The sequence below is a fragment of the Prionailurus bengalensis genome, chromosome B4, assembly GCF_016509475.1.
Source record: "Prionailurus bengalensis isolate Pbe53 chromosome B4, Fcat_Pben_1.1_paternal_pri, whole genome shotgun sequence".
Classification (NCBI taxonomy): Eukaryota; Metazoa; Chordata; class Mammalia; order Carnivora; family Felidae; genus Prionailurus; species Prionailurus bengalensis.
In genome coordinates this window covers 98,706,621-98,955,871 of record NC_057358.1, presented here as the reverse complement: position 1 = coordinate 98,955,871, position 249,251 = coordinate 98,706,621, and the positions used below count along the sequence as shown (strand labels likewise).

Sequence of the window (249,251 nt, the reverse complement as noted above, 5' to 3'; positions counted from 1 at the left end):
AGGGAAACTTACTATAGATCAATAATTTTTTGGTAAGAATTATGGCTGATTTCTTGTCAGACCTATGCAGGCAAGAGTGATATATATTAAGAGGGCCAAAGAAGACATACTTTACTCATATCTACCTCCCTCCACCGACAATAATTTGGCATCCATCCATAGACAAAAGAGCCTTTGTGGGAGCTTTGAGAATCCAGTTAAGGTGTGAAACCTTGCTGCCATCTAAAACCAGGAGGAGCTGTTTTGAGAATGAAGGCTCACAGCTAGGCGGCTGACTCACCGAGAGTCCCAAACACAGATCGGAAGCAGCTCCATAAACCCTGAGGATGCGACTACTGTCCCACTTGGCTCTGGTTCTATTACCCGCACCACATGTCAAGGGACCTTGGAGGAATCACACTCACTTGTATGTTGTGCAACAGGCATACAGAACTCAGTGCTGACTGTGGACCCTGAGGTGGTCTGTAAACCAGCTCCAGCCTCTTTTGGCCACACCTGGAAGGCTATAAATTCTAAAAGGGTTCTGTAACTGGGCTCTGGCCTATCCCAGCCACAGTCCACAAATAGTCATGCTGACACCAGGGACCCAACAAGATATATATTTGTACCTCTGAGTATCCTGAAAGGGCCTTATATAGGGCTCCAGTTCCTCATAGTCACAGTCTTCCTGCAGACCTAAAATGGTAGGATCTCAGCAGGAGATATGTCCATCTGCACCACCAGGGATCCTGAAAGTGCCCTTTATTGGACTCCAGTCTCCTCCCACAATCGATGAGTAGGTCTGCTGGCAAAGGGAGTGGGCAGGGGAAATTCCCAGGAGATCTACAATTTGCCTGACAAGGAATTCTAAATAATTACCTTAAAGAAGCTCAATGAAATATAAGACAGATAAACGATGAAAAAAATTATGGATAACAATGCATTAACAAAATGAGAGTTTTAATTATAAAATAGAAACCATAAAAAAGAACCAGACAGAAATCCAAGAGCTAAAGAATACAATGATAAAACTGAAAAAAAAAAATTCAGTAGAGAGCTTCAACAACAGACTTGATCATGTGGAAGAAACAATCAGTGAACTCAAAGACAGATCATTAGACATTAGCCAGTTAGAGGAACAAAAAGCAAAAAGAGCAAAGAAGAATGAAAAAAGTGTACATGAATTATGGGAACATTATAAACATTATAAACATGGCAATCCCAAAGAGAGAAAAGAGGCAGAAAGATTATTTAAAGAAATAACAGCTGAAAACTTGCCAAATTAAGGGAGAAATATGGACATCCAAGTACAGAAGTTCAAAGGATCCTAAACAAGATCCACCCAAAGAGGATCACTCTGAAACACACATAATCAAAGTATTAAAAGTCAAAGACGGGGCGCCTGGGTGGCGCAGTCGGTTAAGCATCCGACTTCAGCCAGGTCACAATCTCGCGGTCCGTGAGTTCAAGCCCCGCGTCGGGCTCTGGGCTGATGGCTCAGAGCCTGGAGCCTATTTCCGATTCTGTGTCTCCCTCTCTCTCTGCCCCTCCCCCGTTCATGCTCTGTCTCTCTCTGTCCCAAAAATAAAAATAAACGTTGAAAAAAAAAATTTAAAAGTCAAAGACAAGGAAAAGATTTTGAAAGTAGCAAGAGAAAAAGAGCAATCATATACAAGGGAACCCCTAGAAAGCTATCTTTCTGCATTGATTTCTCTACAGAAACTTTGTAGGTCAAGAGATGGAGGAATCCTAGAATGGAATGCAGAATGTGAAAAAGATCTGTCTGTGCTACCAGTGTATGAAACAATCTCATTGAAGAGGGTGGAGGCAAACCTTTTGACCTAAGTAGATGAGTGGAATCTATAGCACCAAAGGAAAGCAAACTTTAAGTAAGCATTGTGCTCTGTTCCAGTGGTAACACTGTTTCCCACGTGTATGAGTTAACAATTCTGAAACTACTGTAGGTGTATACTGGATTAAGCAATTGAGTAAGTAAATAAGACAATGGGAGCCAGGCTTCTCAGTGATGGATTTGGAGGCTGCAGACAATCAAAGCTAAAATAATTCATGTGGTAATAATGGATTAGACTCGGAGACTTCAGTGTGAACTCGTGTCTAGCTTAATATAGTACCGATGTTCACATATAGAAATGTTTATAGATATGTGCATATATATAGGTTAATATATATACATGTATTCCCTTATTCTGTCAGATGAGGAAGCCTAGAAGCAATGACCCCCAGGTAGCAATGAACACCTAGATCTCGGTTTCAAATAGTATTTTCCGTTCAAAGAAAAAGGCCTTTTTTGGGGAAATGGCTGGTCCCAGCATTAGGTCAGGGAATATTAAAAATGAGCTCAGAATATCTTATAGTATCAGAAAGTACCACAAAAAGTAAGGAAGCAAGGAAGTGTTCAAAAGCAAGGCAAAACAAAACAAAACAAACTTCCAAATCCCAATGATCAATACTGGTTCATTAATTGTGACGAGTGTACCATAATAAGGTATGATGTTATTAACAATGGAAGCTGGGTGTGGGTGAATGGAAACTCTTTACCACCTTCTCATTTTTTCTGTATATCTAAAACTATTCTAAACTAAAATGTTTATTTAAAAAGTCTGTGCTGGGAGTAAATTTTTTTTTCTTTTCTTCCCTCACAGTAAAATGTTTTCTTTGATTTGTAATTCTATCGTGCATGTCATTTATACAGTAGCCTAAAATAGAAAAGCCACCAAGATAGACTCTTACTAATGTAGTTTGTTACTGAATATACCCAAGAGAAAAAGATCAATGGGAGACAGAATGTCCTTGCGATACTCCAGTCAGAGACCCTGAAGAAAACCACAAAATTCTTGGAAAAATTTCCTATAGGGAGAGTACAGAGAACCTCAGGAACCAGCTGGGAGTGGGGCTGTGAGTTTGCCCTTTTAGGCAAGTACAAAGGTGATTCTTCTTCATACTAAAGATAATGGATCACTGTTTTATCATGTGATGTGCTACTGGACACATAATATATACTGTTTCTCTAGACACTCTTTAATCTCTATCCCTGGGAAATAGTCATTTAATCCAAGATTGGTATTCAATCTAACTGAACCATGACCAGCTCATATTTCTCCAATTTTCTTAGAGATTTCTATAAAAGACCTTGCCTATACCCACAAACAGCCTTACAAAGAACTTACGACCAATAAATATCCCTGACCTGAACACTTGGGGTGTAGAGATGAACAAAATAAACCTGCTCCTCATCCTGATAGAGATTACAGTCTGGTGAGAAAGACAAATATTAAGTAAATAATTATCCAGACAATGAATCAATTGTAAAGTGAAAAATGCTATGAAAGACTAAGGATATAACAGGAGAATCTGTCCAATATTTGTGTTTCTAGGTGGAGAGGGGTCAGGAAAAGAATCCATAATGAAATGGTGTTGAACCTGAGACATGAGGGATGAATTGGGTTGGCCGGATCAAAGCTGGGGAGATGAAGGAAGTGTCGATCAAGAGAATGAGAGGTTTACAGGCGGAGGGAATAGCATGTACAGTAGGTCTCTGTGGGAAAATCCATTGCATGATACCGCTATAGAGACATCGAGATTTGAGAGTTAGATTATCCATTCAACCAAAGTTGATCAGATTTTTATTATGTGCCAGGTGTTTGCATGAAAGGGGGCCCTCTGTGGTTGGAACACACATAGCATGGAGAGAAGGAAAAATACACTAGTATTAAGTCTCTTAAAACTTCATTTCACAAAATTCAAAAATTATACCACTATAATCTTTGTAGAAGTGTTCTTCAGACAAGATAGTCCCTTGGATTTTTCACTCTATTTTCTGCCTTTTTGAATATTAGGACATTAGGTTCTCTCCAGACTTGTAGTAGCTCATGTATTCACTAGAATTTCTCAAAAATTAATCCATCGTATATCCTTCAGCCAACTCACTGGCAAGTTATTTTACCATTTTTGCAATAATTCACCTGCAAATACATTATTTGCAATTATTGCAAATAATTATTTGCAATAATTCAACTGGCCTCATTTTGAGATGTAACTGTGTCTCTTTAAATATAATATGTTCTGGCTTTCAACGCCCTCTTTTTGGTGTGTTCACTCTACTCTCTATAGTTATTCGTCCTGCAGGAGAATACAAATACAAAATAGTTCAGTGTCATTTTCTTCCTCATAATACATCAACATTTCCTCAAGCTGCCCCATTGCCGGTTTCTGCTCCAAAAAGTGGTCTTTTAATATCTTTATAACTTTAAATGCACTGTGTACAAGAATTCCTCAGAAAATTCTTTTTTAGAAAAATGTTTATTTATTTTTGGGAGAGTGCAAGCAGAGGAGGGGCAGAGAGAGGGGGGCAGAAGATCCGAAGCAGGCTCAGTGCTGACAGGCCGACAGCAGAAAACCCGATGTGGGACTCAAACTCAGGAACTGTGAAATCATGACCTGAGCCGAAGTAGGGCACTCAACGGACTGAGCCACCCAGGTGCCCCTCCTGAAAACATTCTTAAGTACAACTATTTTGTCAGTTTCACAAATTTGTCTCTTTAAATCAAGTGTACCAGAAAGCTTCCTTTGTGGAAATATCAATTTTATTGTTTCTGCCCCCATATTCTTCCTCATCAGAATCTCTTCCATAATGATGTCAGCAGAATTACATTTTTGGGAGCATTTTGAAAACTTTTGAGGTCTTTCTTCTTAGGTTCCGACTGCCTAAATCCATTTTCACTTTGTTCTCAAAGTAATAAAAAAATACTTCCATCTAAAAACATGAAGAATGTTGGTTGAATGTCCTGGAATTTTCTTTTGTTGTTATTTTAAAGGTAGCATTGTTTCCTGTCTTCAAGGTTCTTGTCACTTTTACTTTACTAACCAGTCTTTCCTTCTTGGTCATTATTAAGTTCAGAGTAGCAATTTCCCATGTTGCTCCCACAACAGTTTAAGAGGTAAAACTGTCAGTAGAAACAATCTAGTCACTAACTATATTGATAGTCCAGGCTCTCCTCTTAGTTTAGTAGCCTGAGAGCATTTTCTTTTTGTAGCCACTTGGGTAGAAGTATTATGGCTGTTAACTTAGCTATAGTTCAGCACCATAACTCATATTGTATTCTATGAAAAAAAGTTCTGGAACAAAAATGAGTTGTTTATACTACAGTCCACAAGGTTCTACATGATTCTGTTTTCCTCTTCAACTTCAACTCATATTGATACCCTGCTCACACACCTTCAGACATGATCTAATAACACAGCAAGATTTTTTTTTCCTTGGGATGTTTGTTTATTTACTTCCCTCCGCCTGTGCACTGTTTTCCCAATACTCTGCACAAGGATTTCCTTCTGAATCTTTTAAGTTTCAGCTTACCATTTTCATTTCTATAACAATCTATTGTTTATTTCCTCACACCTTTTATTATAACCTAAAATTGTAACACTTATTTATGTGTGTTTACTGTATTATACCAGTGAAAAAGTAAATGCTAAGAGGTAGGAAACTTTTGTGTCTTTTCATTATGATATACTCATGTATACATATGTATACATATGTATAAATCCTCAATAAGTAATTGTTAGAAAAGGCAAATAAAAGATATCCTGAAATGTTAAGTTCTTTGCAAAAATGAATTAGATAAAATTGTTGAGCAGTTCTTTGTTGTACTTAATTACTGAATCAGAACAAGCAATTCATACTTCTTTTGAATAATTTTTAGCAAAAGGTCATAGAGAAGTGATTTCGGTAATGGCAGGCAAAGTAACAGAGACCACCTAGATCATCTAGAAAAGCAGACAAAATTGCTAGAAGAAACAGGAAATTAACAAGGTGGTGAAGAATTATGAAGCAAAGATTCAGGAATAAAGAGAAACTCAGAGAAGTGAGCCTGACATTTGGGCAACAGTTCACAGTGGGGAAACATCTGCCAGTTCTAAGACAAGGGTCTCAAAGAGGGAGAGCTGAACAAGGCTTTAGTCTTGTAGGACTATAGGAAAATTTGGTATCAGAATTTAATGGAAGGAATAGCACTGGCAAATCTCCTACCTTTAGGTTAGAATTTGAAAGGCTACATCCTAGAATAAGGTTGAACCAGAAGTAGAAAAGCCCTTCAAGAAATCAACTTTTTAAAATTCCTACCAAGGGATCTAAGTAATCCATGATAATTAGCTTTTCTGACTGCATAGGTCTCACAATAATTTATTTAACAATACGTAACTGTTTAATAGATGCATTAAGAGTATTGTAAAATATTTGCTTTTGTTTTCAAAATGAGCTAAATAAAATAGCTGAACATTTCTTTGTAAAATTTTTAAGTTACTCAAAAATATGTGTAAACTTAGCAAAAGATCAAAGAGCAGTAACAGAAAAGGTAGCAAAAATAATTCCACTCTTGGGGAAGTTAATGTCACCATAGGCTTCAGATTATTTCCATAACATTTCATATATGATGTTTACATATATGATTCCAGTAAAAAATGGAGTAGTTCATGAAAGCAATCACCAGGATGTAAAACCAAGAAGAACAGAAGCACCTGGATGGCTCAGTCAGTTAAGTGTCCAGGGCTCAAATTCACAAACCATGAGATCATGACCTGCTTGGAATTCTCTCTCTCTCCCCTTCTCTTCCTGCCCTCCCCCACCTCTCAAAATAAATAAATAAACTTAAAAAAATATTTTTCGTATTTTTCCTTCTATTAACTTCTAGTTAAAAAATCACTTTACTGTTATTTAGTGGTTACCTAGGAGATTATAATATACATCTTTGATGTGTTTAAGTATAATGTAAATTAGTAACTTTTTAACCATAAAGCAAACAACATTAAAAGACATTAGAACATGTAAATTCTATATATTTCTATGTTTTATGGTATTTTTATTTTGTTTTAAATTTTATATGCAGTTTAGACAGCACATGATATTATTAGCTTATAAAGTCAATATTCACTTGGGTTTCGTCACATATTTATCTTTCTCATTGCTCTGTATTTACTTCCCTCTTCTCATGTTTCCATCTGGGATCAATTTACTTTCACCCAAATGACTTTCTTTATTATTTCTTTCAGGTGAATCTGCTATTGACAAATTCTCTCACGTGTGTATGTATCTATGTGTGAAAATATAGTTGTTTCATTTTTGAGAATATTTTTGCTATAGAATGCTAGGTTGGAAGTAATTTTCTTTCAATACTCTGAAATTGTTATATTTTATTTTTATAATATTCATTGTTTCTATTTATAACTCAGGTTTTGGTCTTATTGTGACTCATTTGATGATATCGTGCCTCTTTTTGGCTACAACTAAATATTTTCTTTGTCTCTACTCTTTCGCAGTTTTACTCTGATGTGCCAAGGTGTGTGTGTGTGTGTGTGTGTGTGTGTGTAGTGCATGTGTATATGTATAAATGAAATTAAATAATTATTTAATTAGTGAGTTAAATTCATCAATAATAAAATGAATATAAGGTAATACAACAATAATAAAGTATTTTACTTCTATCTTCATAGAGAGGATAAATTATGCTTCTTACATACCACATTCTAAGGCTAAAAATGTGAAATACATTCTAGACAGCCTTTCATAAAATATTGAAAAATAAATATTTGAAAAATAAAAAAATGACTGCTCCATATCTTGAAAATGTGGAACATACACCAGCTCTCCTAGATATTAGAAAAAATCTTAATGTTCTTATATGCTAAATGAGAGTTGCTTCTTTTTTCTAGAAGTAAAATGTTCAACCTTTGAGGTCTCTTATCTCTTGTAGGGTAGCAAATGGGTAGTGGACATGTTATGGTATCATTCAGCAAATTGTATTTCCAGTTGTCCTTTATGGCCAGAGTTTCTTTATTCTACTTTCATTACAAGTATTTTTGCTCCAATATAGTAATTTTATCTTCACAGGAAGAGATTCAAGATTTTTATTTTGCTAGCCTGAGAATGGAGCTTCTGGGTACTCTTTCTTAATGGGTTATGCAAGTTACCAGCCTTGTCTATGCTTTTTTAGTTCAGCAATGGCACAAAGATATTTCTGTATTGCTTTTTTTCACGGTGTAATAGATTCTAGTAAGATTCCCATGAGTTAGATTCTGTGGAAACATTTTCCTTACTAAGAAAAAATGCATGTGAAATTAACTTGCTTCTAAATCCTACTGGAAGTGATGAAACTTGATGTTTAATGATGTTCCCTTGCGATTTGGACTGCACATTTCTAAGACTGGGACAAGACTACAATTAAGTTCCTAGTTTCCCTTACTGCCCAGAGGGAGAGTTCATCCGAGCCAATCCAGGCATTGCTTTCTAATAATTTCTTTTGCATCCACTATGACAACACAACACATTTTACTCTCATTGAAGTCAGAACTTTCATCCTATGTCTAACAAAAATTCCCAAGTTTACAATTTCATTTGGTATTCTGTTGTTCAGATGAGAAATGAGAGCTTAGGATATTTTTTGAATGAATAAAAAATGCAGAAGCTTTTGTTTTTACTGGACATTTTTCCTCTGTCCTCCATCTATTGCTACTGTTACTCAGGGCATGGAAGTAAAACATAAGATGATGGCTTGGTGATGATTGACACGGTTCGTAGAAGGGTTGAGGGTATTTTAAGGCTGGCAATTCTGCTTTCTGGTCTTAACTTTTTAAAGCCTGGATTCTAACTTATTTCTTCTGTTTAAAACTATACATTCTCTAGACTCCTAGGTGAGAAACAAGAAAAAAGATACATAAAAATAAGATTGTGAATAACTTCGCTTTCCATAGAATTCTAAGATTTAGGAGAGAGAAAATATCCGGAAAAAAAAATGAGCCATAAGTAGTTGCAGTATCTTAGCATATGTAAAGGAGAGTTCTTTGCTTCCTTTTGATGTCTCCACTGCAACCCCCCCCCCCCCCCATTTCATTAAGAAAAGTGGCATGCCTCCTGGATTCTGGTGACTGATGCAGGAAATAACCAAGTCAGGACAGTCACTATGCAATGATGAGTCAGCAGAGACTTGAATGACATAAAGAGCAATCCAGGAAAAGATCCATGAGAATAGCAACTCAGGCAAAGGAAACAGTAAGTGCAATGGTTCCAAGGCAGGAACTAGCTTAATACATTAGGGACTAGAAATAAAACTGCTCATTGGAGCTTAGGGTAATATTTGCAGCATCACAGGATTCCTTGTGGTTTCTACCAAGATCTATGGGATCTATTGGTTTTGAAGAAGCACTGAGCTTCAAGAAGCAAGTGTCTAACTCCCCTGGCCTGCTGTAATGAGGAAACTAAGAGGAGATATCCCATAGAAAGATCCTAAAACTATGTAAGTGGCAAATTCTCAGTCAGCCTCAGCTGATCCAGCCCATAGACATTTGAGTCTTTCCATCTGATGCCACAGATATGATGGAACTAAGGATGAGCCATCTTTGCCATACTCTGCCTAAATACCTGACCGACAGAACTGTTAAGAGATAGTAATAATAATAATACGGCTCTGGTTTTAAGCCACAAAGTTTTGGAACAGTTTATGAGACAGCAATGATTAGAACAGAATTTGGTTCTAGAAGTAGAGGGCCGCTATAATAAAAACCCAGAGTATCTGCCATTGGCTTTGGGACACAGCGGTAGACTAGAGCTGAAAGAATCTCAAATAGACTGTTAGTAAGAAGCTGGAAATACCTTGGGGGAACTGTTGGCAAGTGCTTGGAGGAAAGTGAGGAAACTATTATTGCAGGAAAAAAAGAGAATCTTGTTATGCAGTGGCAGAAAGTTTGACAATATTGTTGTCTATTGTTGCATGAAAAATACAAAGGGAACCCAATGAAGTCATGAATCTGGCAGAGGAGATTTTAGGCAGAATGTACAAAGTAACAACTAGCTTCTTTTTGCTGCCTGTAATAAAATATGAGAAGACGAGATGCACCAAACAAGAAATCTCTGAGTTTTTTTAGCATAGTTTAGGGAAATTTTATAAATTTGAAAATAAAACTCTCTTTTCTCAATCCCTCCTAGCAAAAGAATATCAAAGTAAGAAATCAAATTCAGATGGGCCTATAAGATTCTTTGTTAAAATCTCAAAAAGGTATAGTTGGTGTGCCTTACAGACACTTTCACGTGGATAAAAGGCATCTAACAAGTGTAAGGGCATGCCTCATAGACCTTCTCTGTTAAAACAAGGAAACTCTGAAGTCTTCTGTGGGTTTTGTATCACAGCAGCCTTACAGAGGACCCACGGTTTAGATGGACTCTGAGAAAAGATTTCGGAATTTATCTTTTGTTTAATGGAGTATATCATTTGATACACGAAGAAACTAAAGGAATAAAATTATCTTGGACTGAAAGGGGCAGAGAAGGTTCAAAATGAAGCAAGGCTTTTGGACTCTAACCTACTTCAGATAAGAACCAGGCTGAGAAGATTCCTTCTATTTAGGAAGACTTTTTCTTCTTATTTTTAAACTATAGATGACTAATATTAGAACAGGGTATTAACTGAAAAATATTTCACTAAGTTAATTTAGAAATTAAGAGGACATTGATCTATAAACCCCCTAATACCCATCAAAAACCTTTTAGCTTTGCAAACTTATTGGACATCACGGGTTTTGTAATTATCCAAGGAAATACCACCTTTAGAATTCTTAAGAAAAGGAAGCAGAGATGAAAGCATTAGAATTACATTGTGAATGAATGAGATTGAAACCTCTGGAATCCAATAAAATAAGAATCCAATACCTAAAATTCTAGTTATAGGAACTTGGAGTCATAAAGAACAATTTCTTCCACATTGCCCGTAATATTCAACAAAATTCAACACAAATATTATTGAAAAAGACAATTTTTGCGGGCAACACACCTTGTTTCAATATTACTCCAATAACTAGGAGCATGATTTCAGGCAATTAAAGTAACTTCTCTCTATGTGCATGCCCTTATCTATAAAATGCAAATGATCATAGTACATATACTAAAGCACTGTTGTGAGAATTAAATGGAAGAATACAGGGAAATCATTTAGCACAGAACCTGGAAGATGGTAGGTACAAATAATGATAACCAGGATCACCAGTTGCAGTATAATCTCCACTGCAATTATTTTATCATCATCACCATCTTCTTCATTATTATCGTCATTGAGCATTGGAAGCCAGACACTAAATTGGACATTGGGGGATAAAACTATGGCCAAAACAGACTTGATTCCAATTCTTATGGTCTAGAATGGGAGAAAAACAGTTGAACAAGTGATTATAATTCTGGTTTCTTAGTGTTCTGATGGTGGAAATAAAGAGCGCTATGTGCACACACAGAATACTGAGTGCATACAGTACCATGTATCCTAGTGCATCAAGGAAACCCTTGAGAAAGTAATCATGTTTAAACTGAGATTTGAAGGTTGAGTAGCAGTTAACATGTAAGGAGGGCTCAGAGGGTTCCAGAAAACAAAACAAACAAAACAAAACAAAACAAACAAAACAAAACAAAACAACAAAAACAGCATGTGGGAATGTCCCCAGCCAGTTTAAGGAAGAGAAAGCATTGGGAAGAAAAGCCCCAGGTGAGATGAACAGGGACATTTGAAGGAATTTGGATTCACTGTAAGGGCAAGAGATAGCCATTGAGAGGTAATCAATCAAAACAGCACGGACATCTTAAATATCTTTATTCTCCGGAAGACCATTTGGACTGCAGCATGCAGAATAGATTTTGTGACATCATACTGACGACAGGGAGCTCTGTTACAGAGCTGTGGATACCTTGCAGGGTAAGAGACGTTGACTGCTTGGACAATTAAGAATGGAAGAAGGTGAACAAACTTGAAAGATGCTTAGGAGAAGAAACTTTCTGAACTTGGTAACAGAGTTGACTTTGGATATGAGATAGAAAAAGGAGTGAGTCACAAATGTTTTCCAAATGTTTAGCTTGCGCATATTGTTGTCACTCAAAGATTTCAGGAAGAGTTGGAGAAGGCTCAATTGGGGATTGAAGTGGTGGGTGATGAGTTTAGTTCTAGGCATTCTGTTTGCTCTGCCTTTGGAACAGTTTAGTTAAGAGTCTTCACATACGCTGTTAACTTGCTTCTACTACCCAATATATACATTTGGTCTTTGCCTAAAAGGGGTTAAAACAACCTATTGAAATGATTAGTAGTAAAAGCAGGGAGTATTGTGTTTAGGATTAGGGAGGAATGTGTATTGTGAGTTTTCCTTTGGCTTACATTTCATTAATAAATTGTATCACCCATCAGAGTAATGAAATGAAATCAACCAATGCTGCTCTTAAATCAATTTAGCTAAATGTTCAAATTTAATTCTGGCAATAAAAGGGTTCAAGACACTCAGAGGATACTGGATTTTTAAAAGAGATTATGTATTTAAATATAGCATTGAAATAGACGTTTTCTCCTAACAGAAATTCAAAAAGTGTTTTATATCTCTTGAAAACAATTAATTGTGTGTTTTGGTGTGTGGTTTAACATTTTAAGAGGTTGATTTTATCAAGGTAATCCATATTGTAGTTTTATATTATTTTTTTATTTCTGTCCCCCCATTTGCATGATATTCTGTGCCATCCCATAGCTCTATTTCTTTAAGAAGTAAATAAAAATAAAATTGAAAAGTAGGTTTCCGTGGTCTGGTTAAAGGAGATGAATTTCAATAATGTTTTCCTCTGTCTGTATCCTCTTTAGAACTGCTCCTTTGCCCTGACTGTTATTTTTACTTCCCTCAATTCCGTTTGAAACCTGCATACAGTAGCTTTTCAGAAGCCTGCTCTTCTACCTGTCTAGATGTTTTCCTAATAATGAAGCTAAACTGTGGTGTGCCTATACCAGCTTTAGTTTTATTGCTAGTCTCTTTCAGCTTAATTTATTTCCTGGGGAGATCAACCTGATTATTTCCAATCTTTCACAGTACAATATTTGTGACTCCTGGTTTCCATTCTTCTCCTTTTGTATCAAAGAAATACAAACAGAGTCCTCTTCAAATATCTACTGTTTTGATTACGTTTTTATCATACACTGTTTATTTAACAGAAGGAGGAGATACCGCTCTGCGATCTTTTGATAATGAGTTTTCAATTCACTAAACAATTGGTATCTTTCAAGTTTATTTATTTTTTTGGTCATGTCTAAATTCTATTTCCTATTCAAATCATGGTTCTACATATATTCAAATCATGGCTCTGCCATTTACTCTCTGGGACACAGCCATTGGAATTAAACACCTGTGGGTTTGAATGTTACCAGCTGTCTCTTATTAGCTGTGTGATATTGGGCAAGTTATTGTAAAATTTCAGAGTCTTAGTCTCATTAGTATAATTCTGGTAAAATCAGAGGCTGAGGATCAAATGAGTTATATCTAAAACTGTTGGCATTTTATTTTGTACTTGGGTACTTAAGAAAGTTTTGACTATTGCAATTACTAATAATTCTTTTTCCCGAATCACTCTAACAATCTCTTGCCTGATATGAAGAACATGAGTATTTCAACACTTGCTTGTTAAACTTACTGTAATGAATAATAAAATAATATGTATCTATAGCTTATCTTTTAATAAATGTTAGCTCTCTTCCTGTCCCGTCCCTCCTTGATATATTCTGCAGATGCAATGTTCAGCTAATGTCTTGTCATATTTTTTATAAACATTCACTTCAATATAGCTTCCCATGGACATTTCCTGAAGCATAGAATGCTTTTAAAAAACATAGATTTCCAATTGCAGAAATTGGTGCAGAACAAATGAACTGAATCAGAATCTCAGGGTGGAGACTTTTGCATTTTAAAAAGCTTCTCAGGGGAGTCTGATGCACTTCAAAGCATAGAGCTCTCCTAAGGCTGGGGAGTTACAAAGAAAATTTAGAGAGTGAATCTATAAATGTATATAATGTTGTAGAGTAAGTCATACAAGTAAGAAATAATTAGCAATAGAAGGCAGGAAAGTACTAAAAATACAGATTATAAAATTTTAATGAAATGTCTTATCTAGCATCCGTGACTTATTGAGGAATAGGAACATTAGAAAGTAAAGTGCACTTTATTGATATCTGCCAAAAATTTAACACTTAGTGGTAGAGCAGTCATCCTAGGAAAAAACTACTGCATCTTACCCCCTATGTAAGTTACAATGACTTCAAGTAGTGTGGTGTGAATAATGGGCTGCTCCATTTACTAAGGTTATCTATCTATATCTATCTATCTATCTATCTATCTATCTATCTATCTATTATCATTTATCTGTCCATCTACCTATCTATCATTTATCTATCTAACCTATCATTATCATCTATCTATTATCATAATCTATTAAAATTAATGGCTGGTGAAGAGGACTATGGCCCAGAATTTTTTGCAACAAGAAGGCTATTTTCAACTCTTGCTTTTAATGTTCATCAGTCAACATCATCCTATATTCGTGGAAAAATTTTCCCTTCCTTCAATGTAAAATGCCTTTTCTCAGCACTCTTGCACATTAATTTTCTAAGTATACAGTAAGCCCAAATTGGCTAACTGTCTATGTTGTTATGCTGGTTATTTATGCAAAGATTCTGGCTCTTGACAAGCAATGCAAAAATATATAAATATTTCTTGCAAATCAAATGACCAAGTTGTAAAATTAGTAATCCATGAATTCTTCAAATGTACATCCATCTTATCATAATTGTCACAAATAACTATTTTGGATATTTAAAAAAAATTGTGTGTTGCATAAAATAGGTCATTAAAAGGTGGTCTATATATATTTTTTTGTTTATTTATTTATTTTGCGAGAGAGAGCAAAAGCAGGGGAGCGACAGAGAGAAAGGGAGACAAAGAATCCCAAGCAGGTTCCATGCTGTCAGCACAGAGCCTGACCTGGGGCTTGAACTCACGAACTGTGAGATCATGACTGGAGCCAAAATCAAGAGTCAGATGCTTAACTGACTGAGCCTCCCAGGCACTCCAGTACATATATTTTTAAGTTAAAATAATTTGAGGAGGATGCAGACTTATTGCAAAAATTCTAGCATTTGGTTTCATTACATCTCTATGGAATTATCTGGTATTTGAGCTAGTTTTGACTTCGGTACAAAGCAGGATGGTACAACATATAGGGGTTAGGATTGCCGTCAGAGAATTTGGTTATTGTCCTGCTTCTGTCAGTCATTAACTATGCTATTTGGTGTGAAATTTCTTTATTTGGCAATAAAAGTTACTATACATAGATGCCTAAAATGTGCAACTTTCTTAAGTATTTATTGGCCTTATATCATTTAATCCTCATATTAACTATAGTGTCATCCTCCCCATTCTATAGAAGAACAAATTGAGGTTCAAGGAGCTGTGCGATTTTATCTAGTGAGTAACACTCAGAAGATGAACTCCATTTTACCTGCCTCCATGGCTTGTGGAATTAACCACTGCGAAATACTGCCTCCCAAAAATGTATGAAATGAGGAAAATATATATCATATATTGATTTTCTTTTAGAATTCACAATATATGATATAAATGTTATTGTTAAGAGGGCAGGTAAGTAAGCTCATATATATATATATTTTACTTTTCAGATAAAAGGAGCTTAGAGGAGGATGAATCAGTTTGGTAAATAAACAATGCCAAAACCTAATAGCCTAGCAACAGTGTTTTTGAAGCTCATAAGTTTGTGGGTCAGTGCCTTTGGGCTAAGTTCAGCTGGACAGTTCTTCTGGACACATGCATAAGAGCAAGGCAGTTCTGCTTCTAGGAATTAGCTGTGAATCATCTAGGGGCAGAGATAAGGAGTTTTAGCTGTCGAGGGCATTTTATTTCTTTTAGGTATTCGTTTCTTTTAAATCCTTCCTCTATTATATCTTCTGACTTGTTTCCTAATGGTGGTTCTCTTTGTATCAAAGGTGTGTGCTCGCGTGCTCACGTGTGTGTGTGTGTGTGTGAGAGAGAGAGAGAGAGAGAGAGAGAGAGAGAGACAGACAGAGAGAGAAACAGAGAGACAGAGAGAGAGACTGGTATTTATGCCTCTCATCATCAAGCAGGCCAGCTAAGGTTTATTCTCATAGCACTAGGGTCAGGTTCCAAAAAGAGAGAGGGCAGAAGTATGCAAGACCTTTTGAAACCAAGGGTTTAAACTGGTACATCACTCCCACTTCATTCTGTTGGCCAAGGCAAGCTACAAAGCCAGTACAGATTCAGGGGCTGGAGAAACAGACTTGATGGGAGCAGATGCAAAGCCACATTACAAGGGGGCATATCTACAGGGCGGGGTGGGAAATTGTGGCCGTTTCTTAATCTGCAGAGGCATTTTGCTCATGAATATACTGCTTTTTGAAGGTGACTAATATTTTTAAAATTCTTACAGTGAACTTTATAAGAGTTAATTTGTTCAAGAGTTAAACTTTTACAAGTATGTCATTGTGACAGTCACAGTGTGGCTTAATGAGATCAAGCCACATTTCTGGTGGTGATGCAGTGCTCAGTTTCCATAGCCTTCTGTGATGCTGACTCAAGGATATAAAGAAAGCAGCATTTCAGTTGCTTCTCCGCCAGGGGTAATGTCCATATGGTCTTTTAAATCCTTGCTCCACACAGACCAACAAAGGAAACCACAACTGTTTTTTCCACCTCAGTTTTCCATTGCCATCTTTCAAAGATTTGCTTTCTTTTCACTTTTATCTGTCTTTTACAGAAGCATCAGGGAGTTAGTTAGCTGGAGGGGTTTTCTGTTCTCTCCTGTCTTACATAATAAAGATGGAATATTTGTTTTAGGATCTTTGCCTCTTATATTGACCAGAAAAAAAAAAATAAAAGAGACTGTATTTCATTCACTGCTTTTTCTATCAATTCTTCATTGATATGCATATCTCATCCTTTTATCTTTCCGTATTTCTTATTTTCAAACTTATCTGAACTGTTCTTGAATTTCACATCTAATCCTTTATGAATCACAAGAAAAGTGTGAATTCTTCTAAAAGATGATCTTCTTGTCAATGTGATTATTTCTAGATAGCTTATATAAACTTAGACTCAAATTGATTCATTAGACCTTTGTTTTCTCATTTCCCCTCCACGATTCCTTTGCATCATCCCCCCCCCCTTTCCTTTGGTTTCTCTATAGATCCCTCAAAAGACAAATTTAATATTATCAAGCTGAAGGTTTTCATTATTGATTTCTGCCATCTATATGAGTTACTTTCTGGAAGTCTTGTAATTTAATGTGAATATTTCCTCCATTTTAATTAGAAGGAGTAATTTTTGTAAAACATTTTGCACATAGTAAGATCTCAGTAAATGTTATCTATTATAAATGCTTCTGCTACTACACTTACTATTGCTAATTTATTTTAAAGCAAACCATATGCCTTTTTCTCCCTATTGAATTTACATTAAACTATATAAGGAACCATCTAGACAATATGAGAACACATGTTATAATTAGAATATAATTTTTCTTTGGAAATTTCCTGGCAACTGAAATTTACTATCACTGTTATTTTAAGAAATGCCTCAATCATTGATAATGGTGCTAAACTACAATCACTTCTTCAGCATTTAAGCTTTATACTTTTGAGTGTGAGTGTGTGTTAGTAAAGCAAATTTAAGTTGTCACAAGGCTGGGTCCATATAGCTATTCCTTAGGTTATTACTACACTTTTACTGTCATACTGTTAGTAAATTTCTTACAAATGTATCCATGCCATATTTTCTTATATTAGTTTAGACATTGATGACCTTTCAGACTTCTTTTAATTCTTTACTTTGTTTAGTCATCTACTATCATAAAAGATAGGTGTTTTCTTAAGGAACTATTTATATTTAACTTCCTATCTTGCAGTCCTGTATATTGTGAAAACTTTTTTATTAGTAACTCGTAACTCTTATACTTTCCAAATCACAGTGTCAATATCAGTATCTGTTTTTTGAGAGAGACTTCCTCCTACGTACAACCCAGTGTTTTACCTACTCCATGGCCTTCAATACTTTTAAGCTATACCTGTGGAATAGAGTCTCTCTCTCTTAATATACACACCGACACAGAAACACACACTCTGGTGGTATGAACTGATATGTGTTGAATTGTATCCCAGCACTACCCCTTCAGAAAGAAAGAAAGAAAGAAAGAAAGAAAGAAAGAAAGAAAGAAAGAAAGAAAAAGAAAGAAGGAAGGAAAGAAAGAAAAAGGGAAAGAAAGAAAGATAGATGTTGGAGTCCTAGTTTCCAGTACTTGAGAATGTGATCTTATTTTAGAGATAGGTCTTTAATGATGAAGCCATTAAGGTGGGCCCTATTGCATTATGACAAGTGTTATTATATACAAGGGATATTTGGACAGACTCAGACTTGCATAAAAGGGAGAATGATGTGAAGAGACACAGGGATAAGATGGCCATCTGCAAACCAAAGAGAGAGGCCTGGAATAAGTCCAATCTTCAGAGCCCTCAGAAAGAACCAACCTAGGCCACACCTTAATTTCTACCTTCTACCTCCAGCGCTTGGAGGTAATATTTCTACTGTTTAAACAGTCCAGTTTGTGGTACTTTGTTATGGCAGCCCTAGCAAACTATACAAGGCCCAATAAAATTTGAGAGAGGAATTGAGCAATTAGATAATTCCTTTGGTACTTGGATATCTGTAGCTCGCCTCTGTAGCTTCTGATAGAGAACCCTGAATTTTCACTTGCTAGAGCATTATGTTCCTGGAATAAACTTTTTAAACTTGTTTTGTTTTATGTAACCATGATGTGGTGACTGGAGACCTACATTTGACTGGAAAGAGCAAGCCAGAGCCATGTGTAAGACTCGAGAAACAAGACTCACTTGTCACCTGTAAGTAGACCTCTCTCTCCTCTCAGCTGTCATTAAGGAAAAAAAAAAATGGAATTGGTCTTAGAGATGCTCTGTCACTTGTTGGGAGGGGTGGGGCAGTGGGAAGAGAAAGGGTGTGGAGCGTGGGGTGTAAATAAGGCAGGCAGAAGCTCCAGAGAGGGTGGGGATAGAGCTTCACGGAAGAAAAATATATGAACCTGGTTGGTACAAGAGAGCTTCCCCAGACCCACCCACCCACCCACCCACCCACCCACCCTTTCCCGAGCTCTGTGCTCTGGCGCTGGTGGTTGACGGCGAGTGGTGCGGAAGGGACCGCTCTGGCGGCGGCTGCTTGCGGGGGAGAAACAAAACCTGCAGGTCCAGGTCGGAGCCGGGGGACTTCCCCAGCAAGTGGGCGAGCTCTCCCGACCTGCGGTCAGCTCCGCCGCGGCCACGGCCAGCCGCGGTGCCCGCTCCCGGCGGGGTCGCGGAGCGCCGGCTGGACCCGCCCCGAGCTCCATGGTTTGCCCAGCCCTGCGCGATGGTGACTCTGGGCGCCGAGGCTGGCGCGGGGCGAGCCCGCAGCTCGCAGAATGAAGGCGGGGAGCGCGCCCGGCGGCCGGCGGGGGCTGGCTCCGCGACCCCAGCGCCCGGAGGAGCGGCCCAACCACCTGAACCCGGAAAACGCCAACAAGTAGTTTCTCGTTGGAGCAGGGCTGCTCGGCTGGGTGTCAGGACTCAGTCCGGCTGCCCGGAGAAGCTCGTCCACTCGGAAACCAAAGCAGAACCACTTTTCTGTCGGTCTCGTTAAGGTATCTGGGGGCGGGAGGGGAAGGGGGTGATCTGCCGGGAAGGGCATGCTGACCCTGCAGGCAGGCATCCCCCCACATTCCGCAATAGGAATGTGGAGGTGAAGCCCTGGGGAGAGGTGGCTGGGAGACTGGAAACCGGGACGCTATCAGCTCAGGGATCCAGGGGGTGTGCCTCCAGCGGCTTTTCCCAGGGCCTCGCCCCTCCTAGAAAGCAAGCCCCCACCCTCCATCCCCCAGGCGTTTGTTTTTCTTGGGAAGGGGGGATGGGGTGGGATGCGTTGATCACTCGTATTCTCAAAAAATGTATCCTAGTTAGTGGTTTCCTTTCCCAAGTAATAATAATATTAACAACAACAACAACAACAACAACAACAATAATGTGAAAAGGAAATTGGATCAGGAAATTAGTCACAGGTCTCCTTGGTGAAAGGCAACAGCAGGGAGATTTTTGTGCTTTGACTTCTGCGTTCAGTCTTTGTGCCTGGTCCGTGAGGGAGAGTGGAGGTGAACCGGGAACAGGGCACGCAAAGGGTGCCCTGAGTGCCGGGGCGCTGCGAGCCGTCCAGAGTCCCGAGGGTACGCGCGCAGTGGGGGGCTCCCCGCCCCGTCCGGGGGCTCTCACCCAGCACCACCAAGTTGTCTCCGTGGAGGAAACTCGTTTCCTAAGAGAACTGCCTCCAGGCCAGGGGGGGCGCAGAGAGGGTCTAGGAAAGCGGAAGAGAGGGGCCAGGGCAGGGGGAGAGAAAGGGGGCAAGGGAGGAGGGGTCTGGAGAGAGAGGAGGGGTGGGGGTTAGGACCTAGGAGCCGGTTATTTGTGAGAGGGGAGGGAAGTGAAGGGTGAAAAGACGAAGTAGGAGAGATCAGAGCAAGGGGAGAAAGGTGGGAGGCCAGGAAGAAGGTGTCCTGGAAGGTCAGGGAAGCTTAGACCACCTCAGTTTTCTGGAAGCCCGGGGAACGTGTGCTGCTAGAGGCGGGGACAGAGCTGGGCGCGCGTTTCCTCCTGGGAGGGTCCTTTGCCCCTCGCCCGTCTCCAGCCCTGCCTCCTGGGACTCGCTCTGGGAGTGGGGGTGGGGGTCACGGCGCGGCTCTGACGGCCGAGATCTTTAACTTGGCGCTGTGTTCGCCTCCCCCCCAGTCATGTCTGAGCCACAGAGATGGGCAAGATCGAGAACAACGAGAGGGTGATCCTCAATGTCGGGGGCACCCGACACGAGACCTACCGCAGCACCCTCAAGACCCTGCCTGGGACGCGCCTGGCCCTGCTCGCCGCCTCCGAGCCCCCGGGCGACTGCCTGACGGCGGCGGGCGACAAGCTGCAGCCGTCGCCCCCTTCGCTGTCGCCGCCGCCGCGACCGCCCCCACTGTCTCCCGGGCCGGGCGGCTGCTTTGAGGGCGGCGCGGGCAACTGCAGCCCCCGCGGCGGCGGCCGCGAGTTCTTCTTCGACCGGCACCCGGGCGTCTTTGCCTACGTGCTCAACTACTACCGCACGGGCAAGCTGCACTGCCCCGCCGACGTGTGCGGGCCGCTCTTCGAGGAGGAGCTGGCCTTCTGGGGCATCGACGAGACGGACGTGGAGCCCTGCTGCTGGATGACCTACCGGCAGCACCGCGACGCCGAGGAGGCGCTCGACATCTTCGAGACCCCCGACCTCATCGGCGGCGACCCCGGCGACGACGAAGACCTGGCGGCCAAGAGGCTGGGCATCGAGGACGCCGCGGGCCTGGGGGGCCCCGACGGCAAGTCTGGCCGCTGGAGGAGGCTGCAGCCCCGCATGTGGGCCCTTTTCGAGGACCCCTACTCGTCCAGAGCCGCCAGGGTAAGGCCAGAACCGCCCCCTTCCCTCTGCTCCAGCTCCTTCCCAACTCTCGGTTCTCTTCCACCAAGGGCCTCTGGGGTGCGGGAGGGGGTGGGAGGGAGAAGGGAACCTGGGCTCCCTAAGGATGAGATTAGCAGCCCGTCTGGTGCAAGGTAAACTCCGGGACCCTGCCCGCCATCCTCCCCGCCCCCTCCATCCTCCACCTGTCCTCAACTCAAACAAATTTACTCTAGCAGATGGGAACTGAAGGGCAAAGGTCGACCTCTCGGTGCAAGTCTGTCCGGAACCTTGTCCTGAAACCGGTGTCGCGCTTCACCTTGAGGGTTTTTTTGTTTTGTTTTGTTTTGTTTTTCCTGACTCTTTTGCTCCAACTTTTTCGTTAGTTTGGATGTTTCTTTAGGCCTTCTGGTCATCACGATTTGACATTTTCAGTAAGGAAGGCCTGACACTCCACATCTGACCCCTCAGAGCAGTGGCTCCAATTAGGGATCTAATCTGAAGACAGAGAAGGGAAAATGGAATATACCCGTGTGGCTGGGTGGGGAGAGGGTGGGCCAGCGGGGTCACTTTGTGAAGAGACTCTCCTGAGTGCTATTTGGGCCTGTCTCCTTCCAAGGGGGAAGAAAGCTGAATTGTTTGTCCCAGTGAGTTGAGCAGGGACCCCACCTGCACGTTGAAATTGGGAGCTGGTCGTTTTCCCCTTGGGCTGTATCTGTGTTTCTTACAGGTTGACTCTGAATTGGTCACTTGGTGAAGCTAGGTTAGTCCGATGGTCTAAATCTGGGTAATTTAGATTGTGGCAAACTTTATTTTACTCTTCAGATTGTGAGTCCATCCTCAATTTTTTTCTTTTCAGTTTCTAGCTTGAATGACAGTTTAAATTTAGTCCTTGAGACTCCCAATTAATTTTTCAGAATCCCATGAAGGGACTATAAAAGTAACCAATACTGGTTTCTCCAGTTTAAAGGGAATAAAAGAAATATAAATAACCAAAAAATTATACAGTATGTGAATGTTTTTTAATTATACATGAGCACAGAGTACTGTATTTAGTTAAATCTTTGCAATTGTGTGTGTCTGGTTTGCTTCTGACACTGGGAAAAAATACCCCCAAGGCAGCTTCACTATGGCTCCATCCTCATTATTGTCTTTTTCTGTATGTCAGAAGTCTCTGCATCTGAGATATTGTGCAGCTGTCTATCTGATAACTTGTCAGAAGATGTGCTTCTGATACCACTGTAGAAGTCTGAGGATATGTTTTGTTTTCAGTTTGAAATAGAATATGAATGAGACAATTTTAAGCATTGCTCCTCTGTTGGATCTGGCATTTAAATGCATACATAAATTTTAGTGTTTGAATATGGAATTAATAACGTCAACTCTGAGCTCTTCCTGTTAAGACCATTCTATAAATTCAACAAGAGTTGGATTTCAAAACAAAAACAAAAACAAGTGCATATTTACTTAAATTAAATCAAAGACTCATGACCATTACATCTGTGGTTGGGTTTTTTTGTTGTTGTTTTTTTTTTGTTTTTTTTGTTTTTTATTCCAGCTGAGTGCCACAGTACTCTTTCCACTTGGTGGCTAAAAAGATAATCTGAATTTGTTTTCAGGCTCATCATGTGATTTTTTTTTTTCCAGATTGCACGCTATAAAAAAAGACAGAATGTCTTATTATCTTTCCTCATGATAATATAATAGATTTCATTGTGGCCTAGATTACATAGCAAAAACTTTAAGATGGTGTTTCATTTTTATTATTGCTATGGAAATTGATTTTATTGATTATTGATCAAAGGGTAGACTATTAACTTGAAAATAGTTTTAAAAAAATGTTCCTAAGATTTCATTTTAACAGTAGTAGGGTTTGACATGTAGCCATTTTAGGTGAGGAAAGAACACAGATGTATTAGAGATTAACACAAGGTCAAAGAGCCATTAGAAGTAGAATCAGGTGAGAATCACAGATCTGGAAAGTTTCCTTGAGGTCACTTCATGAAGACCCTTTATTTTATAGATGAGGAAAATGAAGACTGGAGATGCTAAGTGATGGCCAAGGTCATACAGCAAGTTAATAGCAGATCCAAAATTATGCTGGAGGTCTCATGACGTCTTCCCCAGGCCCTTTTTACCATAACCACTGATTATAACTGACTGGTTAATGAAATCTGCAGATCATGTTGCTCTTGAGATTTAATGCAGGATAAGACGCTTACTAGAATTCTAACTTTGAAAGGTCATCTATGACCTTCGGTAGAGGTCTTTGGTAGAGGTTTTACCCTGCACCACCCACCATTAGAGTCAAAATACAGGATTTGAATTAACTTCTTGAACCTGTTTGAACTTCGCATTTTTATTGACCATTTGATATGTGATGTTTTGCTATCTTTCAGATTGGCTAACATTTGTGGGGCTTGTCTTCAGGGAAATCCCTTTTCAAGTTATTGGGGGTTGCCTAAAAAGAGTAATCAGAAGTCACCATTTTACTGAAATGTGATTTAATATTTTTATATGAACATTTTTAGTTCAGATTATGGCCTGACTTAATGTTATCTGACTAGTTTGATAAATAATATTACATTGGGAGGTCAACAGGATGAAATTAATATTTTGCATGGACATGATTCTAGGAGACATAAGTCAATTATCAAGTGGATTGCTTCAGCTGTGGTCTTACTTCCACAAGTCTCATTCTTAGTAGAAGTTAAGTATTTAACTTTTATAAACCCTCTTTACTTTTTTTACATTAGTTCATCTTTTATTGATATACTTGAGATGAACAATTTTAACTGGCTGAATTCCTATTTCAATTTGTTATACCTGTCATCAATGTCTTTATCTTTTCCCAATATTGAGGAGATTGGCTCAATTATATAACAGATATGTTTTATTTCTAACTTTTATGAACTAAAGTGCCAGAATGAAACCACAGTGATAGGAACTGGATAGATAATTAGCTGAATTTTGTAACATTGTATTCTTGCTTTTTGTTTTGGTTGGCATTTCTCCCTCCTCTATTGCTTTAAATTTATGATGTAAATACATATTCAAAAGGTCAAAATTGTTCAGGTTAACTTGGTAAAAAAGTTTATATTTTATACTTAAATGAATTTGTAAGAATAGTATTCCAAATAGAAATTTATAAGAAATCAAATATAAGTGGTCATGGAAACCTGTTCTGAAAAAAAATGAGATCAGGAAATAAAAGGAGAAATTATTCTGTTGATGCCATTGGGTGAAATTTACAAATAGCAAAAATCAAGGATGCATAGATGTATTTGTGAAAATGTTTTGCATTGTATATTTCCCAATTTAATATCTAAGTTTAAGAGAAATGAAGGTTGTATGTGCTTTCTTCTGAAAACATTATATCGTAGGTAAGTGGACAGGTGCCAGGCCGAAATTCTTTGATTGAACTTCTGGATTTTTTAGAAGTGAAAAAAAAATAAGATAAGGTCAACATACCAGAATCAAAATATTTTAAGTAATTTGTTCCCAATATTAAGGAGCTGAAAGCAGTTATGTTTCTCCTCGCTCTTCCTTGGTCACTTGTTTATCTTTGGTTAGGTGATAGGGCATTTTGTTTTTCTTTTACCTTTAAAGAGCATAGAAAGAATAACTGCCATGGAACCACATTTAAGATATTGGCTTTTTGGTCTTTGGGTCCAGATCATTTTATGTGTGTTCTCCAGCCTCTATCATTATGTGCAGATCATCCTGAATCATCCATGGGCTATGATAGGGAATCAATCATTTGTTAGATTTTGAAAATACTCATTTTATTAGTAATTTTAAATTAGTTTATTTCCACAGAATTATTAAAATATACTCCTTGAAACTATTAAAATTTAAATTTCAATATGTAGAATTGGATTCAGAATTGTACATATTTAATTTACTTTTTGTGGATTATTTTTTCCTCTTCCTCAAACCACAGATAAAATAGGAAAGAAGTGATCTAAATAACTGTGTGCCAGATTTGAGTGTAACGCTTAAGTTAAAAAATTATAATAAGGAATGGACTATTTGAGTCACATATTAAGATTAAAGAAAAAAGTATTAATATTTCTTTTGTAAGTATTGCTGAAGTTTAAAGTATTATTGGCCAAATATAGCTTTGTTCATAAAAAATTATTGTCTATTATTAGAATTTTTAGAATATTTAATCAGTGAGTATTGGTTATGCAGTCACTCAACTATGTCAGTTATCAGAATACATGGAGAAGATATAGTCTTTTGCCCTCAATAAGCTCACCACTCTATTTATAATAAAACATTTTCTAAAAACATTATCTATTAAATTAAGAAATGCAAAAAAAATTCCAGGGATATTATAGATAAATTTTCTTCAAAAAAAAATGGAAATATTGCCTGACACATTCAGGAAGACATTCTATTTAGAAATGGTGGTGTTAAGGTATTGTTAGTCTTTATTTTATGATGAAAGTGTTATCTTGGTTTTTCTGTTTTTACAATGATTTATAGGCTCTGTCTTTGTAATATTATTGGACAGTGTGATGAAGGCTGTACTTATACAAAACAACCAAATTATTTAGGGTCCTCATCTCCTTTCCATTTTAATTAAAAGTCATGGCCAACTATATGACAATACTAATCCAAACTTCAGACCCCTGAAAAAAGTGTGCTGTAATGTCTGGTGTTTTTGCATTTGCCCATATAAACATGTAAGTGTCCTTTGACTCTTTCCAGGCCGCTAACTGTAGAGTTCACAAAGTAATTAACTTTATACTTCTATTCTGAGTATTGGATAGGTTCAGAGAGTAACTAATTCAATACATCATTAAAACAATCGAATAAGTTCTTCCTTCTTGAAATCATTGTTGCACTATATGCTAACTAACCTGGATGTGAATTAAAAAAAAAGAATCAAGTAAGTTCAATAGAAAATTATATATTCAGTTGTGTATTTGATCACAAACTAGGTGATTTAATTCACTGCTGAGTATTAGGCATGCCAAAGGTGAATGTAGTTGGAAAGATTAGGTATGACTTTATTCTGTGATATTTTGCTAAAAGCTCATTTGTAGACTTGAGTTGACAAAACTAATGCAAGTCAAAGAAATTCTTCTTCTCTATTGAGAGCCTTATTTTCAAAGCAGCTGAACACAAGGAATGTGTAGCCTTATATAGAAACATGCAGGTCAACCTTTCCCATTTGACAATGTATATCATTATCATTTATTTTTACTACTACAAAAAATGCACTTTCAGGCCTCATATTTTTTGAACTTCCGGGTCATATCCTTTTATTATGGCAACCTTTAAAAACATGTCTAAATGAAATAGTAAAGGGCACTAAAGGACTGATGAAAGAGAAGCACAGATCTCCAGAAGGAAATATGTAGCGGCAACGTAGTGTAAACAATAACCATCAATATATTATACAAACTTAATCCACTTCTTTTTGAAATATGAAGGACTCTTTTTCAGTATGAAGGACATAATTTCAGACTCTTTTTCAAAAAGCAATCTCTCTCATATAAATATATATGAATAGATAGCACTGCTTTTACTTATAGGTTGAAGGGTGGTCATTAATTTTAATATCATATAGTCAATGTTTTCACAGAAAGTGACTAAAATGTGGGTATTTAGGTGGAGGAGAGAGCAGGAGGAGAGAATATATGGAAGCAATATTGGAAAACTGCCTGGGTGGGATATATGAGACCCACACACTAAACTAGATTTCACAACCAGTGGTGTGACCTTGGAGAATTTACTTCATCTTCTTGAGTCTTGCTTTCCTTTGACTTATTCTGGAAAAAAGAAAATGACACATTGGGCTAGCTAGTGTCCAAACTTCTTTCCAGCTTTTAGATTTTGAGGTTTGGAGGAAAAATAAGGTACTGATTGCTAAAAACCCTGGGGAGAGGGTGGGGGAGAAACAAAATGTCTGCCCTCATTGTGATTGTACTCTAAGGACCATTACACTAATGAGGTAAACCAGTATTGATTTTTTTCTTGTTTGTTTTTTTCACACTTATAACTTTCTGCCCTTTTTTTTTCCCTACAGCTGTTGGGTAGCTGCTGCTCTGGTTACCATAGAAACAGGTTAGCTCTTAGCTTCCTGTTCCCATTGAAAACAGCTTTCCCTCAACCACATATTGATCTCAGGAAATCATTTTGCTGTGGCTCAGTCATGAAACCCATAAAGATGATTGGCTCCGTCATTTCCTAAATCTGAGATTCAGTGCAGGTGTATATCCATCCACCACAAGGATAACTGATTAGATAATCTCCGTTTTATTTCCATTTGAAAAGTGTCTTGTCAAAGACACCATCCTTTTCCCTTTCCTGTATCTTATACAGAAGGAAAAGTCTTATTCACTTGAGGATTTACAGATATGCCTAACACACATTTAAGTGTTTACAAAATAATGTCAAATTATTGAGTTCTAATATCTTTCATAACTCCTTTTATTAGAATAAACAGAGAATAGAATGCTGTCTAACATACTTAAAATAAATTTATATTTTAATGTACCCACTAATGAAGAATATTTAAAGGTAAATATATATGTATTATATCGTGTTCTATATTTCTCTTTTGGGGAAATAGTTTTTCTATTTCAAGATATACATGTTGGGGCGCCTGGGTGGTGCAGTCGGTTAAGCGTCCGACTTCAGCCAGGTCACCATCTCGCGGTCCGTGAGTTCGAGTCCTGCGTCAGGCTCTGGGCTGATGGCTCAGAGCCTGGAGCCTGTTTCGGATTCTGTGTCTCCCTCTCTCTCTGCCCCTCCCCCGTTCATGCTCTGTCTCTCTCTGTCCCAAAAATAAATAAACGTTGAAAAAAAAATTTAATAAAAAAAAAAAGATATACATGTTTACATAAAAAGAGGATACATTCATTGTCGTTAACATAGATGCGTACTCAGGGGATAGGTTTATAAAATTTTTATATGTTTAAACAATGAAAGAATTTTGTAGGAATATGGCTTGAAGTTTTGATTTGAGAATATTAGTGTGTGTGTGCGTGTGTGTATGTATTATACGTACATATATCCAAAATATATGCTTTTTAAGTGAGATTGATTACTGTTATATATGACAGACTTCTGGTGTTCATTAGACATAGAATTGGAAGGACACTGGTGATCACTTGGCACAATTGCCTCAATTCATGGAAGAGGGAGCTCACTTGTTCATAGCTATGGCTAGCTTGTGACAGTAGCAAGGCTAGAATTTAGACCTTCTGATTTATCCCATTCAATCTCAGTTGCTTAGTCTGCACTGTGTTTAACATTAGATGTGCAATCTTTAGCTCTTAGGAAGCAGCAAGCATGTTAAGAATAGCATGGGTAGGGTCTGCCCTTTCCCTATTCTGTTGCTTAGTCATGGGAAATTGTTACTATTTTATGTATTCACTTTATTTCCAGACTCCCCTCCAGGTACAGCCTTCCATTGCTGCCTTCTCTACCAGTTCTACATCTTACTGCTCTACTACCTTTAAGGCCTCAAAACTAACCTGCTTATGCATTTACCTCCTATTATTTCCCTTTATCCCATTGTGTGTGTGTGCCTTTTATAATATGTTTCTCTACTCTTACTTGATTTATTGCCTTGGGAATCTATCAGTGTGAACCTAGTTCACTCTGTTAGTAATGGTTAATATATTTTATAGAGCATTGTGTTCTCACATGTAATTAACCAGATTATAGTGGTTTTACACAAGATAACGGGTGAGTCAGTGGAGTGAAAGTGAAAGGTTTGGAGCTCTTGTTAAGATCTGCAAATGAGATTGGATGTTGTTGTCAGGTCAGTAAATAGGGGCAGAAAAACTTTTCCTTTAGCCTTTCTTCAGTGGACAGTTTGTCAAAGGTGGTGCTTACCAGACTGTGATGAAATGTATAACAGCATTAAAATTTGGGGGTGTTTGAGAGAATGAATTTTACAGGAACCAAAACAGAAGAAGTTGGGCCAAAGTGTCGCTGGTGGTATTGGGAAAAAGACACTCTAAATAATTTATGCACTCACTTGACTGACCTTTTCCTTTGAAAGTTCATAATACTAAGGACATCTTTGTAATCTGACATTTCCTTAGCGTTCCATGTATCAAGAAAATTCTATGTAGACGCCTCAATAATGTCTTCTTTACTTTCTGTTTGAAGACCCTGGTGATTTGCTATCAGATCCTAGAGTTTTGCTATTCTTTACATATCTTACAACATTGCTGACATCTTTGAAAATTGAAGCAAAGGTCAATATAGCCTTTCTTGGCTGGTGTTCTGTGATTTCGCCTCAGCAATGGAAGGTGTTCTCTCGTTTGAGATGTCTCTATGGAGAGTTCCAGAGATGAAAATAAGCCACCTTTTGGTCTTACTTTACACCAGTACTTTGTCCAGAATTGTTAAGTTGTTCACTAAATGATAAAATACAAATACATTTTTAAAATAGTGATTATAAGTAATTTTGTCGATATATCCAAATAATATTGTTAATTCTAAATTTAAGACAACATGTTTAAGCAAAAACTGTTTGAACCAGAATAAAGTTATTTGTTGAGTGGTTTGTCAGATTGGGTTCAATGAAAACAGCAGAAATTATTCAGAATTTATGTAAAATTTGTGTCTGTGTTTGCAAATTATACAACAGAAATTCAAATATAGGGTTACTTAATTTGATATTTTTATGTTTATTGACTTACGGTAAAATGCTATTTGCTAAAAGTGAATATTGTGTAATAATTGTATTGGAAACAATAACAAAGTAATCATAGCAAGAATAAACTTCCTTACTATTATAGTTTGATTTATCATCTGAATTGCCTTGCTTCTCTCTTGAGGTAAGCAATGAGAAGGCCATTATGAAGGTTTCTAAAATATCTTTAATAAAATTTGTCTTTCATATAAATTGAGTAGGAAGTGGAGAGAATAGAGCCTTAGCTGGCCCTTTTTTTGTGCAAACAGAATGTAAGCTGCAAGTATTTTTTTTAAGCTATTGGAATTTTATGATTGGGCCTGGTGAACCTATCACAGTCATATAGAAGTTGAAGGACTATTATATCTTTATCATGATTGAGAAATATTTTGAGCTTATGCTTAATTTCCGGGTTCATAAGGTGTTGATGGTGCTTTGATATTTAGAGTACACTGCCAGAGGTATAAAATTCAAGAAAGTTAATGAAATCAAGCATATTTTAATTCACTAATAGTCTTCAACGACATTCAAAATTGATTAGTTTCAATGCAAAAACAGGGTTGTTTAACTGAGTGACTGAGTGTGCTGTTCAATTCAATTTGTAATGTGCAGTCTGAGTTCTTTAGTTTTTTTTTTTTTTTTTACTGTACTGAGTATTGGTTTTCAAAATCTGTTCATTCTTCTATTTATTTATCAATCATTGATTTAATTCATCTGACTTCTCTATCTTAGTTTCTTGGTAACATTATTTCTGAGTAGTTGACTTTCAGTTCAGCGTTTGGTTTCTTTACCAACAACCTTTTGTGTTTCCTGTCCCTTTGCTTGTATGGATTGGCTTATGAAATAACGTGTTGTCATCGGGTGTTATTACATTTCTCTCTAGCTAAACAAACTGGACAAGAACCAAGCACCAAAGACAAAAGCTTTAACATGCTTTCGAATCTCTTAGCTGACAATTATTGAGCTTCAACTATTGGCCAGGACTAGTTTGTATTGAGTAAGCAAGAAGGGCTAAAGTTTGACATTTCCTTTTAAGACACTCGTATTCTGTTGAAAAAGAAGACTTGTACATCCATAGTTACGATACAATACATTAAACGCCACAATAGAGACATTAGTATAGTATGAACACACAGACTGAGGAGGGACCCACTTTACAGAGGAGATGACATTTTAGTTAACTTCCAAAAGATAAGTGTTTTCCAGCAATCAAGAGGAAGGTCAACTGAGTAGTGTGCAAACATGGAGGAATGCCATGCCATGGTACTAGAAAGACCAGAGGGCCAGAGAAGAGGCTTGAGAGGTAAGAAAGATTGAAACTGGAAGTGAAAGGATCTGGAAGTGAAAGGCTTAGAAAGGAGATTTCCTGATAAGGTGTGAGATACCCAGTCCAGGGCAAGACTGAACACTATTATTTGGAAAACACAGTGTATTCCAGAACAGTGGTTCTGAATCTTAGATGTGCCTAGAAATAATGTAAGATGATGACTGAATTTTGTTCCTTGGGTTTCACTCCAGAGATTCAAATTCAGTAGTCAGATTTGGATAAGATTCAGATCAAGTGAGCATCTTTGGGGCTGCAGTTGGCTCCTAGCCCAGTACATGCCAGTACTTTGATGTGACCGTTGCAAGAGCAAACGCAATTTAACAGTGAATTAGGACAATAATCATGCTTAGACCATTATTTCCCAAAGTGCATTTTATAGATCTGCAGTTCTCTAGGATATTAACAAGGGTTGTTCCTCAAAAGAGTGTCATTGACAGATGAATTTGGAAGCCAGTTTAAAACAAATTTCACTAGATTTTTATTTTTTAATTGTATTTATTATTATTATTATTATTATTATTATTATTATTTTATTACAGATCTTTTTAAGGCCAAAGAGTTGAAAGACGGGCTCTCCGACATTTGGTTTTGAGGTGGGAGTGAATTAATGCTAAGGGCTAGACTCAGTTGGCTGAGTTTGAATCCTGACTCCACCATTTGCTTGCTGTGTAACTTTCATAAATTTGCTTCTCTAACCCTTTTACTTTTCATCTGGACTGGAAATAATAGTATCTGGCTTAAAGAATTGTTATGAAAGTAGACTGAGTATATTCACGTTAAGAATCCTTTGGGCAGCTGGGTGGTTCAGTTGGTTGAGATCTGACTTCGGCTCAGTTCATGATCTCATAGTTCATGAATTCGAGCCCAGCATCAGGCTCTCTGCTGTCAGCTGGAGCCCACTTCAGATCCTCTGTCCCCCTCTCTTTCTGCACCTACCCCGCTCACACTCTGTCTCAAAAAAAAAAAAAAAAAAACCAACATAAAAAAAAAAGAATTCAGCATAGTGCCTGTTTCCGTAAATGTCAGTTCTATCATCATCATCATCATCATCATCATCATCATCATCATTTATTATGGTGTGGTTGCAATAGCACAATTTGAGGAAGCTTTCTGGAATTTAGAAAGTTCATGAAAATATAAGTTGTTTGTTCCTGAGATTTCTCATGTGGATACTGGATAACTGTCTGGGAAATTGTAGGTACTCAATTTTATCCCCCAAGAATAAGTAGTGATTAATTAGGACAATATCTAACATGTATGTATTATATGCCAGGCATTTTGCAACTGGCAAGGTGAAGGCATATTTCCTGCCTTTAAGAAGTTCGTGGTCTCCTGGAAGAGAAAAACAAAAGGGAAGTGACAGTGCAATGACATGAGATCTCCAGGAGAAGCAGGCGTAGCGTATTTTGGAAGTTAACATAGTCTTGGTAAGTTTGGAAAAAACCTCCTGGAGGAAATGTCTCTCTTGGTACCAGAGGATGGAGAGGAGGTAGCTGGACTTTTCAGATGGAGAGAAAGCCTGCACGAAATTCTAAAAGGGAAAGAAGGCATGGTCTGTGCATGATACTGTAAGTAACTCAGGACAGCTGCAGCACTGTGTAAGGGATCGTGAGATGTAGCAGGAGACAGAAGCTGAGATTGGATCAAAATTTTGGTAAGCTCTGTTGAGAGGGTCTGGTCTTCCTCTGGTGGTAATGGGGGAGCTCTTGAAGAATTTTTAATGGAGCAATGGCATACAGATTTGTAATTGGGAATATCGTTCTGAAACCTTTGTACCTGAAGAGGGGATTGGGCTGGTGCCGAGGAGTGCAAATTTGTCAGGAGGATTGTAGTTTAGCATGTTATTGCAGTAGTAATCCAGGTAAGAAATACTGGTGACATGAATTAAGACAGTGGCCAGACGGATGAAGTAAAATGAACATAGTTAAAGTGGAATTGTTGATTGATTAGGTGCAGTGAATGAGGCAGAGAGAAATCAAGAATGTCTTTCTAGTTTTTGTCGCACAGTGAGACAAGCAAAACCTTCTGACTTTTTTCTAATCCAAGATTCTGTGATTACATGATTTAAGAGTCTGGTTTATCAGTAGTTCTTCTTTCAAGGGATTTAACACTATAATATTTTGTATTATGTTTTGTAAGTTTTATTTTATATTTCAATACCAATTACCCAATTATAGACAGCCATTTCATAGATTTTATGGTGGTGAAATTAGATGCAAGTATGTCCCTTAAAATTTTTGGTTACAATAATTCCCCACCATAAAAAGGTGGTGAGGACTAAGAAGTCCTCTCTAGAAGAAATGTTAGCTTTGCATTGTTATTATTTTGGTTTGAGGCCCAAGAAAATATTAACTTTTGCATAATTTCTAAATTGACTATCTAATGTAGACTCCAAAGCTAGAAGCTTACACTGAACTGAGGATCCAAAAACTTCTAATGAGATTCTGTGGCTCTAAATTCTCCTTAGAAACTTACTTCAAATAAATATTTCCTTTAGAAAAACGTCCAGGAAGGAGCAATTGTAGTGAGGAAGCAAAACAAAATGAAAGCAAGGAAGAAGATGGTGACCTCAGGTCCAAGACAGAGTAATTCCTTCTAAAGCATAAATATACCATGCCATTTTCTTGTTTAAAATCCCTTTATGGCTGGCATATTGAGGTATACTCTGTTTTGCCTGACTCTTCAGAATCTGTCCACTACCTATGTTTCTAATAATACGTCTCATAATCCACCAGTAAAATACTGACTGAAGTCAGACCACATGTTTTGCCATTTCTGAATTTCAGGTATGTGTTCACATTGTTCTGCATTTGCATACAGTTTTCTACTGCTTGGAATACTTTCTCCTCCTGGCTGTAATAGGTTTACTCAATCATCTTTTAGTATCCTGTGTAATTATCAAGTCTTACTTGATACCTTCTAAACTCTCTCAAAAGTAGTTAGTTTCTTCCTGAATGTCCATATCACTTTGCAAACGCAGTATTATAGCGCTTAACTGACTAGATTATTTTCCCAAAGCTACGGTAGCAAATTACTACAAGCTTGATGTCTTGAAGCAACAGAAATTTATTCTCTCACAGTTCTGGAGGGTAGAAATCTGAAATTCAGGTTTCAGCAGGATTGGTTTCTCCTGGAGGTTCTGAGGGAAATACTGTTCCATGGCTCTCTCCTAGCTTCTGGTGGTTGCTGGTAATTTGGGAGTTCCTAGGCTTGTAGATGCATCACTCCAATCTCTGTTTCTGTTTTCACATGCTGGTCTTCCCTTTGCATTTCTGTGTTTCATTTAGTTCTTATAAAGATGCCAATTATTGTATTATAGCCCATAATAATCCAATATTACCACATCTTAGCTTAGCTAATTATCTCTACAAAGATGGTAATTCAAAATAAGGTCATGTTTTGAGGTTTGAGGTGCACATGAATTTTGGGGAGATACTGTTCAAACTGGTACATGAACTTCACTATTTTGACAACACATTTGTTTTGTTCAATACATCTTTTATTTTCTGATTTCTCCTTTTCCATATCAGTGTGCTCTCATTTAATGGATACTATATATAGAATATCTTTATGAATCTTTCTGAAGATACTAGTTAGACAGTTTTTTAAAGTTCTCTTACATTTCTGGTATTAACTCTGATTCTTCTATGGATATTTTTTTCTATTATTTAATTTGTTTTCTTTTTTATGCCACTGATTTTCTTCACATATCTTTCCCTTTGAAAGAGGGTAGGGGTTGATTATAGTGTTATGTGGGTATATAGGCAGGATCAGGTAGAAACCTAGGATTCCCTTCTTCAGAGTGGGTGGCCAAACTAGGAACCCTCTCAAGGTCTAAGAAAGGATGCTCTATTTGGAGACAGGACTTTACTGTATTTCAGTTAATGTGGAGTGACCTTTCCTTCTGTTTTTCTCCATGCACTTTGAGGAAATCTGAGGCATTTAGAAATTTGCTTCACTTTCCTCTATCAAATCAACACACCTAATCAGGATCTGTCTTCCCCTCAGTTGATTCTCGACTTAATTTAGAGAGCTGTTCTTGTGGACTATATTTTGAGGGAAAAATCTGTAGTCAGCCACTAAAGGAAGTGGGGGACCTCCAGGTTGCTCCACAGCCAGTTTCTTGTCCTAGTACCTCTTGTCTTTGAGTTTGGGTTTCCTCTGGATTTCCTTGTCAAGGATTGGACCAATCCCAGGAAATGCTCTCTCTTGCATTTATATTGAATTCCATTCTGCTTTTCTCCTCAACCTGCATTTCCATTATTCCAGTGCTGTTTGCTCTATGTCATAGTATTTCTGGTTCAAGAATAGCAATGTTTCCTGCTTTCCATCTCTGTGATTTTTTTTCATCATTTTAAATGAGAACTTAGCCAAGGAGATGAAGTTTACTATCTTGCACTAGAATTTAATGATATGTGTATAAGCTTCTGGTCCATACTTGTTATGAACTTGTGCCATTTGTTCTTCTTGTTGGTGTCATTGTCCTGAGTTATAAACGGCATCTGGTAGTTTTCTCAGTGAGTTTTTACCACCATTTAAATAATTCATAAGTTTCTACAAGGATCACTTCTCTCTGATTCTTCCCTACAAAGTCATTGTTTCTTCTTATTTTCTTTGAGCCCACTTACTATATCTACTTTTATCTCTTGTGGAACCTAAATATTTAATCTAATGAAGGAATTCAAAGCCTAACAGTGGTGTATGACTTTAGCATTGCTGTAAAGGAGATTATTAGACTACCATTATTACAAAATCCTAGAAAATTCTCACTTGGAGAACAGTGAAACTTTAATTTGTCATCTGCCCCTTGAGAATACATTCGTAAGAATGTGAACTTTGGTAGTTTAACAGATGTTTTTTGGTACTTAAAGTCCCCAAATAAAGTAATAGCATTAAGCTGAAATAATGTTTACATATTGGGGCACTTTAATTTTTCACACAGAACCGTTGCCAGTGGGACCAAATGCCTAGTCCCTATTATGTAGAGAAGCATCTGACTGATGATAATAGATGGCACTGATTGTCTCACTAATTACATGGAAATCGGGCCTTCACTGAAGGATGCTGTGTCCTAAGAAAAGATACTAAAGAATGGATGTTGTGGCAGCAAAGAAATTAGCCAAGGAGAGCAGAAAAAAAGATTCCTATTCTTCACAGTACTGTTATCTCATTTCATTTAATAAAATAGAAATATCCAAAGGTGAATTTTCCCCATTGTATCTAGAATACACTTTATCAAACTAATGCAGTAATGAAGACCATTATATTAAAACCTAATTTTGTCTGGATATTTCCTCTGAGCTGTGGCAAATAAAAGGACTGAGAAAGACATTTGAAGAAACATATGTGCACACTAATGGTTATGCAAATGGATAGAAAAGCCTTCATTTATACAAATATACTCTCTACATTATAGAGATAAGGTAAAACTGTATTGTTTTTAGGAAAAACCATTGAGAGATAATAAAGTAAAACTTATACATTGATAATATTCAAAACACAGCAATATTAAATCAAATTTATGTTTTTAAGATTAAGGGTCATTACAGTTTGTTTACTACTATTTTTCCCTTTCTTTTCCTTTCAAGTTTTTATTTAAATTCCAGTTAGTTAGCATACAGTTAACTAATTTTAAACTAGTTAGTCAATGTTAAACTAATTTTAATTTCATGTATAGAATTTAGTGTTTCAACACTTAGTACAACACCCAGTGCTCATCACAATAAGTGCCCTGCTTAATCCCCATCACCTATTTAACCCATCCCCATGCACCTCCTCTCTGGTAACCATTAGTTTGTTCTCTATAGCTAAGAGTCTGTTTCTTGCTTTGCCTCTCTCTCTTTTTTGCCCCCTGTGCTCATTTGTTCTGTTTCTTAAATTCCATATATAAGTGAAATCATATGGTATTTGTCTTTCTTGGACTAATTTTGCTTAGCATAATACTCTCTAGCTCTATCCATGTCATTGCAAATGGCAAGACTTCATTCTTTTTTATGGCTAGTAATATTCCATTGTCTATCTATCTATCTATGTATATATTATATATGTGATATATATATACATATATATGTGTATATATATATATATATATATATACACATACATACATACACACACACACACACATCTTCTTTATGCATTCATCAAAGACCCTTGGGCTCTTTCCATAATTTGCCTATTGTTTATAATGCTGCTATAAACATTGTAGTGCATGTATCCCTTTGAATCAGTATTCTTGTATCCTTTGGGAAAATATCTAGTCATGCAGTTGCTGGATCATAGGGCATTTTTTTTTAACTTTTTGAGGAACATCCATATTGTTTTCTAGAGTGGCTGCACCAGTGTTTTTATTTATTTTTTAATTTAAATCCAAGTTAGTTAACATATAGTGTAATAATGATTTCAGGAATAGAATTTAGTGATTCATCACTTAAATATAACACCCTGTGCTCATCGCAACAAGTGTCCTCCTTAATAACCATCACTCATTTAGCCCATCCCTCCACCCAATACCCCTCCAGTGACCCTCAGTTTGTTCTTTCTATTCAAGAGTCTCTTATGGTTTGTCTCCCTCTTTGTTTTTAACTTATTTTTCCTTCCCGTCTCCTATGTTCTTCTGTTTTGTTTCTTAAATTCCACATATGAGTGAGATGATATGGTATTTGTCTTTCTCTGACTGACTAATTTCACTTAGCATAGTACCCTCTAGTTCCATCCACAGTGTTGCAAATGGCAAGATCTCAAAAAGTAAGTTATATTCCATTGTATATATATACATTCATCATTTGATGGACATTTGGGCTCTTTCTATAATTTGGCTATTGTCCCTAGTGCTGCTATAAACATTGGGGTGTATGTGCCCCTTCAAATCAGCATTTTTGTTTCTTTTGGATAAATAGCTAGTAGTGCAATTTCTGGGTTATAGAGTAGCTCTATTTTTAATTTTTTGAGGAACCTCCATACTATTTCCAGAGTGGCTGTACCAGTTTGCATTCCTACCAACAGTGCAAAAGGGCTCCCCTTTCTCCACATCGTCGCCAACATCTGTTGTTTCCTGAGTTGTTAATTTTAGCTATTCTGACAGGTGTGAGGTGGTATCTCATTGTGGTTTTGATTTGTATTTCCCTGATGATGAATGATGTGCAAGTAATGTGTTCTTATTATAGACAGTTGGGGAAGTATAGAATATACTGAAGAAGCAAATAGCCCTCTTATCCACTAAAGACTATTATAGATTTAGTATAATTATTTTATTTTTATTTTCTAACCATTGGGGTATAGAGAGTTTAATCTTATAGAGAGTTTAACCTTTGTTATCTGGAACACAGTACCTTTTTAATTTTATTCAAATCTGGTTTTAGATCTCAAAAAAAGATTGTCATTGATTATTTCATATATGTCTTATAAGTTTGTTTCAATGTTATTACTATATATTTTATGTTTAGTTGGTATTGTGAATGATATTGCTCCCCATTACATTTTAACTAGTTATTGATGTCATGTAAGTAAGCTACTACTTTTAGTATATTAATCATGGGTATATGTCTTTTACTGAGTCCTTATTGATTGAAATAGTATTTCAGTTCATTGCTTTTGATTTTAAATATGTGCCACGTATGTAAGTGATAATTTATTTTAAGAGTTTTAATAGTTATAACTTATACTTTATCTCTTTTTATTATTGTTATAGGTATAAAATTTGTAACTATATATTTTCAGCCATAATTTTCAGACATATTTGTAAGTGTTTAACAAATTACCACTTCTGCTTTCTTCTCATTATTTCCTCCTTTTTGAGTCAATTTGAAAATACTTCTTGTGATATCGCCGCCGTATACTTTCAAATTTATTTTTCAGGGATGACTTGCATTCACATACAAAAGTGACCTTGACCTTGACTAAATAGAGAAGTTTTGGATTCCGTTTCCTTAAGTCTGTAGGTTCTGTCTGAGATTTAGAAACAATAAAGTGTACACAAAAGAGAGGACAGGGAAGTTCCCACACGTTGTCAACACAGGCAGGAACCCTAAACAAACCTTGGCCCCAAACAGGACATGAGCTAAAACATCAAGTGGGACTTAGGAAGGAACAAAGTGTTTAATAAATGGGAGCTAACGGGATAGAAGGCCTAGACATAAGGGGGTGGGGTGGGATGGAAGAACTGAAAGGAGGTGGGTGTGACTAGGGGGTCAGGAGCCAAGGGGAAAGAAAGGCAGAGGACAATCACGGAGGCCTCATGAGCCATATGAAGCTCCCTTGTTTTCACATCATTTTTAAAAACAAATCTACCTATTTGTATATGTTCACGCTTCTTTTTTCTATTTTCTTTGTCACCTTTTATCACTGTTGTGTTTTTCCTTCTTGTTGTGCGTTCTTGCAAAAATTACTAAATAGTCTTCTACATTTCTAATTATCTCATTCTTTTTTGCAATATCAGGTTTCTTCTTTTCTGTAATCAACAGAAACTGTAATTTTCTAACACATTTCTCATTCTTGGTACATTCTTTTTATTGGATTGCTTGGTTCTTTTCTCATTTAGATCAGTTCTCATTTTTTCATTTTTCTTTTTCAATCTCCTTGCTTTTGTTTTTGTTGAATCAATAACTGTGTCTCACAGTGAACTTGGAGCAGATAGTTTTACAGGGACAACTTCACTTTCCAATATCAAGATGCTTTTCATTTATCTCTCGCTGCAGATTGCACTTCTAGTACTTGTACACTTATCCTGCAGTTCTCTTGGTATTTTCACACACACCACACCACACCACCCGGCCCCACCCCTCAGTTTCTCCATCCCACCTATAGAGATGGTTCTATACCTACCATTGGAATGCATCCAAGACTCAGAATTGTCCTGAATTTCCTCATAGTCCACTTATGTTCTAGCACAGTCTCCCTTTCCTTATAATCCATGTATGTTCTAGTGTGTTGTGATGGCTAAGAGCATAGATCTTGGCATCAGGCAGGCCTGGATTTAGATATGGTTGTATGACACATTAGTTGCATGACCTTGGATAAAGTAATTAACTTCTTTAAATTTCTGTTTCATTATTTGTGAAAGAACCTAGTCATGAAGTGGGTATATGGGGATTAAATGATATGAGAACTAAATAAGATAATGCATTTAATAAGTATAGCAGAATGTCTAATATAATATAAGCCTTCTATAAATGGTAATTACTATTATATGAAGCTTAAGGGCAGGCTGATGTGCAAATCTTTAGTCTAATGATTGGTGGTATCTCTCAAGTGCTTGTTGTGTATCTAGATCAGGGGACAGGAGAGCTTTTTTTCCATTGGATCACAGGTAGAAAATCCCAGAGGCTGTGGTAGAGAGTTTTGAAGAATATTTGCATTTTTGTTAATAGATTGTGGGGAGCAAAGCTGACAACTTTCCATCATTGCCTTGAGTATAATTGCACTAGGTTTGGACTGTGAAATAAAGTAAGATAGTATTCCAAATACCATTGCCTGCTTCTTTGAATGAGGCACAAGGAGTGAATGATCAAGAGGCACAGGGGAGACTGAGATCACTTTTGTTTAATGAATTATCAATGCCTAGGATATACTGGTACATAGTAGGTACTCAAAGAAGTGTTTCCTGACAGGCTGGTTGACTGATTATTTCACAAGTGGATTATTTAATATATATATCGCCGCATGCAGCACTCCAAAGGCAACCTGCAAATGTATCTCTGAGGGAAACAATTGTAAGCCTCTTTCTTCCTTCAGCTCTGTGGCTCCCTGAAATGGTTTTTAGACAATAAGGAACAAGGAGCAGGAGTTCCCATGGCTCATTGTTACACTGCTGATATCGGAGAACATGACTACACTGGCAACTCTCTCCACTTGTTGGGCAATCAAAAGAGTAACAACTAAGGAAAAATATTGTTGCAGAAGTAGAGTTCTTCCTTCTTATTAAGTACTTCCCATTCTTTGAAAGATTATTCTTGGAATGATTCTTGTATGATGTGGTTTTCCTAGTCAGGCATAAGAACTGCACCAACTATAACTTTTAAGTTCAAGGGGTTTTTTAGATTTCCCTAATCCCGGTCAACATTTACTCCTTCTCAACACCCACTTCAAAAGTTTGCACAATATTGCTATGAACATTAATTCTTAACTATTCTCATCAATAGGTATTTTATTAGTGTAAACTCTTCCTGGATTCTGGCATGTTGTTAATTTTTGTTCTTAACCTTCTGGGCTATAGTATGTCTTTATGGATATAGTGTTGCCATAAAATACAACATTTAGCTAGCTTTGAACTACACATAAACAATAAATAAGTGTTTTTAGTATAAATATGTGTACCAAATTATGGGTCATTCTTATACTAAAAATATTTGTTTCTTATCTGACATGTAAAGGTAGTTGATTTGCTACCTTACAGTGGCAACCCTACACTGTGGCTTCTTTTCTTTTGTTTTCTTTTGTTTTCCTTTCCTTTCCTTTCCTTTCCTTTCCTTTCCTTTCCTTTCCTTTCCTTTCCTTTCCTTTTCAAGAAATAGAGAGAGAGACAGAGAGAGACAGAGAGAAAGAGAGAGAGAGAGGCAGAGGGAGAGGGAGAAGAGAATCTTAAGCAGGCTCCATGCCCAGTGCGGAGCCCAACATGGGGCTCTGTCTCACAAACTGTGAGATCTTGACCTGAGCCGAAGTCAAGAGTTGGACAGTTAACCAATTGAGACACTCAGGCACCTCACTCCCATGGTGTTTTAAAGAGAATTTAGAATGAAATTTTTGGTTCTCTCATTTTTTTTTTTTAACGTTTATTTATTTTTGAGACAGAGAGAGACAGAGCATGAACGGGGGAGGGTCAGAGAGAGAGGGAGACACGGAATCTGAAACAGGCTCCAGGCTCTGAGCGGTCAGCACAGAGCCCAACGCGGGACTCATGGTTCTCTCATTTTGAGGTGTTTCTCACTATTTTAGCATTAGTCTCTACCCAAATTTTCTGACTCTACATCTTCATGGTGCTGTACAGGGCCTGCTGTATCTCTAGCTCTAATTTTTGAAGCAGTCAGTGCTCAAATAGAGATAACTTCTCAAGCCATCCAGTGACACTACTGCCAGAACAACAGCAGAGATGGTTGAGTCCTTGCCAGAGGTGGTATCTGTCCCAGAACTGGAGGAAGGGTAAAATTTAATGTCAACTTTCATTCAGATGGTATTGAACCAACATACTTTAAGTGACTCTGTATTTTTTACGTATTGTTGACTTTTATATGACTTCCATTTGCCTGTTGATGGCCTCTTCCCATACATTTTACTCAAAAGAGGTCTGACTATTGAATAAATAGGGATTTTAATCATTACTAAAGAATTGCACACAAAGGGGGAACTGTTAATGTTAATGTGCTATATAGAGATCCATGTTTTTACTATAGGCATGTTTTTAAATATATGGGTATATGAATTCTTACCTTCTGATAATGTGATTTCTCATAATTTTCATTTATATTCCTTAGACTGTTATATTTATGTTATTGCTTGTGGCATTTTCAGACAGGTAACAGTCAGTGCATAATTAAACTTAAATTAAGCAGTCTGCTCCGTGATATACTCTGAGCAAGACTGTTTCTTGTCTCTGCCTTCAATTTGGTTCCACAGTCATTCCCTTTGGCCTTCACTGTGTCTCTTCTGCAAATAGCTGTATCGTAAGCCGTGCCAGCATGCCCCACTGTGAGCTCCCTATGATTCAGTAACCGAGGAACAAACAGGTGAAGGAAAGCAGCTAAGAAAATAAGGACAAAGAAGGAGGTTGGAACAAAAGAGCATATCCTATAACTATTATTCAGTAAGACTGATTTTCTAGTGTTGGTAAATTGTCTCTTGAGTCAGTTCCAACAGAGGACTTCTAAAAATGTTTTAAACAATGTCAATGTCATACTAAGGGCATAATCTTTCCAAACAGAAGTGTGTTCTTCAATACACAAGTCCTTTGAGATGCTGCATCATAAAAAACAAATTCTGTTTGAGAAATGACTTGCACTCTACCTTCACTTGTTGGTTCCCATCATTTATCTTTTCATCCTAAAATACTATTTATTTCTAATTTTGTTTCCATTGGTCATTTATGAATTTCATAAAAAATATGAATGTAACAGCTTTAAAAAAGCATGTTCCTAAGATGCAGCAGTGTGTGCAAATGGAGCTCCTGGCGCTGAAAATGTAACATGTTGAGAATTCCATAGTCTTTCTTCTTTAAAGGATTTAGTGAACTTACAAAAAATATCACCTCTAATATCAACTCTAATGCACACCACAGAGAGAAATTATCAGAAAAATTAAGTACCCAAATCAATTTTCATTATTCACGGATTAGATATTTATTGAGTTTCATGCCTACTAAGTGCTATTGGTGCTGAACTTGCCTCTAGCCTGAAGAACATACAGTGTAACTGGGGTTTGGGGGTGCAGCAGACGGGTAGGCAGGCAATTACACAGTTTGATAAATTCATGGGAGGCATACACAGAATGTCTTAAGAACCCTTGGAGCGAGCAACTGACCCAGACCACACCTAGGAATCAGGATAGATTTCCTTGAGGAGGGCAACAGCTGAGCTGAGTCTTAAATGACAGAACCAACGTAGGCAGAGGACTAAGAAAAACTATGTTGCCAGTAAAGGGAGCAACACTGCGAATGCTTCGAGTTTGAGGGCACCCCACAAGTTAATCATTTTGGCTCGAGTAGTGTGCAGAGGCACAGAAGGAATGGTGAGGGAGAGTGCAATGTTTTTCTTCAAAATGCACTATGCACTAGAGTGTTCTAGAACTCAAAGAAACCTAAAGAAAATTTCCGAAAATGCAGGATTTGTAGACTCCTTTGTTCTGTGAGACTCCACTGAAAGTATACCTCTATTTTCTTTACTGGAATTACAATGACATTGGGATCAATAACCAAAGTAGCATTTATAGGTGACTGTGATAATACTTATATTTAGTAGACTACAGATTTCACACTATTCTCTTTTCAGAAGTATATAGAAATTGAGTAAGTGTGTGAACTAATAAATTGCATGTAATTGCAAATGTTACCATTGTGCCCAAGGATGTCTTTCATAATTCTATCCCTTAGTATCTGATCGAATATGTTATCTGTTACCATTCCTTTAATGCTTATTATTATTATTATTTATTTATTTTTGAGACATAGAGCATGAGCAGGGGAGGGGCAGAGAGAGAGGGAGACACAGAATCCGAAGCAGGCTCCAAGCTCTGAGCTGTCAGCACGGAGCCTGACGCCGGGCTCGAACTTGCAGAGTGTGAGATCATGACCTGAGCTGAAGTCAGACGCCCAACTGACTGAGCCACCCAGGCACCCCTGTTACCATTCCTTTAAAGAATTAAATATAAAGTCCTTCTTGAAACTCTTGATTCTATAACTCCTGTGAGAAAATTCAAAAGATTTTAAATCATTTCAGATGTGGAATCTATTCTCACCTCTCCACATTTGTTCTCTGCATCTTTCGAGCTCTACACCTCTGCTCCCTTCACTGCATTCACTTGTCCATTTATGAATGCCTACATACTAAAAATTTCCCATAAGGATATCATCGGTCTCAACCATTGCTCAGCCGTGGTTCTAAATAGTGAGAACTGAGCATGTAACCACCACAAGCATTTCAACTCTGTTCTATCTCTGTGGATTCACAGATCATTTCACAAGCAAGCACTTAGGTGCATGAGTGGCTCTTCAATCAATGCATCATACAGGACTTGATGAATATTTTGAATATAATCTTTCCCATGTGCTATAGATAATTAAAAGAGATCATTGTGCCTGGTGACCCTTACATTTCCTTAATTCAAGAAAGAAATACTGTGATACTGTGTGGCAGCACATAATATCAAACAATGTAAGGTAGTGAAAAGAAGTGCCTGGTGGAATTTGACTGGGGCTCACATTCCAGCTCTGCCAATTCAGTTATTCACTTCCAGGAAATTACCTCCCTTTCTTTGCTGAATATTAAGATGTAGTAAGAGTTAAGTGAGAAAAATATGTAAATTGCCTTCATGAAGAAGGTACTCATCCAATGGTGGATGTTATTATTAATGATTAAATTCAGTGCTATTAATCCAGGTTTCCTTAGCTTAGCCAATCAACATCTATGAAGACTCTACATAATAGGTATATGTTCTTGAATAGAACAACAAATGTCCAGATCCTACAAGACATATGTATTTTTAAAAATTATTCATTCTTTGTGTGTCTACAAAAGTGAAATACTCTGTTAATGAGTATTAATGAAATAACACACAAATCTTTATAGAATTTGTGCCTGGAAAACCAGAACCAATCATTACAATCAAATATGATAAGTGTTTTAATAGGGGATATATAGGAAACATCTAGAAAGTGGATCTAACCAAGCCAAGGTGATCAGAGAAAGCCTATAGGGATTGAAGTTTATATAGAATCTTGAACGAAATTGTGGATTAGAAGTGGGTATGAACAAGGATGTGTGTGAACTGTGGCATGAAGAGTATCAGGTGCACCAGTGATGAGGAAGAGAATGAAGTTGAGTAAGATTGGAACTCTGAGCATCTGAGGGAGAGATGGACAGAGATGCAGAGGCAGATGGGGACTTTGGAGAGCCTGGTAAGCCATGTAAAGGATATTGGGCTTTATCCTAAGAGCGATGAGAATTTAGTGAGGGATTAATTGATCGGAAGATGAGTGGCGAAATCCATTTTAAATTTTAGAAATATCATTGTTACCATTTGGAGAATGGATAGGAGAAGATCAAGAATGGAAGGAGAGCTACCGGTTAAAGAAGCATTACACTAATCTAGGCAAGATTTTTCTGTTTGAACATCTTATTGTCATACACCTGATTGTCAGTTTTTGCCTGCATACAAATGTATACAAACTCGAATAATTACAGGTTCCTTAAAAAAAAACCAAACAAGTATTTACATTTTTACTGGACAATCTAGATTTTTTTTTTTTAACTGGGAAAAATCGTAACAGCTTCACTTTTCTTTGATCAATCAAATATTTTAAGACAAAAATGTTATTTAATTTAGTTTCTAATTCCAGGGTAAAACAGATTTCTGTTATTAAAGTTGTGAAGCTTCCCTAAGGGGAGCTGACAGACATTCCATTTTCTTACATCCCCATTATGGTGAAAAGACAGATCTCATTCAGTTGGACTTGAAAAGTAGCATAGTGATTATGTTAAAATTCCTAACATATGTAGATGATATTTCAAAGCACATCAAAGCTTTACAGAAATTCAAATGTATTTTGCTCTTATCTCTGGGGTCTTGTTATTTCCAGGTCTTTCCAGTAACTGATTATTTTATTTCGGAATATGTCTGATAATTTTGATGCATTAGGCACAGCGGTTTTTGTATTTTTCATTTTTTGGATTGGACATTGAGAAAGCTTAATATTTTTATTCTGGTGAGTATCTCCTGTAATAGACTAGAATTTGTTTTAGAAATGATCATAGTTATGGAAGCTTCTACTTGTTTAGCACAAAGGATTTGTCAAATTGAGGCTTGAGGTCTCTGTAGGTAGTCTGTTAGTGGACGATTTTGAGTTGAGGGACACCAAACTCTTTGTACCATGTTACTTTATATAATGTAAAAAAACTTCCAGTAGTAGGGTCAGTCCTTTTAATTCATGCCCTGTGATTTTTGAATGACTCTGTTAACATGTAAATATGTTTCCTGAGAGGGGTAACCCTTGGGCTCTTCTCAGCCACAAACAGTAACATGAATTAACAATCAGATTGCTCACGATGCCATCATTAGGAGTCTAGAAGTAGAGATCACAGAACAATATATTTTGGGATAGAAGGTTGGGATGATAATATATTAATTCTGTCTCTACTGCTGTGCTGTTACACATCTCGAGTCCCTAGCATACAGTAGAGTGCCAAGCATAAAATAGCCAACAATTTCTTGCCCTCAATTCTCAACTCCCCAATCTCTGGAAACAGAACATTTTTTAGTACCTGATTTGCAGTAAAACTTGTCCTGAAGTGGGGTGACACTATTTATAGTTTTCTTTATTTATCCCACTTAGTGTGAATGTTCTGATTGCTGCAGAAATATTAATGTGCTTGATTATGGGGCGCTGCCCCAGACTCTGCTGAAAGTTTCACATAACATGTGTTAAAGGTACCATATTGTCTTTCTAAAACCTAAAAAATTTGGAATTCTGAAAAAGATCCAGCCTTCAGGGTTTGGAGTAAGGGACTGAAGATCTTAGAAAATTTCACACATTCAGTACTTCTCAGAAGTCAGGCAGGCATTGTGCATTTACACACACCACGTTGTTAACATGTGCCTTACAAACACACTGGAAAGAGCAGGAATTTGAAAGCAGGCTGCCTGAGTTATAATTCCAAGTCTGTCACTTACCCACCTGTATGACTTTGGGTATGGTCCTGTTCCTCCTTTTACCTCCATTTTCTTATCTGAAAATCCAGATAATAACATTTCCTTAATAGACTTGTAATGGGGATTAAATGATTTAAGAGACTTCAGCTATGTTTTCACAGAATTATTATTGTTAATCATTTTGATAAAACTGTGATATCACGCAATGATCTCCATTTGATAGATGAAGAAATTGAGATCTGATGAGGTCAAATAACTTGTCCGTGTTCACATAGCTGGAAAGTCATTGAGAAGGGTTTGAATCTGTATATGAGGTCACCAAATATACACTTATTGGATCGAGCCTCCCATTGGGCTCTGTGCTGACAGTGCAGAGCTTGCTTGCAATTCTCTCTCCCCCCTCATGCTCTCTCTCTCAAAATAAATAAAGATTAAAAACATTTTTTGTCCTCTGAATGTTTATAGACAAGTAAAATACTGTATCATTTCCAACAGAAATCCTAATTTTTAATTGTACTGTGATTCAACCTCAGAATCAGACTCTTTAATTATGTAGTAGTATATACATCACACATTATTGGAACATATGGATGAAACTTTTTAGAATGATAAGATTTAATTCTTATTCCTTCATTGTCTTCTTTAGTATATTTCTGTTTTTCGTACTTAATTGTGAAGTGAGATTTCTGTCTGGTTTGTTTGATTTCTATAGAGATGAAACATTCACACCCTGAGATAGAATAGCAATGTACTGGGTAGCCATTGCCTGATCTACAAGCTCATTGCTCATAGAAGTTTTCTATGCATGATTTGTTTTTTTTTTCTCTTATCTGAATAAAGAGGGCTGAAATGCTTGTACCGTTATGAAATGACAGTCTTTTTATTTTTATTTAATTAAAATTTTTTTTAACGTTTATTTATTTTTGAGAGAGAGAAAGAGACAGAGAGCAGGGGAGGGACAGAGAGAGAGGGAGACACAGAATCTGAAGCAGACCCCAGGCTCCATGTTGGCAACACATATCCCGATGTGGGGCTCGAAATTATGAACCGTAAGATCATGACCTGAGCTGAAGTTGGATGCTTAACCGACTGAGCCAGCCAGGTGTCCCGAAATGGCAGTCTTAATGTGTATTCCTTGCTTCATGCTGGCTGTTTGGATCCTTCTGTGTCAAAGGCAGAAGTGTCTTCTTTGTGCAAAGCTGTATTCTGCATGCTTTCATATATATTATCTCACTTTACTTCACTGCAGTTCTGCGATGTTTTTTTGAGGGTGGTGTATTTGTGTTATTGTTATTGTTTTTGTTTTACTTGATTAAATTCCCATTTGAGGTTACAGGGCTGTAAATAATTCCATGTTTGCAAAGTTTGTAGGCTGCAAAACTAATTCCAAACTTGGGATTTTTTTACTCTAAATCTAGGATGCTTTTTACTCTGCAATGAGGTCTTTGAAAATATTTTTGGTAGTCAACAAAACATAATTTCAAGAAGGAAACTTTTCACACTGCCTTCACCAACAGTGACTGCTGAAAAATTTGATGTCCATTACATTAAGAACTTCAAGAATCATTTTGCCATCTCTGTAGATCAATATTCTGGTAATTCTTACCTACCATTTGATTTCTTTTTGAAAAGGCCTAGTTTCTACAGGCATGTAGTAGGCCTATGTATGCATCTGTGCTAATTCATGTGGTTCATAGAACTACATCATTATGCATAGATATAGATTGTGATGAAAGTGGAAGAGTCCATTTGGTAGTTCGTGTTTGAGCCATGCCTTCGATGTGTTCTTGGGGATAAGTTATATTACAAAAGTGAGAGGAATACCAGTGTTCTCACTGGATACTCCATTTTCAAAAAGACATGAGCACCAAGGGTAGGGCTCATCACTCAATTCTTGGACAAGGTATTTAATCTGTCTGCTTTTCACCTTTAGAGTGTTAATATATACGACAATGACATTATTATTTACCTCTGTCTCTCACATCCTTTCCTCATAAGAGAATCCCAATTTTGTTCAGTCAGCCACCATTCTCTGTGGATAGCTGTATGTCTCTGATGATACTGACCCCAACCTAGGTACAATGGTGGGACTGACTGGTCTGAGAACAATGTTACTCATTTTATAAGTAAATAATTCACCAAAGCAGTGAAATTTTAGGTCACATTCCCAAGGAAACATTTGCAGAGAGCACCCTCCTTCCAAACAGTGCATTTCAAGATGAGAACTAAGTTTTCTCTCTTTGTATGACATTATATCTGGATGTGATGACTAAAACTTTTGTTTGACGAAGGATACAATGACAAAGGATGTTAGAGCAGACCATTTGAATGAACCTGACCACTTGATGACCTAGCTGAGCTGGTGAGACAGCCAAACTTGAAGCCTCTCCTTTTTCTGGTTTTCATAAATTTGAGATCTAAGTTCCCTGTATTTTTAGTCAGCTTGATTCCTTGATGGTTGCAACTGAAAGCATCTTTTTTTTAAAAATTAAAAAAAAATTTTTTTTTCAAAGTTTATTTATTTTTGGGACAGAGAGAGACAGAGCATGAACGGGGGAGGGGCAGAGAGAGAGGGAGACACAGAATCGGAAGCAGGCTCCAGGCTCTGAGCCATCAGCCCAGAGCCCGACGCGGGGCTCGAACTCACGGACCGCGAGATCGTGACCTGGTTGAAGTCGGACGCTTAACTGACTGCGCCACCCAGGCGCCCCTGAAAGCATCTTAATTTATATAATTCTCAAATTTCCTTTCAATTCAACAATTCTTTAAAAATATGTATTATATAATGTAATTATATTATGTATTATATATATATGTGTATATATATATATATATATATATATATATATATATAGAATATTTGAGATTTCAACAATAAGGTTATAGGGCTCTAGGCACATTTCCTGAACCCTGTGTCTATTCATGGAATAGCATTACCTCTTCATGATGTTTCTTCACTTTTCTTTTTGCCAGGAAGTGGGGGGATGGATCAGACTTTATTCACTTTCTTAATGTAAGTTTATTAAATCTTCCCTTTAATTCTCACTTCATTTTATAGCAACTTTGCTTGGAAAGTAGCTCTTATTTTTTTTTAATTTTCATGTTAAAGCTCTATTATAATATTAATAAGACTTGATAAAATGATAAAAAAAAGTTTCACTTATAATTGTTATCCTATGCTATAAGTTGAATTGTATCATCCCTAAATTAATATATTGAAGCCCTAGGCCCAGCACCTCAGAATGTGATTGTATTGGAGATAGGACCAGTGAAGAGTTAATTAAGTTAAAATAGGATCATTAGGGTGGGTCTTCACCAACCAACATTTGGTGTCCTTATATGAAGAGATTAGGACACAGACAACACAGAATGAGGGGTGACCATGTGAAAATAGGGAGAAGACAGCCATCTACAAGCCAAGGAGAGAGGCTTTAGGAAAAACTAAATCTGCTGTAATCTTGATCTTGGACTTCTAGCCTCCAGAACTGAGACAATAAATTTCTGTTTAAATCGTCCAGTCTTGGACATTTTGTTGTGGCAGCCCTAGCAAACTAATACACTCTAAAACAATTGCTTTCATTTCTTTCTATTTTCTAATATACAAAGTTGAAGCACAGTGTATAATAATTTGGAGCATTGTCTTAACTTCTTAACACAGTCATGTTGCTACAGTCTTCCTCTTCACACTTTTTAATGAGACACAATGTTCAATCAATATATTTCTTTATTTGCTATTATAAATTATTATTGAGGTCTTAGTGACAAGAATATATTTGCAAGTACACATTTTTTCTTTTGAACTTTTTTGTTGGACACAGTCTCAGGACTTGGATTGCTGTTTCATAGGTCACAAATGTTAAAATGGCCTTTAATAAGAATTGCTAAATTTATCTTCAAAGAGATTGTATAAATTTACTGTATCATTTGAAATGAACCATTCTGTTTCTAAAGTTGAAGTATTAAGGATTCATTGTTAACTGAAGGCATAGTTCAATCAGATAGATCATACCTACTCTAGCAAGGAGAATGGGTTTATATAAATTTGGGCACGAATAGCAGTCGGGAGTCTTAGGAAGCTCCGCCAGTGATTTATGGGGCTATGATGATTTCAATTAAGGCAATGCTAGTAAATATGGAAAAGGCACTCTTCTGTATTTGAAATGTGTTTGGGATGTAATTGCAACATAGTGTTGAAGTAATTATATGTAGAAAGCGAGAGAGTCAAATGATTCCTAGGTTTTGGTGAGTGACTAGTGTCATTAACTGAGATTAAGGTTATAAGACAAAGATGATAAATACAATGTAGGAATGTTGGGGTGTTTGTGGGACATTCAGATGCATGCATTTGTCAGTCATTTGACTATATGCCTGAAGCTTAGATCAGAGGAAGGGCTGGAGTGGATTAAAAAACCTAAATGCAAGTATGTAGAGTAATGAGACTAATACCCCAAGTATAGAACCCTCTGACATGGCAAAATATAAAGAGTGTGCAGAAGAGGATTCACAAAGTATCTTGAGAAATAATGGCCATGGAGAAAAGGTATGGTCAGACAAGATATGGCCAATCATCAACCTATGGGTATAAAACATTTATAAAGGATCCAAGCAAAGGCCAACATGCCATAGATAGTCTGGAAATCCAATAATATAAGGCCTGAAAAGTACTTATTCAATTTATCAACATAGTGATCAATAACTTTTGGATGTGCAGTTTCTATGTGGGAAGATTCCATATTTCTGTGAACGGAAGTATCAGTGTGAAGAGAGAAAAATAGAAAATTTTAGTCTAAAATACTCTTTCAAGGCAATTGCCTAAGGGAAAGTGAAAGGGTTTTAGTAAGAAAGACTTGCAGATTCAAAGAACTGTCCATTTGGATTCAAGAGAGGATATTGTTTGAGTTTGGATATGACTTGAATGTACTCAGAGCCGGGAGAAATCAAGAAATAGAAAAAAAGGAAAATAAATAATTTTTGAAATGACTTATAGAAAAGGTAGACAATGAAATGATTCATAGCAGATGCTCAGTTAATATTTCCTAAATGAATGAATAAATGGATATGGGTGAAAGGATTAATGGATGGCTCAAGAATCATATATTTTCTGAGAATAAAGATAATTAAATAGTATTAAGTTTAATGTAGATAAAATTCTAAATGGGCCAGGAGATGAACTGGTTCATGTCTGAGGCCTTGATTTTTATGATAAAGTAGGAGGCGAGAAGTGGCAGAGGACATTTGAGAGGATAGTAAAAGCTTGTAACATATTAAATTAACTTATATTTAACCTAAATTATTAAATTATATCATATTAAATTATATTTACTAATATTAAATTACCGAGAAAAAGAGAACTTATCAGGAAGAAAAATTGTCAGACAATTATTATAATACTGTCTGGGCTTGGTGAGGTTTCTCAATGAACAGACATGTGTGGGCAGGGGTGGAGGGGGAGAGTTGGACAAATATCTTGATTCTCATCTTTCTCACCAGAATCAGAACTATTGCACAGTGCCATGGAACATGATATGTTGTATTCTTTTTCTTCATTGTTCTTTTTATGAAGGGATTTTAATTGGAAGCTGCAAGAATGTGAATCAATTTATCTTTTTTTTTTTTTTTTGGTGGTAAAATATACATACTATAGAATTTGCTATCTTAATAATTTTTAAATGTAAAGTCAATGGCATCAACTACATTCATATTGTTGTGCAACCATCACAACCATCCATCTCCAGAGCATTTTAATCTTTCCCAGTTGGAAATTTGTACCCATTAAATACTAACCCCCTTTCCCCTCTTTCTCCAGCCCCTGGAAACCACCATTCTACTTTCTGTCTCTGTGAATTTGGCTATTCTAGAAATCTCAATATATGCCCTTTTATGAATGGCTTATTTCATTTAGCATAATATCCTGAAATTTCATTCATGTTATAGCATATGTAAAAGTTTTCTTCCCTTTTTAAAAAAGGCAATATAATAGTTCATTGCATGTATGTACCACATTTTGTTTATCAATTCATCTGGCTTTTTTTTTTTTAACTTTATTTACTTATTTTGAGAAAGACAGAGAGTGTAAGTGGGGGAGGGGCAAAGAGAGAGGGAGAAAAACTTTGAGATCATGACCTGAGCAGAAATCAAGTGTTGGATGCTCAACCTACTGAGCCACCCAGGTGCCCCATGTTTATCCATTCATTGGTTGATGGGACCTTGGATTACTTCTATAATTGGCCACTGTGAATAATGCTGCTATGAATGTGTGTATACAAGTATCTGTTCAAGTCCTTGCTTTCTTTCTTTCTTTTTTTTTTGGATCTGTACCTGGATGTAGAAGTTCTGGATCATACGGTAATTCTATGTTTAAGTTTTTGAGGAATCATCTTAACATTTTTCCACAGTGGCTGTATCATTTTACATTCCCACCAGCAATGTACAGGATTTCCATTTTCTCCACATTTTTGCCAAAACTTGTTAATTTCTTTTTTTTTTATAATAACAATTTAAAATGAGTATGAAGTAGTATCTCATTGTGGTTCTGATTTGCATTTTTCTAATGACTAGTGATGTTGAACATCTTTCCATGTGCTTCTTGGTCATTGTATATCTTCTTTGGAGAAATGTCTGTTCAAGTCCCTTGCTGATTTTTTTGTCAGGTTGTGTGTGTTTTTTGTCATTCACTTGTAAAAATTCTTTATATATTCTTGATATCATGTCCATATCAGATATATGACTTGAAAATACTTTATTTCATTCTGTATGCTGCTTTTCTACTCTGTGGACAGTGTCCTTTGAGGCATAGGGGTTTTCTGTTTTGATGAAGTCCAACCTATCTATGTTTTCTTTTGTTTTCTGTGCTTTTGGTATCATATCCAAGAAACGATTGCCATATCCAACATCATGAAGCTTTTCTCCTATATTTTCTTCTAAGACTTTCATTGTATTTTTATCTGTTTTAATGATAAACTATCACATGGGTTCCTTTTTAATACTATGGGTAAGAAAATGTAGTGCCTAAAATGAACCTATAATAACTAGCTATTGAAAAATTAAACTATTAAAAAATGAAAATCTATTTCATGAAAGAGCTTTATTAGTTATTAAAATTTAAGATAAACTACAACTGCTCTTATATTCTTGAAAGAATGCAAATAGTTTGCTAAACATTGATATGGGATAGGGATGAGCAAAGCTGATGGAAACATGGTGTGCTAACAGAGAGTAGATAAAATAATTTAAAAGGTGATTAAAATAATATAGGAATAACCCATAAGGATTAAATTCCAAGTCTCTGTAAAATGTTTTGTTGCTATTTACAGCACTATCACATGGGTCTTGAACTCCAGAGATATCTTGAAAAAATTTCTACATTTTTCCTTATCCAATTGATTGTATAACTCTAAAATTGTCATACTATATTATCTCTCACATACATATTTTTCCCATTCGCCCAACTATTGCTCTTTTATTGTTGTAGAAATAGCTTCCTCAATGAACTCTTATCTCTCCTGTGTTATTTATGGGATTATTCATGAGAAGATTATGGCATTGGAAAATAGGAGCATATATTTTCTTAAAAAGTTTGGTATTAGATATTCAAAAATACATGGAGACATTTTAGAAAAAAATCATAACTTTATTGGGCTTCCCTACATTGATGTTTTGGTTTAGCTTTTTTTTTTTTTTTTTTTTTTAATTAAGAGTATCACAATTCCTTTTACACTTGGTTGCTAAAGTAATCTTGCTAAAGTAGAACTCAGATGGGGCTCCTGAGTGGCTCAGTTAGTTTGGTGTCTGATTTTGGCTTGGGTCATGATCTCACAGCTGGTGAGTTTGAGCCCTGCGTTGGGCTCTGTGCTAACAGCTCAGAGCCTGGAGCCTGCTTCGGATTCTGTGTCTCCCTCTCTCTCTGCCCCTTCCCCACTCGCACTCTGTCTCTTGAAAATAAATATTAAAAAAAAAAAAGAAGAACTCTTGTCTTCTACAATATTTATGCATCAATTCATTTAAAAATATTCATTGAAAACCTTCTATGTGCATGTTGCTCTTTTAGGCACTAGAGACGCAACAATGAATAAAACAAAAGCCTTTATCCTTGTGGTGTTTATATCTCATTGGGGGAGCAGACAGTATAAATGGTTAAATACATTGTGTATTACATGGTGATGAAAGAAAATATCTGATAAGAGATGAGGATTGCAATGTCCTAGCCATAAGGAAAGGCTTCATTGGAAAGGTAATATTAGAGCGGAGACCTGAAGGAAGGAAGATAGCAAGCTGTGCCAAAGAATAAGGGAAAAGTGTTTTCCAGTAGAGTCAAGAGGGAGTGCAAAGGTTCCATGCTGAGAGTGTGCCTGCTGCTTCTGAGCTACATCGAGGAGGCCATTTGGCTGGTGTGGGGCAAGATAAGAACAATAGTAAATGAAGTCAGAGAGTTTGCAGAGCACAAGATCTTATAGGGCCTGTAGGCCAATTGTAAGGACTTCAACTTTTACTCTGAGTCAAATGGAAGCCATTGAAACATTTTGAGTAGAAGAGTGACATGATCTGGCTTCTGTTTTAAAATGATTACTGTGGTCACTATATTGAAACATATAGGAGTGGGAGCAAGGGCTGAATGAGGGTTAGGTGGCTATTGTAAGAATCTAGGCAAGAGATGGTGGCTGTCACCAGGGGGAGGTTATAGAAGTGAGTTATAGCCCAGACTGCCTATCTAGTCCACTTCCAGCTCATGAGAGGAAGGACTGGAGTGGATGATACTGCTTAGGACAAACATAGAATAATGAGAGTAGGGTCATGGATGAAATCCTAGGAAATAACAACATGTAAGGATGTCTTCCATTCCAAGTACACGGTGTTTCAGTTAAATTAAACTTCCTGATCTTGGAACATTCTGTACTTTTGGCCTTTGGACCCTTGCCTGAGCATTTGCTTATCTTTTCTATATGTCAAAAATCTATTAATTATTTAAAGTCCATCTCAGGTACTACTGCCTTCATAAATAAGGTTGTCAGATTGAGCAAGTAAAAATATGGAAGGTCCAATTATATTTGAATTTCAGATTAACAATGAATAATTTTTTTAGTACAAGTATGTCCCAAACAATGCATGGAACATAGTTATACTATTTTTTTCCATTGTTTATTGAAATTCAAATTCAGCTGGGCACCCTGAATTTTATCTGGCAAACCTATTCATAAACTGTTCTTGAACACTGAGGTTAGATGTCATTTTGATGAGGATAGGTTGTGTTATTCCACAGTAAAATGGAACTCCAAAGTCTTAGAGACTTTAGACAGCAAAGTCTTTTTTTCCTGCTCATGCTACATGTACTTTATGGGGCAGCATGGAAATCCTACTAATTGTAGCTCTTCAGAGACTACCATTTCAAAGTTGTTCCTTACAATGCCAGAAGGGAAAAAAAAAGAACTCTGCAGAGCCTTACATTAGCAATTAAATGCTCTGGGCTGGGAGTAACCAACACCACTGCCACTTGCAACTCATTGGCCAGAAATAGTCCCTTAGGCCTTTCAACCAAAGAGGAAACTACTACGTCCTGGGAAAGGAGCAGGGATGGAGTTATGTAGAGCATAGCGCCCATGATGTAATTCCTAGATACAATTGCCCATAGGTGTAAGCTACCTTTTGTTGAACCTGATGGGAATTTATTTGTAATTCTCTAATGATACTTATTTTAACTTACAGCTTACCCATCTTTGACTTATTTAATTCTTTTGAGCTAAGATATTTTATGAAAGGCAGATCCCAGAATTATATTGGTAGAGAGTAGAACTTTAATACACGTATGTTAAATTGATCTTAGTGTTTTGTGCTCAAGGTCTGTGCCTCATTTACCTTACTCTTGTCCCAGCCCTGTGTGAAGGTATGATTTCATCTTAAGCTGAGACGTCCATTGTTGTGTTCATCATTGGTACACAGGTTCTTCTCTTCTCATTGGTCTGACTGTTTCCTCTTGCTGTTTTCCTGGAAGTTCTGCATGGCAAGCAAAAAGTAAATTCCTCTGCCCCTGGACAGAATAACTTCTTTGCTTTTTGCACCTCTTTATCACCGCTAGCTGAGAAGAGTTAATCTGGCATTAATTTCTTTTTCTTAAACTTCTTCTTCTCTGCTATCCTTCCAACCAGACCAGAAAAATAAATGTTCATACAGATAAGTGTACAAAACTGTAGATAATTTATACAGGGAAATATATTGACTACTCAAATGAAAACTTCTTTTTGAATCTATTTGAAATAAATAACCAAATTTTGGTGGGTTTCTGCCAGGAATAGGCTTCATTTTTCAACAACCAAGAAGGCACATTCTAAGAACTGCCAAGAAGTGGGGAATGGAAGGAATTTGAGGGATTCAAGCTTCAGTTGAAGGCTGGATTTGAATGACCACCTTTATATGGTAAAAGGAATGGATTAGGACCACTGATCTGTACTATGTCAACGAAAATCTATTTGTGTCAATTTTAGACTGTACAGCAGTGTTGCAAAGTTTCCATCTCTCTTTTGGTGAGAATGAGGCAAGAAAAGATATGTTTTTGCCATTTTCTATTTACTAGGGAATCCATGCATAGCATCGAAAGTGTTTATGATTATTATTCTGTAATTATTATATTCTGCAACATTTGAAAAATTCGCCATGTATTAATAATATTTAAGAATCCTGATCAAGTTTAATTAATGATCTAGAATATTTAAGTTTGCTATTGTTTCAATAACTTGATTAAATTAAAGGACCAGTTTGGAAAAATGTTAGAACTATGAGGAAGAAGAGTATTCAATCCAAACTCAATCAAAATTTTTATTAAAGAAATTACTGTCTGTAAAATGATTTTGGGGGCACCTGGGTGGCTGAGTCGATTAAGCCTCTGACTCTTGATTTTGGCTCAGGTCATGATCTTGTGGTTTGTGAGATTGAGCCTCTCGTTGGGCTCTGTGGTAGGTATGGAGCCTTTTGAAGATTGTCTCTTTCTTTCCCTTTGCCCTTTCCCTGATTGCATTCTCTCTAAAAAAACAAATAAAAAATAAAAAATAAAAATGACTTTGCTATTGTTATCATCAGGAAGGAAATAAATATATACTAATGATTGAAGAAATGAAACTCAGCAAATGAAGAAATGAAGGTACTCTGAAGTTGATTATATTGGTTAAAATTACTTCCAAACTTTTTTTGCCTTAATGCTCAGTGAAGAGAAAGTACAAATGAAGTTTGGTTAGTTAAGAAAATTATATATCTGTATCTTTTGATTTTATAAATTAAAAAAAAAATTTTTTGTCAATGTTTATTTATTTTTGGGACAGAGAGAGACAGAGCATGAACGGGGGAGGGGCAGAGAGAGAGGGAGACACAGAATCGGAAACAGGCTCCAGGTTCTGAGCCATCAGACCAGAGCCCGTTGATTTTATAAATTTTAAAAGAGAATTTTTATTTTGCATTCTTTTAAAAAAATTTTTTAAAAATGCTTATTTATTTTTGAGACAGAGACAGAGCATGAGTGGGGTAGGAACAGAGAAAGAGGGAGACAGAATCTGAGGCAGGCTCCAGGCTCCGAGATGTCCGTACGGAGCCCAACGCGGGGCTCGAACTCACAAACTTTGAGATCATGACCTGAGCTGAAGTCAGATACCCAACCGCCTGAGCCACCCAGGCGCCCCTTTATTTTGCATTCTAAATGAGATCATCATTATCACTAGAAATGAAACATCATTGGGGCGCCTGGGTGGCTCAGTCGGTTAAGCAGCCGACTTCGGCTCAGGTCGTGATCTCGCGGTCTGTGAGTTCGAGCCCCGCGTTGGGCTCTGTGCTGACAGCTCAGAGCCTGGAGCCTGTTTCAGATTCTGTGTCTCCCTCTCTCTGACCCTCCCCTGTTCATGCTCTGTCTCTCTCTGTCTCAAAAATAAATACACATTAAAAAAAATTAAAAAAAAAAAGAAATGAAACATCATTGAAGATCCTGTAAATATATATTTTTAATGTGTATTTATTTTTGAGAGAGAGAGCAGCAGCGGGGGAGGGACAGAGAGACAGGGAGACACAGAATCCAAAGCAGGGTCCAGGTTGCAGGCTCTGAACTGTCAGTACGGAGACCACCCTGGGGCTCTAATCCACGGATCTCCAGATCATGACCTGAGCTGAAGTCCAACGCTTAACCAACTGAAGGTGCCCCTCATTATAAATCTTAAATAATTTATACTAGTTCATTATTATTAATTCAAGTGTTTTTCAGAGTCGTTTAGTTTTATATTTGTTTTGTGCTAGTCAATGATTTATGCATTTTTAAAAAAATACTTTTGATCTGTGCTCACTATGTGCTAGGTACTGTGCTGGGTGCTAGAATAGAAATTTGTTGGCAAAGAACATCAATCAGGGCCTCAGATCAAGACAATCCTAAACAGCTTTATGCTTGGAAGAGATTAATTATTATGATTTATTTATGATTGGATTGCGTTCTAGGTTTCAGAAAGGGAGGCTACATGTAGTAAATTAATTGCCTGGTGGAGAGCTGACTTTGACAAAAAATGTTTGCTGTTTCTCTTTTGGCATCTTTCTCGATGGAATATTGATGATTAAAAACAACATCGACCTGACTTCTGCAAAGGGAAGTCTTTCTGTTAGTCATTATTTGGATTATATTTAGAAGGAAAACTTTACAGATAGTTACAGCTATGGCCTAAACAAAATAAGAGAAACTTTAAATGAAGATTGTGTAAACTTGGCTTCCAAAAATACTGAAACATATTTTTAATATTTATTTTGGCTGATTAAATACATTTGAGCAGATTCTAGCCAATTATAGACTGATACATTATTTACAATGACTGATTACAAAATTATTTAGGGATTAGTTGGATGAGGGGTGTGTGTGTGTGTGTGTGTGTGTATGATATATTTGAGCAATTTTCCTTCTTCTGTCAATTTGGTTTTAGTCAGAAACAGAAAATGCAGTTGTCAAAATAAAAGAAAATCAAAACATTATATTTTTCATTTGTGAGTCTCAAAACAATTGTGTTCTGTTTGATTTTTAGTTAATTATAATTTTCCTAGTAAATTTATATGAAACTTACTGGGTATGGAAGCTATGCAATCGATAATTATATAGCACAGCAATTAGACCAAGTGTCTGGGTCTGCAGCTTGGCACCCCCACTTTTCAGCTCCTTTATGACATTGGGCAATCAGCTTTTCTGACTCAGTTCTCTATTTTGCAAAACAGGACTGGTTATACATGTTTGCTGTTATTCTGCTTTAGTAAAAGACTAAACACAATACTCAGCAGTAGACAAGTGCTTAATAAATAATCCATTATTGTTTTAATCTATAGTATATATTTACTATGTACACCTACTAGTTTGACACATATTAGATACTCAGAAAAGATACTTAAAAGTCATGATAAGGTTTTTTAAATGGTTGATTGGTTTTCCCAACATAGCCATGCCTTTCATTTTTTCTCAAATCATTCATTAAAAAAAAAAAAAGAGACCAGCGGTCATGTTGTCAGTTAAGGGAGAGTCAATGATGAATAGCAAGAAGAGATTAGGTTTTTGGAGAGAGGGACTCCTCCAAAATGGAGCTCATTTTGGTCTTTGGCAATCTCATATCATACATTTTTAACAAAGAGTTGTCATTCGAATATGGAAGATAAAATGCAGAGATTAAAGGAAAATTAGAAATTATGATTGAGGATTTAACATAACTTTTTTATGCATTATAGATTAAAGGCCATCAAGGTGTCAGAAAGTCTTAGGATACTATCATATATACAACTATGATTAACTTCTATTATAAAATAGGAATTGTGTGAAAAGGGAGAAGATTTTAAAAATGAAAATAATAAAAAATTTATCCAGTAGAATGTATGATTTAATAACTCAATCTTTCTCAATGGTACTTTTGAGAAAACAGAAGAGCCAAAAGCATAGAACTATAAACACAATTTATCAGTTACAACTCAGATTGGTCAAAGACCTCTCTGCTAAGACAAGTCTAATTGTCAACCTTTATTTATTTATTTTTAATTTCATGCATCTTTACATATGTTAACCTCAAGGTTATTTTCTTTGTTCAGTTTCCTCATTATGTCATTCCACTATTGACCTATGATTTTCTTCACATGCATTACATTTATGAATGATTTTCAGCTTGTAATTATCACAATTTCTGAAGAGAAAAATGTGACCCATGAAGAGGTTTTACTTTATATTTTGGGGAAAAATTCTAGATTTTTAAAACAGATTTTATTTTTAAGTAATCTCTACACTCATCATAGGGCTTGAACTTACAACCCTAAGATCAAGGATCTCATGCTCTACTGACTGAGCCAGCTAGGGGCCCTAGATTATTTTTAATCCTTCAAGTGTACTCTTTGTAGTATTTACTAAATGAATTTTTATCTTATAAATGGAAAAATTAATGAAGTATTCCATGCTTGTTAAATGGAAACAAAAGGGAAAAATAAAAATACAGAAAATAGAGTAAAAATTCACTCAGAGCCCCATGCTGGCTGATAATCATCACTACTATGTGGATGTATATTGTTTTATATTTTTCACACATTTGCACATTTTTACCATATGTCTACAGCAATGCATACCTTACTATTTTATTTCACAAAAATGAAATCATGTTATAATACAGCTTTGTTCTCTCTCTCTCTTTTTTACCTAAGAATATACATATACTGTCATTTCATGTGCCTGAATATATATAGATCTATGCGGTAATTTTAATGGTTACATTATATTCTATAGACAGCTGCATCATTTATTCAACCAATTCCCATTTTGAACATTTACAATATCTATGAAAGGCAATAATGAATGTGTAGTGGTTAAGAGCATGGTTCCTAGCTCTAGACTTCTTGGTTTAAATGTGAGCTCTGTGACTAATTATTGAATGATCTTGGGAAAGTTTCTTAATCACTCTATTGCTTGGTTTCCTCACAGGCAAAACACATATTATAATAGTAGTGATCTTAGGGTTGCTGTGAGAGTTTAATGAATTAATAGTAAAAAGTGTAACACTTGTGAAGTTAAGATTAATCTTGGTCTGTCAAAGCAGAGTGAAATCTCATACACTCTCATTCTGATGCAGCAAAATCCTGCTAGTGGAAGAAGCCTAAAAACACATTCTACAAATCTTACCCTTAGACATTGAAATCTACAGATGCATTGAATCATACAGAAAATGCAAAGTATCCCTGATCCATTTCATGTCCTTATTGGATTAAGTAATTAGCCTCTCAAACTATCTACCTAACAGTGGAAAGGATGAATCTGCTCTGGGGAAAAGATGTTCAAATTCAGTCTATATGTTTTTTTTTTTCTAAATATAGAATATTTGGTATATAAATGAAAACTTAAAAGACTAGGGAGGAGACAAGAAAATCAAGGGAAAAATAGACAATTGGATCAGATAATCCAGATGGTAGTGTTAGCAGACAAGAACTAACTACAACTGATATATTAAAGTTAATAAAGAAAATATGAATTTAATAAATAAAAAACATGGAGAATTTCATATAGACTTTCAAACTATAAGAGAGATTCAAATGGATACTCTACTCAATGCTAAATTAAGAATTTGTTAGGTTGGATTAACAGTAGACTAGAAGTATCAGAACACAGATTTAGTGAAATCAAATGAGAGATCAGTAGAAAATACAAACAAAAAATACATGGGGAAAAAAAGAATATGAATAGGAAAAAACCCTGAGATATTTATGGCATGATCAAATGATGTAAATATTGGGAAGCTATAGTAATAGAATGAGGGGAATGAATGAAACAATATTTAAAATGATAGAGGTTGAGGATTTTCCATAACTGATAAAATTCAGGTTCAAGATTAGAGAACCCTAGATGAGAACATGAAACACACCTAAGCACACAAGAGAAACTCTTAAAAGCATCCAGGGAAAAGAGACATTGCCTTGATGGAGTAACAGGAATTGTTCATATTATAACAGATTATGGAAGATAGAACACAATAAAATAGCATTTTCAGAGAATGATGGAAAACAAAAACCCACTGACTTAGGATTCCATTTTCAGTGAAACTTTTCTTCAAAAATACAAGAAATAAATACATTTCTAGGTAAACAAAAGCTGAACACATTCACTATCAGCATACTATTTTTTAAAAATGTTTGAGAGCAAAAACATAAGCAGGGGAGGGGCAGAGAGAGGGGGACAGAGGATCCAAAGTGGGCTCTGTGCTGACTGCAGTGAGTCCCATGCAGGGCTGGAACTCAGGAACCCTGTGATCACGACCTGAACTGAAGTTGGAAGCTCAAGGACTGAGCCCCCCAGGCGCCTCATCACTATCAGCATACTAAAGAAAGTTCTCTATGCTGAAGGAAGATACAATAAAACCTTGGATTGCAAGTAACTTGTTCTGGGAGTGTCCCACAAGAGGAGCAAACATTTCTGATAAATTTTAACTTGCTAAAGGAGCGATGTCTTGCAATATGAATAGTACATGACACTGAATGTCATATGATCACAGCTGAGCCAATGGTTCTTGAAATTCGCTTTGATATACAAGTGCTCTCGATTGCAAGCATGCTTCGGAACGAATTATGCTCCCAAAGAAAGGTTTTACTATATTCCAGAAAGAAAGCATTGAGCTGCAGGAAGGAATGAGAACTGGAAATCGGTAAATATAAAAGAATATTGACTGAAGCCATAATAATATGTATGTATTTTAGGGCTCTAACCTATGTAAAAGTAAAATATAACACAATGATACTACAAAGGGCAGAAGGAGGAAAATGGTGCTATTCAATTTAAGACTTTTGAATTATTTGCAAAGAGGCAAAAGTAATAATTTAAGAGAACTTTAAAAAGTTCTCTTGAGGCATAGTGTAATCTCAAAGGTTACCATTAATACATACAAAGATGCCTAACTAAAACATTAATAACTACATACAGACTAATTTTAAAAAATACTTGATTAATCCAAAAAGTGGGCAGGAAAGAATTAAGAGACAAGTGATAAGAAAAAGAGAAAGAAAATAGCAAGAAGGTAATATAAAACAAAATATATCAATAGACACATTATTCATATAACTAAATATACTGAAATTAAAATATTATTTCACTGGGGAGGCTTGGGTGGCTCAGTCAGTTAAGCATCCAACTCTTGATTTCAGATCAGGTCATGATCTCAGTGTTTGTGGGATCGAGCCCTAGGTTGGGATCTGTGATGACAGTGGGAAGCTTGCTTGGGATTCTCTCTCTCTGCCCCTCCCCCATGCACTCATTCTCTCTCTCAAAATAAATAGATAAACATAAAATAAAATAAAATAAATAAAATAAAATAAAATATTATTTAACTAGATTTCAAAAATAAACAAGACCTAACTATATGCCAGGCATTGTTCTCTGTACTTTTTTTTTAAACTTCCTTATTTTGAGAGAGAAAGAGATAGAGTGAGTGAATGAGGGGCAGAGAGTGAGGGAGAGAGAGAGAATCTCAGGCTCTGCACTGTCAACTCAGAGCCTGATGTGGGGCTTGAACCCATGAAACCATGAGATCATGACCTGAGCCAAAATCAAGAGTAGGATGCTTAACTAACTGAGCCACCCAGATGGCCCTGTTCTGTGCACTTGTATAGCAGCTATGAAGCCATTACATAACCCAAGATCACAAAGATTTACTCCTGTTTTATTTTAAGAGTTTTATAGTTTAACTCTTACATTTGGGACTATTATTCATTTGGAGTCAATTGTGATACGTATATCCCAAGTTAAAGGACCAACATCCTTCTTTTGCATGTGGTTATCTCAGCACCACATAAAAAGACAATTATTTCCTACACTGCATTGTCTTAGCACCCTTGTCAGAATCAACTGACCATAAATTTTAGGGTTTATTTCTGGAATCGTAATCCTATTCATTGTGATCGACATATCTATTCTTATGCTACTACTACACTGTCTTGATTACTATAGTTTTGTCATTGAGAAGTGTGAATCCTCCAACTTTGCTTTTTCTTAAAATTGTTTTAGCTATCCTAGGTCCCTTGAATTTCCAAGTGAATTGTAGTATCAGCTTGTCAATGTTTGCAAAAAAGTCAATTGGCATTTTGATAGCGATGTTGAGTCTGTAAATCGACTGGGAAGCATTGCCATCTTAATACTAAGTCTTCTAATTCATGAACATGGATTTACTTATATATTTAGTTAGAGATGTTTAAGCTTAAAAATATTTGTAATTATCAATGTACAAATCTTGCTTTCCTTTTAATAAATTCATTCTTAAATATTTTAGATGCCATTTTAAATGGAATGATTTCTTTAATTTCATTTTTGAATTGTTCATTGCTAGTGTATAGAAATACAGTTGATAGTTGCATATTTATTTTGTATCCTGCAAACTTGCTAAACTTGTTTATGAGTTACAACGTTTTGAAGTGGATTCCTTACCATCACGATCATGTCATCTGCAAATAGAGATACCTTACTTCGTCCTTTCTAATTTGGATGCTTTTTATTTCTTTTTCTTGCATAGTTTTCCTGGTTAGAAATTCCAGTTGAATAGAAGTGGCAAGAGTGGACATCCTTGTCTTGTTCCTGGGATTAGACTTTGTTCCTGATCTTAGGCTTCTGCCATTAAGTATGATGTTAGCTATGGGTTTTTTGCACATGCCCTTTAACAAGATGAGAAAGTTTCCTTCTATTCCTAGATATTTCAGTGTTTTTATTATGAAGGAATGTTTGATTTTGTCAAATGCCTTTTATGCATTAGTTAAAATGATAATGTGGTTTTTGTCCTATATTCTATTAATAGAGTGTATTACAATGATTAAGTTTTAGATTTAATTTAGCCTTCTGTTGCTGAGCTAAATCTTCTCAGTCATGATATATAATCCTTTTTATATTTTGTTCAATTTAGTTTACTAGTATTTTGTTGATTTGTGTGTGTGTGTGTGTGTGTGTGTGTGTGTTCATAAGGAATATTCTGTAGATTATTTTTTGTGATGTCTTTTTCTGGTTTTGGTATCAGGGTAATAATGGTCTCACAGAATGAATTGGAAACTGTTCCCTCTTCTTCTATTTTGGATAGTTTGTGAAGAATTGGTATACTTTAAATGCTTGGTAGAATTCACTTGTGAAACTATGTAGGTTGAGTTTTTTTTGGTGGGGGAAGATAGTTTTAAAAATTACTGCTTCAATCTCTTCACTTGTTAGAGGTTTTTGAGATTTTTCTACTCAGGCCATTGATAGCATACAGAAACAAAATCATTAAAGGATAGATATTCTAAATACTTCTAGTCAGACTCAAAAATAACAATATAGACCTCCTTGTATCAGTTTTCCTTAGAATTTTTAGTGAATAAGCCCCATGGATTTGTGAAATATTACTACGGAACTGTCTTAAGATCACTGTCTTGATGTCAACAAGTTAGAATCACTGAGAAATGAAATAGAAATGGAAACATGTATAGCAGTCATGGCTTGGCCTAAGTACAATTGTTATAACTGCATTAGGTTGGTAGATCCTTTGGTGGTAAATTTAGGGAAGGACAAAATTGAAAAACTGACAGAATTTGTTAAATGAGCTTTTGAAGTATTAATAAATACCCAACAAATATAAATTCTATTTTAAATAGTGCATGCAAATGAGTATATTTTTATTTCAACCATTTTTGACCTATGAGTAATACATAGAAAACTCCAGGCACCATAATATTGACTATTTTCATAGATCAAGAATAGATTTTGAGGGGAAATAAAACTGCCATTGCTATAGGCTTGTGTTTAAAGGACTGTAATCTACTTACTCAGAGAACATTCATGTCTTTCTTGCAGATACCTAGTGAGCCTGTTACCAAAATTCTCCCTGGCAGCAGTTTAATCCAGAGGAATGCATTCCAGTTAAGGATCAATAGTTATGCCCAAATGTATTTAGTGAAAGCTTGCAGGGATGGTGGCTACAAGCAAAGGATCAGAAATCCAAATGGTTTCTAGGAACTGGTATTTCCTAGTTAGTGCACACTGTGAAAAATATTCAAATATGTGTGGGGCTTAGGGTAAAATTTGGCCTGTGATACTTCAGATACTTATATACTATAATCGGAGTACTCCTCACAATGGATGCTGATTTATTGTGAACAAAGGGAAGTGACTCAAATTCAGTTTTAGGTGGTAGTGTGTGGGACTGGGCTGAGTATACCTAGGCAGGGCCAATGTGTATACTTGAGTATCACATAAGTCCAGACCAATTTCCTCACTGAAAATATATAGGGAAAAATACAACAACAACAAAATGTCCGGCTAATAATGTTCAGATGCTGAATCTGTATTCGCAAGCGACCAATGAGAAACCAGCCATGTAACAGGGAGCTTAAGTCACGTGTTAAAGGTAACCCTTTAGGGCTCCTGGGTGGCTCAGTTAGTTAAGCATCTGGCTCTTGATTTCTGCTCAGGTCATGATGTCAGGGTCATGGGATTGAGCCCTGAGTTAGGCTTTGTGCTGGGCATGGAACCTGCTTGAGATTCTCTCTTTCTCTCTCTCTGTCTCCTTCCCTCTGTCTACTGCTCATGCTCTCATTCTCTAAAAAATAAATAATAAAAAATTTTTAAATGTTTATTTATTTTTGAGAGAGAAAGAGTCAGAGTGTGAGTGGGGAAGGTGCAGAGAGAGATGGAGACACAGATTCTGAAGCAGGCTCCAGGCTCTGAGCTGTCAGCACAGAGTCTGGTGCAGGGCTTGAACTCACGAGCCGGGAGATCATGACCCGAGCTGAAGTCGGACACTTAAGCAACTGAGCCATCAGGCGGTCCTAAAAGGTAACTCTTTAAAGAGACAGTTTTGAGAATTCCTGAATCCAGGTACCATTCTGTTATTCTTGTTTCATATTGTTCTTAAAAATTCTAATAAAGAGAAACTACCTTTTCTCCACCTGGGGCCTGTCTCACAGTAGCAGCAACAATCTTTACAGCAAGTCTCCTGGCAATTTTGAAATAGGCTCATCGGAAAAGCTTACTTAACAGAAAGTCTAGCAAAATTATAAGTGTTTTAAAATAAACACTTAGCATTTTAAATTTTTAGGTTTCAGCAAAAGAACTCATCTTTCACTTTACATAATTTAATCTGTGTTTTTCAAGTTGTTGAAGTTATAGTCTCCAAGTGTGGTGGTGAGATTGTCAAAATTGCACTCAAGATGACATAACCAGCTTCTTTAAAAACAAACGGAACAAAAATGGTTGGAATGAGTAAGTAGCAATAGATATTTTTTAAATGGACAATGTATCTATCTCATATTTTTGAAGTTTAACCATCCATAGAAATATGTGTGTACTTAAATGCTATATTTACTGCTCATTTATTCTCCAGCTGTAAGTGGCTGGTATTAAAACAAATTATTAATTTGCAGAAACTTAAATGTGTTTGTTCCAAATGAGAAGTGTTCTTTTTCACCATCTGGTTGACTTTAAGCTTAGGAATCCCATTTGAAAAAATAGATTTCTCCCAAGAACTTTTGTTTATTCCCCATAACAATTTTATAGTAATATCTTTCTGGATATGACCTATCAATCCTTTCCCTTTGAAGTTTTGTCAAGGGAGCTATATATATATAAAGGAACAACAGACAAAAGGAAATAAAACATCAGCTTTAATAACTAATTGATGAAAAGCACATGAAAACAGCAACACTCACTTTTCTTCTCTCATCTCTTTCCCCTTGATGGGCCTCTCCAAGAAGCTGTCGTGCCAGTCTTGGGCTTTGGGGCAAAAGGAACATGCCACCCTCCTCTCACTGAACAGTAATTCACATGCTCAGGCTTACCCGCATGAAGAAAGAAAGATGGGTCTGGATCTGTAGACCCACTTTTACAACCAGTCAAATAAGTCTGCTTTGTGAGGACAAATTACAGTAGGAAAGATCCTTCTACTCTTCAGTACAGGAAATAAAGAGGAAGTAAGTCATGCCCTTAGCCTTTTTAATCTCTGCTAAAATATGTCCCCCATGTGAATGTCCCAGATGGGGATTTCTCAAGGAAGCTGAAAATGTTCCCTTACGCTAATCTGCAAATAGGGAAAGGGGGTGAAGTGACCTCTTCCAAAAAATGAATCCAAAACAAAGGAGAAAGAGAGGTTTTCTGATGATGAGTAGGCAACACAGATGTCATTAAGTCTGTTCTCTGTAGTCAAAATCTAACATTTCACAGGCAAGCCTCTTTCTTTTTTTTTAAATTTTTTTTTTTTAACGTTTATTTATTTTTGAGACAGAGAGAGAGGCAGAGCATGAACGGGGGAGGGTCAGAGAGAGAGGGAGACACAGAATCGGAAGCAGGCTCCAGGCTCTGGGCCATCATCAGCCCAGAGCCCGACGCGGGGCTCGAACTCACGGACCGTGAGATCGTGACCTGAGCTGAGGTCGGACGCTTAACCGACTGAGCCACCCAGGCGCCCCGGCAAGCCTCTTTCTATAGGGTTTTAGCAGGCTTGGTTATCTGATTTTAAGGATGTCACTTAAGGTGGAAAATCAGTCAGAACAAATGGATGCAATGATGTTCATCATAGCAAGACATAGCCTCTGACAGTGTAAGAGCAAGGGAAAAGAACAAAAATATATAAGTAATCAATAATTCCAAAGCCATAGCCATTAAGTGCCATTTTGTGTGTTTAAAGAGTTCCATAAATTTGAGCAGACTCTTTGCTGATGGCCCCAGTATGTCATGAAAAAAAGTCACCATTTAGGTTGAAAGCAATAACCTCGATTATTTAGCAAAACTCAGATTCCATATAGCCAAATGCTTTATAAAGGAAGAAATTGAGGTTAAGTATTCTGTCAAAAAAGATGAGAAGGGCATTTAATACATCTTAGAAAGAGGTTTATATGACATTAATTTTTTTTTTAACAAAACTTATTTTTGAGACATGGAAAACTTAGCCATACAGAAAGGCTCACCAGCATGGAAAGAGAAAAAATGAGAGAGAGATAAATAGATGGGCAGAGAGAGAGAGAGAGAGAGAGAGAATGAGAGAATGTTTTAGTCTGTTCAGGCTGCTATAACAAAAATATCATACACTTGGTGGCTTACAAATGACAGCAATTTATTTCTCAGCTCTGGAGGCTGGTAAGTCTAAGGTGCCGACAGATAGAGGTGTCTGGGGAGAGCCTGTTTCCCAGTTCATAGCTGGCCATCTTCTTGCTGTGTCATCACATTTGAGGGAGCTCTCTGGGGTTTCTTTTATAAGGATGCTATTCCCAGCCATGATGGTTCCACCTTCATGATGTAAGCACTTCCCAAAGGCCATACCTCTAAATACCATTATGTTGGGGATTAGGTTTCACTGTATGAGTTTTGCAGGAACACATTCAGTCTGTAGTAGAGAGTGAGAACATGATTGTAATGTGTTTGTTTGTTTTTATAATACCAAATAGTACCTCATATAGCATTCTGTTCAAGGTGGGTCCAATCACTGTTGATTGCATGAATGGTGTACATGTTGGGGATATTATAAGCACAGAATTTATAACTTTGAAGGAATTTAAGTTACCGTTTCAGTGCTTTTAATGTATCAACTCTCTCTTTAGCAGGTTTTTCATATTTCTACCTGCATATTGCTTCTTAATTGCTACTGCTTCACCTGCCCCATGGAAATATACTATGGATAGGGGAATAAGGCTGTTTTTTTCTTGTAAGAAAATTTAGAGTAAAAATATATTCCCCACTCAGAAACAATATTGCATGACTCCAAGACAGTGCAAGTCACATTCAAGTTCATGTAAATGACACTCTCTAGAATTGGGCAGTGGTCAATCTGTGTGACTGTATGTGGCAGTTCTAGATTATAAAACTTGCCAAACCATACATTTTACCAAGGTGATCAGAGTAATAATTTTTCTTTCTTTATAACACTGGAGGAGAAGATGGCAATCAAGTTTTCTACTAAGCAGAAATTGAGATACCTCAACTTCATGATGTTAAAATTTGCAGAACTTCATTCTGTAAAAGTCTCTGATTCTGGATGAAGTGAACTTTGCATTTAACAGTCATCAGGGTCCTCCATTTGACAGACTATTTTCATGTGTTTGAAAACTCTTTGTTTCTGCACCACTATTTGAAAATAGTTTCCCATGTAGCTTGGGTAAAATTAGTTTATACTTGAGTAGATGTTATTTATATTTTGAAAGTGTGTTTGTAAGAATAAATCATAAATATTTACAAAAATATTTTAGATTTAATAATCTTATTTAATTCTGAAAATACATAGTTGTACATATGTTTATTATTGTTGCCATCATGGCTTTTTTTGAGATTAATGAACACTTAGATATCCTAAAGTATAAACCCAGGTTTGCTTGTATTTTCTTTCTTTCTTTTTTTTTAATTTTAATGTTTATTCATTTTTGAGACAGAGAGAGAGCACAAAGAAGGGAGGGGCAGAGAGAGAGAGAGGGAGACACAGAATGTGAAGCAGGCTCCAAGCTCTGAGCTGTCAGCACAGAGCCTGACATGGGGCTCAAACTCATAAACCGCGAGATCATGGCCTGAGTTTACAGAAGTCAGACGCTTACAGACTGAGCCACTCAGGTGTCCCGAGAGCCACTTTCTTGTTGTGTCCTTACACCAGGCACACCCCTGGTATCTCTCTCTCTGTCCAAATTTCCTCTTCTTATATGGACATCAGTAATATTGGACTAGAGCCCACTCTAACAATTCCATTTAAACTTAAATGGTATATTACTTTTTAAAAGGGCTCTATCTCCAAATATCATCACTTTCTGAAGTGCTGGGGGGTTAGGACCTCAATATATGAATTTATGTATATGGGGGGAAACAATTCATCTCATAACAGTAACTAAGAATTTTTTTTATCATGTGTTCATTCATTTATATATTTTTAATTTAGCCCTCACTTATAAAGAATGTATTCTGGGGCAGACACCTGTGGTAGGTGCAGGAGATTAAAGGTGGTCTAACACTTTCTCTGCCTTCAGTTAATTCACAGTATAGTTACAGTGATTTGCAGACTTGACTGCATTAGAATAACCCAAAGGACTTTAAATATGTAGATTCCTGAGTATGTGGGGATCTCCAGGAGTGAGCTTTAAATATGTAGTTAGAAAAAAACTCTCTGGTAGATATAGGGTTTGGGCCACTATAGAAAATGGAAATTATATAGATAAGCTGCTTTGTAGTTGGTTGAGCCCTTTTGTGATCATTATGCCTTCTAGTTCTAATAATTGTTCAATGAGGTTAGAAATTGAGCTTAAGAGAGTCTCACGTGCTTTGCCTAAGATTACACACCCGGTTTGAGTAGGGGGTTGGACTGGTTCTTCTCACTGCATTTTCCCAATACAAATAAATCTTGAATTATTTCATGAGATAATCTTAAACCACATGACTTGAGTCCATTAGGGTTCTGTATTCAACTGCCTGTCATGCTAATATTCCCAAAGCAATCAGTGGAATATTTCTTATGCTTTACTGGAATTTAAGGAATTTTTTTATTGGGAGAGAAACAAAAACCAAAGCAAGACCCATACTGTTTTGCAACTTAGAGTTCAGTTATACAAATAACATTTCCACCCCTTACCTCCAAGCCTTTTAAACAGGAATTTTTGTCATTTCTGTTGCATCCCTTGGGTCTGATTAGGACAAGACCAAATTAAATTTTGCTCAGTATTGACTCTATATCTTGATTATATTCAAAGTCTCAGGGGACTGAAATTAAATCTGTAGAAGAAGGTAATCCTGCTGTTAAAAAAAGCTTCTTATGGCCTTTGCCTTTGAAGTGTTACTAGATCCATTTTCAGATAAAGCTTCTCAGAAGGTTTTTGGGCAGAAAAAAAAAATCAAAGTAACTTTTTTGACTGATGCCTTGTTATGGTTTTCTCATTTCATAAGACTCTGTTTCCAGTGCTTGTGAAGCCAGGTTGATTTTTTTGAGTAAATGCCATGGGAAATGTCATAACCATGAAGAAACCTTGTTTTAGATTTCAAAGCACCAGGCCTTCATGGTAGGGAAAAACCAAGATTACACCCAGTGTGAAGTTAAGGGATATAGATTGATACTTTGTTTTTGCTATTAATTAAAAGTGTGTGGCTACTTTTTTTTTTTCATATCTAAAAATATAATCTTCAGTCCAACCCTTTACTCAAACCATATATGTAATCTTCGGCAAAGCACGTGAGACTCTCTTAATCTTCAGCGATTTAGTGAATGATTTCCAAATACACGTATGGTTTCATTCTTTTCAAAGGTGGTCAGTAAAGTTGCTCAGATAACTTTTTCCCATTTTCGAGTAAGACAAAGTTAGATTCTGTTAGTTCGGAAAATTGGAATGGCATTTTTTGGTTTACAAAGCAGCATTATTGATTTTATAACTGTTCTATTTCACAGCTTGAGGTTTGGTGGATGACAGACTTATTCAGAGGATAGATTAATAAACTAAAAAATTGGTAAAGTTTATGAATCCATTACTGAACACTGAGAAAATGTCAATAAGTCTCCTACCGACTTCTATTGACTTCAAATGTAAACTGTGTAAATAAGGTCCAGAGGATTCAGTTAATGACAAAGATTGGCCAAATACAAATGCTACTTAAATAAGTGACCTGTCTGAGCAAGTTATGACTTAAATGGTCCTGACATTATTAAAGCCTCCCTGCCATTTAATCTAATCTTTGTAAGAGAAAAAGTTTCTAGAGGAGTGGGTGAACCACAGGTCTATGAAGTTTGAAGTTTCCATTTAATGTCTTTAAGTGATAATGTAATTGCATTGCTGATTCACAGCACAGAGTTCAAGCTCTCAAGTCAGAGCTGCTGTCAATACCACCACTGTCAGTAGTCATCAGGCAGGATATCTCATTCAGAGCTCAGCCGCTCAAATTCCTTTTCTCCAGGGAATGACACACCTCCTTCCTTCCTTCCTTCCTTCCTGCCTGCCTGCCTGCCTTCCTGCCTTTTCTTTCTCTTTCTTTCTTTCTTTCTTTCTTTCGTTCTTTCTTTCTTTTTCTTTCTTTCTTTCTTTCTTTCTTTCTTTCTTTCTTTCTTTCTTCTTTTTCTATCATTTTAGAAAAGTTCTCTTTTGCTGTCATTTTGAAGGTGCTGGTTGATTATATTATGTCACTCAGGCACAAATGATAAGAAGCTGAACAAGATCGCTAAACTGTAGTCTTGATGTTTGGGTGCCTGAGACCAAAGAAGTACTGGATATGGGTCAAAGAACTCCTTGAGGGTGGATATACTGGTTAAGGTTGTATTTGGCTACAAGAAACAGAAAAATCTAAGAGACAAATTAAAGACTTAATTTTTCTGATTTATCAAGAAGTCTTGGAGTAGATAGTTGCTGGTGTAGCAGCTCCCGGATGTTAAAGCATAGGTTTCTGCAATTTTTGCCTTTCCCTCATAACCAGAAAATGACGGTTAGAGCTCTAGCCATCATGTACACAGTTCAGAGAGGAGGAAGGGCATGGACTAAGGACAAAGAGTGGGAGGGGCAACCCAGCCAAAATGAAAGACTGTCACCCAGCGACTCCCACTTACTTCTTATTATCACTATCATTCCTACCTTCAAGGTAAGTAGGAAAATGTAGTGTTTTCTTTCAGTTGGGCACAATGCTACTCCTAACAAAACTGAACTTCTGTCAGTGAGGAAGAGGGAGGATACAACCATCAGGTTCTGCACAGGGAGGAACCATGGCAGCACCTATGATTGTCCCTAGACCATGGCAGATTCTCAATAAGTATTTCTTGAACTAAGGTGATTTATATGGCATAGTTGATAACTTACACAGTTTTAGTTTTGGCTAAGCCACCCTCTGGCTCATAAACACATTAGCCACTTTACTGGAAAATGAAAACATGAGGGACCTATTTGGGTGTGATAATAATATTGAAAAATTCTAAATGGGCTTATGGAACCCATGATATATAAACATTGTAAGCTGGAAAGTTCAACAGGGTGTTAGAGTTACCTGGACATAGTATCTGTAGCTATAATTTCTTTTGAGTTTTTATTATGTGCAAGACACTAGGTTAAGTGTTTGGATAGGTTATCATTTTGTTTCACAATAAACTTTCAAGGTTGGTATCATTTAAGATGAGGACACTGAGGTTTAAAGAAATTAAATGACTTTCTTAAGGTAACATAGCTACAAAAAATTAGGGTTTGAATCAAGATTTGCTGACTTTAGAGCAGTATTGCAAACCTTTTCTATAAAGGATCAGATAATATTTTAGTCTGTGGTGACCATACTCAACATTTAGCATGTTAGCAGCCGTGGGCATTATGTAGAAGAATAAGTGTGGCTGTATTCCAATAAAACTTTATTTATGGACACTGAAAGTTGGGCTTTCTATAACTTTTGTATGTATGAATTATTATTTTTCTTTTTATATTTTTCAACCATTTAGAAATGTATAAATCATTCTCAGCTTATGGATTGCACAAAAAAATGGGCAGGAGTCAGATTTGGCCCATGGATCATAGTTTGCTGACCACTGCTCTAAACCTTAACACATTTGATCCTGGTGCATTATCTAAATCTGATTACTTCAGATATTTTCAATATCTGTGATATCTCCATCCTCACAACTATAAGGAAGAAATATATAACCATCTCCTTTGGTGACTTGAGATCAGACTATTAGAACATCCTTTCTAAACACTGAAGCCCAACCCTGCCTCCTTTAAATAAATAGTGTTGCATTGCAGGTACTTATTTCTTGTTTATGTTCCCTGATGACAACATCTTCTCCTTTTTTGGATGTAAGTGGTCCCATTTCTTTGGGATTTCCCATTGTCCTCATCTGTAAATGATACCTGCCTCAAAACCTTATTGTGAGAGAAAATGATAAACTGTATCTAAAGCACTTAGCCCAGTGACTTGAACCTCCCTAATGTCATCATTATGGAACCATGCTCTGCTTCTCTTTGACTGCTCAGGCAATGTCTAACAGTCATTCTTCTCTCATCCTTTCCCCAGCTAAGCACCCTCTCAAGTTAGAGTCACTGGAAGACTTAACAAGCCTTCTCATTTTCTCTCATCCTTGGCTAAATATATAGCACATGAACTCACACATCAGGGCTATATAAAGCCTTGCCATCATAAAGACAATTCATCTTCATTTTGCCCTATCTCAGCCACGAACTCTGACTTTGATGGAAATCTACATATAATTGGTTGGGACTCCATCTTTGTGCAATCATGATGGTACTACCTTCATTCTCTTGAATGATTGTGAGTCTACTCTTCTTTGTGTTACTTGTCCCTGACATTTGTTTAAAGCTAGATTCGAGTCCAGCTTTTTTTTTTGGGGGGGGGGATATTGCTACTCTTAGTTTTCTATGTTTCTATTTTGTTCTACTGCCTCCAAATCATCTGTTAAATAGTAGAATGCCTGAGAGAAACTCACTTCATTATAGGCACCATAGAACATAATTTCCTCAGTTTACATAATCAAGCTCTAATTCAATTTCTGTATTGATAGTTGTTACTACAATATCTGAGCCAAAGATTTTTGCAGACATCATGAAGAGGGGCAGTTTTCTTGGGACAGAGAGTTAGAAGACAGGATTGAATCTAGTAGCATCTTTCAATATTCCTGAACTTGTGTGGGCTTCACACTGTTTGGTGGTAGTTATGGAACTCTCTTTATACTTAGCATACAGCTCAGTATATGAGTAAAAAAGTGTGTTGAAACTTGAAAGGTACTTCTTGATAGAGTCAATAAAGACAGGAAAACTGACAGAAACAAATTTTAGTTTTTCAAAATGCTTAAAATGTGAAAGAAATCTCATAGAGCAGTTGCCATGTTGTAACTATTGCAGAAAGCCACAGGCATTTCCATTATCTATTTATATACTGTGTATTTAGTTTTATAGCACCAGTACCATATGATTTATGAAATGACATCAAATGAAAATAGCTCAGAATTATAGAAGCTTGAAGTGATTTTTCCTCTCCTACTTATTTGGGTGACCAGCTCACACATTTCATGACTCAAGACACACCATTGCCAGTCGGATTTCTTTTTAAAAACACGATGGCATCTATCTATGCAGCAGCAGCACCAGATGGGCTTAGGAAATTTAGTCAGTCTGATTTATTGTAGCTTATCTTCCACACACCATAAATGCCAGAGAGGAAGAGTCCTACATGCCTCACATTTGCCAAGGTGTAAAGGCTGCATAAATTGAAAACCACTGACCCTTCATGAGAACATCTGGCTGGGAGTCTGGAAATAGACGGTGATGAGGACAGGTGTGACAATCCCTGGAAAGGAGATCTCAACCAAGATGTCCCAAATCTCAGCTGCTCCTTCTCTAATAGCCAGTTTTGTCTAAAGAATATGGCTTGTCTGAGGTGCCAGTCTTTCAGATGCTCCTATCTAAATCTTCCACAAGTTATTTCTCCTGATACAACAAATGTAGTAGTTGTATGTTTGCCAAATAATTAAATATCAGGGACTCATCCACTTCCAATATGCTCCAGCCAGTTCTGTCATGAGACTACTCAATGGAATTAAAGTAAGTTTCCTTTATAAAGAGTCCTGATAGTAAAATTAAAATTTTATAGTGAGCTATACCATAGTATGTATATGAGAGTACATAACATTGCATGCATACTTTAAGAAAAATGATAAAGTAAACATCATTGCTACCTCACTGAGACTAAGAAAAGGAGATCACTTGTCTGTTAGGAAACTTCCATGTTTCCCATCACATGTCACCACCTCACCCACCAAATAGCTATTATTCCAAATAATAGTTCTTTTATATGCATCCCTAACTAGCAAATGGTTGAGTGTTGACCTTTTGTGGACTTCAAAGGTATGAAATCATACTATATTTATTTACTTTTTACTTTATTTCAACATAGTATTTTGAAATTCATTCGTACTTATTGTTGCTATTTTTCCCATTCTCTCTCTCCAGTCTTTTGGGATAAATTGAATTTTCAAATGTTTCTTTCTTATGATATATATTCTTCTATAATTTTAGGGAGCTATGTGCTTTATGACCATTTTTTTCTAGTGATTACCTCAGCACACTTAACATGCATACTTTACTTGAGGAGTCTATTATTAGGCTATGTTTTTATTCTCTGCAACAAATCAAATGCCTTAGAATTCCTTAACTTGGTCACTCTTACATCAACTTATGTATTATTATTATGTTTTATGTAATAATACTTGTGTATTATTGTATTATGGTGCAGTGTTTTAAGAACTCTAGCTTATTCATTCCCTGGCCCTGCACAAGCATACAATCAGAGGTTTCTGTTGCTAATTTATACAATCAGTTTATCCAGATTTGCTCACATATTTACCAGTATGTTATCTTACCATTCTCTTTTTACATCTCAAATCTTACATCTGGAATAATTTTCCTTGGCCTAAAAGATATAAATGAAAATTGGCTTTAGTGAGAGTCTTTTGGCAATATATTTTCTCAATTATTGCTTGTTTGAAAATGACTTGAAATGTACAATACTGGAAATAGAATTGTGTTGACAACTATTTGCTCTCAGTAACCTAGGGGAGCCATTCTTTTTTGGCTTCTATTATTGTTCAGAAACCGGCAATTATTTTAATAATCATTCTTTTGAAGATTATCTGTGTTTTTCTCCCTGGCAGATATTAAGATCCTCCCATTCATTTTGGTAATTTTTATTTTACTGTGATGTGTTCAAGAGTATATTTCTTTTCGTTTTTCTGTTTAGGATTCATACAGCTTCCTGGATATGAGGATTGAGTCTTTCAACCATTGTCTTAAAATTGTCTTCAGTGTTACCTCACTTTCCTTTTATTGGCTGCTTTTTTTGACCTACCATTGTACCCACATTAGCTTTTCTTCCATTACCTTCAAGTCGTATTCTCTTTTTCATTTTCTTTCTCTTTGACTGTTTGCACCATATTCTGGGTAACATCTTGACATTTATTTCCATTCACTAACTTTCTCTTTAACTAATGCCTTTAGTTGATGATCTGTCAAATAAGTTTTATTTCATTATTATATTTTTCATTTCTGTCTATATGTCTTATTTGTTCTGTTTTCCAAATCTGTTTGATTTCTGGTCATGTTATCAAACCTTGCTTTCTTAAGGATTGAATTGCTTTAAATGTGTTACATAAGTAGACAATAATGCCAGAGCCAGTTGTCTGTTTTAAGTTTTGTTCTATCTATCATCTATCTATCTATAGATAGATATCTATATCTATCTATCTATCTATCTATCTATCTATAGATCTATCTATCTATCATCTATCTTTATTCACTCTCTTTCTTCCTCCTTTCCTTCCTCTGTTATTTGCTTACCTATGTATTACACTCAGCTGGTTCTTGTTGATTGTGGCTTAGCTTTCGTATGGGTTGTGAATTTTGACTGTGAGATATTCATTTATCTTGGAATTTTATCTGTGGGAATTCTTTGATGTGTAGTTTGAAGTTGAGCTCTTCCAGAGAGGGTTTACATTTGTTTCTGCCAGCTATCTGGCATTTCACCAATCTGGGACACCTTTAAATTCTCAATTTGTGGACGTTGGGGCTGAACATATGGAATGAATACCATTTGCAAACCTGTGTGAAAACTAGTCTATGGTTATAGCTTCTCAGGGGAGATTTCTTTTTCTCTTCACCCACATCCAGGATCTAGATAGTCATGTTTGTCTGATGTTCCTTTGAGATAGAAGGGTTTATTCCTTCTATATTTAATCTTCTATTAGTGTCCCTGCATTGTGAGGATCTTGGGTTTTACCAATCTTGTCCTTCTATCCAGTTATCAAAATGGACAAAGTCTTCTGGTTTTAGGCAAAACTGTCAAGGTAAAAATATCTTTGGTAATTGTTCACCTCCCAGAGTTCTTGATTCCTTTTTCATATAAGATTAATGATGTGTTCAAAGTAATGTGTATATGTATATAATAATTTTAATTCTTCAGCAAAAAGGTGCATGCAGGGTATATAATCCAATGTACTGATAGAAAAAAATATCCTGAGTGTTAATTTAAGAACTGCAAGTGCATAGAAGACTGAATCTACCTCTACATTTTACTGTAGGGGTTTTTAGCTTATGCTTTACATAGCTCAGTTTCCATTTTAACATACATTTAATTCTTGTGGCCACATAAAGACAAATTTAGTGAATGAAACATTGTTGATATTCAAGAGGGCATTATTTATTAAAAGTGAATGTACAGAATGGTGATGTCTTATGTATATTAAGCACAACTGTAAAATCTTGATTAGAATAATGTGCTGATACAACATTTTCTTCCTGGAGACTGTATTTCATATGTATATGCAAAGATACACTTGGCCAGTGAGCGTTTCCAAGATTAAAAAAGCCCAACAACTTCCATTTAAAACCAAAGAGTTGTGAGGATTACACACTTCTTTTGTTTTCCTTTATAAATGATGTTTATGGTGCCCATAAAAAGTCATTATTTCTGTGCTTAGATTCAGTAATAAAAATAGTTAACATTTTTTTAGCACTTTTAGGTGCTAGGGCTATTATAAGTTTGCAAAATGTATTTACTAGATTAGTTCTCATCATGATCCTTTAAAGAAATTGCTTTTTAAAAAATGTTTATTTATTTATTTTAAGAGAGAGAGAGAAAGGGTGAAAGTGCAAGCTGGGGAGGGGGCAGGAGAGAGAGAGAGAGAGAGAGAGAGAGGGAAACTTACACATGCTCCATGCTTAGCATGGAGCTGGATATGGGGCTCCACGCGGGGCTCCATCCCATGACCCTGAGATCATGACCTGAACTGAAATCAAGAGTAAGATGCTTAACCAGCCGAGCCACGCAGGTGCCCTAAAGAAGTTACCTTTTTTATACCTGTGTTACAGATAAGAAAATGAGGTCAGAGAGTCTATGTAATTCACCTATGTTAACACAGCTAGTGGTAGCCAAGCCCGAATTAGCGCACAGACAGTCTGGTTTCAGAGTCCAATTTTCTTTTCTTTTTTTTCTTTTCTTTCTTTTTTTTCTTTGTTTTTAAGTTTATTTATATATTTTGAGGGGTGGGGGAGAGAGGGGAAGCGAGAGAGAGAGAGAGAGAGAGAGAGAGAGAGAGAGAGAGAGAATGAGTGGGGGAGGGGCAGAGAGAGAGGGAGAGAAAGAATCCCAAGCAGGCTTCACACTGTCAGTGTGGAACCCAGTGCAGGGTTCAAACTCATGACCCATGAGATCATGACCTGAGCCAAAATCAAGAGTTGGTTGCCTAACCCACTAAGCCACCTGGGCACCCACAGAATCCAATTTTCTTTCATTCTTTTAGAAATATATTTCTTTTTCTTTTTTTCTTTTTTCTTTATTTTTTAAAATTTAAATCCAAGTTAGTTAACATATAGTGTAATAATAATTTCAGGAACAGAATTTAGTGATTTATCACTTACATATAACACCCAGTGCTGATCCCAATAAGTTACCTCCTTAATGCCCCTCACCTCTTTAGCCCTTCCCCTAATCCAACACCCTGCCAGCAATTCTCAGTTTGTTCTCTGTATTTAAGAGTCTCTTATGCTTTGTCTCCCTAGAATCCAATTTTCTTAAATGCATTATTACAATGATTCTCTAAGTGACTTGGAAAACTGAGGATATTATTTATGCAACAATTTATTTTTTCTTTTGAAAAGTATTTAATGAATACTATGTCTAAACTATTGCCCAAGGCACTTGCTGGAGGTCACAGTTTAATAAGTGGATGGCCATGCAATCAAATAATCACACTATAACCATGAAAAGATATGTGTATTTTAATGGTGCTTAGAGGAAAGATCAACTCAGTCTGCCTGTGAGAGTTAAAGCATTCTTAAAAGTGGCTTTGACATTTGTATATTAGTAGGTATCTGCCAAATGAATAAATTGGAGATGGTGGTGATGATGGTTCTAGCCTGGAGACTAGACATTGTAAAGGCAGTATGTTATATTTCATAAAACCATAAGCTCACCATTACTAGTGAGTATAGCGTGTGTTAGTGTGAATGATGAGAGTGTAGTGAAAAATAAACTATTAAGTAGAGGTAATTAAAGTTGTTTATTTTTCTCAATCACCCAAATTAATGAGGTTGAGTGGTTTTCTGAAAATTTTGAAGTAATATACGTAATAACATAAAGCCTAAATATATCAATATATATTTAGCAGAAACAGTCTCTAGTAGATTCTGGATAGAGGTGCAGAATATTGCTTTAGATTTGAGGTATGCAATCAAATGCCTTCAGGAGTCAGACAGGTAACAGACAGTGGTTTATATTAAGATACCAAGGAGTGTTGGGCACTGTGGCAAATTATAATGTTTATCCCAACCTAAAGGTGTCCAAATTTAGTGTTTTAAAAGCACTAAAACTTTTAGTTGAATAAAACAGGAATTCTTACTGAATTTGTTGCAGTAATCCTTGGTAACAGCTTATAGTTAAGATGCCCAAAATTTGAGCAAGAAGATGTTGAGTTTTTTTCTGTCCAATTTTGATAATCACATATATATTTTGACTTATTATTCTCCTTTTTATATTATTAGATAATTACACTAGACTTCTTATTTCTAGGCAGATAATTAAAATGCCTTCCAATGAATACTTTAAATTCTGGGACACAGGTCAAAACCTAAATGAAAACAAACATTTAGCTGTTTAATTTATAAATATGAAGCACTAATGAAGAATAAGTTGCCTAATATGAGATTTGAACTAGAATGTATATGGAAATATTTGCCATACCTAGTGATTGTTTATTTCATTAGTATAGCTTCTTAGAAGACTGGCAAAGAAAACTGTCTTCTGCTGATGAAGGTTCCAGTTGAACTGGAAACTATTCTCATTTTCAATGGTGTGCATTTTCTTGGCTTGCCCTATGTTACTGAATGTTTTTTGAAGTAGAGGTGAATATGTGGTCTTCAGAAGACCAAAAGATAATGAAAAACAAATAATACACAGTCTTAATTTGTGAATGGAAATTTGTGGACCCAGGACTCACTTAATTTTTCAAATTAATATTAGTAATACAAGGAGTAGAGTAAGCGGAAAACCATAAAATAAAATGCATACTTTACCCCCCCCCCCACACACACAAACACACACACAGTTCCTCCAACTTTTCCACACCATTGCATTTAAAAACATATTTATTTATTTTGAGAGGGTAGGGGAGGAACAGAGTGAGAGTGAGAAAAATCCCAAGTAGGTAGGCCCTGTGTTTCATCTCCACGGAGATCTTCGTCTACACAAGCCCCTCTGATATGGGGCTTGATCTCAGGAATCGTGAGATCATAACCTGAGCTGAAATCAAGAGTTGGGTGCTAAAGCAACTGAGCCACCCAGGTGCTCCCACACCACTGCATTTTTAAATGAATGGATAAAGGCTTCCTTAAATTGCTTACTTGATTCATTGAGTTACTGGGAATTGGCCATTCATCACGTGTATATCACATTCTAATATTTTGGTAGACAGTGATTAAGATGATATCAATTTTCAATTTTCAACCAAGATTTTTTTTTAGTACTTTGGTGCTCAAAAAGATACTCACACTCATTTACATCATGAAGTGCAATATGATGTAAAAAGTGTTGTAAGAAATAAAACCATCTTAAAAAATGTTTGTGTTGGCAGACAAGAAAAATCCTCAAACTGTTGAGCTGGAATTGAGGCAAAAACCTGAATTAGAAATGCTGACTCATTCTTTGTTCCCTAGATAGATATTAAGGGATAATTGAGCCAATTTTTTTTTTTTGCTATTCTTTGAAGAATTGGTCCAAAATTTGATGAGAAACTATAAATCCACAGCAATGCTTGCCAATGATCTTGCATTATATTTTTGGTAAAAGCAATTAAATGATACAATTTTATTTCACCTATAAAATAAAATATAAAATAAACATAAGAAGTCTTTTTATTCTTTAAAAAAATTTTTTTAAAATGTTTATTTATTTACTTTTGAGAGAGACAAAGTGAAAGCAGGGGAGAAGCAGAGAGAGAGGGAGACAGAATCCCAAGCAGGCTCCGTGCCATCAGCACAGAGCCTGATGTGGGGCTTGAACCCATGAACCATGAGATCATGACCTGAGCTGAAACCAGGATTCAGATGCTTAACCAACTGAGCCACCTAGGCACCCCAAAAGTCTGTTTCTTTTAATCTGTCAAGTGAAAATATTGCAGTTATAGTCACCGAATTAGTTTTTTTTTAATTAAATGACAAGTTGTTTTTCGCGATAAGAGGACACATCTAGAAGAAAACAAAAAACAGATAAAAACCCTGGTTTCTCTATTTTATCTATATAAATAGGACCAGGTAGACCTTCTGAGCTAAACACGCATAGTTTAAAATCTAGTCAAAGTGGGAATGTCTCCTAAGAACTCATTTTCAATGAATAGTTGTTACAGATGGGATGTCATGGAAGACCTATAAAGTTTTGTCAGTTTCAATGGAGATTATCTCATTTACTCTTTTATAGCCAAGTAAAGGATAAAGTTGGGATTTTATTAAAAGTGCATGTGACAACGAATCATAGATTTGTATCCTTTGGAGCATTTTGTGCTTTCATTTACAATTAGGATGCTACATTCTTTACTGAAGTTTTATGCAACAGATACAATTTCACTAAATTTTGCTAGAAGTTTAAATTCCTAAGTATGGTATTTAAGAGCTCTTATAGTTTGGGCGAAATATTTTCATATTTAGTTTCTATCCCTTAAACTGTAAACCTTGGCTTTTGGCCCCAGAAAGACCTTTTACTTCCCAAATTGTTGTGCACCTTGCTTATCTGAAATCTAGGTTGCTTTGGTCTTTTCAAGGATGGAGCTTGGAAACTGGAATATGGACCCTATCCCTGCCTTTTCTTGAAGTCCCAGGTTTGTGGTCTTGGCCACCAAGACAAGTATCATGTCTGTGCTGCATTCAGGCAACTTCACCTTTTAGGAAGGGTTCTTTTCCCCTTTCTCATCCATTCAAATTTTATCCAAATTCTAGGCCCTACTTTAATCAATATAAACATCTTTTGTGACCACTTTAGATGCAAGTTCTTTCCTAGGATGACCATTGCTTTCATTTTTTGTACTATTCTTTTAAAGCTGATCACTTCTTTAATTGTTATCATTTCATTTTCATGTGCAAATGACTTCAAATAAATTAGAATCATGGGTTGATTTAGTGTAAAGCCTTCATCTTCCACATGAATATGATGAAGAGATTGTAAAATTTTATGAAGACCAGATTTAGATAGAGATCCAAGCAGCATGGAAATGATAGATTAATGAATTAATGGTAGCTTAAGGATTAAATGATAGAGTAAGGATTGTCTTCTTTCCCGTGAAAAAAGGCCATTACAGGATTTTCTGTTTCCTGAGTCTTGGTAATGCAATGGCTATGCCAAAGTAATTAATTCTGGTGAGCAAGGAAAAAAGAATGAGGTTGTGGGACTTTAGCTGTGGCCAAACATTTTATCTCCTAAATAAAAATAAGCAACAACAACAAAAGACCTGAAGCAAATATGATATGATATAAGTACACTTTAATGCTGGGTGGGCATGTAAGTGTTCATTATACTATATTCAGTATTTTCTTATATTTTGAAATATTTTACAGTTACAAAAAGACTTAGAACACATATATTACACTACTTATAAAATATATGGTAAGCAGGACTCTGAAAATTATTTTTCTACTATCTTGGACAGTGATGAAATCTTTTTAAGTCATTATATTCAATTTTGGTCTCACATTTCACAACTAAAAAATATGCTCATCAAGGAAATATTAAAACTATATATTAATTTGGTCATATGACATAAGATTAATGATTTAGGAAAGACAGGATGTGGTCAATATCTTATACAACTCTTAAAAAGATATTTGTCATTTTGATTTTCTATATGTGTGAAGAAAATAGGTTATGTACTTGGTGCAACTGGCTTGGACCCACTTCGTAAATAAGCGGTAGCTAACGTGTATTATAGAATCTATGCCTATGCATAGTATGTTAGAAATCGTTGCCCAGACCTTTTAAACTGGGAAGTGTGCACATCCTAAAGAGAACATAGAGAAGTTCTAATAAACAAAACATTAAGATACTAATGGACACTCTACCAATTCACTGATTATATCTGCTCTATCACATATGAATGCATGATGCACCTACCAGGTTGCATTTTAAGGATATTTAAGGATAATATCTATGTCTTTCAATAACTTGTATTTCAAAATATGTTGTGGATATTATGACTTACTAATTTAAAGAACTAATTTAAAGATGATAATTAAAAAAGAAATCATGGTTAAATTCATCAGACAGTACATTTTATGAATCTATCTTTTTACACTAAAGCTAGTATTCTCCTTTTTCCCCTTCTGGTGACAAGTAAAACTATTATAATTATTAACACAATGTCAGTCATATAAAAATGGGTATTCACCATGAATTGCGATATTTTCTTAGGCAAACTTTACTCCTACGCAATAATTCTTTACCTTCTGTGTGTCATTTTTATTATCAGATGAAGAGTATGTCTACATGCATATTAGAACAAATATTGCTGACACTTAAATTAGTTTTATATGTGTAATGAACACTCCCATCAAAACATATCATACATAATAGGAGTTTTCAGGCTGACTTACAGAAGATTTTGTAGAAAGGTTTTGCTATTATTTTGCAGGAAGAAGCAAAGATCAAGGTGAAATATATAAGAGCTCACAGTGTGCTTTGTTAAAGGCAGTTATAGAAAGAGAAAGGCATGCAGAATAAACTTGAGAACCCAGGATCAGATGGCAGTGGGGATTCTAAGCCAGAAAATCAGAGAGTCTACTAGAACTTTTTGATCAGGTGAAGGTCAAGGAGAATAGGGGATCAAAGACAGGGATTGTTATTTTAGGAAAATGTATGCAGGACTTGAGTCTGTAGGTAAGTCTAACAAGTCAATTTCCAAAGAGGGACAGGTTACTAGCACTTCATCCAGATTACTTACCAAACTCATCTATCTTCCTAGCCAAGTGAGGCAGCTGAGTGACAGAGGTGCTTGTGATAGGTGCTCATTGTCCTCTGAGAAGGTTGTAGGAGCAGGTCCTTGGTGCTTTGTCACAGCGTGGATTTTTAGAGACAGAAAAATGCTGCATCTGGATGGGCACTAGTGTATGAGTTATGAGATGCAGTTATGGGAAAATAAGTGGGTAAAGAGTTGCTTTGATTATAAATTTCAGAGGCCTTGGAGGTCATCTAGACCAACCCCCTCAGTTTACAGGTGAGAGAACTGAGGCCTGTTCAGGCTCTAAACACATATCTTAGTTGGTAGAACCTCCTGGAATTGGATCTTAGATCTAACTTCCAGAGGGTGTGTTCTTTGCAGTCAGATGCTCTACCACTGAGCTATAACCCCCAGAGGGAGTGTTCTTTGATCAACATCATTATTTCTTTAGACCTTGCAAGACTGACTCATCATGAAGCTACTGAACTGCTTGAACAGGGATTTGTACCTCCTCTCTGTTAGAAATAGAGTTGATTTCAGAACTGGGAGTGGGATGAGGCTATTAATGGGCTAAAGGAGAGTGGCTTTTAAAGTAAAAGGAATGCAAGGGTGTAATGACTTCATTGCTTCACCACTTCTCCCATCAAGAGATAGGTGTCTGTCGGGGTGCCTGGGTGGCTCAGTCAGCTAGCTGAGCGTCCGGCTTCAGCTCAGGTCATGATCTCATGGTTCGTGAGTTCGATCCCTGCGTCGGGCTCTGTGCTGACAGCTCAGAGCCTGGAGCCTGCTTTGGATTCTGTGTCTCCCTCTCTCTCTGCCCCTCCCCTGCTCACGCTCTGTTTCTCCCTCTCTCTCAAAAATAAATAAACATACAAAAATTTTTTTTAAAAAAGGGATAGGTGTCTGTGTTCTCTTCCTTTGAATATGGGCGGGCTGACTTGTGCCTACAGCAAAGTGTCACTCTGTGACTTCCCAAGCTTCTGTGTAGTTGTTGGGACTGTCCAGCTGACAGTCTGCACCTATCTTCAATCTATATGACCATCTTGAAAGTGGACTCTCCAGTCCTTATTTGAACCTCCAACAGATGATTTCATGTGAGGCAGGAATAGCCTGTTCATCTCAAAACTGCAGATCCACGAGCAGAATAAATGACGGTTCTAAGACACTAGGTGTTGTGGGGTAGTTTGTCATGTCAGGTACAGTGTCCTTGCTTGCTTGAGTAGTAGTGATCAGTTGAGATCATATATTCAAGAGAGCTTTAAAGACGATTTATGGTACAGATTTCACTGTTTCTATCATTTTTCTTTTTTTAAATGTTTATTTATTGGGGCACCTGGGTGGCTCAGTCAGTTAAGTATTTAGCTTCAGCTCAGGTCATGATCTCACGGTTCATGAGTCTGAGCCCTGCAAAGGGCTCTGTGCTGACAGTTCAGACCCTGGAGCCTGCTTTAGATTCTGTGTCTTCCTCTGTCTCTGTCCTCCCCCACTTGCACTCTGTCTCTGTCTCTCAAAAATAAAAAAAAAATAAAAAATGTAAAAAAAAAGTTTATTTATTTTTGAGAGAGAGAGAGAGAGAGAGAGAGAGAGAGAGAGAGAGAGAGAGAGAGAATGAGTAGGAGAGGGGCAGAGAGAGAAAGAATTTCACAGCACAGAGCCCAGCACGGGGCTCAAACTCACAAACTGTGAGATCATTACCCAAGCTGTTCAAGAGTTCAAGGCTTAACCAACTGGGCCACCTATGTGCCCCTTATTTTTCTTTTCACAAACCTGAAACCTTTGTGAAATGAGAAGTCTATCTAAATAGTTTAACAAGAAATTCACATTTGCAGAGTCGTACTTTCCAGGACCACAAGTGTCTTATGAATTTTTTGTTTGTTTGTTTTATCATGAAGTCATACTGGTTTGGGTTCAAATGTTAGGTATGCCAATTATGGTGGAGTCTTGGACAAATTACTTAAACTTCCCTGCCTCAATTTCTTCACCTACAAAATATAGCCAGTAACTCCCACAGGATTATTTTGTAGCAGTTGTGCAGGAAGTTTTTTTAAGGATTAGGTATTTAGGTTCTTCAGTCTGACCTGGATTTGAATTCAGACATTGACACTTATAAGATGTGCAGCCTAAAGCAAGTCACTCAGCCTCTCTAGGACTGAACTTCCTCATTTGTAAATGAGAACAGTTATAAGTACCTACTACAGCATTACATTTTCGTGAGGATAAAAGAAATAATCCACATAAATTATGTTGCACAGTATGGTACATAGTAAATATTTAATACATGATAGCATTATTTGTGAATTATTATTATTATTATTATTATTATTATTTTTGGAATTCCATCAGATAATCCTTGAAAGCACACAACTATTTCCTACTCTGGTACCTAGTAATACTCCCTAAGGAGTATTGCCCTTCTTCCAGCCCCTTCTAAAGATATCACGGGTCATTCAATCCACTATAATAAATAAGTACTCGTTACAACCTTACCCAAACATGGAAACATTGCTTTGAAAGTGAGAGGATAGATTCAAAGTCTGAATAACCTTGAAAGTTGAATAAATTTTAAGAAATGGAATCCTTAAATGGAAATCATTGACTCTGCTTGAGTAAAGATGAAGATTTAGTAGTCATAATGTCTGAGAAGCTAACATTAGTCAAGAGTATAGAACAGTTAGTAAAATGCCAGTGCATGAGGATATTTAAAACTAATGTGCCTAATGACTACTGTTACTGCTACTGTAAGTGGTACTTGCTAACCATATTTTATACTAGTTATTTTAAGCTCATTCTAAGTAAATTTATCAACTTTTTAAATCCTCAAGACAATCTAATGTTGGAAAGTTTAACTGCATTATAGCTGTCTCTGGTTAATCAAAACCTAAGATTAAGGAGCCTTACTCCCTAGAGATGAGTGTTGACATTTTTGAGAGGATCTCGAAGTGTAGTGAAAATGGTTCAAAGGCTTGAAAATAAAACATTTTGAGAAACAGTTTAGAAAACTGCAAGGAAGAGAAAAGTAAGAGAGGCCATAAGAACAGCCCTCAAGTGTAGAGAGGTTATGTGATTGTGGAAAGGAGGTAACTGGTGTTATTCATGCAGGTTGCCCAAGGACAGAAACAAAGGTAATAAGCTCAAATTTTAGCATGAAAAGCCTAGGTTAGACACAAGAAAGGTCTTTCCCTCAGTGACAATTACTAACTACTGAGGGGAGCTAACAGAAGAAACAAATTATTTTTTCCCTTTCACTTCTTTTAAAGCATAAGTATAGTTTTTTATTTTTTGGAATGACATTAAATAGTGTTCTGGAGGAGACAGACAATCTCTCATTCCACCCCCCATCCCCCCATCTTTCTGAGTCCAAGACAATCATTTAAAAAATGGTAAATTATATATCTCTACTTCTAATCTTTATTTCACTGAGTTTATGATTATTCATTTGTCTAACCCCCCCCCCCCTTTGTTTTTTGCCAACTAAGTGTCAGGTATTCTTTTCTATCTGCCTGCCTTTTGGTTGTCCCATTTACTCTTGAGCAGATGTGTATACCAAATGTATCTCCACTGACATGTACTTGAAAGGACATTTTTTTAAAGTGAAATTTAAATCAATCACATTTACTGAATGGTAGCAAACAAGGTCAATGGTCAAAGATGGGGGGAAGGCATTGATAGGCTTATTTTAAATTTACTAGTTTAGTTAAATTTTACTATTTTTATTATCCATTTTACTATTTCACTGCTTTTAATATTATAGTTTTTATATTTGTATGATTCTTTACAGTTTACAAAATAATTATAATACACTTTTGATAGATTGTGATAATAATGGTCCCTGATGATTCATGTCCCTGGCATCTACATCCTGTTCAGTGTCCTCCCACAGTGATGCTAGGCTTGACCATGTGACTTATTTTGGCCAACTGGGTTTTAATAAACCCAGTTTATTATGGGTAATGCAGGCATAGGCTTGATAGATGCGTGCACATGGTGCCTTACTCTCTTGGGATATGCTGGAGAAGTCACATAGGAAGAACAGAAGTGCCCAGAACAAAAGTCTCAGCAAAACACCAGCCTGTGAGTGAGACCATTGTAAACTAGCCAGGTACAAAATATCCTTCTCAAGAATGACCGTACCAGACACCATTAGAAGACCCCTCAGCTAAACCCAGTCGAGGCAGAATACTAGGCTAAAAATGGTTTTGGTTTAGATACTAAATTGTAGTAGGGTGGCTTGGTATACAACAGTAGGTAACTGATACACATATTGCCATTCAGAACATACAGAGATGTCAACCCTGTGAAGTAGTTAGGGAAGGTACTGGCTTAGTTTTCATTATGGGGAATCTATGGCTCAAATATGGGTTGCTATTAGTTTTTCTTCTATGATACTTTATTAATTCTTTAGCAGGTTTAAAAGAAAAATAAAGCCTAACAACTGAAGAGTCATGGGTTTCTTCTGAAATTACAAAAAAAATTCTAAGGCAAAATAGTCCTATTTCCAAAGTCAAAATCATTTTGATAGTTTAAAAGGTAGCTTTACCATATTTCTGCTTAGACATCTCCTCCTTGGTGCTGGAGAAGAGTTATATTAGCTGCTACCAGAAAACGCATTTAGAGAAAAAGATAGAAAGCCTGAATAAGGGTAGTATTTATGGATGTGGAATAGCAGCTAGAGCTGAACTAAATTCACACAAAAATTCTTGTCCACATACGACAATTTCACCCTCAATCGTGATCTCTTTTTAAGAGAATTTTGTGTTCTTCCTCCTGGTTGCCAAATTGTATTTCGCTTGCTGCTGTTTTTAAAGCAGAGCATCACTTACAGTTTCATCAGCTTATTTCTAACCATAATTCACAGTTTCCTTTGAGAAAGAGGTAAAATTTTGGTTCATGTTTTATTCTTTTTCATTTCCTTTCCAAGGCTTGGCCTTATTATTATATCTGGGCCAACTTGGATGCTTGGAGCGACGGCTTTTTGTATGGCAGAAATAAGTGAAGTGAGTTGGTTATTTTAACTCTAAAGAGAGCAAAGGTAGTCAAGCTGATCTTAAAGATGTAGACAGTAAATAATGTGATTTATTAGGTCCCTGAGGTCTCTAAAACGTCATGCTAGAATGCCTTCATTGCTTTGGCATTTTCTCAGGTGAGTAGCCCTGGCATGCATCTCCTTGAACATTTTCTAAATAAGATCCCCCCTTTAAAAAAAAAGTATCTTTGACAACCTCCTCTGTTTTCAATCCCTGTTTCTGATTTCTTGTTCAAAGTTCAAAGTATTGGTCAACTCAGTAAAAGCAATAAAAATGCGTGTTGTCAAGTTTTAATGTTTATAAGGATCACGTCGAAAGTCTATTAAACTTGCTCTACTGAAAATATCTGATTCAGTGGATTTTCTGGGGGGTCCAGAAATCTGTTTTTGGTTTGTTTATTTTGTTTTGTTTTTAAACAGGTACCCAAATAATTCTGAAACAAGTGCCCTTAAAATGTAATTTCATAACTTCATGTGTATAGATATTGTCATCCTCTTCTTCCAATTGGTATTGGTAATTCGCACTTATGTATAAAGAGATATTTTAGACTTATGATAATGAGAGTGAGAATAAGCAGTGGTAGAGTTTTTGCAGTGTTTTGTAAGACAGGTAAATGATTGAACAGTGGATTATTTCCCTTGGCAAAGCCAAAATGCAATAGCAAAGAATTCAAATGGTTGCTGTGTTCTCATGTCAAGAAATATTCCAGATATGCAATCCTACTAAAATAAACATTGCTTTTGAAAATGGAATTAGCAGGATTCTGTTTATGTCCATACCAGTAATAAGTAAGTCCCTGTGAGGGCATAGCATGGATGACTGTTGATTAAGGACAACACATTCTAAGAAGCCACTACATATCCATAGTGGGCTTCTAGTAGTGCTCAGAATCTTGATGAATTAGATTTTTCTCTTCAGGAAATGAACTTAACACTGTATTTTCATTTTGGTGCTATTAAAATAAATGTGAACTGCTAATGTCGAGGTTAAATCAGAGGTATTGGTGTCCTGCTCCTTGCTAGGCTGGAGTTGAAAATATTCCATGGTGATGAATATTTGTTTATGGAAATGTGAACTGAGCAAGAGGATTTAAGTTGGCTTTATGTCTTCTTTATGTCTTATTTTCCTCCCAAAGGTCATAATGACTGTAAAGCTTTCTTCATTCAGAAATGGAAATGATCTGTACAGCAATGTTTTAGTGTAGAGATGCATGTGCAAACAGTGCATTGGGACAAAACATTAATTATAATCCTGCTATTTTTAATGGATGTGATTATGACATAATTTCTTAAGCCATCTTTTTTTCATAAATATGATTAGTCCATTTTTCTTTTTCTGATGAAGAATTTGGTTATGACAAATAAAGTATATTCTATAGATCATGTGTAGCTGCACATAGGATCCTGGGACTTGGGGAAGAAGCCAGGAACACAGATGCAGTTGTAAAAAAGTATTTATTATATAGGTGGTAGATAAAACTGGAAGATTACATAAGACTTCCCAGTAGGTGTGCACAGAATGTAAAAAGAATCAAGGATAGAATCCTTGAGGAATTAGTATTTATAAGACAAAAAGGGAAAACACCTACTGCTGGAAACTTAAAAGGAATGGTCAGTGAAGTAGGATAGAGCTAAGTGAAACAGCATCTTGAGGGCTAAAGAAAAAGAAAAGAAAAGCCCTTGCCAGTCAGTTAAGCATCCGATTCTTGATCTCTGCTCAGGTCATGATCTCACAGTTCATGGGATTGAGCCCCGTGTGCAGCTGTCTGCTATCAGCACAGAACCTACTTGGAACTCTCTCTCTCTCTCTCTCTCTCTCTCTCTCTCTCTGTCTCTCTCTGTTTGCCTCTCCCACCTCAAAATAAATAAATAATATTTAAAAAAGATTTAAAATTAAAAAAAGAAAAGCCTTAAAAGTATCTGTTAGATTTAGCAATTAGGTGGTCACTGGTGGCCTTCACAAAGGCATTTGCAGAAGAAACTGAATGCAATGAAATGCGCAACAACGACCAAAAAGGAAGACAGCTAGAGTAGGCTATTACTGCAAATTTGATTGAGGAGGGAAGAGGAGAGAAAATTGCAGTGGATTGGGAGAGTTGTAGTGGGAGCATACTGAGTGAAAGCATAAGAATTATTATTAAAGAGTATGAGGAATTTAGGTTCATTGTAGGTATTTCAGAGAAGGTGATAGTGAAGAGAAAGGTCACATATACAAAGGAGAGAAAGGATAATAGATGAAACTGAGGCCCGGTTGTTATGGAGAGACCTGAGTGTTTAAATTTTTTTTTTTTAACGTTTATTTATTTTTGGGACAGAGAGAGACACAGAGCATGAATGGGGGAGGGGCAGAGAGAGAGGGAGACACAGAATTGGAAACAGCCTCCAGGCTCTGAGCCATCAGCCCAGAGCCTGACGCGGGGCTCGAACTCACGGACCGCAAGATCGTGACCTGGCTGAAGCCGGACGCTTAACCGACTGCGCCACCCAGGCGCCCCAAGACCTGAGTGTTTAAACTGACAAATTAGTTTTCACTGGAAGGGCACCTTTCCTCTGAGAGTAGAGAAAAGGAGTTGAACGTAAATTTAATGTATATAATGAAAAATGCTTACATCTTTCTCAAATGATTACAGACTTGTCAGAGGAAGAAACCATATTAAATTAGAATGTCATCATGCTCCAGGTGCTGGTAGGGTGCTATTATCTGTAGGACACAATTAATGATAGAAAAGGTGGACTTAGAAGGAACCTGCATCCAAAGAGCTAAGATAAGTCACTGGTATGAAGAAATGAGTGGGCAGAGATCATGTGCACTGTGAGAGCCATAAATCTATGAGGTGTGGAAGCCATTTGTCACAAAACCAATGTAGAGTTCTGCAATTACAAGACTGTTCTGTAACATCAGTATTATATCCTAGCTTGTAAATTCCTTCTTAGACTAAAAATATTTATTTTCAAAACAGTGTCTGAAGTTTGTGTATATGTATGTATGATGTATGTAATTATCATTTATTTTTATCTAGCTATTTTTAATTTTTTAAATTTAATTTATTTTTTTAGGTTTATTTATTTATTTTGAGAGAGACAGAGACAGTGTGAGCAGGGGAAGGGCGGAGAGAAAGGCAGAGAGAGAGAATCCCAAGCAGACTCTGCACTGTCAGTGCAGAGCCCCATGTGGGGTTTGAATTTATGAACAGTGAGATCATGACCTGAGCTGAAACCAAGAGTAAGACGCTTAACTGGCTAAGCCACCCATGCACCCCTATCTAGCTATTTTTTAAACCTATCTTATTTTCCCTAGAAAGGACGTAGGACATTAATATTAAGAAAGTTAGACACTGAGTCTACATACAGTAAATGTTTGAATGTATGATTGAAATAACACAGACCTGCCCTATAGCAAAGAGGGACACATTAATTTAACTACCATCATTATCACATTCACACATAGTGGTGAGTGCATAATGGTTAGAAATTCAGTGGCATATTTTTTTATCTTACATTTTTTGCCAGAAACAAACACTTGGAGTCTTGCCTAATGAACCCAGCTATTCTCCATCTGTTTGGTCCTGGATTTATTCCCATTTGCTTTGTAACTGTGGATAAGGAATCTAAGGAGAACAGGTATTTGTAACCCTAGGTCACAAGAATCAGTAAAATCTTGGCTTAGTGACTTGGGCTATATAACATTTAAGATTGTGAATAGGAAAATATTTTGTATTTATTTCAAGGAAAATATTTTGTATTTATTTTGTATTTATTGGTATTGGTATGAATGAGTTTACTAAAAGTCATTCCTTTTTGTGATTCATGTGATAATCACATGAAACCTGGTTGATCAGACTGAGGAGAACTCTAGTATGAATCTGAATTTTATTTATTTATTTATTTATTTATTTATTTAAAAACATTTTTTTAATGCTTACTTATTTTTCAAGAGAGAGATTGACAGAGTGTGAGCAGGGGAGGGGCAGAGAGAGAGAGGAAGGCACAGAATCTGAAGCAGGCTTGAGGCTCTGAGCCGTCAGCACAGAGTCCGACATGGGGCTTGAACCCACGAACCGTAAGATCATGACCTGAGCTGAAGTCGGAGGCTTACCCAACTGAGCCACGCAGGTGGCCCAAATCTGAATTTTAGGTGCTGGAATATGACGCTTTCCATACTAGATCTTGATTTAGAATTGAATTATCAGTAGATACTAAAGGAGTTCTACAGGATCCTTATTCAAATTCAGTAGCAGCTTCATCAAGTAAGTCTTCCTGTAGTCATTTGAAGGCCGTGGGTTTGAAGTAGGAATCACTAAGTTTCCTCTTGGAGTAAGATTTCTATTGAGCACTAAATTATTTTCAAAATGTCCAACATAAGTGATTCCAGGCCTGACCTCATAGTAAGAGTGCTGAGAAAAGTTTGGTTCTGCTGTCTCTCCACCAGAAGTTTAGTATTGCTCTCTGACAGTCTCTCATTAGTCCTGTTCAGCTTATTTCTCAATGACTTTCTAGCTTTTAATTCTTCTAGGTAGAGTTGTCTGTATGTTTCCAACTCTGTTTTAGTAGAATCATCTTGAGAGGTTTTCATTTTAGAGACTTGAGCCACCCAGGCGCCCCGAATCTGAATTGTAGAACATTTAAAGCAAATGTGATTTTTATTACTTACAAATGCATATCACATTTAATATTAAGAGTAGGCATTGAGGAACTTACTCTATTGTAAGATGATTATAATTATATCAATTAATTATCTGTGAATAGATGTTTCTAGAAAGACTGATACTGCTTTAAAAGAGTTTAAAATCTTAGTGCTTTGAAAAATCTACTGAGTGTGTATAATATATAACTCCATCAATATGTTTGATTGATCTATTAATGGAGAGTAACAATGCTCTCTCTTCCTTGCTAGGTCTATGAATAGAATAGGGCTGGCAACATTATTGTAAATATGTGCAGTGTTACATCAGGACATCTTCCAACACTGAACTTAGACATTTGATCACTCTCAGGTCATCACAAAGATAACCTTATGTCTATTTTTCTGGAATTCCAGCATCATATTTGAAATAACTTATGTTCAGTAGAACTGTATTATTCTTGTTTCAGACAACACAGATATTGTACCTTCCTGTATATGTGTGTCTGTATTAATCATGTGCTTTCATGGTATAAGTAGAAACACAATATAACTATATCTTTGGAAAATCACAATACTTTATCAACAAGTAATCACTTAATATCTATTACAGGCCATTCATTATGCTTTAATTTTATCAATTTAAGTGGATAATGACTAAACCTGTCAGGTGACTCTAACAATTGCCCAGGTACATTTTAATCACCTTTGGAGATAATAATAGGCAGCTTTCCATTTGTATGACGAGTTTTGTTTAAACATATTGCACATCACAACACACTTTTGAGAAAAGCAGGATAAATATGACTCAATACTCACTGTTTCACACTTTTGTAATACTCATCTCCTTTCACCTCTGACACTTTTTTTTCATTTTTATTTTCTTCCTGTTTTAAAAATTTTATTATGATTGTTTGCTTTAGTTATTCATCCCTACTATTCTGTTTAAGGCAAGAACTATGTCTGATTGGTTCATCACTGTGTCACGGCTGTCTAGCCCAATTACTTGCACGAGGCACATTGTTGGATGAATGAATTCCCATTTTATCAAAAAATGAATTACAAAGAAGTTAAAATGTTTGCTTATGTCTGTCTAGAAGCAGAACCAGAATCTATTTCTTTTATTTGTGGGTCTCATTTCTCCCCTCCCCCACTGGGCCATTTCATACTTTTTAGCCTTCCATTAGAGTGCCCAAAATGGTAACCAAATTTACATGTGGTGCTTAGTGACTGACATTCAATTGTTGAAGAACTTTCACAGAGAAAATAATATTATTAGTCATCTCAACTAATTGAAAATTAAGGGACACTTGAACCTCTGAGTTTAGCTACAAATCCTTCTTAAACAAAGATCGATCAATATGAAATGCTGGTTTACAAATCATTCCATTACACTTTTCTTAATTTGTATGATACCTGATAGCCAGATCTTGAAGTTTTTTTTTAACATGGAAGATAATAGACCAAAAGATAAATTTGTATAGGTTATTTGATCTTAAGTTATTGAATTTTATACATATTTAAAAACAGAAAATATCTATTTAATAATTTTTATTCCTGAAGGCAAATCTGGATAGATATTTCTACAGTAATGAATGAAGTCAGGAAGTCATTTATAACTTTGAACAAATGTTCATATTTCACCAGCTAGTAGGAATTCTTGGGGGAATAAAATCCAGTGAAATAGAAAATTCACTGTTGGAAGTCTGTAATGCAGTGTTGCTGAAATTCTTATCATTTGTTTAAAAGATCATGATCTGTAGATGATGCCTCCATGGGCCTTAGACATGGTAAAAATCTCTAAAGGAGTCTTGCAGCCAGAAATGAGCAGTTGATTAATTAGGAAAAAGTTTTGGCACTCTGGTCTCAGTGTAAGTTGAACTCACTTTCTTTTGATAAGGGACAAAAACTTAGATTAGGGCAATTTTGATGAATTACAGTCTTCTTCTGAAACAGGAACTAACTTACCATGCTAGTTGCATTTGGAGAAAAAAAGATATTGCAGTGTGGGGAATTATCCATCCCCTAGCACATGCTCTTTCTTTTCTTATTTTGTTTTTGTCCAAAACATCTTTGGAAAAAGATGTACTTTTGAAAAGTACAGAAAAGAAGATTTTATTTTAAAATTGTCTCAACATTGCTCTAAATATATGCTTAAGTGAGAGTCATCTTTTAATTTAGTTTGTTTAAAGATTCTAACACTGTCTTTAGGCATCTTGACTCTTCTGCCAAAACCTCACAGATGAACTCAAGGTAGATCAAAGTTCATCCACACTGGTTTCAAAGCAGACATTTGCTGTATCCAAAGTTGAATTGTGTTGCAATTTAGACAGGATGTCCAAAAATTGGGTAATTATTATGATAAGGGAATTACTAATGAATGAGGATTTGGATAAAGTTTATAAAGGATGAAAAAAATCACTTGTTTACCAATTTCTAATATCTTTCCACTTATTAATACAGGATTATCAAGTAAAATATAATGCCTACAAATATCAACAAGAAATATTTTGAGGTCTTGGGGCGCCTGGGTGGCTCAGTCAGTTGTGTGACTGACTCTTGATTTCAGCTCTGGTCGTGATCTTGTGATTGTGAGATCAAGCCCAACGTCAGGCTCCAGGGGCTGAGAGTGGAGCCTGCTTGGGATTCTCTCTCTCCCTCTCTCTCTCTGCCCCTCCCATACTCATGTGAACACACACCTCCTCTCTCTCTCTAAACATTAAAAAGAAAGAGAAATATTTTGAGGTCTTAATACATTTAGTTGTATATCACATGTAATGTGTATAATCTAGATTTTAACTATTTAGCTTCCTCCCCCATTAAAAAAAATAACTTCTTCTTTTGCATTCTTTAATCTTTTCCCTAGAATCATTATCACTGACTTTCTTAGGTTATAAATCTAACATCATCATGGAATCTTTCCTTTGTGCCATTCTTCAGATTTAATGGTATACCCATCAGAGCAATTTATTTCTAGAGTGATTTATTTTAAAAAAAAATTTTTTTAAAATGTTTTTTATTTATTTTTGAGACAGAGAGAGACAGAGCATGAATGGGGGAGGGGCAGAGAGAGAGGGAGACACAGAATCAGAAACAGGCTCCAGGCTCTGAGCCATCGGAAGCAGGCTCCAGGCTCTGAGCCATCAGCCCAGAGCCTGACGCGGGGCTGGAACTCACGGAGCGTGAGATCGTGACCTGAGCCGAAGTCAGATGCTTAACCGACTGAGCCACCCAGGCGCCCCTCTAGAGTGATTTATAAATGCAGTTTTCCACCTTGTCAAAAATTTCCACCCCATTTCAGGTCCCCATTATAATTTTTGTCCTGTAAACCTTCTTTCACACTGTTATTTGGTGATTCTTTTAATTACATAACTAACTGATTGTATCCCTTTTTGGAAAAAAAACCAGCACAAAAACAATTTAAAAACAACAGCGATAAATTCCTTAGAAGGGAATTTATGATTTCTGACTTTCTAAACTCATTTTCCAAACTCTTGATTTTCTTTTATCTTAACTATATCCAGGCCACAGGGTAATGGTCCTTGAGAGAAGGAAAACAAGTAAGGTGAGTTCTGCCACTGTCCCAGATGACTCCCTGGAGATAGTTTCCAGGCTAGTGGGCAGGGAGAGAGAATCTAAAAGAATCCAATAATCTCTTTTATTAGAGGAGACAAGAGTCTAGTGTGTGGGGAGGCCAGGGATGCTGTAATTTGCAGAGCAAAATATGAAAGAGGATGGAACTTCCCATATTGTTTTGGATATATGAAAACTAGAATTTTTCAATTTTTGGTCGAATACACTGTGCATATGTGGGGAAAGAACTACTGGAAAGTGGATTGTGAAATAATCCCAGAGGTCATATAGAACTGGGGATAGCTCCTGCTCCAACAGGGAACTGTAGAAAGACCTAAGACTCAGGGAATTCAGTCAAATCATCAAAAGTCATGCAAAGAAGCAGAAAAATCAATGACACAAAATAAAATAAATATAGTAAAAACTAAGTTATAACAGTAATAAGAAAGATGAAAGGACAGCCTACATATTGAAATAAATATTTTCAAATTGTATATCTGATAAGGGACTGGTATTCATTCATGATACATAAAGAACTCGTAAACTCAATAATAAAAAGGAACTCAATTTAAAAAATGGGCCAAGAATCTGAATAGACATTTCTCCAAAAAAGACATGCAAGTAGCCAATAAGGCACATCAAAAGATGCTCAACATTGTTAGTCATTAGGGAAATGCAAATCAAAACCACAGTGAGATAATCACCAAACATCTAGAAGGATGGCTATAATAAAGAAGATGGGGGGCGCCGGGTGGCGCAGTCGGTTAAGCGTCCGACTTCAGCCAGGTCACGATCTCGCGGTCCGGGAATTCGAGCCCTGCGTCAGGCTCTGGGCTGATGGCTCAGAGCCTGGAGCCTGTTTCCAATTCTGTGTCTCCCTCTCTCTCTCTGCCCCTCCCCGGTTCATGCTCTGTCTCTCTCTGTCCCAAAAATAAATAAACATTGAAAAAAAAATTTTAAAAAAATAAAGAAGATGGACAGTAGCATGTATTGACAAGGATGTGGAGAAATCAGAACCCTCATTCGTTCTGGGTGAAAATATAAAATGTAGCAACTTTGGAAAAGAGTGTGGGACTTCCTCAGCTGGTTAAACACAGAGTTACCATATAACCTAACAATTCCAGTCCTAGCTGTATACCCAAGAGGATTTGAAAACATATGTCCATACAAAAACTTGTACACGAATGTTCATAGCAGCATTATATTTTTAAAATGTTTATTGATTTTGAGATAGAGATAGCGAGTGTGTGTGTGCACATAGGCAGGGGAGGGGCAGAGAGAGAGAGAGGGAGAGAGAGAATCCCAAGCAGACTCTGCTGTCAGCACTCAATCCTACAAACAGATCATGACCTGAGCCCAAATCAAGAGTTGGATGCCCAACTGACTGGGCTACCCAGGTGCCCCAGCATTATTCATATTAAGCAAAAAGTGGAATCAACTCAAAAGGTCATCAACTGATGCATGGATAAATTAAATGTGGCATATCCATATAATATATGATTTGTTAATAAAAATGAAATACTGATACATGCTACAATGTGAATAAACCATGAACACATTATGCTAATTGAAAGAAGCCAAGCCCAAGAAGGTCATATATTATATGATTCCATTTATAAAAAAAGGTGCAGAATATGTAATTCTATAGAGACAAAAGTAGATAAGCAGTTGCCATGGACTGAGGGGAAGGAGAAATAGGAAGTGACAGCTATTGTATGGAATTACTTTTTGGTGTGATAGAACATCCTAAAATTAGAATAGTAGGTACAATTTTACATTCTGTAAGTATACTAAAAACTATTGAATTGTACACTTCAAAATGGTTAATTGTATGTGATTTTTTAAAAAGAATTAAAATAAATTGATAATATGAATAGCCTGCAATTTATTAAAGAAATTGAACTTATATCTAAAACAATCTTCCTATCAAAAAATTTCAGATCCAAATACCTTCATTGGTAGATGCTATAAAACATTTGGGAAGAAATAATATCACTTCTACAAAAAATTCTAATGAAAAATAGAAGAGGATGGAATGTTTCCCAAATCACTGTATGAGACCAGTATTATTCAAAGCAAATTCAAAGAATGTATTCAAAACAAAATACATTATAAGAAAGCCATAGATCAATATCTTTCATGAGTATAGACTAAAAAAATCATTATCAAATATTGACAAATAGAATTTAACAAAATGTAAAAAAGATAATATATCCTGACCAACTGGTTTTTTCCCTGGAATGCAAGGTAGGTTTATTATTTGAAAAGAAAGCAATGTAACTCACCATATCAATACATTAACAGAGGAAAATGATCTAATGTTTTCAACAGATGCAAAAAAAAAAGGAATGAGAATTCATGATAAAAAGTTTTTTTTTTTTTCTGAAATTTATTGACAAATTGGTTTCCATACAACACCCAGTGCTCATCCCAAAAGGTGCCCTCCTCAATACCCATCCCCCACCCTCTCCTCCCTCCCACCCCCCATCAACCCTCAGTTTGTTCTCAGTTTTTAACAGTCTCTTATGCTTTGGCTCTCTCGCACTCTAACCTCTTTTTTTTTTTTTCCTTCCCCTCCCCCATGGGTTCCTGTTAAGTTTCTCAGGATCCACATAAGAGTGAGACCATATGGTATCTGTCTTTCTCTGTATGGCTTATTTCACTGAGCATCACACTCTCCAGTTCCATTCACGTTGCTACAAAAGGCCATATTTCATTTTTTCTCATTGCCATGTAATATTCCATTGTGTATATAAACCACAATTTCTTTATCCATTCATCAGTTGATGGACATTTAGGCTCTTTCCATAATTTGGCTATTGTTGAGAGTGCTGCTATGAACATTGGGGTACAAGTGGCCCTATGCATCAGTGCTCCTGTATCCCTTGGATAAATTCCTAGCAGTGCTATTGCTGGGTCATAGGGTAGGTCTATTTTTAATTTTCTGAGGAACCTCCACACTGCTTTCCAGAGCGGCTGCACCAATTTGCATTCCCACCAACAGTGCAAGAGGGTTCCCGTTTCTCCACATCCTCTCCAGCATCTATAGTCTCCTGATTTGTTCATTTTGGCCACTCTGACTGGCGTGAGGTGATACCTGAGTGTGGTTTTGATTTCTATTTCCCTGATAAGGAGCGACGCTGAACATCTTTTCATGTGTCTGTTGGCCATCCGGATGTCTTCTTGAGAGAAGTGTCTATTCATGTTTTCTGCCCATTTCTTCACTGGGTTATTTGTTTTTTGGGTGTGGAGTTTGGTGAGCTCTTTATAGATTTTGGATACTAGCCCTTTGTCCGATATGTCATTTGCGAATATCTTTTCCCATTCCGTTGGTTGCCTTTTAGTTTTGTTGGTTGTTTCCTTTGCTGTGCAGAAGCTTTTTCTCTTCATAAGGTCCCAGTAATTCACTTTTGCTTTTAATTCCCTTGCCTTTGGGGATGTGTCGAGTAAGAGATTGCTACGGCTGAGGTCAGAGAGGTCTTTTCCTGCTTTCTCCTCTAAGGTTTTGATGGTTTCCTGTCTCACATTTAGGTCCTTTATCCATTTTGAGTTTATTTTTGTGAATGGTGTGAGAAAGTGGTCTAGTTTCAACCTTCTGCATGTTGCTGTCCAGTTCTGCCAGCACCATTTGTTAAAGAGGCTGTCTTTTTTCCATTGGATGTTCTTTCCTGCTTTGTCAAAGATGAGTTGGCCATACGTTTGTGGGTCTAGTTCTGGGGTTTCTATTCTATTCCATTGGTCTATGTGTCTGTTTTGGTGCCAATACCATGCTGTCTTGATGATGACAGCTTTGTAGTAGAGGCTAAAGTCTGGGATTGTGATGCCTCCTGCTTTGGTCTTCTTCTTCAAAATTCCTTTGGCTATTCGGGGCCTTTTGTGGTTCCATATGAATTTTAGGATTGCTTGTTCTAGTTTCGAGAAGAATGCTGGTGCAATTTTGATTGGGATTGCATTGAATGTGTAGATAGCTTTGGGTAGTATTGACATTTTGACAATATTTATTTTTCCAATCCATGAGCAGGGAATGTCTTTCCATTTCTTTAAATCTTCTTCAATTTCCTTCAGAAGCTTTCTATAGTTTTCAGCATACAGATCCTTTACATCTTTGGTTAGATTTATTCCTAGGTATTTTATGCTTCTTGGTGCAATTGTGAATGGGATCAGTTTCTTTATTTGTCTTTCTGTTGCTTCATTGTTAGTGTATAAGAATGCAACTGATTTCTGTACATTGATTTTGTAGCCTGCAACTTTGCTGAATTCCTGTATCAGTTCTAGCAGACTTTTGGTGGAGTCTATCGGATTTTCCATGTATAATATCATGTCATCTGCAAAAAGCGAAAGCTTGACTTCCTCTTTGCCAATTTTGATGCCTTTGATTTCCTTTTGTTGTCTGATTGCTGATGCTAGAACTTCCAGCACTATGTTAAACAGCAGCGGTGAGAGTGGGCATCCTTGTCGTGTTCCTGATCTCAGGGAAAAAGCTTTCAGTTTTTCCCCGTTGAGGATGATGTTAGCTGTGGGCTTTTCATAAATGGCTTTTATGATCTTTAAGTATGTTCCTTCTATCCCGACTTTCTCAAGGGTTTTTATTAAGAAAGGGTGCTGGATTTTGTCGAAGGCCTTTTCTGCATCGATTGACAGGATCATATGGTTCTTCTCTCTTTTTTTGTTAATGTGATGTATCACGTTGATTGATTTGCGAATGTTGAACCAGCCCTGCATCCCAGGAATGAATCCCACTTGATCATGGTGAATAATTCTTTTTATATGCCGTTGAATTCGATTTGCTAGTATCTTATTGAGAATTTTTGCATCCATATTCATCAGGGATATTGGCCTGTAGTTCTCTTTTTTTACTGGGTCTCTGTCTGGTTTAGGAATCAAAGTAATACTGGCTTCATAGAATGAGTCTGGAAGTTTTCCTTCCCTTTCTATTTCTTGGAATAGCTTGAGAAGGATAGGTATTATCTCTGCTTTAAACGTCTGGTAGAACTCCCCTGGGAAGCCATCTGGTCCTGGACTCTTATTTGTTGGGAGATTTTTGATAACCGATTCAATTTCTTCGCTGGTTATGGGTCTGTTCAAGCTTTCTATTTCCTCCTGATTGAGTTTTGGAAGCGTGTGGGTGTTCAGGAATTCGTCCATTTCTTCCAGGTTGTCCAATTTGTTGGCATATAAGTTTTCATAGTATTCCCTGATAATTGTTTGTATCTCTGAGGGATTGGTTGTAATAATTCCATTTTCATTCATGATTTTATCTATTTGGGTCATCTCCCTTTTCTTTTTGAGAAGCCTGGCTAGAGGTTTGTCAATTTTGTTTATTTTTTCAAAAAACCAACTCTTGGTTTCGTTGATCTGCTCTACAGTTTTTTTAGTTTCTATATTGTTTATTTCTGCTCTGATCTTTATTATTTCTCTTCTTCTGCTGGGCTTAGGCTGCCTTTGCTGTTCTGCTTCTAGTTCCTTTAGGTGTGCTGTTAGATTTTGTATTTGGGATTTTTCTTGTTTCTTGAGATAGGCCTGGATTGCAATGTATTTTCCTCTCAGGACTGCCTTTGCTGCGTCCCAAAGCGTTTGGATTGTTGTATTTTCATTTTCGTTTGTTTCCATATATTTTTTAATTTCTTCTCTAATTGCCTGGTTGACCCACTCATTCGTTAGTAGGGTGTTCTTTAACCTCCATGCTTTTGGAGGTTTTCCAGACTTTTTTCTGTGGTTGATTTCAAGCTTCATGGCATTGTGGTCTGAAAGTAAGCATGGTATAATTTCAATTCTTGTAAACTTATGAAGGGCTGTTTTGTGACCCAGTATATGATCTATCTTGGAGAATGTTCCATGTGCACTCGAGAAGAAAGTATATTCTGTTGCTTTGGGATGCAGAGTTCTAAATATATCTGTCAAGTCCATCTCATCCAATGTCTCATTCAGGGCCCTTGTTTCTTTATTGACCGTGTGTCTAGTTGATCTATCCATTTCTGTAAGTGGTGTATTAAAGTCCCCTGCAATTACCACATTCTTATCAATAAGGTTGCTTATGTTTATGAGTAATTGTTTTATATATTTGGGGGCTCCGGTATTCGGTGCATAGACATTTATAATTGTTAGCTCTTCCTGATGGATAGACCCTGTAACTATTATATAATGTCCTTCTTCATCTCTTGTTACAGCCTTTAATTTAAAGTCTAGTTTGTCTGATATAAGTATGGCTACTCCAGCTTTCTTTTGGCTTCTAGTCGCATGATAAATAGTTCTCCATCCCCTCACTCTCAATCTAAAGGTGTCCTCAGGTCTAAAATGAGTCTCTTGTAGACAGCAAATAGATGGGTCTTGTTTTTTTATCCATTCTGATACCCTATGTCTTTTGGTTGGTGCATTTAATCCATTTACATTCAGTGTTATTATAGAAAGATACGGGTTTAGAGTCATTGTGATGTCTGTATGTTTGATGCTTATAGTGATGTCTCTGGGACTTTGTCTCACAGGGTCCCCCTTAGGATCTCTTGTAGGGCTGGTTTAGTGGTGATAAAAAGTTTTAACAAGTTAGGAACAAAAGGAATACCCTCAATCAGTTAAAGTGCCTATAAGAAAATCTTATAGCTAGTATCGCACTTAATGGGAAAAACCTGAGTGCTTTCCACTCAGATGAGGAACAGTAGCTTTTATCACTTCAATATTTTACCACTTTGAAAGAGGGCTGACTTGGCTTAGTTTACATTTGTGGAATTATTGAGCCACTTGACTCAGCCACTGGTGGAGAGCTGTAGACAGTTCTGTCATGTTTTTATTCCTGCTCACTAGTTTTGCTCATCTCTCTTTTTTCTACTGTTTAAAATAATGAATTGTGTTGGGTTGTGTAGAACATATAGGATATTCTTTGCCTTTCCAGATCCTTCCCCCCCACCTTCTTTGTGCTCTAGAGGTGTATTCAATGGGCTACATTCCTTGCCCTCTGTATTCCTGTAGGGTTCAGTCAATTGGAGGAGCTATCACGAGTCCAGAAGGAGAAGACCAGAAGTCCCTGCCTCCCTGCTGGACCTTAAATTGGCAATAGCTGTGCTTCTTCACCAACTGCTTCTCCCCTAAAGGGGCAGCTTTCCCTGATACTGTGCCTTCATTTGTCTTTTCACGACTAGGGATGGTACACTTTCTGCTATTGCCATCTCTGGGTTGATTCACCATCCCTTGTGCATTTCCTTAACTTTTCCCACACCTTTATAAATAGCCCCTCATTCCTTCATTAAAGGATCCTCATTTATCCATTTTGATTGGGCCACTGCACTGATACAGAGAGGAATTAAGATATCATCTAGTTCAAATGCAGAAAGATGAATTAAAATTCAAATACATCTGGCTCTGATGTTAATTTTGATATTGTTCATGTGAAAATGTGACTGAAGAGTCCAAGAGGTCACTGGTATGTTTATTCCATGAGCCTTTTCCTAACTCACTGGCTAAAGGTGTTGCTGGGGTCAATACCCTCTTTGGACTCTACTTCGCCCCCTCCCCTCCTTACTTATTTCCTACTCACCTAGTTAGCACTGCTGAGCCGGGAAATACAGCTGATTCACTTGGCTTGTATGTGCCATCTTTCAACATACAGAATGATTACTGACTTGGTCTTAATGATCTCTGTGCAAGTGAAATGTAGTTGTTACTGGGAACAATTTGAAACATTTTGGAGCATCCACATTCAGTTTTAGTAGCTAGGCTATTTCTGTGCATTATGATCAACTTGAACCTTGTAGATTCAATGGGTTTCCTCAGCACTTCTTTAATTATGATGAAATATATTGTCCTTGGGGTTAAAAATTTTTCTTTACATTTTAGCTGATTGTAGGAATGCATATTTTAAAGAAAATCTAATGAATAATCAGTCATAATCACTGTAATATAAACACCAGAAATATCATTTTCCCACTCATCTGGGAGAGCAAGTAATTTATTATAAATGAGTTAGAAAAATGTCAATTTAAATTAGCTTTCTCCCCATGTAGTTTGAAAAGAGTACACAGACTTTTTTTCTTGCTAGAACTAGGTCTGTTGAGTATTATTCTAAGGGTTATTGATGGGAACCAGGTGCAAATCAAAACCAGTGCTTACACCTCTTCATATTGACTTGCTTGTGCAGTCTTGATATTCTACTCATTTGTTTATTAATTCTTATAGCATACAGAACATGCATTATAAAGATGGAATTTTGTAATTATCATTTGATTATTAAGACCTATAAACATTTTCCTAACTTCCATTTTTAGTATGCTTTGAACCTGCATATAAGAGCTAGACTCCAAATTTTTAGGTACTAAATTTCAAAATTACTTCAGATTTAGTAAAATATGAAAGTAAAACTTTGACAGTTTATCTAAGAATACTCATATGAAATGCAACTGCTAAATCATAGAAATTTTACATGTATTCTAGACTTGAGGGGTGAGGGTCATGGTAAGATATTTGTAAATTCAGAATCCTTGACTCAACCATCTATAATAAGTATAGATTAAAATCCTTGGTTACAAATAGCTAATTATTAAAAGAAGGATTACTAAACATTTTGGTATCTGGATAAAAATGAGGTATATAATACATTTGGTGAAGTTTAAAGTCAATCTGTGTAGTAACTGTATTAATCTTTCTTTAATAATTCAGCATTTACAGTGATCCAAGATTCAAAGCAACCTCATATGCTAATTAATCAACTAGAGGATGTGGATGTCAATGTGGATGTAGGAGGGAGTCAGCGAGGAATTAATGAAAGCAATACTGAGCAGCAGTGATAATGCAGTGACAGGTAGGGAGCATGGATTAGCAAGGGAGCTGTCATTAAATTTATGTTACATTTCTTAAGCAGTGTGGTGGAATCCTTTAATTTGATTGAATGAATCTATTTTAAAACATACCAATGTACCACTTTGTGAAGAATTATTAATTGTATAATAAAAATATACCATATAATAGTTTCATTTTGCACTGAGAATTTTCATTCCTTATATAATTTGATTCCCTTAACATCTCAGTGACAGGCCAGAGAGAAATAGCAAGGGCTAAAAGCAAGATTTATTTTCAAAATTTGTAATTTGCTAATAATAACTGTTTTACCCTAACATAAGGTGTTTTCTTAGTGAAAGCCTGCTGGCATGAATTTTGTTTTTTTCCAATATATTTTTTAAATGTTTATTTACTTATTTTGAGAGAGAGAGAGAGAGAGAGAGAGAGAGAGAGCATGAGTGGGGGGGAGGGGCAGAGAGAGAGGGAGAGAGAGAATGAGCCACCCAGGAACCCCTGTTCCGATATTTTCATAATAAAAATTATCAAAAACTTGAAAGGGATTTCACTATGAGCATCCATATATCCACCAACTCCATTTTATACATGCTCTGTCATGTATGTATCTATCCATTTATCCAACGCTCTATCCATCAGTCCACTTATTGTTGATATATTTCAATGTAAATTATAGACAAATACACATCTAGCTAAATATGTCAGCAAATGTATTTGATATTTAAATAGCAATAGCTAATATTTGTTGAGCCCATACTATATACCAACCACTAAGCTAAATATGTTACTTGCAGTATCTGCCTGATATCCCCCAACAAAGTTATGCAGAAGGTATTGTTTTTATTAAATCAACTTTCCAAGTCAAAATACAGAGCCTTGGAATGGAGACATAACTTTCTTAAGATTACGCTTAGCTATAGTGGTTGATCACTTGCAAAACTGATTGGAAAACTTGTACAGGTCAATTAGTAAACTTTCTCTGAAATTATGTCTTTGTGGTCGGGCTGGGATTTGAATGTAGAGGGTCTGAGTCCAGAGCCAGAGCTTCTGAATTAGTTTTCTATTGCTGTTGTAATAAATGATCACAATTTTGGTGACTTGAAACAGCATTCATTTATTACCTCATGACCCCATGCATGGGTCAGAACTCCATGCAGAGCATGGCTCAGTTGGGTCCTTTGTTCAGGATGTCACAAGACTGGAAATCAAAGTATCATCTGGGCTGAGCACTCTTCTACAGGTTCTGTGGAAGAATCTGCCTCACTCAGGAGTTAGCTATATTCAATTCCATGTGGTTGTAGAACAGAGATCTTGACTTTCCTGACTATCAGTCAGAGACCATCTTTGTTTTGAGAGGATGCCTGGTTTCCTTCTCTGCTTGCCATCTACCCCCACTCCAACAATGAGAAGGTGTTTCTCTCACACTTTGAATCTAACTTTTTCTTCTGCTTCATCTCTTTACCTTGAGCCAGAGAAAGCTCTTTGCCTGTAAGGGCTCATGTGATTAGATTAGACTCGCAAGATAATGCAGGATATTTTCCCTAATTGAAGCTTAGTAAACTTAATTACATTTGCAAAGCCCCTGTTGCCAGGCAGCATAACATACGCACAAGTCTGAAGACATTGCGGGGAGAGGGTTGTCATTCTGCCTACTATAACCACAATAATATGCCACTGCTTTCAGTAGTGCTCTGTTTTATTTTTTTTAAATATTTTTTAAAAATGTTTATTTTATTGATTTTGAGAGAGACAGAGCATGAGCAGAGGAGGGGCAGAGAGAAGGAGAGAGAGAGAATCCCAAGCAGGCTCTGCACTGTCAACAGAGAGCCCAATGCAGGGCTTGAACTCACCAACCCTGAGATCATGACCTGAACCAAAGTCAAGAGCTGGATGCTCAACTGACTGAGCCACCCAGGCACCCCTATTTTATTTGTTTTAAGTTTATTTATTTATTTTGAGATTTAATTAATTAATTAATTAATTAAGAGAGACAGAGAGAGAGAAGGGGAGTGGCAGAGAGGGAGAGAGAGAATCGGACAGCACAGAGCCAGACATGGGGCTTGAATTTACGAATCACAAGATCATGACTTGAGCAGAAATTAAGAGATGGATGCTTAGAGGACTGAGCCACCCAGTCATCCCAGTAATCCTCTATTTTTAAAAAGGGTTCTTGATCATCCAACAGTTTTTTAAAAACATACTTTACTAAGGCTACTACATACTAAAGCATAAAGAATATAATTAATATTTGAGGATAAGATCCATAAGAAATTATTGTAAAGTTTATATTCACCTTTCAATTTCTGGGTAGATTTTGAAAGCCAAATGTATTAAGATATCAGTAAAAATTGTGGTCATCTTTCCTTTGAAATATTCCTTTCTTTATCCTGTGAGTCATTTTGTATTTATTTGAGGCATTCTAGCTGGCTTTGTTCCATCACATGTCTGAAAATTTATAATGATCTCATCTTGTTTATTTTGGTGGAGCATATACAAAGTACCACAACTACTCTCAAGCCTTCATTAGGTCTTTTCTCAACATATGTATTCCAGTTATATGCTGAAGAGTATTCTACACATCATTGCATTGGTGCATCCAAACAGTTATAATTCAGAAGGCACAACAGATGGGATTGATTTTATCTGTGAATGGTAGATGTTGGTCATTCATTCAGAATTTCCAGTGAGCTGATATGGATTTTACTGTGGACTAAATCCGAACTTCCCTATCTGGCTATCCTGCCTTACTTTTACCATGCTGAGCATATGCATTGTTCTTTTATTACTATGGGATCTTTTATAAGATATAAAAACCATATATGGTTTTATTTTTATTTTTTTAATTTTTTAATGTTTATTTATTTTTGAGACAGACACAGAGAGAGAGACAGAGAGAGAGAGAGAATGAGAGCAGGGGAGGGGCAGAGAGAAAGGGAGACACAGCATCCAAAGCAGGCTCCAGGCTCTGAGCTGTCAGCACAGAGCCTGATGTGGGTCTCGAACCCATGGACTGCGAGATCATGACCTGAGCCGAAGTGAGATGCTTAACCCACTGAGCCACCCAGGTGTCCCTATTTTTATTTTTTTAAGTTTATTTATTTATGTTGAGAGAGAGAGAGAGAGAGAGAGAGAGAGCGAGAGAGCAGGGGAGGGACAGAGAGAGAAGGAGTGAGAGAATCCCAAGCAGGCTCCATGCTATCAGCATGGAGCCCAACTCGGGCCTCGATCTCACAAACTGAGAGATCATGACCTCAGCCAAAATCAGGAGTAGGATCTTCCACCATGTCCATTGACCCATGGCTTGCTTTTATAAGATAGTACTTTGGGATGAAGCATATAACCATAGGAAAGAGCAAGCATAAATAGCTTAGGAATATTTTAAGTTGGTACCTTGGCAACCTTAGTATGATCCATGCTTTAAATGACTATTCAGCCTGCTTTTCTTACTTGAAAATAACTTGGCTTATAAAAGTCAGTGAAGACTTTCATATTTGGTGACAATTTGACCTGAGTTTCATAAATCAATATCCATCGAAATGCTAAGGGGTATGAAGCTATGAATCTGATTAGCAGGTGAGAGGCTAATTGCATCTTCTCTCAAGAAAACATGGAAATAAATAAAGCATGAATCAATAGCTAATGGGACTCACAACTGGTGAACATCTGATTGTATGCATTTCTCTACCTCCTATATGAAATTAATGATTTTAAAGCTTAACTTTCTTTTTGAATAACATAACCAGGCACTGAAAATCCTCTTGAGGCTTGAATATTGTTTTATTTTTTCTTCTTGTAGGACTTGATGGACAAAATCCTAGATGTGATTTTCTCTTCCTGTTATGAACAAAGGAGATTGATATTGGGTATACATAAATGTAAAAGTCTAGAATTCCTGACATGTAAATATGAGCTACTTTTTTCCATAACAGTTTATTTCTCTGAGTCTCCAAATGGGGAAAGTAGCTTTCTACATTTAAAACTACAGGGAGCTTACATTAAGTATTCAGTTGTTTTTAACAATACCTATTTACTAGTGGAGTTTGTTGATTTGCTGTTTTAACTCAGTTTGTAAGTTAGGTGTTGGAATCATGGAATTATGAGGAACTTGAAGAGGTCCACATACACCAGTCTAATCTTGCCTTCCCCTGACATGTTTTAAAGCACACTGAGTATGAAGTTGTAAGAATTTATTTACACCTTTCAATCCTCACACTGCTTCAGTCATTGACAGTGTTCTGCAGAAATAAGGCTATTAGAAACTTACATGCATATCTTTTTTATGTTAAATATATTCCTACTTCAGAATGAGTATAATAAAGGGAAAAGATTTCCAATGTTGGCCACAGAGAATGAAACATACTCTGAGTTACTTTCTTTATTAGTTAATTTTGTGATTATTATACCAAAGATTTTCTTTTAGCATTCCAATGCTCATTAAAAAATCTATATTGTAAATATTTTCAGGTTAAAAATATTTAATAAGAAAAGTAGTCTAATTAGGAGAAAAAGTAATAGAAAATAGATTGCAGAGGGTAATCTGTAATAAGAATCTTCTGCAATATGGTGTTTGAATCAGGGACATCCTATTGCATTACTAGAATTTTCCTTGTAGGCCACTTTAATATTAGAAGGATGTTTATCACTATGACCTTTATTAATGGTTTTGGCTTGATATGTTTTCTTCTTAGTTTGGAGAATGTCATATCCATATATTTTTATGATTATAGTCTGTTCCTCTACAGGTAAAGACTATGAAAAATCTTTAACATTTTATTCAAAGATGACAGGGGAATTCCATTAGCAATTCCATAATTTATAACTTATTTGAAAAGCTACATTGAATTGTAAGATAGAAATATTTTCTTGTGATTTTTTTAATGGGTTCAGTCATCTTCTCATTGCATTTGTCTTCCAAACATGTTTACATAATCATCTTTATTTTAAATGTTAAATTCTATTTTTCCACTTACCTCCTCTTTTTAGACAAATACTCTTTGCGCCCCCCCCCCCTTTTTACTTTTCCATCATTTCTAGTTTTTGTTACTTTCATTTTTAAGGACAATGTGTTTATTTGCCTCATCATCCTCTGATGCTTTCCAATTTGGGGATGAGAATTTATGTGTTTTGATTACCTTGTAAAGGATTAGCTTCTTTCCCATCTTTTTTCTTTATATTTTCCAACAGACATGTTCAACTATTAGTTTCTAACCGTTGCTAGAATTAAATAAAACAGACCATTGAGACTGTCGTTTTCTCCATAGTTCCTTAAAGCTGTAGGCAATTTTCCTTAAATATCAAGCTCCTTTCTCTCTTCCTGTCAACAGTTGGAGAACTGACCTTTTTCTCTAAAAGCAAGTGAGGGATCCTATAATTTTCAATATTGCTTGAATTTAATTTGAGCTACATTTTCAACTAGTGCTGTCATGTAGCTACTAATTCTCCCTTTGTGAAAATGAGGCTTTCACCAAAATACAGAGATTGTTACTACCTGTTTTCCGTAATTTCCACAGTAAGTTCTCATTCATAAACCTTTGAGACAAGTGCCAAACCTAAAACATTAACTGAGACAAACTAGAAAGCAGAATTCTTAAACAATATACAGTACATTAACTACAGTAGGAAATGCTTAACACAGCACTGTTTAAGTAGACATGATGGAAAACTTTTTGAAAAGGTTGGTTACTATACATGAGTTTTCCTTTTAATATGTCAGGGTCATTTGGAAGCCTTGGCCCTCTACCATGTGATGTAGGAACACTGGCAAGTCCTTCCTGCCCCGAGTGCTTCTTCAAAGGCCTGTTTCTAATTCTTCTTACTGCTAGACTAAACTTTTGCTAACAAAAATCTTAACCTGAACTTTTTTGCTAGTAATCCTTTGATGGCTTCTTGTAGGATTCAAGATAAAGGGCAGACTCTTAAGCTCAGCTTATGTCCCTTTATTTTCAGCCTTCTCTTTGTGCCTTGCACATTGTCCAGGGCCATTCTGACAATGAGATGAGTTCTTGCCTCATCTCATGTTGTTTCACACTTCTTCATGCATATAAGATTTCTTCACGTAGTCCTGAAAGTCAGCAATATCAACGTCCTCATTCTACAAAACTCAACCCACTTGTCACATTACATGTGAAACCTTACAGAGTGTTTTTTCCAAACTCCTTTTGTGTTCCTAGTGGCCAGTGTAAACCTGTCTTTTATGATTTGCCACTTCACTGTAATCAATGATGTCTAATTGCCTAACTCCCCTGACCAAAATTTTTCGAGATGTAGAAACGTCTTTATACAGGGTGTAATTTTAGTACCTTCTACAGTGCCTGGCACATTGTAGGTGTTTAGTGAAGGTTTGTTGAGTGAATGTATGAATGTATACATTAATGCTTGATATTTCAAAATTGGAGATTCTTTTTTCTTTGTTTTAAAGGTCTAATTTACCAAATTATTCTAAGTGCGCATATTATAAGTGAGATAACACATTAACTCACTATTAGTTTTATACCCTTCAGTGCAGTAAATTTCCACTTAAAACTAGTTCCTGTAGCACTGGACTAGTCTATAAAGATGCTTTACTTTATAAGAGTAGTAAGGCTATGAGGTTGAGACAAGAGGGAGTTGTCTTTTATTCTTGGCTCCACAATCTACTAGATAACCATCTTGGCCTTAGTTCCCTTATCACTTAGAAAATAATATCTATGAGGTTATTTTAAGGAGTAAAATGAGATCTATCCATGCATCTATCTATGTATCTATGTATCTAGCTGTTCTGTATATCTAAATAATAATATTCAATAATATTCAAGATGAAATTTATGTTTGAAAACTTGATGGATGAGTCTAGGAACAGGAAAGCCCAGAATTCTGATAAGGAATGAGAAAAAGAAATGAATTTCTTTTGAAGGTTCAGGCCAGTAGACTGAGTATGTGTGAGTTTGATCGCAGCGCATCTTGTAAAAGAGTAAAAGGAATACAAAAAGAGCATTTGACACATAAAATGGCAATGACATAAACCTACTTCACAGTTCTCTCCATGACTGACCCCAAACATTCTAATGGTCTTGGCCAAGTGCCTTACACAAGGTAATACTAAAATAGAAGTCATAGAGCTGTGACTCATGTTCAGAATGATCACTTTCTAAAGTAGAAAGAACCAAACGTGAAAGATTCTGCCATTCCATAAGGATATGCAAATAGTGCAGTTAAGAAGCCCATCTGCTCCTTTGATTCTTCACTTGGGTTGACTCTTCTGTTCAGAAACACAGTCGCTTACATTTTATTATAAACATATTAAAACGTTTCTATCTAGATGAATAACAATATAATCATGTGGCCCTAAGTTCTTGGTACATTGGCTAAGGTAAGTTGGTCTGATTTTGGCTCAAGTCAAACACAGAGATTATTTTCCAGAATACTCAATTTAGATGTGTACTTTTGTGTGCTTTGTTCATCCATATCACCCACTCTAGGTACAAATTGCTGCAGGAAAGTGTAGCCTCATGAGTCTGACAATTGGCATAATTATTCCCCATTGTGGGGGAATATGCACCAATCACATGAACATATTTGATGTTCTTTGCCAGCTTGGTTATCATTTTTGCCTACAACTTTTGATGCATTTTGATTAAGGTCCACTCAATAGGAATCATAATAAAGATATCAAAGATGGTAAGTTTCAGTGAGAGGATTATAAACATTTTTGCTGAAGATTGTAATCACTAACGAGAACACAAAATATTTTATATTTTTAAAGTTGTATGAGCCTGCTAGGAGGTAGAGATTTAATCACAATATATGCAAATTCAACATTTTAAACCCTTCTCCAATACATAGAAGACATATTTATCTTGAAAGACACCTGTGTCATGGCCTATTTCTACAGAATCATAGGTCTGCAAGCAATCCCCAAAGCTCATTTTTTTGTCTCTGTGTATGATTAGATATTTAAACCATCTCAGACAGCTAATCCTTAATAACCTGTTAAAGTATCTGAAAAGCCCCCTCTACCAACAATTTGTATTTACAGCTCATACAATTCCTCTCATCTCAACCTAAATTCTTTATCAGGCCTCGGTGAAGGTATAAAACAGCTGGTTTCTTCCTATAAAATAAATCTTCGTAAAGCTGAAGATTATGATCAAGTAAAACCCATAGCCTTTTAACTTAAAAAATATGGTGTCAAGGCATTTTGGGGTGTATAAATCCCCTAGATATGTTTTGTGAGGTGGGAATAATCATATCTGTGGGGTTTTTGTGTGTTTTTGTTGTTGTTGTTTTTGAAGCATAATAATTGATCAATAGGGGAGAGATTGTTTTTTTCTCTGTCCTTATGTACAATGTGAAAACTGATTTGGGAGAATGAACATGATTTAAGTTCATATGGAACTAAACCTGCTATACATAAAACCAATTTCACGTGGCAAGATTTGAAAGGTTTGGGCTCTTCTATGGAATTTTTTGTATTATCTTTTTTTAGTATTTGTAGGTGAAATTTTATTTTCTAGACTAGATAAAGGAGAAATATATAAGGCTTTAGAAAGTGTAGTGTTTATTGAAGAATGGTTCCATTGTGTTCCAAAAGTGGTTTTCAATTTTGGGTTTTGACAAATAACCTTTGGAACCTCCACTTTGTAACCAATGTGTCTACTGCTGGCTGATTTTGAACTTTCTCCTGATTTCTATGTGATTTTGAGAGATTTTCATTGACCCCAAGGTCCCTGAGAATTAAACCCCTAAGGGTTCTGCCAGGGTAGAAAAGAACTGAAGGAGAGAAAGGAGGTGGAGCGGAGTACATCCCAGAGACAGAGCTACAGTCAGGCTGTGTTGGGCTGACAGGCAGCTGAACACTATTGGTCTATTTATCCCTGGAATCTATTGGTCTAGAATCAAGACCTTAAAGCTTGTCCTCAAATGTAACTGGAATCTTCCCATATGAAAGGAAAGATGGATGCTGCTATAATGGTTTCCTTTGCAGAATAAAGAGTTTGGGAAGAGAACTTTAGGCAGGACTAAGGATTACAAACATACTGCCTATTTAACCCTAAAGGAGGCATTTGGGAAAGGTACTTGCTTAAGATGGTGGGTAGATACTAAGCTGTTTGTTTTGCTCTTCTCCTTAAGTGTATTTTTAAAACATTTAATTAGAAGAAAAGTATTTCATTGTATCTATTTTTGTCCTATTAAGAATAGAACTGGTTTCAAGTGATAGTCTACCAAGATTTGCATATCATTGATTCTGTTAATTAAAATAATCTTAGTGTTTAGCTTTAATCCATTCAGTAAAAATTGACTTAAAAAACTGAATGTTTTGTCATGCATGTCTCTTTATACCCAAATTTGAAGCTGAAATCTTATGAAACTGCTTTCACTGTTGTCCTTAAGTAGTACCTTAAATTCATATAATGATGTTAGAGAAACATTTATCCTTTAAAATAATGAGCAAGGTTTATATGCCAATCTTCAATTATTTCTCTACAAAATTTGTATTTACTCTTTGAAGGAATTTATTTAACTTAATATAATTGATCTTGTTAGGGATTTTTGCATCTAGAATTTGTTAACCACTCAATTTTTTAAATATACTACTTGATAAAATATACTTATAAATTATCGAGGCAGATTGGCCTAAGACCTGAATTAAAATATCCTCGGATTAAAATAAATCCAAGTTCCCAACAATAAATTTCTTTTGGCGAAGCTATGACCTACAACACTACCTGATATTTTCCCAGCTTTCTGATTTCAACTGGTATCTGATAGTTCATTATATAATCTAAGCAAACATTGGATGATAATGAATAGTCCATAGATGAACAAAAAAATTTTGTACTTACTGCCTTGCTTTGATGTCTTTTAATTGTATTAGTCCTATTTGCCCTAACAGATCAACTAAGACAATTCTTGAATTTTTGTTTTACTTACTAAAAAAACATACTTACTAGACTTTTATATGCTTTGACATGACCTACTTTGATACTGAAGCTATGTAGAGGAGGGGAATTCTCTTTTCTTTATGTTAAACATGGGATTATTCATCAGTTCATAAGAATTAAGTCTAAGATCATATAATCACAGGTGGGGAGTTGGGACTAGAACCTTGCTCTTTGGATCCTGAATTCTGTGATCTTTTTATTACATGGTCATTCTATGTTTTGCTTCAAAGATGTGTGAGCTAGGTTTTCTAGAAGGTTGAGACTTAAACAATGGAATATAGGATGTGTACTGCAGATCTGAGCTTTTATTGAAATTATGTAATGGTGTGTGCTTATTTGGCTTATTTTTTTCAGTCACTTAACACAGCTTCAGGAAACAATTTCATTCATGTGAATATAGATTATAAAAAGATAGCTACCATTTTTTGAGTATGTGTCAGACATTAAGCAATATGCCTGCATTATTCAATACAACACTCAAAAAATTTCTAATGGGGTGTACTGTTTTTTTTTTTAAGTTTATTTATTGTGAGGCAGACAGGGCAGAGGGAGAGAATGAGAGAGAGAGAGAGAGAGAGAGAGAGAGAGAGAGAGAGAGAGAATCTCAGATAGGCTCCATGCTCAGTGCAGAGCCCAACATGGGGCTAGATCTTACTAACATCAAGTGTCAGATGTTAAACTGATTGAATCACCCAGGTGCCCCAGAGTGTTATTAGCCTGACTTTACAGGTGAGATAAAGTCAAGAAGATAGTAAAGCCAGTGAACAGAAGCAACAGAATGAAAACCCAAGTATATTGGACTTCAGAGCCCTCAACTTTGAACTATTGTTCTCTGAATTATATTCTCTGAACTATTATTCAGATTTTTTAAAAATAAAACTTTCTGTTGATAAATCATTATATATAAAAAAGACACTCATCAAGGAAATTTACTGGAAAATGTTACATATCTTACAACAAACTTAACTCTTAATTCATACTCTATTTTTTTCAACATGGTTAGGTGTAGTGGGAAGCTTAAGGGCTTTGGGTTCTCACCTAGATGGACTATAGAATGGGCCATATCTCTTTCCACCATATAAATGGCTCTGGGACTCCAATTCTGCATCATGGCAAGATCCTATGCCCGTCCTATAGGATTGTTGTAAGATTTGGATGACAAATCTTGTAGGGTGCCCCTGGTCATGATTGTATGAAATGGGTCTTATTTCTTTTCTTCCTTCACACTAACAGTGAACTTTATTGAACTCTATCCCTGAGTCTAGGAGGGCAGAAATGGCTTCATTCTTCTGGGTGAAATGACTAATGTTCTTGCCTTAGTGGTGGTGGTGGAACTTGGCTTTTGATTTCCCCAAATGGTTTCTCTCTTTCATGCATCATCCTCTTAAGTACTTTGGATGGGTCACTGCAGGATATAAGCCTCTACCAGTGTCAGCAGGCTGCATGTGAGAATTCAGGTCATTCACTATAGACACTGAGTCAGTGTTCAAGAACTAATAACCCCGAGCTCTGTTTTCTGAAACTTTCTCTATCATGAACCTGCAGAGGCCTTGGGTGAGATCACTTAAACACAAAGGATCTCACCTTTCTCCTCTATGAAGTAGATATAGCCAAGGATCACAGGGAATACCAGAAATGGAATGGAGAATTTTCCTCTGACATTACAGCTGAGCTGACAAATGAGTAGCACTTATTTTAATCCATCAAATATGGCCATGGGAAATGAATGCTTCTACTCCACAGGAAATTCCAAAAGAAATAAGACCAAGCTCTCTGGGCACAGCTGCAGAGAGTATCTAGATCACATGCTGAATATTAACCAAAGTAATACAACATTCTGCTTTCAATAACTAATCAAAAAGCACAATTAAACACAGAGTGATTATGGTCCTGTGACAAAGGCAATCGCTTCCTCAGGGACCTTCCTTGACTCCCTCCCACCCCCATATTTTTTTCCTAGCACTTATCACAGCTTTCATTTTCTAGTTATATGTGTGATTACTTGTTTAGCATCTGCTCCTTCCCAAGGGTATGGAACGTGTCTATTTTTTCACCGCCATGTCCTTAGTATCTCTCCCTATGCCTGGCCCTCTGCTAAGTAACTAATTGCAGAATGAAAAAGGAGAGTTGTTAGCAAATTTTCCTAAATCAGCTGACTTGGTAGAGACAATTCTTGGCTCCTCTAAGACTCCCAAAATGGAGAATTTTGGAAACAAAGCAAGTGCAATGAATAGGAAATCCATCAAAATCAGATATATATTTAAGAGCCAAATAGGGAAGTTAATAGTACTGGTCATAGAGGTCTATAGTTTTGGGAAGTGGGGTGAGATGGATTAAGAACTAGAAACATTGTAAGGACTAGGATTGGAACAACAGAAGGCATCAAGGCCAATCTTGGAATGGTGGATCATGTGGCTCACAGAGAAATGTACACAGATGTCTAGAATAGATAGAAGGCAGACTCTGTAGAGAGGCTGCTGTTGGGAAATTGCTTATATCAGTTGCAGAGATGAGTAGAAGGAAATAGAATCCAGCATCTCCTATTGTTAAAAAATACATAAAGTATTTTTTTGGATTCATAGTTAGATCTAGTTTTTAGAAAATGTTGCAATGATTAAAAGCAAATGAAAAGACATATGCAGCTAAGAAATGGTAGCATAATCTCAGAGCCTCTGAAAAACAGTGGAGCCCTCTAGTCATTCCCACGTCTCTCAAAGACATCCTTTCCGAGGACCAGCAACTGCTTTTCCTGGCAGGATAATTAATAGCCATGTGCCAAGCAATGCTTTGTAAGAGACTTTCTTTGTTGCCAGAATCTTTCATCAAATTTAGCACTTTTGTGTTGGGCTAAGAACAATTCTTTGATGGCTTTGGCCTCATTTGTGGCCTCAGTCCAAGCAGAGCTTTAGAACCTCAAAAGGGTGCCATTCCCTAGGACTTAGGAGATAGCATACAGATTTGTTACAGCTGCAAGCAGAACTGGCTGGGCTCAAGGAACGACATCATAAAGAAGTGCTGCTACATGCAATCCCAGCTGTATGTCCTGCTTGATTTAGAATATGGGGTTGAAGGATGCTAGCAGGGGGAGGCCACAGCTCCTGGGGGAAAGCCAAGACAGGATGCTGAGTATGACAAGCCTCTTTGCCAGGATGCCCAGGAATCTGTGGTCTGTCCTCCAACATAAATCAATCCTAAATATCAATGAGACACTGCTGCCATATTGTGGAATCTCTGCAACTATTGAAATGATAAAGTATTTGGGATTAATTGGAAGTGAGTTTTTTTGAACACCCATTTACATGCAGATGGATAGAAATATTAAACTGAAGCTCCTAAGAGACCTAACTTTTTGTTTTTCTTGTTTTATATTTAATACATTACATTTAAATCCCCAGCCTTCTATTAATTATAAGTGAGATATAGAGGATGGACTGGAAATCTTCCTTGAAAGCTTTATGCAGGGTGTAGTACCTGTCTGAGTCACCTGATCCCTAATTTGGTTTTACAGTGGTATTTTAAAGCCAATTAGAGTATATTTTTCATTTAGTTGTGATGGTCATCCATTTCTAAAACTGTCATTTATAGAGTTATTGCTGTTGCTTAAGAAAGCATGATGAACTCTTTCCATACATTGTGTTAATCCTCAAAAAAAGACTGAGGCGAAATTTGTTGTGTCACAGAAAGATGCCAATCAAGTAGCAGAATTGGGGCACAGATCAATCGATGGAGCTGTTCCTGATCTCAAAGTTTATGCTCTTAACTTGAGTACTATGCAGATTTCTTGGACAAGAGAGCCTTCGCTCAATGCAAACAGTAGAGAGTGATGGAACCAGCATGACCTTGAATGTCAGAAGAACTGGTTTCAAGTTCTGGCCCAGTTGGCTAGTTACTGGTTGAGTTTTCTTGGTTAAGTCACTAACTTCCCTGAACTTGTTTATTCATCTCCATATTGGAGATTATTATTATTCTTATCCTACTTCATAATGTTAGTTTGAGAATCGTATGAGGCATTATACAGGAAAGTACTTTACAAATAATAAAATAATATATAATGCTAGTTATTTTTAACCAAACTCTTTTCCTTATCTCCACTAGAGATATCTCACACCTTCTTGCTGTGCTTACATTTGGCAAAAGCCACTTTTCAAAGAAAACTTAAAATTTGAAGTTACGTGTGAAATGGCTCTTTGGCAGTCTCTCCATGGCATTTTTGTTGTATTCCTGGAAACAACTGTGGGCAGCCTCATATCTCAGAATTGCAGTTATCATGTTGTGCATTGAATATATTAATCTGTTCAACAGGGCCATTGAGTGAAAAGGAAATGCCTGAAAGGATACAGTGAGAGGGGATGTCAAGCAGACACGTTCCATGTAACATTTCAATGTTGTTTTATTCTTTGTAATTTTGGTGTCTCACCAAGATTAGGTGGACTCTCACCAGGCCTGGTAACTTACAGTAAAGTTAATCAGAAGTAAGGTGCAAATACTAAATTTGGCTTATAAGCTAATTCCCTTCTCCTGGGCTCTTTCCTGTGCTTGGACATTGTTAAAGCATAAAATTCAGGGAGATCATATTCATTTCTTCCAGTTAGATGTTCTCTCTCTGACAGTGTTTGAAAGGGATGTAATGCACAACACAATCTCCTTCCTGAATGATTGCACTGGGCCCTGAATGTAACTTCTGCCCCTTTCTTACCTTATTTTCTACATATTGGCTAAAGTAAGCTTTCTAAAGTTTAAACCATATCCCCCTGCTTCCCTGCTTAAGGCCAATTTCCGATGTAGCCAGTATAAAACCTATCCTCTTTACTTGTAATGCCCAGCCTTTCCTTCTGACTTAAAAGCTCCTGCTTACTCATAGCATTTCAGCCACTCTGGTCCTTCTCCTCTTCACCAGCTTGTTTCAAGACTTGATCTTTCATTTTCTTCTATTTGGGATGCTCTTTCTCCTGATTCTTACAGGCAGCTTTCTCTGCATTGAGGTTGACATTCAAAGGTCACCTCTTCAGAGAGGCCTTCCCAAAGTACGTTCTGTAAGCCTGCCACCTAAAGCAATTGAGACCCTACTGTCCCACCATGTTGCTTTCATTTTGCTTATCAGTAGTATCTGAAGTTATTTTACTTATTTGTTTACATGGGCATTATGTCTTTCTCCCCATTAGATTGTTAGCCACTCCACAATAACGATTATGCCTCTTCCTTGGTTGTACTCTTGGAGTTTGGTACATACTAGTCATTCAGTAATGGTTGTTAGTAAATGACCAATGATCATTTAACTGAGAGTTCTTGGTCTAGTCACTTATACTGCCTGAGATTTGTTTTGCTTTATGTGTCTAAAGTAGATAATAACATCTCTTCCATTTATTCGCAGGGATTTTGTGAAGCTCTCTACAAATATTAGTATTGACATTTTAAAGCCTTGTGTTGGGACTGAAGTTACAAAGATAACAATAGGTCCTGTTGTGAGGAAGTTACGGTGTAGTGATGTAGGCAAGTACATAGAGAAATAACTGGCCCACACTAATTACTATGCAGAAACACCGAGTTGCACTTTTCTTTCCAGGGTGCCATTCAATTTGTAGTATGGAGTGCCTACAAACTTCATTGCCCTAAAGTTCATTCATATGCCCTTCATAAAAAATGACAAAGATACTATAATTTCCATATATTTAGTTCATTATACTATGGAATATATTATACATATATATTTTACTCTATATGCTATTATTATTATTATTTGTGTATTTTATGAATATGAACTGTAATCATTGCCCTCTCTATCTTAATCCTTCCAAACCTAGTTCTGATTTTTAGTTTGTTCTTATATATTTCTGATTTCTTCCTTTTCTTTTTTATATTCTTTGAATATTCTTCAGTATTACCATTGTTAAGGAGCAATGATGAAAATTGTAGTAAAGTGGCTGGAGATGTCAAAAAATAACATTTGGCTATAAAAGTCATTTGGAGTTTCCAAGACTACCCATGGTCCTAACAATTCCCAAGACAAGTCAACATTACAAGTCAACAAGAAAGTCAACATTGCAGTCTTTTTTGGGACAGTGTTTATAGGTAATTTATGTACATTGTCTGTTTTTTTATTGGTGGCTGTAGTCAAGATAATAAAAGCAACGCAGGACCAGCCTGTTGACAGTGCAGCTGGTATCTTCCCCATTTTTTCCTCCTTTGTATATTTTGAAAGGAGCAGGCAAAATGAATTCAAAACAAAACATTCTCAAACTATCAAAAGAGCAAGAAACATTAAGCCTTTAAACCCAGAAAGTTCTTAAAGTATGGTGACAAGTGTGTAATTAAATCTGGATATTCTTTCTTTTTGTCTTTCTTTCTTTCTTTCTTTTTTCTTTTCTTTTTAACTACAATGCAAAAAAAAAAAAAAAAAGCCCAATTACCAGTGATAATGAGAGTCAGGGAGTAACTGTATCCAAAACAGAAGAAAAAATGTGTTGCTATGTGAATGGAATCTTAGGGAGACAATTGTAGAGGAAAGTTTTTTTATGCTGGGCTGGAAATTATAGCGAGAGCAAGTGAGATGCCATCCTTTAGATTTAGAAAATTAAGGGAAGGCTGTTTCTTTGGAGGTGGGTGGGCTTCAGGAAATAAGTTGTACCAACCATGAGTTGCAGGTGTGTGTACATGGACCCTGCATGTGGAATCCACTGAGGGAGGGTCCAGGATGAGATTTCCAGGACAGACAATGTTAGGAATGGGGGATCTTGCAGTCTAACCCTTCCGACATTACTGTTTTGTTCCTTTTTTTGTTTGTTTGTTACCTAGTGATCTAAATTTCAGGATGAAATATCGTGTTTCGTCTTTAATTCCTACTGTTTCTATTTGGTTGTTTTAAAATGTAGGTTTGCTTTTACAGGATTTTCCTCTATTGCAATGTGTATATTCAGCCAATTCTCTCAGAATATTCATTTTATTTGAATCTAAATTAAAAAATGATATTACGTGAGTTGGAAGAATTCATCACAGTGATTTTTAGTAGCTGCTTTTATAGTCTTCTTTTTAAAATCTAATAATATTTACTTTCACTTTACAATCATGATTACGATTATTATTTTATAATGAGAAATTCCAATAATATCACTGGGAGAAAATATTCTTTGGATGTTCTCTTTGAGAGAACAGGCAGGGAGCATGAAGTCCTAGTTGAGCTCCACTGTTTCTATGGTTCCTTTCAGACATGCCTCTTAAACATGTGAATCCAGATTCTTTAGCCAGCTTCAGAATTCACAGCTCAGTAACCCCAAGACAGTGGGACTGAACTATATTATGCTCCCTTTTTAAAGTTATAATCCCCCAACCTTTGGGTTCTGCAAAATGCAAACAACCTGTTTTTATTCCAGCAAATGGAATTAGATGGGTTTATGATAAAAACCTATCACTTTGCATAATCTAAAGCACAGGTTCTTTGACAAGCTAGTCACTTAATATTTGTTCAGCACTGTGCCAGGCACTGCAGGGAGCTCAAGAGAAAATAAATTATAGTTTCTGTTCTCAAGGAGCACGTAATTTTCTTGGGTAGTTTAAATAAAAGTATTCAAAGAATTGGATCCAGGGATGAGTTTCAGGAATGCACAGTATTGTCATTATATTCATTATTTTTCTGGGGAGGCCATCTAGGGGTCTCATTAGATTCATAAATAATTATGTGTAGAAAACAAATTAAGAATGACACAAATAGAGAAATCAATAGATGCCAATCTGTTCAATTGGGATTCCAAGTGTACCAGGCATTAGAGAAGAGACATCAGTGTGGCTTTCACTAATTTAGAAAAGCATTATAGCATGCTGGGCCCTGAAAATCTGATATGCAGAGGGGAAAGTGAAGAGAATTTCAGACAAAAGCATTGAAAATCATCTACATCCTAAACTTGGAAAAAGACATAAGACACACTGTGTTTTTGATATAGAAGCATAAGTGAATAAGTACAATGAATGAAATGTATGAAGTTATATGAAACTGGGTATGAATTTTGTCTTTGCCACTTACTAGCTGTATGGTCAGAATTTCTCAGAAGCTCCATTCTCTCACCTGTGAAATTGAATAGTAATACCTAACCTCATAGAAATCTCATAAATATTAAATGAGATAATATATAAAAGACTTCTGGCAGAGATTGTGGTTCATAGTAGAAATTCTATAAGTATCAGTTCTCTTCTCTTTTAGATTCTAAGTATGATGACATTTGGCACAGATCACAGTAAGTGGCAGTGAAAGGCAGGAATGGAGTGTTGACAAGGGTTTTTAGAGAAGGGGTCATGGAAGCATGAAAAGAACTGATTGGATTCCAAAAGGCGGAAGTAAATTAGAGGGCATTTGGGGGACAGAATGATACAAGTAAAAGTGTAGATAAAGGAAGTAATATGATGTGAGTAACTCTCGGAACATAGAGGATTCCAGATCCTTTGCACAAGACTAGAAGATCCAGATCCTTTGCCCCAAACTGGAAGCAGGCTTAGTTCCTCACATCACTTAGGCTTTGATCAAATGTTACCTCTTTGGGATGTAATCCCCTAACTGAAATCTTGTTTTCTAACATTTCCTTGGCCTGATTTACTTTTCCTGAAAGCACTTACACAGCAGTACATTATAGAACACAGGCTCAAGAGGGTGAGTTTTAGTCTATTTTGCTCCCTGCTATATTCCTGCTGCCAGAGCAGTGTCTGGTAGTTAGTAAATATTCCCTGTATATTCTTTGAATAAATGAATGATGCCTGTAAGATAGAGTATTTGGGTATAAGAATCTATGATATTTGCTGACAAAAAGAAGAAGGGGTCAATTTGGCAACCATCCACAATTTTATTTTTTGCTTTTGAATTTTTTTGTTTAGGACTATCTTTTATTAAAACATATTTACCCATAACTGGTTTTGAGCCCCTAAGCCAAAATGTCAAAAGAACTATCATTTTGGTTGAATATTTTATATACTACTCCATCAGATTTTGAGTTTTTCATTCAGGTTTGAACTAAAAACTAAGTTGAGTGAATTTCAAATGTAAATTAGATTAACTAAATTTTCTGAATTCTCTTTTATCTTAAGCCATGGTCTATTGAATTAAACTTTCATAAAGTGTGTGTGTGTGTGTGTGTATGTGTGTGTGTGTGTGTGTGTGCGTGTGTGCGTGTGTGTGTTTATGGGGAGTTACTTTGGGTAAGGCCAAAGTAGATTTATAAATTAGTAAGCCATAATTAAGTTGGATTCTGTTGATTAAAAAAAGAAAAGATCTCTTTCCTAGAGATATTGACTACAGGAGTCATCTGGCCAGATGCCCCATGTCTTATGACCCAAGACAGAAGCACCATATGCCATGTGCTGAATCATGGACAAGACTAACTTCAGGATCAAAATACAACTATATTGTGAATGTACAACAATAAGTTTCTGAGATTTAGACGAGATCAGGCGCGTTCAGGGTGGTATGGCCGTAGACAAGTTTCTGAGATTTAGGTGACAGTTTCTTATAAATAATGAGCAGCCCATGTACTCTTTCTTATGCTAAATTCCATTGGAAGAGAAGGTGGGTATGACATTTGGAGCTGGAGGCAAAGAGGTTAGGGGGTGGCATGAGGAAGTTAACAGGCCAGGATTTCTGGCATAGGATGGTGTGATTCTTTTATAAGTACAAACCCTAAATCCAAGCGTATTTGGGGAGATTACACTGAACTAAATTCTCCATCTTTTTTTTTCTTTGGAAAACTACAGGGGAAATAGTGGTTTTAATGTCTGGATGGTCAGAGTCTGCATATCCAAATGACAAACACATCGAGGTTGGGAATTCAACATTCAAGAGATTAATCTCTTTTATTATAAAAATTAAGTACATTTACCTTACCAGTCCAAATTTCTTGGTATGAAAATTGTGATTAATGTCAGTGCATTAATTTTAAAGCATTTAAATTTGTCAAATCGTGCACCATTATGTGTATATATTCACCTTGAACACTCTAGATGTTCAAATGTTGGGAGATATATAATTACAAGCATGATTTTCTATCATATAAAGTGCTTCTTGCTTGTGGTGTCTTCTGAACTACACTTGGTTGCTTATTGCTTATCCTTTAATATAAATGATAAATTGAATTCAGGTTTTCTAGTTAAACTACATTGATTCTGCTTTGTTTAGACTTGGGAATTCTTTTATGGAATTCTATAAAAGAATGGTATCTAATATCATATGATATTTCTGTCATTAGACTATCAAGGCAATGCTGATTGTCAAGAAAATACTTGATATTTGTGTGATATTTGTGTACTCTAGGTCACCTTTGCTAACAGTATGTCTGACATTTTCAAATTGTTAGTTTTGGTATGATGCCTTTTATCAGTATTTGTCCTTCATATGGTTACAGTTATTCAAAAGTAATGTACTTATGATTTCTATTAGACTCTTGGTTTCTTTATGCTGAACACTGGATCAAAGATAAACAAAAAGGAGAAAATGAAGAAAGGAAGGACATAATAGAATTTTTAGGTGAGATAGAGTAGACATGACCAAATTTGAGATAGTAATAGAGCACAGACAGGGACAGGGCAATTGTAGAAAGGATTGAGAAAACAAAACAAAACAATTTTTCAATATTTAATATTGAAAAAATCTTCTGGTTCTTAGAAGTCCTATTAAAACTAAATGTAATTTTCTTCGCTATCAAGGAGGAATTATCTTTATGCTTAATTCAGAGAACTTTCCTTCAATTGAAATATTTTTCTTTTCTTAGTATTTGGTCATTGGAGAATAATTTGTGAATTATGAATAATGTTTCATAAGCATAGAGTAGAATTAGATACTCTTAGATATTAGTAATCTAATATTAGATTAGATATTAGTATCTTTTATGATAATTTTTTCACATTACATAAAGTGATAAATTTAACCAAAAAGAAATTATAACATTTTCTGTTTTAATAGAAAAGCTTTCTAAAAATTACTTAAAGATACAAAATCTAATGTGATTTGGATATTCAATATTTTCATAATTTTTTAATTTTATCTATAGAAAGTCTACTTTCTTTTAAACAACAGGAGTGTGTAAAAGTTGTCTAATTTTCCAAACAAAATGTATGGGATAACTTGTTGAGGGAACTTTAAAAATGAAATCACCGTTTGCTCTTTCTGTTTGTTATAACACTTTTTGGAGCACTAAATTTTAGGTTTAAAGGCAGAAAGTGAAAATAAGTTGCCCATGGACCAAGTTTAGCTGTAGGTTTGCTTTATTTGGCTCATGAGTTTTAGGTAATACAGTATAGTGTCTTACTCTATTTAAAAAATTTTAAGTTTAGTTGCCAAGTAATTTCATGTAAAAGCAAAACAAAATAAAACAAAAGTGACTTAGTGGGCATCTTTTGAAAAGTTGAAAGCTGTGGCTGTCTTGGGCCCACACTCCCAGGTGGCAGTGTTTGCCTGATGCTGGTGGCAGCAGCCTTTAAGATCAGCCAGTATATTCCCTCGCATAGGGAGTGCACAGCCTTTCCTAATGTACCCTCCACCTGTCTTCCTGCACCTAATTATGTACCTTACCTGATCTCTTCAGACATTTGAGTTTGTGACTTGTAATAAGCTAAAGTAACAATGATAAATTAATTATGACCATCTTTCTAAAACTCAAAACCCTTCAGTATTATGAATGTGTTATCATTGTTAATTATAAAATGTAATTAATGGACACTTGGAAAATAAAGGCAGCTAGAAGAGAATATCAAAGATATTTTGGAAAGTAGAAGTTCCCTTTTTATTTTGTACTTCTTTTATTTTAGTATTTATCTTTATTAATTACATCTTCCTTAGTCTATTTATTTTTTTATCTTCCTATTTCTTAAGACAAGTACCAAGCTATTTTTTCAGTTCTTATTTATTAATAATTATGATACTCAGATCTGTAAGATTCCCTCTGAGTAGATCTCCAATTATTTCTAAAATACATTTTCTTTCTATTTTTTTTTATTTTTTTTATTTTTTTATTTAAAAAATTTTTTTTTCAACGTTTATTTATTTTTGGGACAGAGAGAGACAGAGCATGAACGGGGGAGGGGCAGAGAGAGAGGGAGACACAGAATCGGAAACAGGCTCCAGGCTCTGAGCCATCAGCCCAGAGCCTGACGCGGGGCTTGAACTCACAGACCGCTAGATCGTGACCTGGCTGAAGTCGGACGCTTAACCGACTACGCCACCCAGGCGCCCCTTCTTTCTATTTTTAAAAAACATTTTGTACATTTAGTTTTGATTAGTTTTTATGGCAGGGGTTAAGAAAAACATTTAGAAAATGTCCTTTTAGTAAGCTTGTCAGTTATCTTTTCATCATTTCTAAACTTATTTGTTGATAGCCTGTAAAATTTCTTAATTTAAAAAATTTAAAATATATAGTAAATTTTTTATTGCCAAGTACATGGTGCATTTTTATAAATATTACTTGGTCCTGAGACATGAATAGAAATTCAGTACTAATAGTATAAAACATTATTAGATAGATTCAAAGATGGATAGAAAGTATAGGTTAACATAACTGAGTTTTTTAGTTGTATTTTTCAGACCCCTCATTCCTTAAAAAATCGTTTTGCTCTGTATTCTGTCCTACTCAGAAAGACGTAAATTAACCTCTCATACTGTAGTTGTAGAATTATCAAGGCTTATGGTACTTTTATCAAATTTAACTTTTTATATTTAACTTATAAATATAAGCTAAATATAAATATAAGCAAAGCTTATAGAAGATCTTTGTAAATTATGATTTTTATGATTACATGTTGTGCCTATTTAATACTTGGACGGCAATAGTATATAAGCTTTATTTGAAAGTTGTCAAAATTTGGTATTGTCACTAAGTAAGGAAGTTCTTTTTTTTAAGCTTTTTCTTTCAATCCCACTTAGTTAACACAGAGTATAATATTAGTTTCAGGTGTGCAGTATAGTGATTCAACACTTCCATACAACACCCAGTGCCCATCATGGCAAGTGCCCTACTTAATCCAAGAAACATTGTACTTGTTTCTTTTTTAAAATAATCACAAAATATGAATTTGAAAAGTAACAATGCAAATAGGCAAGTAAGCACCAGCAGAATAGAAAGAATGAGCTAAAAGCCCTAGATTTGCCCCAATGAAAGCCCCAATGAAAATTGGCATTACCTGGTAGAATATCTATTAATATACAATAAATTGATATACTTATCTAAACATATTCCTTAGAGAAACTATTACACCAGGAAGTATGAATGAAAGTTTTCATAGCAATACAGTTTGTAACTGCTAACCACCAGAATTCTCCAAAAAGAAAATGGACAAACTTTGCAGTGGGTTCATGCAATGGGTTGTTATCCTGCTGTGAAAGCAGATCATCCACAGAAAAACATGCATGAATTTAAGGAGCATATTATTGCATCAAAATAAGTTCCAGAAAATTGCATATAATCTAATACTAGTTTTTATAAATCTTAAAAAACAAGAAAAGCAAAGAGTATATCACATAGAGATACCTATGTTTTAAAAAAAACATAAATTTAGAAAGAGCAAGAAAGTGATGGTGGTCACTGCTGGTAGAGTCAGCCAAAGGAACTGTAGCCTAGTCAAGGTGTGGGGACAGTCACGTGGTTGGTTCACGAGTATTCGTTTTCTTATTGTGCTTTATTTTTATACATGTAACATTTTTTAGGTAAACACACTATATTAAAAGATCTAAGAAAAGGAAGGTATATTTATTACATAGCATATTAATTGTCAGCCTCTTCAAGGAGATCATCCATGTAGATTTATCTTTGTGCTTTACAAGGCTATGGCTCTCCATTCTTTCCTCTCCTCTGCCCCTATCCCATAGTCTCCGTTCTTGCTCACTTGAGTTTTGGCACCTTCGCATGTATTTTCCTCAGATGGGATTACATGGGTGACATCTCTGCCTATCCAGAGATACATTTTTATTTTCCCAGGTGATAGGTGTCTTGTCTGGGTGAGTTCTTGATCACAGTCCTTTTCTCACAGGTCTGTATTAGCTTCTTCTCCCTTTTGGGATGCCAGGTAAGTTCGAAGGCTAGTCTGATGCTTTTTTATTGCAAAAGTTAGTTACTTTGTATGAAAACTTAAAAGAGTTTACCTCATTTTAGAAATTCAGAATAACTTACAGGAATACATATAAAAATAAGATTTTTCTTTTCCATTAGTCCTTTCTGGGATGTGGTGAATTTTTCGGTCTGTAGCTCAAAAAACATTTTGTCTATTGTTGGCTTGATTATTCTCTCTCTTCCATCTGTTCCTTTTCTTTCATCTGAAACTCTTATTATTTGCATATCAAATCTCCTGTATTTTTCCTTCAGACTCTTAACTCTTCTCCCGTGATGTTTTATATTCTTGTATTTTTTTTCTGTTTTGAGATATTCTTGTTCATTCATCTTTGCCAATTCTTAAATGTTGTCATGTTCACTTTTGTTTCCTATACTGATTTTTTTAAAAATTCCAGATTACTTTTTAAGACCTAAGGAATACCCGTATATGGTCTTACTGCTTTTTATTAGCTTCAAGTTATTATCAGATTCTTCTTAGTGAACTATTGAAAATAAAAGCTTTCAGTTTGGATGTCCTGCTTGAAATTCCTCCCACAGGTGTTTGGGTTTCATTGCCTGTTGGTGGCCATCAAGTCAGGTTATGAGGGCTCATAAGTGCTTGGCCAACCAAGGGAAGGATATAAGCCCAATAGACTTTCGTTCCTTTGGGTCTTCAGTGAATAAACATGGACTTGAAATCTGATGAAGCACCATGAAGGATCTTCTCAGATGCTCCCAGACCTGCTGGGAGGCAATGCAAGCCTTAATACCCACTTAACGTCAAAGATGGCCAGCAACATGGCCTTAATTATGGCTCCCCTATAAGTTCTCAGACCCCACATGAACATGACGTCCCTAAAATAACTCAGGTCTTCTCAGAAGTTATCTTTGGGTGAACGAGGCCATTGGTTTCTGGACTCCAATAAGACACAGGAGAGTAAACAATTTGTCTTCAGTGGCTGTTGTCTTGAACCATAGAACACAAGCAGAATAGTGGCAATTAAGGTTTAAGTTCAGGAGATGCTGTCTCTCCAGAATCTCTGAGGTCTTTCTTTAAGACTGATTAGTTATACATAAAATGTAAATACCATTTATGAGGTTTATTATGTTAGGTTTGCTTTTAAATCTTCACATCAATATCTCTATCTATCTATCTATCTATCTATAATAATTGCTCCATTTTAAGGGAAGAAGCTGAGGTATAAGTAAATAAGTTATTTGCCCACAGTTGCATTAGGAAGTGCCTAAGATTTCAACTCCAATTTGTCTGGATTCTAAACTTTGTACTCTTTCCGATAGATAACTCTTTATCCAAGTTACCCTAAACCTGATTGCAGACAAATTGTGAAAGTCCATCTCTTCTTTCTAGCATATATATGAAAATATTACTTTGGAGTGATATTTACTGTCAAGTTTAATGGCTAAATCTAATAGTTTGAATTTCCCCTGAACTGCTTGAATGTTCATGCCCAAGAAAACTATCTCAGCCTTGAAACTGTCTCATTGGATTCGTGAACACACTGCTTCCTATTTGGTTTAGAATAGATTTAAGCCAAGAATCCACTTATAAGAGCTGTGAGGGCTTGTGGGGGCAAGTTGTAATTGCTGGGTTTGTGAAATTCAGCATCTGTTTTGGAATGGAAAGTGGAGTTAAGGGCTTAGTCACGGTAAATAGTAGTCCCAATTCTGAGCTTATTTTTCAAATAATTGCTTGTAAGATGAGTGGTTAAACAATATTGGAGAAATTGTTCTAGAGGCTTTGGAGGGCAAACGATGGCAGGGTCTCCTTTTCCTGCTCCTAAACAGTCTTCAGTTCATAAACATGAAAAAGACAGGGTAAACACGAATATGCAAATACAATTATAAAATATAATTATTTTACATAGCTATAATCAGAAACAATTTTAATCCCTCTATTCTTTCTTCCTCTGATTTTTCATTAAAAATTGCTCTCAAAATCACTGCCATAATATAAGGTATTAAGGAACAAAGTAGTTGGGGAGGTAGAATTGCTTAAGAATGGACATGGTTGTTTCTGAGCTTATTAAAACTTATGAAGCAGGAGAGAGAAATGCATCATTACAATGAGGTTAGGAAAGATGAGGCAAACAATGGTATGATCATGACAGCAGATATCTCATTTTGTGTTGTTCCAGACCCCTTTCTAAATACTTTGTTTGTATTATCTTGTTATCCTGTAATATTATTATTATCCTATGATATCCTATAGTGATTCATTAAATTTAAAACAGATTTTTCTTATTTAGTAGATATGGAAAGTAAAGATCAGAAAAGTTAAGTAGCTTGCCCAAGGTCACACAGTCTATTGCATATCTGTTTTTTTCTTTTTTAAACACTAGTAATTCTGAGTCATAATCCAGACTGTAAATTAATTTTCTTGGATATATTCAGGTAGCTGTGGAGAGGTCATTGTACAAAGAGGTGGGTGGAAAATAACCCAAAACACTGTACCAGATATCTGCTTGACATTTATTTATTAATTTATTCAGCGAACATTCTTACTATTGATTAAAATAAGGTGTCAGCTCGCAGAGGTCATGGGCCGAAGGACGGTTCAAGTGACTTTATTTTTTTTTATTCTGCAATTGTTTTCTTTCTTTTTTCTGTTCTTTTTATCTTTTTTTTTCTTTTTTGAAGTGAATACATGATTTCAAAGTAAATTAGGTTCATATGCAGGATTCTGCTTGCTGCTTTCAGAAAATAAAAGTGTCTGGAGAGCTCTATGTTTTAATATGCATTGGGTAAAAGTAATTCTCTTGTAGCTTTTCCTGAATATTTTAGAAATCAATGACTTCGGCCTATTTTTCTCTGTTTGCTCTTCTGCTTACTTAAAAATTTTTATTCTTTATGGTTGCCATCATCATATTCCTTTTACTCTTCTGATTTTTACACTTAAAAATTATAGAAATGTTACATGAAGTTATTTGCGACAAACATATTTGAATAAACAGATGCATTTTGTTTTCCTTCCACTCTTCAGTTGAAACCATAAATCTAAAAGAGATTTGAGAAGATTGACTGGCCATGCCATTAATCAGAGATTAGTTTTAGAGAAATCTTTCTGTTTCTGACAGATTAGTAAAATAGACTAAATACTTTGTATAATACGTAAAAGATGGAAAATATTTTATTTCCATGTGTATTTGGCTTAATAATAAATTTCATATTAAAAGCTCTTTTAATTATCCCCAATCTTTCAACTCTTATTATATCCTTGTGTTATATTCTTTTTTTGGTTTATCTTGCTAACATAAATGAAAAAAATTTGCGGACAGAAAATGGACTTGATTCTAAAAACTACTATTCATTACTATGTACTGGTGCTTGCATATATTGGCTTTCCCTAAATATTAACATGTGATGAATTAAAAATGTATTTTTGAAATTGAATATATGAATTGTTTTATTGCTGATATCAGTTTTCTCCATAGTAATGTCAGGATCATGACATAAATAATGGACTCAGCCCTGTTCCTACTACATAGTTGATACTCAGTCAGTACTAGTGGTGGTGGTGGTGATGTTTTTTTAATTGCTTTTTATTTCACTGTGAAAATAGCACCATCTGAAAGAAACCTGTGTGTGCATGTATCTGCCTGGAGTGCCCATATCCTCATTCTTTGCTTTCCCTCCTATTCCTAAGAATGAATTTTCCTTCTATCTGATAACATTCTCTCCTTGTGTTAAGTACATGCATTTATCTCATCTCCTTGGTGACACCTCTCCAACAATTTTCCTTTCTCTCTTGCTCTCTTCTCTCACTGTTTTGTCTTTTACAGTTGGAATATTCTCTTCAGCATGAAACATACTACAATTTGTTTCAGCCCCAACCTTATTTCTCTGCTCTCTTTTATAGTAACATTTCCTAAGAGCTGTCCTTATTTCCTCTCATCTTCCCTACCCTACGAGTCTTGCTTGAACCTACTACTCTCAGACTTTCAGCCCTCAGTTTCACAGAGACTACTATTTTTAAGGTCACTAATGACCTCCCGTTGCTAAAACGAATGTGACGTCATCAATCCCTGACAACACCAACATTTGTCAACAGCATTTGGTACAATTGATCATTCCATCCTGCTCAAAGCATTTGTTCTACAGGTCATCTAGTTTCCCTTCCACCTTCTGCCTGCTTCTTCTCAGTCTCTCCTGCTGTTTTCTCTTCTGCCCAATGTCCTAATGATTGAGTTCTCTAGCAGCTCAGTCCTCAAATAGGTCACTCTATTTCTCTCTGTAGTGATCTCTTCCAGTCCAAGATATTTGAATTCTACCAATAGGCTGATGCAGATAGGCCTTTTCTCTAAACTCTAGATTCCTGTATTCAATTGCTTTAATTGACATCTCTTCCCAGTTGCCTTTTAGCTTCCATGACAGACTTAACATGTCCCCAAAAGAAATTCTGGTGATCTCTACACCTGCTTCTCTAAAAAGTCTTCCCCATCTCAAAATATGGCAACTTAATCCTGTGATTTGTGTGGGCCAAAAACACTGGAGTCAAGTTTAGCCTCTCTCCCTCTCTCTCTTAATATTTTAAAAAATATTTATTTATTTCTGAGAGAGAGAGAGAGAGAGAGAGAGAGAGAGAGAGAGAGAGAGAGAAAGCATGAGCAGGAGAGGAGCAGAGAGAGAGGGAGACAAAGGATATGAAACAGGTTCCAGGCTCTGAGCTGTCATCATAGAGCCCAATGCAGGACTCAAACCCACGAACCGTAAGATCATGACCTGAGCCGAAGTCGGACGCTTAACCGACTGAGCCACCCAGATGCCCCATCCTCTCTCTCTTTTTACTCCCTATAACCTATTCTTTAGGAAATTCTATTTGCTGCACCTTCAAAATTTATCTAGAATTTGATACTAACTTCTATCTCCACCACCACTACCCAAGTCCAAGTCAATATCATCTCATTTTTATTTGTACAATAGCCTTCTACCAGGCCTCCCCATCTTGACATCTTTCTTCCTGGTCCATTCTTGAACAGAATACCCTTCAGCTCAAAATCCAACAATGGCATCTCATTATTCTCAAAGTAAAAGCCAAGTCCTTCCAAGGCTCTATGGACCTTGGTTTCCATTTATCACTGATTTCACTTCTATTAATCTATCCCTTGGTTTATTCTGCTTCTGTTACACTGGTCTTCTTTTAAAAGTTTTTTTTTTTTAAATGTTTATTTATTTTTTGAGAGAGAGAGACAGAGTGACAGTGGGAGATGGGCAGAGAGGGTGGGAGACGTAGAATCCAAAGCAGGCTCCAGGCTCTGAGCTGTCAGCACAGCTCAGCAGGGCTCGAACTCATGAGCCATGAGATACGGCCTGAGCTAAAGTCAGACGCTTAACTGACTGAGCCAACCAGATGCCCCTCATGCTGGTCTTCTTGATGCTACTCATAGAGGTTAAGCATTCTTTAGCTTCAGGGTCCTTGCACTTGCTGATCCCTTTGGTAGAATGATCTTCCCCCAGATATCTGCATGTTTCACACACTCACCTCCTTCAGTCCTCTCTTTAAATGTCATCTTTGCAGCAGGGAGATTTAAAATAGTAAATCTTCACTCCCTGTACACCTAGACTTTCCTACTCCACTGATTTCCTTTCTTTTTCTCCAAAGACTAACATACTATACATTTCACTTGTTGATAATGCCTGTTTTCAGACTTCCTCACTAGAATACAACTTCCCTAGGCAGGCTTTGTTATTATTTTTTTTTCAACGTTTTTATTTATTTTTGGGACAGAGAGAGACAGAGCATGAACGGGGGAGGGGCAGAGAGAGAGGGAGACACAGAATCGGAAACAGGCTCCAGGCTCCGAGCCATCAGCCCAGAGCCTGACGCGGGGCTCGAACTCACGGACTACCAGATCGTGACCTGGCTGAAGTCGGACACTTAACCGACTGCGCCACCCAGGCGCCCCTATTATGTTTTGATCCTAGCTTCATCTCAAGCACCTAGATTAGGGCCTGATGTAAAGTAGGTGCTCAAAAAATATTTGTTGAATAAATTGATTGTAATAATTGTCATTAATTTTGAGAACATGCTTTTATTACTTAAAGGGCAATACAACCTAGTGGTAAGATTCTTGAGTTTGGAGCTGTACCTTCTTGGTTAGCTGTACCTGTCTCTATCTTTTATTTTGTTTCACTTTGGGCAAGTTATTTACCTATTCTGTATGTCAGTTTCTTTATGTATATATACTGCACGGGGCTGTTATAAAGATAAACAAGCTGATATTTTGAAAGCATTTGGATATTTGGAGAGCATTTAAAACAGGACCTGGTAATATAAACCCAAAGTAAAAGTTTATTATTACTAAATTCATATATGAACTAGACATTTCAAAACTATGCTCAGAAATAAAATATATTGTTATATTTGATTACATTTTAAATATTGCTATATTCGATTATATTACATATATTTTGATAGTTTGATTATATTCAACCATTAATGTTGATTCTCTCAGGCCATGTTTTGGAAGAGAACACACTGTACCAATCCCTGCATATAAGTGTTACATTGTTCAATAAATGTGGGGTTTTGGAATCAGATTTTTGGTCCCAGTTCTCATACTAGCTGTGTGGCTTTAGGTTACTAACATTAAACTTCATGCACCTCATTTTAAAATGGAGTATTTATGCATTGTAAAGCTCTGGTATAATAAGCAAATGAGACAACAGATATAGAGTGCTCTGCAGGATTGTTGATATTAAGTAAATCAAGAACTCAATAACTCTGGCAGTGAAGTATAAGGATCAGTCCCCAGAGCGTATAACTATTCCTTCAATATGTTACAGAAAGTTGCTCAACTGGTGGAATTTTATGAATGGCTATATTTTCAGGTTTCAAGACAGTGAATAAGGACAAATCATAGCCTTTATTTAACAATTCTACCTCAATAACAATAAGGAAAGAAAGAAACCTCATACATTTGGGAACAATAATAGTGGATATAGAGTCCATACATTCATTCTGACTCACAGTTGGAAATTTCCAGTAACATTCATTGGCTTGTTTCTTTTCCATGGAATTGTATTTAACCCTTTTGATTGTCTTTATTTGGAGAGCCTCTATTTGTCCTTGGAGATTATTTTTCAAGCAATTCAGTACCCTCTTAGGAAAAGCTGGAACATGTCTTCAACATTCTCAATCTCCTGTCCTGGCATCCTGACTGTCCTGCTGGCACTCGCTGATGCATCTCATGTCCCAGTGCTCTTCTCCCAACTATGAAGACCTGCCTTGAGGAAAGTACTAGTCACAGTTTTTTATATTATATGTGAGGTTCAAACCAAAACATTCCCTTTCATATATTGCTATTTGGAACAAATTATCTTGTAAAATTGAAGGCATTGCCCTCTGTTAAAAAATCTATTTGTCAGTAACCATGTATAGGAAAGGGATGTATTCCATAGGCAGTGGGCACTTTCTAAAAACTTCTGAAACTCACCATGTAGGTGAGAACTTAATTTTTTTTACACTACCCCTAATTACTTCCATTAAGATAAGCTCTTTGATCCTAAAAATTAAAAGAAAAACAAAAAAACCCCCAAAACACAAAAACAAAATGAATGTGTATGTGTGTGTGTGTATATATATACACACACACACACACACACACACACACACATGCACACACATATAATTAGAAATGTGTTTGTACATATACATAAGCATCTATAATTAGAAATCCTACTTTTCTTTGGCCACTGGTAGTAAATATTATGGAGGTAGTTCTAAAAAAAGAAACCCTACTTTTCTTTGGCCACTAGCAAAAAATATTATGGGGGTAGTTCTGAGGAAATGTCCAGGCAACATATAGTTTTTACTAAAGGCCATTTTGGCCGCTGGCGTGTTTTCTTCCTGGGGTAGCAACTGGGGCTCTCCAAAATTAGAGGTATGTAACGAGTGCAGATGTCACCTTAGTCATCTAATTAGCATGTAATGATCATATTTGAAAAACTATTCCAAGTGATGGAATTTTCCTCTGGAAAAGAAAAGAGTCAAATCTGCCCCACTGTATAATTCTCTCTTTTTTTCCCTACTCTCTTTGGGAAAATAGCTTATTTTCCTTCACTCTTGATTCGTGTGAATACACAGAAATATGGCTGTTTAGAAAAAGCTGCCACCACTACCTCTTAGAAAAGAGCTGCTTGTTTTAGGAAAATAACCTGATTTCTTCTTCCCTTATAAAGAGGCTGGGTGAGAATAAAGATCCGGTCTCATTGCCTAAGAGTTTCATATACTCTCCATTGATGAAATCATGCTGTGAAAGCACAGCATGAGAGCACTGCACGTGAAGAAATTATTCTTGACATATCTTTTGGGCCATTGACTTTCTTGTGCTGGGCAGTCCATCGAGATGTACTATTATTATTTCCCATTTGATTATGTGTGTGCATATGCTGTCAGTTTGCATTGCTGGGATAAGCAGTTTGAACTTGATGATTTGGTGTTTTAAATGCCATCTCTTCCTCTTAAATGAAATCTCATTTTCTAGCAATTTCAAGGCTTGTTAAATTTGGCCACAGAGGAATATGTATGCAATTTTTATTTTCCTTTTCTGCTCATACTCTCATCGTTTTCTCCTGGTGCCGAGAATAAGGAAAAACTCCATAGCATTACCAGTAGCACACCCAAAGCTTTGAAAAATTTGTATTAAAGTGGATAACAAGGAAACTTTAGTTTGGGTCCTTTTGGTTTCCTAAGGAAGAAGTATGTTTACATTAGTTAGCTCTTAGGAAGAAAAGGTTGTCTTAGGGATTAGCTAAGTTTCCTCTGTTTTAGAGATGTTCTTTTTGTGGAGGTCACGGTTTCTTTAGGCTCACACACTGCATCAACTAGTTCTTATTTATTGTTCTGTTAAATTCAGAGCTGCACTCTCAAAGGATGTAACAGACCAAATGGCCAACTCTGAACCAAGATGCGGCTTCTTGGCAAATCACATCAAAACTTCCTTTAGGTATTCCCACAATAATTCCAACCTGTGATACTGCCCCAGAATGAAATAGTAAGTCTCTGCACACTGTGTGACCTGAAATTTAACCAATCTCATCAAAGTGAAAAATGTAATTAAAATAGCCATATTTTATCAAGTAAAACATGATAAAACTGCCCTCCTATCTGTGTTGGATTGAATTTTTGAGTAGGTATATGGCACATGGGTTATAAATCTCCTTAATTAGAAAGCTTATCTTACCAATTTTGTGTATGTGTAAGGTTTGCAGTCCCAACACAAAGGACCTAAAAGTAGGTGGAAAAGTCTCGTGTACAAAATGCCAAATGAGTCTGCCACCAAAATAACAATTCACAGTTAAAGTATTGATTTAAAATTATCAATAGTCTTGTAATGGAGAAGAGGAAACATTCTCCTTTTATTTGTGGTTTCTTTCCCTAAAAGAGAATTATCATACATAATTCAGTGTTATAATTTACTAACATGCCAGAATGTGATTGAGGATGTCTTTCAGCCAGCTCTCCTCAGGAGGGTAAGGCTGACTTCCTTGTTCAATACCATAGAAAAGTATGTAGCATATATGTCGGTGAAACTGGCTAATATTCTTCCAACGCAGAGATACAACTACTATTGTCCAGAAGAATTAGGAATCATCATAAGTCATGCTATATTGACAACATACAGGATATGTTTATTTTTCTCTAAGCTATTAGGTAGTGAGTTCTCACTAGTAAGTTATATTGATAAATATATGGTAAATATATTTTTATATATCATAAATATATGTAGTTCTAAATATTTCTATATCATTTATATAATATTTACTAGTTCTCACTAATACAATGATTAACATTTGAAAGCAAAAACAATTTTTTCAAAATATATAAAAACAATAACTTTGTGAACTAAGAATGAAGTAATGTAGGTGAAATTACTTTGAAAAGTTAAAGATTTTTATGACTTTAAGATTTTATAAATAATATAATCTGAATTCAATGTCATGTCATAGAGGCTTAGAAAGCTAAATTTTCTTCCTTTTCATTTATCATCCAATAGAGTTAGGTATTTTAACATTTAAAGAACCCTTAAAAAGAAACTGAGTGCCATTGAGGTTAATTGATTTGCTCAGATTTGCAGAGGTGATAAGGACTTAAGTCTCCTGACCCCCATTTAGCAATATTTCCATATAATTTTCACTTGTGACCAGACCCAAGGTTAGAAATCTCATAAAAAGGAGAAGGCTAGGAATTTGATGCAATGTGTTAAAACATGTAAAGCTTCAGAAAAAATTCTTAATGCAGATGGACAAATATGTGATATGTGAGTTAAATCCAATTAATCCAATCTTTGTCAATTGCCACTTAAGCATTGATCTTTTTGTGGTTACACGGGGGTATGATCCTGCAGTTTCAGAGTGATCTTGATTCATAATCTCTAGAACAAACACTCCCCTTTTGTTCAAGTCATCTGGAAAGAATATATTTTCATGACCAATATAAAATTGTCCATATGATCCCACCCAAAAAATACAGTATCATGTTTATATGTGAGTTAATGCCAAGGGAAACTGAAAAGCTATGCCCCCCCCCCCTTTTTTTCTTATATTTTTAATGGAGACATTTCTTTTGCCACTCTAGGCATCTTGGACTGTGCACCAAAGGGCAGGAATAGAAGCTTCTTCATAAGATTTTCATTATGTTTCACCCAATCCTGTCTTTCCAAGGACTTCTCAAAGCACCATATCAGCAGTAATTTTATGGACCAAACTGTATGATATGTGCCTCTCCCTCCCCAAGTCAACCAATAAGGAAATAAGCACATAAATTTGTGGAACAGTCCACCAAATCTATGACCTTCTAATCAGGCCAATTTTCATTGCTTATTCTTGAAATTCTGGTCTGACCTGGAAGGACCCCTGTGCCAATCCTTAAAAACTGTGGGGAGAGAGGGATTAACAATTCCCATGAGAAGATAACTGATTCTCAGCCACCAGGAAGGGCAGCAGGAAGAGAAGTGTGGTTAGAGACACCCTAGAGTTAATCAAGATAAGAGTCCTGAGAATTAATGCTGTCTAAAGCCATATTTCTCTTTTAATATGCATTTTATGTTCCAACATTTGTTTTATGGTTTCTACATGTCTTCCCTACCAGATTTTTTTGGTTGTTGTTTGGCAATATTCTCTTTCTTTTTCCCTATAAGTTTTCCCAAGTCGAAGTCACACATGGTTCTCTAAAGTAATACTGAAAAGGTCTGATTAACTGAATTATTCCAGGAATTTTGCACCTATGCATATCTTTCTACAATGACTTTTTAAAAAACTAGCCCTCTATGATTGAACCATAGACCTATTTTTTAAAAATAAATGTTTATTGATGTATAATTTTCCTTTCAAAAAAGAAAAAGAACCCGTTTTAGGTCAGAATTTGGTGAGTTTTGATGAATGTATACAGTTGGAAGCAACACCTGATTCAAGATAGAAGATTGCTATCATTCCAAAATGTGATGCCCCATTATATTCAGCCTTGCCCCTGCCCAGCCATCTCAGCCCTTAGAAATCACTGATCTGTCTCTTCCAGATGTCATATAAATGGCATTATACAATGTCTACCTTTTTGTGTCTCGTTTCTTTCAATTAGGATGATGCTTCTGATTCATGAATGTTGTTGCTTTTTGTTGCTGTATAGGTTTTTACTGTATGGATCTGTCACAATCTGTTTAATTATTCATCTGTTGATGGACATTTGGGTTGCTTCCAGTTTTGGGAAATTGTGAATGAAGAATTTGTGTATAGGCCTTTGACCCAAATTTCCAATTCTCTTGGGTAATTACCCTGTGAATAGAATTATTGGTTCATATGGTAGATATGTTTATAAGTTTGTAAGAAACTGTCAAACTCATTTCCAAAGTAGTTGTACCATTTTGCATTCTCATTAGGAAATGTATAAGAGTTCCAGTTTCAATGCATCCTTGTCAGCAGTTTTTATTGTCTGCTTTCTCTCCCTTAATTTTAGGCATTCTAGTAGTTTTATAGTAATATCTCATTGTGGTTTAATTTGCATATTCCAAATGACTAATAATACTGAATATTTTTAGTGCCTATTCATTATCATCATCTCTTGTTAGATGAATTGTCTGTTTAAATATTTTGTCCTTTTTTAAAATTGGGTTGTTGATTCATACTATTGAGTTATGATTTCTTTACATATTGTGGATACAAATTCATTATCAGATATATAAATAAATTAGTTTATAAATAATATCATATATATTAGTATATATGCTAATACATAATATATATACACTATATATATTAGTATATATACTAATATATATAATATATATATTATATATTGCTTTTGTGACTCCTGGGTTTTGTGTCCTATATAAGAAAAAAATGTCTATCCAATTTCCCAAAGATTTTTTTCCCCCATATTTCTTCTAGAAGTTGTATAGCTTTGCTCTTACATTCAGGTCTATTATCCAAATTGAGTTGATATTTGTATATGAAATTTGGGAATCTGCTTTATTTAAACACCTTTACTGCTTCATAATTCCCCCTATTTTCTCTGTTATATTTCTTTTAATATCTGATTACTAAGTTTCAAATTTCCCTTTGATCAGTAACAGAGCTTATAATTTATAATCTAAAAATTGTGTTGTGTTTATATTGAAATTTTTCAGGTTTATTCTTAAGACAAAAAAATGTATAAAAATGTGCTATAATTCTGGATTTGTTCTAATCATTGTCATTGTACTACATTAAGACTTTCTAAATGTATGTTAACACTATTCAGTTACGAAGGGAGAACACTGACGTGATAATAGCAATATGATCCATGAGTACTTAATGACATCTAAAATATGTGTGTTGTTTTATAGAAACATTATTTCCACATCAAATTCGATTTCATATTCAATATGTGAAATTATATATCCAACTTGTAATGTCTTTAGGAAACTTTATTTACTTATATATTTTCACTTTTTCTTATGGACTTTGTCAATTGGTTTGGACTCTTAGAGTATGTTTTGCTATATGAACACTCTGAAATTTGTAAAATAAGTATATAATAGTGATAAAAACAAACCAAAGGAAGAGCAAGCTGCTGATGTAGATCTCTTTGAGGAACAGATTGACCATGTTTTATCTTCAATTCACTGGTAATTTTTCCTATTTTAGCTCTTAGTTATGCAAAAGACTATTAGAAATCGCATGATTATTTACAGTATGTAGAAAAAGAAATATTTTTATTAAATTAAATCTTCTGATGAACCTCAGGAATAAGAAAGTTATGTGCAAAGTGGTTCTAACAGGAAGGGAAGCGAACACTTTCAATTTTTATGTGTAAATGGAAGCTCAGATATTTTCCCAAGGTCAGTCCACCAATTGCTGTCAGAACTCTCTTCTGACTCTGGACTACTGCTCTAATAGCCCACAGCTCACAGTTATTCTGTTCATCCTGACAAATGCTATAAGTCCAAAATATGGAAGTTTTTTTTCCTGTGATATGTTTTGTTTGTTTATTAATTTGAAGTTATTCCATAGGGACTTGAGATTGAGATGGGAGTGATAGTAATCTAGTACTTGAGCAAAAGTTAAATCCTTTATCTTGAAATGGTTAATCATTCAGCAGCTATCTAGTGAAGCCATAATAACTCAGTCAAGGTTGAATTCTTATAAATGCCATGTGTTTCTATAAGAATTTCTAAGTAATGTCTCCTTTGTAATGTTCATGTTCATAGGATCAGAAGCAATATAAATGTGTAACCATTTTTAGTTCCAAAGGAAATATCAGGAGTACAGAATTCCTCTAATAAAGCTATGATCAAGAATGACCAATACACAGCTGGGCAAGCTGCTGGGCCTTTCAGGGACAAAACAAAGCAAAACTGTGTGAGCAACTGAACTTTATTTGAATGTGAACTAGATTGAAGTCCAGAATCTCTGAATTCCTTGTACAGTTGTGGCTTTGTATGTGCAATATTTAATTTCCTTCTCTCATTTGAGCCTTAGAAATAGAAAGTAAATTTATTTCAGAAAGATGGCACCTTGCATTTGTGCCAGCCTTGTAGATACTACTCACATTTTTTTCAAATTAATACATTCCAGTTTTCACATCTTGCTTTGCATAAATAATAGTGATGCTTTGCATTTTCCAGCAGTTCCTTTTCTAAGATTTGTATCTTAAGGTTATCAACTCCTAAGATGTTATTAAAGAATGTAGAAGATATTTACACCTTTTGCTCATTTGCTATATCCAATAAGAAAGAGTCCTTGTGCAAGGTCAAACAGTGAATCTGCTGGACAGAGAGAAGAGAACCTTCCTAAGTTCCTTGAGGTCACAGCCCCACTCCGTGTATCAGCAGCTTTGTGAGCCTTTCTCAGACCACACTTGGCTTATGCTTTTATATAACTTCAGAATTCCTCCAGTATGATTGCTGAGAAATAATTCCTCATAGCAGATCAACACAATTTAAGAATTCCACAGAGAAGAGGGATTTTAGATAGGTTTAGAATGTGTTTGAGAAGCTTCTCTGTAGTTCTCAGTGGAAATAAAACCTGAATCAACCAACCAGAGTAATGTGAAATAAATATTTTACAAATAGCAACAGATTGCACAGTAACATAAGTGCCCAGTGAAACTTGTAGGTACTAAAAGAGCTTCTCATGCTTCTCATTAGGAAGAGCAGAAGCAAACTTCTCTTCATTAAATGTTGGTAATGTGTTTTAACATAAAATATTCAGCAAGCAAACCATATTCTTAAATTGCTCTTATCTAGATAAGAACAGCATCTGCTTACGAACTTCAGGTTGGAGTCTCATTGCTCTTAATTCACCACCTCTTTAAGGCTTGAAAATGAGCAAAACTTCTTAATTATACATACTCATAATAAGAAAATAATAAAATAAAAATTATTTCAGAACTCTAGTAGGTAGAAGGTAGTAAATTTGTACCATGGTTCAAACGGAACCCTTTCATAACTTGATGCTGCTCTTACTTCTATAAGAACAAATAGAAGGATACCATTAATTTTTTAGTACTTCATATTAAGAAAAACAAGCACAAGGACATAGGTACAAATATTGTCTTTATTTTTTTTTGTCTTTATTTTTAAATAATGAAACAGGTTTTGAGAAGTTAAAAAATTTTATTTTCAAGGTCAGGCAGATGGTAAAGAGCAAGGCTAGTCTTACTGTATTCAAAGTCTTTGTTAAAAATCATGTTATATGGCTTCTAATGCATTTTTTTTAATAAGGTAGAGTTACTTTGCTAGTATCATTTTGTCTTCTTTTGTTTTCTTTTGTTTTGTTTTTGAGCCCTGGACAAACCGAGGTTTTGTTTGTTTGTTTTTGAGGAGTTTAGGTTAATAGAAAAATTTAGCAGAAAGTGTAGAGAGTTCCATATATGCTCTCATTCCCCTCCTTCCATTGTTCATTAGTCACTTCTTTGCTCTTGTTCTTCCATATAATCACTTGTTTTTTGCTGTTACTCCCTCTTCTGAAGAACAATACCATTTCTTTCTCTGGTATAGATCCTTTGAGTAACAAATTGGCCATATAATTTTTCCTATACTCAACAAAAATATTTTAAGCATTTAGAACTGTAAAGGAGCTTATATAATTTTTAGCAGAAGAATATCTTAAACAAGTGTTATGAGAAAACTCAATGGATAAGGAAAGTAAATGCAGTTTTGTTCTGATAGAATGTAATCCACTGGGATTACTTACTACTTTCTCCACTTCGCCCACACTGTTCCTAAAATATTATCATGAAACCAACACTATTAGAAAGTATTCATCTAGTTTATTCTTCTCAGTTTTCATGTGTAAATTGAATCTCCTACAGGCATGGGGAACTTGAACTGTATATTTATTTCTAACGGGAAATAAGATTGAGCTGAGCTGTTTGCATTTGACTTGGTTCAAAGTGGTGTAACGGAAGTACAAATTGTGGGATTTATCCATCATGGTATTTGTGAAAAAAATTAGGGACTTCAAGCAGTAGATGTCTTGTAGGAGGGAGAGGGTAAAGCTGTATGGAGTCATACATGACTTTACCATTTTACCGAAAGCCATTCATTCTAAATTACTTTCTCAAGTAAATTGAGTCTTTGACCACCACCGTCTTACGTGAAGTGGATTCCTACAGTTGGTGAAATCACAGGAAAAGTACCCATCCATATTCCTGTCTAATGGGATAAGAATAAAATATCATAATTATGTAAGGAATTCAGGATTATATTTTTTAATATAAAGTTACTTGGTAGATTAAGTAATCAAATATTTAAAAACATGCTTAACCTCATTCATTCATTCGTTCATTCACTCAACAAATATTTATTAACAGATTTCTGTTGAAATCTTTGAGAGACTCCTAAAACTCAATTTTTTTTTCTGAAAAATAAGACAAAGAATGAATATATGGAGATCCAAAAATATTATCTTTAGTACTAATAAATGTAGGAATGAAGAGTGTGGTTCGGGTGTAAGGGCAAAATTGGTTTCTTAATACTGTCTTCCAGAATTAGGCAGGTTTACTGGCCTGTCACACGATGGAGTAAACCAAACATTGGGTAGAACTCATGCTCCCTGGGTGTTAGAAGTGGCTTTAGATAAAAGGAAGAAATATTTGCCCAATTTAACAGGAGAAAACCCAAGTTTATATTGGTACAGATATAGGTAGGTTGTCGAACATTGTTGTAGGAAAAGGTAAAAATTGTCTTTTGATTGTTTTCATCTTCTTCGTAATAAAATAAGACACCCAAACCATCAAACTGAGAGCAAGAAAGAGGGAGAGGACACTGGAGAAATAAAAGAAAATAATGTGTGGAATAGTCATTTGGGGGAGTGGAAGAGTATAAAAGTGATTTGATTAGGAATAGCACTGGCAACATAAATTTCAGCGCCTGAAGAAAAATGCAAAATGTGAGAGTTTTGTTAATAAATTGTTAAAAATTCAAGACAGTGACAGCTGAACATTACACCAAGCATGGGACCTTCTAAGTGAGGGCCCTGTGCGGCTACACTCATGCATCTTTACCTGATTAAGGAACATAATATATATTATAATGCTATATAATAGAATTGCCTGACAACACTAAGGGGCCACTTAAGGATTAAGATCATAAATTGGAAATGATAGCAGTCAGTATGATTGTGTAATTTTCTTGACTGATGATTAGCTATAAACCATTCCCCATTCTTACACTTTTCCATCGTTATACTTCTGTTATCTGTAAAATATAGATGAGTAAACACAGGTCATCCTCTGTCAGTACTGGAAAGCTGACAATATATAGTCCACTCTATGTAAAGCATGATGACTTTAAGCCTTTTTTTTTTTTTTTCTATCAAGGGGACAGGAGATGTTGTTAATTTCTGTTTTTACCTATTGTTAAACTTTAAAAAAGATTTTTTTAATGTTTATTAAGTTTTTGAGAGAGAGACAGCATGAGTGGGGGAAGAACAGAGTGAGAGAGGGAGTCACAGAATCCAGAGCAGGCTCCAGGTTGTCAGCACAGAGCCCGACCCTGGCTCCAACCCACCACCTTGAAATCATGACCTGAGCTGAAGTGGGACACTTACACCTGAGTGAGCTACCCAAGCGCCCCACCAATCGTTAAACTTTTAAAAAGAGCTGGGTGTTCCTAGACTTCATTGGTGTGTTTCCAAGCACAGTGGGTCATGTATCCTCTATCCCACTGTAACATTGGTTTCTCTAGAGTCTTTGCAGTGGGGATTTACCTTTGAAAGAGAGAGATGCAGTAAGTCTTTATCACTGCCTATTTCTGTTGCTAGAGTTTTCATTTGGTTATTGTTCTCAAATCAGGACTGTCATGAGGACAGATGTAGCTAATTAATCCTTATCAGCTCTGATTCAGTTCAAAAATTCCTGGAAACTTCTCAATGTCTTCTTGAATTGTCCTTATGGAAACCTTGCTGTTAGGTGAAAGTTCTTGTTAAATGAAAAGAAGGACTTTGTAAGCCAGACATTTCCCTGAGTTGGGGAGGGGTTATGTTTACAACTGATTGAAATGAGATTCAAAAAAAAAGAGAGGGAGTGCCTGGGTGGCTCAGCCAGTTAAGTGTCATACTCTTGATTTTAGCTCAGGTCATGATCTCATGGTTCCTGAGATTGAACACCTATGGACAGTGCCGAGCCTGCTTGGGATTCTCTCCCTTGGTCCCCCTCTCTGCTCCTCCTCTGCTCTCTCTGTCTCTCAAAATAAACAAATAAACATTTAAAAAAGAAGAAATGAGAAGACAAAATACTACTGCATATAATTTTGAAGGGTTGGGGGAGAATTTGCTATTCACGTTCAATTTTTAAGCTAGGAGAGTATGAGAATAAGTGCATTTATTTATAAGTGTACAAGAGCAGAGTATTTTTTGCTATATTGCTATAACATCTTTAACAAATCAGGCTATTAGTTTGCTCTGCTTGAACATAACAACTCATTAACTGTGTATTTTCTTGGTAGAGCAATGTTTTATGCTGGTCCATTTATATAATAGTTGATGGACTACTTGCAATTGGTGTAGGAGGAGCAGCTAACTTTTAATTTTTAATGTGTACTTCATGTTTTTAAATTTCGTGTAATTGAAAAACTGAAAGACAACTTTGAAAAAGAAATCATATTTAACGTTACTTTAAAAAAATGTTTATTTTTGAGAGAGAGAGTGTGAGCTGGGGAGGGGCAGAGATAGGGGGACAGAGGGACAGAGGATCCAAAGGGGGCTCCGGGGTGACAGCAATGAGCCTGACATGGAGCTGGAACTCAGGAACCGGAACCACAAGATCATGACTTGAGCCAAAGTCCAGCACTCAACCATCCCTGCCGACACCCAAGCATCCCTAATGTTACTTTTAACAAACAGAAAACTGTACCCACCCAAATTGTGAACAGTAACTAAATGTGCAACACTGATATTCTGAACCCAAAAGAGAGGCAAGAGTGTTTTTTTTCAGTAACTGGAAAATAATCAAAAATTTAAAAGAAATATCTAGTAAAGCACTACACTGAGCGTATGCATTGTTATAACTCCAAATACATTAAATGAAGCTCTTTAGGTAGAACCTTTTAGCAAAGCAGTCTCACATTACCTCAGTTTTCTCCTTCCTTCCTTCATTCTTTCCTTCCTTCATCTTTCTTTCTTTCTTTCTTTCTTTCTTTCTTTCTTTCTTTCTTTCTTTCTTTCATCTTTTACATTACTTCAGTTTTCTTGCTGGTCAGTAGATCTATATTTACTATTGGAGGTAATAAGGATGCTAAACTTAATTTTTTCTGAAAATCTTGAATATTTTGTGGGTAACCATGGGTTTTAGTTGCCATTGGCCATTTGCGTGGAAGCAAAATTAGTGCAATAAGCTCTAGTCAATGTCGGGCTGTGCTAGGATTTCCCTACCCAAATAACAGCCCCAGCTGTAGTGTAAACATTGTTGACAACTTCATTCAGTCTCCAGTTTAAGAATAATTTAGTTTGTAATGTGTTGCTATCCATACTTCTAGATGAAATGAGTGCTTCTATCCCTGAATAAACTGGAAAAGGCTTCAAGTCTTTTCGTATCCCGCTGATCCACGAGTGAACAATCTGTGGTGAATAGTCAGTCTGATTTTCCATGGGAGTGGATGTTGCATCTGAAGAAATCAGGCCTCTGGGCCATTAGCTTCTCTCAGAGATTGATTTTCCACAATCACATGAGGGTAGGAGCATGTCTTGACATATTTTTTTCCCTTTTATGGATATAAACTAATCTTGTAAAATATACAGAATTAACACTGCTGAGACAATTGACATTGTGAAAAAAGAGAACAGATTTCAAAGAAGACTTTCCTGAATTTTATTTCATTATGAATTGCTACCATTCTATCTGAATATGCACTCTTCTTGTTATGTTTATGGTTGACAGAGTATTTTGGTTCTATGTATTAATGAAATGATAAAAAGGTACAATTTCAATTACTGCACTGGTTTCTCTCCAGTGTCCACTTTCATTTCCCTGAAAGGTTTTAAATAGAAGAGGAAGACACAGATAGCTATTCAACCAATTTAATAAAATCTGAAGGTCAAATTACAATCACAAGTAGGATTCCTGACCTTTTAAAGTCATAGGCATATCTTGTGATAAAAATTGGTGATGAACTGATTGAACTGTACAGAGAAGAATGACTTCTACTGGAATATAATAAGCCTATGTCCATATTAGATTTAATTTCAAACAAAGCTATTAACTTGTGCCTCTTACTCAAAGAATGTTTCTTTTAGGACTAAATTGTAATATTTAATGTGTGTTTCATTTAGAGATTGTGACAAATATGAAGAGGTAGGGGAAGGGAAGATTGACAATTATTCATGTATTTTCCTTAAGTATAAAATTTTAATTTTTTTATCGTTGTTTAGAGTTTTATACAATAAAATTACCATAATCATAGCTTACCCAAGGGAAAAATCCCATTCTTCAGGAATAGATGTCTTTATTTAATTTGCCTTGAAGATATTTATATAACTTGTCATCAATGAATTTTAATGCAAACTTGAGTAAAATATATTTGAATATATTTGCAAGGCAATGAAAAATAAGCTCCCCCCCCCAGAGAACTGTTACATTGATTAAGATATTTTTACAAATAAATTTATGTTGGCTATATAAGCATTAATCTATTTTACTATTTAAACTACTGAAACTTTGTCAAGAAAATTTGAAAACCACGTCTGTTATTCTAAAGAGTAATTATGTAGACTGACTACATTCTATATCTAAAATAAGTATTGGGGAAAGAGATGAAGTTCCACATTTATTTGCCATTCATCTGCCTTTGGCTTTGTCATTCAGTTGCTTTAATTCTAAATAATATAGTGCAGTGTTTTCAAATTTGACTTATCTGGGGAGATTGTTAAAAGGCAGATCAGGCCCCACCTCCAAAATTCAGATTTTTTCAGGCAAACAAGCTTTTTAGGTGGATGTGATACTGTTGATCCAGGGAGCACATTCTGAGACACATGATGGTAACAGAATGAATGCTAGTAATTGAAGGAAATCGTATAGAAATACAGCATATATACTATTCCTTTTAATCAACCAATAAGCACAGTTGAGTGGTTGAACATTTGCCATAAGTGATAAAATAACTGAGATCCTATAAATTCTGGCTTACAACCAAAATGGATAGGATTTGCATATATATTAAAAGACCTAGTTTTAAATTTGCTTGCAATCCTTATGGCATTCTGTTTTCTGAATACAACATATTTTTTATATTTGAGCACTATATAGGGAACTACTCACTTGTAGGTTATTTTTAAGGACCATAAATATTTTTTCCACCAGTGAGAGAGAGTTATCCACATATTCCAACAACTTCTAAACTGTGTTTAGAGGGGCACCTGGGTGGCTCCAGTCGATTAAGCGTCCAACTTCGGCTCAGGTCACGATCTCACGGTTTGGTTTGTGAGTTCCAGCCCTGCGTCTGGCTCTGTGCTGACAGCTCAGAGCCTGGGGCCTGCTTCGTATTCTGTGTCTCCCTCTCTCTCTGCCCTTCCCCTGCTCACGCTGTGTCTCTCTGTCTCTCTGTCTCTGTCTCAAAAATAAACATTAAAAAAATTTAAACTATGTTTAGAAAATATAATAAAACACAACAGAAACATAGTTTGCATCATATAAACTGAGGATTTTCTTTTTTTAACTTGTTTTATTTTTTATTTTTTTAAATTTATATCCAAATTAGTTAGCATACAGTGCAACAATGATTTCAGGAGTAGATTCCTTAGTGCCCCTTACCCATTTAGCCCATCCCCCCTCCCACAACCCTCCAGTAACCCTCAGTTTGTTCTCCATATTTATGAGTCTCTTCTGTTTTGTCCCCCTTCCTGTTTTTATATTATTTTTGTTTCCCTTCCCTTATGTTCATCTGTTTTGTCTATTAAAGTCCTTATATGAGTGAATTCATATGATTTTTGTCTTTCTCTGACTAATTTCACTTAGCATAATACCCTCCAGTTCCATCCACGTAGTTGCAAATGGCAAGATTTCATTCTTTTTGATTGCCAAGTAATACTCCATTGTATATATTTATCACATCTTCTTTATCCATTCATCCATTGTTGGACATTTGGGCTCTTTCCATACTTTGGCTGTTGTTGTTAGTGCTGCTATAAACATAGGGGTGCATGTGTCCCTTTGAAACAGCACCCCTGTATCCTGTGGCTAAATGCCTATAGTGCAATTACTGGGTTGTAGGGTTGTTCTATTTTTAGTTTTTTGAGGAACCTCCATACTCTTTTCCAGAGTGGCTGTACCAGCTTGCATTCCCACCAACAATGCAAAAGAGATCCTCTTTCTCCACATCCCTGCCAACATCTGTTGTTGCCTGAGTTGTTAATGTTAGCCATTCTGACAGGTGTAAGGTGGTATCTCATTGTGGTTTTGATTTGTATTTCCCTGATTATGAGTGATGTTGAACATTTTTTCATGTGTCGGTTGGCCGTCTGGATGTCTTCCTTGGAGAAGTGTCTATTCATGTCTTTTGCCCATTTCTTCACTGGATTATTTGTTTTTTGGATGTTGAGTTAGATAAGTTCTTTATAGATTTTAGACACTAACCCTTTATCTGATATGTCGTTTGGAAATATCTTCTCCCATTCTGTCAGTTGCCTTTTAGTTTTTCTGATTATTTCCTTCACTGTGCAGAAGCATTTTATTTTGATGAGGTCCCAGTAGTTCATTTTTGCTTTTGTTTCCCTTGCCTCCAGAATCGTGTTGAGTAAGAAGTTGCTGCGGCCAAGATCAAAGAGGTTGTTGCCTGCTTTCTCCTTGAGGGTTTTGATGGATTTCTGTCTTACATTGAGGTCTTTCATCCATTTTGAGTTTATTTTTGTGTATGGTGTAAGAAAGTGGTCCAGGTTCATTCTTCTGCATGTTGCTGTCCAGTTTTCCCAGCACCACTTGCTGAAGAGACTGTCTTTATTCCATTGGGTATTCTTTCCTGCTTTGTCAAAGATTAGGTGGCCATATGTTTGTAGGTCCATTTCTGGGTTCTCTATTCTGTTCCCTTGTTCTGAGTGTCTGTTCTTGTGCCGGTACCATACTATCTTGATGATTACAGCTTTGTAGTATAGCTTGAAGTATGGGATTGTGATGCCTCCTGCTTTGGTTTTCTTTTTCAAGATTGCTTTGGCTCTTTGGGGTCTTTTCTGGTTCCATACAAATTTTAGGATTATTTGTTCTAGCTCTCTGAAGAATGCTGGTGTTATTTTGATAGGGATTGCATTGAATATGTAGATTGCTTTGGGTAGTATTGACATTTTAACAATACTTGTTCTTCCTATCCAGGAGCATGGAATCTTTTTCCATTTTTTTGTGTCTTCTTCAATTTCTTTCATAAGCTTTCTATAGTTTTCTGTGTATAGATTTTTCACCTCTTTGGTTAGATTTATTCCTAGGTATTTTATGTTTTTTTTTTTTTTGTGCCACTGTAAATGGGATCGATTCCTTGATTTCTCTTTCTGTTGCTTTATTGTTGGTGTATAGGAATGCAACTGATTTTTGTGCGTTGATTTTATATCCTGCAACTTTGCTGAATTCATGAATCAATTCTAGCAGTTTTTTGGTGGAATCTTTTGGGTTTTCCATATAGAGTATCATGTCATCTGCGAAGAGGAAAATTTGACCTCCTCCTGGCCTATTTGGATGCCTTTTATTTCTTTGTGTTGTCTGATTGCAGAGACTAAGACTTCCAATACTATGTTGAATAACAGTGGTGAGAGTGGACATCCCTGTCTTGTTTCTGACTTTAGGGGGAAAGCTCTCAGTTTTTCCACATTGAGGATGATATTAGCTTTGGGTCATTTGTATATGGCTTTTATGATCTTGAGATATGCTCCTTCTATCCCGACTTTCTTGAGTGTTTTTATCAAGAAAGGATGCTGTATTTTGTCAACTGCTTTCTCTGCATCTGTTGTCAGGATCATATGCTTCTTTTCCTTTCTTTTATTGATGTGATGAATTATGTTAATTGTTTTGCGGATATTGAACCAGCCCTGCATCCCGGGTATAAATCCTGCTTGGTCGTGGTAAATAATTTTTTTAATGTATTGTTGGATCCGGTCGGCTAATATCTTGTTGAGGATTTTTGCATCCATGTTCATCAGGGAAATTGGTCTATAGTTCTCCTTTTTTGTGGGGCCTCTGTCTGGTTTTGGAATCAAGGTAATGCTGGCTTCATAGAAAGAGTTTAGCAGTTTTCCTTCCATTTCTATTTTTTGGAACAGCTTCAAGACAATAATTGTTAACTCTTCCTTAAATGTTTGGTAGAATTCCCCTGGAAAGTCATCTGGCCCTGGACTCTTGTTTTTTGGCAGATTTTTGGTTACTAACTCGATTTCCTTACTGAATATGGGTCTGTTCAAATTTTCTATTTCTTCCTGTTTCAGTTTTGGTAGTGTATATGTTTCTAGGAATTTGTCCATTTGTTCCAGATTGCCCGTTTTATTGGCATATAATTGTTCATAATATTCTCTTATTATTGTTTTTATTTCTGCTGTGTTGGTTTTTATCTCTCCTCTTTCATTCTTGATTGTATTTGGGTCCTTTCCTTTTTCTTCAAACTGGCTAGTGGTTATCAATTTTGTTAACTCTTTCAAAGAACCAGCTTCTGGTTTCAGTGACCTGTTCTACTGTCTTTTTGGGTTTCAATAGCGTTAATTTCTGCTTTAATCTTTATTATTTCTTGTCTTCTGCTAGTTTTGGGTTTTATTTGCTGTTCTTTTTTCAGCTCCTTAAGGTGCAAGGTTAGGTTGTGTATCTGAGATATTTCTTCCTTCTTTAGGAAGGCCTGGATTGCTATATACTTTCCTCTTATGACTGCCTTTGCTGCGTCCCAGAGGTTTTAGGTTGTGGTGTTATCAGTTTCATTGACTTCGATATATTTTTTAATTTCCTCCTTAACTGCTTGGTTAGCCCATTCATTCCTTAGTAGGATGTTCTTTAGTCTCCAAGTATTTGTTACCTTTCCAAATTTTTTCTTGTGGTTGATTTTGTGTTTCATAACATTGTGGTCTGAAAATATGCACAGTATTATCTCAATCTTTTTGTACTTACTTAGGGCTGATATGTGTCCCAGTATATGGTCTGTTCTGGAGAACGTTCCATGTGCACTGGAGAAGAATGTATATTCTGCTGCTTTAGAATGAAATGTTCTGAATATATCTGTTAAGTCAATCTGGTCCAGTGTGTCATTCAAAGCCATTGTTTCCTTGTTGATTTTTTGATGGGATGAGCTGTCCATTGTTGTGAGTGGGGTGTTGAAGTCTCCTACCATTATGGTATTACTATCGATGAGTTTCTTTATGTTTGTGATTAATTGATTTATATATTTGGGTGCTTTCACATTTGGTGCATAAATGTTTCCAATTGTTAGGTCTTCTTGGTGGATAGACCCCTTGATTATGATATAATGCCCTTCTGCATCTCTTGATACAGTCTTTATTTTAAATTTTTTTTTTCAACGTTTATTTATTTTTGGGACAGAGAGAGACAGAGCATGAACGGGGGAGGGGCAGAGAGAGAGAGGGAAACACAGAATCAGAAACAGGCTCCAGGCTCTAGGCTCTGAGCCATCAGCCCAGAGCCCGACGCGGGGCTCGAACTCACGGACCGCGAGATCGTGACCTGGCTGAAGTCAGACGCTTAACCAACTGCGCCACCCAGGCGCCCCAACAGTCTTTATTTTAAAGTCTAGATTGTCTGATATAAGTATGGCTACTCTGGCTTTCTTTTGTTGTTCATTAGCATGATAGATGTTCCTCCATCCTCATATTTTCAATCTGAAGATGTATTTAGGTCTAAAGCGGGTCTCTTGTAAATAGCATATAGATCGATCTTGTTTTGTTATCCATTCTGTTACCCTATGTCTTTTGATTGGAGCATTGAGTCCATTGACATTTAGAGTGAGTACTGAAAGATACGAGTTTATTGCCATTATGATGCTTGTAGAGTTGGAGTTTCTGGTGGTGTTCTCTGGTCTTTTCTAATCTTTGTTGCTTTTGGTGTGTGTGTGTGTGTGTGTGTGTGTGTGTGTGTATTTTTTCATCTTTTCTCCCCACAGAGAGCCCCCCTTAAAATTTCTTGCAGGGCTGGTTTAGTGGTCATAAACTCCTTTAATTTTTGTTTGTCTGGGAACCTTTTTACCTCTCCTATTTTGAATGACAGCCTTGCTGGCTAAAGAATTGTTGGCTGCATATTTTTCTGATTCAGCACATTGAATATATCCTGCCACTCCTTTCTGGCCTGCCAAGTTTCTGTGGATAGGTCTGTTGCAAACCTGATCTGTCTTCACTTATATGTTAGGGACTTTTTTTCTCTTGCTGCTTTCATGATTCTCTCACTGCCTGTTTTGTGAATTTGACTATGATATGCCTTGTTGCTGGTCGGTTTTTGTTGAATCTAATGGGGGTCCTTTGTGCTTCCTGGATTTTGATGTCTGTGTCTTTCCCCAGGTTAGGAAAGTTTTCCGCTACAATTTGCTCACATAACACTTCTACCCCTATTTCTCTCTCTTCCTCTTCTGGGACCCCTATGATTCTGATGTTGTTCCTTTTTAATGAGTCACTGATTTCTCTAATTCTTAAATCATGCTCATTTGCCTTAATCTCCCTCTTTTTTTTTCTGCTTTGTTATTCTCTATAAGTTTGTCCTCTATATCGCTGATTCTCTGTTCTGCCTCATCCATCCTTGCCACCGCTGCATCCATCTGTTATTGGAACCCAGTTATAGCATTATTAATTTCATTCTTTCTAGTTTTTACTTCTTTTATCTCTGCAGAAAGGGATTCTAATCTATTTTCGACTCCAGCTAGTATTCTTATTATCGTGATTCTAAATTCTGGTTCAGACATCTCGCTTGTATCTGTGTTGGTTAAATCCCTGGCTGTCATTTCTTCGTGCTCTTTCTTTTGGGGTGAATTCCTTCGTTTTGTAATTTGGAATGAAGAAAAAGAATTAATGAGGTAGAAAAATTAAAATTAAAAAATTAAAATTAAAAACATATTAAAATTAAAAAGTTAAAAACACACATACAAATCTAATAAATGATGCCAGATCCTAGGTATCTTTTGGTCTGGGTGTTGAAATTGTTTTGACAGATTAGAGAAAAAAAAAGGGGGGTGGGAAAGGAAATCGTTTGAGAATTTGAAAAAATGAAATCACTGAAGTAGACTAAAATGAGATGATGGGAGTAAAATAGAATTTGAAAAAAATTTACACAAAAGTAAAGAAAATATTAGTAAGTAAATTAAAGAAAAATATTTTCAATAAAAATTAAAAATAAAAATGATTTTTTTCTCTTTCTGTATTCAAGAAAAAGAAAAGGAATGAAAAAGAGAAAAAAGAGAAAAAAAGAAATCATTTGAAAATGTGAAAAAGTGAATACACTGTAGTAGACTAAAATAAAATGATGGAAGTAAAATAGAATTTGAAAAAATTTACATAAAAGCAAAAAGAATAGTAAAAAAATTAAAGAAAAATATTTTTAATAGAAATTGAAAGTAAAAATAAAGTTTTTCACTTTTTGCATTCAAGAAAAAGAAAAGAAACAAAAAAAGAGAAAAAAAGAAAAAAGAAAACCAGGAAATCATTCAAAAATTTGAAAAGGTGAATACACTGAAGTAGACTAAAATAGAATGATGGAAGTAAGATAGAATTTGAAAAAACTTACACAAAATTAAAAAATACAATAAAAAATTAAAGAAAAATATTTTTAATAAAAATTGAAAAAAAATGAATTTTTTCTTTCTGTATTCAAGAAAAAGAAAAGTATAAAAGAGAAAAAAAAGAAAAAAGGAAAGAAAATTGAATAGATGGACCTGCTAACAGATTGAAATAGGACTGAAATTACTTCATTTTCCCCTAGAAGTCAGACTGTAGTGCTTTACAGTCCATAAACTAAGTAGGCGGTGAGACTTGTGTTCTTAAAGAGTGAGGATGGCCCAGTTGGGTGGGGCTCGGTGTAACAGCTCTGTTCTCCACTAGATGGCACTGCCTGCCTACTGGGGTAGATTGTTGCAGCGTTCGTAGGTGTGTATGCGCATGCACCGGAGGGGTGAAAATGGCGTAACCCAGCTATCCAGTCTCTAGTAAGGGAACTTTGTTCTCTCCGATCAGCAGTCACGCACCCGTCCATTGTTTTCAGCTTTTGTCCACTCCCTGCTTCTTCACTGTCCATGACCAAGCCCCAGGCAGTACCTCTTTCCGGAGTTTTGTCTCAGATGCAGCTGTTTTCCCCGGCCCCTTACTTCTGAAGGACTGCAACTTTGACCCGTTCCGCCCCTCTGCGGGAGGGTCTCACTGAGCAATAGCCAAATGCCAGCTGCACCAGGAACGCCTGCTGGACCCTGCTGCTGCTGGTGCCCTGAGACTGAGGCTAGGTGCCAGCCCACCCCAGAAAAAGTTCGCAAGATAGTGTAGCAGCAGCTTTTCAGGGATTATGGCAAATCACAACACACGTCTGGCACCAGGCTTCACCCTTAACGACCTTGTTCCAGCAGCAGTGAATGTGGCCGTTTTCTGGGGTCTGCTGGGACTAGGTGGCTCCAACAGTCTCTACCAAATGTCCTTCCAGCAGTGGAACCGCTTTTCCCCGTGTGGCCCGAGATCCTCCTGGACCCCACTCTGCTCCTGGGGATTCGCCCTTCCCACCAGAGCACCGCCAGGTATCGAGCTGTGGAGTTGCAGCCTTTGCGCTCCTCTTGTTTACAGTCTTAATGGAATTTAAACCCTTTCCTTTCTCCTTTCTCCTTTTTTAGTTTAGGCCCTGCGGCTGTTTCCAATTTTCCACTTTCTCTCCAGCTGCTTTTGGGGAGGGGTGCTTTTCCCGTATTCTCCTGCCTTCCCCAGTCTCTGACCTCTCTGCCTGCAAAGGCGGCTCCCCTCCTGCCGCTGGATTCTCTCCCCAAGTTCACCACTCTGCGCCACGTACCTGCTGAATTCTGTGGTTCAGGTTGTGCAGATTGTTGTGTTAATGCTTTAATCAGTTTTCTATGTGTGTAGGATGGTTTAGTGTTGGTCTGGCTGTATTTCATGGATGTAAGACACACAAAAAATTTCCATGCTGTTCTGCCATCTTGGCTCCTCCCATATAAACTGAGGATTTTCTAATTAGAGCAACTTAGTACCTGACTTTCTACCTATTTTCCATGAGGATAAAATCACTACTTTTTAAGACCTTTCATTTTATAAATTGTTTTTCTGGCATTATTTTACTGTTTCCCAAAAGACAACCATGTGTGAGGAAAGCTGAGATTCCAGTAGATTAACCTGTTACGGTCATTCAGCAAATTCCTTGTGTTTGCTAATAATAAGTGCTTTTATTTTATCAAAAGGCAGCTATTTTCATTCAAGACTGCTTCTAAATTGTTGCTGCATGAAAAGCTGAAAAAAAAATGAATTTGAAGGATTAAAAAGCTTAAATGAAAGTTGAGAATGAAAACTGAGATAAGTTTTAGAGTAATAATACACCAGTAATTTTCATTTAGTGGTAATAGAATAACATTGCCAACTGGATAAGTTTGTTATTGTAGTGTGCCTGGGCAATAAGTCATGCAGACTACAGATGGGAGCTGTTGCATCAGGAGATAGAAGAGGTATGATAAAAATCTCTCCACTAAATTCAGAAATCTTATAAAAACAATTTACGGTCATTTATAGCATTGGACTCAACAGCCTTTGAGTAACCTTTAGTGGTAATGAGAAAGTCATTGGTGTCCTGCGGCTACTCCTCAGTGATATGATTTGTCATGGCAAGTGGATGGTGCCTTGCCTGACCCATTTTCCTTCACTAGTGAAATCAAATTTAAGGGTCTTTACCAATTTGTCTGTGCAGAACACTTTGAGAATGCAACTAAAGACTGAGGCTAGAGCCAAATTAATGATAATGTTGAAGAAGGTGATGATAATGTTATTAACAGCAGTGGTTTATTACATGCTTTAACTTTAATCTCTAAGTTATCTCTGAAAGTAAATATTTTTTCCTTTATAGTGGAGGAACTGAAGGTCATGAAAATTAAGATCTCAAACTTATTTTTAGGTGTTTGGAATAGCCTTAAAAAAACTCAGGAGTAGTTAGTTATCAAAGCATTATGAGGGCATTGGTGGCATGTGTGAGGATTTATGAAGTCTCTTAATGCTATGCTAAGGAGTTTGCACTTTATTTTGTACTTGGATGTGTCATCTTGTCTGTGTTTTGGAAGGCTGCTATGGCTTTTCTTAGGAAGATAGATTGAAGTGAGAAAAGGGTTGATAAGAGTGGCAGTGAGAGTGGAGAGAGGGACAAGACAAAAAAAGAATTAGAAGAAACAGCATGGTGACAATTTAGAGGTAATTCCAAAGGCAGTGAGTTTGAACGTATATAGAAACTTCTGGTAGAAATGTTAGACAGTTGAAATGTGATTGGCGCTCTTTACAAGATGGCATCCAAGACTCAACTGGTTTAATAATAATAGTAACATATTATTTAAAAACATCCCATTTCAGCTTATTGGAAAGTCTTAAACTGGACCATTTTGTATGGGAAAAAAATCAAAGCTAAAAATAGTTGCTATTAAAGCCTGTTTCAGGGTTGTCCAATGGAACATTCTGGAATGATGAAACTGTTCCATATTTGCAGTACCCAGTATGGTAGCAATTAGCCACATGTGTTTATTAAGCACTTGAAATGTGGCTAGTGAAACTGAGGAACTGAATTTTAAATTTTATTTAATTTTGATTACTTTAAAATTAAATAATCAGATATAGCCAGTGGCTACCAAGATAGCACAGGTTTAGATATCTTAATCTGAAATCCAAAACATTATTAACCATTTGGAGATGACAATTTCATTTGTAATAATCCTACCAACTTCATCACTGATAAAGAGTGTGGAAAGTAAATGTCCAATTAAGTGTAAAATTGTTAAATGTTGCATGTTCTCTTTACTTCACATCTCCCATTGATATAAATGAAACACAGGTAAAAACCACATTCAATATTTAAAAATTCATAGGTCATATTTTAAATCTTACTAGGTTGGATTTTTATTTTCCTGGTTTCACTGTAATTAAGATAATCTTCTAAAGAAGAGCCTAACTCAATTACTGATGGAACTGGAGTCTATTTTATTGATAACCTCCTATATATTAGCATTTTATTTAGTCATATAATTTTATCCTCAAAATAGTTCTGCTGGTAGGTTTTATCAATCCTATTTTGCAGACTCAGAAGCTGAAACTTGCCCAAAGTCACACAAGGATTTGAATCTAGAGCTTTCCTACTCCCGAAAGTCTACATGCTTTCCAGAACTCTGAGCCAAGGGAGCCAGCTGGAGTCTGTTTTATAGTTATATTACACAGCATTCTAACAGACGGTATCAATTTAAGAGTATTACATAGTGAATGCTGAGAATGTGTGACAGTTTCTTACTTAACATAAAACCTATGCATTGACTGACTAAAGAGTATATTTCTTCAGTGTGTTATAGCAGAACTATATAGGCACTTAATTTTCAGTAGAATGTTAACAGACAAATCACCAGGATGTACCCCACTTCTGTTCACTGTTTTCTTGAGTAATTAAAATATATATATACATATATATATATATGAATATTTGATATATCAGTGGAATGCTGACATAGAGCGTAGTGATTTAACTTTAATTTGTGATGCTGTTTTGTTACAAAACTTTGTAATCAGTCTTCCGGAATTAACCAATTAAGATTTTGGGGCTTACATTCTAATGGTGATATTATATTTTCTTGTTTAATCTGTCCTTTACGTATTATCTTTTCATTATGGGTATGGGGAGCCTGTTATGTGGTAACTGAGAACAAGGAGTTCTGTTACAGACACGTTTGGGTTTGTGCTTCAGTATAGTTGTTTATCAGATGGGGCTTGGACAAATTATTTCCTTGCAAGGTTACTTACTTTGAGGTTTAACGGTAGTGTATGTATGTGAGTATGCATCTACTGACATTTCACATTTTATTTTTGCTTTCTCAACAATTTTTGCTTTGGGTTTTTCTGAATTAAAGCAAGAACTTAAATTTGGGAAGTAATGTGTACAGAAACTTTTACATTTTCTTTCTTTTTTTTTTTTAATTTTTTTTTTAACGTTTATTTATTTTTAAGACAGAGACAGAGCATGAACGGGGGAGGGGCAGAGAGAGAGGGAGACACAGAATCAGAAGCAGGCTCCAGGCTCTGAGCCATCAGCCCAGAGCCCGAGGCGGGGCTCGAACTCACAGACTGCGAGATCGTGACCCGGGCTGAAGTCGGACGCTTAACCGACTGAGCCACCCAGGCGCCCCAAGTTTTACATTTTCAAGATCTCTCTAACCCCTTCTCCTATTCTAGCCTCCTTCTCTTTTAAAGTTTTCTTTCACACATACTATACAATTTTGCATTCGTTGATGTAGATTTTTAGTTAAATTATATGTAATTCTATAGCATTTAAATCAGTTCCTGTAAATTTTAACCGAGTTACTAAGTTACAGTAGTAAATAAAACGCACAAAAATAGTGATAATAAAACCTGCAGAGACGGCTTTGGAAATTAATAGAGGGGATACTTGGTAAACATATATCTTCAGGCAGGGATGGGGCCATAAGTGTACTCGTAGAGTGATATGTCTTCCTTCTGAAGTTCCAAGTTCCATAAGCACAAGAACTAACAAAGGGTTATTCATCTTCACATCTCTAGTACACAGCAAAGTACCTGGTACATAGAAAGCATTTTGACAATTTTGTTGGTATTGTTGAATGACTACATGAATGAAATAAAATGAGTTCAAGTGCTTTTTAACATTAAAAAACCTTGTAAAAATATTTTATAGTTTTTCAATTCCAATTTACTAGTTGAGCCAATCACCAAATAAGCCCACTCCACTTAGAATGCAATGTAGATGATTTCTATATTAATGCCATATCTAATGTGAGAAATTTCAGATGTTCACTTTTCCTTCATTTCTTGAACTTTGTCATTTATCTTAAATTGTATCATTTTGCTAAATGAATCTGCTTTTTAAGGGACTATATTCTACTTGTTTCAAGGTGAACTAAAAATACCTCTTGGCCCTGAAGACTCGTGCTGACTCACTGAGCTTCTTTTCTACTATACGAACAAATGTAGGTTGAAAACAAATTGGAGAGATCTCACTTACTCAGATGCATTTTAGTACTTTTAAGAGATCACCAAGGAGGTAAAATATACCAAGCAAATTGAAGTAGAAAAATGCATCTTATTTCTGATCTCAGCTAAATTCTTTTTATTATTATTTTGTTACACATGTTCTTCCAATTTACCTAAACTGCACAACTGACATATGACAGCGATGGCAGGTGGCTCAACAGCCACACATTTGGCACAAAGGTCTTGCCTTCTAATGGCCAGATTTCTCATCCATTGCCCTTTCCAGTCTTCCCTCCATCTGACCCAATACACACACCAAGAAAAGTCTTCCCAAGTGGTTTTAAAGCACAATGGTGGCTTCTTCAGTTTGGGGGTAGAGAAATTTCAGAGTCATTATCGATACTTCCTGATCCTAAATCTTTCCTAGAATATAAATGGACCAAACTATGGGGGCGGGGTATATATTTATCTATAAGAGCTGAATTATATTAAAATTATTAATTTTAGAACTGGTATGGGCTTGGGCCAGGCTTCTACCCTCAGCAGAAAGAAATTTCCCTGAGAATGTTCAGAGGTTGGGAAATCAGGTGTTTTGGATCTTAATGTAATGTTCTTTCCTCACAACCATTGCATTAATGACACAGCTAGAAGTCATATTTAATTTTCTAATTTTTTTGTTCTTTATATTTGGAGACATGAATCTTTATTTGCAAAGTTACTAGATAAGTGATCATAATCAGTTAAGTGGAACCTGTCATTGGGAGTACTACTGTGAGAGACTGGTGATAAAGACCTTACATCAGACCAGCAAACTCCCTGGGGATACTTCTATACCATTTGAGAAATGACTACTTAAGCATACTGATATATACATGACCTAAGAGAGTTCATGGAGTTTTCAGATGTTAGCCCTTCTGTAGTGGTTAAGAGCATAGGCTCTGAAATCAAATGGCAGAGATTTGAATATGCCACTTCCTAATTCTAGGAGCCTAAGAGTGGTACTTAATCATTTAAAAATAGTAGGATTGGGATGACATCTTATGTTTGTAAATTCCTATGGCATTTTTTAAAATCTTTTACTGTTTTGCGTTATATATATAATATACATATACACATATATATTAACCTGTGTGCATTATATATACACATATATATTTATACATGTATGTTTTATATGTAAATAATAATGTATATATATTTTATATATATGTGTATATACATATAATCAACATGATTATGAGCCCCTTGAGAGCAGTTTCCATTATATATTATCCGTGGTAGAGGAGATGCCCCTTAGATACTCTTGACATCCACATTTTTCAATTTTCTTTGTGAATACACTTGAAGTGGTTTAATTCTTGGATACTTCAATAGAAGTATGGGGTTCTCAAATCAAAAATTAAACAGAGGATTCTAATTAAAGAGAGGCATCCAATTTAGGAACCTCACTTCTTACACATATCCAGCTTGGTTCAAGAATGTAGTATGCAGGGAATAGAAATGAATATATTTACTCTTTAGAAATGAATATATTTATTCTTTGAGTTTAACTAAATGCCATTTTATTTTATATAACTTGATATCTTTGAAGTTTTACTAATTACAGTGCAGTGTTTCTAGTCTATTAAAGAAAGAGTAGGAAAATATTGGAAAAATCTGTGTTTACTATAGTAAAATACCTTCCTAAAGGCTTAAAAATGTTAGGTTTAAATATTTTGTACTGATATATAAACATGATAATTAACTCAACTTGTTAATTTCCTGATTTATTTTTAGAATAATAATAATCACACTGATTGTAATTCTTATATAAATCTTTATAGATTTTATGCATATTATCAGAGTCAGTATTCACATATCTCTGTTCAGGTATATTTTTAACCCAATTTTATAAATGAAAAAAAATGAGATGGAAGAAGTTTTTGGAAACATTTCAAGGTTTCATACCTAGTAAATAGCAGAATTTTGAATTGGAGCTCTTATTTTCATGACTTCTAATTTATTAACCTCTTTTGGCTTTAACATGTACCCGCACTGATTTTATCAAATTAACTAAATAACTACATTCTCCACACTTTCATATTTGTAAATTAATCTTCTGAAATGTGTACCAATTTATACTCCAACCAGAAAAATGCACCAAAGGTGATTGTCTCTAAGGATTTTTCTTTAAACCTGGAAAATTTCAAATATGATGCCAATTAATTACCAGTACAGTTAACAAACCAAAATTAGATTATGATTGGAGAAGACTAAAAGGGTCTTGATTCTTTCTTCTTGCTATGAATTGAAACAGCTGACAGAAAACAGCAGTGACACTGTTCTTGGAAGACAGCGTTGACCTTTGTTTGTTAGTTTTTGTCTTTACAGGTTATCTTTTTAAAAATTATTACATATTTACCTTAGAAAATTTCTAAACAAAATAATATAAATAAACAAAATAGAAAACCTCTAATCCTCACTCCCTAGAGATAACCACTTCTAAACTTTTGCTGGATATATGTGTGTGTGTGTGTGTGTGTGTGTGTGTGTGTATATATATATATATATATGTATATATATATATGTATATGTATATTTATATCTGAATATATCCAAATCTGTAACTCTGTATTTATAGATATATTTCTATTGCCCTATGTAGATATCTCTATCTCTATTTTTATCTCCAAGCCTATCTCTGTGGGATCTGTCTGTGTCTCTCGCAACGTGTCTCTAGTTCTATCGCTATCTGGACAGATCTGTTTCTATCTCTCTATATACGTATCTCCCTCTCTGGATGAAAAAATGAAATGCATGCTGTCTGTATATAAACCAAAGTATAATGATTCTCAGTATTCTTTTGTAATCTGATTTTTTTGGTTAATTTGTGAATATCTTTCAATATCATAATGTATTTTTCCACAATATTATTTTAATTAGTTATAAAGCAGTTCAGTATATGAATGCACTAAAATTTACCAAAACTATTCTTTATTAGATGGCTATTGAGTTTACTTCCATATTTTTACCATGAAAAACAGCACTACAAGGAACATTCACTCTCATTGCTAAATTTTTAACACAGTGATGCTTAATTCCCTCAGGTGATTTTCTTTAAGAATTTCTGGATCAAATGGAATTTAAATTTTCGAGATTTGGGGTTCATATTTATAATTTAATCTTTTGGAATATTGTACCAATTTACACTCTAACCAGAAATAAACATCCCTTAATTTTATTAACACTGGTTCAAATATGCATTTGATTGACAACAAATATCTTATTGTTTGGAATTGAATTTTTTGTTACTAGGGAAACTAAATGTTAAAAACACATAATGGACATTTGTATTTCTTCTCTGTAAAATCACTGCTTGTCTTCTTTGACTTGTATCTCACCTTTAAAAAATTATATAATTGTTTTTTAAAAAATAGAATTCTTTACATACTAAAGATACTAATTCAGGTCACACACATTGCAAATGTCATTTTCTTCCAAGATTGTTTTCATTTTACTTGTTGTGTTAACACTCTGAATTGTCCTTCTGCACAGTGGCATTTACAACTAAATATCAGTTATGTACCTACACCTTGGACAGTGTACACATTCTACCTGCACACAAGGTAATATTCACTTGCACACAGGGAAGTATTTACTCTTATACACAGCAATCTCTCTCATTTTAGGAAATTTAAATTCTCATTATATAGGAGACATATGAATTCTATTTTGGTCAATGACCATTAAAATAAATATTTACAACCTGTTGAAGTGCAAAGAGCAGATGACCAGAATGGAAAACTTAGCTCTGGTAGTGAACAATTGTTTGGTTTGAGCACATTATTAAATATGTCTGACACTGTTTCCTCACTTCTACAATAGTTAAAATTATACCCATATACCAAAAATATTGTTGTAAGACTTACATGAGATCATTGCCTAAAACCAACTGGCAAAGGATCTGGCATACAGTATAGCACTTGATAAATAATGCTGCCTGCCTTTTCTTCATATGTGTATCAAAAGCACTGTCATTGGTGTATTACTCTAGTGGTCGTTATCTACCAAAGATTTGCCTTTTACTACAAAAGGTTGTTGGTGGTGGAGGAAACAGCATCAGGTTTAGAAATCTCACTTCCATTGCCATTTTATAATTTTAAATATATCATTATTATTATTACATGGATTTTATAGATGATTCCAATGCCTTCTGATGCATCGTTCATTTCCAAGATTTAAAACTTCCTGAGATAACCTTTATTCCGCAAAATCGTAATACCTTGTGTTTATATAGCACTTTTCAAAGCTGTCAGCAAACAGTGCTTTAATTGATCTTCACAGCATTCCTGTGAGGTAATAGTAAGAAATAATATCATTGTGACTCTTTTACACATTTTGAAAATACTTAGCAGAAAAGCAACTTGTTCAAGCTTAAACTGAAACTAAGTGGTTCTCAAGAGAGTCAATGAAAATGTGCACATCTAGGATACAGGAAATATCTTTTAGTTTTATTTATTTTATTTTATTTTATTTTATTTTATTTTATTTTATTTTATTTTAAAAAAAATTTTTAATGTTTATTTGTTTTTGAGAGAGACAGAGACAGAATGCGAGTGGGTTGGGACAGAGAGAGAGGGAGACACAGAATCTGAAACAGGCTCCAGGCTCTGAGCTGTCAGCACAGAGCCCGACGTGGGGCTCAAACTCACAAGCTGCGAGATCATGACCTGAGCCAAAGTCAGATGCTCAACCGACTGAGCCACCCAGGCGCTCCTCTTTTAGTTTTAAAAACACAATCATTCTGAAGATGTTTGTTATGAGTAGAAATCAGTAGAAAGGTCCATATAGGATTGGCTTTGGGTTAAGCACAGGATTCTAGGTACCAATCAGTTGTGTGAAAAAATGTTTAATAATATGGGTTATGTTTCTTTTCTAAGCACAGCAAGTGTGCATCATGATTTTCAGTTTCTGTGTGTTTTCATGGCAACATTTTTGCTTCTCTTTTCTGAGGTATGAATAGGTATTATATTCTTCTTATATTTTCAAACTATTATCTAGGCATGACTCCATTACCTGCAGTGGAAATTTTTATTGCTAGCATTTTCCAGAGTAGCTGGGAAAATTTATTACCAGAAGTGAATCAGCCTGTTGGTGGATAAAATATTTAGCAAACTATCCCCAGCAACCAAACTATTATGTTAAGAAGGAGCTGTAAATCTGTAGAACAAAGGTATTCTGAGGTTGGTCATGTCAGTCTTAGGTCTTGTTATTATACTTTATTGTCTGTATAAAGCTAGTCTTCAGCCAAAGGTGCTTCTAAGGTCAAAATGAATGTTTAAAAAGTAGCAGTTTGGAAAAGAAAAAAGAATAGACAGTGTTTGATTGTGCTTCTTCATTATTTCAACTGGAACATATTGATATTAAAACAAAATATAAATTGCCCAGGAATTGAATGTGAAAAAAATGCATGGATAAAATGTATTGATATACCAGGGCCCTGATATTAAAAAAAAAAATTCTCTAGGATGGGATTTCATTTGGTTTGAATCTCTTCCAAGAGGTTTAAAGATTACTGGGAAAAACTTGTCAAAGATATACTTCTGGGGTGCCTGGATGATTCAGTTAAGTGTCCAACTCTTAATTTCCATTCAGCTCATGATCTCAGTTCATGAGATCGAGCCCTGCATCATTCTGCACTATGTGTAGAGGCTATAGATTATAATTACAGAAAATAGAAGGACATTCAGAAAATCACCAATTTTACCTTATGCTAGCTAGTGTATACTATTTCCAGAAGGAATTTGCCAAGAAAAGATTAGGAAACCATAGTCAGATCCATCAATCTCTGTCAATTAATATATATAATTTCTGATCTATGCTCAGCACTCCGCTGTGTACTGAGGGTTATGCCATCATGGGGTGGTCAAATACAAACTGCAACAACTGTCTAAGAATGAAATTCTGGTATAGGCATAACAGTGCTGTGAGTGGGCACCAGAGTGGGAGGGAGCACTAAGTGACTGGTACACTGCTTGAAGATACAGAACGATGCAACAATATTTCCAGGATAGAGATGTCACATATGTTCAAGGAGGCCTTATTTTTGTTGTGAAGCTAAATCACTAGTGTTAGATTGAATTCTGTGTTCTCTTTATGCATGGCTAGTTGGTTTATACCAAAAGACAACTTGAATACTTTCTTAGGTTTGTTTTTTCTTCTATAGTACCACTCCAAATGGGGCTTATGTATGATTGTGAATATACAATTCACTCTCTCACATATTCAAAACAAAACAGTTTCTAAACCTCACTCTTAGTGTACAAATGCACCAGAGAAAGGATTGTTTGCACAGTGCATCTGCTTCAGCCTTTGCTAGTTATTTAATGATTTTTTAAAATGCATTTGTGATTTCAAAACTTATTTTCAATGAAATTCTTGGGTTATTTTGGAAGAATAATTCATTGCCAACAGAACTGATCATGAGACTGAGCAAGAAAATAGGAAGAAAAAACAACATATTTTAAAGTTAAAAAAGAAAAAAAAATCCTGTAAAATTAAACCAGGTGGAAGAAAATCTTCACTGAAGGACTGTCCCATCATGTATCTGGGCCCCTTATCCTGCAGTCACTGCCAATTCTAGGATCTCTTTTATTCTTCCTTATTCTCATTGCTGATGAAATGTGGAAAGCTTCAGATACAAGAACAGGAAACACGTTATCTCTACCTACCCTCTTGAATTGAATTCATAAAGGAATGGTATGTACCAAAAACAGATGCTATATATTTTTTCTCTTTCTATCTCTAAAATGCTAAAAAAAAGTATCTGTTTTTAAAAGTTTTTATTTAAATTTCATTTAGTTAACATACAGTGTAACATTACTTTCAGGTGTACAACATAGTGATTCAACAGTTCCATACATCACCCAGTGCTCATCACAACTGCACTCCTTAATCCCCATCACCTATTTCACCCATCCTCCCCCACCTCCCCTCTGGGTAACCATCGGTTTGTTCTCTATAGTTAAGAATCTGTTTCTTGGTTTGTCTCTCTTTTTTTCCTCTTTGCTAGTTTGTTTTGTTTTTTCAATTCCACATATGAGAGAAATCATATGGTATTTGTCTTTCTCTTACTGACTTATTTCATTTAGCATTACAGTCTGTAGGTCCAACCATGTCATTGTATATGGCAAGATTTCTTTCTTTTTTATAGCTGAATAATATTCCATTGTATGTATAAACCACATCTTCTTTATCCATTCATCAGTTGATGGTCACTTGGGCTGTTTCCTTAATTTGGCTGTTGTAGATAATGCTGCTATAAACTTTGGGTGCATGTATCCCTTTGAATTAGTATTTTTGTATTCTTTGGGTAAATACCTAGTAGTGCAATTGCTGGATCATGGGGTAGTTCTATTTTTAGTTTTTTGAGGAAACTTCATGCTGTTTTCCAGAATAGCTGCACCAGTTTGCATTCCGACCAACAGTGCAAGAGACCCTTTATCCATATCTTCACCAACACCTGTTGTTTCTTGTGTTGTTGATTTTAGCCATTCTGACAGGTGTGAGGTGATATCTCATTGTAGTTTTGATTTGCATTTCCCTGATGATCAGTGATATTGAGCATCTTTTCATGTGTCTGTTGTCTTCTTTGGAAAAATGTCTATTCATGTCTTCTGCCCATTTTTAATTGGATTATTCATTTTTTGGGTGTTGAGTTTTATAAGGTCTTCATATATTTTGGATATTAACCCTTTATCAGATATATCATTTACAAATATCTTCTCCCCTTCCAAAGTTTTATTTTGATGTAGTCCCAATAGTTTGTTTTTGTTTTTGTTTCCCTTGCCTCAGGAGACATATCTAGAAATAAGTAACTATGGCTGATGTCAAAGAGATTACTGCCTGTGTTCTCCTCTAGAACTTTTATGGTTTCAGATCTCACATTTATGTCTCTAATCCAGTTTGAATTTATTTTTGTGTTTGGTGTAAGAAAGTGGCCCAGTTTCATTCTTTTCAATATTGCTGTCCAGTTTTCCCAACACCATTTGTTGAAGGGTCATTCTTTTTTCCCATTGGATATTCTCTCCTGCTTTGTTGGAGATTAATTGACCATATGGTTATGGGTTCATTTTTGGGTTTAAAAAATATATCTTAAAGAATTATCTTAACTCTTGATTATTTGGTTATTTTATATAGAGAAACTCTAATTAAGAGCTATGAACTCCAGCTAGCCAATTAGATGCTTAGATTTATCAAAAAATTTGGTATCTGGTAACAGTTTTTGTTTTACTTCTGGTTAGAATTCCAGCCTTGTGTAGAGACTTCTTTCTTTTACAGTGTATTATAAGATTTAACTTGCAAGTGCTTATGATGATCAAACATATATATGCAGTATATACACACAAACAAACATATACATATTTTAAACACACAAATATAATAGCAAAAGGGCTCAATATGCATTTATTCTTTTACTCATTTATTTAGTTACTAAAGTATTTCTTAGTATATATTATGTGCCAATTACAATAAAAATAATATCCTTAAAGTCATGAGAACTTAGATTTTTTTTCTTTTGAAATTGAAATTTTATGTATAGCCTCTCCCTTCAGGAATGGAATTTCATCCCCATGGTAGGTTGCTAGAGAATTCCTGGGGAACAGTGGAAAAGTGGACACTGTAATGTGTTCATATGAAATATCAAAGGTTTGATCTTTCTTCATGTTTATCATTTCTCCTCAGTGGAAGAGGCAAAACCGTAAATATGGTTTTAACATAATCCCATGTCCTTTTATTCACAACATCACAAAAAATTTCTCTGAGTTACAAACACCTTTTGACATTATATTACAGGATCTATATTAAAACAAGTAATTCTATTTTCTCTGACCTCCTAGTCTAATTTCAACTTCTTATGATAAAATATGTAGCTCTTGTGGTTTCATACATTTTTATCTCAGTGAAGTAGGAAAATACAATAAGAAAATTCTGAAGCCCTTACATTAAGCTCAGATATAAGAAGAATCCAGAGGCATTTTTCCTACCATTACTTAGGTATTCTCTAGCCATACCCATGTTAATTTACTTATGGTGTTCAAAGACCATCTTAAGTGAAGAACATTGCAATTTTATTATGGAAAGAATATAAATTATGTTAAAAGTATCCTCACAATACCTTCAAGTCATTCGTTTTGCTTACCATAATCACTCTCCTGGTTAGTAGAGAAGCTGACTGACTGGATTGGAATCTCAGCCTTACCCCTTATTGTCTAAGTGTTGACTCTTTTTTTTTTTTTTTTTTTAATTTTGTTTTCAACGTTTATTCATTTTTGGGACAGAGAGAGACAGAGCATGAACGGGGGAGGGGCAGAGAGAGAGGGAGACACAGAATTGGAAACAGGCTCCAGGCTCTGAGCCATCAGGCCAGAGCCCGACGCGGGGCTCGAACTCCCGGACCGCGAGATCGTGACCTGGCTGAAGTCGGACGCTCAACCGACTGCGCCACCCAGGCGCCCCCAGTGTTGACTCTTTGATAGTGAAGAATGACGATACTGAAGGAAATTGCTATTACCATTCAACAGCTCTTTCTGTATTCTCTACTCTGGTAGGACATTGTTTTGAAAGTCATTATAATTACAGAAGATAGGTTTATGTGAAAATATTGAATTGAATGTTCAAATACTTAAGTTTGAGCAAAGGCGGGAATTAAATTTCTTTATACTGATGTATCCTGAAAACCTGCTTTATAATGCCCTTCTACCAGGGCTGGTCTCCCATTACTACTGGTCTTCTGTCTCCTCAAAGGAACACACTCAACATTCTCCAGTCTTCATTCAGACCACTTTATCCAACACTTATTCATAGTTAATGGTTTCTTACTCTTGACCAGTCTTCTAAATGTATACTATATACAAGATACCGAAGATGGTCTGAATGTATTACCTTTTATTAAAGCGATTCACACACAAAAAAATGGAAGTATAAGAGTAACCACACAGCATGAAAACAAGTAATAGAAACAATGCAGAGAGAGCTTGAGTCCTGAAGTAGAAAGGGGGATATCCTAATAATTATAATTAAGGCTCTCCTCTTACAACTCAGATAGTAACTGAATATGTAATGCTTAGTCTATTTCCAACAGCGGTCTTCTACTGGGATGTGTGTATATTATGTACATCTACTTCTAAACGTGCTACTGTCTCTTGTCCTTTTCCATCAGGATTACCAAAGGAAATAGGGGTTCAGCTTATTTGCCGCTTTATTTGTATTTTTGTGGTTTTATCCTGTCATTACTTAGATATCCTAACAAAGGACATTACCCATTGAATGGGTTCTAAATTACATAAGCTCCCTTCTAAGATTCTAATGGTTATTTCTAAGACTGTTGACAGATGCATAGTTACATATTAAGGTATATCTTGGAATCCTTTAGAAGAGAGGAAATTTTTGTTCTTTAAAGTTATCATGAACTAAACAAAAAAAGAATAAATGAGTAATGCCAAGAAGTTGCTTTGCATCAGAAACCTTACCTTGTTTTCTCAATTATAGTTACTAGGAACCATGGAATATCCCATTAGGAAACAAACTTAAATTTACTCAGAGTGGATCTGATAAGATATTACCAAAATGACCATGTGTGGAAAGTAATTATTGTATGAATCATTCATATCCATAAAAACAAGCATTTATAAGTCTTAGAAAATTACTGATTTTAATAGGGTTTACCATATAGAAAATATATGGTTACATTGTTATTTAAGGAATGATGCCAAAAGTGATTTTTTCCCAGTAAATAATAATGAAACTAGCTCTGGCAATAACATGGTATATTAACAATGTAATAAATCTATTGACCTATTGTACCCAATGTACAATCAATGACCTATTGACCCAATGTAATAAATCTATTGATCTATTAAAGGTTGGTGAAACTAAAATTTTTTTATAAACTGATGTGTGCTCTTCCCATTGACTATAGTAAGTTAGAAAATATTTCCAACCACAAAAAAACCCTTTTTTTTTTTTAAAGTTTATTTATTTATTTTTGAGAGAGAGAGACACAGACAGACAGAGAGGGAGACAAGAATCCCAAGCAGGCTCTGTGACAAACTCACAAACTGTGAGTTCATGACCTCAACTGAAATCAAGAGTCAGATGCGTAACTGAGCCACCTAGGCGGCCCCAAAATCCTTATTCTTAAGATTTATTAACAACTAATAATGCTTGTAAGATATTTCTGTTGGTAGAGACAAATAGGTACCTTTAACTGGAAAATAAGATAGTAAAATAAAGCAAGTCAACGACTTCACTGCTGAAAATACACTAATGTATTTTGGGGTTATTAAAATGAGTATCAAGGGCCTCACATTCTGGAGGTTAATCATAAGTAAAACATCTTATTGACAATGCCTAATAATATTACTATTTATTATACAGATGGATAAATTGATTGAAAACTCTGACCATATAAAGAGGCTTTGGCACTATTCTAGAGCTTTCTATCAAGAAAAGATTCTGGCATTGGTTTATACATTTTCATATTCTTAAGTCTGTTCTAGGTGCATAGGAGCTATATTGTTTAACTGCATATCAGGTCTTAGAATAGCATGTCCATCTAAAAGCTTTTTAAAGCAGTAATTTGATCATTATAAAATTCCTTTGCTTTTATAGTTAGAGTAGGTCATTTACAAATGTTAAATAGAAAAATTATGTTTGTTATATAGGAAGTAATTAATTCAAGTCCATTCGAAAAAAGGCTTTAGAAGGATATTTTAAAAAGATCTCATACTTGCCTTATTGAGGAGCTAATATGAATATTGGTATGCATATTCTTTTACTTGGAGCATGAATATAGGTATAATTGCATTTACTTTCTAAAACTAAAGTCAGAAATTTCAACATTTAGGTCAAAGACTCTAACATTGTAAAAATTAACAAAACATTCATAGCTGTCATCCGCCTTCCATGCAACCCCAACAGATTCAAGACTGGTTATATGATTTTCTTTTACAGAGTCTTCCCCTAATACCTTTTAGTTTTCAGATTAGAAAGTTTACATACTGTAGCACTTCTGTGTTTTGCTCTCCTGGGAGGTAGATTAGTGTTTGAAGACATTCAACTTTTCTCCAAAGAGATTAAGGAGATTATTCAGATGTGAAGTTGTGTTTTCTTTTGAAGGAATAATGGGATAAAGAATCATAACATCTCTTGACTGGGGCAACGTTTAACCACCACCATTGGCTTCGTGGGGTGGATGTTGGAATAAATGAAGAAAACAAGACTAAAAACACACACACAAAAAATCATGACATATGGTTATATCATATTTTAATAGGGTTCTAAAGTATAGATCTGAGTCTGTTTTTCTCTTGCATGGATCTTCAATGTTGCTTTGGGATTAAAGTTCAAAGTTCATAGATTGACATTCAGATTCAGATTCCTTAAATGATTTCTTTTCGTCTAATCTTTCTAGACTCACATGCTTCCACTCTTCCAGGTGAAACTTTCATTCAGCAATAGAACACATTTTGCTATTTAATTTCTTCCTTACTTTGATCCAGGAATTCCTTTCCTTCCTTTAGTAATCTGGATTTTGATTCAACTGAGACCTTCACTGTCCTTCTGAGTTGGATATGCCTCTTTCTGTGCTTCCAAAGGCACACTGTTTCTCTAACACAACACTTATTACACCATTATACTAAGTATTAATTTACTCATCTCTCTTGTTCAGCAATTATTTAGCACTTCAATCTCTTTGCGGGCAGGGGATATATACAATACATCTTTGTGGTGTCAGTGTGTCATGCCTAATGTTGGGAACATAATAGGCATATAATTAATGTTTATGAAATGAATAAAAACAGAGCAGAGCTCAGTTCTTAGGCCAGGCTTCTGCCTTTAAACTTGAAAGTGGTATCCGAGATCGTAGCCAAATCTTGAATTACACATAGGACCCTAGAGACTACAACTTCAGTGACAGACCAAGACCAGAATTGTAAATAAGGCTGTCACTATTGAAACTAGTGCCTTGAGGTAACTTAATTTGATGCTAAATTTTCAGAAGGGCAAGGAAAGTGGAATCGATCAAGTAGCAGAGACTTCATAAAGATTTGGATAGCAGACCCTCACTGCCTCCTCTCTTCCCTGTGTTGGCTTCAAAACTGCTTAGGGATTCTTTTAAGTTTATTCATTTTTTTAAGTTTATTCATTTATTTTGAGAGCGAGAGAGAAAGAGAGCAGGGGAGGGGCAGAGAGAGAGGAAGAGAGAATCCCAAGCAGTACAGAACATGACATGGGACTCGAACTCATGAACTCATGAACTGTGAGATCGTGTCCTGGGCCGAAATCAAGAGTTGGATGCTTTAACGGACTGAGCCACCCAGGTGCCCCTCTTCTATACTTTCTACCTTGGAAACAGTCTACTGATGAGTTTTATAGAATTTCAACAGCAGCAGTTTACTCAAACAGCAAATGAATCAGCCTTGGTTAGATTTTCTTCCCCAGCTTGCTGATTTCCTACCTAATTTCTTTTATAACTAATATTGTAATGAATCATTTTCTTTCTTATTTCAATAGAATATTACAATAATCATAAAGCCAAACCATCATTTTAAACTCTAAATCTGTTTTTTGTTGACAATTTTTTTTCTGACACAATCTTTCCCTTTCAAAATGCTTACAATTTCAGAGATAGACAACCTGAAGAGTTATAACAGAGAATGGATGATATATTGCTACTATATGTGAAACTGACATAGGGAAAGATCGATTATCCAGAATATTTCAGAAGAACTTCAGCACAAAGCAACAACTTTACCTAGGCTGAGTAAATCTAGTTTATTTGGATTCATTGAGTTAAAAAATCATAAATTGAGAGACATAACAATAACTTAAGAATAATTACTACCTAGATCTAGGTAGTCCATAAATTTATATGCTCTCTGGAATTTTAAATCATTTGCATGGTTTATTCAATAACGGTGTTAGAAAATCAGCTATCTCCATACTTTGAGAGTTTTATATCCTTTCTCTTCGAAACTGTATCTTAATTGTACATAGTTTAGATGAATAATTCACACTGTCCAAATTTAGGTGCAGCTTTATAATTGTGCAGAGTATTTTAAGCAAGAAAACAAAGAAAATACTTAAAATTAGATCATCTGTATCTACCTGAAAAAATGTAATATTGAAAGTGTTGAAAGAAAATTTTGTTTTTGTTTTTTAATTTTTTTTAATGTTTGTTTATTTTTGAGAGAGAGAGAGGCGGACTGTAAGCAGGGAGAGGAGCAGAGAGAGAGGAAGACACAGAATCAGTAGCAGGCTCCAGGCTCTGAGCTGTCAGCACAGAGCCTGTCGTGGGGCTCTAAACCACAAACTGTGAGATCATGACCTGAGCCGAAATAGGTTGTTTAACCGAGTGAGCCACCCAGGCGCTCCTGTTTTTTTTTTTTTTTTTTTTTTTTTTTATAATTAATTTATTTATTTTGAGAGAGAAAGACCATGATAAGGTGAGGAGCAGAGGGAGAGAGGGAGACAGAGAATCCCAAGCAGGCTCTGCACTGACAGTGCAGAGCCCCATGTGGGGCTTGAACTCATGAAGCCAGGATCATGACCTGAACTGAAACCGAGTCAGATGCTTAACTGACTGAGCCACCCAGGTGCCCCAAGGGAAGGTTTTTACTAAACATGTTGAGGCCCCTCTGTTGAGTTCTTTCTTAAGTTGAATTTTCTGAAAACCTTACCAACCCAAAGAAGTGAGAAGTCATGCAAAATTACAAAGAAAATGAGTTGCAGAAATTGGTACAGAGATATTGCTTTGACTTTAACAGCTTTTTAAATGTATTTCTTACTTATAATCAAAAGTTCTTGTCAGCAGAATTTAGCTAGCCAAGAACCTATTTTAGAATTATGTTTGGTTTTAAAATAACAATATTATTGTTGTTATTGCTGCATGGTAACATTTGTTTCAGAGAAGCTTAGAGAGTCGTGCAGACTTATTATATGTTTAGACTGAATAATCAAAGAAATGGCAGTAGCTCTTTTTTGATGATAGAATATCAGGTCTGCACAGATAAACAACCTGTGCAGTATGATGAAGCCAGGGAATGAGCTTTACAATTCTCAGTTCAGTTCCTACAATTTATATGATATTCGTTTTTCTATGACATAAATACACATTTTTGTAATGAGGGATGTATTCCTATGCCTTTGAATGGGCATTGTTCTGCGCACTTCATTGGAAACTGTCTTATTGAGAGATCTGAAATCCCATAATAGTCTGCAAGTCATATTTACTTGGCAATTTTGACAGACTTGTGTCTTAAAATTGTGTCAGATCAAAGCCATTTCAAGATCTTTAGTTCAAAAACCTAACTGATATAGTATTCAAGGTCTGATTTAAACTGACAAGAGAAAGACAATTGCAAGTTAAGGTTGTCATTCCCAGGCACTCCTAGGCAAATTCTAGAGAAATTTTTGAGATCTATGGAAGAATTCCTGCAAAGCTAACCATAAAAGGACTTTTTATATATAGGAATTGATTTTTTTATTGGTTTTCCCTTCAAAATATCCTAACGTTTCATACCTTTGAGTTTTCCAGATGTTATTTGTCATCAAGACTTGAGATACATAGATAGATTAAGCATCTGTAATGCACATATTTAAATAACAGACATTCCTGAAGGATCTTATTACAAAGAATACATTTCTTTCCTTTTACCATCTTTTTTTTATATTCTTTAAACATCAGTTTGAATCACCTATGGTGGATCTACTTATCAGTGATTAGAATCATCCAAAACATTTTAAATGGAATCAAATTAGATATCAAGTTTGTCTTGCAACAGTGCTCACAAATGTCAAGGTCACTTTAATTCTTCTCCCTTTTGATTACATGATGTTTAGTAACAGCTATGAACAGCTAGGCAACAAAGGCATCAACAGAAAGACAGAGCTGTATGCAAGTTCACAACAAGGTCCATGATCTGTTAATTCTATGTCAGCAAAGTTACATATATCAAATTAACATTGTATTAAAGAATACAGCTATTTGAACTTTCCTATCAAGGCATTTATATAAACAGAATCTCTGTATTTGGTGTTCTATTATTCAACACCTTAACTAACTCACATGTGTTTGGAGAGTTAATTGTTCTTCATGATGATAGCCCTGAGGAATTATTCTGAGGTGTTTGCTGAATCACAAAAGAGTTGTATTGGAGGGGGGGGAGGGCACAGTTTTACTAAGGATAGTTCATTTTTTTTTCTGCTTCTTTGAAAACTTAAATAATATGTATAACATATATATGATAATTCTCAGTAGGAATGAGTGAGGAACCAAACCTTTTTTTAAAAAAATTTTTAATGTTTATTTATTTTTGAGAGAGAGAGAGAGAGAGCATGAGCAGGGGAGGGGCAGAGAGAGAGGGACACACAGAATCGGAAGCAGGCTCCAGGCTCTGAGCTGTAAGCACAGAGCCTGACATGGGGCTCGAACCCACAAACCAGATCATGACCTAAGCCGAAGTCGGACAACCAACCAGCCGAACCATCCAGGGACCCCTGCACCAAACCTTTTAAGACAAAAAAAATGTGTTGGGTTTCCTTCTTATATGGAAAAAAAATTATGAAAAATTGTCTACCAGTATTGTTAGGATACTTTTTTAAAAGTTTATTGATTTTGAGAGAAAGTGCATGCGTGTGCATGAGCAGGGGAGGTGAGAGAAGGTGAGAAGAAGGTGAGAGAAAGTATCTCAGGCGAGTTTGGCTCTGTCAGCACAGAGCCTGACATGGGGCTCAACCCCCATGAGATGATGATCTGCACCGAAATCAAGAGTCGGAGTCTTAACTGACTGAGCCACCCAGGCGCCTAGGGGACTTCTTTATTTAGAAGCCTGGTATGTCTAAGAAGGGGAGATATCACATAATACTTATTGAGTTCGTTCTCATTAAGTGTGCAGGGCTGTAATGTAGGCTTTGCAGGATGTAGGCTTTGCAGGTTCTACCTCCTGTCATGAGGTGGAAGGAAGTAGGGGTCTAAATCTCCTTTCTCAGTTCCCTAAACCAGGACACCTGGTGAGGCATGGGAGCATTTTCATAAATTAGTCTACCCAGAGCAAATGTCTATTTAAATTGCTTCTAAGACACCTCTTACACTAGAAGAGATGCTGGCATTATACACTGCCTTTTACATAGGTCACATCATTTGGAGGATCAAATAGTAACTACATAAAGAGTTTTATTATCTCTATCATTAGGGTGGGACGCAAATACAGCCCGAGTAAATTGCCAGGAGTCGCAAAGATAGTAAATGGTGAAGAAATGATTCAATTCTAGTCCTGTAAAATTTGCTTTCTACTATACCATGATAATGTAAATAGCTACAGGAAAACAATGAGGAAGATGAATATTTAAAACTTAGCAAAATAAATGTAAGAAATAATGTGAAAAATATGCTAAGAAAATGGACAATTAATTTTAAAGCATGTATTTTTAATATGTAATTTTCTGCCTCTGCATGTGTATGTCCTATGGGTATATTTTAGCTCCTTTGTCTGAAAAAATTAATTTTTCAAAATATTCCCACAAATGCTATTTTAATCACCATTTACAATTTATAAAGTTATTTTTTATTTTTAATTTTTATTTTTTTTTATTTAAATTTTTTTTTTCAACATTTATTTATTTTTGGGACAGAGAGAGACAGAGCATGAACGGGGGAGGGGCAGAGAGAGAGGGAGACACAGAATCGGAAGCAGGCTCCAGGCTCCGAGCCATCAGCCCAGAGCCTGACGCGGGGCTCGAACTCACGGACCGCGAGATCGTGACCTGGCTGAAGTCGGACGCTTAACCGACTGCGCCACCCAGGCGCCCCTAAAGTTATGTTTTAAATTAAATTAATACATATAACTCTGATAAAGGTGCCTGTAAATTGAACATATTATAAATGCATTTACATATTGATATATTATCATTTTATAGGATGTACTTAAGAATATGTAAAGATCCTTTTAAAAGGTCTATTTGTGAGTGTTTCACCTTAAGGATTGAGATGAAATGGCAATGTATGTTTCAGACTATGGGAATTTTCCTCTGAAAATATTTAATTCTCCTTGAAAGAATTTGCCTTTACAATTTTTAACATTGTAAGAGTTAAAAAGTGACTCGTTTTTACCTAAAATATGTCATAAAATATTTTTTCACTAAGCAGAATATTCCTATGTTTTATTGATTCAGTGTATTTTCTTAAGTTAGTTCATACAGTTTAGCTAAGGATTGTTAAAAGCTACATTTCTGTGCATGAGTGAAGGAGCCAGAGAGAGAAATCTACGTCTCATGAATTTTGTTGCAAGGCAGTCAGTTAGATCTTGCTTACCGTCTTCTTGGTGTAAAGATGGGGCTACTGAACTTGACTTTACAGCTTCAGAAATTGACCCCCTGAGACTCAACCTTGCTCTCTGGTCTCTCTGAATAAGAAATGTGTAGACAGTGTAGATGATGCACAGAGGAGATATTAACTCCTTATTGGCTTGAAGTTGTATTTATCCCCAAGGTCTGTAATTTAGATCTACAAGAAGCTTCTACCCAGAGGCTGGAGGTGTGGGAGGGAATGCTTTCCTTTTCTTGATATACCCAGTAGAGGGACTTCTTTTAAGCATTTGGTAATAAAGAATGATTAATTGAGCCCAGTTATGCTTAGATTGGAAGAACTGAAATAAGATCTGTGTGAGCACAGTAGTCACTGTGCAACACCCACACTGTGTAATGAAATCTTAGGTCACTGGAGTCATTCAATGGAAAAAATATATACTAAGCGTGTGATGACAATTATTTTGATTTACAGGCTGTATAAAAGTGAAGCTATGTTTAATTCTTTTGACATGTTTCAGTAGTTCTTTAATTTTAATTCTCTGTTAAGAAACTTTCCCAGGTAAGTATGTTTCCTCCTGTATATTCAAGCCCTTTCTTTTCACTAATGTCTTTCTTTTTGCCTGTGAGCGTACTCAAAATATCTTCTAAAAAAGAGCAAAACCAAGCAAAGACAAATAGACCTTCCTTTAACTGGTCCTCTCCTTTAAGGCTTTGCCTCAAATCTCTTTCACGGTATGGGGAATTGCGTGAAGAACATTTTAGCCTTTCTTTCCTCTACCAGTCACTCCTGAACTTAGAGTTTGCTTCTGAGGTAAGCACTCCCATGAAAGAATTCTCATTCTGGTCTTCAATTACTTCCCATTATCCAAGTCCAAACATCAATTTTAAGTTCTTTTTTATTTCCCCCTGACCTTTGTAACTGTTAATCACACTCTACTTCTCAAATCTTTTTCTACAAATTATTAACCTTATTAAATAATTCTTAACAAAATATATCCACAAATTCTGTTTTACCTTGGAAACATATCTGGAACGTATTTCCTTTCTCCATTCTGATGGCTTTAACCTATGCTTTCATTTTCTTGATTGGAATATATTCTTATTTAGTTATTTCTCCCAAAAGTTCTTCCTTTGCATTAATTAAACTTAATAAAATTTAAAAATAAAGACTAGTTATGTCATTACCATGCTTAAAACATCCCTGGGATACCTGTGGTGAACAGAGAAGGACACAATGATTACTATGGCATCTGAAGTCATTCTCAATTTAGATCCAACTCATCACCCATCAATTACTCTATAAGCAACATGCCCTTGCTTTCCATGACCATGTCTACCCTCCAGGTGTGCAGGCTTTGCCAAACTCTACTCCGGACTCACTACAGTCTTTTAAAACCTTGTGCTTTTTTTTCCTTCCTTGGGACGTCTTTTTCCCACTTCCTTTGCTGAAGAGGTAAATCTGAGGCACCTGGGTGGCTCAGTCAGTTGAGCATCTGACATTTGATTTTGGTTTGGGTCATGATCCCAGGGTCATGGGATTGAGCTCCTCATGGGGCTCCATGCTAAGCATGGAGCCTGCTTGATATATTCTTTCCCTCTCTCTTGTCCTCTGCCCCCTCCCCCACTAGCACACGCTCTCTAACATAAAATAAAATAAAATAAAATAAAATAAAATAAAATAAAATAAAATAAAATAAAATAATTAATAAAGAGGTAAATCCATGATAATTCCATTAGATCCAGTTTATTTTAGTCCAGTAGAAGTGTTTGAGTGCCCTCTGTATGCATAAGACTGAGAGCATAAAGAATAAATTATTTTCTCTGCTGTAAAAGAGCTTACAGTCTGCCAGAAGTGGGGGCTCGGAGGATGTGAGGGACACTGACAAATTGGTGAGATAGTATGGGAATCCAGGAAGGGGGCAACTACTGCTCCTGAACACATTCTCCATATTGATGATTGTTTAGATCTTTATATATTAAGAACACGTAGTTAAAGGGTAGAATCTATTTTCAGTGCTTCCTTAGTAGGTTTGGGATATGATTCTTCTAACACAACTAGCCATGCAGAAGAGAGTCATATGAGGCTTTCTAAAGGGACAAGCTGAGGTCAATAACTCCTCCTCAGTGAGGACTCTCCATATCCTCTGGGAAGAATTCATCTTTTCTGTCCCTCCATTCCCATAGGATTCTGTTTATATCTGTCATGTTTGCCTGTCTGTCATGGGTGTTACATATTGTGGGTGTTCAATAAGTGTTTGTTGAATGCATGGATTTAATATATTATAATGTTTTGTAATTTATCTGCTTGCTTGTTGTAAAAGTTTAAATAGAACTGCATATAAATACCATAGTGGATTAGAGACTTTGCCACAAACTATCTAGGTGACTACAGATATGTGATACAACTTGTTAAGCATTTTTGTCGTCCATAAATTGAAGATATTAGACAACATGATGTTAAAGATTTTTACAGGTCTAAACTTATTTTTCTATTAATTTGTAATAGATAAAAGAACAATTAGAATATATTTATTTGGTATATTTAAGATAACAATATCTTTTAACCATACCCTGTTAAATTTGAAAATCTTTGTCTATTTGTAGTTAACTAGTAAAAACAGAAATACACAGACAATTCCAGGTTCAAAATATATTGGATTTATTAAAATTAATGTTTTAATTTATTTATTAAATGATGAATGATTATGTAAGGAGAAAGAACACATGGCTTAAAGTCAGGTCCATGTAATATAACTATAACTATATCATTTTAATAGTAATAAAGTGTTATTAATTTTAGTAAAATTAATTGCAATGAAGTGAATTACTTGATTTGGTTATTATCCAAATCTTTCATTTTTAAATGCAAATGAACTGTTTCAACTGAGTAGCAATTATAGCCCAAAGGCTTAAATTATCTAAGAAACTAATTTATTCATAGGTTGTAACATACATATAATCCAAATTTATGTGATTTGCTCCATTGGAAAAAAACAAAACAAAAAACACTTACCAGTACTTCCAATGACATTAGGAGCACATTTTAGTTCAAGCTTTGTTGTTTTTGTAGGAAAATAATTAATCTTAAGTGTATTAGAATTTATATAGCAACAAAATTTGTAGCTGAACCTAATGATGCAGAGAAGAAATTTTATTGTGACCTTTCATACATTGGCTAATTATTAAAAATAGTGCAAATGTTGAAGAAATAAAAAATAATAAGGAAGGCTGAAATGAAAATATTACTATCATAAAGTTACATCTTTTTAATTATTCTTATATTTCTATAAGTGAAGAATAATGTTTTACTTTTAATAGACAGATATTTGATATTAAGTATTTATAAAATTTTGATATATGTCACATTTTTCTTTGTTGGTGAAAGTGGGATTATAGCAAATTGAAAATACAAATGTAATTTTATTTAAGAAAGTAAAGGAAAGCCTGATCATGTCAAACGTTTCTTTGAGCATTTAAAAAATTAAAATTTTACAGAAGACTAATAATTGGTAATATAAATATTTATATTATAATTATAATAGTTATTAAAACACTATAAATATTTAAAACCACATGTTCATAAATTTCAAAAATGTTAGAATTAGATCAAACTGGGACTTCACCTGAGGTATCCCAATGTGTTGAATTACTACATTCTCACTGCTGTTGGGGTCTTTTGAAAAAACTGACAAATGGCTGTTGACTGTTACTGTTTGAATCCCACTAGGGAGTCATTGAATTCCTGTGGTTCAATCTTTTGTTACCATTGAAGTTATTTTTCAGGGACTAATAATTACATTTAATTTTGTATTTCTGTTTTTGTCATTTAAATGTTAGTATATATGAAAACCAAATTAATAAATAAGGATTATTAGATGCTCAGATAATCAAGAATTTCAGTGATATTGGTTTCTCTTTTCCACCTATCTACTTGTCTATGTCATTTGGGCAAATACAGTCACAGTTTTATAAATTTTATATAATTTTTGTCTAGTATTTGTTGTTGCTGCACCACATACCATGTATATTCAGTAGAGTGCATACACAACCCAAATTACACAAAATATTTTCACTTTGAGTAAATTTGTAAAGTGACATATTTTAATGGAGAGTTAAGTCCACAACATTCAAGTATGAAACTTCAAAAAGAGAGAGAGAGAGAACATTTTCTGATCAAACTCAAAATTAAAAGGCAGTATACCCTGCACAAGAATTAACTTGAAAATGACACTTTTGAGCATAATTTCTTTTGTCATTCCAAAGTCCACTTTTGAAAACATTCATCTTGTTGAAAACAATTGCCATTCCTTCCAATAGCAGAGCAAAAATTCAATGGGAAGAAATTTTAAAGTATCTCCTAATAACAGCAGTAATGAAAAATCAAAACAATGTCATTTCTATATCATTTCTGTAATACATATGACTTAGAGAAAAATTTATTCAGTCTTCCTACAATTACGGGGAATACTAAAATACATTTTTTAGATGTTTATTTATTTTGAGATGGAGGTGGGGGGAAGAGAAAGAGAAAAAGAGAGAGAGAGGAGAGAGAGAATCCCAAGCAGACTCCACACTGTCAGGCAGAGCACAATACAAGGCTCAATTTGAGCTGAAATCAAGAGTGGGATCCTCAACCCACTGAACCACCCAGGTGCCCTTAAAATATGTCTTTAGCAGCAGAATTTAGTGTACTACAGCTTTTTCCCCCTGGAAGTGAAAAGTTACCATTATTTCAAAAAAAAAAAACCTGGGATATCTTATTAAAATAGTCATATCCATAACATGAAGCTGCATCATGAAAGATAAAAGGTATTATGGGGAGGTAATGTTGTCCATCCAACATTTGGCTTTTTTCTGGCTTTGGAATCTTTTAGAATCTAATAAGATATTGCATTTTATAGCACCTTACAGTAGTGTAATAATGGAATAAAGGCACAAAGGAGTTAATGAATGGTATTTTGAAATAGAATTTAATAGAGATTAAGCAACATATGTATCAATTTTGCTTATTAATATTTTTTCTATCTGGAGAACAGTCTAGTTTTAGAAACAATGCAAGTTTCAAACAGGATGGAAAGTTTTTTTAAATTCTATTACCATTTTAGGCATTCATAGTTTAAAAAATCATTTTTGTAGCACCAAGAAAGTGAAAATTATCTAATCTCTTGTTGTAAAGTTTGAACATTCATCCAAATCATCATGAATCATTTGTTGGGGGAAAATAATAATTGATTGTGATAATTAGCACATTGGCAAGCTAAGGAAGTACAGGCATACTTGATGGGTCTTGCCTCTGCATTTTATTTTCTCATCTGCTTTCTACCTGCCTAAACATGTTCATCCTAAGCTGTGAAAGGATACGTCCTGTCTCTGGTTCATATGCATGTTCTGTTGCCAAAATGTATAGTAAGAAATTTAAAGATATGAACCATTCTATTGAATTTACCACCAACATTGTCAATGATTATGTATTTTTTTTGTAAGTTTATTTATTTATTTTGAGAGAGAGAGAGAGAGCACAAACAGGGGAGGGGCAGGGAGAGAAAGAGAGAGAGAATCCCATGCTTGCTATGTGCCATCAACAAGGAGCCCCCCAATATGGGGCTCAAACTCATGAACCGTGAAATCATGACCTGAGCTGAAGCCAAGAGTCAGATGCTTAACTGACTGAGCCACCCAGGCACCCCAATGATTGAATGAAGCATTTCAGGTGATTTGGTTCATGAAATGACAACCCACTGCTTATTCAGCTCTGATCCCATTCTTGCTTATAGACCAAGACTGCAGTATTCCTCAGCTACTCCATTCTGAATCTGACACTGTGTCTTTCCTTTCAGATCTCCTTCCCTACTCTGTGTTCCCACCCTCCAAATACCTATCCTAACTCTTTCTTTTGCCTACAACAACCTGGGATCTGATGCTCTTCTCTTCTTTCACCAGGTGCCATGAAACCCACAGTCCATTTTTACTATGAAGTAATTAATTCAGTGCTATGGACTGAATGGTGTCTCCCCTTCACCTCCCAAATTCACATATTGATGTTCCTAACTGCCAGTGTGACTGCATTGGGAGAAAGAGCCTTCATGGAGGTAATTAAGGTTAAATAAAGCCATAATGGTGGGTTCTCCCTGATCCAATAGGATTGGTGTCCTTCTAAGAAGAGGGAGAAATATTAGGAATGAACACACATAGAAGAAATGCCATGTGAGATCCTGGAAGTAAGGAAGCCATTTGCAAGCCAGGAAGACAGGTTGTACCAGAAAGCAATCCTGCTGCCACCTTGCTCTTGGACTTCCAGCCTGCAGGACTGTGAGAAAATAAATGTGTTGTTTTGTTTAAGTCACCTAGCCTCTGATACTCTGTTACAACAGTTTGAGCAGACCAACACAACCAGATTGTGTCTGGATTCCTTTCATTCCTCCACCTCCTCGCCTAAGTGAAACCTAACTTTTCTCGAGATTGCTTTCAATCTGCGGCAACTTCTTTTGCCATTTCTTGAAAAGAGGTACTTTTTCATTTTCCTCTCTGCTGCCACGTTCATACCACTGTTCTGAAGCTTTCCCCACTGGAAGTAGTTTGTCTCTGTCGTCTGTGCTCTTAGATCATTCCTTCTCATTGAAGTTACCCACAGGGGCACTTGGGTGGCTCGGTAGGGTGAACATCCAATTCTTGATTTGGGGTCAGGTCATGATCTCATGGTTGTGGGATCGAACCCCATGTCAGGCTCTTTGCTGGGCATGGATCCTGCTTGGGATTCTCTCTCCCTCTCCTTCTGCCCCTACCCCATTTGCATGTTTTCTCTCTCCCTTTCTTTCAAAAACAAAAAAGAAAAGAAAGAAAGAATTACTCATGGAATTTTGGAATCTCCTCCAATCTTTCTAATTAGATTTTGTCACCTAGACTTCTTTTCGATGCTATTCTGTCAATATCCACACAAACTCACAATTCTTGAATTTGCTCATTTGTTCAATCCTTTCATTCCACTTTACCACATGTCACAATGGTCGTGGAGTTGTTCTATGTAAAGTCCCTGCTTTCTCAGCAAAGAAAAGAAAGTTTAACTTCCCACTTTTGAATGTGGGCTGGCCTTAGTGATTTGTTTCTAACAAATAGAATATGAAGAAAATGATAGTACATAAACTTCTGAGACTAATGTCATAAAAGGCATGACATTTTCCTCCTTGTTCTCTCTCACTTTCTTGAATCCCTCACTCTAGGAAGGGCAACTGACATGTTATGATGTGAAAACACTCACCGAACCCGATGAGAGGCCCATAGGTAAGAAACTGAGGCCTTCTTTCAACAGACACCAAAGAATTGAGGTCTCCTACCAATGGCCTGTGAGTGAGTTACCTTGAATGCAGATCCACCAGTCCCAGTGGTGACCATAGTTGCTGGCCAGAATCTGAACTGAAATCTCATGAAAGGCCCTGAGCCAGGCCTACCCAGATCCACCCTGTATGAAATTGGGATAATGAGCATTTGTTGTTTTAAGTTGCTAAGTTTTGAGGTAGTATTTACACAGCAATAGGTAACTCCAGCAATGTCCACAAGCATGGGGACAAGTAAATTAATTAGAAGACTATGGCAGTTTCTCAAGAAGATGATACTTACTTGGCTTCTGGTGAGTTTGTGAATTAGACACGGAAGTGAGGAGGGAGAGGGAAGCACCAAGATGACCTCTCAGTTTTGACTTGAGTAACAATTTTTGTATTTACTGAGGTAAAGAAATTGAGAGAAAGAACAGATTTGAAAGGAAAGAAATAAAAAACAATAAGTAAACTTATTTGACATCATGTCCTGTTACAAATATAAGAAAACAAATGATCAAGAATTCGGTGAGGTTAGGGCTGGAGATACAAATTTGGAATCATAAGCAAATGCATGTAGGTTTTTAATAATTGGACCATATCAGGTCACCTAGAAATAGAAAGGGACTGAAGTCAAGTCATATGCCACTCGAACATTTGGAGGTCAGGTGGAAGAGAAGACCTAGCAAAGAAAACTAAAAAGCATTGGCCAGACAAGTGGGAAGAAAATAAGAACATGGTATTCTGGAAGTGGTTTAGTGAGAGTGTCTCAAAGGGATACAGCCTTTAGCAACCTTCAGGGTTTCCTGCTTTTTGAGAGCATGAACATAAATGTATCCATTGGAATGGACAACAGGTTTGCAAATGATGACCACCCCAAGAGCTAGCTGCTCTTACTGGAGAAATATGCATAGAAGACTGACCAGAGTGGGTTGACCACTGACTTTTAAGCATTTTGTTTCCTTCTTATTGAATGGACTATATTTTACCCTTTTTTGAGGCATTTATTTTCCTACAGAAATATGGAATAGATGCTCCTTGTACACAAGAACTTGTTTTGGTGTCTCCAGAATTTCACACCACAGTGCTTTCAACTAAATAGTTGGACAATAAATATTTATTGAATTGAATTAGACTCTTTTTTTTTTTTTCAACATTTATTTATTTTTGGGACAGAGAGAGACAGAGCATGAACGGGGGAGGGGAAGAGAGAGAGGGAGACACAGAATCGGAAACAGGCTCCAGGCTCTGAGCCATCAGCCCAGAGCCTGACGCGGGGCTCGAACTCCCGGACCGCGAGATCGTGACCTGGCTGAAGTCGGACGCTTAACCGACTGCGCCACCCAGGCGCCCCTGAATTAGACTCTTGAACGACGTATAAAGAAACTGCAGAACAGAGAAGAAACCAAACTCTAGGGCATTTTTCAAAAGTCCCGTGAAGGATAATAGCCATTTTAAAAGTACCTTTGAGGTAAGGAAGTTCCTTTTCCAATACTAGTTCTTTAAAATTTTACCCTATCTAAAGGAATTTTCGTATTTGTAAAATCAAAATCAAGGCATATTGGATGTGCAAAAACTCTTAAATAGTATTAGGTGGCTGATTTGCTTAGTATTCCTAAAATCTATGCTTTATTCAAACAAATAAATAAAACCCAAAAATGGCAACGCAGAAGAAAAATAAAACAAAGCTTAAAAATCTAGCTATTCCCAAATACTTGAAATTTTAAAAAGAGGAAACAAGATGATAAAAAATAGAACATGCATGAAACTATAAAGCACAGTTTAGTTATTTTTCCCCACCAGGTAACTAAGAGCTTTCAGCACATATTTTAAAAGACGTGTTTTACTTTTAAGAATGGAACTGTTCAAGTTGTGGGTGTCATTTCAGAGACTGCTTTCCTGACTGTATTTTTAAGATTCTGCAGGTGGAAAAGAGACACCTTCTCTTTTAGGTTTCCTTCTAAGTCAGCACTGTGCAAGCTCAAGAGAATATTAAATGTAGTATTTTCTAGCTCTATTAAATATTCAGAAGCTTTCCTTCTGTTGTCTCTATATCAAGGACAAGTCCTGTAAACCTTGCTCTGAAAGCTCTGAAATGAGCTAAATAATCTATGAAAACAACCATTTCTTTCTTTGGCTAGAAAATGGAGATTAAAAAATATATACAGGAGGAAAAAGGACTCAGCTCACACTTGTCCATTCATGCAAATTTCAGAATTTTTTTTAGAAACTTTAGGCCCAGCATGTATAGTTAACTGTCCAAAAAAATGAACACACAATTGCTTTCTAGCCTTATCTTTGCCTATGTAGAATCAGCGTTCGGTTATTATACTATTTATTTTATAAGGACCTTGAAAAAGTACTGTATATAAATATCAGGAATAAAGCTCAGAAATTTTATTTTCCTAGTTTTATTGCTTTTGTACTATTGATGACCAAAGTTTAGCATTCATGTATGCATATTTGCATGTATATAGGTGTATAAAACACTATTTATAGGAATATTGTAATATTTATTTTCTTAATATTTCTGCTCAATAGAGTTGAAGATTCTTGTTAAAAAATGAATTTAGAGAGCAATATATGCCATAAAACAGAGAGCTTTGACCTTAGTCTTTATACCTCAATTTGCTTTTCTATAAAATGGGTTAATAGAATCTACTGTGCAAAATGTTTTCAGGATTAAATGAGATGAAAATTAATATTTTTAGGACAGATGTGCTTGTTGAACATTACCTATTAATATTATTATGGTTATTTTTAGATTATTTTTATTTTTATTTTTAGTTGCTACTTTTTTTTTCAATATATGAAATTTATTGTCAAATTGGTTTCCATACAACACCCAGTGCTCATCCCAAAATAGTTGCTACTTTTTGAATGACAAAGGCAGTATTTCCCCTGTCATCTTAAAGCTATTGATAATTTTTATTATCACTTAATACTCCCTTGGAACTGTTATCAGTAGCATGGTCATGAATTTCTTACTTTCCTGATGCCTCTTAGGACAACAGATACTGTGTTAGATTTTGAGGGTAAAGTTAGTTAAAAACAATACAAAATAATCACATAGTTCATTGGTTATAGATTAAAAAATGTCTACAATTTAAATAATTTTGATAATAGTATTCAAGAACATTTGGTACTAGTTTGTTTGTTAAACTCTCACCTTCACAATTTCAAAAATATGGTTTGGTGCTGTATTAGCTGAGTAGCTTTTTATATTTTGTAAAATTAGCCCCTTAAAAAAATTTTAATGTTTATTTATTTTTGAGAGAGACAGAGACAGAGTCTGAGCAGGAGAGGGGCAGAGAGAGAAGGAGACACAGAATCTGAAGCAGGCTCCAGGCTCTGAGCTATCAGCACAGAGCCCGATGCAGGGCTTGAACTCATGAAAACACGAGGTCATGACCCGAGCCAAAGTTGAATGCTTAACCGACTGAGCCACCCTGGTGCCCCCCATTTTTCTTATTCTTAAAGCAGAACAATTTTTTTTAATTTGTAATGATCTCTGTGAACAAAAGTGACTTAAGCCCTTGAAAATGCAGTAATGTGTGTATGTGTGTGTGTGTGAGTGTGTGTGTTTACTTGCCACTTATACTTCTCAGCACCAACTGGTCTGTTAATCCCATGAAATCTGGATTCTTTCCTATTTCTTTACTGAAAACACTTCATCAAGGGAAACTAATGTTGGTGTAATTATCTCATCCAAAAGGCCTTTCTCCATTTTTATCTTCTTTGAACGCTACAGAAATTGACATTGTTAATCCTTCTTGCTTAAAGCCTTGCTTTCTTTTTTTATCTCTGACATTGCCCTGCTCTTGTCACTCAAATTGACAGTCTATTCGCTTATTAGTTTTAGTTTATACTTCTTATTCTATTTGTTGTTTTCCTAGGCCTTCTTAAAAATCCATTTGGAAGAAGTGGTTGAGTGTAAATAAGTGAAACAAAGTTGAGTTAAACTTTATTTTTGGTCTGGCCATAGTGTTTATTACTTCTTGTCAATATTTATTAAGCTCTAGCTTAATGCCATTGACATAAAATGCAAATAAAAATCCCTGCTTATGGGGGCCCCTCGGTGGTTCAGTCAGTTAAGCATCTGACTTCGGCTCAGGTCATGATGACATGGTTTGTGGGTTCGAGGCCAGCTGTGCTGACAGCTCAGAGCCTGCTACTTGCTTTGGATTCTGTGTCTCTCTATCTCTCTGCCCCTTCCCTACTCATGCGCTGTCTCTGTCTCTCAAAAATAAGTAAACACTGAAAAATTTTTTTTTAAAATGTGTACTTATGTCACAAGATTGTGTTTTACGAAAGAAGCGGAAAATAAAATATTGCAGAAATGAGATAAGTGCTATAGTAGAGATATGAGCAAGAAACTAATGAGAAAGTGCTTAATTTTGCCTCAGATTTCAGGAATTTCAAAGACCAAAGGATTTCTGAGTCAAGTCTTAAATACTAGGTAGTTCTTTGCCAGTCATTCAAAGCAAAAAAGCATATTGGACAAAGGAACTCTATGTACAAAGGCATGAGGATTGGAGTTCCTGGTATATTAGGCAAGATGGTGATATTCACAGTAGAAAGGTATGTAAGGTGCACATAAAGAAATTCCTTGAATAATATATCAGGAACATTGTGTATCCTATAATGGGAGCCATTAAATGATTTTAAGCGGATGAGTGACATAATCATATTTGTTCCCTTGAAGGAGTGCTTATTTCTAGTAATCCAGAAACAGCTAATTAAAGGCAAATTAAAAGCTAAGCCATTAGCACTGGGAATGTAGAGAAGGGAGAAAAATACTAGAGATATTTCAAGTCTGAGAATCTACAGGATTTAGGAATATGACAGATGAAGATGCTGGGGAAGAAAAAAGAAATCTAAGTAGTAAATTAGTTAATTGGTAAATGATGGTTCAGAATAAAAGAAATATATAGAATGGAATAGAATAGAATAGAATAGAATAGAATAGAATAGAATAGAATAGAATAGAACAGGCAGAATAGATTTCAGTAATATATTGGGCAAGTAGAGTTTGAAGTTCCTTTTAAACCTTCACTATTAAAATGCATGATAGTCACTGTGATGGTTAGTTTTATGTGTCAATTTGGTAAACATTTCTGGATATTTCTAGAAGACATTAGCATTTGAGTCAGTATACTGAGTGAAGAAGAACCCCTCCCCAGTGTGGGTGAGCATCATCCAACATGTTGAGGATCCAAATAGGACAGAAAGGCAGAGGGTGGTGAATTTTCTCTCTCTGCTTCAGTGGGGATTCCATCTTCTCCTGACTTTGAAAATTGGAGCTCCTGGTTCTTGGGTCACCAGACTCAGACTGGGACTTACACCATTGGCTACCCTGGTTCTGAGGTCTTCAAACTTGGACCAGGACTACCCCACCAGCTTTCCCAAGCCTTCATCTGGTAGACAGCAGATGGTGGCACTTCTTAACCTTGGTAATCATGTAAGCCAATTCCTCATAATAAGTCTCTTTCTATGTACTTAGGTATATCCTATTGGTTCTGTTTCTCTGGAGAATCCAGACTAGTTGAGTTATTATTTTGATTGCCATTATATCATTTGTTATTTAATTGAGCCTGAAGAACCTTGTGGATTTGGCGAATTATGATAAATCGCACACAGAAAGGTATAAGCTGAAGATTGACATGTGAGCTATCACTGGTGCATTGATGGCATTTGGAATCATGGAAGTAGAAGAGATTACTAAATTTCAAAAGATTCTGGTATTTAAGCAGATGTGGATAGATTTCTGTGTCTCCAGAGAATTACTTAGTTTAGCTCTCACTTCATTCATGACAGTTTTAAAATTGTTAACATAACAAATGCATGCTTTTTATTTACTTTATAATCTAGTAAAGGAGCTGATTGTATTGAACATTGCCTTGGAGACTTTATGATCTTGTATGGAGTCACTGGTAGGCCATATTAATATTTATAGAAAGGTTAGGAGATACTTATTTTCCATGATTAGGATGTAATCCAGTGATGTGAGCAAACATATTTTTAATGAAAAAAATTACACTGAAGTGTAATTGGCATACAATATCCTGTTAGTTTTAGCTGTACGTCATAGTGATTTGATATTTTTATACGTTATGAAATGATCCCCATAATAAGTCTAGTTGCCATCTGTCACCATATAATGTTATTACAGTAGTATTGACTATATTCCCAATGCTCTACATTACATCTCCATGACTTAGAAAAATAATTTTTTAAAAAGAATAAAATTTCTGAAAGAGGAAGAGTAAAGTGAGAAGGGTGACATTATTTTACATTTTTGTAGATCTGTTTCATGTCTGACTTAATAGAAAGTGGCTGGATTCTCCTATCTTCTTGGCACATTCATTCTGTTGTAATATACCACATCATGTTGCCCCTGGAAAACTCCTCTATAAACTGGTAAGACAATGAGAATGAAAAAAGCAAAAAGTATTATAATATTATTTCAAACTAATTTTGATTTTATAGACCCAAGAAAAGGGTCTCTGGACTGCTAGTAATTCCAGGCCACATTCTGACAGCTGTTGATATAGTTAAATTGCTTAGGCAAACAACATTAAGGTTCACCTTATAGGATTTCCAATTACATAGCCAATCAATTCCTCCCTATTTTAAATATGATTTTTCTGCTTCTTGTATTGAAAGTACCAGTTAACCCAGGAGCTTTTGTTTTGCGGCATATAGGAAATTTGCCCCTGGGAAGAATCTGCATCTATTTGCAAGAGTATCCAAGATTTCCAGGCAGATCAGGAACTGAGACTCTAGTATTCTTTCTCCAGGTAGGCATACTTGCTGAAGTAGACTAGGGTGGATTGGAGGGGTCCTGACCCAGCTTAGTAGTAAGAAAGAACAAATATCCACCAAACAAAAGATCTTGAAGAAAAAGGAATGCACACATAAACCATGGGAGACTCTCAGGACTTGGCTATCTGTGCATATGGTTATGTTTTAGAAAGGATTACTGAGCAAGCAGGTATGGAAAAAGAATGCTAACATTTGAGACTAAAGCTTGGGATTCCCTATGTTGTATAGGGACTAGACCAGCAGAGGTGCTCTAGTAGGCTAGACAGATGTGTTGAAAGTGTATAGAGTGTTGAAAGAAACAGACTTATCAGAGTCAACAAATCTTTGGCAGGCGTTTGTAAGCTAGTCACCTCCCTTTGCCTTCCACTAACATTCTATTTACCTCCCTCACTTTCAACTAAGTTAAACAGGATTCTTGCATAATTTAATTTGGAAAGTGTTGGCCTCAAGAAAGATATCCTAGGACTTAAGAGTAGATAGGGTTTAAAAATGTGACCTCCTAGGTATTCCTAGATCATGATGGTGTAGGTCATATCATTACAAGACAAACTAAATCATTTAAAAATGAATTTAAGACAATATATAATAAATGTGGAAGTTTTGGAGGGAGTTTTCAATAGTTGGAATTTAAGAATTACAATTCATGTTTATGCTATGAAGTGACTATAAGCTGTTATTCTTACGACTAAAAATTGTAAAATTCTTATCTAATAAAGCAATTATAAAAATTATTTTCATGCAATATATCAATTACAAACACTTTAAATTTCATCATAAGACTTAGAGAACTAAAATGATCCTGTGTATCCATATTTGATGACTTTTAATTGTAGTTAAACTTTGAACACCATAATTCATTGTGATAATACTAATGTCATGTATAGGCCTCCCTTGCCTGTATCCTAGAAAATTACACTCAGGTGTGAGTGGATAAGCCAAGTAAAAATTTCAGTGAAATTCCTGTTGCATAGGAAAAAAAATGTAGAGAGAATGATGTGTATCTATATTGGATAAAGGTATCAACATGGTGGAATATCTTTATCAGGAGTCACATAAGTCTCAGTGATCAAAAAATATTTGGGTATCTTGACTTGAGAAATCTAAATCTTATATTGTTTTATATCAATTTTATACCTATCTACATAATATATTCATACCTGTATCTGTATATCATATCATATCTGTATATAGTATACATATCTATCTATACATATAAACACATTTGATACATTGATATAAAACATATATGTGTTATAAACACTCACATGATTATATACAGTTACATGTAGGTTAATCTTCTTCGCCTTCTTTACTAATTTCTGAATTTAGTAATCATATATGTTTTTGGCATCCCCACTGAGGAAAGATCTAATTCAATGTTATAAATCCAATAAAGTTTGTGGAACTGCTTTTAAACAGTAAAACTTGAATGAAGAGAAGTTGATTTTACCAGCCTCAAAAGAGGCTGAAGTAATTGTCAACTCTGCATGGAACCAGCAGACGCAGGGCTGTAGTTGTCCCTATGTGGTTGGCCCTTGAGGATATTCTTACTAATGAAAGAGACCATTTTCTTTCTCTAGAGACCACAGCTCTGTGAACAACACCACATTCTTGTTAATTACGGCAAAGCTACTATATGAGACTTGAATACATACATAATTAAGAGCATCTGCTAAATTTAAGGTGCTGGGCAAAAGAAGGCAAATGGCAATCTGCCAATGTATAATTTCTGTGGCATAATAAAATCAGCATAATGGTCATTGAGAATGAAGATCCAAGCTTAATCCTCTCTTGGTTATTAATTTCTTTGAATTTTCTTTTAAAATAAAACATATAATACATGATTAAATTTTTTATAAAAAAATAAACTTTGAAGATATTTATAGAATCAGTTACAATTCTCCATTAGCAACACATTCACATGATGCCACTCTTATAACTATTGCTAAGAATGTAATGTTGCTATTTATTTATAAGCATGCATTAGTTGTAAATAGAGATTGTACATAGAGTTGTACATAGAAGTTGTATTAGACTCTACATATTGTTGTACCACAGTCATCTTTTTGTTTAATAGATTTCATTGGATATCATTCCATATTTAGCTGCCTCATTCTTTGTAATGCTATATACCATTGACTTACACTTTTTTTTTGACAAATAATGCTTCAGTGAATGTCCTTCCACATATATCCTTGTACTTTTGTATCCACATTTTACCAGAGTAAATTTCTAAAAGTGGAAATTTTGGATCAGGAAGTACTATGAGCTCTGATTCCTTATTGTTGGAAGTCCTTGCTCATGTCTTTATTTAATTATTTAAGAGTGAAAAGAAGAATGTGTATAATAAGAATGAAGCATTTCTGTTTGGAAAATGTATAATGTCCTTAAAATGCAAACTAAAAATAGATATACCTCATGTGGAATTGCAAAAACTGAAATTCCTTAGTATACACACATACACACAAACACACATATTTGAAACTAATGTTATAATTTTTCCATCTTCATGATTACAGACATTATAGAGCAGGGGCAGGGTACACAAGGCAAATAAAGCAAAGTCAACTCCCATTTAAACAGATGCAGCATTTTGGCAGTTTTATGATAATGCAGGTTGGCTTAATTGACTTGGGTTGAAAGCTGGCAGTAGCAAATCTTTGCAATTTAGGATGTTCCTCCATAGTTACTTAATTCCCAAGGATCTTAATTCCTACACTACACTAAGAGTTCTGAAATCGGCGTTTACTGTAACATTCTTCACGCTTTCACATCTTAACCTGAAATATGACGCCTCTTCTTGAAGCAGGCAACTGTCTTCCTTTTGGCTAACTCAGTCCACCAGCAATCTTAACAGTTATATAAAAATAAAATCGTACTCCCAAGCATTGATTAAAACTGTTGTGGTGGGATCCCTTTTCAGAGCATTAGCTCCATGAGAGAAAATAGATCCTAACCAATTGTTTCCATGAATAACCCCAGTACAATGTACCTAATGATTTTTTGCAGCAAAACTGACAAGGTCAGGCAACCCTGAGCATCTGACAACTTTATCAGTATTTACATACAAAGGATATTTAAAGCTGATCCCAGACCAAGTATTGCAACCATAATCCCAAGAAATCATTCAGTTTAAAAATTCTTTTTTTTTTAGTGCTTATTTATTTTTGAGAGAGAGAGTGAGACAGAGCATGAGCGGGGAGGGCCAGAGAGAGGGAGGCACAGAATCAGAAGCAGGCTCCAGGCTCTGAACTGTCAGCATGTCAGCACAGAGCCCGACACGGAGCTCCAACCACTGACTGAGAACATGACCTGAGCCCAAGTCGGACACCCAACCAACTGAGCCACCCAGGCGCCCTGAAATCAGTTTTAGTACATAAAGTTCCTTCAAGATACCAGAGCAAGTGAGAAATCATCTCAAAGCAGAGTGATGGTTCATCATCTTTCACAAGTGAGAGGAAATCAAGGAGGAAAGAAAACTCCTCCTTCCTAAACTCCTCATCCAATTGATGACTATTTTCACAACCTTAATTGATGAACTCCAGTGACCTCTATTTCCTGATTCAAGGAGTCTGTTTTCAAGGTGATTGTCAAGGTCAAGAAGAGCTTTCAGGCTTTTTTTTTTTTTGCCATGGCCCATGAATGGGAATCTCCTTTAAGGAATGGAATTTTTGGGCCATGGCAAAGTATATATTTTAGGATTTGTCTTAAAAAATCTCCCTGTAATGTTAATTTCCAACTATTAAATTATGTCATTGACTTTTATTTTCAAATAGAGGTAAGTTTAATTTTTCTTCAAGTTCTTTTCCCCCTTAAAGGTTTATAATATAGGTTGAGGTTTCTAATTGTGAATTAATGGGTAAGGTGACTTTTAAAGGAGATTCTATGTTGGAGCCAGTGGAATTTTTACATACCAAGTTAAACATACTTCAAAAACACTTTCCTTTTCTAATTTCCCAAGAACTGATCACCTACTTCTTGCCATCAGTCAAGCCTGTGTTTGGCCCTAAAGATAGATATTAAGTTCTTCTCTTTGAACAATTGTGGACTTGTAGAATCAGTAACAAAAGTGTGTGAAAATTGCTACATCAGTGATCCTGGGCTAGGGGAGCACAGAAAAAGGCCATTTAATCAGTCTGGTCCTCATTATGTTTGGCACTTTTGAGGTTCTTATAGAGTTCAGTTTTATTCACTTCAATGCTAACAGGAAAGAGAAAATGATGAAACAAAAATATAGCCTGCTTTCCTCCTCTTTCCTCCTCTTTCTGTCAGCCTATTATACATACTTAGAGATCTACTTGAATTTTTGCACTGAGGTAGGTACATACTATCTTCTATGTAGAACGGCACTTTGAGGGCTTTCTCTTCATGGTCGCTAATTAGAAAACAGAACAAAACAAAAACAGAGTATTAGACACTTATCAAGCTACTCATGGACACTGGGCTTAGGGAGAAAAACTGGCTACTTATTACATCCACAAGTCAATATTGTAGCAGGGCATCTCCCTTCTAAATGTCCCTGAGATGATACATGAGTTCTGTGAATTCAGTCAACATAACACCTAGAGAGCTTTCTAAAATTTTAATTATTTAGCATGCTTTATCTTATTTTCATTTAATGCCTGTAAGAGTTTGTGGTCTTATCACAGGGGAAAAGGAAGAGAGAAATGACAATGTGATTTTCTTCCTCAACTCCTTGATAAGATTCCATTAACAGAATGAATGGAAGCTACTGAGGGCAATGTTTGGACCTACAGACCAGTTCAATTTGCTCCTGCTATAAATTTGGCTCTTTCTTTCTGTCTTTCTTTCTTTCTTTCTTTCTTTCTTTCTTTCTTTCTTTCTTTCTTTCTTTCTTTCTTTTCAATATGCATATTTTATTATTTCATTTCTGTTAGTTCCTTTTCCTCACATCATTTTTCTTCTCACTAGAATGTGATCTACCTTATTATTTTGTTCATTTATTTATTCTTTCATTAATTCTTTCATCCTTCTATCCAGCCAGCCAGCCATCCTAAATACTAACCACTGTGCCAAAAGCAGGAGCTACAAAAATGGATATGAAATCATTCTGGTCCTTAAGCACTTTCCAGTTTGTGAAGGAGAAAAACAAATAAAACCTCTTCCCTCCCACCATTTCTTTCCTTTTTAATTTCTTTTACTTAATATTATTCAAACTAACTTCATATTTACCCATTTGGGCTTAACTCAGAGAGTCAGAAAAACAAAACAAAACAAGATATTTTCTGTATCCAAGTCTCTTAAAATTAAGTTCAAATGAAGTGTACAAATTCCTTGATAATGGATTCCAAGTGTTGCCTCCAGATGATTCTAGGTCTTCAAGGCTTCTGGGGTCACCTTTTCATCTGATACTCAAACTAAGTTCCCAATAAACTGAGCTCTTATTTTTCATTCTATGGGGAGATCTTTCTCTCTTAATAACTCAATAACTCTAATACTCTCACAAGGGCTACATTTCTCCTGATTATCTTTTACTCTTATTTAGTACTCTTCTAAGTTTCTGAACCTCACTGTATCTTGCCTCCATGGTTGACTGCTCCCCTCCTTTTGTCTTTGCATGGCCCAATACCTTCATCACTCGAAGCACCATCAATCAACACCAGGTTCTTTTGTACAACCACCTTTTGCTGAAGGCATAGCAGAGCAAGCAGCACCTTAAAGTTTGGTATTCCCCATTGGTGTCCCAAAGTTCTGCTGCTGTACCGCTCAGGGATCTCTCATTTGCTTGCTCCTTCCCATTATGGGACTTTCCTCATCCTCAAAGAACTATCCCGTTTCTTTCTCTCTGGATTTCAATTTCCTTCCATCTTCCCCACTTTTAAGTTGTCAGAAGACAACATTCAATTTTCTACCATGTTATTATGAAGAATACTTTAGTTCTCTGTTATGACCTTCCCATTCTAGACCATTTCTAGTGTCTTTAGACTTTATAAATAAAAAATGCCTATCTAGCTTGTTTTTTTAAAGCAAAACAGTCATCTACTTCTGGAATGAATGTCTCTTTCCCATAATGACAGTTTGTATCTTTTTTTATACTCTTTTTTATTTCCCTATTATACTATTATCACACTCTGGCAGAATTACAAAGTCCTTAAAAACTAAAGATATACACAGCTATAAAAATTACAATGAAGAATAATAAAAATACAAAATCACGTGGTTCTTTAAATAATGCTAATGAAAATATTGATAAATTCAAGTTCCAAGCGACTTGTAAAAACACAGACAACTTTTGGCTTTCAAAGTTTTTGTGTCTTAGAGTTGTGTATATTTAGAGCCTGTTCATTTGCTTTGTTTCTTCACCAATATTTGTGTAGAAGCCAGAATTATGTCACAACTCACATGCGAAGACACACACACACACATACACACACACACACACACAGGTTTAGGAAGATTCTTTTAAGAGTCTACAAATGCTTATAATTTAGAAACTTCTCCAATTCATTTAGTAATGAATTATCAACTTTGTATTATCAAGTTGAAAATACACTGAAACAGTGTTTTTCAAACTTTGATATGCATAGCGATCACTACAAAAGCTTGTTGAATGCAAATTCCCTTTCCCTAAACAAGAGAATCTGTGTCTGATGTGTCATGTGGAGGGTAAGGAATTCACATTTGTGTAAGCTCCCCAGGTATATTCTAATGAATGTGACTAAATTTCTTTTCTAGGAATATGGATGGGCAAGTATTAATTAATTAATTAATTAATTAATTAGTATTTTAGTTGACGTACAGTGCAATATTGGTTTCAGGAGTAGAATTCAGTGATTCATCACCTACATACAGCACCCAGTGCTCATCATAACAAGTGCCCTCCTTTTTAAAAATATTTATTTATTCATTTTGAGGGGGGAGAGGAAGAAAGAGTGGGAGAGAGAGAGAATCCCAAGCAGGCTCTGCACTGTCAGTGCTGAGTCCAACATTGGGCTTGATCTCACCGAATCTTGAGATCATGACCTGAGCCAAAATCAAGAGTTGGACGCTTAGCCAACTGAGCCACTTAGGTGCCCCAACAAGTGCCCTCCCTAATAGCTATCACCCATCTAACCCATCCTCCTCCCACCTCCCTCCATCAACCCTCAGTTTGTTCTCTATCTTTAAGAGTCTCTTGTAGTTTGTTTCCCTCTTTTCTCTTTCCCTCACTTCCCATATGTTCATCTGTTTTGTTTCTTAAATTCCACATATGAGTGAAATCATATGATATTTGTCTTTCTCCAATTGGCTTATTTCTCTTAGCATAATATATTCTAGCTCCATCCATGTCATTGCAAATGACAAGATTTCATTCTTTTTGATGGCTGAGTAATATTCCATTATATATATATATATATATATATATATATATATATATATAGCACATCTTCTTATACATTCATCAGTTGATGGACATTTGGGCTCTCTCCATAGTTTGGCTATTGTTGGTAATGCTGCTATAAACATTGGGGTGCATGAACCCCCCAAAATCTGTATTTTTGTATCCTTTGGGTAAATAACCTACTATTGCAATTGTTGGGTCATAAGGTAGTTCTAGTTTTACTTCTTTGAGGACCCTTCATATGGTTCTCCAGAATGGCTGCACCAGTCTACATTCCCACAAACAGTGCAAGAGGGTTCCCCTGTCTCCACATCCTTGCCAACACCTGTTGTTTCTTGTGGTGTTAATTTTAACTATTCTGATAGGTGTGAGATCAGTATCTCATCATGGTTTTGATTTGTATTTCCCTGATGATGAGTGACGTTGACCATGTTTATGTGTGTCTCTTAGCCACCCGGATGTCTTCTTTAGAAAAGTGTCTGTCTATTCATGTCTTCTGTGGGTGGATAATTAAAATGGGTAATTTAACAAGATGATTCATGTTACTTAAACTCCAGCCACCAAGTGTAGTACCTTATGACTCTGCTGACCTTTTTCTGACAACATAATAACTCATTTAATGAACATAAGCCTCAGGTTTTGGTAGTACTTATTGAGGTAATAATTATATATTTTTAAAGTATAAATAATAATGATTTATAGTATTTGCATAGGACTTTAAGTTAAAAACCACTTTAACCTATATATCTTGTGTTTTTACTTCATCCCAAACAATGGGCTGTTACAATAATTTAAGACAAGTGAATTCTAAAGCTTTCCCAATAAGCCAGCAAGTCCAAGGGAGGACCATAAGCAATCAAACTGCTTTAAAGTCTCCTTACAGCCTCATTTTAAAACCTAGGTAATATTTCTAGTTTACTTAAAGCTCTTTAGGAAAAGAGGTTAACCTTTAAAATGTCAGAGCCTCTGTGCTAGCTTGGGCTTTAATCATCGTAATTTGTGCAAAAGAGGCAGACTTGGAAAACCTTCTGCTCCTGCAGTGTTACAGTAAAGGCATCACTTGAGAAAGCCAGATTGAAAAAGTCCAGACGTTTTGTTAAAATTTCCTACTGTGTTATATACGGGTCTCCCGTTTCCATCAGTTAGCCTTCATTTATCCCTCAAATTCCAGTCTATTGATATTTTGTCAGAGGTGTCTGTGACCCCTCAGTCTAAATAAAGCCCCGTTTTTGAGCCTTTCCATCCTTCATTGCATTTATCACAATTGTAATTATATAATTTTTGCATGGTTCATTATTTAATGTCTGTGTCCCTAATGGATTGGGAATTCCTCAAATGCAGAGATTGTGTTTTGTTAACTACTGTTAAATTGAAGCCCTAACACTGTGGCCTGGCACAGAGAGGCACCTAATTCATACTTGAATGAATGAATGAAGAGTAAGAAAATGTTCCCTCATAAAAGGTCCCAGTGTTTCGTATTTACAAGCATCAAAGTACCCTAGAAAACTGTCTTTGTTGTTTGGGAGATAGGCTGGGAAGTGAGGACAGATTTTGAAACAGCAGTGTTGGGAAGTCCCATTCAATTCACCTGAATGTAGGTGGAGAGAGTTTGGCAAAGTTAACTGAACAAATGCTGACTGAGGAATACTAGACGCATAAAATAAAATTACAGTTTGCTTTAACTGCCTTATATTGTCTACCTGCCTTGTAGATAGAATGTGTGCACTAAAACTTTTGACATTTCATCTGAAATGCTGGAGACTGGATGTGGATGGGGGAGCATGTGGCGGGGGTGGGGGGGCTTGGTGGGGGCATCAACATATACCCACCAGCAGGGCTCTGATGACAAAAAATTTCAGGGGGAATCAGAAACAAATCTGTAGATAAAATTGTGATTACATTAAGAAGTAATGCATGCATCAAGGATGATTGATTCTTCCTCTAGAAGATACTATCTTCTAAAGCATCTAGAGGGTCTTAGTGATACTGTTACAACAAGTAGTTATTAAAAAATGAACTCTATTTATTTGGACAAAGGGAAAGCTGAGTGAAAACATGTTAATGTCTTGCATTATGTCTGGGAAAAGATAGTGAAACCATAATGTCAAAACCAAGGGAGATTGGAAGACATGCATGGGGGAGTAAGGCAAAACCATGAAAATGGCATGCTTTGTAATTCTATATGAACAGTGTACCGTTACCCTGCGATACAATTTCAGAATTTGAGGTGGTTCTTTAAGGCAGATAGCTACCATCCTAAGATGTTTTCTTTTAGTCCTTTTGTATCTCTCTTACACTGAAACTCAACCAGGAAAAAAAGGAGGTAGTTTCAATCTTTTCTTGAAACTTAGATCTTTTCAATGGTATGGGTGAAGAACAGGTATTAGGGGACAGTTTTGGGATTTGGATATACCCTAATATTTCCAAGTAAGGGCTACCCTCCACTTGACTGATGACCTCTTGTTCTTACATAATTAATTAATTTGGATATTCAAGGGGCAATCCCTTGGTGCTCACTACACATGCTAAGTCTAAGGGCATTATCAGAGAGCACTAGAACTCTGCAGGCTTCTTTGAAAGCCTCTGGTACTGACTGTCACAGTACCATTCACTCAGACAACTGGGTGTTAAGTTTTCAGAGCTTGAATATTAAGATGTATGTGATCCCAAGATAAGTAAATGGTTTAACATATTTGTATTCAACATGCGAGCGTTTGGTAGTTAACAGAACAATTGGGAGCAAAATTTATCAGGTTAGGGTGTTTCGTCTATCCTTTTGTTATCTTACATCTTGCAAAAGTAGCTTAAACTCTGTGCTGATATTGTAGAACTGTAAAATATGGTAATAGTAGTGTTATGAGTATGGATATGAGTTAATTACATAATTTGTTTTTATGAATGTCTGGCAGTAATAGGAACTATATAAAGAGAGATTTTATTATTATTCTGTATTAGCGGGTGTGTGTATTCACATAGGGGACTGATGAAATGAACTAAAAAGTTGAATTACAAAAAAAAAAAACCTGCAATTTTATAGCATGCTACTCTAATAACACTTGGAGTTCTTTTTCAGGTGAGAAAGAAAATTGTCTTTTAATTTGTTCCTTAACTGTTTCTCTCTCTTCAGTCTTTTTGACTATTCCTCTTCCCTAGATTTGTTCTTTTGGACAAGTCTCCACCTTAAGCTGATACAATTTAACTTTAACATAGCTCAAAAGGTTGGTTTTTTTTTTTTTTTTTTTCCATGTCCATACCTATGACAACTTGGAGCATTTTATTTATAGCTAAAAACCTACAGTAAAATTTGGGTAGCTTCCAAATTTCCATCAGTATGAACTGTACCTTATATTTATAGATGTAAAACTTGATCTAATACATGAAGGTTTCTAGGATCAGAACCAATATCTGGAGCCACTGTCTACATTTTTTTCTTTAGTCTGTTGCCCTTTAACGTTGTTTTGGATTGATTTTTATGCTTTCTTAACAGGTATATTTTCTTATACAAAAGAGTCAAGAAATTACTTTCCAACATAAGCAAAAGTTTTTGCCTGTATAACAGAAAACAGAACTTGAAACAAATTACATGTGCAACTCTAATTAATGATACCTACACATCTCTTCTTTCACTTAAATAACATCCCAAGCAAAACCTCCAAAATCTCCAAATATGCTTTTGCTCTTTTTCATCTGCGGGGATCGATGCTCTTAGATTTGGATCAAAGTATATTATAGTTCAGATCACTCTTTGTTTCTTTTTTTATTTCTTTCCCTCCCTCTGCCCCCTACAGTTTATTGCTTTTGCTTCTTTATTCTTCATCCTGGTTTCGATCACAACCTTTTGCCTGGAGACACATGAAGCTTTCAATATTGTTAAAAACAAGACAGAACCAGTCATCAATGGCACAAGCGTTGTTCTGCAATATGAAATCGAAACGGATCCTGCCTTGACGTATGTAGAAGGAGTGTGTGTGGTGTGGTTTACTTTTGAATTTTTAGTCCGTATCATTTTTTCCCCTAATAAACTTGAATTCATCAAAAATCTCTTGAATATCATTGACTTTGTGGCCATCCTACCCTTCTACTTAGAGGTGGGACTCAGTGGGCTGTCGTCCAAAGCTGCTAAAGATGTACTTGGCTTCCTCAGGGTGGTAAGATTTGTGAGGATCCTGAGAATCTTCAAGCTCACCCGCCATTTTGTAGGTCTGAGGGTGCTTGGACACACTCTTCGAGCTAGCACTAATGAATTTTTGCTGCTGATAATCTTCCTGGCTCTAGGAGTTTTGATATTTGCTACTATGATCTACTATGCCGAGAGAGTAGGAGCTCAACCTAACGACCCTTCCGCTAGTGAGCACACGCAGTTTAAAAACATTCCAATTGGCTTCTGGTGGGCTGTAGTGACCATGACTACCTTGGGCTATGGGGATATGTACCCCCAAACATGGTCAGGGATGCTGGTGGGAGCCCTGTGTGCTCTGGCTGGAGTGCTGACAATAGCCATGCCAGTGCCTGTCATTGTCAACAACTTTGGGATGTACTACTCCTTGGCAATGGCGAAGCAGAAACTTCCAAGGAAAAGAAAGAAGCACATCCCTCCTGCCCCTCAGGCAAGCTCACCTACTTTTTGCAAGACAGAATTAAATATGGCCTGTAATAGCACACAGGGTGACACGTGTCTGGGCAAAGACAATCGGCTTCTGGAACATAACAGATCAGGTAAGGCACAATTTCAAATGCATGCCATTAAATACTTTATAGACCAGTATGTCCCTTAGGTAGAAGGCAACCATTTTCATTCTCTGTAAACTTTCATGAGTTTTCAGTTCTACCCCTTCGCAAAACATGTGTTTGTATCAGGCTTGTAGATAGCTAGACTGTAGCCTGTAGCTTTTCTCAGTAGATTCCAAGTAGAAGCCTGCGTAGCTGGTCTATAGAGTTTTCCTGCTTTAGTGGGAATGCCCTCTGCTGATGGTGCCAATATTTTCTTTTGCCTGTTTGTTGCTCTTGTGCCAATGTTTCTTTGTTCCCCTGCACGATGTGATGGTATGATATTGGCCATTTTCCATCTTTCATTCTCAAAATGTTGCTTTCCATATCATTTGGCTTGGCGTGTTTGTCTCAGTTTTATCTCTGCCACATGGGGCCATGCATCTCAACCTAATTCACAAGAAGCAGTTACTTAAAAAGAATGGATGCTTATATTTGAAAAGCCTGAACACCAAAAAGGTGATATGGAAGATAGCCCTTTTGATAATACAAGTTGTTGCTAGTAATATTCTGGAGGGTTGATTAAATTTTCATGATTGTTAACTTAGGTAGGATCTTCAGTATAATCCCTTTAGATTGGGTAAAATGCTATGTGATATAATAGACTCACCATTATTCTGGAGATAGATGATCTGCTTTGTCTAATCAATGGCAAAGTTGAATTTCCCTGTGGATTTCCTTTTTTCTACACTACGCATTGGGTGCTCTGTTCCCTCCCAAAATGAATTTTGGGTGATATATTGCTGAATCCCTTCTCCTCTCCATTGCCATAAATAATCTAGAGAACATCAACTGATAATTGATGTTCATTTTGCCAAAGTTATAGGCAGTAGTATCCTCTCTATTGTGTATGGATACAGATGAAATATTTTGTAGATTAAACAATTTAATTAGCTTTGAGCCCACTATGAAAATTTAAGATATGTGCATTCCCTGTAACTTAGATATATTTAATATTTTTCTTGTAAAAAAAGATTTATGATAATCCTATGTGAATACTTTTGCATAATTCAGAAATGACACCAATTACACAGAGCAAGCAAGCAAACAATTAGGCCAAGAATGTCTTTATGAATAGTGGAGTTTAGTTGATGTTGGTCTCATCAGACTGTTCTCAGTATACCTGTGCAGATTCCTTATGAAGGGCATGGAAAAAGAGGACAAACTCTCAACTTGGGTAAATATTGTTATAACAAGCTAGCATCTAGGCCAATAGGATGTAAATGTCTTTGGCAAGCATATAGAAGTAAACAGTTGTTTCAAGGGCATTTGGAGAAGTTAATCTTATTCCTTCGTTATGCTCAAAAATATTTTTCATTTCAAAAAGGAGAACCTGGACATAAAGTGAGATTTTGGATTTATTTTATTAATATTTTGGGGGAAATTACTTTCAGCAAATATTAAAAGCCTGTGTCTTAAAGAACTCCAAAGACAAATATGTACCTCGGAGTTTTTCCTTAAGTAGGCTCCACTTTTAAAGATTCCTATTCACAGTAACTAGAAAGCATGTCAAAAATCTTAAGATATTAATGTGTGTGCTAGTTCATTATCACACTTGTTTTGAATTCATATTAGTTCTGTGAAAGTCAGTTTCCTACTAAATGGGATCCAAAATGGAATTGAAATTTCCCAAGAACATTTCTCTCCTTTTCAATACATTTCCATTTTGCTCCATGTAGATTTTTGTAATGAGTGATGAAAATCCTTTTTCTTATCGTGATGTGATTACTGTGTTTTGTATATGGAGTGACTGTACTATGGACATTCAGTGTAAACTCTTTGTACTGTCTCATTTCCTCATCCATCACTGTCTGTCAATGGGCATGGTGCTGTGACCAGTGTTATCAGGTGACGACAGTACAGGAAGTGAGCCGCCATTATCACCCCCAGAAAGGCTCCCCATCAGACGCTCTAGTACCAGAGACAAAAACAGAAGAGGGGAAACATGTTTCCTACTGACAACAGGTGATTACACGTGTGCTTCTGATGGAGGGATCAGGAAAGGTAGGCATGCATTTAATCAGATCCTAACAGGTGACTTAGAAATTAAGTGCTACTAATATATGGAGTGATATAAATGCTCTTTCATCATTTTCTAGGAAGAACTGCACACAGTGTTGTTTCACATTTCTCATCATCTCTTTTCTCATTATAAACATTTAAAGTACATATCATAACAGTACACTTGACTGTCATATCTGAAAGGTATTTCATCTTTCTTTCTTTTTCTTTCTTTCTTGTCTTTCTTTTCTTTTCTTTTCTTTCTTTCTTTCTTTCTTTCTTTCTTTCTTTCTTTCTTCATTCATTTCTGTCTTTCTTTCTTTCTTCATTCATTCATTTCGGTCTTCATTCATTCATTCATTCATTCATTCTTGTTTTTGGTTTTCCATTTGTCTATGGGAAGAATTGTAATGGGGTATTTAAAAATTAAGTTGCTCATCTAATTATCTTAATATAATATACTCAGCAGTCTTTAAAAGTTATCTTTTAAACTACAAGTAATAAAACTCAGTAATTGGCTCTATGCATATATTTGATAAGTAATTGATAGAACAATAAGGCTTTTTTCAAAGAAAAGCTTTAAACATTCTCTAATTAAATCTCTTATCCAGTATTTGGGCAGTCTTTGCCATGATTTATCTGAATGTCACAAGGTTAAAAAGATATAACATCCCTGGCCATATAAAACAGTATATCCAATCACTTAAAAGGCTACTTGTGTACTTATATAATATGATACAGAATTTCTCTTAAAGGCAATACTAATAATTTTATTACTATTTTCAACCCACATTGAACTGTGACTTGCACACAGAAGATACTCAATAACACTTGTTGAATGAGTATATTTTGTTGGTTAGGCATCTTGGTCAAGGAATATAACAGTATTGAAGCACCACTCCACCATGTGCTTCCAATTTTCTAGATTATGCCACTGTCTCTGACCATTCCCTAGGTGCTGTTTTTTGTTTTTGTTTTGAGTAAACTTTATGGATCTCAGGACAATTGGGCCCTTTTACCCACTCCTTAAGAAATAATTTTGTGACATTACCTACACTGGTCCAAGGGCTGATATGCTCTTTGATTACTCCTACTTTGATAATTCTGCTTGCTTTATTGCCATGGTTCTCTTTCTCTGTTTATTGACAGAATAGAGAAAGAACTATAATTATTTCTTATGCAATGTACTGAATTTGAATGAAAACCAATCCAAAACTTTCATATTAGTGCAACTGTGTTTTAAAAATACTTCACTTTTTGCTATTCATTGCAGTTTCTCCCAATTGAATACTTTAACATTTTAAGCCTTCAATATTTATTTTGTGATGTCTTCTTTGAAATGTCTCATTACCCATATTATACTTCTCTTTCATTGCTTCTGAACACTTTTTATTGTCCTGTCTCCATGCCTTTGATCTCAAAAGAGAAGTCAGACTCTTCTTTTATTTCTTTAGTATGTAATATTTCAAATACTTCTTCATTTCAGCTACTTCCATTCCTCTGCATCTATTCTTTATACCAAAATATATTTCAATTATTTGAATATGTTTATTTGATTGTTTGCTAATTTACATTTAAATATTAAGTGCTAGAACAATTTTTTAAATATTTTATGATAGTTAATATCCTATCATTGTACTTAAGCAAAATATGTATACATACATTAACTGATGATAATAACGTATAATAACTTATTGTATAGAACATTATATTTTAAGTACATTACATATCTTAACCCACTATATATGTGTATATATATATGTATATATGTATATATATGTATATATGTATTTATATGTAATGTGTGGCTATATTTTTATACATTTTTGAACATCACATAATAAAGTATCACATACAATGCTTATACTAAGGTTACATGGTTAAGAACTTAGCTAAATTTTTTTCCTTCCACTGTCAGACAATATTTGAATTTTAAACTATCAAAGGAGATCACATATGAAAAAATACTTTGCAAATTATAAAACATTATGCAAATATAGAATTTTTCTGTAAAACTGCAAAGTTTCATGAGCAAAGCAATTAATAAGATATTTAGTTTGTATGGAAAAATTATACATAAAATTCTATTTCACAAATACAAAATTCTCTTTATCAATGAGCACATCTTTGAAAATTCATCTATGGGCTTTTATTCTTTGTCATTTCTCATCATAATCAACTTCTTTTTTCATTCTTGCTTGGTTTTTTTTACACTACTGTGTTTTTCCTCCCAGTCCTTGTAACATTTTGGCTAACTTCACTTATTTTTTTTAGTGTGTTGTCTTGTCATGTTTATCAGGAATCTATTCTTCTCTTGTTTCCTTTTATGTAGATTATAGAATTCTGCTATTACTCTTATTCAGGCATTTATTTCCTAAATGATCCCTTTTTTATCTTTCAAGTTGGTCTTTCAACTGATTTGATTTTAGTGTGCTGAAAATTCTCCCCTGTACAGATGAAAAGAAATTACCAGATTCCCACTGAATTCTTTTTCTACCAACAAGTATGAATATAGTTGGACATACATTAAGAAAATTTATGGATTCCCTGTAAGAATGAACTCCCAATACTTAGAACCTGTGTTTTTATTTATTCAGTAGTTTTTTAGGAAATCATATTACATACACAAAAACATACCCATTTATAGTACATTGCTAGGCAGTTTCAATATTTCCCCATATAAGCACATGCTTTTGACAACCATATAATTGGGGCGCCTGGGTGGTTCAGTCGGTTAAGCGTCCGACTTCGGCTCAGGTCATGATGTTGTAGTCCCTGAGTTCGAGCCCCGCGTCAGGCTCTGTGCTGACAGCTCAGAGCCTGGAGCCTGTTTCAGATTCTGTGTCTCCCTCTCTCTCTGACCCTCCTCTGTTCATGCTCTGTCTCTCTCTGTCTCAAAAGTAAATAAATGTTAAAAAAATAAAAAACTAAAAAAAAAGGACCATATAATAGGCACACCTTGTATTTAGATGCCAATTCCAAGTAGGTTCAATATTGTTTATTCTCATGAATTATATTTTTAACCATTCCACTCAATAAAAAGTTTGCTTAAGCAAAACCTTATCAAATTTTGTATCAGAAATGAACCTGCAGAATAAAAAATATATATATTCAATGAATAACGTATAATTTTACTAAATACTTGTTATTAAATTAGAAGGGAAGTCTTTTCAAATTAACACTGAAATTATAGTTATTGAAGTAAAAGGACTTAGAATAGATAATATTTATGTTAAAAACTGTAATTCAGAATAATAATTGAACATTAAGAATGGGAACCAAGATTTACATATAACTAGGGTGATTAACATAAAACGATCAAGTAAATTTTTACCTTTTTGGAGGTCCTGTAGGGAGATTACATGGTCAACTAGGATAAATTATTCTTCATATAATTCCCAAAGTTATACTTCCAATGTCTTTACAGAAGAGCAGTAATGACTAGCTCTTCAGGAGCATGGAGGTCCCTGTGTAAGGATAAATTATCTGCAATTCTTTTTTAATTATTTAAGACATCCTCTTATTAAGTATTCCATCATCCTCTGGAATAGAATGAAATACATGTTGCCTCCCATGTTTTACATCTCTAAATGCTAACAAAGCTTATTGGCATATAATCCTCTCATTAGCAGAAAGGATGTCCTAGAGAATTTTACAATAGGTTATGGATGGCATAAATTTCCATCTACAAAATCTCAAGGAAGACCACTGAAAGTTTCTGTGTGTGTGTATGGGGAAGGACGTTTCTGTCCAGTCCAGCTTCTCCCACAGTAGAGCAGTTATTACAGTCTGTGTCCATTCTTGTACTGGCTGTTTGAAAATCAAATAATCACTAACTCACTGAAAATGTTTCTTCTTTTCTAGTGAAAGGAGGAGAGATAGTATTAGCTTCTTCCCCAGAAGTTCCATGAAAATTAAAAAAAAGTACCTGAGAGGAACACAGGGAAACACAAAAGGCCCATTTTCTTTCTCATATACTAATCATGCACACCGAAGGCTAATCAGAGTCCAAGGAATATGTCCTGAGACTAAGGAATCCATGAAGTTTAGTGAAGTTGTATCCACTTGCTCAGCTTTGGCTGAGGGAATTTCATTTTCCTGTTCGACAACACTTTTTTTCAGTGGACTTGTCAGAACATTTATTTCCTGACTAGTTTTTCTTATGACTGACTCCTACATTTGGTTCTTGACTACTTTTTCAATCAATAGTTGTCCTGCTTTTAAGACAGTTCACTTCTAACTTTACATGGTGCTAACCACCCCATTGAACTGCCTCTACTCTTTTTCTAATAAATAATGCTACAATATATGAATCTTCCCAAAGGTGACTTTGATGGGAATGTTGCTTGAGTGACTAAGGAAAACCACTGGGTTAAAGCTTGTGAGGAGGATCTTTTATTCCGTAAGTCCATGATAATCACGTACAGTTGATTAGAACGCAAGATAATAGAAAAAGTGAATTATGATCAAATGGTTCTCAGTTCTTGGCAGTGGAGAGCTAACTGAAAACATCACATCATAAAGTTCAGACTGTAATTCACTGAAATTATGACTCAATTTATATTTCATTTCCTTCCTTTTTTCTTTACATTTTTTTAATCCAAAGATATAGAAATGGGCATTCTACATCACCTAGATAATGGCATCAAACGCCATTATTTAAGAATCATCCTTTTAACACTATAAAGCTGAAAAATTGAATATGCTGGAAAAAGAGTTGCCCACTTAAAGTTGATCATGCTTATTAGATTAGTAAACAATACAAAATGAAAAGAAAAAATAGCCCATTTGGTTTTTTTTTTTTTAGAAACAGATTCTGAAATTTAAAAATATTAGCCAAGTTTATATCTTACTTAAGTTGCTTTGCCTAACTCTTAAAAGATCTGTAGTATTTTATATACCAAAATTACATCAATACAAATTACAGTGGGAAAGAATGAATTTTGAAGTATTACAACTATAAGTTTTGATTGATTTAATTTCTTGGGAATGACAGCTATAGTGAGCTTTATTTTTTTAAGTTATAAATGGTCTCAATATTGAATTCTTTGTAAAAAAAATTTTTTTCCCTTGAACTCAAAATAGCACTTTTGATTATCCTGCATGGTATTATTTGTCTGTGTCTATTTTCTGGTTGAATTCAACTGATGTCTGTGCATTTTTTCATAAAAGGATATGAAAAATCCCGAAGCTTAAACAACATAGCGGGCTTGGCAGGCAATGCTCTGAGGCTGTCTCCAGTAACATCACCCTACAACTCTCCTTGTCCTCTGAGGCGCCCTCGATCTCCCATCCCATCTATTTTGTAAACCAAACTGCATCAGTCGGCTAAATTGTATGAATTCGAGTACTGTTTACCCCAAAATGGAAATAAGTAAATGTAGAGTTACTCCAGGCTCCATTAAATACAGTTTCAATCCTGCATGATACTACTTTTTGAAGTCAGAAATGCCACTTGGGTAGCTCACAAATCTTCTCCTGGCTTTAAAGATTATCTAAAGTAGTGCTACTTCTCCATATTAATTACCCTGCTCTCCTTTTGCAATAAAATGACAGGTAGTGTCAGATATTGGCCAGTATGCTAATACGTAAACATATCTTCAGGGAGATATAATTAAAACAGTGTGCTTCCAAACACCGGTCACTTCATTGGACCTTCATTTCTCGTGACTCTAAACCATTTTGAAGATGTTTGGGATCCTATCTTGATTGCACACAACATGACTTTGGTCAGCTCATTTGCATGGACCATCTTGTCTCTATCACCTGAAAGCAATGTCGCAGAGTTCGGGGACCGTGGATGGCTCAGGATATGTGTACCTGCTGATATGAAAGCACTGGTTGACTGTTCTGCATGTTGAATTGTGGGGCAGGGAGGGCGAGTTTCTCCTTGACACTTTTTTCCTTATTCTTTGAAAGAAATATTTGTTTTAAACAGTTTAATTTCTTGGTTGATTTACTTTTCTTCAAAAATGCTGTATTGGAGTTCTGAATGTCTCTGGTTGTTTGCACACAGATAACTGCAAAGAGGTTGTCATTACTGGTTACACGCGAGCTGAGGCCAGAGCTCTTACTTAATGACTTGGGGAAGGCACAAAACATGAGAGAAAGGTAACTGCCAGCCAGGCTTGCATTGTTTAGCCAGGAATTGCTGCTTGGTATTAGAGTCATATATATATTTTTCCAATCCCAGGATTTGTCATCATTTTCAGAGGCAAAGTGCCAAATATCACCCAAAGCTCTCGTGTCTTTTTTTATCCCCTTCCTTTATTTTTATTTATTGATTTTTGTGCAAACATCAAAGATGATTGTTTTCACTGGAGGCTTTCTTGACCAGCCTTAAATTTCTGACTCACGGGATTAATCAGATTTTCAGGCAGTGTTGAATCAGGTGCTTTGTCCTGTATGGCGTTTTGTCTGTCTGTCTTAGCTCCCTGTCTTCAATGTATATGCCATCTGTCTTCATGAAGCACAGAAATGCCTTGATAAGATGTTCATGATTTTAGTACCGGGTCCTCTCCCCTGCCCCCCGCCTTCTCTGCTATTTGGAACAGCCTCTCTGCTTTGTGTGTAAATGGATGATGCCCTGTAGACTACCTACGTTAATCAGTACTGTGAACCTTTTTGATAAGCAGGATTTAAGCAGCAGTATCACCATTACATTTGGTTGCTGGCTGCAGTGTCAGTGTCTACTACCTAGCAACCAGCATTTATCACTACACTCCAGCAAAACCCCTAGGGAGTTTTATTCAGCCCAAGTGGAAGAAATTCTGTTTACAGCGTCCCGATGAATGCAATAGCAATAGTGTGTCCAGTGTATTGGGCATGTGAGGGAGGAAAAATGCCATACTATAAATTGAGGGATAAACATTATTATTTCTAAGGCATTCAGGATCCTTGAGACTGTTGATTAATCCTTAATTCTCATGTTTATTTTTTGTGAGGAAGACAAATGTCATTTTTATTATTGATCACATAACGTCTATTATTCTCTAAGTCCTAAAGCATGAACTGCATGTCTGAGATTTTGTACGGCAATGTATTTACCCAGACGTACACATCTGATATTTAGAGATTCTGTGATCCTTTTAATAACACCACCCTTAGAAAGTTATAATTCCATATAGCTTTATGGTAAAGGAATTAATATACTGTCTGGTGCTGCTGTTATTGACTGCAGTGTTGTACAGAATTTATCATGGATTTTTGACTGCTGAAAAAGGGACAATGGAATTTAGCCATGCCAAGGACTGTACTGGAAACAGACTTCTGCTGCTGAATGTGCCCTGATGTGACCAGGTCGCACTCGGAAGAAGTCCCTGCGTCTTCATGAGGCATCTAAAGCTTAGAAAAGAACTGTGGCTGGAACTCATTTGGTGCTCCCCATATGAGTGGTCTGCTTGTGGACCTGCCGGGATCCATGAGACAATTGTAAATACCAACACGTGTGCATGGGTCAACAGCTTCAGCCATCTCACACCCAAGGAAGCCAAATTCATGATCAATATCTCTGAAGCTTCAAGTAAGGCCCATACCTCTGTGAATTGCCCCTCTTGGGCCTGCAGTAGATTGTGCTGTGAATCATACAAGGCAGTGATAATGGCGTAGTATAGATGTGTCTTAATTTCCCTTATTTCTTCTTTGTTGTTTGAATCCATGAACATCGATGGTATCATTTTTTTATAAACCATTTATGTTATCTGCTTGTCTTTTTGTGAAATTTTCAGTGCCTATTTATCAAAACTAACCTGTGTTTAGTCACATATTTGTTTAGTTCTGGAGAATCATTATGACTTTAAAAAAAACTCACCAATGTTATTCATGGTTTAAGTGTTTTGTCATTGTTACCTCAATTATAAATATTACAGAAAATAAAATTCTGGCAACGAGAGTATTTTTTTATTAAATGATCAAGGAGTAATGTCAGTATATAGTAGAGTATTAATCAAATTATATCCTAAAATGTATATTTTGCATAAAAGAGATATTCTTCAATCAATTACTTTTTGTGAGTTTTGTGGCAACCGAAGCTTGTACTTGTTTAAAATTGTTGTAGTTGAAACTGTGTAAGAATTCTTCATCTTGCTTAATCAATATTTCCAGAATCGATTAGTTCCCCTGGGATTCTGAATATAACATATAACCTAATTATGAACCCCTGTATTGTGGACCTTTTGTGAACATTTCAAGGTGCATGCACAACCTTGGTGATAACTGATGGATATGTAACTAACTGAAATGAAGAATAAAAGGCAAATAAGCTGGGGATAAACTTGAATCCTATCTGATTAAATTATTCATATTCTTTTCTTGGCTCCTCTCTTTGTTTTGGAATTTTCAACAGGCTTTACTATTTTTATGCTTCATGGTACCACAGCAGACGCTCACACATAATACAAGGAATTTGGGATGCAGGGATTTATGAACATACAGAGCTCTCACTTTCATTCAAGTCTTGGGCATGTAGCCTGTGTTTTCCTCTTCTAAATGCTTTGCCTGCCTAAGTTTCTTATAATTCTGAGATGGAATTATTATTAATTGTGATACTACCCAATATTTATATGGCATTTTATGACTAGTACTGAATTTTCATTTATATGTTCTGACTTAATCATCACAGCGATTCTGGAGGTAAATATATTTTGTTTTCATTTTGATGATGGTAAAGTTAAGGATCAGAGAGGCAGAACAGTTTACTTTTATTTTTGCTGCAGATGATCTTCTCTGCCATAGTTTCTCATGGTTTTAATATTTACTGAGCCTCTTGTAAATGCCTTATCTTCTAATATTTACTGAACCTCTTGTGAATGCCTCCTCCATCTAAGGATGGCTTCTGTCTCACTTATGGGTAATGGACTTCTGTTTTGACAGCACACCACACATAGCTAACATTCCAGTATATGGTGAGGTTTTGTGTAAGTTTACCCTATAAAAGCTATGAAGCTATCGGGATTAAGGGAAGGGTAAAGTGAAAAAGGGAAACGAGGTTGGCAAATCCAACACTCTCCTATTATGCATCAATAGAATCTTTGCCATGTCTAAAAATGCTCCGAGTTGATTAAGAGTCTATTAAGACTGAGTTCATAAAAGGAATATGTCTAGATGTAATTACTGATAAAATGTTTTTAACTGTGGTGTCAGAATGTAGGATTTACTGTAAAGAGGAAAAATGCACAAGAAGAGGGAAAGAATGTGTTTTAATAGATGATAATTACCATCAAATTTTTATTAAAAAATCAAGATTAAATAGTCATGAATGAAAAGTGAAGATATTCATTTTATCTTTGAAATAAATCACAAAACAGACTAATGGAATAGCAATAGTGAACTTTCTTGGAAAGAGACAATGAATATGTTAAAAGGCTATATTACAAAGCAGGGACTCTGGAGGATTTATACCATGCTTGAAGACATTTAGAGCTAAATGAATCTATTAAAATATTGAAATCCCAAGCAGTTTATGATGATTAAAATATGCAGCTTAAAATTTTTTCTTACTGACAAAAATTGTCTCTCTTCCAATTTCCCCTGCCAAAATTCAGTTAATTGTTTAAATTCTTGAATATTATTAAATTATAGATATATATTAATTTTCTCTAACATGGATTCAGTATCATTCATATTGATACTAAATTTAATAATTTCCTGTTCTCCCCTAAACTAACTCTATTTCAAAGATATGATATTTTTCATCATTGTCTAAAAATTAAATAATTGTATTGAAATAGTATTTCTTGATGTTTTTCTTTAATTTTTTTATGTTTTATTATATGAAATTTATTGTCAAATTAGTTTCCATACAACACCCAGTGCTCATCCCAAAAGATACCCTCTTCAATGCCCATCACCTACCCTCCGCTCCCTCCCACTCCCCATCAATCCTAAGTTTGTTCTCAGTTTTTAAGAGTCTCTTATACTTTGGCTCTCTCTCCCACTCTAACCTCTTTTTTTTCTTTTTTTTCCCTTCCCCTCCCCCATGGGTTTCTGTTAAGTTTCTCAGGATCCACATAAGAGTGAAAACATATGGTATCTGTCTTTCTCTGTATGGCTTATTTCACTTAGCATCACACTCTCCAGTTCCATCCACGTTGCTACAAAGGGCCATATTTCATTCTTTCTCATTGCTACGTAGTACTCCATTGTGTATATAAACCACAATTTCTTTTAAAATTTTTTTTTTTTAACGTTTATTTATTTTTGAGACAGAGAGAGACAGAGCATGAACGGGGGAGGGGCAGAGAGAGAGGGAGACACAGAATCGGAAACAGGCTCCAGGCTCTGAGCCATCAGCCCAGAGCCCGACGCGGGGCTCGAACTCATGGACCACGAGATCGTGACCTGGCTGAAGTCGGACGCTTAACCGACTGCGCCACCCAGGCGCCCCAAACCACAATTTCTTTATCCATTCATCAGCTGATGGACATTTAGGCTTTTTCCACAATTTGGCTATTGTTGAGAGTGCTGCTATAAACTTTGGGGTACAAGTGCCCCTATGCATCTTGATATTTTTCTTTATCATATTGTCATGGCAAAGTGAAGGACCGCTGAATATGCATTTTGAACAGCAAGATCTTCAAAGACTTTGGTGATTTCCAGTTAGAATCCCACATAACCTAATGCTATTTTTTTTTTAAATAGACTATTTTTTAGAGCAGTTTTAGGTCTATACAAAATTGAACAGAAAGTAGAGAGAGTTCCCATTTACCCCCACCCGACACATGCACAATCTTCCTACTGTCTGCGTCCCACACCATGGTCATGTATTTGTCACACTCTATGGACCTATAAAGACATATCATTATCACCCAAAGCCCATAGTTTACATAAGGGTTCACTCTTGGTGTTGTACCTTCTATGGATTTTGTTAAGTGTGTAATGACATGTGTCCACAATTGTAATATCATACGGAATAGTTTCACTGCCCTAAAAATCCTCTTTGCTCGTCCCTTCTTTCCCCTTAACCCTTGGCACCCACTGATATTTTTACTGTCTCCATAGTTTTGCTTTTCCAGAATGTCATATACTTGGGCTCATACAGTATGTAGTCTTTTCAGATTGACTTGTTTCATCTAGGAATATGCATTTAAAATTTCTTCTTGCCTTTTCATGGCCTGATAGCTCATTTCCTTTTAGTGCTGAATAATATTCCAGTTTTTGAATGTATCCCAGTTTATCCAGTCACCTACTGAAAGACATCTTGGTTGTCTCCAAATTTTGACAATCATGAATAAAGCTGCTGTAAACATCTGTGTTAGGTTTTTGCGTAGATACAAGGTTGTGATCCATTGGCTAAATACCAAGAGCACAATTGCTGGGTAATATGCTAAGAGTATGTTAGTTTACACTCATTTTTAAAATTTGGTTCTCTTCATTTTCTCAATGCCAATAATGTGGACTACACACAAATTATTGATAAATCTGCTGTTTCATTTCGAGAAGTAAATAGATTAGTTGATTATCTACCAGCAGATTCTTTCTCCTTAAAAATAGCTTTTTTTTTTACAAAATATAAGCAAAGCTTCTACAAAAATAAAGTTAAATATAATTCCATAATGTTCTACTCCACAAACCAAATGGTTTCATTTTGTTGGTTTGCCTTTTTTCCTTTTGTTATTCTCATTTCGTAATATTAATATAATGTGTGAGTGTGGGTATGTGTGTGTATTTTACCTTTCATTTCAGTCATGCTTCAGTTTGGCCTTTTACCCCTCTAGCCTCAGTTCATTCTTGCTCAGGCACTGTATTCCCACTCCGTGCGGTCTCAGGGAAGCACTGCAGGGCCACACAATGATCACATCATCCCTGCCATGGAAGAAGTCCATCTAGTATGTTGGTCCCTTTCTGGCTCTGCATCAGAAAAAATTGTTGGGGCCCTTTAAAAATACACATGCCTGTGGGGTGCCTGAGTGTCTCAGTCAGCTAAGCATCCCACTTCGGCTTAGGTTATGATCTAGCAGTTGGTGAGTTCGAGCCCCTCATTGGGCTCTGGGCTGACAGCTCAGAGCCTGGAACCTGCTTCAGATTCTGTGTCTCCCTCTCTCTGCTCTTCCTTCCCCTGCTCATGCTCTCTCTCTCAAAGATACAATAAAAAATAAACATTAACAATTTAAAATAACTAACTAACTAAATAAACACACACACACACACACACACACACCTCTGTGCTCAGCTCTAAATCTTTTGAAATGATCTCTTAGGATGAGGCCTGGACATATATATTAGCTTTAAAAAGTAAAGTCTCATGTGTATGTATTATTAAATAAAACAAAGAACAAACACCCCACAGGTCTTTCTCCTGTCTAACATGGCCTAATGTAAGATAGATACTTGAACTTAATAGAATAGCATTTTTTCTAAACATTTTGCACATAGGTGTATTGTTTTAGCAATTAAAATGTAAAAAGGATGCATAATATCCCATTAGGTTAATGCTCTATATATATTCATTGCCCTCAGCTATTCATGATTTCTATTTCTTTTTCCTGTTTTCTATTATAAATCACAAAGCATTGACCATTTTGTCAATGGTCTTTGTATATTTTTGTGTATTTTATTTTGTGGCAAGGAGGTTTTTTCTTTTTTCTTGAAGGTTATTCCCCAGGGTGACTGGGTGGCTCAGTAGTTTAAGCATCTGACTTCAGCTCAGGTCATGATCTCACAGTTTGTGGGTTTGAGCCCAGCTTTGGGCTCTGTGCTGACAACTTGGAGTCTGGAGCCTTCTTTGGATTCTGTGTCTCCTCTCTGCCTCTCCACCACTCACTCTCTCTCTGTCTTTTTCTTAAGAATAAATAAACCTCAGGGGTGCCTGGGTGGCTCAGTTGGTTAAGCATCCGACTTCAGCTGAGGTCATGATCTCATGGTTTGTGAGTTCGAGCCCCATATTGGGCTCTGTGCTGTCAGCTCAGAGCCTGGAGCCTGCTTCAGATTCTGTGTCTCCCTCTCTCTCTGCCTCTCACCTGCTCATGTTCTGTCTCTCTCTGTCTTTTAATAACAAATAAATGTTAAAAAATTAAAAAAAAAGAATAAATAAACCTTAATATATTTTAAAAAATATTCCCCAAATGGAATTATTGGCTTAAAGAGTATGAAAAATTTTATGAGCATACCTTAAAAACTACTTCCCCATAGTCATATAATGTTATATTTCATCAGCAACAAATCAAATTGACATTATCGGGACAATTTTCTTAGCTGCATTACAATGTGAAAAAATATTCTTTTGCTTAGAGTTATTTTCTGTAAATGATTACACTAACATGAATCAAATCATTTTAGATTTTATAAATGTCATGTGTCCACTTACCTTATAGTTTAGCTACTCATTTATTAGCACACCAGCCACATATCTTTTCTCTGGAAATTCTTTTTTTCATTTTGGAGCCAAATTTCAAATTTGGAATCAAATATGATGTATTATTGTTTGTAAAATAGTGTGCACGTATTGTAGACCCATAGAACTTATATTTTCATTTTTCAGTATATTTCTCATAGTAAAAAAATGAGATAAGGGCATTCCATATAACTCAGTATCAAGTAACTATTTTGGGGGGGAATAAATTTTCTTATAAGCCAGGAAAAGCAAAATTATTACAGCAAAATTATTTAAATACTTTGGCATTAAGTGAAATTTAATTTCTATTAAGAGTACTAAATAATGACATGAAATGGCTAAAAATGCCACCATATGGAAAGGATTCTTCACATAATTTGAATGTGGCAGTTCTTGAAATCTTTCTTGAATGAATAAATGGTCTCAGTGTTACATAACTAAAAAGATATGTTTAATCAATTATTTCTTAATGGTCTAAAGAAGCTGTATTAAGACATGCTTAATTTGCCAACCAAAACCAACCCAAACCAAAAACAAAACCTGTAACCTCATTGCAAAGGATTAAGGATGAAGTTAGTACCCAAGGAATTACTGTATGTATTTTTTTTTTTCCTCCAGAGCTCACACTTGCCAGTAACTTGGTTTCTCTGGAAACAAAAGGGATTAATTTAAATGCTCTACATGGTATTCCCTCCTGTTGCAGTTACTGCACCTTCTCACCTTGGCTGCTGGTGAGAAGCATTAAAAAATTATAGGAATTCTGGAGGGATGGTTGGTAGAAATATCCAGAATCTAAGATAATAATGATTAAAAAACATACTCATACACACAGCTGGATATATAGAGACAAAGAAAAGGCATAAGGTAAAGTAGCAAATACTGAATATTGACTGAAGCAAGGGCATTTAGTGTGAAGTAAGCAAAAAGACAAGCCAAAGATAAAGAAAAAATTCAATAATTCATCTTCATAAACCATGTTGGGTAAGTTCTGCACAAAAGAGCCAGACATTCTTTTCACTGGAGACCTTGAAAGGTTTGCATCGCATAACAAGGAGTCAGGAGAAGAGATCACCAATTTTCACATTCCCTAGCAAAGAATGAAGTTAGCAACTTTCTTTTAGATGCCTTGTTTTTATTTTCTTCTTTCAGTGTTGACCAAATAATAATAATAATTCTTTAATATTAAGGTTAAATGCTTTCAGAATCAACTAATGACTGTCAAAATATAAAATATTACTGGCTTTCTTTTGTTTTTATTTGTATAAAAGGTCTTTGCACAAGCTTTTGGTCTGATTTATTACAAGAGCAAAATATAATGACAAAATACTACTGAGAACAGGTTGCTTTTTTTTTTTTTAAATTTTTTTTTTCAACGTTTATTTATTTTTGGGACAGAGAGAGACAGAGCATGAACAGGGGAGGGGCAGAGAGAGAGGGAGACACAGAATCAGAAACAGGCTCCAGGCTCTGAGCCATCAGCCCAGAGCCCGACGCGGGGCTCGAGCTCACAGACCGCGAGATCGTGACCTGGCTGAAGTCGGACGCTTAACCGACTGCGCCACCCAGGCGCCCCAACAGGTTGCTTTTTAATGTGCAACTTCTTAACGACACAAATGAGATTCCTAAGGCAAATATCATTACAAGGTTTATTTTCCAAAATTAAAATTGTTGAGATGTAGATCTACATATGTTTTTTAGAACCGATAACTCTATGATGAAAAATCATAATGTTAAGTGTCAAACTATTAATGTGGAAGAAGACTGTTTGCCTTTAGCAACAGCTTTTCTTGGTCCCAAATATCCACGTATTGACATGTGGTTTGTTAGACCCATGGAAAAATGACACAGAATTAATACTTAGCATTCTCTGACATATGTAGTCCACTAGAGAGCCAGAAGCAGACATTTCTGTTGCCTCACACCATCAAAAAATCCTTTATGCAAGCATACCACCTTAAATATGAGGTTGTTTCTCATATGTTAAATATCAGGTTACATATTACTTAAAAATAAAGCATTGAATTACCAACTGGTAATTATGACAAGATATCTTAATATTCTCCTCATTTGACTAAACTTTAGATTTATTTTTCCTTGACTCGAGGACCCTGACCTCCGTTTTCTTAGAGCATTTACTTTAGAAAACTTGATATTGCATATTCTTTCTCCATCCCTTGGAAATATAATTTTTCTCCCAGCTCTTGCCAGTTACAACCCAAGAGTGTCTTTCTCAAGGGCCTGGGAGCCATTCCTTTAAAATATAATAATTATGAAAGTGCCCCTACTCACCAGTGCCTGTGGGAGGATAGGAGCCTAAAATGCCAGTTAGCAAACACAGATGGCCCAACCACACTAACCAACATCTTCCCAAATGTCTTCCAGTACTTTTCCTCTCACTCACCCCAGTGTTTAAAAGCTCTGCTGCTTTTGTTTTAGCAGAGTTGAGTTCAATCTCCCTTCCCTATTGCACAGTCTTAAGTCCTATTGCAGTAATCTTAGTCTTCCTCGTCTGTTTAACCGGTATGATGCAATTTGTTTTTGACGTTTCCTTAATAGGTATCACAAATTGTGAATCAATAAAACACCGCAATAAAACAACTTTGAGGACTTACAAGGAATGAGTAGGGGTGGGGAGGAATTCCAACCACTCTGTAACTTACTTTAATTTTGAAGTAGATCTTAAGAAGCTATTCATAATATTATAAATATTATTTTAAAATTATTAAAACTCAAGTGCTTGCTTTCCTTTTTTGAAGCAGTTAAGTCCCCTCTTTCTTGGATGGTTAAATTGACAGGGGACTGTAAGTAAGCTGATAAGTTGCTGCCATTCATCTCTTCTCATTTTATGGTCAAGGAACATAATAAAATGAGTTAGCTAGGCCTGCTCTTTTTCTGGAAATTGACCCTTAGGGTCCTCCAGCAGGCATTCATCACCTTATTTCTACTGCCAAGCACATTACCGGACTTATAGAATTTTAACACATTTTTTTTTTAATCGAACTGTTACTTAGACTGATTTTTCTGAAATCCATATCTTACTGTGTTCCCCCCAGTTGTTTATCTTATCAGTGTCAGAATAAAATACAAAATTTTAAGCTTGCCATCCAAGACATTTTGTCATTTGGCTCCTTTTACCTGTTTAGGGTCAACTATTCATTCTTTTTATTTGGTTCCTTTGTTCAGTATCTCCAGGGCCTCATAAGGTATCTGGGATATAGTGGACACCATATTTATCACTGTCCCTGGATCCCTTGCTACCCTGCCTCACCCATTGGACTGGACCTTCTCGGACACCGATACCAGTCTAGTTAAAACTTCAATTTGCCACAGACTCTGTAGTTACAGTGTTTTGAACCTCATATACATTTATTTAAACTTTTTCAACAGCAAATGCCAGACTTAATTCCCAGGACTAGAAATTCACTTTACAGATCTCCTCTGGGACCCCATTCCCATAATTAGCACAAGTAATTAGGTCCTATTGTGCTATGATAAACCTAGTTAAGGTAGATCTACTTGACCTATGGTAAAGAAAATAATTGACTCAAAGTCAATTTGAGTTGGAATCTTATTCTTATCCTTTTCTAGCTATATGTTTTCCAGCAAGTACTTTAAACACTAAGTTTTATAGAAACTTGTCAACTGCTGAGAAAAATAACATCTACATCATAATTTTGTCATGAGTTCAGAATGAGAAGGTGTATGAAATATGCTTAGTACAGTATTGTGTACAAAGATTCTCCTGGGTAAATATGAACTGTCATTATGATTATAATTATTATTGTATTTTCATTGATTTTTGTTTTTTACAAAGAGTACAGCAACTTGTGATTTTTGTTCTTTAGTATTGATTTTCTTTGTAGTAGATCTTATTGCACAAAATGTTGGCAACAGTTTCTAAACCCATTTCCAATTGCCTTTAAAGGTAATGAAATCTTCCTTTCATATTTATCCTAGCATCAACACAAACAGACTTTCAAAGGATTTTCTTATTTACAGACTGTCTCCAGAGATCAAGGTATTTACATTTTATAACAACAAATAGAAATTAGCAGACTATCTTTGGTAATATAAAGGTTCAATATGACTGTAAATTTTTAACAAAACTCCTAAAGTATATAAAAACATAATGTAGATTATTTCTATTCTATCCTGCAGAATAGGCTAAACAGATTCCCAGATTACCCCAGGGTCACATTACTATTACCCAACATTAAGCACAATCTTCGGTGTAGTATTGGCATATCCCTTGTCTATTGAGGATTCTTCAGAAAATTACCAAATCACAAAAGTGCCTCATCTAGTTCTTTCACATTAGGAGTAGATTCTACTCTAAACTGGTAAAAATAGTGGTTATGATCACATGATTGTTTGCTTAACTGTTTCTCACAATCTTATGAAAATGGGAAACATGGCTGCCTTTAGCATGACAAGGAGGATGCAGTCATCATTAATGTTAACAATAGGAGTAACATGACACTTTGGGACTGCTCTTTTTTGAGGTAAAAATGAACAAAGATAGGATAACTCTTCTTTAGGGAATAACTAGGCCTATTTTTCTTTGAATTGACGAGAATAGAGTTGGGAAAAGAGAAAACCTTATTTGCTGCTTCTGAAAGGCATTATTTCCTAGTTCAGAAATTACATTGGATGATTTATGAAATTGTTTCTAAAATCTGTATATTAATCTGTGAAAGATTAAATTATTGAAAAAGCTGATCAGTCACAAAAAAGAGATATTATATTTATGTATTTGTAGTTTTCTTTCTTAGAAAATAAATTGGCACACTCTTTTTTATTCCTAGGCCAAAAGAAATTTTAATTTCTTTAGTTCTATGTATGTTAAATACAAGATTTCCTTTGAACACCCAAGGGGATATTTCAAGTTGGCAGGTGGATATATAAGACTGGTGATTAGGTAAGAGGTCTGGGCTAGAGACTTATATTTGGGAGTTGTTGGTATAAAGTTGTTAGTATAAAAAAACAGCATTTAAAGCCATTGTAATGGGTGAGCAGAGAAGAACAGAGAAGAGATCTAAGGACTGATTCTTAGGACACTTCCACATTAATAGGTAAGGAGAGATTGTCAGGACCAACAAAGGATATTGAGAATGAGAAAACAGTGAGTTAGAAGGAAAGCTAAGAGAAATCTTAGAAATAAAGAGCATGATGGAGAAGCGGATAATCAACTGTGAGAACTGGCTGTTGGATTTAACCACAAGGCCATTGGCAATCTTGATGGCATCAGCTTTGTTGATGCTGTGGAGGTAAAAACCTGATTAGAATAGGTTTAAGGTTATGGAGGAGAAGAACTGGAGATAGCAAATGTATGTAGAAACTCTTTTGAGGAGATTTGTTGCAAAAAGGAACAAAGATATAGGGCAACCGCAGATGGGAAAAGTGGAGTTGAATGATTTTTTTTCCTAAGATGGAAGGAATAACAGCATATTTCTTTATAACCAGAAAAAAATAAGGCAATACTTTTAACTATTTTGCCAACAAGTTCTGCTTATTTCTAGACAAGGACAAATGTATTTAAATAGTACTTTACACGAACTTAACACATGGGTTCTGGATTGAAGGTGATTTTAGGTGGCTAAGAAAGAGCTGAAATGGGACTTTTATTTTCTTTTATTCCTAGTAACAAAATCTGCTTTCAAGTTAAACTCTGGTTGTGTTTTTAACTGTTTTTCATAGGAGCGCTTAAGACTGAGATGTGGAAGTCTGTTCTTTGGTATCTTAACCAACAATGTATTGGGTATGTCCATCATGCAGTTGATTGATTATTGGTAGCTGAGACAAACCCTGGAATTTAAAAGCAATCTTTGGAGGCATCTGGGTGGCTCAGTCGGTTGAGTGACTCTTGATTTCAGCTCACATCATGATCTCACGGTTTGTGGGTTTGGGCCCCTCATTGGACTCTGAGCTGACAGTGCAGAGCCTGCTTGGGATTTTCTCTCTCCTTCTCTCTGTGCTCCTCCCCTGCTGGCGTGCTCACTCTTTCTCACTATCTCTATCACACACAAAATAAATAAACTTTTTAAAAAGTGATCTTTTGCATTACTAAATTAAGTATGTACACCCCAAGAGATAGTAGGTTATAATAGTGTAACTGGGAAAATTAATAGGAAAAAAACTATCTGGCATCAGTATCTTCTTTCCCTATTCAATTCCTTCCTCTATTTCACCTTTAAGAAGAGCTCTTAATATATGGGTGTAAAGTTCCATTCTCAGTGAATATACTTGATCTTTCTAAAGAAGAGGAAAATACATACAGTGCTAGTAGGGAAAAGACTGGAACTGCCCACTCTGGGGAAAGGTAAAATTCCATAAGAATGAGAAGGAGGCAGCCTTCTGAAGTGTTACCAAAATAACAGGTAACTGTATCCACTTTCTTACAATAGCCTGGAGCGACAGCACCAACTGTGGAAACTGATATACCTAGAGATGTGGGATGCTAGGCTGCATGGCTACTGTGATAGACAGTGACTCTTTGCACCAAAGTTTCCATTTTAAGTAGAGATGTTTTCAACTACCAGAAAGAAAAATTTTACAGATCTTAAGACAGTGTGTATTCTTTAGAGGTAAAATTTAATTCATAGGTAGTTGGTTCTTGGCATTATCTCAGCTGTTCAGCAATGTCATTAGGCTCTTGCTGTCTCCCTATCCTGCCAACTTCAGTATGTTGGCTCTTATCCTTTTGCTTTTCATATGGCATCTGTACTGGCAGCCTCATGTCATTGATTCAGGAAGCAGAATGGGGAAGTAGCCATGGCAAAAAGCAATTCAATGAGCTTCTGCTTTTAGTTCATTTCTCAGATAGTACACCAAGGCTTCCAAGATGCCATAGAGCTTGGTAAATTGAGTCATTGGTGCTTGTGGTTTCTTACGTTCAAGGAAGGCAAAAAAGGATAGGTTCAAGTGGAGGATGAGTCAGGCAGCCCATAGCTTCTGTTGCACTCGGCAGTGTTACTTTCCCCAAGAGAAATGCCAACTTGAAATATAAGCATGCCTTCAACCATTAGTGAGAATGAAAGACCAGGGATGCTTCATTTTCTGGACAGCATAAAACTCACCAATCTTCATTGAATCTTAGAGACAAAGAGGAAGAAATTCCTCAATAATGACTATAGTTGAATTTTTTTGCCACAGTAACAAAGGCATGGAGATAGATTTAACCTGATAGAGTTATATAATATTTCTTGTGCCTGATTTATGTGATAGAATTAAACTAAATCTGCCATCAAGCTTTATCACTATTAGAAATGATTCTGATAAGTTAAAATCTCAGTCTCAAAGCATACCCAATTACTGATCTTTCCACTGGTAATGCAGAAATAAAGAAATCCCTAAAAACTTGCATATAGGTACTTAAATGTTTGTTGATTTTATTGGTATGCTTTTAGCTCCAAATATTTTCAACTAAACAAGATTCAGATGGTTAAAACCTCCATTTTCATTTGATTATTAAAAGCAGTAATTAGGAACTATACAAAGTGTCAAAAGCCAGACAAAATTTCATAATGTCTTTTATTTTGTATAAATTATTCACTTTAAAGCATTTGCAGAAACACTACACTGGTTTCTTTGATATGGCATTACTTCAGAATTATATGATTCTTACTGCAACATGCACTTAAGTTTTCTTTAAAATTTTTTTTATTTTATGGATTAGAATTCATTTTTTTTTTTAATTTTTCTTTTTCAACGTTTATTTATTTTTGGGACAGAGAGAGACAGAGCATGAACGGGGGAGGGGCAGAGAGAGAGGGAGACACAGAATCGGAAACAGGCTCCAGGCTCCGAGCCATCAGCCCAGAGCCTGACGCGGGGCTCGAACTCACGGACCGCGAGATCGTGACCTGGCTGAAGTCGGACGCTTAACCGACTGTGCCACCCAGGCGCCCTAGAATTCATTTTTATTTCATATCTTCCCAAACTTTTGCAGTGTCTAGGATCTCTGAAGTTCTTTTTTGTTTTTTTTTTTTTTAACTGGATAAATTTGACATGTAACATTATGTAAATTTGAGATATACAGTGTGTTACTTTGATACATTCATATATTGTAATATGGTTTTGTTGTGATGATATTTATCAAATTATATTCTTGATGTACAATATTATTGTCTATATTCAATATCTCATACACTAGATCTCTATGGCTTGTTTAGTACTTAGTATAAGTTTGTACCATTAAACACCATCAATCTTATCCACTCTTCCCCATCCTCTGGTAAACACTGTTTTACTCTATGTATTTTTTTTTTTAAGGATTGACTTTTTTAGATTCCACAAATAAGTGATATCATACTTCTCATGTCTTTCTCTGACTGACTTACCTCACTTAGCAGAATGTGCTCAGGGTCCATCCATGCTGTTGCAAATGGCAGGATGTCCTCTTTTCCCATGGCTAAATCATATCCCATTGTGTACATAAACCACATCTTTTTTATCCATTCATCTGTTGATGGGCATTTGTGAATGCTTATTGTGAATAATGCTATGATAAACACCGTTAAATTCTCTTTGGGTTTATTCATTAACAAGTAATTATTGAATCTCCAATCTTTTGCCTAGGCACAGTGGTTCAATAAACCAAAGTCTTTGGTCTCATGGAACTTAGATTCTAATAGGGAAAGACAGAAAATACATGAATAAATTCTGTCTGTTGTATACCAGATGGTGATAATGGGTACAACATAAATAGGGATGTGGAGATAGGGAGAGGATGGTCTGGGTACCATGTATATAGGGTATTGATGGAAGGTCTGGCACTGGAAGAAATCTGGGACACGGGTATTTCAGGTTGAGAGGACAGAAATGCCAACGTGTTATTGATGTGATCAGGGAACAGCAAGGAGCCAATGGTGCTGGAGCTGAGCAAAAAAAAAAAAAAAGAAAAAAAAAGAAAGAAATGTGGGGAATGAGCTGGGGCATAGATCACTTAGGGGCATTTTAGGCTATGGTAAGAACTTTTTGAAAAAATAGAAACTCGGGGCGCCTGGGTGGCGCAGTCGGTTAAGCGTCTGACTTCAGCCAGGTCACGATCTCGCGGTCCGGGAGTTCGAGCGCCGCATCGGGCTCTGGGCTGATGGCTCAGAGCCTGGAGCCTGTTTCCGATTCTGTGTCTCCCTCTCTCTCTGCCCCTCCCCCGTTCATGCTCTGTCTCTCTCTGTCCCAAAAATAAATAAACGTTGAAAAAAAAATTAAAAAAAAAAAAGAAAAAATAGAAACTCAAAATTATGACTTTAGCTGATATGATTAGTTGACCTAATTCTTTTCATGTGATGTGAGTACATAGTACCGAGTAAAACACGTTGACATGCTTTTATAATACTTCTTGGATATAATTAAGTTACATAGCAGTATGTTGTATAAATAACATATGTAACATAAGCAATATATGTGTAAATGCAATTGGTTTTCAATGGTTCTAAAAGTGTTGACATTTTTCATTTTTTGAAGTTGAGTCTTGAGCCTCTACATACCTGTAAGTTTAGGTTGACTACTCAGAAAGAATGCTAAGCGGTTGTGTGGGTATTGTGAACAGAGTTGCCTACACTGGGTGATTCAGCTTATGTCAAGCCTAATTCTTGCTACTCCCACACCCCAAGGTTCAAAAACATTTCTCCTACCAACCCTGTCAGAGAGCTGGAAATTACCACATTATTCATTCCCTTGAGTTAAGGCATTGGAGGTTGCTGATAATTATTTAAACACCCTTTGAGAGGGAGGCAAATTAATCTATTATCTATTTAAAAATCCCTTGAAATGCAATGACTTGGGCAGTCATCGAGTAAGACACTGTGGGAATGGGACAGATGTGAGGTTTTATAAGGCTGTGGATGTCAAAGTTTGTGAACATGTCATTTCTATTCAAGATGTGCCAGAAAGGGATCCCTGGGCAGCAGGAATTTGAATGAGGACTTTGGAAGTAATTAGTATTACTAGTTATATTCAGAATTACATCTGCTCACTCTCCTATAGTCTAAGGGAAAGTTTTGAGACTCTGGAAGCAAAAGACCTCAGTGCTAGGGTAAGTTATTTCGCCTTTTGTGAGGCTGAGGAATCATACAGGACAATGTATATGAGAGCACTTTCCTAAGTGATAAGCAGAAGCATGTTGCAGTGTTTGGCTCACAATTGGCAATAAACAAAGGCACATTAATACATAGGACTTGCTTAGTTAGATTTTTTTTAATGTTTATTATTTGAGAGAGAGAGAGAGTGCATGTGTGAGCAAGTGGGGGAGGGTCAGAGAGAGGGAGACACAGACTCTGAAGCACCTACGAACCATGAGATCAACCTGGGCTGGAGTTGGATGCTTAACCTACTGAGCCACCCAGGCTCCCCAAGTAATTTCTACTAATAATAACCTAAATTATTTGTTATAAAACCTTCCATATTAGTACTGAGTGCTAAAAAGATGGTGAAGACCTATCTGAAAAAGAGAGAAATCTGAATTTTCTGATGCATAAAGTTTTAAACTCATATCATTCAACCCAATATAACTTGTAGTTGTCAAATTTGAGCTGTTTTCCTTAAAATAATGTCAGTTATGACTACCTATCAATGTATGTTTAAAGATACTTCCCAAATGTGAGAAAATAGCTTGTTTTCCTAAAAAGAAAAATTTTATATACTTCTAGAAAGTTACTCAATTTTCTCATCATTATTTTTTCTTTCCGAGTGATATGCCCCGATTCGAGAGACCCCCCGAAAACAAACCACCGGAGTCCAGAATCAAAGCCAAGCGGCAAGGGTCGTTTATTGCAGGTTCGAACCCGGTCCTCCGCGCACTCGTTGCCGGTGACGCTAAGAGGACCCGAGTAAGGATCTTACAGCTTCTTTTATAGACAGGCACAAACAAGTTGGGGATATTTTTTAGAGGTTACAGAGCTGTTGTTGGTTGACATTTAAATTTGAACGCTCAGCAGAACTTGATTGGTTCCCGCCTTTATGTCAGACTACAACCGGGCACGCCCTGGCTGGTTTCAGGAACCGGGGGGGGGGGGGGGGGGGGGGGGGAAGGGGGGGGGGGGAAGGGGGGGAGGGCTTTTCTTTGCAGTTGTGAGTACACCTGGTAATTTTTCTCTTAGTCTCTCACCGAGCAAGTAAGAAATTAAGAGATGGTGGTTTTTAAGTTAATGAGCTGAGTGGGTTATAATTTAGGAAACTGATGTACGCTCTATCTGTCCACATCTATAGTTTTTATGCTAGGCTGCAGCATCTACAGGCAGAAGCCGTGCATCATGAAACATAGATAAAGGTTTGATAGAAGCACCCTATTCAAATTAGCAATGATAATCACCCTAGTTATCAATTTTTTCATCTTTGAACCTACAAGCTCTAAGTTCTCAGGCAGAATGTTTTAATTAGAAAACAAGGATAAAATAAATAAAGGACTATCATAAAAACCATTACCCTAATTGTGCAACTCAGAAAATAATTTTAATCTACTTGGAATAATTAGCATATAGATAATCCAGATCTTCTCCTGAGGGGGGAAAAATGCCATGCTGTAGTTTACAAGAAACATGAGGAATAGAGAAACCAACACCAAAGTAATTAATTGATTTCTGCAACCAAGGATGGAATATATTACTTAGATTGATGTTGAATCAAAAAATGTTAAAAAAAAAGTGGTTTTTCAGAGAACACAGTATCACAATATTTTAAGGGATATTTTCTTCTGGGCTGGTAGCCTTTAAGAAATCTAACAAGTTGGCAAGCTAGGATGAAATAAACTCAGATCCAATCAAAAAACAACTGAGACCAGCAAAAATTTTCTTAGTCTCCTTTTCTTACTCTTTCTTCTGGAAATTTCAAGCAAATCATCTTAGCTTTATTCTATTTGTGGAACACAGCTATTCACTTAATAATAGTTAGACAATGAAATATATTGAAGAAGAAAATGACTTGTTTTTAATTCTTCAAAACAATAAACATTGTACTATTTTACTAATAGCCTTAATCCTATGGCCAAACATGAGAGAGATAGAAACACACACACACACAGAGAGAGAGAGAGAGAGAGAGAGAGAGAGAGAGAGAGAGAGAGAGAGAAACATGTAAATGCTGTGACTGAAATGTGAGGAGTAAGGGAAATGATTCATTTTCAGAAATACCAAATAAAAACTGTGCTGTCTAGTTAATAACAGATTTACAACCTTTTGGAAATATGAACCCCGCTACCCCTTCACCCCCCTATAATGGTGTCCCAAACCCTTAGATACTTCACTTCCTTGTTCTTCTTCCCCTCCCTGTTTCATGGTCTTATTTCCCTGGTTTTGCAATGAGCATGTGCCAAGGAACAAAGGAGGGACTGAAAGTCTCTGCCTCTCCTCCGGAAATGTACATTTGTTCAATTAGACTACTTTTTGCCTTACTTGGTCATAGTCCAGATAAGGCTGTAACCTCTGTAGTACTCAGCCAATGAGGAATCAGGAGAGGGACTTGCACACTAGGAGAGAAATTGTCTGTGGTAACTACCCCAAGTGTGCCTGTCCATCAGATGCCTGTTCTTGCAAGAATGTTGATTTTGATTGGGTCAGTAGGCTTATTTCTCACGTGAATGGTAATGGGTTTGATGATTTAAATAAAAATGCCCCAAAGTCAGGTCTTTTTATCTATATATACATAGCCCCATTCGTGCCTAATTAAACTTTTCAACAGGAGTATTTTGTGCCCAATTACCTCATCTGAACGGCCACATAAAAAATATCCTTTATGTTCTGTTTGTAAAAATGGAGCTCACATGTAAGGTTCACAATGTTGACATTCTGAGTCATTAAACGATCTGTATCACTTGAGATAAAGAGTTTTTAGAAAATAAGCATATTATGTTTTTATACCGTATTATTTCAGTAGTCAAGATTCCTTAATTTTTTTATGAAGCTTCATATAAGTCATACAACATAAGTGATCTTTCATTATTATCCAAAGTTTTTCACTGCAATTTGGATTGGCCATAGAAATAAAATTATTTATGTCCACCTTAAAGACAAATGCATCTTCATACATTTTCATATACAGAATTTAACAGCCCCCAAATCCTGTGAAGTTTAAATAACTTAATAGCTAAAATATTCATTTATTTTTGAGAACTCATACCGTTGAAGAGAGACTGCTCATGCCAAGTATGGCATATTGTCCCCAAGGTTATAAAATAAATTTGCTTGTGAGTTGTATCATCAACTATTTTTTTGGAGAGATTTCCTTCTTTACTATTACTGTATGTTTCCATAGTGTCCAATCCAGAGAAGGATTTAAGGAAAAAGAAGAAAAACAAGAGTAATTTGCAACTAAAAAATCTCATCACTAAGTCATGAAATAAAAAAGATCTAACTTTTATTCACTTATGCTCCAACATTATAAATCTACTTAAAGTGAAAACAGGTCTAGACTATAGTCTTTAAAGATTTCATATTAGCTTTATGTTATATTCTTTGCCTGAACAGTTTAGAACATTAACTGCCATTTTGGTTGTTTTGTCAATTAATTGTAAGGCACACATCAGCATTTTGGGAGATCAAGTAGTTGTTGATTTTTATTGAGCTTTTAATATAGCCAATTTGAGATTTTAAAATTTATTTTTAAATTATATTGAAAGTTTTATTTACATTTTATTAAAGTTATTAAAGTTTTAAAAGATTTAAGTAATCTAGAGCATCAGCTTCATGAAGGAAAGTCTATCTGTTTTGTTCACTGATATAATCAAAGCACATTGAAGAGTGCCTGTAAAATAGTAAGCAATCCATAAATATTCTTACCATTCTCTGAACTAAAGCCACCACATACTCAACAAAATTTGCAAACAATAGTCATTCATCTCTCTGATCTTTCAACATTAACATACCAAAGTTTATTCATTCTATTCAAATTTATGTAAATAAAACCTATTTTATTTAATAAAAATATAACACACATTTTGGAATAATTTAAATTTTTTCCCTTTTCTTTTTGATGGAATTTATCAGAGATTCAAATATAATATCACAGTGTGCATTCAATATTACTTTCAAACTACCTCTCAACTATCTTTTAAGTTAAAGCTAGTATCTTAAAGAGCAATAGATTTTTTTTGTAATTAACTCAGTCGTTCACATAAAGGGAAAGAGTTTTCTAAAGTTGAACTTTCAAAACATAAAGTCTTTTAAAGTTTGCTTTTGAGAGCACTTCCATTTTTAACAACAACATACTTGAATTTTTTATTTAGCACACACAGAATATAGGGGAGATTTTCCTTCTGGCATAGGTTTACACCTGTCATTTTCCCTCTAATGTCAGGAAAATGAGAGCTCTGGTTCTTTATTAAATATTGCTTTCCCAAAAAAAGGACACTTAATCTAAGACATCTGGTGTCTTGTTCTGTTTCACAATAAAGATATTAGTACATGAGAATAAATGTCAAATTGAAAGTTACAATTGTCCTTTGAAAAATGCATACCTAAAAATTATCCTTTTTTTCATCAATATTTAATGCAGAAACTCTATATTTTATGGTATAAAGCCAAAGTTTATTCACATTAGTATTTATAACATAATTCTACCACCACAGGAGAGTTCTAAAAAAAAGACAGTGGGTGTATATTTTATTACTAATATGAAAAACCTGATTAGAGAAAACCCATAATTAAATCCACAGAATATTTCATTCCTCCAGTACAAATAATTTTTTTTAATACTGTTGAGTTTTTCTAATGATTTATGTGTGTGGATACATTGGAAACAATGCTAAAGAATTGTATTTCATGTAGACTTATTTAGTCACAAATGTACAAGTTCACTTATTCTAGTATGTGGTTTCCTTCTAGGATATGATTATTATTCGTATCTGTCATCTAGTCATCTAGTAAGACACTGTGGGAATGGGACAGTTGTGAGGTTTTATAAGGCTGTGGATGTCAAAGTTTGTGAATATGTCATTTCTACTCACGTTGTGCCAAGAAGGGATAGACAGATTTATCAACATATAAATAAGATGCATTTAATCCCTATCTTTGTGGACAAAGATCATCTTTTCAGTCATTCACTCAATGTTATTGTCAATGTCATATTCTATATCCTTGAATTCATTTTCTAGGGTTTATTTGTGTACTTCCTCTAAGAATGATATAAAAGACGGCCTTTGGATAGTAAACTCTACAGATAGCAAAGAATATCTGTAATGTCACTTTTACATTTAAATGATAGATGAATAGCTAATATTTGTTTGAACTTCGTTTTTTTCCAAAACTTTAAAAACATTACTGCGTCATTTTCTTGCATTGAGACATGCTGGTGAAAAATCCAATGTCAGTTTGATTATTCTTCATTAGTAGATTTTCTCTTTCTCTCCGGAATTTTTTAGTAGGTTTCTTAGTTTGTGTTCTGCTTTGGAATTCTCTAGGGCATTTCAGTCTGAGATGTTTAATTGATCTTTATTTCTGAGACATCCTAGTCATCACTTATACAAATATTTCCATCTCTCAATATTTTTCTTCTGGAAGGATTTCCACAAATGTTGGAAACTCTACTTTTATTTTCCAAATATATATTTCACTTATATGTTTCATTTCCTCATCATTTTTGATACCATCTATGAAAATTACCACACTTCATCTTCCAGAGTATGACTTTTTTTGCTTTGTTCATTTTGTTCTCTGAAACATTTGGAGTCTCCCTTCCACCTTTTATATTTGTCCTATACAGAGTGTCTTGTGGGAGTGTGTGTGTGTGTGTGTGTGTGTGTGTGTGTGTGTATGTGTGACACAAAGGGAGAGGCACGACAACTAGGGCTGCAATAGTGGTTGGGAACATCCTTGGACTTGAGCTTGGCTGAGAGTTATTCTTTACTTATACTGTAGGCTCTGCTCTTTTTCCAACATTCTCCCATGGGGATTAACACCTAGCCCTTGAGTGTAGATGGAAAAGAGTTGAGGAAGGAAAACATTCAGGGGCTGGTGGGTATGCTTATATTTCTTTTTATATTTTTGCTACTCCAGCAAGGCTTGATCTCTACCTTTCAGTTTTCCCTCAGACACAGTTGGCCAGTGCCAGTTGACAGCACTGGTTTCTACCTCTGAGCTGGAATGAAGCAGGCAAGGATCTTCCCAGGAGAGGGCAAACACACCCAGTAAAAGCTTTCTTCTCAGCAGACCTTCCATCCATGGCCTACTTGGTTGTCAATTTCTCCTCGCACCCTGACCCCAACAGCTTCTGTCTCTACAGGAGTTTCAGGAGTTTCAAATTGTCTGTATCAAGTACAAGACCTAATAGTTCTTCTCTTTGCTTCTGTGGCATCTCTGGAGTTGAGTTTGGGAAAAAGAGGTGATAGACTGTGGCTTTCACTATTTCCTCAGAAGCCAGAGCTAGACTTAACTTCTCTGAGTCTCTCTTTCTTTTGCTTCACTTTTATCAGTTCTCCTTAGAGGGAGTAAAAGAAATTTACATACTTTCAATTCTATTTTTAGATAGTTGCTTTTTCTTTAAAAATTTCAGAAAAATAGCACATGGCATGGGCTGAGGCTCAGAAATATGGTTAAGGTCAGTAGGGATGTTACATATTTCACTTAATAATTATTTGCAATTTAAAAATCTTGATGAGTATCCTGAAATGAGGATGGTAAAGGTCAGGAATAAGATGATGCTCAGAGATAGAATAATTTTCATGGATACGTTTTGTATATATAACATAAAAATTTTTTAAAACATTTTGATATTATTGCTTTCATGGGACTGAGTCAAAGTTGCATCAAAATGTCCTTATTCTAACTAAGCAAGTCCAGGGGCACGTGTTAAGTGTCTGACTTCTGACTTCTGACTTCCCAGGTCATGATCTCATGGTTCATGAGTTTGAGCGCTGCATTGGGCTCTGTGTTGACAGCTCAGAGCCTGGAGCCTGCTTGGGATTCTCTCTCTCTCTCTCTCTCTCTCTCTCTCTCTCTCTCTCTCTCGCTGCCCCTACCCCACTCGCGTTCTGTCTCTCTCTCTCAAAAATTAACATTAAAAAATTTTTAAAAATATTTAAAGTTATATGCATTTGGAAATTGTTATTAATTTAGACAAATCAGAAAATCAACATGTCTTTTCAATTAGTTGTGGAATTCCTAGGGGGAAGAGATACTTCATGAGCTGATCTAATAGGCAACAACAATAAGGGTATTGCAGTCCTAAGATGTATCTTAGGTAGAGAATTAGGGGCACAAATGCAGGCACATTCAAATGAGCTTGACTCTTGATCTTCTAAGAAATAAGAGAAAATAATCTGGGACTGGGGAGAAAACAGCCCTACAGGTGAGAGCCTGGTGAATGGCATGAAGAGAGGTTGAGGAAAGTGACTCCTGCAGTGTTACTGTAAGCCTCCATCATTTCTAGTGCTGGGTGTTCAGATGTTTCGTTTATGGGAACACTTTTTAGTTTTTCAAAAGTAGGATATTGCTTCTCAGTAAAGAGAAACCCTGACTACTGCACAGTAAACCAGTTGGCTTTGATAACAATGCTAGTCACTGATGTGGACAGAGAGTCAATCCAAGTTGTTGATAAAGATAAGAATTCAGAGGCAGAAAGTTGCTGATAGACACATGACCAAAGCTTGTGTGTTAGTTTTCTATTACACTGTAATAAAAATTTTTGCAAACATAATGGCTTAAAACAATACAATTTATGTTACAGTTCTGGAAGTTCAAAGTGGGTCCTGTGGAGTTAAAATCAAGGTGTTAGTGGCACAGTGTTCCCTCCAGGGTGTCTAGAAGAGAATCTATTTTTATTTTTGTTTGGTTTGGGTTTTGGTGGGGTGGGTTTTTTTTTTTGCCTTTTTTTTTATAGCTTTTAAATGTTTATGTATTTTTGGGAGAGAGAGAGAAAGAGAGACAGAGTGAGAGCAGGGGAGGGGCAGAGAGAGAGAGAGAGAGAGGAAGACACAGAATCCGAAGCAGCCTCCAGGTGCTGAGCTCAGTACAGAGCCTGACACTCAGAGCCTGACATGGGGCTCGAACTCACGAACCATGAGATCATGACCTGAGCCGAAGTCGGACGCCTGACCAACGGAGCCACCCAGTCACCCTAGCCTTTTTTTTAGCTTTTAGGAACCACTTGCATTCCTTGACTTAAAGCCCCTTCCTTCATCCTCAAAGCAAGTAGAATAGCATCATCAAATATCTCTAACTCTGACCTCTCTCTTTCTCCTTCTACTTTTAAAAACCCTTGCAATTACGTTGGGACAATCCAGAATAATCTTTTTTAAGGTCAGTTCATTAGAAAAGGGTTTTTATTTGCAACCTTGTTTCCCCTTTATCATATAACATAACATATGTATAGGTTCCTGTGATTATCACATAGATATCTTTGGGGGAACATTATTCTGCCTATCACAGCTTGGAAATCCATGGTGGGATGAGATCAGTCTTTGTATTTTACTTCACTTTGGGGAAGGAGAACATTTGCAAAATTGAGAAGGCATGTTGGAGAATATCAGAGTTAAAGTCTGCATAAGGACAATGGGATAGCTGGGAGACAACTAGAAACAAAGCTGAGGGTACAAACAATCTGGGATTGAATGAGGATTGTGTTTTAAAGCTCAGGACAAAGGTAAAAGTGTGTACATAGCATTAGGTAAAATGATAGAACTTGCCAAATAAATTTGTTGAAATAATATTAAATGCAAGTTGAAAGTTAATTGATGGAACTCTTCAAATTAGCATTTTAAGTATAAAAATGATGATTCCCACTTATTTTCTAATTATATATTTCAGATGCTGTCAATAGCATATTTTATGATCAAATAGTGTATTAGAGATTCTTACCTAGGTCATATTGTGCATCTAACCAGCAGTTTAATCTGGGGCCTGAAAATTTAACACTGAAGTTTTCACAGGGCAAGTCTACATAACCAGTGCCTTAAAAAAATAAATAAATAAAATGATTACATTATTCTTAAGCATTTCCCTTGGCTTGCCCTCCATAATTCTTGAAAGCAGTTGGCATAGCAGCTCTATCTAGTTCTTTCAAGTACGTTGCAGGTAGAGGGAAAAGCCCTAGTTTCCATTTTAGAGCTGGATCTCTGAGAATGATTAAGGTTTCAAGTGAATATCACAGCTCATAAAAAAATCGCTGGCTGGAAAATAGGATCTGGAAATAGCAACAGCAGTGAAAGTAGATATGCTCTGGAGAGGGTATGCCATTAAATTATTCAACATCTTAATTACATTTCCTTTCTCTGTCCAAGAGCCTACTAGGAAATATCTTGTGACTGTCTTCACTGCTTCCTAAAGATCAAAACTGTCAAAACAGATACTTTTTCTGTGTTATATTTTCTGTTTTTTTTTTTGAGTGTGTGTGTATGTGTGTGATAACAGGAGACATGAGTGTAATATTAGCTAGAATGTGAAATATCCAAAAGCACTAGATTCCAATGTACAAATATTTGGCACAGAGCAACCCCAAAGTGTTTATTGTCATAATTGTTTATTTTTTTTAAATTTTTTAAATGTTTGTTTATTTTGAGAGAGAGAGAGAGAGAGAGAGAGAGAGAGAGAGAGAGAGATTGCACACGTGGGGGAGGGGCAGAGACATGGGGAGAGAGAGAATCCCAAGAAAGCTCTGGGCTGTCAGCACAGAACCTGATATGGGGCTCGAACTCACAAACTGTGAGATCATGACTAGAACCAAAATCAAGAGTTGGATGTTTAACCAACTGAGCCACCCAAGCGCCCCTGTCATAATTGTTTTTAAAAGCTCCTAGAATAGCATATGCTCTTGTATCTTTGATATTCTTTTTTTTAATGTTTATTTATTTTGAGAGAGAGAGAGGAGGGGCAAAGAGAGACAGAGAGACAGAATCCCAAGCAGGCTCCGCACCATCAGCACACAGCACAATGTGGGGCTCAAACTCATAAACTGTGAGATCATGACCTGAGCCGAAATCAAGAGCCACCGTCCAACTGACTGAGCCACCCAGACCCCCCTTGTTTCTTTGATATTCTTAAGCAAGGAAATATTATGTGAGACTTTGTGATTTTATTTACATGACCGTTCACTCTGCTCTGTTCTTGCTTTGGGGGCAGGTGATGTTCACCATGTAGCTCCCCAGCTCTTTGACATGACTTCCGATGAGTATCTTTTCCAATCCATCACACCATTCATTCTTGGAGTATCTTACTTCCACCTGTAACTATTTCATCTTCAATCAAAATTAAAGCACATCCCACTATGATCTCAAACTTCTCCCATTCCAGCTGCTTTTATCTATGACTTCATTGGCATCTTAAGTCCACTGACTGCCTTTCCTTCGTCACTACCTCAAATAGCTCCAATTTTATTAGAGTCTACTATCCAAATTTCAACACACCTTCAGTAATACTCTCAATTCTCTGGCCTGTTTTGCTATTTTGTCACATCCATCCAGCAAAGCCCCAACTGTGAATCAGTAAAACCACTTGCTCTCTCTCAATGAATGCACTTGATTAATCACATACTGTTGAGAAAATTCTCACAATACAGCAAAGTGATCGCCAAATTAAAATAGATCTGAACGCTGTTCAACCATTCCACTATGGAATATATGCAAATCACTCACAAATTTATATTTATAGTCCTGAAATTTCTGGAATCCAAAAACGTATTCCCAAGTAGGGTTACAATATCCAGTGCCAACATCTCAAAAACACCTATGAATCAACATGTATGAACTCATTATTGGCCCCACAAATTGGACCTCTTCCAGTGCTTCCTGAATCAACATCTGTTGCCCTCTTTTTCCCTCCATCACAGCATTCAGCACTGGGCATAGATTTTACATCCTAAATACATCTCAAATCAGCCTCTCCATCTCCACTGTCATTGCACCAGTCCATACAGTATTGTCTCCTTTCTACTACACAAGTCCATAGCTATTCTTTCTATATGTGATGCTGCATCATTAAATCCCTTCTTGGGGTGCCTGGGTGGCTCAGTCAGTTAAGCACCGACTTCGGCTCAGGTCATGATCTCATAGTTCGTGAGTTCAGGCCCCCTGTCGGGCTCCGTGCTAACCGCTCAGAGAGCCTGGAGCCTTCTTCAGATCCTGTGTCTCCCTCTCTCTCTGCCCCTCCCCTGCTGTGTTCTTTCTCTCTCTCTCAAAAAAATAAATATTAAAAAAAAAATCGCTTCTTCACCCTGAAGCCACAATGTTCTATGAAATGCACACTTAAACATGTGACCTCTTGCTTCAAACCCTTCAAAGATTTCATTACTTAGAGGACCAAGCTATTTGACAGGGCCCACAGACAAGGCCTTTAAGACCTGACCTGACTGACCTTCACAGCCTCATGTTTTTCCGCCCTTCCCCTTGCTGTCAGTACTCCAGTTTTACTCACCCTTCAGTGAGGCTAGACTGTTCCTCTGCCTGAAGGAGGCATTTCTCCTTCCCCACCACTTAGCTTCTTTCTTCCTCATATTTCAATTCAGTTGTTACTTCCTTGGGGAAATTTCTCTGGCATGCATAAATCAGTGCATGCCCAATTTAGAAGCTTAAGAGTATCATCAACTTTCTGACACTTGTCACAGTTTTAATTTTACAGCCTTGTATGCTTGTTAGATTTTCTCACTATATAGTAAGCTCACCAAAGACACGAAATGCGACGCAGTGAAACAAAGCTCTTCTAATACTAGTCTTTTAGCCTATTAATGCCATTTTTGGTCTCATCCTGAAACATATGCAAGTACCAGCCTAAATTGTGAGAGTGTGGCTGATATGGGATAAAAGGGTTCTTTTGGACTTTGCAATATGACCAAATATCAAATCTACCTTCTGGTTTCTCTACTCTTTAACTTCACTATGTTTCTTTAAAAACAACAACAACAACACCACAAAAGTACTTTTTAATTCTTTTCTCATTAATTAACATTATTCTAATAATTGGAACTTTAAAAAAATTTGTCTACATTTATTTATTTATTTATTTATTTATTTATTTATTTATTTATTTTTGAGAGAGAGAGAGACAAAGCACAAGTTGGGGAGGGGCAGAGAGAGGAGACACAGAATCTAAAGTAGGCTCCAGGCTCTGAGCTGTCAGCACAGGGCCCGACGTGGGGCTCGAACTCACAAACTGTGCGATCATGACCTGAGCCAAAGTCGGACGCCCAACCGACGGAGCCACCCAGGCACACTAATTGGAACTTTTTAAAATGTTATTATGACCAGATTGAATTTTTCCTGTGAGGTTCCGTGAATGCTGGCTGCCCATTTGCTCTCCTTCACTGCTACTAGTGGCATAGCTCTTAGCTCTTTCCTGATTACTATCATTTCTACTTGCATAGACTCCCTGAATTTTGGGCACTGATTGAATATTTATGTTGCAATCATAACAATCACTATCAAATTATTTCTTAGTTCATGTATTACCTATTGTTTTTTCCACTTGGAATTTCCTGGTTTTGGACTTATTTTCAAACTTATTTTGTTCTTATATAGTCACCATTCAAAATGTAACCCTGACCTCTTTTTTGTATATATTCAAACCTGTGTTTTGGCTCTGCATAATCCTGTAAGTCAGTCAGTACACTCAACTCTTATTCTATGTGGCTTTTCCTAGGGGTATTCAAGAATAGTGCCAAATATAAGGCTTTGGTCATCGTTATTTA

The 249,251-nt window shown here is 36.0% G+C and overlaps 1 protein-coding gene across 14 annotated transcripts; it reads left to right on the top strand.

Annotated features, from left to right (window-relative positions):
- Positions 1-18,564: 18,564 nt before the first annotated feature.
- Positions 18,565-221,623, top strand: KCNC2 (potassium voltage-gated channel subfamily C member 2). Of its 14 annotated transcripts, none has more exons than XM_043561457.1 (6): positions 19,075-19,546; positions 20,682-21,363; positions 210,337-211,264; positions 211,671-211,774; positions 213,155-213,319; positions 219,333-221,623. In XM_043561457.1, exons 2-5 carry the CDS (start codon positions 20,701-20,703, stop codon positions 213,272-213,274), a joined length of 1,815 nt encoding a protein of 604 aa, XP_043417392.1. In that variant the 5' UTR covers positions 19,075-19,546; positions 20,682-20,700; the 3' UTR covers positions 213,275-213,319; positions 219,333-221,623. The 14 variants fall into 14 exon arrangements, with proteins under 14 accessions (XP_043417386.1, XP_043417392.1, XP_043417394.1 ...); XM_043561459.1 differs by lacking the exon at positions 219,333-221,623 and adding an exon at positions 218,489-218,599 and having other exon boundaries at positions 213,155-213,280; XM_043561456.1 differs by lacking the exon at positions 219,333-221,623 and adding an exon at positions 218,489-218,598.
- The last annotated feature ends 27,628 nt before the right edge of the window (positions 221,624-249,251 follow it).

Excerpts from the sequence above, each read along its gene's own strand:
- KCNC2 (XM_043561451.1), top strand. The coding sequence starts at position 20,701 with ATGGGCAAGATCGAGAACAACGAGAGGGTGATCCTCAATGTCGGGGGC. Across the intron at positions 21,364-210,336 it reads ACTCGTCCAGAGCCGCCAGG|TTTATTGCTTTTGCTTCTTT; the intron begins GTAAGGCCAGAA and ends TGCCCCCTACAG. Across the intron at positions 211,265-213,154 it reads TCTGGAACATAACAGATCAG|TGTTATCAGGTGACGACAGT; the intron begins GTAAGGCACAAT and ends TGCTGTGACCAG.